Consider the following 270696-nt stretch of genomic DNA (forward strand, 5'->3'; position numbering starts at 1 on the left):
ATAAGTAAATTCATATAATAAACATATTTATACACCAATTAGAAGTAAAGTTTACTGAAAATTTTTGATGACATGGAAAATACTTATAATACTGGAATAGCACAAAAGCAACATACAATGTTGCGTATATATTATGATATCAGAGTAAAAATGCACAGAGAAAAGAATGGAAGGAAAATTATTTTCTCCAAGTGATAGATGACTGTGAAAAGTATATATTCTTCTGTATTGTCCTAATTTTCTTCAATGCCTTTCTGTTATTTTTATAATTAGACAAATACCTTATAAGAGATATAAAGCTCTGCTTTCTATCTAACCTGAATCACCTTTGCTCTACTCTAAACTCTTAGGAAGATTCAGATCAACTGGCCAATTACTCACACCTTTAACTAAGATTTATTAAGCACCTACTAGGCCCCAAGCACTCTGTTAGGTGCTAGGACTACAAAGAAGAATTTGACTCTGCCCTTATCTCAAAGGAATATTAGGTCAATATGTAAACACATAATATTGATTACTTCTAATAATTTATTTTACATCTTTACTTTATGCTAGATACTAACCATTTTTCATACATTACCTCACTTCCTCATCTGTAAAATGGAGATAATACTTGGGTGGTTATGAAGAGCCACCCTTAAAGCACGTAGCCAGTTCCCGACATAAGGCAGGCAACAGATATTTGTTCTACTCTAAAAGGTGTTATAACAGAGGCAAGAACTCAATAAACTAAGAACTAAATATACGAGGGGCACAATTCTACAGAGGAAAGAGAGGTCAGAGACACTTGTGCTCTGCTTGACAAGATCAGGATTTTGCAGGTGGTCAAGCAAAGGAAGGGTATTCCAGGCAGAGGGGCCAGTGTACATCCTCATCTCTTTGAAGATGACTTTTCTAGCACTTCTGTAAGGAAAGAGTTCCCTGTGTGATATATTCACAAGAGCCTCTTGAAAGCAATGCTGCATACTTGCATGAGATGGTCTCCAGTGTTATGACACCCCCTGATAAATGTCGAGATTCATTTTCTAACTTGATTCTATAGGAAAGAGAGACAATTCCACCCCATGTATTGGAAATTGCCCTTTTGTTGGCCTTCCTACACAGAGTAGGACCTTCACGGAAACTCACCAGAAAGCACACAAGCTACTAGGTAAATGGAAACATCACACAGACCTTTGGAGGCAGCAAAACAGCAATATTATTTTCGGCAACAAAGAGTTTGCTCACTGTCTTTTCTTCCTTAGTCTTTCCTTGTCCTTTGCACTATCTACTGGGAGCTCTTCAAGTGCACAAACAACATATAAATTCTAGCCATCTCAGTGATCTTCTGGAAGAGGAAAAAAGGGGAAGAAAATTTTCTTTTAGATAAAATTATCCTTGTTTTGCTTCACAGAGATTAGTCACTAGTTGAGTGGTGTGACTGGTTACATCGCCAGCTTGAGTAGCATAAACTGAACACACAAGTTCAATGAAGACAGATGGCGAATATCCATGTTAGTTATCAACCGTACCAAAGAGAGAGCTGAAGAGAAACACCACGTCAAGGGAAGAAGAGGCACAACGCACGTCAACATCACGCAGTTAGAAATTAGGTCCATGTAACTGCTTATGGCAGGAGGTGGAACTTTCAATATACATATTCAATATAGATAACCTTCAAGGTTTCTGAACTTTCCCTCAAGAATCCCAGTTATTTCAGCCATAATTTCCAAACACCACTGCTTCTGCTAATACTTTGGCCCCGATTTTAGGAAACACTCCTGTTTAATTTAGAACCTAACTCCCACTCATCTTCACATTTTTCCATGAGCACAGCTCACAAGAGGTTTATTTATAAATGAGTACAGAAAGTCAAATGGACTGACAAAGCCAACAACATCCCTAGAAGTGGCCAAGTCAGCAGAAGCTTTGACATTCCATCAGCAGTCCTCTGGTCCTCTTAATGAAAGCACAGGAAGTAGGAAATGTAATACATGGTGGAAAACACTAGTCACAAGAGACCTTGTGAATATCTGTTCTTAGAGATGTTATGCATATAAACGAGGTCCATCCACCTTAGATTGCTGTGATGCTTTCCTGTTGGAACTGTGGGGCTGACTCTCAGAGTTTGCTCACTGATATAATTTTGCAAAAGGTAAATTGAGTTACTCTGAAGAAGTTTTCCTAAGTAACTTAATAATATGGCACTTTAATGTGATGGGACTATTCAATCCTAGAGACAATTGTCCATGAAGAGTAAGAAGACTATAAGGTGAAAAAAAAAATAGCTTCCACTCATGAATCTCCTCTCCCTAATACCTAGGACCCACTGGACCTTCTGGATGAATATGTGCCATTTTATTTCAACTCAGCCAACCTACAATGGTCCTGAGCAGAGCCCATAAATCCATCTATAATTTATTAAAGACTTTCATGGCGCTCTGTTCAACCAGTTCACACAGCATATGCTCTGTTAAAAAATGGTTCCGTCACTGGAAAAGAGAAAATACAAGTCTTTGCCCCAAAAGGTTTAGAGTGACTGAATGTAAATGTTTATGGACTGGAATTCCAAGTACGTCTTGTCTTGATGCTGACAGGGCAAATAGCTCTGCATTTAGCCACAACTAATAGAATATGTGTCCATGGACATTTCCCTAAGTATGGCTGAACATCATTTCATCCACAACTTTCCCTGAATTCAAGGAGTCCACAACTTCTAGGGTAAAATTAAAAACAATAAACACTCAGATTTTTGGTGTAATTGCAATCTTTTGTTAGCATCTTCTTTTTGCATTTTGAGTCGCATTAGAAAGAAATGCTTCATGAGCACACCATGTGGAAACAACCCTACTGCTAATGTGTTATTTCTATTCTGGGTGTAATATATTTTTACCCAGGGCCAGCAGAAGAGAGAAATGATGCATAGATTTCTCTAAGGGGAGCAGGAAGGGGGAAAATACTGAGAACACACAACTACACTACCAAAAAGGTCTCAGCCAGGGATCTGTATAAGTCAGAAGAGCTGATAAACAAGACAAGGAAAAATCTGAGCCTTCACTGAACTTAACTTGGTGTCTTCCAGCCTTCTCAGGGCTGCCAGTGACAGAACTAGAGGGACCTCTCAGATTCAGAGTCAATGCAGGACATACTTGCTAGGCACTGTGCAAGATGATATCACTTCCATCATGGGCCACATGCAAAGGGCTCAGGCCTTTGCAGGAAGACTTGGCTCCCCTTTGCTGGCCAGAGAATACAATAGCACCTAAGTAGGAGGCTTCCAGGATTGTGAGGCCAAGTGTCAGAGACCAAGTGGCCAATGGTGGGACTAGCACTGCTATTTTTGGAGCATTCACTGATGTCCAAAAGAATTTCCAGTGGCTACAGAAATTTAAAGAGATGAAACAGAAGCTCAAGGTCAAGGAGTGCCTTCAAGGCAGACTGTGCATGGTCGTTAATGTCTTTTCCCAAGATGCCTCCACAGAATGATATTCACTATCTTGAAAGTAGACCGTGGTTCCCAGTAGGACAAAGTCAAAAACTAAATTTTTTCAGGATCCTGAGAATGAACCCACATCTCATATTAAACAAGCAAAAGAAACTAATGTGTAAAACCAGAACACCAATGTATTTTTTCACAAAGAGAAATTAGTATCAAAGGGAATACATGGATTCCATTTAACCATTGTTTTCTGGTTCTGTTCACAGATCTCTATGGAAAGCCATTAGAATGTACTTAAAAACAAGTAATAAAGCAGCCGCATAGCACAGGGAGATCAGCTCGGTGCTTTGTGACCACCTAGAGGGGTGGGATAGGGAGGGTGGGAGGGAGGGAGATGCAAGAGGGAAGAGATATGGGAACATATGTATATGTATAACTGATTCACTTTGTTATAAAGCAGAAGCTAACACACCATTGTAAAGCAATTATACTTCAATAAAGATGTTTTAAAAAAAAAAAAAAACAAGTAATAGAAAATCCAGCTCAAATTGGGTTAAACAATAATTTATTGATTGATTTATATAACCCAAAAGGTCTGTGCTAGGAAGTACTCCAGGCAAGGCTTGATCCAGCAGCTTAAGGCTGTCACCAAGAATTAAATTTCTTTTGATATATTGGCTCTATTTTCCATCATATTGGCACCCTTTCCATGGTGGCAAAATGGTTATCAGCAGCAATAAGATGATATGCATTTTTCTATTCAACTTCAGTAAAAGAACGATGGCTTCTTTCTGTCCAACCATCAAATAAAGGTCCTAAATTTTACTTTGACTGGAATAAATGAGATAATTACCTATCCATGAACTAATCACTATAGCCAGAGGATTAGTTTAGGCCTAGATCAGTTTTTATCCCTGAATCAATCACTGTGACAAAGAGTATGGGTTTGTGAAAATTGGTTTACAGCCAATCTCTGGAGTTAAGGGATGGCCAAACTACAATACAATCTATACAGTGTAAACAGGATGGGATAAATGCTTGGGAGGCAGCTACATGATTCTACTGTACAAAGATATACTGTAAAGAGGGTTGCTTTATAAACCTGGGATCAGAAGAAATCCAGAAATACACATTTTAATGGCATTAAGATAAATAGCAGGATTCCCCCAACTCCGTAGGAATTCCATTGCCAAAGTTTCTAGAAAGTAACTGGCTAACTTCTATCAATATACCTTAAGAATGAAAGGGGGAAAAAAGGCCAATACTGTGTGATTCCACTTACATGAGGTACCTAGAGCTAATCAAATACATAGAGACAGAAAGTAGAATGGTGATTGCCAGGGGCTGCAAGTGGGGTGGTGGAGGCATGATGTGGAGTTATTGTTTAATGGGTATAGAGCTTCAGTTTTGCAAGACGAAAAGAATTCTGGAGATAGGTGATGGTGATGGTTGCACAATATGAATGTACTCAATACCCCAGAACTGCACTCTCAAAAATAGTAAAGATGATACATTTTATGTTTTGTGTATTTTACCATAATTTTTAAAAAAGGAATAAATGGATTAATTGGATGAGTTATGGGCATATCTTATAGGCCTTGGAGTTGAATTTCAGTATCTCCACTCTAAAGTGTTATGTGTTTGTTTTTAAGTCAAACTATGAAAGAAAAAAAGTATTATTTTTCTGTTGCAAAAGATCTAGGGTCACACACCACAATGACACACTGAAGAAGAAATTGTCTTAGGTTCCTTTGGGCTCAAGGAACAGAATGTAGGCAGTTACCTAGTCTCCCACCATCATGTGGCTTAAGTTGAGTCCGTCCTGCTTAAGCGGGCATAGCTGGAGACAATTTAAATTGTGCTCCAGGAGAGAGATCTTCTGGTACCCGCCACCTCACATATTTATAGCTGGGAAGTGACAGAGATCACCCAACCCTGTTGCTCTGAAAACGAGGAACAACCTTGCCAGTGTGAAAAAACATTCTCTCCTCAATGCCCATCTTCTGGGAAGTTTGTGTATCAGAATTGGCGCCAACCAGTAAAACTTCTGGCTCTCTCTGCCGGGCCAGCTCATTACTGGACGACCTGAGAGAAAGTTGCTGGAGGCATCCAGAGAGAAACTGGCTCGTCTCTCCTCATCCTCTGACATCCAAGTGCTTGGAGGAAGCTTCACTGTGGTCCCTAAGTACTGACTGAAAACATCGATTGTATTTCAAAAAAAAGTCAGTAGGACAGAGGAAAACACTTCATTGGTAGTTAAAGTAGCACGTTCAGGGGCCTGGAAAAAGAGCTGGTGGAGTTAGAACCGGTAAAGGATGAAGGAAGGATGCCGAGTGTGCACACCTGATAAGGTTTATAAGCCACACGGAACTGCAGCTAGGCTTTGGTTATCTTAGCATAAGTAACGGGGCTGTGTAGAGCTCTTTTATTACATTGACTTTGATTTCTTTACGCAGTGGGATCCCTGCATATCTGATAATTGAACTCTAAAAACACCACACAGACACTGAGCTGATGTGGCCCAAGAGCAGCCATAGATATGCCTTCCAAAGACTATGTCTAACATTGACAACTAAAGGATAAATATCTCACTGACTTCTTAATAATCCTTATAGAATTAATGCCATCATCTGGTGGTGGATTAGCATTTCCTAAATAAAGGAGCAAGTCCCTGGAGGGATGTAAGATATTAGGTAGTGATGAGTTAGTGTTTCATTTAGGCTTTATAGTGAGTGAGATGCTTAATACACCTATTCTTAGTGTGGCTGCACATTATTATTTGTGACATGGTAACAGAGTTTTGAGAATTTATTAACTGTAGGACATAATGGTACCCTATATATTATACATCAGCTCCTCTAACCCTTAAAACACTGTAAGGTCAGTATCATTCCAAGTTCACAAATGAAGAAATCAAAGCTCAAAGCATTTGGTAATTTGTCCTGGATCGCGTAGTTAAGAAATAGTAGATCTGTGATTCAAACTCATATCTCTCTGAGCCAAAAAAACTCACATTCTTCATCATCATGGTTCAACAGGCCTATATCTTTGTTGGACTGATGAAGTTTTGGTGGGCATTCTACACTTTGAATTATTCTCTCAAGAGGCATCTAGACAAAGCTGGATGTTGGGAAAACATAAATTTTATCCTTTAGGCAAAATAGACGTCCAGACTTGAAGTTCCATGATATTCACTGTGACTGGTGATAGGCTGTCCCATCAGGAGAGGAAATGGAAACTGTATTCCTTAGTAAGAAGTGAGTTCCCCCGTTTCCAACCGGCTTTTTTTTAAAAAAAAAATTTTTTTTATTTCTTTAATGTTGTATCTATTTTATTTATTTATTTTTGGGTCTTCGTTGCTGTGCGTAGGCTTTCTCTAGTTGCGGTGAGCGGGGGCTACTCTTCGTTACAGTGTGTGGGCTTCTCATTGTGGTGGCTTCTCTTGGCATGGGCACTAGGTGTGCGGGCTTCAGTAGTTGTGGCATGTGGGCTTCAGTAGTTGTGGCACGCAGGCTCAGTAGTTGTGGCTCACGGGCTCTAGAGCGCAGGCTCAGTAGTTGTGGAGCACAGGCTAGTTGCTCCACAGCATGTGGGATCTTCCCAGACCAGGGCTCGAACCTGTGTCCCCTGCATTGACAGGCGGATTCTTAACCACTGCGCTACCAGGGAAGCCCCCAACCTTGGCTTTTGAAGCCTCCTTCAAAGGACTACTGCTCGAATAGCATCGGGTTTAAGCAGGGGTTAGAAGACCTGTGTTCAAATTCAAATTCTACCGTTTAATAGCTGGTCAACATCGGTCAAGTTATGTAATTCCCAGAACGTCACTTTTCTCATCTATAAAATGGATATCATACTAATGTAAAATTTTTGCTCCCTTTTAACCTTTGCCATTTAAAAAAGCATGTCAGTTGTGGTTTTAGTTTTCATTTCCCTAATGACTAATTTCTCTAAGGACTACATCTTCATTGCCAAATTCTCTGTTGAAATCTTTTATACATTTTTTAAAAATTGGGTTGTTGGTCTTCTTAGTATTAAGTTTTGAGAGGTTTTTTAAAAAATAAATTCTGGGGGCTTCCCTGGTGGCGCAGTGGTTGAGAATCTGCCTGCTAATGCAGGGGACACGGGTTCGCGCCCTGGTCTGGGAAGATCCCACATGCCGCGGAGCAACTAGGCCCGTGAGCCACAACTACTGAGCCTGCGCGTCTGGAGCCTGTGCTCCGCAACAAGAGAGGCCACGATAGTGAGAGGCCCGCGCACCGCGATGAAGAGTGGCCCCCGCTTGCCGCAACTAGAGAAAGCCCTAGCACAGAAACGAAGACCCAACATAGCAATCAATCAATCAATCTTTAAAAATAAATAAATAAATAAATAAATAAACAAATTCTGGATACATACCAAGTGTAGGTGAGAATATGGAGCATTTGGAAGTCTCATGCATTGCTGGTGAGAATGTAAAATGGTAGAACCACTTTGGAAAACTGCTTGGCAGTTTCTGAAAAAGTTAAATATACACCTACAGTATGACCCAGCCTTTCTATACCTAGGTTTTCACCCAAGAGAAATGAAAACATGTGTGCATGTTTAGTTAGTTTCCAATATTCCCCTTGTCCTGGGGATTGCCCCTTTTACAAAGGAGGAACCCCCCACAGTCATGCCTGGACCACATGGCCCTGCCTTCCTGGCCAGAGTTGGTCCATCTGACGGCAGGTCACTAAAGCTGAGAATTATAGATGTCAGTATTCTAGAAAAAAGGTCCATAATTTCCTGCTTCTGAGGTCCCTGACATTGCCTGGCTCCAACCCAACCAAAGACTGGTTGCTTTAACTCTTAGATTTCAGAACCTGAGCGTCCTGTCAATAAATTCCTTCTATGTTAGCTAGCTGGAGGTGGTGTATGTTGTCTGCCACCCGGGGGGAAGAAATGAAATTGACATTTAACTCATTGCATTGATATTTCTTATGCTTTCTATCACAAGTGGGCACACCCCTATTTTTTTAAAAAAGGGCATTCAATTGGCTCTGTGAGTCATTCATCCAACCCTTCATTTAACAAATTTTGATCCGATGACACACTCTATGCCAGGCACTGTACCAAACATTTTCAAATCTTGTTCAAATTATACAACTGCCTGTGTAACAATCGCATGCTCACAGCTGAGAGAGCTCAGGTTAGAGGGGTTCAGTTACTTGCTTAAAGTTGGAGTCCCTAATAGGTACTGGATCCTGCCTGCTAGGATTTGAGCCCAGGCCTGACTAGCTTCAGAGCCACACTTTTCATTACCCGTGCTCTGTCCGCTGGTAGTGGTAAGTCCCAACATGAGCAGTGAGCTCTCAGTGACCAGTCAAGCCACTGTGGCTGGCGGCTTTGGCAGTTAGGGGTCCCAAGATGTTTCCTGGATGCTCTCATGACCAACGGGAGTTAGGTCAGGAGTTTGCCCCTATAAGACTTAGTGTCCCAGGAACAGATGAATTATCTATTCTTGAAGGCAGGGACAATCAGAGGACCTTTGTCCCGGATGTTGATGTCTACCTAGTAATGAAACTGACTCCTCGGTGACAAACGAGCAGCAAAATCCTAAAAAAAAAAAACCAGTCAACCACAAGCACAGGAAATGCTCAACCAGTGCCACCCTTTGTCACAAATCAAAAGATAATGGGACTGAAATAGTCTTCCTGAGAACTCGTTGGAACTTCGACCACTTATGAAAAGCTGAGGATTGAAGCTGCATTTTTACACAGTTGCTGGAAACACCCCTAATAATTTCAGTTGCACAGGTTCAGGCTAAAGCCAGAGACCTCATGGTACGTTCTTTTCCTCAGGGAAGTAAGTCTACCAGAGCAGGGGGAGATTTTCATTTTCAATTTAGAGATTTCAGTATAGTTTAAACGTGCTACTGTTGAATTTTAAAATGTAATCAAAGGGGAAATTCCACAGACCTTCACTTTATGTATTTTTCCTTATGATCAGCCTGCAGAAATACGAAAACTGCCCAGAGCTCATGTGCACTGAAAATCATCACAGTGTCATTTGTAAGAGGAAAAATGGAAACAAGCATTCAATAATCTGGTAATGATATGTACAATGTTACAAATTGATTTTATTCAATTTTTTAAAGTTTTTAAATAATCTGGTAATCCATGTGATAAAAACTATGTACACACCAAACATATTTCAAATACTAATTTAATAATATAGGGTAATATTTATGATTTGTTACATGATAAAAAATAGGGTACAAAAATAGATATTCAGTCTGATCCTGAAATGCGTGTGGTGTGTGTGTCAGGAAGAGAATATACCAACAGCAGTGATATCTGAATATGTATAAAATGCTTTCCTCCTTACTTTTATATCTTATCCATTATTAAAATACATATATGCTAAATGTAATGTGGTACCTCAGCAGATTGGATCCTGGAACAGAAAAGGAATTTTAATGGAAAAACATGGAATCTGAATAAAGTCTGTTGCTTAGTTAATAGTAAGGTAGCAATGGTAGTACTTTAGTTTGATAACTGTACCATGGTTATGTAAGATGTTAACACTTGGTGAAGCCGAGGATAAGGCTATATGGAAACTCTCTGTACTATCACCGCAACTCATTTATAAATATAAAATTATTTTTCAAAATAAAAAAAATTTTTAAATACATATATGGCAAGCCACAGTGGAACCATAGTAGCAGAAAAGCCATTCTTCTTTATTTGTAAGGGCTGTATAATTTAGCATGTATAAACTGTCTCATTTTCTAGATGTATCTTGTTCTTCCACTTAGACTGTAACTTCTTATGGGTCAGAGCTATCCTGGGCTTCTCTGGTGTTCCCCAGAGAGCACGTAGACCAGTGCTGGGCTAAGGATGTGCAATCAAGACCAACAGCTTCATTGGTTGGTTGACTTGTCCTGAGAAAGAAGACACCAAAAGGGACACCAAAAAAATCCACTGTTGTGCCACTTTTCTCCTTTTCTTTCAAGCACTTATGGCTCATTTCCAAGTGTATTTTAGACGAATGATAGAAAATATTAACAAATTAATTAGTTTGAGCCATATGAAATTGCATTTTTAGGCCAAAGATGTCTAATATTTACATCCATATGGTGCAACTTAAATAACAAGTATTTTGTGTTAATCATTGAGGGAGGCCTTCAGAGGCAATACCTTATAAGCAACAGTATACACTTTACAGCAATTATTATTTCCATGAGTTCCTCTTCTACAGGGTTTGCTATTTTTCACTCTGAACTCATGCATTTTCTTCTTCTCCAAAAGTTATATGAGCAGTAAAAATCTCCCCAGTGGTTTGGAACTAATTTCTGAAACACCAATTCAAAAGATCACATGTCCTGACACACTGATATGTCTTGATTCGTTGTGAGGTGTGTAGCAAATCGTTCATTATTATTATTTTTTAATGCAAAATTTACAATGGGTTTGTCTTGTGCTTTTTCATATAAATTAGAACAAATTCAAGGTAATCCTTCTAATAGCCTTATACTCACACTCAGTCACTCTCAATGTGGTTTCTCGAGCAGGGAAGAAAGAGGTGCAAGAACAGCCAGGGCTCTGGGAACCATATACAACCAGGTGTGTCCACGTGGCATGTGTCAACAGAGCATCATCAGCCTGTGCACAGCTGCAAACAGAGGGAGGGTGAACACCACTGTTGTAAAGACTTCGCAACTGCTACATGTTCCGAATTCAGAATACAAGAGTCTGTTTAACTATTTAACCACACATGAGAAGTTGATTTGAAAGGTATATGCAACCTGACATCTGTAAGAATATCTCTTGGGCTTATGGCGACAATCATTTAAAGCAGTGCTTTTTAAACTTTTTTAAAATTAGGGATGACTTTTCTTTAAAGAAAAAAAAAAGCAATCTTACAGTTTATTTATTTGTACAAAAATTCTTCCTGAGTGCCTACTACATGCTAGGAAGTGCTGTGCCACAGTAATTAATAAAACAGATGCTGTCCCTCTGCACAAGAAATTAGTTGTAGAGACAAACAAAAAGTCAGGCAAACACTAAATAAAGAATTATAAGGAGTCAAAGTGTCATGAAATAAATGAACAGACCCCAGGTGAGGGGGGGACCCACTTAGGCAGAGAGATCAGGGAAGGATTATTTGACGCAGTTACGTTGAAGGTGAGACCTTAAGAATCGGAAGAGGACAGCCATGCAAAGAACAAGGAGATGTTGCAGGAGAAAAACAGAAGTCCCTGAGGTTGGAAAATAAAAATGTGTACTGGTGCCAGTTTGCAGAACCATGTGATTTCCCTCTACTGATGCTTGCTTAGCAGCCAAGGTAAAGGATACAGAAGACATATTTTGAACTGACACAGAATTGGGAATTGGCAGTGAGCGTCACTAAAGGTCTAAGATGTGATAGAAATGAAGGTGCTTTGAGAAATATACAAATGTTAACATTCGGTAAGAGACCAGAGAGATCCAATATTTACCTATGCAGAACCTTTTTTTAATACTCCTCTGCCAGCCTTTCCAGAGGTCTGAATGTTTCTTATCCATCACAGAGACACGGAGACACTCAGAATTGTCGAGCAGATTTCACTAAACCTGGAGGTGTCTGGAATAAAAGTGAAGTTCACATCATCAGGATTATACCATTTCTTAGAAGACAGCTGTCATCTATATATCAACAAATGGAGCCTAAGGTAGCACTTTCTTCAGTACTTTTCTGTGATTCCATCCCCCGCCTAAAGGAATATTGCCAAGTCCGTGATAACTTGCCATGTCTCGCATATTATCCACCATTAACATAAATCAAGTTTTCGTGTTTGTAATTTATGTTTCAGCACTTAGGGAATACCTTGCTAGTTATTTTAGATAGATAAATCAAATCAAAATTTTGTTAATAAAGTATTAGAAATGTCATAAGACCTCTGATTTATTTAAAGATGTCTAACATTCTTGATCTCCATTTATTTCAAGTTTTAGGAAGAAAAATGGTTAGCTAGATCATCCTGCTCTTATTTTTATTGCTTCATTTAGGAGATTACATCTCAGCTCCAAAACCATTTTTAATAATAAGATATGCAATTTTTAACTGTTGATATTTTTTAAAGAATAAACATGATCAAGATTAATTCATGCCATCCCAGATATACTTAAATAATGGATTAGTCTGTATAGCACATTGGATTCACGTCTGATAGCCAAGCTTTTTTTCATTTTAGCTTCATCCATATACTGTGTACAGAAATTTACTCCTTTGTTTGCATAAAAGCCAGAACTACTTATGCAATAGAAGGAAATGAATGTAGACTGAACACTGCTAGGTAGCATATACCAATTACCCAGCTTACAAATTGTATACATTTACAGGGAATGCCTAGGATATAGCAAATTAACACTATAAAACAAAAAGCAAATGGTGTCCATGGATTACAGAGAGGTCTTTTTCAAACGTAGAGTGTCAGGAGAGAAGACTTAAATGTATGGAAAAAAAAAGTAAAAAGAGCAGCAGAAAACTTTTGGAGGTGATGGGAAGGTGTAAAGTACAGATTGTAGTGATGGTTTCACAAGTGTATACTTATTTCCAAACTCATCAAGTTATACACATTAAATATGCACAGTTTTTTGTATGTCAATACCTCAATAAAGTGGTTTTAAAAACAAACAAAAGAATTAAACAAATGGAAGACACTGAAAGAAAAAGACAAAATCCGGATAAGCACACAGAGGAGGAATGGAATGGAAACTTTCCTTTTCTAGCAAAGAGTTAGATCCATGCCAGATCTCAAGTCAGAAGCTGATTCTCCATTTTAGGTGCTGCCTTATTTACATTTTCCCTCTGGGAGTCCGAGGGACAAAAGGTTTGTCATTGACCTTGGAAATAATTAGCAACATTCTTCATTTACTGCTTGACTCATTTCTGGCCTCCCTGCACTGGTGAACATGTATATTTTAGATGCTGATGAACACTCAGACAAAACAACATGATGGAGTTAGTCACTGCTTTTACAATTTCAGAGTGGACAGCTAAAGGATTCATAGTCTGGGATCATATTGGAAGAACTTAACATTGATTTGTCTAGTATTTGCCAGATAATAATAAGCAACAATATTGAACATCCAAGTAACATTTAGTGTAAAAGTAATAAATAATTCATGACATAAAGGTTAAAAATGCAAAAAGAAGCTTGCAGTTCTTAAGGTCATTCCTACTTGGTGTTGACTAAACAAAGCATAGTGAGTGGGGGGGGGGGCGGAATTTAACTAGGCTCAGCAACTAAGTAGCCAGGTGACCTAGAAAAACTCAGGAGCTTCAGTTTCACTATGGACAAGGAAAGAGTATGAAACAGTATGACTTCTTAATACCTCTTTTAGCTATAAAGTTCTATGATTGATCTAAGAGCCATGATACACTTGCCTTCCATTTAGTATAAAATCGTATACATTAGTTTCTGCCTTCTAAGTATGCTTAACTAATTACTGGATAGTCTAATAAAATACTACACTTTTTAGCTTAGGTCTTGCCTGAGAAATACTGGACCATAATATTGAAAGAGGTCTTTAAAATTAGTTATCTGTATAAACTCCAGCCTGAAGTAACATCCTCCTTTCAATTTCATTTCTATTCCTTACATGACTTGTTCAAAACCAAAAGAAGTCAGACACTGTTCTCTCCTCTCATTTAGAGGAATTCAATACTCTATTGCACACACATTATTCACTGTATTCACACTACACCTTGCACACATATTATAGAATTATCAAAAGAGTAAAAAGAATCGTATGGTCAAAGAACAAATGGTACAAATAGTGCAGTTTGCCACAGTGGCAATTTAAAAACCTCTAAATATTGTAAAGATTAAATAAGGAAGAGAAAGAATTGCTTACTATGCCCGAAGAGGCATACCTGGGTACAATTAGGAAAAAAACAAAAGAGTAACAAGGATTCTCAGTAATACCTAATATACACCAAAGCCATTTCTTAAGAAAAATAAAGAGGAAAAATGGTTAGCACTAAGCTTAAACTGGGAAAAGATCAAGTTGCAGAATATAATTTTAAACAGAGTTTTATAGGATGAGACAACCTAATGGTGAGTCTTTTTTATTTCTTCCATTTTCAAATTCACAATTTCTGTGACTCCTTCCGGTGAGGTTGCCAATACCATACAATGGTAATGAAAAAAACAAATGAACAACCAGCAGCTAAAAGAATGAAGAAAGTCTCTGTATTCCTACACCCTCAAAGTTAAAATCCAGAGTCACCATTCCAGAGCCTGTCCAATAAGATAAAAGAGAAAAATTCAGATACTTGAATTTAGTCCCCCAAATCGCCCTGTTATATAAAGTGCTTCGCAGTCCTTCTCTCTCTGAAGCTATTGTCATGAGCCCTTTCCATCCCTGTTCCCATGAACACAATAGCATAACTGCCTCTGGCACATATGGGAAAAATGTAATAGTGCCTCGATCTAGCCTTTCCAGTTGCAGGGAATCCAGAGAAGGCTGCAGTGGGAACATACGTCTACTTGCCCAGTAATGCTAGGTTTTACCTGTAGAGTATGAGTGTGTAGAGTATGAAGATGTAGTGGGTTGGAATAGTCAAGCAAACCAGGACGTGGAAGATCTGACTTTGCCTAATGACCTAAAGAGAAAGCCACATACGCCCTCCAATTTCTTGGGCGCAGAGAGAAAGGAGACTTGGTCTGCCTCTCCCAATTCCTGGACATCCCTTTGCTCTGTTTGGTGGGACATTAGGTGTCATGTGGCCCTGAAGAGAGGCCTCAAATCCCACATCTAAACTATAAGGAGAGGGACTTCCCTGGTTGCACAGTGGTTAAGAATGCAGGGGACACAGGTTCAATCCCTGGTCCGGGAAGATCCCACATGCCATGGAGCAACTAAGCCCATGCGCCACAACTACTGAGCATGCGCTCTAGAGCCCGTGAGCCACAACTACTGAGCCTACATGCTGCAACTACTGAAGCCCGCGAGCCATAGAGCCCATGCTCCGCAACAAGAGAAGCCACCGCAATGAGAAACCCATGCACCGCAACGAAGAGTAGCCCCCGCTCACTGCAACTAGAGAAAGCCAGCGCGCAGCAACAAAGACTCAGTGTAGCCAAAAAAATAAATAAATAAACTATAAGGAGGAATGTGTTATCGCGAGATAGGGAAGTGCCCTACTCCCCTGCTCTAGCCATGGCTTCCTCATTGCACCCAGGGATTCAGGATGATGGAACCAGACTCATGAGAACTTACTGCTTTATGATGACCTTCAACATTAACACTCTAAAGAAAAGAAAACTTATTTATACCCTAAGCTCAGAGTATAGAAGCAGGAACAGTTGTGTATCTCAACCCTTGCCTAACCTGCAAAGGCATCATTGTGACGGTCCTGCCCAATCTCCTTGAATTTAACCTGTGAACAGAACATTCAATGTCTAAGGTTCAGGCAACCTTCTTCATTTCTCAATTATTCCTCTTTCAAATCCAGGTTTTTCTTGGGTCTCTAACAGCTTTCAAAAGTATTTCAGGCAATTCCTAGTTTTCTACCAAGGTTGAAGGGGCTAGAATGAAATTGGTTAATGTTAACACTAGATCCAGTACCCAGCGCAGAAGAGGCTGGGATTAACAGGGATCCAGTTACCTGCATCTGACACAAATGGCCTTTTATTTTAATAAACTGCCTGTACAAGAGGCTTTCTAACAGAGCAAGAAAGAAAAGAAGCTTATGATCTGGCAAAATGTTCTGAGAAGTGTGCTAAGTTTGAACTCAAATTGAAAAGGACCTTATTAACAAAGTAGTCTTTCTTAAAATTTGAGCCACAATCTTATTAGGCTCTCAACATCTAAATGCCAGTTAAAACCAATATACAGTCGGCGCTCCACATCTGCAGGTTCCCCATCTGTGGATTCTAGCAACCGCTGATGGAAAATATTTGAAAAAACATTTTTTCAGAAAGTTCCAAAGAACAAAACTTGAATTTGCCATGGCTAGCAACTATTTGTGTAACATTTACATTGTATTAGGTAGTACAAGTAATCTAGAGATGATTTAAAGTATACAGGAGGATGTGCGTAGGTTATATGCAAATACTATGCCTTTTTATATAAAGGACTTGAGCATCCATGCATTTTGGTGTCTGGGGGGAGGGCTGGAACCAATACTTTACAGATATCAAGAGACTTCTGTAGTAGATAGAGAAACAAGTTAAATGAACCTTAAGGAAACTTCAACCTCAGAACATAGGACACTCTACAGGACTTCTGACATGGTTTCTCCAATAAATTGATGCAATTAAAAAAAAAAATGTGTGTGTGTGTACTGTTCAGAATGAATAAAATTTTAATGATGTAACAACCAATTGCAACTTGTAGACCATAATTGGATCCTAATTTGAACAAACCAAATATTAAAAGTCACTCATGATAATCAGGGCAATTTAAACCAGACTGAGTATTAGATGATATTAGGGAAAAGCCTTTATCAGTTATAAGTCTATCCTGAAGTATTTACACACGAAATGACAAGCTACTTGAAATTTTCTTTAATGTCCTCAAGAAAAAAGTGGGGGAATAGATTAAACAAGATGGGCAAAATGTTGATTATTGTTGAAGCCTAGTGATAGGTAGATGCAGGTCCCTTCTAGACTCTTATGAATATTTCACAATTTTCATGATAAAAAAAGGTTTTAAAAGACAATGCATTACCATTAATCTAAAAAACTACATAATCATCATTATTATAACAATTTATTGCAGCACAAAATGGAAATAATCTAAATGTTCTACAGGAGAAAAAAAATTTTTAATCTCTGATAAACCAATCTGATGCAAACTAGGCAGCCATTAAAATGACAATACAGAAGAGAGCAACAAAGAAAATGGTTATGGAATTCTTATTTTTAGAATAAGGCCTACATTCACATTACAATCATAACTCTTTAAAATATGTGTGAATATAAACAAAGAATAGACTAGTGTATAAGAAATATAAAATAGCAAGTTGATGTGTCATAAAGTGGTGAAATGTTTTTCTTTTTGGTGATATAATACTGTTTCTGAAACAAATAAAAAACTGATATGAACAAAACAACAAAAATTGATATGGACCTACATATGCGGAAATGTAGCCTAATGCAATGGAAACAGCACTGGCTTTGGAGTTAGACAATCTGGGCGATTTCTTTAAACAATCTGAGAATCAATTTCCTCATCTCTAAAATTAATGTAAAATATCGGCCCTTTAGGGATGCTACAAGGATTAGAGATGTAAGTAAATATCTACCACAATACCTGGCATGTATATAGTAAACATTCTGTAAACAGTATTTACTACTATTATCATATTAAAAATGGGAGGGTTCTGAAAAGAAAAAAAAAAAAACCAGATAAAAGGTAGGTGAGCTAATGGTGAAATGGCCGCAGATTTTCATGGTGGTATGGCTTTTACACAAAAAACGAAGATAGGAAAAAATGCAAGGAGGTTTTAAAATCTTATCTGGGCCAGTAGGAGGTAAGGACGAGCTGGAGAGGGGCCAAGGCTTGGATGAGGGCTGGTGTAATGAGGCAAAGGAGGCCACGGAGCGGAGAATAAGGTCACCCTACAGGAAGAACGGGAGCACCATATAACACCATTCAAACTACCGTGCAGCTTCAAGGCAAAAACTATAGTTCTAGAGGAAGGAGAAGGAAAGGAAGGAAGTAAGAAAAAGTACCTAGAGGACCCCAAATCTGAATAAGGTACAAGAAATTTAAGTACCTTATTTGGGGGCTAGAGAGATGGGGCTTCTTGGCACTAACAGACAATCCCTAACCGGGATGATTATGATAGATGATAGAGTTGCAGAGCTTGAATGACCTGGAGTTCTTATAAAATTATCTCATCCTGTCTCTCCATTCTACAAGATGAGAAAATTAGGTCCAGAAAAGGGAAGGCTCCAGGGACTATGACACGATTCTATGGCAAAGCTCTGCCTAGGATGCTGGCTTATGAACCTGAGACCAGGGTCCTTGTCCTACCTCATCATGCCATCCTTCAGGATGGTTCATCCCATAACCTCACCAAGTCAATAATTTTTTCCCATATTTATTAAACATATGTAGCCTTCCATGTCTTCAACAAACAATACAATACAAGCAGTTAATCTCTTCATTAATATCTTGCACGTCAGAAGCTCCCTATTAACTTCAAATTATTTTGTTGCATGAAACAAAAGAGAATGTACTGAATGTTTGTTTATCAAATGTGCCATCAGCACCTACTATGTACCACGCACATAAAAATGAATGGCACAGACCCTGTCGCCAAGGAGCTGACAATCCAGTGAAAAAGACAAGCATGCCTGCATAGAAGCATAATCCTACAGGTACAGGTTACAATGCTTGTGCTGTGGAAATGAAGAAAAGGGAGCTCATTAGACCTGAGATGGGGGGAAAGGAAGAGAAAACTTCATTGCAGGTGATGCTGGAGGAGACCCTGAGGATGAATAGTTGGTCAAAAGGCAGGGACAAGAAGGTGGCTGGTTCCAATACATGCCTGGCACAATAGCTTAGTGAGAGGTGGTAAGGGAAAATACAGAAAATACAGCAAGCATATACAGGAGTGAGAGTTGCGTGGGACTTGTGGTGAGAAAAATCAGTCAGGCAAACTGGCAGCAGAGTCAAGACCAAAATAAAAACCAACCTCTTTTAAGTTGTAAGAAAATATAAAAGAGAGGGAGAGAGAAGAAATGTATTTCCTATCTCTGAGCTCTAAGTATAATCAGGTGATTAAAAATGAGTCATTGCCAGCTGAGGTATAAGAAGACTCCAAGAACAGAGCTAATTCCGGTCTTGGAGAGATTCCAGCAGCTGCCAGCAAACCTACATCTGGGGGTGCTAGTCCTGGGGTGTATATACAAATTCTGGCTTCCTGGCAAAAATTCCTTTATTCCCTTTTTTTTCTGGAATCTGGCCTCTCTTCTTCTGGCTTGTCCCCCCCTTGCTCTATAGATCCGTTGTGGTATTTAGATTAGATATTCCAACCCAAAAATATTTGGTCTCTCCTCCCTGGACCTGTATGACTTTCAACAAATGATCCTTCAAAACTACCCGATGATAACAGCCCTCAATACACAGATGCTCCCTCTCTAAAGAACAACGTCAATGAACATCAAATTATAGGGACATACTATTACAGGGGGGAACTATCAATATATACTCAAATCCAAAGTCTACTCCAAGGAAAACTTTATGAGAGCTGCAAAATACATGTGGGCCACACAGGAAGGCGAAGCGAAAGTTCCTGAGGAAATGGACCACTTCCTCGAAGCAAAAAAGAGCAGGAAACGAACACTGCTTTATATGTACCCCCTTTGTGCTGGGCACCACCATGGGTACTTTACACATGTTACTGAATGTTTTTCTTCCCTTCTTTCCTCATTTCATTCAGTTTTATTCTTTCAAGTATCTCTCAGTAGTTTATACACATTATGCCATTTCTACTAAGGATGAATTTGGAGATGATGAGAACAAGGAGACAGCCAGTGCTAGAATCAGAGAAAACCTATTTCTTCAAACTCATGTACATATATTCTTTGTAAGAGTTCTTACTAGTTTTCAGATGACAGAGCATTTAAGGATATACACTGACATGAACATTAGTATTCTTAAAACACATTGTGGGCATAAAGAATGCTAAATACTCTATGGGTTTTGCCTTGTACTAGCACATCCTTGTGTTCAAAATGAGTACATTTTCTGAAACTGGTTGCTGAGATGAGAATGAAGCCAGGAAGAAGTTAAGAAAGCTTTATGAGGACTTAGCTCTCCCACCTGGCAGACTCTTTGGAGACCACCCAGCAACCCTGACAAATGATTTACATTCTTCTCTGTTGCATGCTTGCCTGGGCCTATTAGACTATTACAATATTAAAAGGGTCTTGGTACCTGTCATTATTAATTTTAGAGAATAGCAAGGACATGCTGAGCCATAGTATTGATAGATTTGTAGAATATGTTAATCAGAGCACTCATTACTCAGCTAAGTTACCATTTTTTTTTCAGATGGGCTTTCTCCACTAGTCATTTTTGATATTTAACAATTTGTCATTTCCAACTATGCACACTTGTTCCCTAGAAATCTATTTATAGGGACTTTCCTGGTGGTGCAGTGGTTAAGAATCTGCCTGCCAGTGCAAGGGACATGGGTTTGAGTCCTGGTCCGGGAAGATCCCACATGCCGCAGAGCGACTAAGCCCGTACACCACAACTACTGAGCCTGCGCTCTAGAACCCACGAGCCACAATTACTGAGCCCGCGTGCTGCAACTACTGAAGCCCGTGCACTCTAGGGCCCACATGCCGCAACTACTGAGGTCGTGTGCTGCAACTACTGAAGCCCGCACGCCCTAGACCCCATGTTCTGCAACAAAAGAAGCCACCGCAATGAGAAGCCCGCGCACCGCAACGAAGAGTAGCCCCTGCTCGCCACAACTAGAGAAAGCCCGCGTGCAGCAACGAAGACCCAATGCAGCCAATAAATAAATAAATAAATAAAATAAATGTTTAAAAAAGAAATCTATTTATATACATATAAATAAACATTTGTTTATAAATAAACATTTGTGCCTCATCACGGAAGGAAAAAAATCTTCTGACAAGTATCTGGAGAATTCAGCTAAGAAATGAGTGGATTATGAAATGTGGCATAAAAATAATATGTTTCTGCTTTTGAAATGAGAAAGCTGAAGCATAAAGCTAGAAGATGAATTCCTAAGAACTAACATGCATGAAGATCTAATCTTTCCTAATTCCAGAAGCTTGAAATGTACCAAGTTTAGATTTGGGGTGTGCATTTAACAAAGGCAAACTCAGGTATTTTTCTGGGTCAGGGTAAACAACTCAAATATAATTGAAAAAGTAAGAAATATTTTTCTGTTACCTAAAATACAAATTCTCTCTTCAAGTAATGATTGTTTTGGTTTTTTTTGTGGGTGAAGGCCATCACACCCATATATCTCCCCAGTCTTTTTATTCTCCTCAATCTATTTCCACTATCATTTCTAAAAGATCAGTACTTTATCTGCCCAAAACAGAGATGGTGGTAGCAAAACACATAAGCCACAGTCTTAAGTCAGAGAAGCTTTTGCTTCATACCCAATTACGTATAGCACAGTCTATATTGAAACACCCAGGATGGTTCAATGCTCACACTATACTTCAAACAACTGTGTTACTGCTTACTTACTGCAGTAGCCTGGCTCTCCAGGATGGGGGCTCTGATGAAAGGGTGAGGAATGCAGGTGGAACCAGAGAAGAATTTGTCTGGTTGCAATATCACCATCACTATTTACAAAATACCCCTTAATGTGGCTTTAAGCAGAAACAGAAATGTTTTCAATTTGGAGGCTGAAGTAGCCTCAATTGGGCTTTATCTAAGGTTGTCTCTATCACAAATCAGGTAGTGATATATCTCTTTTTTGACATGGCCATGGCTCTTCATGGCCCAGACTCATTAAATGACAAGTCAAAATAACAACAGGGACTTCCCTGGTGGTCCAGTGGATAAGACTCCACACTCCCAATGCAGGGGGCTCGGGTTCGATCCCTGGTCGGGGAACTAGATCCCACATACTGCAACTAAGAGTCCGCATGCCACAACTAAGAAGTCTGCATGCCACAACTAAAGATCCCGTATGCTGCAACGAAGATCCCTCACGCTACAACTAAGACCCGGCACAGCCAAAATAAATAAATATTTTAAAAAATAACAACAGACTGCTTTGTTTGTCCTCTTGAGCCAAAACTAAAGTGCAGAAAAACCTCAACCAACCCAACCAACCAAACAACAAATGAACCGTTGAGGAAGGTGTTTTCCATTTTCAATATTGTACAGTTCATGTTTAAACTGACAATCCAGATCTATTCTCATGACCTTGGAGAAGCTCACATTTTTCAATTGTACAGTGTAAATCTCAGCCCACCTCCCCAAAGCATTGAATAATGAATTCTGTGAAAAAAAACATTATATAAAATGGGATGCTCTGGAAATAGGGTGTTATAATAAACCCATGATTCTCCACAAACTCCTTCTTACTTTCTACTCCTGTCATTAGACATCTGAAAATTAGTTCTTTTTCCATCCTTTATATTCAGAATATAACTGAAAACTCTTGGGTGAGTGAGCCTCCCAAGTGGGTTCATTTATTATTCTGAAATCAGTGATCAGTCCATGTTACAGCAAGGGTGAAAAGTGTGATAGAAAATACAAGAGAATGTTGACACAAGTATCCTGAAACCGTGGCTTTCCCATTTTGTTCCTGACACAAATGCTTTCTCCTGTGATCTTTTTCCTAAGATTTGCAAGTGGGTGTGGCAGGGATAAGTGAGTGTGGGTGTGGGTGTGTGCAAAGAAGGGATGAAGAATATGGCCATCAAGGGCTCTGGTTCATTGACATTTGCTCCATCGTGGACTGAACTACTAATATCCTTCATGTCAGCCTCGTTGGCCACACAGTAGCTCTCTTTGTCTCAGCCTTAGTAACTTTGCCACAATAATACAACTGGATGATGCTATGAACTGTACCACTGCCCCCACAGATTCATGTGGTGAAGCCCTAACCCCCAAAGTGCTGGTATTTGGAGATGGGGTCTTTGGGAAGTAAACAGGCTTAGGTGAGGTCATGAGGGTGGGGCCCTCATGATGGGATTAGTATCATTATAAGAAGAGCCATCAGAAAGCTTGCTCTTTCTCTCCCTGTGGATGTACAAAGAAGAGGTCAAGTAAGCACCACTGGAGATGGTCATGGTCTGCAAGCCAAGAAGGGAGACCTCCCCAGAACCCAGCCATGCTGACACCTTGATCTCAGACTACCAGCCTCTGGAATTGTAAGATAATTCATTTCTGTGTCTATGGTATTTTGTTATCACAGCGCAAGCTGACTAAACCAGGTGAAGAGACAAAGACATTCTGGGAAGAGTGATCTCCATAAAGATATAGTTGTTCTAAATGCAATGGACAGTTATTTCATCTCCTTCGTACTCATATTTAAGAAAGTTTCATTGAAATAGACATCCCTTGGCCATGCCCAGGGCTACCACCCTTAGAACAGGAAACAGAAGGATAAGAACTAAGGAACAAGAGGGTGGATACAGCCCTTCTCAGGAGATGGGGCAGTCGATGCCATTTTCTACAGTTGATGTCTAGTCCAATTGCAGCAGGTACAAGCAAAGACACTTCCTGATCCTCCCACCGGAGAGGCCAGCACTGGGGCAGACTGTGGGCCAAAGAGCCCTTCTGCACCCCATCGCCACCCTCCCTTGCCTCTGTGGTACCGGGAAGTGAATTAATCGGAGAGCTCACCTGCCTCCATAAAAGAGTAACTTAAGGAAAAGAATATAAAATGAAAAAGAAAGTATATATATATATATAGATATATATATAGATATATATATATATCTATATATATATATATACACACACATACATATACATATATATATATGTGTGTATATATATATATATATATATATATATATATAACTGAATCACTTTGCTGTACAGCAGCAATTAACACAACATGGTAAATCAACTATACTTCAATTTAAAAACCTAAAAAAAAAAAGAGTAACTTAAAAGGAGAGGAAAACTACTAAATTCCACTATACATACCAGGTTTGTTCAGTTCTTACTTTTGCAAACCTGAAGCATTCTATTTGACTACTTGTGGTTCTGTTACGTTAGGACTTGTGCAAGGCCAAGATAGCTAGGTTTACTAGCTGCCAAGGGTCAAAAGTGAAGAAGCTCTCAGAGACAAATAAGCTTCTAATAAACTAAGTTTTCCCTGCTTTAAAAAAAATAAGAATAAAATGTCAACGTTGTGCAGGCAAGTTTACAGAGATGGAAATGAAAGCTCTGCCTATCACCACAAGCTTTATTTTTTTTAATAAAATTGATTTGGATCAATTTGAGATAACTGCTGGGAGATGCCAGGTTTTATTTTAGAGACATCATTTGTTTTTGTTTCTGATCTGGGCTCAAAAAGGAACATTGCCAGTGTTTTTCCAGTGGCACAATGCTGTTCTAGAAGAATTAAAATAAGAAACCGTACCTGCATAATCTGCCAGAAAACACATGAGAGGAGCAATCAGCTCTGGGAAGAGTTGCTCTGAATGAGGTTTTCCTGGCTGCTTTAGGCCATGCTGTTTGTCAGTCTTTCAAAATTCAAGTCATTACCAGATGCTGATCTACTATAATATTGTGATATTTTATCTGATTACACTTACCTGATTGTGCCTTATCTGCTATTTGCCTTCCCATTCTTCCATGTATATTAAATGCAGGTGCTTTTATTATTCTGGGAGCTAGAAAGTGTTGACTGCTCTGAATATAAATGGGGATATTATATCATTAACTTGCTCCAAAAGCAGGGCCATTCACTGTATAAATCACATGCAAGGCACCTAGTGGAGACACAATAAACCATAATGTCTTGAGAAAGAAAGCAATGAGGAATGGATAAGGAGATAAAAATTTAAGACATTGTTAAAGAAGGGTAATCTTCAAAACCCTATTTGGTTCTTTCAAACCAGCATTTGTTGATAATACAACCTTTATATTAGAAACTTTTTAAACTTCATAAAAAAAGCTTTGGGGGGAGGCATCATAACATAGAATGTTATCACTATTGGACTGCATAAAAACATGATCACTAACCTTCTATGGCTTGTCTAGGTTAGAAGAACATTTTGGGAGTACCAGTCTAAACTTTCAGAGACGTATACTCTGCTTTGGCAAATACAGTCTTACCCTCCCTGGGTTGTTCAGCTTAAACAAGGTGAGCAAATGGCCAAATGCTTTCAGCACTTCCAGACATTAAAAGGTGAATAGTTTAGAACCTGGTTGCAAATTTCAAAGGAAGTAATATGCAGCGAATTAAGGCAGAACCGTGACCACGTGCGGCTGCCCAAAAGTCTGGGGTTATACGCTCTGCTTAGTTTCCACTATGTTGGCCTCACTAAAAGTTAATCCACAGCTATTTAAGTGGAAAGTTTCAGAAAATCCATTTTCAGAGCAAATGTTTCAATGAGACACTGCCCTCTGTTGGATAGACGACTATCCGATGGCCTGTTCATTTATCAGAGTGTCAGATTCCTCCACCATGTAACAGCTGGGAGCCAGGCCTTGTAAAGGAACACAGGTGACACTGCCTGAAGCAGGGTGGCCAGAGTCATCATCTGACTATCAGATCTGAACATACGAGACAGAAAAGAACAAGTTATGAGGACAACTGGGAACAGGAGGAGTAAGTTTCTCTCTCCTGTGTCATCAAGGAGGATGTGGTTTCTGCTCTCACTTTCCTCCCAAATTCCATGCGAGCAGACGAAGCCCAGCGTGTGGATGCTATTCTTGTCTCCCCGCCCCTCACTGTTACTTATAAATGCACAGAACAGTCCATTTTCTTTTAACTAAACAAACATATGTTTCAAACCTCTTTAAGTCAAGGTTGCTCTTTAATCAGAGAATCCTTTATTATTCTTAAATGATATGCTTGAAAACAAAGCATGAATATGGAAGATAGTCTGATCTTTTCAATAATCTCATGTTTACACATATTTTCTCTGGAAAGACATTGTAATGGGTTTCTTGTAATGTGATATTGGGGCTCAGGGCAGGATACCCCAAAATATGCCACAATGACATATTGATTATTTTGAATTGAAGTTACTTGAGAAGCAGAGGACCCAAGGAGGAAACTCTGATGTTCTTCTGTCTCCTTGAAAGCAGGAAATAAATCTCTCATGTGAAAAGTGCAACCCCTGCATTTGGAAGTAAGACAGCCTTACTGCAAAGATGGGGAGTTTGGGCAGAGAAGCTTCTATAAACAAACCTTGTTACTTCTTTAATTTACTACCACAAGACCAAACTCTGTTTAGATTCTTCACTAATTAAGCACCCAAAGCCTAAGTGTCTTTGTCCTGCCAATTCCTCACAAATTGTTTCTTTGACAGTTTATACAACTCAATATCAAAAAAACAAACAACCAAATCAAAAAATGGGCAGAAGATCTAAATAAGCATTTCTCCAAAGAAGACATACAGATGGCCAACAGGCACATGAAAAGATGCTCAGCATTGCTAATTACTAGAGAAATGCAAATCAAAACCACAATGAGGTATCACCTCACATGGGTCAGAATGGCCATCATTAAAAAGTCTACAAATAATAAATGCTGGAGAGGGTGTGGAGAAAAGGGAACCCTCCTACGTTGTTGGTGGGAATGTAAATTGCTGCAGCCACTATGGAGAACAGTATCGAGTTTCCTTAAAAAAACTAAAAATAGAGTTGCCATATGATCTAGCAATCCCACTCCTGGGCATATATCTAGAAAAGATGAAAACTCTAATTCGAAACGATATGAATACATGCACCCCAATGTTCATAGCAACATTGTTTATAATAGCCAAGACATGGAAGCAACCTAAGTGTCCATGAATAAATGAATGGAGGGACTTCCCTGGTGGTGCAGTGGTTAAGAATCCGCCTGCCAATGCAGGGGACATGGGTTCAATCCCTAGTCCGGGAAGATCCCACATGTCACAGAGCAACTAAGCCTGTGTGCCACAACTACTGAGACTGCACTCTAGAGCCCATGAGCCACAACTACTGAGCCCACATGCCACAACTACTGAAGCCCGCACACCTAGAGCCTGTGCTCTGCAACAAGAGAAGCCACTGCAATGAGAAGCCCATGCACCGCAAATCCACCGGAGGGCAGACAGCAGAAGCAAGGAGAACTACAATCCTGCAGGCTGTGGAACAAAAACCACATTCACAGAAAGATAGACAAGATGAAAAGGCAGAGGGCTATGTACCAGATGAAGGAACAAGATAAAACCCCAGAAAAACAACTAAATGAGGTAGAGATAGGCAACCTTCCAGAAAAAGAATTCAGAAGAATGGTAGTGAAGATGAACCAGGACCTCAGAAAAAGGATGGAGGCAAATATCGAGAAGATGCAAGAAATGTTTAACAAAGACATAGAAGAATTAAAGAACAGACAAACAGAGATGAACAATACAATAACTGAAATGAAAAATACACTAGAAGGAATCAATAGCAGAATAACTGAGGCAGAAGAACGGATAAGTGACCTGGAAGACAGAACTGTGGAATTCATTGCTGCAGAACAGAATAAAGAAAAAAGAATGAAAAGAACCGAAGACAGCCTAAGAGACCTCTGGGACAACATTAAAAGCAACAACATTCACATTATAGGTGTCCCAGAAGGAGAAGAGACAGAGAAAGGACCAGAGAAAATATTTGAAGAGATTATAGTCAAAAACTTCCCTAACATGGGAAAGGAAATACCCACCCAAGTCCAGGAAGAGCAGAGAGTCCCATACAGGATAAATCCAAGGAGAAACATGCCGAGACACACAGCAATGAAATTGGCAAAAATTACAGACAAAGAAAAATTATTGAAAGCAGCAAGGGAAAAATGACAAATAACACACAAGGGAACTCCCATAAGGTTAACAGCTGATTTCTCAGCAGAAACTCTACAAGCCAGAAGGCAATGTCATGACATATTTAAAGTGATGAAAGGGAAGAACCTACAACCAAGATTACTCTACCTGGCAAGGATCGCATTCAGATTCGATGGAGAAATCAAAAGCTTTAAAGACAAGCAAAAGCTAAAAGAATTCAGCACCACCAAACCAGCTCTACAACAAATGCTAAAGGAACTTCTCTAAGTGGGAAACACAAGAGAAGAAAAGGAACTACAAAAAGAAACACAAAACAATTAAGAAAACAGTAATAGGAACATACATATTGATAATTACCTTACACGTGAATGGATTAAATGTTCAAATCAAAAGACACAGGTTCGCTGAATGGATACAAAAACAAGACCCATACATATGCTGTCTACAAGAGACCCATTTCAGACCTAGGGACACATACAAACTGAAAGTGAGGGGATGGAAAAAGATATTCTATGCAAACGGAAATCAAAAGAAAGCTGGAGTAGCAATACTCATATGAGACAAAATAGACTTTAAAATAAAGAATGTTACAAGAGACAAGGAAGGACACTACATAATGATCAAGGGATCAATCCAAGAAGAAGATATAAAAATTATAAATATATATGCACCCAAAATAGGAGCACCTCAATACATAAGACAACTGCTAACATCTATAAAAGAGGAAATCGACAGTAACACAATAATAGTGGAGGACTTTAACACCTTACTTACACCAATGGACAGATCATCCAAACAGAAAATTAATAAGGAAACACAAGGTTTAAATGACACAATAGACCAGATAGATTTAATTGATATTTATAACACATTCCATCCAAAAACAGCAGATTACACTTTCTTCTCAAGTGCGCATGGAACATTCTGCAGGATAGATCACATCTTGGGTCACAGATTAAGCCTCAGTAAACTTAAGAAAACTCGTATCATATCAAGCATCTTTTCTGAACACAATGCTATGAGATTAGAAATCAATTACAGGGAAAAAACCTGTAAAAAACACAAACACATGGAGGCTAAACAATACATTACTAATAACCAAGAGATCACTGAAGAAATCAAAGAGGAAATCAAAAAATACCTAGAGACAAATGACAATGAAAACACGATGATCCAAAACCTATGGGATGCAGCAAAAGCAGTTCTAAGAGGGAAGTTTATAGCTATACAAGCCTACCTCAAGAAACAAGAAAAATCTCAAATAAACAATCTAACCTTACACCTAAAGGAACTAGAGGACGAAGAACAAACAAAACCCAAAGTTAGCAGAAGGAAAGAAATCATAAAGATCAGAGCAGAAATAAATGAAATAGAAACAAAGAAAACAATAGCAAAGATCAATAAAACTAAAAGCTGCTTCTTTGAGAAGTTAAACAAAATTGATAAACCATTACCCAAGCTCATCAAGAAAAAGAGGGAGAGGACTCAAATCAATAAAATTAGAAATGAAAGAGGAGAAGTTACAGCAGACACAGCAGAAATACAAAGCATCCTAAGAGACTACTACAAACAACTCTACGTCAATAAAATGGACAACCTGGAAGAAATGGACAAATTCTTAGAAAGGTATAACGTTCCAAGACTGAACCAGGAAGAAAGAGAGAATATGAACAGACCAATCACAAGTAAAGAAATTGAAACTGTCATTAAAAATCTTCCAACAAACAAAAGTCCAGGACCAGATGGCTCCACAGGTGAATTCTATCAAACACTTAGAGAAGAGCTAACACCTATCCTTCTCAAACTCTTCCAAAAAATTGCAGAGGAAGGAACACTACCAAACTCATTCTATGAGGCCACCATCACCCTGATACCAAAACCAGACAAAGATATCACTGATGAATATAGATGCAAAAAACCTCAACAAAATACTAGCAAACAGAATCCAACAACACTTTAAAAGGATCATACACCATGATCAAGTGGGATTTATCCCAGGGATGCAAGGAATCTTCAATATATGCAAATCAATCAATGTGATACACCATATTAACAAATTGAAGAATAAAAACCATTTGATCATCTCAATAGATGCAGAAAAAGCTCTTGACAAAATTCAACACCCATTTATGATAACAACTCTCCAGAAAGTGGGCATAGAGGGAACCTACCTCAACATAATAAAGGCCATATACGACAAACCCACAGCAAACATCATTCTCAATGGTGAAAAACTGAAAGCATGTCCTCTAAGATTAGGAACAAGACAAGGATGTCCACTCTAGCCACTATTATTCAACATAACTTCGGAAGTCCTAGCCACAGCAATCAGAGAAGAGAAAGAAATAAAAGGAATACAAATCGGAAATGAAGAATTAAAACTGTTTGCAGATGACATGATACTATACATAGAGAATCCTAAAGATGCCAGCAGAAAACTACTAGAGCTAATCAATGAATTTGGTAAAGTTTCAGGATACAAAATTAATATACAGAAATCTCTTGCATTCCTATACATTAATGATGAAAAATCTGAAAGAGAAATTAAGGAAACACTCCCATTTACCATTGCAACAAAAAGAATAAAATACCTAGGAATAAACCTACCTAGGGAGACAAAAGACCTGTATGCAGAAAACTATAAGACACTGATGAAAGAAATTAAAGATGATACCAACAGATGAAGAGATATACCATGTTCTTGGATTGGAAGAATCAATATTGTGAAAATAACTATATTACCCAAAGCGATCTACAGATTCAATGCAATCCCTATCAAATTACCAATGGCATTTTTCACAGAGCTAGAACAAAAAAATCTTAAAATTTGTATGGAGACACAAAAGACCCCGAATAGCCAAAGCAGTCTTGAGGGAAAAAAACGGAGCTGGAGGAATCAGACTCCCTGACTTTAGACTATACTACAAAGCTACAGTCATCAAGACAATATGGTACTGGCACAAACACAGAAATATAGATCAATGGAACAGGATAGAAAGCCCAGAGATAAACCCACGCACCTATGGTCAACCAATCTATGACAAAGGAGGCAAGGGTATACAGTGGAGAAAAGACAGTCTCTTTAATAAATTGTGCTGGGAAAACTGAACAGCTACATGTAAAAGAATGAAATTAGAACACTCCCTAACACCATACACAAAAATAAACTCAAAATGGCTTAGAGACCTAAATGTAAGACTGGACACTATAAAACTCTTAGAGGAAAACATAGGAAGAACACTCTTTGACATAAATCACAGTAAGATCTTTTCTGATCCACCTCCTAGAGTAATGGAAATAAAAACAAAAATAAACAAATGGGATCTAATGAAACTTAAAAGCTTTTGCACAGCAAAGGAAACTACAAACAAGACGAAAAGACAACCCTCAGAATGGGAGAAAATATTTGCAAACGAATCAACGGACAAAGGATTAATCTCCAAAATATATAAACAGCTCATGCAGTTCAATATTAAAAAAACAAACAACCCAAACCAAAAATGGGCAGAAGACGTAAACAGACATTTCTCCAAAGAAGACATGCAGATAGCCAAGAAGCACATGAAAAGCTGCTCAACATCACTAATTATTCAAGAAAGGCAAATCAAAACTACAATGAGGTATCACATCACACAAGTTAGAATGGGCATCATCAGAAAATCTACAAACAACAAATACTGGAGAGGGTGGGGAGAAAAGGGAACCCTCTTGCACTGTTGGTGGGAATGTAAATTGATACAGCCACTATGGAGAACAGTATGGAGGTTCCTCAAAAAACTAAAAATAGAATTACCATATGACCCAGCAATCCCACTACTGGGCATATACCCTGAGAAAACCATAATTCAAGAAGACACACGCACCCCAATGTTCATTGCAGCACTATTTACAATAGCCAGGTCATGGAAGCCACCTAAATGCCCATCAACAGATGAATGGATAAAGAAGATGTGGTACATATATACAATGGAATATTACTCAGCCATAAAAAGCAACGAAATTGGGTCATTTGTAGAGACGTGGATGAATCTAGAGACTGTCATACAGAGTGAAGTAAGTCAGAAAGAGAAAAACAAATATCGTATGTTAATGCATATATGTGGAACCTAGAAAAATGGTACAGATGAACCGGTTTGCAGGGCAGAAATTGAGACACAGATGTAGAGAACAAACGTATGGACACCAAGGGGGCAAGTGGGGGGGGGGGCAGTGGTGGTGGTGTGATGAATTGGGAGATTGGGATTGACATATATACACTGATATGTATAAAATGGATAACTAATAAGAACCTGCTGTATAAAAAAATAAATTAAAAAAATAAGAAGCCCATGCACCGCAACGAAGAGTAGTCCCCACTCGCTGCAACTAGAGAAAGGCCACGCGCAGCAACGAGGACCTAATGCAGCCAAAAATTAATTAATTAATTTTAAAAAAGAGTGGATAAAGAAGATGTGGTATATATATGCAATGGAATATTACTCAGCCTTAAAAAAGAATAAAATATTGCCCTTGGTAGCAACATGGATGGACCTAGAGAATATCATACTAAGTAAAGTAAGTCAGACAGAAAAAGACAAATATTATATGATATCACTTATATGTGGAATGTAAAGAATAATACGAATGAATTTATTTATAAAACAGAAACAGACTCACAGACATAGAAAACAAACTTATGGTTACCAAAAGGGAAAGAGAGTGGGGGAGGGATAAATTAGGCATATGGGATTAACAGATACACACTACTACATATAAAGTAGATGAGCAATAAGTATTTACTGTATAGCATGGGGAACTATACTCAATATCTTGTAATAACCTATAATGGAAAATAACCTGAAAAAAAATATATATGTATATATACCTGAATCACTTCGCTATATAATTGAAACTAACATAATACTGTAAATCAACTATACTTCAGTTTTAAAAATTTATTGTTTCTTTGTTTAAAAAGTATAAAAGCTGCTTGCTTTGGTCACTTCTTAGGTCTCTGTGTGCAAAAATTAACATTTGTTTCTCCTATTAATCTGTCTTGTGCCAATTTTATTACTAGTCCAGCCACAGAACTCAAGAAGGGATAGAGGGGGAAATTTCCCCCTCCCTGACAGTGAATAAAATTCATTTATTTGTTTATATATATAAGAAATTTAACTGGATATTATTTTACATAGCTTAGGAGATCCATCCTTGAAAAATTGTGAAAATTAGTGAAAAAGTGAAATAAATATCTTAAACACAAAAGCTAAAACTATAAGACTTTTACAGCAGGGTATAGGAGAATATGTTCATGACTCATGAGTAGTCAAGATTTCTTAGGGCACAGAAAGCAATAACCACAAAAGAAAACAAAAACAGGCTTCATCAAAATTAAAAACTTTTGCTCATCAAAAGACTCCATTAAGAAAATGAATAGTCAATCCAACAGACTTGGAGGAATCATTGGCAAAACATATATCTCACAAAGGACTGTTATCCAGGATATACAAAGAACTGTGGCACTTCAACAATAGAAAGACAAACAACCTATTAAAAATGGGCAAAAGATTTGAAGAATCAAAAATATATGTAGCTGAATGGCCAATTAGCACATGAAAGAAGTGCTCAACATCACTTGTTATCAAAAAGTGCAAATTAAAACCACAAGGAGACAGGACTACACACCCATCAGAAGGGCTATAGTCAAAGAGACTGACACCAGCCATCCATGGAAGCAGGGACACAGCACCTGGAGCAATGCTGTCCACGGTGGGGTAAATGACACAACCACGCTGGGAAAAGGTCTGGCAGTTTCTTCTAAAATGAAACATACATGTACCCTATGACCAGCAGTTCCACACAGAGGTATTTACCCAATATAAATGAAAATACGTTCACAAAAAATACTTGTGATGTTTATCGTGGCTTTATTCAGATAGCCAATAACTAGAGTCATAGTGCCCATCAACCGAAAAACAGATAAATACATGGTGGTAAGCAATGAAACTAGCAACACAAAAGAACAAATGACTGATACATGAAAGAACATGGATAAATCTAACAAGTATTAGGCAGAGCAAAAGAAGTGTTACACAAAAGAGTATATATTGTATGATTTCATTGACATGATGTCAGAAAATACAGAACGAATCTACAGTGGAAAAATTTCAGAACAGGGGTTGCCGCTGGGGTTTGGAGGAAGGATTCACTAGGAAGGGGAGTGAGAAAACCTTCTGTGTTCTGTGTCTTGATAGCTTATATGTGTATATACGTTTGCCAAAATGCAGCGAATGTTCACTTAAGATGGCGCATTTCATTGTAAATGTTACATCAAAAGAAAAATGTCAACAAATACTAAACTCTAATGCTAATGATATGCCTCTGAAGTATTTAGGGGAAGTATACTGATGTCTTAGATTTACTTTGAAGTACATCACAAATACTAAGATGGGTTTATTTATGGGATTGATAGCTAAGTAACAAGGCAAGTCCAGTAAAGTGTTAATAGTAGAATCTAGGTGCTGGGTATGTGGGTGTTCACTGTAAAATTCTTACAATGTTGCTACTTGTTTGAAAATTTTCATAACAAAATGTTAGAAAACATGAAAAAAATAAATATGAAGTATGATATGCATGGCAGTAAACTTCCAGTTTGGCTATTTATTAAGGCTCAAATTATAATTGTAGCAAAGGCTTATTTCTCAGGTCTTAAAAACACACAAACAAGCTTAACTTTATTAAGTTCCACAAAGCAGGGAGTTTTGCCTATTTAACCAATTATAAGCACCTAGCATGGTGTCTGGTGTATAGGAGGTGGTAAATAAATATTTGTGGAATGAACTTTTTTACATATAATTCTTAATCAGATTATTTCAAGGCTTTCAGAAAGTGAGATGTGATCAAAGCAATTCAAGTGTCTTCTACAGCTCAGCCCATGATCAGAAGTATTCCTAAACTCAGTATAGATGATTCTAACACTGGTTAATATTAGTTGCCTAACTAAATTGATTTTTAAATGATGATGGGAGATAATAAAATACAAAGAATTTCAAGAGTTTTTTGTAGTTTATTGATCTAAAACTGAGTTTGGCATCAGAATTATCTGAGAGTTTTATAAAAATTACAGTTTTCTAGGCTATACTTTGGAGATTCTGATTCAGTAGTTCAGTAGTTTTTTTAAAAGTCCTCATGTAATTTCATAGCATATCTAGGTGTGCCAATCAATGACCCTGTTCATTTCTTTTCAACTACTTCAAATATATCTTCCAAATAAATGGCAAGAGAAGTAACTTTTATTTAGCTGCTTCCACATACTAGGTACTGTTCATGTTATCCCATTTAGATCACACAATGACCCCTACAGGTGAGTATGATTAACTCCACTTTACAGTTTGGAAAATTGAGACTAGGCAATGTTAAGTAATTTTGACTCAATTCATTATAGCTAACCGTAGAGGACCCAAGATTTGAAGCCAGATGTGTCTACAAAGCTACAACCCTAGAACTAACCTTTTCAAAAAAGATAAGGGGAAAAGTTCCTAGAAAAGTTAGTTTCTCATCTGGCATTAGCAACTGTGATATGATGCAGCAAGTTCTTAATTTATTACTTAAATGCCCGTTGGTATAATCTCAGCCTCTGTCTTGTTCCAGTATCAATGGAAAAGAGCAGCTAATGTGACCCTTTATATACAGCTTCCAGAAGAGCTTTGGAGGGAGGGGGAAGAAAGAGAGTTCTAGATCTTTATTCTTCAATTCTTTCTATACCTAGATTGCTCTACTTCAAATCCTCAGAGTTCTGCAAATAAATGTCCCAAATTAAATATTGCATTTTCCTCTCTCTCACACACACAAAAATAGTATTTAGCTCTTCACTGTTTAAACATATCTTAGGCAAACTGTCATCTGCCTCACTGCTAGGATAAAGAATTTGTGGTCAAGGTCAACAGTAAATTGCTACCTCCTTCCTGGATTGCTGAAGTGACTGTTTGGGCTTTAGTTCTTTTAAGCTGTTTCCAGGTTTGAAGACAATCTAATTACAGACAATACCTCTTCACACACACACACATACACACACACACACACACACACACACACACATGTTTTTATTAAGATTTTCATATTCCATACTGTGTTGCACATTATAAGTCAGGGTCTTTTCTCAGGGACATTTAGGATCAGGAATCAGGTGTTGAAAATTTAAAACCTCCATCCTTCATTATATGGTTTCACAGCAGAGGTGTTCTAAGTCTTGGCGCTGTTCTCCCCGCAGGGGGCTCAAGACATCCTGCTGTTCATCCCTTTCAGAAGAGCACTGTCTCAGCCAGACACGCTCTACTGCCGAAAAGATCAAGCCTTCCTGGGTCCAATTCCTTTTTAGTGCCCAACTTTCCTCTTTTATCCTAAATATCTCCTTCTAAGGAGGCATCACTGTGCACATAACGACTTCATGTGATACGTGAAAGAAACATAAACCCTAATCTGCTATAACAGCCTATGATTCTTTCATTAACAAATAAGATAAATGCCTAAGTCACAAAAATAGATGTTTTTTCAATCTTCCTGAGCTTCAGATTCTTCAGCTATATAAAATAAGGAAGTACATTCCATGATCTCTATGATACCTTCCAGTTATAAAATTTTGGTATTAGACCAAAACAGGATTTGTGGGTTTGGAGAGGGTTCTCATCCACTTGGTCCTTAGAAAGGGTGATACCAAGTGAAAATCAAGACGCACTTTCAATAAATACTAGCCTAAATTGGGCAGGATGTTAGGTTAGAGGTGTTGCACAAAATTCAGAATGTGCCTATACATAATAGGTACTCAAACTATTTTTGTATTAATCATAATTAACATTTATTGAACACTTTGAATGTGCCAGGCACTGTTCTAAGAAATTTACATATATTAACTTATTTAAACTAACAACTCTTTGAGCTAAATACTATTATTACGCCCCATCTCATAGATGCGGAAAACTGAGGCACAGAGGAATTGGAGGCCAAAGGTCACAAAGGTGCCAGGATTAGAACCAAGAGGTCTGACACCAGAGCAGAATTAGTATTTGGTTATACCCTGAGAAAACTACCCGGTACTTGAGGGTCTTTCTGGAATATATTTTACTGATCTAACAAGTGGTGGCAAACTCATGACTCACTAGCTCTTCCTGCACCTGTGGCAGACATCATTAATAGAGCATGGCCTCCAGGTGGGTTCTCAGAATCCTTTGTAACATAGAGCTCAGAGCAGGCCTTCCTGTCATTTGGAGCTGACATGTGAGAAACCTACGATCCCTCACATAAAATAGACCACTGACTGAAAAAGAGACGTATATACAGCTACCAATTGTCTGCCCTTACTTTACTTTCCCATTAAATGAAAATACCTACTTGGCACTTGCTCATGCACCATCTATGATTAGTGACTTCTATGCTATTGGAGCACAGCTAGAAAATGTAAAATGCCTCTATCAATGATTAATGATGCTCTTACCCACTGCGTGCAGCTACTCAAGTGGGGAGATGCTGCTTCCCCTGACATTCACAGAAGGTCACCAATGGCATTCAGGAACAAACAGGGGCAAAGTGGTTGATGGTCTGTGGGCGCCACGCTTCCCCAGGGTGGTATTCCAGTGATCAGACAAAACCTCCTGTCACCATCAAGGCACTTTGTTTATTTTCTTGGCTCATAGCTCCAGCATACATTTTAATCTATTCAGATCCTCGGAGCCAGGAAACCATTTGTATGGGGTGTGAAAAAGTATCTGGTTCCAGAATTAACTTTGTCTCTCCATAATCTGAGAAAGTTAAGAAGGTCCCTATCCTAAAATTATGTCCCCTTGTGATACCAAAATTCCAGTTACCAGCCATTCATAGTAGAAAATCGTAACACAAAGGAAAGAGCCTGGCTTGGCGTCAGACAAACGAACCTTGGCTCTGCTATTTTCCTGTGTTATTGTGGGCATGGCATCTAAGAAATGGGGAGAACAATCACTCCCCACTGGTTTCATGGTGGAGGACAATGTATATAAAGTACTTGGCACAGTGCCTGATACAGGTAACTCATTATCATTATTAGTATTACCATTACCTTTATTGCTAGCATTGCCATTTCCCTGGGTTCTCTCTTAAAATGTCATTGCTCTTGGTATGTGTAATATATTAAGTCCCCACTGTCTTTGTTTGATGGGATTTCTTCCCTCTTTGGGGCCCAGGCAGCACTGATGGCACAAATCCCTTCAGCAGGAAGGACACTTCAAAAGAGGCAATGGGTTGCCAGAAAGGCACTTGGCCTATTTCACAGCTCTGTCTGAGGACATCCATTCCAAATTAGTTAACATTCCCCACACAGTAGCTTTGCCCCTGCCAAGGGCCATACTGAAACAAAAATCTTTTTAAAAAAATACCTCAGCTTGTCCAAATGTAAAGAGGCAGTAAAAAGCAGAGCAATGAGGCAAACCCTGTATGAAGGCTATTAAAAATGTGACACAATTTTTTAAACTCTGTTTTCAAACTTCTAACCACCCTGCCTGCCTACACCTGCCAAAAGCCTGAGATAATAGCTGATGGCACCTTAGGGACCATTTCAGGCATCTCCTGGTTCCTCGTTCCTCATATGCAGAGATGCATAAAGGACTGTTTGGGTCCATATCTCACTTGAAAATTCAAATCATATTCACTTGCTTTTAGATCATCTCTTTGTTCATTCATAGAGCCAGGGAACGTTGCTAGGTTCCAAAGAGGGAAACAGGGGCTATTAGGCAACATACCTATCAAACAACTACAGGTTTATAGTCCCTGCAGCATATTTATGGAGAAACATGGCAAGGGCAGGAAATGTCTTTGGCTACCAAGGTTATACTTTTATACAAGGCAATTGACATATAGATAGATAGATGATCTCAAAGACACCACATAACCCAGCCTCATAAATATGCCAAAAATGAAACTACACAAATATTTTATTGGCAGGTTTTCACAGATCTGATGAGGTTTTCACTGATGAAATCTATACTTTCTCATCTCACGACATCAGGGTCAAATTCAACTCACGAAACAGTCATGGCAAATTTCCATGATAGCAAGTGGAGTCGAGTGTCTAGAAGCAGCACAGGGGCATCTCTCACTGAAATTACAATGTACCTCCACACACCAACGCTCAGTGGGTGACCGGTTAGTCTCTGTTAGTCTGTAAAAATTTCTTGATCTCCAGAGACTCACTGAAATCCAAGGGTCTGGATTAGAAAACCCACAGAGCATTCTTAAAAGTCAAGAGAAGTTGAGTAGCTCTTTGCTTGCAGACTAACTCATCCATCTAGAGATAGATCTCTGCCAAATCCTCCGTGATTCTGTTACGCTGTTATTTATGAGGACGGTGGCATCATGTTTCAGAAATTACCATCCAGTCAGCACTGATGGGTATGTATTTTTCTTGCTCACTCAGTGGCAAAACACATATATAATAAATTCTTAGGAACTTCATCTCTTTCAGGGAAAGTTGAAATAACTGCTGGCTCAGTGGTCTGCCACAAAATCTATTCCTGGATAAAAGGGAGGTCCACCCCCTTTTTATTGAAGTATTTCAATACTTCAGCATTTCCAACAAGAACAGAGAAGTACCAATGAGAAGCAAAATAAGAAACTATGTTCCATGACTAGAAATTGTTTCTGAATATTTTTATACCATTTTAAATTTGTTCTCAATGGAAAGATGGCAACAGATTAATTGCCCACATTCCATTTGACAAAAAAAATTTTTTAAAAACAAACTTATTTTACTTTTATGGCTGCAGATAGGAGTTATTAACCATCTGTCTTTGTATTATTTAAACATTATACGAATAAACATTATTTTACAACCAGAAAACAGTTATTCATAGAATTGTACATTTATTCCCCAATAATTCTTCTTTGCCACTTTAATAAGGGCCTAAAGTTACCATCATTTCAACTCTCTTTAAAATTCATTACCTATATTACTAAGAAAAACAGATGGCAATACAGTTATTTCATTGCAAATGAAGAAGGCTTAAAAGAGATTTTTAAAAAATTTATTAGCAGTATCAATTATCTCTAAAATTAAGAGGGAAAACTGACAATCTAAATTATAACTCACACTGTTAAAGGAAATGAGGGTAACACAAATAACTACCAGTTGACGGCTGCACTGACTAATACTCTTACATACGCAAGTATCCTATTGCATAATAACAAAACATGGATAAACAATTAACATTTTAGTTCTCTACTTCTATGAAACACAGAAATGAGTATGTCTCCAGAATCAGACAACACATCATATAAGATAAATAGAAAGACAGTTCTTTGCTATGTAGGGTGAGGGAATAGAGGAAAATAGGGGTAAAGAGAGGCAGAGAGATAAGGCTTCAGATCACCTGAAGGGAGTATGATAAATCTAGATTTATTAAGACTAGAGAAACACCCTAAGGAACAGATGTCAGAATAAACTAGCCAAAGACAAATCTGCACTGAAGACAAACTCTGACTTGCACTCTAAACCAGAGACAAGAGAGCGACGCAGAAAGAACTCTGCAGAAGTGCAGAGGCCTTCTCAAGTACTCAGCTGAGATTGAACAGGGAATGCAGGTGAGGAAACTGCCAAGGCCAGGAGAAGAACCACCATAAGGACAGGAGGTAATAATGCCCAGCATTCACATGAAGCTAGGAGCAGTGCCTGTTCACAACAGCCAGACTGGAACCTCATGACTCACAGAGCACTAGGCTAAATACACAGAGGGCTTTTCTTCAGTAATGAGGACAAATTACACCTAGCGTAAGTGTGTTCCAGTTGGGCCTAACAAATCTTAAAAGCAAGAATGGAAAGGATCAAATTGTTTACAAGTAACTTAACTATGCCCCAGTAAAAAGGCTCAAGACCATTTATATGAATAAAAATATCCAGCACCCAGCAAAGTAAAAGTCATATTGTCTGGCATTCAATCAAAAATTGCCAGGCCTATGTAGAAACTGGAAAATGTGACCCATCATTAGGAGAAAAATTCATCAATTGAGACTAACTGAGAACTGACACAGAATAAGCAGACAAGGACTTTTTAAAAAGTTACTATAACTATTTTTTATATTTTCAAAACGTTAAGCAATGATATGAAAAATATAAAAAAGATGCCAATCAAACTTCTTAAATTGAAAATTACAATGTAAAATATGAGAAAGTATTAGATGGGATTAACAGCAGGTTAGATATTACAGAATAAAAGATTGTGAATTTGAGAGATGAAGAGAAAAGAGACTTTTAAAAAATGACCAGAGCAGCAGTGAGCTATGATAAAAACTTAAAATACTCTATATATGTGTAATGGGAGTCCCCAAAAGAAAAAGAGGACAATTAAAATTATTTGAAGTAATAATGGCTGAAAATTTTCCAGATGTGATAAAAATAATAAACTCACAAATCCCAGAATACCAATGAACCCCAAGCACAAGAAATATGAAGAAAACTACATAAAGCCACATTGTAATCAAATTGCTCAAAACTAGTAATAAAGAAAACTGAAAAAGCAGTCAGAGAAAGACATGTTATATACAGAGGAATAATAATGACAGGAGATATCTCACTGGAAACAAGCAAATGAGACCACAGTGAAGCAACATCTTTAAAATACTAAAAAAGACAGACAATTACATGTATTGCCAAGGAAACTGGAACCTTAGTACATTGTTGGTAGGAAAGTCAAATGGTACAGTCATTTGGAAAAAAGTTTGCGAATTCCTCAAAAAGTTAAACATAGAGTTACTATATGACCTAGTAACTCCACTCCTAGGTATGTATCCAAAAGAAATGAAAACATTTGTCCACATAAAAACTTGTACATGAATGTTCATAGCAGCATTATTCACAGTAGCCAAAAAGTAGAAATAACCCAATAATTAACAAACTAATGAATGGATAAATGAAATGTGATATATTAATACAATGGAAAATTATTTAGCCATAAAAAAGGAATGGAGTACTGACATATGCTACAACATGGATGGATCTTGAAAACAACAAAGCCAGATATAAAAAGCCATGTATTGTAAGATTCCATTTATGTGAAATATCCAGAATAGGCAAATCCATACACAGAAAAGTATATTAATGTTTGCCAGGGGCTGGGAGAAGGTGTGCATGGGAAGTGACTGCTAATAGGTATAAAGTTTCTGAACTGTACACTTTAAAAGGGTAATCTTTAGAATTCCCTGGTGGTCCAGAACTCAGCGCTCTCACTGTGAGGGGCCTGGATTCGATCTCTGGTCAGGGAACTAAGATCCCACAAGCCGAGTGGCAAAGCCAAACAAAAAAAGAAAAAAAGGGTAAACTTTATGCTATGTGAATTATATATCAACAAGACTGTCAAAATAAAAAAATGATAGAAATATAGTGTGGAAGATATCTAAAAGGTGAGAGATAGTGTTACATATCATACACTATGTGCAAATATGTATAAAAAATAAACTGCAAAGAAATTAAAAAAAATAAAGTCAGAGATTGTAATACTGGATAAAAAAGTAAGACCCAACCATATGTTACCTACAAGAATCACAATTTAAAGACACAAATAGATTAAAAGGTAGGATAAGATATACCATACCAACGCTAATCAAAAGAAAGCAGAAGTAGTTATAATACTAAGAAAAAAATAGATTTCAGAGCAAAGAACATTACCAGGGATAATAATGTTATTCCATATGATAAAGAAATCAATTTTTAAAGAGGATATAATAATCCTAAACATCTATGCACCTAATAACAGAGCTTCAAAATACTTAAAATAAAAATGACAGCATTACAAGGAGAAATAGGCAAATCCACAGTTATTGTTAGAGATTGTACAACTCCTCTGTAGTGGGCAGAATTCTAAGAACACCCCCAAAATTCTCACCCCCTTGCTATAAATGCCCTGTATAATTCCTTACCAAGACCTGTAAGTCTGATGGAATTTCACTCCCATGAACCTGTAAATCTGATGAAATTTCACTCCCATGACTAAGTTATGCTATATGGCAAAAGTAAAGGGATTTTGCAGATATAATCAAGGTCACTTATTAGTTGACTCTGAATTAATTAAAAGAGAATTATCCTGGGTGGGTCTGACCTACATAGGTGGGCCCTTTAAAGTAGGGTGTAGAGATTAGAGATGGAATAAGTCAGGGACTCTGTCCTATTGGCTTTAAGAAAAAAAGCAGGCCATTGTGAGTTCTACAACTGCAAGGAAGTTGCCAAACACATGAGCTTAAAGAGGCCACCAAACCTCAGATGAGATCGCAGCCCTAGCTGACAACCTCATTGCAGACTTCTGAGACCCTGAGCAGAGGACCCAGCTAAGCCATCCACAAATTTCTGACTCATGGAAACTGTGAGATAATAAATGTGTGCTGTCTTAAGCCCAATTTGCAGTAATTTGTTATGTGGCAGTATAAAACTAATAGGGCTCTCTCTCAATAAGTAAAAAAGTATACACAGAAAATCAGTAAGAACATAGAAGATTTGAACAACACTATTAACCAACCTGATCTAATTGACATTTATACAACAACCCACCAGACAACAGCAGAATATGCATTCTTTTTAAGTGCTCAAGGAATACTTACCAACATAGCCTACCAATATGGTCTATTTTAGGCCATACTACAAATCTCAATAAATTTAAAAGGATCCAAGTCATAAAAAATATGTTCTATGACCACAATAGAATTAAGTTTAAAATCAGTAACAGAAAGATTTTAGAAAATCTCCCAATATTGGGAAACTAAGTAACACATTCTTATTGATAAGTAACCCCTGAGTCAAAGAAAAAATTAAGACGGAATGATGCCGTCAGAATATTGCAAATCACTGCAAAGAACGAGCAGTTATAGGATCACAAAGTTTTAGGTAAAGGAATAACCAAATGTACACTTAATTATTGTATTTAAATATTTTAACATGCAACTATTATAGAAGACAATGAGCTTCTATCGCAGGTCTAGAAACAGGATTGTTATACTATCAAATATTTTTCCTACAAGCTGACAAAAAGAAACCGTCTCTTAGCCTGATGGCAATAAAAGACAGAAGATGAACCACTGCTTGTGCAAACCAATTTATTTAGTCACTTTGGACTGCCGTTATTTATTACTTGTCAGCACATGCTGTTAGTTCAATTAAATACAAAAATTGTAAGTTCTCTTTTTTTCCCCACCTTCATCTTTTTTAAAAAAAAAAAGACACAAATTTAAAACATTAAAAGAACATTTTAAATTTATTGTGTTTCAGGGGGGCACCTTCAAGATGGCAGAGGAATAAGACAAGGAGATCACCTTCTTCCCCAAAAATACATCAAAACTACATCTACATGTGGAACAACTCCTAAAGAAAACCTACTGAACGCTGGCAGAAGACCTCAGACTTCCCAAAAGCTGATAGGGTCTTCGTGCTCTGGCCGGTTGTCAGGCCTGAGCCTCTGAGATGGGAGAGCTGAGTTCAGGACGTTGCCACCAGAGACCTCCCAGCCCCACGTAATATCAAATGGCGAAAGCGCTCCCAGAGATCTCCATCTCAACACTAAGACCCGCCTCCACTCAACGACCAGCAAGCTACAGTGCTGGACACCCTATGCCAAACAACTAGCAAGACAGGAACACAACCCCACCCATTAGCAGAGAGGGTGCATAAAATCATAATAAGTTCACAGACACCCCAAAACACACCATCGGACGTGGTCCTGCCTACCAGAAAGACAAGATCCAGCCTCATCCACCAGAACACAGGCACTGGTCCCCTCCACCAGGAAGCCTACACAACACACTGAAACAACCTTAGCCACTGGGGACAGACACCAAAAACAATGGGAACTACGAACGTGCAGCCTACGAAAAGGAGACCCCAAACACAGTAAGTTAAGCAAAATGAGAAGACAGAGAAACACACAGCAGATGAAGGAGCAAGGCAAAAACCCACCAGACCTAACAAATGAAGAGGAAATAGGCAGTCTACCTGAAAAAGAATTCAGAATAATGATAGTAAAGATGATCCAAAATCTTGGAAATAGAATGGAGAAAATACAAGAAATGTTTAACAAGGACCTAGAAGAACTAAAGACCAAACAAACAATGATGAACAACACAATAAATGAAATTGGAATCAATAGCAGAGTAATTGAGGCAGAAGAACGGATAAGTGACCTGGAAGATAAAATAGTGGAAATAACTACTGCAGAGCAGAATAAAGAAAAAAGAATGAAAAGAATTGAGGACAGTCTCAGAGACCTCTGGAACAACATTAAACACACCAACATTCGAATCATAGGGGTCCCAGAAGAAGAAGAGAAAAAGAAAGGGACTGAGAAAATATTGGAAGAGATTATAGTTGAAAACTTCCCTAATATGGGAAAGGAAATACTTACTCAAGTCCAGGAAGCACAGAGAGTCCCATACAGGATAAATCCAAGGAGAAACACACCAAGACACATATTAATCAAACTATCAAAAATTAAATACAAAGAAGAAATACTGAAAGCAGCAAGGGAAAAACAACAAATAACACACAAGGGAATCCCCATAAGGTTAACAGCTGACCTTTCAGCAGAAACTCTGCAAGCCAGAAGGGAGTGGCATGACATATTTAAAGTGATGAAAGGGGAAAACCTAAAACCAACATTACTCTACCCAGCAAGGATCACATTCAGATTTGATGGAGAAATTAAAACCTTTAGAGAAAGGCAAAGGCTAAGAGAATTCAGCACCACCAAACCAGCTTTAAAACAAATGCTAGAGGAACTTCTCTAGGCAGGAAACACAAGAGAAGAAAAAGACTTACAACAACAAACCCAAAACAATTAAGAAAATGGTAATAGGAACATACATATCGATAACTACCTTAAATGTAAATGGATTAAATGCTCCAACCAAAAGACATAGACTGGCTGAATGGATAAAACAAGACCCGTACATATGCTGTCTACAAGAGACCCACTTCAGACCTAGGGACACATACAGACTGAAAGTGAGGGGTTGGAAAAAGGTGTTCCACACAAATGCAAATCAAAAGGAAGCTGGAGTAGCAATTCTCATATCAGACAAAATAGACTTTAAAATAAAGACCATTACAAGAGACAAAGAAGGACACTACATAATGATCAAGGGATCAATCCAAGAAGAAGATATAACAATTGTAAATATTTATGCAACTGACATAGATGCACCTCAATACATAAGGCAAATGCTAAGAGCCATAAAAGGGGAAATCAACAGTAACACAATAATAGTAGGGGACTTTAACATCCCACTTTCACCAATGAACAGATCATCCAAAATGAAAATAAATAAGGAAACATAAGCTTTAAATGATACATTAAACAAGATGGATTTAATTGATATTTATAGGACATTCCATCCAAAAAACGGCAGATTACACTTTCTTCACAAGTGCTCATTGAACATTCTCCAGGATAGATCATATCTTGGGTCACAAATCAAGCCTTGGTAAATTTAAGAACATTAAAATCGTATCAAGTATCTTTTCCAACCACAACGCTATGAGACTAGATATCAATTACAGGAAAAAATCTGTAAAAAATACAAATACATGGAGGCTACACAATACACAACTAAATAACCAAGAGATCACTGAAGAAATTAAAGAGGAAATCAAAACATACCTAAAAACAAATGAGAATGAAACCACGATGACCCAAAGCCTATGGGATGCAGCAAAAGCAGTTCTAAGAGGGAAGTTTATAGCAATAAGTCCTACCTCAAGGAACAAGAAACATCTCAAATAAACAACCTAACCCTATACCTAAAGCAACTAGAGAAAGAAGGACAAAAAATCCCCAAAGTTAGCAGAAGGAAAGAGATCGTAAAGATCAGATCAGAAATAAATGAAAAAGAAACGAGGAAACAATAGCAAAGATCAATAAAACTAAAAGCTGGTTCTTTGAGAAGATAAACAAAATTGATAAACCATTAGACAGACTCATCATGAAAAAAAGGGACAGAACTCGAATCAATAGAATTAGAAATGAAAAAGGAGAAGTAACAACTGACACTGCAGAAATACAAAGGATCATGATAGATAACTACACACAAGTATATGCCAATAAAATGGACAACCTGGAAGAAATGGAAAAATTCTTAGAAAAGCACAACCTTCCGAGACTGAACCAGGAAGAAATAGAAAACATGAACAGACCAATCACAAGCACTGAAATTGAAACTGTGATTAAAAATCTTCCAACAAACAAAAGCCCAGGACCAGATGGCTTCAAAGGTGAATTCTACCAAACATTTAGAGAAGAGCTAACACCCATTCTTCCCAAACTCTTCCAAAATATAGCAGAGGGAGGAACACTACCAAACTCATTCTATGAGGCACCATCACCCTGATACCAAAACCAGACAAAGAAACCACAAAAAAAGAAAACTACAGGCTAATATCACTGATGAACATAGATGCAAAAATCCTCTATAAAATACTAGCAAACAGAATCCAACAGCACATTAAAAGGATCATACACCATGATCAAGTGGGGTTTATCCCAGGAATGCAAGGATACTTCAATATATGCAAATCAATCAATGTGATACACCATATTGACAAATTGAAGGAGAAAAGCCATATGATCAGCTCAATAGATGCAGAAAAAGCTTTCGACAAAATTCAACATCAATTTATGATAAAAACCCTCCAGAAAGTAGGCATAGAGGGAACTTACCTCAACATAATAAAGGCCATATACAACAAGCCCACAGCCAACATAGTTCTCAATGGTGAAAAACTGAAACCATTTCCACTAAGATCAGGAACAAGACAACGTTGCCCACTGTCACCACTATTACTCAACATAGTTTTGGAAGTTTTAGTCACAGCAATCAGAGAAGAAAAAGAAATAAAAGGAATCCAAATCGGAAAAGAAGAAGTAAAGCTGTCACTGTTTGCAGATGACATGATACTATACATAGAGAATCCTAAAGATGCCAGCAGAAAACTACTAGAGCTAATCAATGAATTTGGTAAAGTTGCAGGATACAAAATTAATGCACAGAAATCTCTTGCATTCCTATACACTAATGATGAGAAATCTGAAAGAGAAATTAAGGAAACACTCCCATTTACCACTGCAATAAAAAGAATAAAATATCTAGGAATAAACCTACCTAAGGAGACAAAAGACCTGTATCCAGAAAACTATAAGACGCTGATGAAAGAAATTAAAGATGATACAAACAGATGGAGAGATATATCATGTTCTTGGATTGGAAGAATCAACACTGTGAAAATGACTATACTGCCCAAAGCAATCTACTGATTCAATGCAATCCCCATCAAACTGCCACTAGCATTTTTCACAGAACTAGAACAAAAAGTTGCACAATTTGTATGGAAACACAATTGACCCCGAATAGCCAAAGCAATCTTGAGAAAGAAAAACGGAGCTGGAGGAATCAGGCTCCCAGACTTCAGACTATACTACAAAGCTACAGTAATCAAGACAGAATAGTACTGGCAAAGAACCAGAAATATAGGTCAAAGGAACAGGATAGAAAGCCCAGAGATAAACCCATCCACATATGGTCACCTTATCTTTGATAAAGGAGGCAAGAATATACAGTGGAGAAAAGACAGCCTCTGCAATAAGTGGTGCTGGGAAAACTGGACAGCTACGTGTAACAGAATGAAATTAGAACACTTCCTAGCACCATACACAAAAATAAACTCCAAATGGATTAAAGACCTAAATGTAAGGTCACACACTGTAAAACTCTTAGAGGAAAACATAGGCAGAACACTCTATGACATAAATCACAGCAAGATCCTTTTTGACCCACCTCCTAGAGAAATGGAAATACAAAAATAAACAAATGGGACCTAATGAAACTTAAAAGCTTTTGCACAGCAAAGGAAACCATAAACAAGACGAAAAGACAACCCTCAGAATGGGAGAAAATATTTGCAAATGAAGCAACTGACAAAGGATTGATCTCCAAAATTTACAAGCAGCTCATGCAGCTCAATATCAAAAAAACAAACAACCCAATCCAAAAATGGGCAGAAGACCTAAATAGACATTTCTCCAAAGAAGATATACAGATTGCCAACAAACACATGAAAGGATGCTCAACATCACTAATCATTACAATAATGCAAATCAAAACTACAATATGGCAGCACCTCACACCGTTCAGAATGGCCATCATTAAAAAATCTAGAAACAATAAGTGCTGGAGAGGGTATGGAGAAAAGGGAACCCTCTTGCACTGTTGGTGGGAATGTAAATTCATACAGCCACTATGGAGAACAGTATGGAGGTTCCTCAAAAAACTAAAAATAGAATTACCATATGACCCAGCAATCCCACTACTGGGCATATACCCAGAGAAAACCATAATTCAAAAAGAGTCATGTACCACAATGTTCATTGCAGCTCTATTTACAATAGCCAAGACATGGAAGCAACCGAAGTGTCCATCGACAGATGGATGGATAAAGAAGATGTGGCACATATATACAATGGAATATTACTCAGCCATAAAAAGAAACGAAATTGAGTTATTTGTAGTGAGGTGGATGGACCTTGAGACTGTCTTACAGAGTGAAGTAAGTGAGAAAGAGAAAAACAAATACCGTATGCTAACACATATATACGGAATCTAAAAAAAAAAAAATCATTCTGAAGAACCTAGAGGCAGGACAGGAATAAAGACGCAGACGTATAGAATGGACTTGAGGACACGGGGAGGGGGAAGTGTAAGCTGGGACGAAGTGAGAGAGTGGCATGGACATGTATACACTACCAAATGTAAAATAGATAGCTAGTGAGAAGCAGCTGCATAGCACAGGGAGATTAGCTCAGTGCTTCGTGTCCACCTAGAGGGGTGGGATACGGAGGGTGGGAGGGAGCCGCAAGAGGGAGGAGATATGGGGATGTATGTATATGTATAGCTGATTCACTTTGTTATACAGCAGAAACTAACACACCACTGTAAATCAGTTATACTCCAATAAAGATGTTAAAAATATAAAAATAAAAAATAATTAAAAAATAAAAAATAAAAATACATTTATTGTGTTTCTATTATTTTACTTAGGCATTGTTTATTAAACATTCTGCAACAAAGCAAAGACTTTTTCATTGCTTTGACTCATTAAATTAAATGTTTACAGGGACTGGATATGGAAATATAATTTGGAAATTTGGAAGCTCTCCTTTCAGCATAATACAAACACAAAAATTTAAAACAAGGCACTCAGAGTGTTCATTGCAACACTACACTGAACTGCGAGAAAGCCAGAGACAGCAAACTCATAGCTATTAAAAAGTTGGATTTCTTGACTTGATTTCTTAACTTTCAGTTAAGTTATAATATTCATACTTGTTACATACATAGTATACGATACTTCACTTTGACCATACCACAGGGTTCTCATCATTTAGCTGCAATCAAACATTTGTTAAAAATCTTGTTCATATCAAGTATCAGACACATGGGGGAACATGTTGCTATGGAAAAAAATGATATTTGGAGAATCTGTCAAGAGAGTAATATTAAGCACTGTATGTTAAGTAAATGCGCCACCTACTCCTGCCAAGCACTAACGCCTGTTATCCCTAATTATGTTCCTCACTGAGTTTATACCTTTAAAGTGTCAAACACACCCACTAGTTCTGGGGCTAATTTCAGTTTTCAGTGATGAACATGTTTTATGCTTCAAATGACATTATGTGGCCAACTACCAAGGAATACTCAAGTCCATTTTCTCTATTCTATTGTTTCAGTGAACAGAAATTACATATATTCTAACTGCAGCTAGGACTCAAAGCGGATATAAGAGAATATAACAGGATGTTTTCAAATAGTTACCTAAAGATGATGTCTCATTTATCCAGTAAATCAAGAAAAGAAGCTGCCCATATATAGTCTTCTTATACCCAAACATCTGCTTTTTACACTTTACAACAAAACTTAAATTTGCAAACAATTCCACACGAACTCCATTTCTTACAGACTCAGATTCATCATTAGACACGTCAGTTATCACACTGTAGTGTGATACTTAGAGCAAACAAAACCTCCTGAGTGTGAAACTATTTGCCCGTGCACTAAATGGTCTCCAAGGACCACAGAACCAGAGCTCTTTCACTTCTTTCATTGTGAGCTGTCATTTCTCCTACTGGATGTGCTTACTCCGCACATCTCCCAGCGCTGTCTCCTATCCCTCCAATATTCTCTGAGCTTGAAGAATCAGCAACCACAGTTAACACACAATTCTACGATATTAACACTTTGTAATTTCTCGATTATATGTATTAAATCTTAATATCTTAAGAATATCAACCCTACGGCTTTCATTTGTACACATGCTCTTTTTCTTCCAGATTGTTTGCCTTTTATGTTTTTACTCCTTACACAGATGGTCCCCAACTTATGATGGTTCGACTTAGGATTTTTCCACTTTATGATGGTGTGAAAGCAATATACATGTTCAGTAGAGACCGTACTTTGAATTTTGATCTTTTCCCAGGCTAGCGACATGCAGTATGATACTCATGATGCCGGGCAGTGGTGGGGAGCTGCAGCTCCCATCAGTTCACGAGGGTAAACAACCGATACCTTTACAACCATTCTGTACCCAGACAGCCATTCTGTTTTTTACTTTCAGTACAGTATTCAGTAAATTACGTAAGATATTCAACACTTGGTTATAAAATAGGCTTTGTGTGAGATGATTTTGTCCAACTGTAGGCTAATGTAAGTGTTCTGAGCATGTTTAAGGTGGGCTAGGCTAACCTCTGATGTTCAGTAGGTTAGGTGTATTAAATGCACTTTCAGCTTACAGTATTTTCAGCTTATAATGGGTTTATCAGGCCATAACCCCATCGTAAGTCAAGGAAGCTCTGTATTCTTGACAACACTGAGTATCTTAACAACACACTGTGTGTGTGTGTGTGTGTGTGTGTGTGTGTGTTGTACTGCAACAATGATTTTAAACATTGGAGAACAAGGCAAAATACCCAATAGATTACATCTAGACATTGAGGTTCCTCTCTATACTTTTCTCTTTTGTCCAGGTTATCTGCAATAAAGCTCTAATGCTGCAAATGAGAAATTAGGAAACAGAGCTTTAAAAAAAAAAAAAAGAAAGAAAACTTTGAACGCAAAATCACCTAATGTTCATGTACTTTTGATAACTTAAACTGAAGCTGTGGGAAAAACAGGAGGAAGAGAATTAATATTTGGGTGACATATGCACTGAAATGATTGTGGGGAATGGGGGAAGGAAGCGGCATGACCAAAAGCTTTAATCTTTTCTTGTAACGGTAAAACACTAATTCAAAAATGAAGTTTTTTGAAGATCATCTACAAAAATAGACATTCAATTTGTTGGTATTTTGAACTAGATCTTTAATATCTCATCCAATCAAAAATTATGTTTCTTTGATTCTCTATGATTATAAAATTCTCAATTATATACTTTAAAGAAAAACAGGTTTCTAAACATAAAGTTTTTGACATTTTTTTAAATATATAGGTTGAGAACACAACAAAGAATTTAAAAATTTTTCTCAAATAATGATCAGTTAAGGAAGAAAATGCAGAGCAAGAAAATGAAAAAAGAGCGAAGGAAAGAGTTAATATTTATAGTGAGGTGGAAGAATAAAGGGAAGAAAAGCAAACAAAGAAGATTTACTAAAAATTTTGGTCAGTAAGGCTGTTTCAAAACAGACACACCAACCAAGCTAATGTGGGTAGATGCACCCCATGGTCTCCTATCCATTTGTTAGATCCATAAGCTCTAAATATAAAGTTCCTTCTCTTACCAATCAAAACTCTATTTTCTGATAATATCTAGCTAATAAAGACAAATAATTTCAAACTAATTCACAGTAAAGTATGCTTAAGATTGACAACTCACAATGTTTAAATACTTTGAGCTACAAGTTAAAAGTTTCTGAATTCCGGGGCTTCCCTGGTGGCGCAGCGGTTAAGAATCCCCCTGCCAATGCAGGGGACACAGGTTCGAGCCCTGGTCTGGGAAGTTCCCACATGCCGCGGAGCAACTAAGCCCATGCGCCACAACTACTGAGCCTGTGCTCTAGAGTCCGCGACGCACAACTACTGAGCCCACATGCCACAACTACTGAATCCCGCACACCATAGAGCCCATGCTCCGCAACAAGGGAAGCCACCACAATGAGAAGCCCGTGCACCGCAATGAAGAGTAGCCCCCACTCGTCGCAACTAGAGAAAGCCCACGTGCAACAACGAAGACCCAATGCAACCAAAAATAAATAAATAAAAAATAAAAATAAATAAATAAATAAAAGTTTCTGAATTCCAAATCAATGCACTAATAAAGGTTCATTTTGGAGATTCAGGAAAAAAAAAACTGCCAATGAAATGCCTCTCCTCCACTAAAGACTAGCAGGCTTTTCTAAAAAAAAAAAAAAATCAATTAACATTTAATTAATATGTAAGTGGAAATATGAAAACTAAGTTCTTATAGTTGTCACATGTCAATATAAACATGTTCCATAACTGGGAGGGATCGATTTCATTTACTCAACACAGAAAACAGTAAGTATTTATATAAGACTGATTTTTACCATAGGTTAAATTCACATTAAGTTCTGACAAAAGAGTCTAAAGATTAAGTGGAAAAAGATGATATCTGAAGGTATATTGAAAAGAGAATAGTCAATTGTATGAACATATATTTTTTAAAAAAAGAGAGATGATTACTTGTCCTCCACAGTTTCATAAACATACAGTATTTACAGTTATCATCTTTGGTTCTTTCTCATGTGACTACAGCAGCAGTTTGATCAACTAGTGTGCAGCAAAAATCTTTTTGCAGACTTCAAAATGCGTAAGAATTCCATTTATGCATTTAAATGTTAATACCAAGAACTATAAAACATGAAACCTGATTGAAAAATGCAGTATTTTAACCTTCAAATCTGGCTGTAAATAAAATATACATAATAAACATTTTTTCTCTTTTTACATATCGCATATTTGACATAGATGTAAATAAGAAAATTTATATAATCGTGAATAAGCCAAAGGCATAATCAGATTTTAATTTGATATCTTAAGTGTTCCTGATATAGTCTCCATGTTTACTAATAGAAAAATTCCACAAATAAGCTATTACACAGATATTTAACACCAAAACAATTGTGTTACAGTAATCAACCACATCAAGCTATCTTTTAAACTAAAAGACAGAGAAAAACTTTATGTAATAATGGTACTGACACCTTCTGAATCTCTTTTCAGGCAGAGTTTTTTTGTTTTTTGTGACCATGTTATAATAGATTGATAAACATGGCATACGATAATACCAATTTTTCATTAATATGGTGATTTTAAATATCACACTAAAGATAGAATCTTATTTAAAATCCTACACCAAATGTATTTAGAGGGAAAAAAAATCAGTTACTAAAACTCGTAGCTCTCTTTTGGCCTCAGGAAATACGTTCCAGGCAGAGAAGATATACTAAAACAGAAGACTAATGAATAAATATAAGTTATTCAAAGAATAAGAAACAATTTATCTTTTAAAAGTGACAGTGAAATTCAATTCTCTTCTCCCCAAATTTTAAAACATTAAAATATTGGTTCTCTGAATCTATAATGTCATATCTTTTTATTTTTGTACAAATGACTTTTAATCTTGAGAATAAAAAAGATCTTACAACTGACAGTAACTATTATAAGAATATACCTAATAAAGCTAATTCCCTTGCTATTAAGGAGCAGTACTAACGTGTTTTACATTCAGGGTAACAACTGCTTCTACCAGATAACAATCAAGCTTTGGTTTTAAAATTAAAAAATAACTTTGTTAAAATTAACAGAATAATTTTAAGAATTCTTTGAAGTAATTCAGTAAGATATCTCATATATATGTCAGCTCTCCTTTATATAAAGTACATTTTTATTTGTATACAATGAAGACTGGCTAGGTATCTTAAAACGAAAACACAGGGGTACCCTGGGAAGATAGTGGTAGCAAAAGCAAGAGTTTTTGAATCTCTACATAAACCCAGGGAGAGCAATGGAAAGAAAAACCAAAAACCATGGACAACATTTAAAACAAGGCTAAGTACAGGTATGCTACAACCTCAAAATATAAGTAGGTAGAACAAACCACTAACAAGTCCTATGACCTTCATAGTATCAGCACTTCTGTAGGAGAAAACAAAGGGAAGCCAACTGGGCATCTAACAGACCTGATAATAGGAGACGCTCAAAATAAGTAGAAATCAGGTGAGGCAATTTGAGACAGCAACTGAAGGTGGGATGGGTTTTGCCTCTAATAATAGCAGGTGAATGTGAGGATAATAATGTCTCAAAGGAGGAGAAGCACTCTAGACCCTAAGCACTTCTGAAACGGACCAGCCAGGGCTCCCTTCTAGGAGAGAGTCCCACTAAGAAGAATCACTTGGTGGTAGAATCAAAACGGATCAGGATAGAGGAAATCAACAGATGGAAAGAGAAGTTCAAGTAAAGGTGGGAAAGGGGAACAAAGCTAGGAAATCACTGAAAGCAAGGCAGCATAATTTTGAACACTAGAGAACAAAAAACAAAGGAGGGGCTTTCCTGGTGGTGCAGTGGTTAAGAATCCACCTGCCAATGCAGGGGACACGGGTTCGCGCCCTGGTCCAGGAAGATCCTACATGCCGTGGAGCAGCTAAGCCTGTGCGCCACAACTACTGAGCCTGCGCTCTACAGCCCTCAAGCCACAACTACTGAGCCCACATGCCACAACTACTGCATGCCATAACTACTGAAGCCCGTGTGCCTAGAGCCCATGCTCCACAACAAGAGAAGCCACCACGATGAGAAGCCCATGCGCTGCAACGAACAGTAGCCCCGGCTCACTGCAACTAGAGAAAGCCCACATACAGCAATGAAGACCCAATGCAGCCAAAAATAAATAAATATTTTAAAAAACAAACAAAGAAAACCAAAAGGAATATGAAGATAGAAAAGCTAATCTGAATCAGGTTCCTTTTAAAAGTTCAGAAAAATGAGCTTCACTAAAAATAGGAAACAAAAATATCAAGATCAAATCCTATGCTATATTGTTATAAATAAAACAGAGAATAAGGAACAGAATAACATCCCTCCAGACAATAAAAGTACACCAGAAAGACCCACAGAACATATCAAAACTATTACCTTGGATTTTAAAATGAGATTAAAGTCATTAAGAAAATGATACAAGCCATAAAAAAATGAAATATGAATCAGAATTAGAAATGAGGGGACAGAATTTAGGGAGAAATTGGAAATGAAAGAAAAATATCACTCCAGAAATGAAAACGAAACTAGAAGAAACATAGGAGTGAATAAACATAACAGATAGTGCCTTAAGAGAAATAGGTGAAAAGGGAAAAAAATTTAACTCAAAATGAGGATAAACAATGTTCACAAGAAAGTGACATATATTGAAGATAAGCAAAGACACATGGCAAATAACAGGAAATCCAGAAGAAAACCAAAGCAAGGGCAAAAGAACAAATACTACAATAAGAATTCAAGTAAATATTTGTAAAAAGAACGTGAAATTACATGATGAAAGAGCACACAGCATATTCGAAAATATCAGCACAATAACTAACGCCAACACATATTCTCTTAAAAATTACTAGAGCGAAAGAAGAAAAACACATGGTGACCTAGATAAGCCAGCCTCAGGTATCACAGATTCTAGTCTACCATCATCCTTGTCTACTCTCTTTCACACCTTTCCACTTGAAACCAATTAATCTAAGCTTGGATTTAAGAAAAACAAAAACTCAGAATTGACCAAAGCAAAAACAAGTTAAAAATTCAAGTAACATCTGCTTAAACGTATACTAAACACCACATTTGCCACTGCTCTCTCATGAAAGTCCACCAAAATGATAAGAAAATTTTGGAAGCTGAAGCACAAATGAGTGGAATTGACTTAGCAGGTGAAGAAGTTTGCAACCTGAAGGGTTGTAGGAAACTAAGAAGCAACTTGCTTCTAAACACAAACCCAAGTAATGAAGATCCTAGGTTCCTCCAAAGACAGTGCAGAGGGGAAAACGCGAAAGTTGGTTTCACAACAGGCAACCCTTCATTCACCAACTCCACAGAAAACTCTGGCAAAGTTGAAGCATGAGATTCTAAACTCAGGCATACCAAGCAGAGCTAAGGGCATTCAGGAAAAAGCCTTCAGAGCAAACCGTGGATATCCTCAGGCAGCCCCAAAGAAAAGCGAATTGTACCAATTAACCAGCCTCATCCATAAACAGGGCTTCCAATCAGCTTTTTGGGGTCTTACTAATGAAAGCAGCTAAACATCACCACAGATTTAAGGAAATTTGCGAAAACCTTAGATAGAGAGGAAAACAAACAAGAAAAAAATTAAATTGAAGGAACTAGAAGGCAAAAAAGCAGAAGAAAACTTGAAAACAACCACTAAAATTAACATCCTCAGACAGGTACAAATGTTTCATCCACGAAACTATAAAGCACAAGGCCAAGGCAAGGGTCAAGCAAGGCCCAACAGACTTAGCCATTAACGAAAAACAACAAGCTCTTTTTAGATGCAGGCAGCTTATTACTTACACAGTGATGTAACAGTAGTCAAAGGTGCCAAGTCCCCATGGCCTTTGGGTAGGGTGACACCAAAGTAAAAGGAACAGGATTAACGGGACACTGCTGCTGAGGCGCTAACGCAAGGTTGCAGCTAAGAAATTTTATAGCCTACAGCTGTGCCCTAAGTGGGGCAAGATAGAAAGTCTCAAGTCTCCAAGGAACCAGGGAGGCAGATGGGAAAATTGCCTCAAGACATCCTTCTGCAAAATAGGGAGCTTCCCTCAAGAAGAAAAGGCCGATGAGAAAATGTTCTTGTGACAGCTCCTCACAAGATTTGACTGTCTGACCACGTTCCTAGGAAGATAACAGGGCATTGCACCAAGACTTAGGCCAGGAGGTTCAAGCTCTGACTGCATGGCCTACGGGGATATGTGCAAGGTCACCAGAACACCATGGAGTGGAGCCATGGCCCTACAGACACAACATACTTCTACTTTTAAAAGGGAATATTCAGAGAATTAAAAAATCTTTTGGATATTAAAAATATGATAGGAGAAAAAAATCATTGGAAGAACTGGAAGACAATATTAAGAAAATATATAAGAAAGCAGAAGAAAAAGATGGAAAAGAGACAGTGAGAAATAAGAAATTTTAAAATTAGGCCTAGATATCCACATCTTAATAAAAGGAGTTCTAGAAATAGAGATTAGAAAAAATTAGAGGGAAGGAACTTATCCAAGAAGTAATATTAAAAATCTTCCCAGAACTCAATGACGTGTATTTCCCTTTTAAAGAGTCCATCAATGATTAACTCAAGGATGAAAAAAGATCCATCCTTTAACACATCATCAAGAAATTTCAGAATATTAGGAATAAAGATAAGACACTAACAGCTTCCAAAGAGAAACAAACAGGTCACACATAAGTATCAAGAATCAAAATGACAAATGACTTCTCAATAGTTTCAGTGGAAGTTAAAAGGCACTGGTGCAATGCTGTAAAATTGAAAAGGACAATGATTTCCAGCCTAATGTCAACACTCACATAATGTTTCACTTGAACATATGGATAGAATTGAGCCACGCTGAGTCACACCAATGAATCAAAACTATTTATTCTTTACGCAGTTTTTCACAGGAAGCTGTTGGAAGAGGTACATCACCGAAATGAGGGAATAAATGAAAAGAGGAAGACAGGATTCAGGAAATGGGATATTCAGCATGAAAGAGGTGAAGAGCAACCAATCCAGATTAGCATAGGACAGAGAGCCCCAGGAGAAATGTCTTTAAAGAAAGAAAAAAAAAAAGCTAGATTACATGATGTGTTTGAACCTACTAAGAGACTGAAACTCCTGGAAGGAAGTTAGGGTACAATTTAACTGCTACTACAGAGAACACTGAGCAAATGAAAGAATAAGGTCATTATAAATTAATTCCGAACAGCTTAAAACAAAAATTGGAACAAAAAAGGAAATCTAATTACAGATACCACACAACCCAGTTGTGAAAAACATTTACACAGTCAAAATAGTATAAATATTGAATGCTAACTGAACCAAAACTGTGATGTAACTGCACTAAATTGGGAGGATGAGAGAGGAAGCTACATTTTTAGGGAACAGGGAGAAGGAATAGAGCTTAATTTTCATATTCCAAAATAGATCAATAAATAAAATCTAAGACTGAAATATCAAGGAAGAGCAAAAAATCATGTTACTTAGTAATACAAAGGTAAAGTTTTAAGAAGGCTAAAAGATTTGAAAGTGGTTACCTCTCAGTAGCAAGAGCTGGTGTAAAAAGAATAGGGAAGGGATTACTGTTTTTCATTATAAGCCTTGGAAAAAAATTTTTTGACTTAAAACTATCTAAATATTTTGAAATAAATAAAGCAATAAGTTAAAGATAGCAACCTAAGTTTACAGGCCAAAGTGAATAATTCTAGACAATACTTACCAAGTGACCCTGACAATAAAGACTAATATGTAGGACTTCCCTGGTGGCACAGTGGTTAAGAATCCACCTGCCAGTGCAGGGGACAGGGGTTCGATCCCTGGTCCAGGAAGATCCCACATGCCACGAAGCAACTAAGCCTGTGTGCCACAACTACTGAGCCCATGCACCACAACTACTGAAGCCCGCACACCTAGAGCCCATGCTCCACAACGAGAAGCCACCGCAATGAGAAGCCCACGCACCACAATGAAGAGTAGCCCCCGCTCGCCAAAACTAGAGAAAGCCCGCGTGCAGCAATGATAAATTAAATAAATATTGAAAAAAAATAGGTAAAAGAAAAAAAAACTGGATTATTGTTCATATCTAGCAATCCTATGGGACAAAGAAAGATTAGACTGTTTCATTTTGAATAGGGGGAAGAGGAGGGGAAGCCCTAAGAAATACTTGAACTCAAAAGAGTTCCCTAAGTTTTGCAAATTTTATGGTATTTTCTACTGGACTCACAGGATGTTACAGCAGAAAGAAACCTTATATATTGGCTAATGATTCATCTCTCCCATTTTATAGTTACTTGTCCAAAGTTACACAGCTGGTTTGGGCAGAATCAGAACCCTCTGTTCTTAACTCTCACACTCTTGTCATTTTATCACAATGCATTTTAAAATAATAATTAAATTTAAAAATAATTAAAAAAATAATTAAATTGAGTTCCTACTGACATATTCATTAGCACTTTTCTTTTTATTTAAAAAGGGAGACTACTTGAATATAAAAAATGTAAAAATATCTATTAGTTTCAAGTTAAATCATATTGGTCTTTTACTTTTAAATAATTAGATATTATACAATAAAGGAAAAGTATCTATAACCAAACTCTCTTTTCCTATTTTTTATGATGAAATGGAACTAAGAATTTTTAAAACTTTCAGGCTGCCATCTATATTTTTCTTAAATTGTGGGTTCACTCCTGCTTTATCTACCTTGAAAATGGCATTGAAAACACATATTTTATTGCAAATTGTATTACTATTCAAATGACTCAGAACACCTTTATTCAGAGAGCTAATCATGCCCTAGGATCTAATGATTTGCTGAAAGTAGGTTTTGACAACAAGATTTACAAGGAAAAGATATACTGCCCTATAGTTTTAAGGAACTGATGGTGTTCAACAACAGGATTTGAGAGTGTTAGGTGATTTTCATAATTATTATGCTACACACTGGTAACCTAGTGATAGGTTTTTAGGATATACCTTGAGTGTGTGGATTAATAGGAACATCAAAAAGTGGGCCAAGGCCTAATGCAGAGGACCCATTATTACCAGTTGCCACCTATCATTCAAGTCTTGGGTCAAGTTCCTAGTCAAATACCAGAATTACCTGACTTTGGATGGAAAGTTAGGCTGCCAATTTTTTTTCCTCTTAATCACTAATTAAACATTGCCTAAAATTTTTCTTTACCTTGGCAAAAGGGAAGAATTAGGCATAAAACGAAGCAGCACTCATGTTTATTAATCAGTCTATTCCATGCTAAAATCTACACCACAACATTCCTACACCATAACAGTTTAAGATTCTGAACAAGACTAAACACCTTTGAGGTAGTCAATAAATACCTGTGAGCTGATGATTTAAATGATAGCATCAGATCAATATATGATATTTTCCCATATATTGATCCAGGCATTTCTAAAATAACCTTATTCCTGTTCTCTAAAGCCATTCATTTGCAAAAACCTCTCGTCTTTCAACATTACCAAAAAAAAAAAGTGAGAAAGTTGATTTTCCAAGGTAAGAATCCACGCAGCCTCTGATTTCTTCAGTTCCGTCTACCTCACACACACCCACTCTAGTCAAATGTCCTCTAAACAATTCTGCAGTGAATACAGCAGACACACAATGCTTCATGAAGGTGGTGATTTTAATCAGCTACAAAGCACTGCAGACCTTTTTCTACTCCTATGTTTGATCACACAAAAGTCATCTACTGCATTTTATAATTAATAAGCAGCAATAAAGTTTATTCTACACTACTTTGTTATTATTTTAACTTTTATTTAAGTTGAAATAGAAACTGATTTTTTCATTTTGAAGCAGTAACTATGAGAACTATTTAAATCATATCCATGTTTATCAACCTAAGAGAAGCATTTCAAATGATATAGGCCTCTGTCCTTCATTAGAAAGATTCCACAAGAAAAAAAAATGACAGGATTATTTAAAGGCAAGTTCAGGAACAACAAAAATGAATTTGTAACTGCAACTCCAGTGTTTCATAAATACTATTTTCATAAGAAACCCTCTAAAATTTACATATAATTAAGCCAGCTAATAAGACACAATTCCTGTAAGTTTTGTGTATAAGGAAAATCCTCATACAACATTAACAGAACATGGCTTATAAATAAAATATACTGTTTCTGTTAGCAAATATAAAAACAACAGTTCCAGATTTATCTTTTAGAAAAAAAATTAATTTATTTTAAGAGTCTCTGCCTAAATTTATTTTGGTATCAAACAACTACAATTAGTGATGGGGCAAGCATCCATAATTGTGGCAGGATGTTAATTTATTTACAAAAACTATACAAAATTAGATTAATTATTACATCAACTTATCAAAGCTTCCTGAAATTAATTTCATTTTTGGAAATGTATCAAAAGTCCTCAGATCCAGAATGATAGTCTTTATAATTTTTAATTCATGGAATTATAGCACATCAGATCTTCAAGCAAAAACATCGGATGAAAGCCTGCACGATAAAATAGTCTCCTTTTCCTAATAGCTTGGAATGTAAATTAAAATGTGTTCCCTTTTTATTGAAGGAAAAAAACTGAACTAAGCATCCAGTAATATCAAATACCTGTTAGAATAACTTGTCTGCTGGAATTGAAGTTGGGCAATTACTTCTACATTGTTAAAAAACGCTTTAAATTAAGTCCTTTTTTTCTTTTATAAAGAAAGCTTTTCTCAGCCATTTTGGATCTCTAAGTCTTGTAACAAAAATGTCACTCAGTTTCTACTAGCAAGTCCACACCCATAGAAGGCATCTTCAACGCAGTACATATTTTAAAAGTGCATATAAGCATAACTAAATTTCTTAAATTGTTAACAAACCTAGGAGCAATAATTTAATATTCTATTGCAAAATATAGGTAGCCTAAAGGCAACATGCTTGGTCAATCTTTCATAAACTTTTTGGTTTGATGCCAAAACATTTCAAAATAAAGAAAAGAATACCATGACTCTTTGCTAATGGCTTTTCAGATATTAATTTGCAGATATAGCTAAATACTCATCTAACAAAGTATCCAGGTTACCCAATGATATTTGCCATGAATTCAGAAAACAATAACATATATAATACAAAAGTAACAACAACAACAAAAACATGTATTTTAGGCCTAAAATGAGTTTATCTAATAAGAGTTACATGAGAAATATCATGTAAGACCCCAAATAAACTTTAGATACAAAATTATATGATGTGGCTTTGTTCAAACACATCTAATATTCAGATACAATTTAAATAAACTAGGCTGGCTTTTTTATATCACCAGCTTTCATTAGGGCTTTAATAGCTCTTGCCCTCATCTCAAGTTCTAGCAGCTCCAGCTGCTGTGCAGAAGGCTGAACATCTTCTGGTGGAGGAACAGTCAGGGTGGCGGCTTTCGGTTCCTTTGGGCTAGACTCTGCCAGTCCCAGAATCTCATTCACACTTTTCTCAATGTCTTTCTCCAGGTCATCTATCTGACCAGCTTCACTTTGGACTGTATTTTCTGAGACCTCAGGAGCAGCTGCTTCTTCATTGCATGGGCCTTCTATGTCGCTGTCATAAGCATCTGCATTTATACTGAGTACATCACTATCTTCCCCTTTGCCTGTAACAAACAAAAAAAGGCAAAGAACCATGTAACCTAAATGCCCTGATCAAAATTTCCTTTCTGTTTATGATGAAAGGGCTGCTGTGACCCCCACCTCCCACCATGGAGTCCCAAATACATTCCATAAACCCCATCCCAACCCCCTTTTCCCCTGACTCAACTTCCTTCCTCCCTTCTTCCCTTCCTCCCTCTCTCCCTCCCTCCCGCCCTCCTTTCCTTCCTTCCTTCCTTCTTTCCTTCCTTCCTTCCTCCCTCCCTTCCTCCCTTTCTTTTTTTTCCCGCCCCCGCATAGATTGTGGGACCTTAGTTCCCTGACCGGGGATTGAACACGGGCCCCAGCAGTGAAGGTGCCAAGTCCTAACCACTGGACGGCCAGGGTTCCCCCCTTCAACTTTGAAAACAGATCTAATTTAATGTAAATTTTAATGTATTTTTCATTCCAATTTAGAAGAATATGGAAGCACTGGGAAATGTATACCATCATATGGATGTCCCTGATCAAGTTTCCTAATTAAAATATTGTAACACTTTAGACCACAGTGAAGCCTCTACATTACAAAATGTTGACACCCTTTGGATAGAGTATTGCTTATTACTGAAGAAGCAAAATTCCATTTGAGAAGGAGTTTAAAATACTTTGCCTTATAAACTACAAAAAAGGAAAAATATCACTGGCAAGCTGGACACCATGTGCATTGCAATTATTCCAAAGCTTTTCATATACTTTTTCAAACACTTTGTTCTAAATCAATAAATTAAAGGAGAATGCCTAAGGCCACTTTCTAAGGTAAAATAACTTTTCACCAAGAGGATTTTAATTAATAAAGTTAGTATGCCATAAATTTTTAAAATATATTTGTTATAAAACTTCTATAACTGATGCTAAGAACTTGCACATAAACACAGATTGTAGCCCTCAACCACCTTGGTCTTGGACCATTACTAAAGTCCATGAGTTATTTACAACTTTGAGTGCTCCCTTATACCTCCAATTTATTTATCTTTTAAATTCCTAATATGTCTTTTAAAAAGAAAGTAATGATCCCCCAATTGTTAGCTTTGTTAGTTTTCTTGTAGTAGGAAGAACTTATTTACAAAACATAGATTGACAGATGGAAAATTCTGATAATAGAATGTATAAACAATTCTACTCCATGGATTTTAAAATAAATGATTTAGTGACCTTGATTCTCCTACACACCCTCTCAATGTTTCAAAGGAGAAAACTCTTTATGAAAAAACTTTTTTCAATTATATTTTCTATGGGTTTGTATCAAACATTTTTAGAGGGCAGAGGTGGGGTTTGCTTTATTTTTTTAATCAGAAACAGCTATACATGTTATTCACTGAAGAAATGGGGCTCTATAAATTTGGTGTTCTGTTTACATTAAAAATTATCCAAATCCAAGTGATTGAGTTCTCTGTACCACAGTATTGGCAAAAGCATTCACAAGTTCCATCTGCCCATTATACCTGCACCATGGATGCCAAAGCTTTGTAGAATCTGTACCTGAAATAATTTAGCATAAGCACTTCACTTCACAAATGTGAAAATAAGGTAAGTGATTTGTACAATGTAATCTGACAAACTATGTAAAGATCTAGGATCATACTTCAAGTCTTTTCACTATTTCTTAATTTTCTTCATTCTACTGACTCACTTTTAAAATACAGCTTGCAAATATATGAATACATTTTCAAAGATAATTTACTCTCATCCTAAGTATTAGAAATTGCAGGGTTTTTTGTTGTCAATTATGATCCTCAAATCAGAAGGGGTATAACTTGTACACTCTTTCTAAAAAAGTAACTTTAACCTAAAATGCCTCATTCTAAGCCCTCAAAATATCAGTGTGGTCACGTTCTGTCCTTCCACACCCCCATTCTGCATATGTGAAAATGTGTGTGTGTGTGTGTGTGTGTGCGCGTGCACGTGCGTGTGTGTTCAGGGGGAAGTGAGCACACATTTAAATTATAAGACAATTCTACAAAAGAGCATCTTCAAGTTTTTACATGGGCTTAGGAGTCTGAGAGTAACAAATCAATCTCAGGGAAATTATTTGTACTCCTCTAAAATAAATAAAAACAGTTTCACTGTATGCATGATGTTAAAGTAAGGCTATTGAAATCCACCAAGAAAAATAAAAGACAGGTGGGTCTGAGGTAAAATAATACAAATGTAATTGAAAATATTAAGAATAAGAATTCAGACTGTTAACTGTTAAAGACATTACAATAAAAAATGGCTCAGGGAAGAGAGCAAGCATAAAATTAGACCCAAACTACTGATGTCATAAAGCAGCAAAATAACTAAAGTAACTTAGATGTGGTACATATATACAATGGAATATTGCTCAGCCATAAAAAAGAATGAAGTAATGTCATTTGCACCAACATGGATGAACCTAGAGATTATCATACTAAGTGAAGTAAGTCAGAGAGAGAAAGACAAATATCATATAATACCACTCATATGTGGAATCTGATTTTTAAAAAAAGATACAAATGAACAGATTTACAAGACAGAAATAGACTTACAGATATCAAAAACAAACTTACGGTTACCAAAGAAGAAAGGTGGGGGGAGTAATAAATCAGGAGCTTGGGATGAACATACACATACTACTATATATAAGATAAATAACCAACAAGGACCTACTGTATAGCACAGGAAACTAGTCAATATTCTGTGATAACCTATACGAGAAAAGAATCTAAAAAATAATGAATATATGTATATGTTTACGTATAACTGAATCACTCTGCTGTACACCTGAAACTAACACAACATTGTAAATCAACTATACTCCAATAAAATTAAAATTAAAATAAACAAATTAAATTTTAAATTTTAAAAATAAAATAAAGTAACTTTAAAATATACACAAAGAAACAAGAGGGTATGATATATTCCTTACTAGATTACATAAAAGAGCAGAATTAATGTAACATGGGTGGCCGCTAAAATACTACATACCATTTAGAGAACTTCAGAGAAAAGCAGTGTTAACTAAAGAAATGAATCAAATAACTTAAGGGAAAGGACTAAAGGAGTTTAAGAATTTGGCTAAGCAATAGCTATAGGAACACAGAGTAAGAGTTAAAATATTTTTCAGGGAAAAAGCAATAAAGAGTTCAAGGATTTATTGAGCATTCATCTCTTATGGTTGATCCCCTAGCCAACTACTCACAAATATACATTCTATTCCATTTTCCTCTTATCTGTATACATTCATAATTTCTCTTTTCTTTTGTTTTCCTGCTATCTTCTGTGCTACCAACTTGATTCATACCCTAGTCAAACTCTACCCAAGTACCAAAGCTTTTTAAATAACAAATCAATCCATCTAGACTCAGTATCTAGACAGCAAAATGAATCAATCACTATCTAAGTTCATCACTAACACAGATGAATAAATGGAACAATTTATCAGAGAAAATATTTGTTTATATTATTTAATGAGGCATAGTTATAAACATGGGATAAAACCATAAAGGGAAAATATTTCACAACTAAATAGAACATCCAACACTCTTTAAATATTTTACTGACAAGGAGAAAATTTACAACTACAAAAGACTCAATCACTTTAAAATTAATATAGTTTCGGTATTTAAAAAAGGGAGTGTACTACATAATAGAAAAGCTAAAATTCAATACCTGTATTTTTATTATCATCTATAACAAACCTCAATGCTTGAAAGCTACAGAGATTCCCCTAAGCTAGATAAAGGAAAACATTTTATGTTTTATGTTTGCTTTTTGTTAAAATAAAAGTTTTAATTATCCAAAGTAAACAAACATAGAAGAATTATTAAATATTTTGAGTAATAAAAATTAAAAGGACTTTTAAGTTATGCAACATTTAAACCTTGATAGGGCCTATATTATTCCACTTGCAAATAATTCAACATATCAGAATACTTTTAAGGCATAAAATGAAAGCATATCTAATGTTATGAGTGACTACATGCTTGTGAAACTTCTTGATAGTGAGTTATTAAATTAAGCCAAGAGACAAACCCTAGTACATGGAATAATTAAGTATCTGTCTGAATTCCTGATAAAGATGGCAAATTGAGCACACATATCTAATTCCTTTCCCTATCAAGAATCCACTGAAGTGACAGAAGAGAGATACTTAAAAATAATAGCATAAAAACTGTAAATTAGGACTTCCCTTGTGCCACAGTGGTTAAGAATCCACCTGTCAATGCAGGGGACAAGGGTTTGAGCCCTGGTCCGGCGAGATCCCACATGCCGCGGAGCAACTAAGCCCGTGCACCACAATGACTGAGCCTGAGCTCTAGAGTTCGTGAGCCACAACTACTGAGCCCAAGTGCCACAACTACTGAAGCCCACGTGCCTAGAGCCCATGCTCTGCAACAAGAGAAGCCACCCAATGAGAAGCCCGCGCACCGCAACGAAGAGTAGCCCATGCTCGCCGCAAACTAGAGAAAGCCTGCACACAGCAACGAAGACCAAACGCAGCCATAAACAAATAAACAATCAAATAAATAAATATATTTATAAGAAAGAAAAAAACCCCTGTAAATTAAGTGAGGATGCAAATAACAAACATCAGTCCTTCTTAAGTAAAATACAAAATGGAGAATCCACAAAGGAAAAATATCAACAAATAAAGCTAAAAAAATGTAAGACTTCTGAGAAGAAAATAGACTACAAATAAAATTATAAGACGGGGCAAACCTATAAGAAAATATTAGCAAAATACATTTTTTAACAGGACAAATGTAAGAATATATACAACGTCTGGGAATTGTTAGAAATAACTAAAAACATGGGCAAAGGATAGAAACGGGTTAAGCATTTCACAAAATATGAAATACAAAGGATCAATAAATATATAAAAAATGATCAACATAATTTTTAATCAGGGAAATACACATTAAAACATTAAGATATTACTTTTTACTCATTAGTAAAAAAATAAGAATTTCAGCCATCTGGAGAAAAAAATAATAAATTGGCAAGATGCAAAAATGATCAAGACACATTGTTAAGTCAAAAAAGTAAGCTAAAGAGTAATAATCATACTATGTTAAAAGTAACATAAGTTATTAATAGTGGTTTACTTCTGGGGAGGGGAGTAAAAGTAGAAGGGGAAGAGAAGAAATTGAGTTTTCCAATTTTGCTCTATGAACATATGTATTTCTTCAACCATTTCTAAGAATATAACCTTGTAGAAAGTTAAAAAAAAAAAAGAAGTTATAATATTAGATAAGAAGAAAGGGTATCATCTAAAAAGAAATTTTGCTGGATTTTTACAAAATGTAAGTAGGCAGGATAAAATTGACAGAAAAATAAAAGCAAAGCAAAATCACTGCCAAAGACACCACAGATAATTCTTTCTTAGAGAGTCTTGGAAGCAAGGAAGAGTTGGCTTTGGAACATACAGCAAGATAATTAAACTCATTCAGAATAGTTAAGTCAACTGAACCCTTCCTTCCTTCCCTCCCCTTCCCTGCCACAGGCCCAAGCACTCTATTGGGAGGTCTACCCCATTCACTTAAACTAAAGAGATCTGGTAGAGAAATATAACTAAACAGCTATTGAAGAAACCCAAACCAGCTACCAGAAAAACTACAATAAATGAAGGATCAAGATGAACAAAGGAGGACATAAAGAAAATTTAGGGATCAGAAGATATTCTACTGGAGGAGAATGAGGGGTTGGGGTGTCTACTTAGTATCCTTATGGAGTTTGAAGTAGACACTGTAGCCATAAAACAAGTACAGGGTGCAATGAAAAAGGACCAGAGAACAAGAAATATTATAGTTTACAATTACAGTTATCAAGAGCAAACATTCAATGGTTGTTGAAAGACAATGTTTAAAAAAAAAAAACCTTTCAAAATGTAGAAAAGAAATAAAAATATATTTAAAATATGCAATAAAATTTAAGAGATGAGGATGAATGACTCACAAGTCCAACAATCTAATATAATTAATTCAACAAATATTGTTGAGCACCTACTATGTACAAGACATTTTTTTAAACACTGAGGAAACAGCAGTGAATTTTAAAAAGTCCTCGCCTTACCATTAAGTCATAGGACAGACACTATAAATAAATCAACATCAGGTGCTATGAAAAAAATAAAGCAGGATAGAAGATAGTAGCAGAATGCTTTCATAGAGAGTGATCACTGTGATCTGATACAGTAACAGTTGAGCAGAGACTTAAAGCAACAGAACAAGTCAGAAAGCAAGAAGAGAGGGAGTGGAGAGGGAAAATACTATGTATAAAATAGATAACTAATAAAAACCTACTGTATAGCACAGGGAACTCTACTCAGTGCTCTGTGGTGACCTAAATGGGAAGGAAATCCAAAAAAGAGGGGATATATGTATACATATAGCTGATTCACTTCACTGTACAGCAGAAACTAACACGACATTGTAAAGCAACTATACCCCCAAAAAATAAAAAAATAAAAATAAAGAAATAAGAGAAGAAAACTGATATGAAACAAAGAAGACTTTCACACTGAAAGGGTCTGCCAAGAGCATCACACCTAAGACACATCCTGTGAAATATCAGAACTCAACGATAAAAAAAAAAGTTCTTAAAATTTCCGAGAGGAGGGAAAAAATAGATGTCCAAGAAAAGATAGCCTCAAGAAATCAAGAGCATTCTTATCAGCCACTGTGGACAATACATTCCAATGGCTACTGACATGCTCACAAAAAAGAGGAGTAATGACATACTCTGTGTCTCGAGGACACAACACTGCTTCTAAATATTCTTGTTAAAAGATTGAACATGAATCTGATCAAGCCTCTATAACTAATTATCAATTTACAGAAAAATAATGTTAAATAAAACATTGAGATGCAATCAGTAAATTCAAACTGAGAAACTCTGACAACCCAGCTTCTTCAAGAAATAAACTGCAAAGAGAGGAAGAAAGGGAGAGAAAGGGGAGTAGATTAAAAAGAGACTCAGTATCATCCAATTGCAATGTAGGGACCTTATTTGGATCCCGATTCTTACAAATATAGTTTAAAAAATACTATAAGACAATCAGAGAAGTTTGAACACTGACTATTTCAGTATTAAAATTACATTATCACTGTTCTGTAACCCCTAATGAAATAATGGAACTAGACAATACTAAATAGCTATAAAACCATTAGGCTGACAACACCTGACCCAATAAATCAATCTTAATATCACAATACCCACCAATGAACAACTAGGTTAAATTTGAACACTTTCTGAATACTATCTGATGATTTAAGAAATGCTGCTTTTTAAGGTATTATGATTATGTTTAAAAACCCACCTCTTTAAGAGATACACTGATACTAAAATATTTACAAATGAACTGAAAAGATGTAGGATTTGCTTTAAAATAACATAACGGGTAGGAAGCAGGTAGGAATATAGATGAAAAAAGATTAGACATAGGTGGATAATTGTTGAAGATGTAGCTGAGTACATGGGAATTAATATTCCTATTTTTGCTTGAAAATTTCCAAAATAAAAAGGTTTTTTAAAGTTAATTTTTATTTAGAAACCTGTAACAACAGGTTTTAATACACACACACACACACACACACACACACACAATGGAGAAGAAAATGAGAAAATCGAAATCCAATTTTCCTATCAAACAAACATAGAGTTGGTTATTAGAAGGGTTAAACTATTTTACTTTTTCTATTTTAATTAGTTTTTCTCATCTGATTTGAAGTTATTCACGTTCAGTGGTTATGCCATTTAGAACAACACATTTCACCATCCTTCCCTCTAGAATCTTAACTCTCCAAGGCCTCCGGCGTTATCAATCTGCTGGAATCTCATTAGTAACAAAGCATATGATATATTGGACAGCAATGCTATGCCTCCATGGATTTCTTTTCTTAGACTACAGATAATTTTGGTTTTAAAAATTAAGTTATGAAGAACACACTTTTAATGTATTCTAACTGTAGAAAGTCAGCTTGATAACTTTTAACATTTTTAGTGAGCTCCAGCCTTTTCAAGAAGCCAAAACTTTATTTTCTGAAAGAGAAACAAAACTGTTCTTTTAATATATAAGAATAATTTTTTCTGGATAAGCCTTCAATCTTCCTCTCAGCAAAACTAACAGATCTTGGCTATTTTTTTTTCATGCAGTGTTTTAAACTATTGATTTAACTTTAAGTGCATCATGTTAACCATCATATTCAAAACTTAATCATGACATTAACCAACTATTACTCATACAAAAGAAAATGCAAACAATTTAATACAGAAAAACTGTCTAGTATTCTACCAAACCCCTTGAACTATCCATTAAACTTCTGGATAAGTGATTGTCTGCTAGCCTGTAAACCTAACTTTTAAGAACCACTAATCCAGAGATTAGTCCAAGAATCAATAAATATTCACTCAGTATCTATTTACATAGGTGCTGTAAAGGCCACAGAAGTAGGCCTTACAAAATGCCACAGGTAGTGTAGACTAAATATGTGTGGCAGGATTTAAGACACAGGTTTTGCCTTCATGGTGCTTGAGGATGCTTAAAATATGAACATCACACTTTAAAGTGCTAAATTGTACAATATAAAGTATAATAGACTATCACAGTATATAAAGCAATAGTGAAAAGTCAAGGAGATCTTTACAGACATGTATTATTAAGTAGGTCTTAGAATCTAACAGGTGATATTGACAGGGGAGGAAACTCCCAAGTGTGAGGGACAGAATGGACAAAGGCAAAGTGTTAGATCTAAACTCAGTACAATATGTGAGCCTAACAGAATGAAACGCAGACGTGAGAATATAGAAGAGGGTAGTACCCAAAACGACTGCCTCTGAAGACATCACCATTCCAGGACAAAAAGCACAGTAGGAACCTCCTGCCAGCCTTTTACAATGGATCAGGTAAGTAAATATTTTGGGGTCACACTGGGGTACAATAACAGGCTAACACATGAGAGATTCCTGACTACCCTTCCTCTAGTAATCTGAAAGTAAACAGGAAGAACATATGTTTAAATGTCATTCATCACTTCTCCTACCATTTGATTAAACAGGATTCTAATATGAAAACATACAAAGGGGTTAAAAATGAAGACAGAGTAGCGTATTTACAAGCACTGCTGTTTAAAATCAGGCAACTGTTCTCCCCAAAGATTTGTTGGAACTTATGAATTTAAAAGGGCATCACACTCAAATATTCTCTGCTTGTAACATCTCAGTGCTCCGCAACCTGCCCATCCAAGGAAGGTGTTCTTAAACTCACCATCTACTTCACAATATGCCACGTTTCCTGCGACACTGCTTTAGTTTGTTTAAATATAAATATAAGCTTACAAAGAGATACTAAAGACTTGATGCTAATTTTAGATAATGTAAAAGTATCTTTTATATACTCATGCAGAAAGCAGCCAGTCATTATCAGTATGCCAAAAAAGTGGTAGTACATTTCATAAAACATAGAAATCCTACCCTAAAACTAAAAACACTTTCATTAAAGAAGTAGGAAAAATAATGAAAACTGTCAGTTTCACCCTAATTCTTTCCATAAAAGAAAATATGTGGAAGTAGTGAGTCTTTGGAAAAAATTACTATGTCACCTTAGAGTATATGGTACTGAAGGCGGAAAATGCAGTAAAAAGTGTCCTGTATGTTTTCAGAATGGTTGGAAAAAAGGTATAATCTCATGGGGAAGGATAGTTCAAGAGTGTAGAAAGATGCTCAAAAATAAAACTCCATCCAAACATTAATTATCCAAATGAGGAAATATCCAAAGAAATATAAGCTACAGAAAAATCTCTGTGATGACCACATATTTTATAAAGGGCACACGATCAATGCTTAATACAAAAGACTGGGGCTTCCCTGGTGGCGCAGTGGTTAAGAATCTGCCTGCCAATGCAGGGGACACGGGTTCGAGCCCTGGTCTGGGAAGATCCCACATGCCGCGGAGCAACTAAGCCCGTGAGCCACAACTACTGAGCCTGCGCGTCTGGAGCCCGTGCTCCGCAACGGGAGAGGCCGCAACAGTGAGAGGCCCGCGCACCGCGATGAAGAGTGGCCCCCGCTCGCCGCAACTGGAGAAAGCCCTCGCACAGAAACGAAGACCCAACACAGCCATAAATAAATAAATAAATAAATAAATTTATAAAAAAAAAAAAAAAAAAATACAAAAGACTGGTATGAATCTATACAAGCAATATAAACAAAGCTAAAGGCTAAGTGAAACAAACCAAAACATGACTCAGTTTTGTTAAGACCAGAAAGAAAAACAAGCTTATAAGCAACTCACTCTTTGGGGTAGGTGGTAGAATATTAATGGGTAAATATAACTAATATTCTATTTCACTTCTATCTTCTTTTTAAGAACCTTGTACATACTGGACAGGACAGAAGAGAAAGAAGGAATTCTTTTAGTCATCTATCCATCCACTTACTCATTCAAAAGAATATGAGTACCCACTATAGACAAGCAGTGAAGACTTAAAGAATCCTAAGACATAATCCTTTACCTTACAGTACCTAAATTTAGGTTCTCATAAATGCTTCTTGAATTGAAAACAATTATTAATTATTGGGCAGTGTTATAACAGAAGTAAATAAACAGGCAACTATGGACTTTAGTTAGTAATAATGTATTAATAGTGCCTCATCAATTTTAACAAATTTACCACACTAATGCAAGATGATATTATGGGAAACTAGGAGAAGTGGTGGTAAGTGGGTACACAGGAGCTCTGTACTTTCCACTCAATTTTTTGTAAACCTAATTTAAAGCTGTTCAAAAAAATTTTAAGTATTAGTTTTTAAAAATAAAAATAAAGCTTGTTAACTACAAGCTCAATATGTATCAACTATATGATGTGGCAACCAAAACGGCTGATTAAATCATAGGCTAGGTGTGAGGTGTATAAAAAGTTCAGGAACTATTAACAAAATTGATTTCAAGCCTAGTATTTACATCTTTCTTTTGGTAGCAGCACTTCTATATAAGGAGGTGCTTTTCCCAATGAACTGGATGAGAACATAGTGGCTGAAAAACGCAGAGGATCCAAACATCTGAGGAAGGTTTGGAGTATGCAACCTCCAAAGTAGCTCCCCTAAGAGTGTGTCTAGGATCCTATGAAATGCATCACAAGATAGAATGTTTAAAATGAGTACAATTTAAAGAAACATGGAAATAAACATTTCTCTCAGAATACTGAAGCAAATTCATAATTTCATTCTTGATAAAAAACACAGAGCATATGCATCCAAAAACCTTATCAGTTTACTTTTTTTTTTTAATCCAGAAAAGTCTCACATTCAAATGCAACAGAGGGGCCTTCCAAAGGTACAGGAACAGTATGGGCTAATTTGCCATATAAAATGTAATTTTCACCCTTTCATTCAACTACTACTCATAGAAAGAGACAAATTAAAAAGCAGGGAGGATCATGTTGGTGTCATTGCTGGTAATAACTTGTGAAAAAGCTCAAAGAAATGAGAAAAATGTAAATTCTTATGCCACACCGATGGTTACACCACAATCTCTTTATACTTCACCAGTTGCTGAACTGGATAACATTTCCCCAGAACAAGTTTTTTAAAATCTTTTAAAGAAGTTAACTCGTGTTGAAAAGCTGCATTCTGTGAATACTTATTTGTTAGAGCCAGTCAAGGAGATAATCAAGGGCAAGGAGGAAAGGAATTAGACTCAAACTTTGAAAACAAATCAGTAGTACACATGCTTCTCTGCTTCCAACTCCAGAACAGCCTTCTAACACTTTCTTTTCAGTCTCCCCTCAGCTCTCTAACACTCCTACCTGCAATTTTGGTTTTCAAAGGAAGAGGCAGCACAGAGCTCATCTGCCAATCCAGAGACTTCTTCATGTAAAACTTTTGGCCTACAAATGCTACTTAATTAACTGATGATCTTCATTCTCTCTCCCTTTACAGTGCAATAAAAGTCTCTGATGACATTTTTCTCATTATCTTTTCAATTTTTTATAACTTGTACTTATTCCTTCATGGTTGTAAAGTTCTTTTCAGCAAAACTCAACCCCTTTGTAACTGCAAACTGATTTCTTCATTCTTTTTTATTCCAGTGCCTCTCCGTACCTACCTTCCCTTCTCCTAGTGCAGTACTACCTCAGAACAACAACAGAAGCAATAAGAACAAAAATTGAGTTTTTCCATTTCTCTCTCACCTTAAGGACTCAAATAGTCTCACACAATTTTATGTTTAATATCTTTGCTAAATGATGGAAAATATCCCATATAAAATTTAATTTTTTTGAAGTAATAAATGAATACATTATGGCCACCATCAATCCTTTATAATAGTCTAAAAGAGTGGTCTCTCAACTTCATTATTTACATAAACCTATCAGTGAAAACATTTTTAAGTACCTGTCCAACTACATATTTTTTATTTACTTATAAATTAATACATAATTAATATGAACCATTACAATTACATATATGTAACTGAAAATTTTAAAAGGGAGAGGTTTAAATATTTAAGTTTATATGTATTTATTTACTTTAGAAGCTCTAGTATTTTCATCTTGCATTCCCAGGGAGTGTGTATAATTACACTGTGGTGACCAGTGGTCTGAAAGGCTGAAAGAAGCCCAAAGAAAATACCTATTCTAAACTTTCATCACATGGTTTAACCACTGAAAACAATTTTCCCCTATTAAAGTCTACTTTTCAAATTCTTGAAGCTCTCAACAAGATAATTCTTAAAGCTGTCTATCATTCATTAACTGTTTTTTTTTAATTAATTAATTTATTTATTTATTTTTGGCTGTGTTGGGTCTTCGTTGCGGTGCGCAGGCTTTCTCTAGTTGCTGTGAGCAGGGGCTACTCTTGTTGCGGAGTGCAGGCTTCTCATTGCAGTGGCTTCTCCTGTTGCAAAGCACGGGCTCTAGGCACGCAGGCTCCAGTAGTTGTGGCTCACGGGCTCTAGAGCACAGGCTCAGTAGTTGTGGCACATGGGCTTAGTTGCTCTGCGGCATGTGGGATCTTCCCGGACCAGGGATCGAACCCGTGTGCCCTGCACTGGCAGGCGGATTCTTAACCACTGCGCCATCAGGGAAGTCCTATCATTCATTAACTCTTGAATTAGAAGGCTAAAATATAATTGCATGAGGCAACTACATTACTTTAAAAAAAAAAAGTGACAAGATTTGAGTCTAACCACAGCAAAAGTCTGTGCATTTTGTGTGTGTGTTTGCACATCTTTCTCTAATAGAAAAGAGGAATAATTTGCACATGAGAAAGTTAATGTAAAAGATTCAGAGTAAAATGTAGTCAATGTCTTATTAATTTTAATCATTTTATACACCATGTGGTTACATTACTTATTTTTATAACTGTATTCAAATGAATGCATCTTAAGGAACCATCATACAGCTTAAAGACTAAAAAATCAAGCATCTTTTTCTCTAATAGAAAAATGTAGGGATAGAAAAAATTGTATATCTCATTCTTCTTCCATTAAACAATTTAATAAAAGTTAGTAAGAAGCACTCTTCACAAGTGCAGACACTGCTCTAGGCCCTGTTCTTTAGAAAATCTGATAGAAAGGAACTTCAAGATCAAGGCCAAACATCCAAATATTTAAACATTGTGAGAATCTGCTCTACAACAGCACCACCAAGTGGCCATTTGTGTAACCTGTGTTCAAACACCTTCAGCAATAGGGATGTATCTCAGAAGGCAGCCCAATGCATTTTCTGATACATCTGATTATTTGAAATACATATATCGATCCAAACATGTTTAATGATAACCTTATCTACTGGCCCTGCTTTTATTCTCAAATTCTCAATACAGAACAAGCCTAATCAGTCTTCTACTTAACAGCCCTTCAAATATTTTAAAGGGACTACTTCAAATATTTTAAAGGGACTACTATAAACCTCAACTCTTCTAGTCAACCTAAATACACAATTTTAACTTAGCTATTTAATCATATATAGTAAAAAAAAAAATTTCTCATAACAATTTCCAAGAAGGAATGCAAACATAAGAGCTTAATTCTTGAAGTTACAAAGGAGAATAATTTGCAAAATTACACATACCCCAGCTGTAAACTTTAAAGCAAAAATTTAAATTGTTTTAATATTACTAAATGTCTTAAATTTATTTATTTATAGATAAATATATAGAAGAGAATTCATTAAGATTAGCAAAGATTTGTTTGATATTTTAAAAGTATTTTCTATGCATTAAATACCTTTGACAAACAGCAGTTTCATTTTTTCTTAACTGTAGCACAAATTACTAATTTAGAAAATTTATATAAACCATTCTTATACAACTACCCTCCTGCTAAAAATGAGTGTCTTAGGACACTAATCCTAATCCTAGTTTACTACAGGACCAATCAATCAATGTAGATTACATTTACATTTAAATGTTTGCACAGTGAAGGTGAAAGTTAGTGTACAATCTGATACTCACCTTCAGCACAGCCAGTTTCATAAATAATTTCCTATCGATAAGATAAATAATACCAGTACTAGACAAAGAAATGCCAATTTCAATTTACCTAATTCATAGTCACTGTTTCTCAATATTGAGTATTTTAGAAGCTGAAAAAACTGAAAATATAATTTAAATAACTTGTCAATATCATATACCATTAATAGGGCATATAAGATTTATTTTATCCTGAAAGAACAAAGAGAAAATTCAATGCTGCTTTATATTTTGGTCTACTGAACAAAGGGTTACTTTAGTACTAAATAAGCTTCAATGAATTTTCTTAAATGGTCAAGCCATTAAATAAAATGACAACGCATTCACAAGGAGAATTATGCTCTGTTTTTATTGAGCTAATAACCGTGAGCAAAAATAGAAAGTTACAGATAATATTAAATCAATTTTGAAAGTTCTGCATATTAAAAACAGACAATGTTAGTTCATTTAAAATAAAGGCAATAATCTTTACTGAGCCTGTCAGGATTTGTTTCCTGGGGTACCTCACCTTCTTGGTTAACTCCAAGCAAGTTAGTTACTATCTGGTTCAGATTTCAGCTATACTAATATTTGTCTGTAAAAAGTTCCATATAATTGAATCTTCTAAATAGCTTACGTTTATCCCATTACGCAACAAAATGTTAAATTTTAACCATTTCACAGGCATTTTTCTAAAAGACTTCACTTATTTCCCTGCTTTCTAAAAAGAGCTGAAATTTAATTTAACCATTTTCTACAAATTTAGTTACAGTATGAACATGAACTGTACTGCACAAAGGTAACTGCTGTGCTTGGATCTCCTGTTTCCTCTCCTCTGCTTGCTGTCACTTACTGATGACACTGTGTTCTTGATGTTTCTGATGCTGAGGTGAGAACCCAAGAGTGTCTATAAAGGCTCCTGAGCATAAAAAACTAGGCTTTGTGATATCTGGTTACTGAGTAATTTTTCTCTCCTTCTTCACCTCCATCGCTAATTTTCCAATGACTGAAGTTACCATAAAAAAAAAAAAAAAAAAAAATCACAGCAAAATAGGCTGTTAGCACCAGGAAGGGAATTCTGAAGAGAGCTCCAGGTGCCTGAACACAGGAGCAGAAAAACCCCTTCCCTTAGAGGGCAGCACTGGCCAATTTGCACAATGAGGTCTCCATTCCTTTTTCCCTGGAAACTGGAATCAACCTGCCCATTCTAGACTTTTCTATCCTTTATATGGCATTCTTTTTTTAAATTTATTTTTCAGGATTTTATTTTAACATCTTTATTGGAGTATAATTGCTTTACAATGTTGTGTTAGTTTCTGCTGCAAAACAAAGTGAATCAGCTGTACGTATACATATACGGCATTCTTCTCTCCACAGATAATTTAATAGCACAGTCTCCACACCTCCTGCTCATTAAATGCAAAGAACAGAACAAAGGCAGAAACAATAGCAGTGCTGTCAAATTACACATGGGGCATAAGAGTTAAATGACCATGACTACATTATATGGAAACGATGTGTGCTTGGCATGTATTGATACACGACAAACAAATGTAAATAAAACTATGAATCTGAGTTTCTGTCTGTGGGGGTGCTGAGAAGGAGTAAGGGCACAAAGATGTAATTTTGTCTGGCACTGGAATTCTCAAAATCATCAGAAATATTTATAAACACCAGAGTACGTAAGTTAGAATTACAGAAAATCTAGATTTTGTTCTCACTACATATAAACTGAAGGAATCACAAAATCAATTAATCAACTTTTTCCCTTTCTTTCTTTTTTTTTTAAAATACATATTTTGTTTTTTTGTTTTTAATTTATTTATTTTTGGATGCATTGGGTCTTCGTTGCTGCACGCGGGCTTTCTCTCCTTGCGGCGAGCGGGGGCTACTCTTCATTGCGGTGTGCAGGCTTCTCATTATGGTGGCTTCTCTTGTTGCAGAGCACGGGATCTAGGCACGTGGGCTTCAGTAGTTGTGGCACAAGGGCTCAGTAGTTGTGGCCTGCGGGCTCTAGAGAGCAGGCTCAGTAGTTGTGGCGCACGGGCTTAGTTGCTCGGCAGCATGTGGGATCTTCCGGGACCAGGGATCGAACCCGTGTCCCCTGCATTGGCAGGCGGATTCTTAACTACTATGCCACCAGGGAAGTCCCTCCCTTTCTTAATTAAGCATTAGTAGTACAGGCCACGGCTTAAAAAAAGAAATTCTGCCCATGTAAACTGATGACCTGTTTCTCTCTACCAAATAAGTTCTTATGATTCAAGTTTTAGAGAAACTAATCTAAGCCATCAACGACTAGTTGCCTACAAAATAAACAACATAACCCTCTTGGCTGCAACAGATTCCCACTGCTCTGAAGTAATTTTTATCAGGAAAATGGAAAAATGTGAGGTAATCTTTGACTAACTAATAAAAATTTATTTTTACATTCAGTTTTCCCTACTAGGCATGAGAAAACAACAACAACAACAAAAGACATCTAAAAGATTAGCCCTATTCATCTACCTGGCTTGAATAAATAACAACTACCATTTTACTTCTGTTAGCTGGTAATGTCAAAAATTACTGATTTATAGAAAATAATATATGAGGAAGAAAGTAAACAAGGACAAAATATCTAGCAAAAAAAAGACAGAAAAAAGTTACTCTATAAAACTTTTTTCCCCATATACAACCCAAAGCTATCCAGTTAACATAGCTACAGTATCTTGGAGGTGAGAATATATAATAGATTACTGAATTAAAACTATTCAAAAATGACACCTTTCTGTTGGCATCTGTAACCATACAGCACTAAGACAGAACCACTCCAATGGCTAAAGGAGTCATGAAATAAAGGATGTATATCTTACTCTTGATCTTAGACTAAATAAACTATTTTGTTTCCCTATCTATAAAATGGGGGCAAACTGGAAGACTGTGAAAATTTATTATTGGTAAAATGCTTATAATTTTCAGGTAAAATGTTACAGAAAAAGTTAAGTACGTGATCCATACCTTGTTTTAATTCCAAACCTTCAGGTTGCTTGTTCTCTCTCAGGGATGAAGTAGAATCTATACAGATGTCTTGTCTGAGGAATGAAAATAAATAAAACAATTTTTTAAACATTATTCAATGAAGTAATATTTACTGCTGAGGTTCCTAGAATTAAGTTATACACTTGAGAAGACACACTGAATTCTTCTTAGCCCCCAGGGTACCATTCAGTACATTCTGGAAACTCAGAAACATGTATACAAGTGTCAGAAGCAGCGGCTATAAACTACTACCAATTTAAGTAGTATACTTTGTAAAATCAAGGGACAAACCTGGAATGAATACCGAGGTTAATTTTCTCTCCCTTCCAATACTCTGCAGGGTAGCTGATGGGAGAAATCATAACTCACAGAAGAATCTAGTAATTTTTCAAGTTCAACTGTTAAATTTAATGGGCACTGTGGTATTCAAATTATTTTATATTCATCTAATTTCATACCTCAAATGCTTTGGTGTCTATAGGATGTGGAAAATACATATCTTATTTGTAATATACATATGTAACCAAAGTAAATGGATTATGTATAAGATCATGCCATAAAAAAAGTTCTTGATTCACTATTTCTGCAAAAGAGCTGTAAACTAAACTAATACTCTTTCTTAGAGAGCATTATACCATCATAATATTGATGTTACAAATACTTTACAGCAAAAGTCAAGACATTAATTATTGTAAATATTCAAAATAACTGTTTTCTTTAAAATACACATCTATTACCTTCTGAGAATTTTTACACACACCCTATGACTAACATACTAGAAATATCTAGGAAATTTTCGTATTCACAAAACTTTTTATATCCACTTAATAACAAATCCCTCAAATAACTAAAGGATAAAGACTTGTGATCATTTCTTTGAGAAGTTTACAATTTTCTTTCCAGTCAACACATTTGGCACTTATAAGCTTGTTCTGTATTAAAACTTTACTAATACAAGTACAAACTCAAATAGAAACTTTGAAAATATTTAACTTGGTATTATGACATCTTAGAGATTTATAATTGAGATAGCTCCATTTTTTATCCTTCTTTCTGTCTAATGTCGCCTACTCAGATTTTATTCTTTCACCAAGATGACTAGCAGATCCCAAGGAGGATATCAACAACACCCCCTGGCAATCTAGGGGCAGATTAAATGCCAATATACCACATTAAAAGCTTTGCAAAGGGGACTTCCCTGGTGGCACAGTGGTTAAGAATCTGCCTACCAATGCAGGGGACAAGGGTTCGATCCCTGGTCCAGGAAGATCTCACATGCCACGGAGCAACTAAGCCAGCGTGCCACAACTACTGAGCCTGCGCTCTAGAGTCCACGAGCCACAACTACTGAAGCCTGTGCACCTAGAGCCCATGGCAAGAGAAGCCACCACAACGAAGAGTAGCCCCCGCTCGCCGCCACTAAAGAAAGCCCGCGCACAGCAACGAAGACCCAACGCAGCCAAAAAAAAAGAAAAAAAAAAAGCTTTGCAAAGAATAAAGTTAAAATATGCCACCTCAAGCCTTACGTCAAATTAGATTTTACCTACTGGGAACATAAATCTATTTCTAAGTATATTCCTTTAGAGAAAATGTTTGTTTGCTCTTATACCTGAATGGCACTTATTTCTCTTCTAAACACATACACCTAACATTTTAAAAAAATGACTTAAACAAAAACATAATGTAACATCAACATTAAAAGGACCATGGGCATTTGCAATACCTAATAAAGACACAACATCACTCACGCAATATTATAGCTGAGAATGTATAACTTATATCATGAGGAATCATCAGACAAACTGCAAGTGGAAATGAGTAATGTTCTATTAAAAAGAGGGAGGGGAGTTAAAGTCAATGTTATAAAAGACAAAGAAAGGCTGTGGAAATATTCCAGGTTAAAGGAGGCTGAAGAGTCATGACAATTAAATGTTATAACTGACTTGAGACTGCTCAACTGGAGGGGGAAAACATTATAAAGGATATTACTGAATCAAGTGACAAACTAAAATACTGATGGCAGATTGGATAAAAGTATCAATGTTAAATTTACTAAAGCTGAATTTACTGAAGTTAACAATGTATTGTGGTTATATGAAAAAGAATATCACTATTTTAGGAAAAGTACAATGCAGTATTTAGAGGTAAAGTGTCATGATGTATGTAACTTAGCCTCAAATGTTTCAGAAGAAAATATACAAGTATATAAAGAGAAGGTGTGCAAATGGGACTAAATGTTAATAATAGGTAAATCCAGGTAAAGGATATATGTATGTTTCTTGTACTATTCTTATTCCTGCAACATTTTAATAATTCTGAAATTATTTCCAAATAAAATTTTTTAATTAATAATAATGTAGTGAAATGCATTATTTTATGCATTATTTGATTTTCTCTGTGAAAGCTCCTTGAATGCCCTTCAAATAAAACTGGACCCCTCTATAAAGACTATCTGCCGTCATAAACAAATTTTTTTACTGCCCAAAGTGAATGTTTATAATGTTCTGTTTTCTCTTAAGTTGGATTTGATCAGGCTGTTGAAGAAAGTCACCAAAAACAACTTCAGACAGTAGAGGTAGTACACCGCCTTGTGGCTGAAAAGTGAAAAGCTAGATGCTTTTACATCAGTATCATCGGAAGCTGAAAAAATGCTTCAGAAAATAGTTTGGAATTTTAATTTTTCCAAGACATAGATTTGCAACTAAAATTATCATACGCATTCAGAGTTCTGTAATGCAATTTAAAGATTTTCACTAAAGAGCATAAAAGGCAAGATGGAAACAAAAAAGGAAATGTCTTAAAGTGTAAGAAAATTATGTCTCCCCCAACATAATAAAACATACTAAGTGTCAGAGTCAGGAAAACTAAAGGAATTCCAATTTATATTTAAATGACATTTAAATATTTCTATCAAACGCTTTAAAACCATATAAGAATTTTATAACAACTGGAGAGAGAAGAGGTGAAGAGAAAAAAGGTGGGAGGGAAGGAACACACTAAAAATCTGGCTTGGGTTAAGAATCTTGCAATGCTTTTTGTAGTCTTTTCCATTAAGAAAAAAAAAAAGCCAGTTTTTATTTCCCCAGTTTTCTTCTCCCATCTGCCATGCTCCTTAAAGCACCTTAATTTACAATCTTGGCCTTGAAGTATAAAAGAGCCCTATATCTATCCTTGGGATTTAAGTTCTCAAAAAAACATCAGTCCAACTTTCTTTCTTTTACTCCAAATACGGTTCTACGCTTGATGCTTTCTTATAACTCCAATGAATTTGTTTTTTAAAATCAGAGTAATACACTGAGGAGGTCTGTAGGACTTGATCAAGAACAACCACACATGTGAATTACTAAGGTTTAAAATATATTGCTAAACAGAAAAAAAAAAAACAATTTCTTGTCCAAAAGAAAAATACTGGGAAGAGACCTCAACAGAAGGATAAAGAGAGAACTAAACCAGAAGGATTCCTCCCATTTTGGAAAAAGTCAGCTAACAGAGAATCAGGCAAACTGGCCTAACGATAGATATAACACTTGGTTCCTTCCACTATCCTGGGAGTAAAACTAAAGGCTGAATGATGCCAGCTTATCATCTTGTGAGCTTTCTACTATTAAAAATAAGAGACAGGCAAAGAAACTAGAGTAGCCAAAACAATTTTGAAAAAGAATAACCAAATTTAAGGATGCACACTATCACATTTCAAGAGTAAAAAGCTACAGTAACCAAGATAGTAATGGTATTAGAGAAAGGATAAACATCTGGATTAATAAAACAGAAGAGAGTACAGAAACAGATCTAACACATAGATGGTCAATAGTTTAAAACAACAACATAAATGTGTATCACAGTTCTGTAGGTCAGAAGTCTGGGAGGGGTCTCACTGGACTAAAATCAAAGTGTCCACAGGCTGCACTCTCTTCTGGAAACTCTAGGGGAGAATTCATTTCCTGCTCATTTGGGTTGTTGGCATAAATTTGTTCCCTGAGATGGTAGGGCCAAAATCCTTGTTGCCTTGCTGCTTACCCAGCTTCCAGTCAAGGTCTTCTCATGTCACATCTCTCTGACCTACTCTTCTTCTGTCTTCCTCTTCCACTTTTAATAACTCAGTGTGACGAGACTGGGATAACCTGGATAATCCAGGATAATCTCCCCATCTCAAAGTCCCTAACCTTAACCAAATCTGCAAAATCCCTTTTCTCAATATATAAAGTAACACATTCTTAAGTTCTGGAGATTAGAGAGTCATTTTTCCGCCTACTATATTACCTGAACTGGAGAATGGATAAACGAACTGTGGTTCACCCACGCAATGGAATACCAACTACTCAGCAAGGAAAAGGAAGGAACTACTTATATACACAGCAACATAAGTGAATCTCAAATGCATTACACTAAGTGAAAGAAGCCTACATACTGTATTTATCTATATGACATTCTGGAAGAAGAAAAAGCGTGAGGACATAAATCAAGTTGTCAAGGGCTGGAGACAGGAGAAGGAGTGGACTACAAAGAGCCATGGGGGAAATTCTGGGGATGATGGAATGGGTCTATATTGTGGCTGTGATGGTAGATAAATTTGTCCAAACCCGCATAACTATATAGTAAAAAAAAAAAAAACCAAAACATGAATTTTGTTGTATCTAAATTACACTTTTAATATTTTTTAAGTTGGGGTACCACAAAGTCTTAGAACAAGTTCAGAAAAATGAAATCACCTAGTGCTCAAATGTAACCCTCAAACACTATGGAATGGAGCAAAACAATCTTTCTCAAAGGGCCTTTCCAAACAGCAAATAAATTCACATCTCTAGTGTTTCCCTCGGCAAGCTCATTCCTCAAGATAGCAAAATTGAACCCTTGTTTCCATTTCCTTTCCCCAAATAACAGAATTCCAAAAATCAGTTACCATACTCCAGTTTCTCTGATCCATGATTCTCTAAGAGTTCATTCTATAAATTGCCCCCCACAACTCCAAGTTTTTGTAAATAAGTCAATTCTCTAAATGGGGGCTCTAATCTACATAAAAGTGACTAAAGGGAATCACAGAGGTTCTCCTCTTTGTTCTATCCTTATATTCCTGCTTTCAAGCCTTTCCAGTTTTAAAAATTGTATGAGACCACTTTACAAGTGCTTTATTTAAAGGTGCACAAGTAGGATGTGCAAATATCCTACTACTTTGAATGTGGAGTCCTATCTAAGCATTAAGTCGCAATACTGTCAATGATTAGTAGTACTTTCTGTGAAGGTTTTCTGAAAAACGTATCCTGTTATTTCTGATAAACTTATTATATAGAATAGTCTGCCTAAGTATTACAGCTAATTTAGAAGGACACAAGAACATAAGTGGGGTACAGATAACCAATTTATTACCCTTTACCAGCCAAAAAGCACACAGTCAAGCCCTTTATAATACATATACTATGTCTAAAAGAATTTAGCATACAGAGTAATGGCAATTTAACAAATTGATCTCATTTGTGAAAAAAAATCCTTTTATGCTTTAAAATATGTATACAATAGTTTTCTCTTAAACTATGTTTGTAATAAATGAAAAAGTTAGACACTTGTAAGCAATAAATTGTTTTTAAAAAGCAATAACAGTAAAGAATAATAATTAAAAATCACAATGAATTCTTTTGCTTTCTTTAGGCTTTCATAAAAGGAATTTGGGGAAGGGAATCCCCAATACTCATCAATGTAAAGTGGAATTTTAAGAACAGTGATTGTGTGATTCAAAGTAAAAATTCAGTGATTCAAAGTAAAAATTCTAGAGCAAATACAGCAACATTTTTTCAATGCATTTCAACAAGTACTATTCTAAGCACTTTACAGTCTTTTCTCATTTAATCATCATCACAATCCTATGAGTAGATACTGATATTACTCCTATTCTACAAACAAGGAAATTGAGGCCCAGAGAGGTTAACTAACTTGCCAAAGGTCAGAGAGATAGTAAGTTGTGGAGTTCTGCTGCTAAAAATGCAGGCAGTTTAACTCTAGAACCTTCATTCTTTACATTTATGCAGACTTTCTCCTAAAGAAATAGTTCTCCAAGTGGTAATATTAAAAATTATACATAGCCATCATCTATATCTCAAAGTATCAAGTCAGTTTTCATTCAAAATTTGACCCCAAGACCTCATAGGAAAATACTTCCTTCTACTGGAAAAACTAAGATATGCTATTAAATCATCAAGACAGAATTATTATTTTACAGTGGAAAATTTCAATGAAAAGACAGACATGAGCAAATACAACTGGTAACCAAAATAAATTCCAAATGAATAAAAGATTTAAACATTTAAAAAAACCATAAAGTACTAAGAGAAAGTATGAAAAATACTTTTTATAATTTCAGAATAGAGAAGGACTTTTGTAAATATAAAACACAGAAACCATAAAAGATTGATAAAATCAGACTACATAAACATGAAATATTTATGCATGTGCAAAAAAACAATAAAAGCCATAAACAAAATTAAAAAAAAAAAAAAGCAACAAGCAAAAAGAAAAAAAATTGCAACCCACATCACAAACAACGGATTAAAAAGACCAGAGGGGACTTCCCTGGTGGCGCAGTGGTTAAGAATCCACCTGCCAATGCAGGGGACACGGGTTCAATCCCTGGTCCAGGAAGATCTCACATGCCGTGGAGCAACTAAGCCCATGTGCCACAACTACTGAGCCTGTGCTCTAGAGTCCGTGAGCCACAACTACTGAGCCCGCATGCTGCAACTACTGAGCCTGCATGCTGCAACTACTGAAGCCTGTGCGCCTAGAGCCCATGCTCTGCAACAAGAGAAGCCACAGCAAAGAGAAGCCCGCGCACCGCAATGAAGAGTAGCTCCCGCTCACCGCAACTAGAGAAAGCCCATGCACCCCAACAAAGACCCAGTGTGCCCAAAACAAATAATAATAATAATAAAATAAATTAATTAAAAAAAAAAGACCAAAGCCCTCTACCTACATACACACACAAGGTAAACAAAAACAACAAAGCTCACAGATAAAGGAAATTCAAATAGCTTTGTAATATATGGAAAGACAGTCAATTTCACTCAAAGAATATAAATTAAATTCCGGTGAGATATCCTTTTTTACCTATCAGATGAACAAATATCAAAATGTTAGATAACACTATATTAGCTAAAGTATATGAAAACATGTATTCCACATTTTGGGGGAGGGGTATAAATTGGTTTAAACTCTGAAAGTCAATTAGGCAGTATTTATTAAAATTTCAAATGCCCAAACATCTGATCCAACAATTAACTTATAGGACTTTATATAATCACAGAAGAACAAGATTACTTACATACAAAGATACTCATATCATATACAGTAACAGAAGACAGTAAACACTTAAAAGTCCAGAAGAACAAGATTACTTACATACAGAGATACTCATATCATATGCAGTAACAGAAGAGAGTAAACACTTAAATGTCCATAGATAGACTTTTGCTATATTCAACAACGGAATAGTATACAGGTGTGTGTGTGTGTGTGTATGAAGCCTTATATGCACTAGGTAGAACAAAATCCAAGAAAAGTCATACTATTAAATGGAAAAAATTAAACAAAAAAAGGTATGGAACAGTTTGCACAGTATGCTACCATTTGTGTGACGAGAAAAACTATACATACACTTATCCATTTGTAAATGTATACAATTTCTCTGGGAGGATACAGAAGAAACTGGTTTACTGTGGTTGCCTACAGGAAGGGATTCAGAATGGGGAACAGAAAAAACAGTGAGACTTATTTTCACTATATACTTTTAAAAACTTTATACTATGTGCATGCATTTACCATTCAAATAAATAAGCTGTTAAATAACACACACAAGATACATGGCTATGTGGGAAAATGTCCTTATTTACTGAAAATTCAAACATAAATATTTAGAATCAACTTACAGTGCTTCAAGAAAATAGATAAAACAAATATGGAAAATTGTAATAATTGTTAAGCCTAGGCAACAGTTATTTGGGGGTTTCATTATACTGTTCTCTCTACTTTTCTATACACTTGACACTTTTCGTAATCAAAAAATAAAAACAAGAACAACCTAATACAGTGAAGTCCCTTTTGTCTAACTCAGACAGATGGTATCACTTAACTGAAAAAAAAAATATTTTATTAACAAGGGAAACACTTTTAAAAGTTACATGTAGGAGGAGCTTCAAGATGGCAGAAGAGTAAGACGTGGAGATCACCTTCCTCCCCACAAATACATCAGAAATACATCTACATGTGGAACACCTCCTACAGAACACCTACTGCACGCTGGCAGAAGACCTCAGACCTCCCAAAAGGCAAGAAACTCCCCACGTACCTGGGTAGGGCAAAAGAAAAAAGAAAAAACAGAGACAAAAGAAGAGGGACGGGACCTGCACCAGTGGGAGGGAGCTGTGAAGGAGGAGAAGTTTCCACACACTAGGAAGCCCCTTCGCGGGCGGAGACTGCGGGTGGCAGAGGGGGGAAGCTTCGGAGCGACGGAGGAGAGTGCAGCCACAGGGGTGCGGAGGGCAAAGCGGAGAGATTCCCGCACAGAGGATCGGTGCCGACCAGCACTCACCAGCCCGAGAGGCTTGTCTGCTCACCCGCTGGGGTGGGCGGGGGCTGGGAGCTGAGGCTCGGGCTTCGGAGGTCAGATCCCAGGGAGAGGACTGGGGTTGGCTTCGCGAACACAGCCTGAAGGGGCTAGTGCGCCACAGCTAGCCGGGATGGAGTCCGGGAAAACGTCTGGAGCTGCCAAAGAGGCAAGAGACTTTTTCTGGCCTCTTTGTTTCCTGGTGCGCAAGGAGAGGGGATTAAGAGCGTCCCTTAAAGGAGCTCCAGAGATGGGCGCGAGCCGCGGTTATCAGCGGGGACCCCAGAGACAGGCATGGGACGCTAAGATTGCTGCTGCCGCCACCAAGAAGCCTGTGTGCAAGCACAGGTCACTCTCCACACCTCCCCTCCCGGGAGCCTGTGCAGTCCTCCAGTGCCAGGGTCCTGTGAGCAAGGGACAACTTCCCCCGGAGAACACACGGCACGCCTCAGGCTGGTGCAATGTCACACGGGCCTCTGCCGCCACAGGCTCGCCTGGAATCCGTACCCCTCCCTCCCCTCGGCCTGAGTGAGCCAGAGCCCCCGAAGGAGCTGCTCCTTTAACCCCGTCCTGTGTGAGCAAAGAATAGATGCCCGCAGGCGACCTACACGCACAGGCAGGTCCAAATCCAAAGCTGAACCCCGGGAGCTGTGCAAAACAAAGAAGGGAAAGGGAAATTTCTCCCAGCAGCCTCAGGAGCAGAGGATTAAATCTCCACAATCAACTTGATGTACCCTGCATCTGTGGAACACCTGAATAGACAACGAATCATCCCAAATTGAGGAGGTGGACTTTAGGAGCAAAGATATACATATTTTTTTCCCTTTTTCTCTTTTTGTGACTGTGTATGTGTATGCTTCTGTGCGTGATTTTGTCTGTATAGCTTTGCTTTTACCATTTTTCCTAGGGTTCTGTCTGTTTTTTTTGTGTGTTTGTTTTTTTTAACTTTTTAAAAATTTTTTCTTAATAATTATTTTTTATTTTAATAACTTTATTTTATTTTATTTTATTTTAATTTATTTTATCTTCTTTCTTTCAATTTTTTCTCCCTTTTATTCTGAGCGGTGTGGATGAAAGGCTCTTGGTGCTCCAGCCAGGCGTCAGGGCTGTGCCTCTGAGATGGGAGACCCAAGTTCAGGACACTTGTCCACAAGAGACCTCCCAGCCCCACGTAATATCAAAAGGCGAAAATCTCCCAGAGATCTCCATCTCCACACCAAGACACAGCTTCACTCAATGACCAGCAAGCTACAGTGCTGGACACCCTATGCCAAACAACTAGCAAGACAGGAACACAACCCCATCCATTAGGAGAGAGGTTGCCTAAAATCATAAGGTCACAGACACCCCAAAAGACACTACCAGACGTGGACCTGCCCACCAGAAAGACAAGATCCAGCCTCATCCACCAGGACACAGGCGCTAGTCCCCTCCACCAGGAAGCCTACACAACCCACTGAACCAACCTTAGCCACTGGGGACAGACACCAAAAACAATGGGAACTATGAACCTGCAGCCTGCGAAAAGGAGACCCCAAACACAGTAACTTAAGCAAAATGAAAAGACAGAAAAACACACAGCAGATGAAGGAACAAGGTAAAAACCCACCAGACCAAACAAATGAAGAGGAAATAGGCAGTCTACCTGAAAAAGAATTCAGAATAATGATAGTAAAGATGATCCAAAATCTTGGAAATAGAATAGAGAAAATACAAGAAACGTTTAACAAGGACCTAGAAGAACTAAAGAGCAAACAAACAGTGATGAACAACACAATAAATGAAATTAAAAATTCTCTAGAAGGTATCAATAGCAGAATAACTGAGGCAGAAGAACGGATACGTGACCTGGAAGATAAAATAGTGGAAATAACTACTGCAGAGCAGAATAAAGAAAAAAGAATGAAAAGAATTGAGGACAGTCTCAGAGACCTCTGGGACAATATTAAACGCACCAACATGCGACTTACAGGGGTCCCAGCAGAAGAAGAGAAAAAGAAAGGGACTGAGAAAATATTGGAAGAGATTATAGTTGAAAACTTCCCTAATATGGGAAAGGAAATAGTTAATCAAGTCCAGGAAGCACAGAGAGTCCCACACAGGATAAATCCAAGGAGAAACACGCCAAGACACATATTGATCAAACTATCAAAAATTAAATACAAAGAAAAATATTAAAAGCAGTAAGGGAAAAACAACAAATAACACACAAGGGAATCCCCCCATAAGGTTAACAGCTGATCTTTCAGCAGGAACTCTGCAAGCCAGAAGGGAGTGGCAGGACATATTTAAAGTGATGAAAGGGAAAAACCTACAACCAAGATTACTCTACCCAGCAAGGATCTCATTCAGATTTGATGGAGAAATTAAAACTTTTACAGACAAGCAAAAGCTAAGAGAATTCAGCACCACCAAACCAGCTTTACAACAAATGCTAAAGGAACTTCTCTAGGCAGGCAACACAAGAGAAGGAAAAGACCTACAATAACAAACCCAAAACAATTAAGAAAATGGTAATAGGAACATACATATCGATAATTACCTTAAATGTAAATGGATTAAATGCTCCAACGAAAAGACACAGACTGGCTGAATGGATACAAAAACAAGACCACTATATATGCTGTCTACAAGAGACCCATTTCAGACCTAGGGACACATACAGACTGAAAGTGAGGGGATAGAAAAAGATATTCCATGCAAATGGAAATCAAAAGAAAGCTGGAGTAGCAATTCTCACATCAGACAAAATAGACTTTAAAACAAAGACTACTACAAGAGACAAAGAAGGACACTATATAATGATCAAGGGATCGATCCAAGAAGATATAACAATTGTAAATATTTATGTACCCAACATAGGAGCACCTCAATACATAAGGCAAATACTAACAGCCATAAAAGAGGAAATCGACAGTAACACAATCATAGTAGTGTACTTTAACACCCCACTTTCACCAATGGACAGATCATCCAAAATGAAAATAAATAAGGAAACATAAGCTTTAAATGATACATTAAACAAGATGGACTTAATTGATATTTATAGGACATTCCATTCAAAAACAACAGAATACACATTCTTCTCAAGTGCTCATGGAACATTCTCCAGGATAGATCATATCTTGGGTCACAAATCCAGCCTTGGTAAATTTAAGAAAACTGAAATCGTATCAAGTATCTTTTCCGACCACAACGCTATGAGACTAGATATCAATTACAGGAAAAAATCTGTAAAAAATACAAACACATGGAGGCTAAACAATACACTACTTAATAACCAAGAGATCACTGAAGAAATCAAAGAGGAAATCAAAAAATACCTAGAAACAAATGACAATGAAAACACGACGACACAAAACCTATGGGATGCAGCAAAAGCAGTTTTAAGAGGGAAGTTTACAGCAATACAATCCTACCTTAAGAAACAAGAAACATCTCAAATAAACAACCTAACCTTACACCTAAAGCAATTAGAGAAAGAAGAACAAAAATACCCCAAAGTTAGCAGAAGGAAAGAAATCAAAAAGATCAGTTCAGAAATAAATGAAAAAGAAATGAAGGAAACGATACCAAAGATCAATAAAACTAAAAGCTGGTTTTTTGAGAAGATAAACAAAATTGATAAACCATTAGGCAGACTCATCAAGAAAAAAAGGGAGAAGACTCAAATCAATACACTTAGAAATGAAAAAGGAGAAGTAACAACTTACACTGCAGAAATACAAAGGATCATGAGAGATTACTACAAGCAACTCTATGCCAATAAAATGGACAACCTGGAAGAAATGGACAAATTCTTAGAAATGCACAACCTCCCGAGACAGTACCAGGAAGAAATAGAAAATATGAATAGACCAATCACAAGCACTGAAATTGAAACTGTGATTAAAAATCTTCCAACAAACAAAAGCACAGGACCAGATAGCTTCACAGGTGAATTCTATCAAACATTTAGAGAAGAGCTAACACCCATCCTTCTCAAACTCTTCCAATATATAGTAGGGGGAAGAACACTCCCAAACTTATTCTACGAGGCCACCATCACTCTGATACCAAAAGTAGAGAAAGATGTCACAAAGAAAGAAAACTACAGGCCAATATCATGGATGAACATAGATGCAAAAATCCTCAACAAAATACTAGCAAACAGAATCCAACAGCACATTAAAAGGATCATACACCATGATCAGCTGGGGTTTATCCCAGGAATGCAAGGATTCTTCAATATATGCAAATCAATCAATGTGATACACCATATTAACAAATTGAAGGAGAAAAACCATATGATCATCTCAATAGATGCAGAGAAAGCTTTCGACAAAATTCAACACCAATTTCTGATAAAAACCCTCCAGAAAGTAGGCATAGAGGGAACTTACCTCAACATAATAAAGGCCATATACGACAAACCCACAGCCAACATCGTTCTCAATGGTGAAAAACTGAAACCATTTCCACCAAGATCAGGAACAAGACAAGGTTGCCCACTCTCACCACTATTATTCAACATAGTTTTGGAAGTTTTAGCCACAGCAATCAGAGAAGAAAAAGAAATAAAAGGAACCCAAATCGGAAAAGAAGAAGTAAAACTGTCACTGTTTGCAGATGACATGATACTATATATACAGAATCCTTAAGATGCTACCAGAAAACTACTAGAGCTAATCAATGAATTTGGTAAAGTTGCAGGATACAAAATTAATGCACAGAAATCTCTAGCATTCCTATACACTAATGATGAAAAATCTGAAAGTGAAATTAAGAAAACATTCCCATTTACCACTGCAATAAAAAGAATAAAATATCTAGGAATAAACCTACCTAAGGAGACAAAAGACCTGTATGCAGAAAACTACAAGACACTGATGAAAGAAATTAAAGATGACACAAATAGATGGAGAGATATACCATGTTCTTGGATTGGAAGAATCAACATTGTGAAAATGACTCTACTACCCAAAGCAATCTACAGATTCAATGCAATCCCTATCAAACTACCATTGGCATTTTTCACAGAACTAGAATAAAAAATTTCACAATTTGTATGGAAACACAAAAGACCCCGAATAGCCAAAGCAATCTTGAGAAAGAAAAATGGAGCTGGAGGAATCAGGCTCCCTGACTTCAGACTATACTACAAAGCTACAGTAATCAAGACAGTATGGTACTGGCACAAAAACAGAAATATAGATCAATGGAACAGGATAGAAAGCCCAGAGATAAACCCACACACATATGGTCACCTTATCTTTGATAAAGGAGGCAAGAATATACAGTGGAGAAAAGACAGCCTCTTCAATAAGTGGTGCTGGGAAAACTGGACAACTACATGTAAAAGTATGAAATCAGAACACTCCCTAACACCATACACAAAAATAAACTCAAAATGGATTAAAGACCTAAATGTAAGGCCAGACACTATCAAAGTCCTAGGGGAAAACATAGGCAGAACACTCTATGACATAAATCACAGCAAGATCCTTTTTGACCCATCTCCTAGAGAAATGGAAATAAAAACAAAAATAAACAAATGGGACCTAATGAAACTTAAAAGCTTTTGCACAGCAAAGGAAACCATAAACAAGACAAAAAGACAACCCTCAGAATGGGAGAAAATATTTGCAAATGAAGCAACTGACAAAGGATTAATCTCCAAAATGTACAAGCAGCTCAATATCAAAAAAACAAACAACCCAATCCAAAAATGGGCAGAAGACCTAAATAGACATTTCTCCAAAGAAGATATACAGATTGCCAACAAACACATGAAAGAATGTTCAACATCATTAATCATTAGAGAAATGCAAATCAAAACTACTATGAGATATCATCTCACACCAGTCAGAATGGCCATCATCAAAAAATCTATAAACAATAAATGCTGGAGAGGGTGTGGAGAAAAGGGAACCCTCTTGCACTGTTGGTGGGAATGTAAATTGATACGGCCACTATGGAGAACAGTATGGAGGTTCCTTAAAAAACTAAAAATAGAACTACCATATGACCCAGCAATCCCACTACTGGGCATATACCCTGAGAAAACCATAATTCAAAAAGAGTCACATACCAAAATGTTCATTGCAGCTCTATTTACAATAGCCAGGACATGGAAGCAACCTAAGTGTCCATCGATAGATGAATGGATAAAGAAGATGTGGCACATATATAAAACGGAATATTACTCAGCCATAAAAAGAAACGAAATTGAGTTATTTGTAGTGAGGTGCATGGACCTAGAGTTTGTCATACAGAGGGAAGTCAGAAAGAGAAAAACAAATACCGTATGCTAACACATATATATGGAATCTAAGGGGAAAAAAATGGTCATGAAGAACCTAGGGGCAAGATGGGAATAAAGACACAGACGTACTAGAGAATGGACTTGAGGATATGGGGAGGAGGAAGGGTAAGCTGTGACAAAGTGAGAGAGTGGCATGGACATACATACACTACCAAATGTTAAATAGCTAGCTAGTGGGAAGCAGCCACATAGCACAGGGAGATTAGCTCGGTGCTTTGTGACCACCTAGAAGGGTGGGATAGGGAGGGTGGGAGGGAGGGAGCCGCAAGAGGGAAGAGATATGGGGATATATGTATATGTATAATTGATTCACTTTGTTATAAAGCAGAAACTAACACACCATTGTAAAGCAATTATACTCCAATAAAGATGTTAAAAAAGAAAAGAAAAAGAAAAAATAAGTTACATATATAATTTAAGCTTTTTAGGTTAACATAAAACAGAAATGTATCTTCATTCATCAGTCTTTGGATATGAAGCCTTATCTTTGATATGAATCCATGGAAAAGACTTCAGGCTCATCCTACTCATATAAGTCATTGACTACATCTCTACTTTTGGCTTATTTAAAACACAAAAATCTGAGTGCAGAAAAAAATAACCCTTTTTATTTATACAGTGCTGCCCAAACTTTTACTGTTGTTATCCCACAGCTAAAAACAACTGCACTTTGAGTTTTTCCAAAGCATTCAGCGTGATCAAATAATCTTTTTATAGTGATATTTCACCTGTTTTTGCATATAACTATATTGTAAAACTACAGTAACTGCATTGGAAACAAATACAAGTGACTCTTGGTAAGCAAAAACTTCAAATGGTGGGAGAAGTGCACCAGCGTATTAAAGAATAATCATTAACAAACAGTTTAGTGCACTTAACATCAGTGAACTTATTTTTCAAGTGAAATGGAAAAGACAGTTAATACAAAGAATCAGATAAGTGATTAAGAAAATCTTAAATTTTTTTAAAAAAGTGATAAGGGAAGAGCAGAGAAAAGGAAAACTTCCTGCTTACATCTAATCTAGTGCTTGAGCAGCAAGATGAGGCATTAAAATGACTGATGGGAAAACAACAACAGATACAGTTTAAAAATCAGCTTTCTGTAACACAAAGAAAGATTTTTTGTGTGTGTAGACAGTTACAAAACCAGAAAATCCTTCCCAAGACCCTCAAAATTCCCCAACAGAAAACACAGTTGCAATTCAAATGAAAAGCCTATCTAAGACCTCTGAGAAGCTCAGGCCCTCCCATTCCAAGGAATGTTCTAAAGATTCTAGAGAGGTGCCTATCTGCTAAATATTTAAAAAGAACTGGGTCAAGATCTGCTTCAAAGTTATCAAGTTGAAAGAAGTTGAAAGGAGGGGGTTTAAAATAATATGGGAGGAAACATAGTGGGTGATAGGTATTCAAGCGTTCATCGTACACTGAAATTTTTCATAATAGAGTTAAAACAAACAAGTAACTGTTACAAAACAACCTCATACATTCCAGAGTGGGTTATATGAGTTAGATGAATCACAGGTCAATTTCTGAAGGTACTATTTCTAATAAGCCCGGGTCTAGGGTCTACCTGAGGCTTATTTTTGTATCTATTGATAAAAATGTTTACTTAATTACGTACTGTAGATTTATGCTGCCCATTAATTCAATGCTCCGGAGCACTGTAAATTTTATTCAAATGCTTTATTCCTTTGAAGCTTAATAATAGCAGTTTATGAAGGACTCTTTTATTCCCAACAAGTTTAGTTTTATTGACACTTACTGAGAGTTCAGCATTTCGCTGAGTACTATTGCCCCTTTGAAAGTTACTTATACATACATAATCCAAGGACTGCGTTGCTTGAATTGGAACAAATCAAACTCAGTACTCTAATGCCAGCTGAGCTGAACCCACAAGACAGCTATAACTCATCAAAAAGCACATGAATGCATCTCCCTTACTAAAAACAAAAGAAAAACTAACGCTTTTTATTCAACTAACAAACGGCATCAGAGTTCTACCACATATCACTATTAGGGTTGTTGTTCAAATTATATGTATTACCTAAAAGCTCTAAGGCCTGTTCAGGAGTATCTTACTTTTTCAGGAAGTTAATCATCCAAAACTAGAATCTGATAATAACTAATTTAGAACATGCCCATCCTCTGCTAAGGAGCAGTGACTAGGATCAATAGTTCCAGAACACTCCTACAGAACCTACTTGGCAGTATACCTTAGTTTGAGAATCTCGATTTTTAAATTTCTTTGCCTTCTAGAACTGGGATATTATCTCATCACTGCTTATTATCCACAGAGAAATACAACTTCATTTCCACTAACGTCTCCCTCAATATCATTCACTAAAAGCATATTAATTTAAAATTCATAAAGGTATTTATTAAATCAATTCTAAAACACTGTTAAGATTTCCCTAAAGTGTTTGTATTTTTATTCTTTTTATATAAAACCTCAATCCTGATTATTTTATTGCACTATTCAAGACTTAAATTTCATTACAAACATATTCTTTAGGGTGTAATCATCTCACATTATAGGCCAAGCTAATACCTGTTCTCATTTTTAGTGCTACTTTAGCTCTAATAAAGCTTCTTTTCCAAATGAAGAGAGCGCTCTGATTCCAGGCATATTACCTTATTTACTTAAAATTGTTGTTCTTGTTAAGCAACTTGTAATCCGTAACATGTGCAAATCTTGTCACAATATCTAAGTTTTAAAACACTGCAAAATTATAAATGCTAAAATTTTTAGACTATCTCAGTACAATACAAAGTTGCTCATTTACTTACCTAAGGTGAACTAAAGTGACAGACAATCCCATCCCTCACCTTTTTAAAAATGAAGATATTTAGAAACTACGAATGTTCCATCTTCATAGTTCCTGCATCTCATTCCTATTAAAATTGTTATAAGTTAACACTCACTAATTTCAAGTTTCAAAGTAGTACACTGTCAAAAATTTCTTATAACTACTACTTTCTTTTTCCTTTAGGTAGTAAAAAAGAACTATTGTAAAGTAAGTATGAGTAAGCAATCAAAATTTTAAAAAGCAGTATAGATCAAAAGAGCTTGCGGGAAAAAACATGTATTTGAAAGCTGACCTTAGAAGATAAATATAACTTAAAAATATAAAGCTAACAATGTGAGGAGATCATATAAAACTGAAAATATAAATTTAGATTTTTTTCCCTTGTGCATAAACATTTGTGTGTACTTCTGTATTTTCAAACTTTTAATGGTTTACGAGAAAAGTAATTTACATAGGGCATATTAAATACCATATATATACACATACGCATACATATACCTCATACTGAAGGTTGTCACTTTACAGCTTCTTAGATAATTCTAAGAAGCTATTAATGTTATGTCCTTTCCCATAAACAGCACAATAAAAGCACACAGGTTGCTGTTAAAAGAAAATATCAAAATTTTCACGTGTCTTTAATACCATAGACTGCTTTATCTAGACCTATTTAAAATTCTTTTTGTTCATCAAAATTGGGATAAAAAGGTAAAGGTGTATGTCTCAGTTGATAAGACACTGACAAACTGACAGAACTGGTTCCAAGGCAAACCTTTGGCCTTTATGTATTTTCCCTTGAATCAGAGTTTCATTTTCTAGACATTCTGTAAATTAGGCATATAGGCAAGTGAAGTACTATGTGGCAAAGTGAAACATATATATGCCACTCAAAAAGAGAGTACCTACACTCAGCTCCAAATTTTTTTTGCCCTCTCAGGAAAGGTTGCTTGATCTGATTTTCAAGCAACTCAGAAATCCAAACTTTGGTGTGTTATCACTTGATTTTTAAATGCTGGAACTATTTGAAAATTTTTAAAATATTTAAATTGAGCAAAACATCTCTATGGTTACAGGCAACAATCTAAAACTCTGGCTTATGTCTAGGTTTTAATCAAGTACCTTGCATAGTTTTCTATTGCCACTGTAACAAAAATCACCACAAATTTAGTGGCTTAAAACAATGTGAATTTATTATCTTACAGTTCTGGAGGTCAGAAATCCCAAATTAGTCTTAACGACACTAGAATCAAGGTGTAGGTAGTGTTACATTTCTTCTGGAGAATCCATTTCCTTGTCTTTTCCAGCTTCTGCAAGATCACCTGCATTCCTTAGCTTGTGGCTCCTTTTTCCATCTTCAAAGTACATCACTCCAATCTCTGCTTCCATCATTCCATCTCTTTTAGCTGCCTTTGACCAGTTAATTACTCCCCACCACCAATGTTGCATGCGTGTGTGTGTGTGTGTGTGTGTGTGTGTGTGTGTTTGTTTTTTTCTGGTCTAAATGCATTTGCTAGAACCTCCAAGAAACATTGAAAATGAATGATCCTGTCTGATTCGTCATTTAAATTCACCAAGTGGGTAGTTAAGCTTGGTAAAATGGTCATTATCATATCTGAATAGTTTTCTACTATATCTTTTTTACCTACAGCTTATATTAGAAATGGCTGCTGAATATTAGCAAAGGCCTTTTTAGCATCTACTTATCTGACCATGTAATTTTTCTCCTTTAATTTGTTGAAATGAATTATGCTAATAGACTTTCTAATTAAGTCTCCTGTAAATTCCTGGAGTAAATCCTACTTGGTCAGTAGCAATAATTACCCACTGATACACTGCTGGATTCTATATGCTAATGTTGCACTTATAATTTTTACATCTATATTCACAAGTGAGAAGGCCTATAATCCCCTGCACACTTTTTTGGCACTATTTATGAAATTTGGGATATTAAAGCTATGCAGAAATCATAAAGTAAACTGAAGATCTTTTCATCTTTTTCTAGGGCTTGGACTAATTTAAATAACACAGGTGTAATCTGTTTGAAAATAGTAACAGATGGCATTATTGAATGTTTTATTAGCTGTAAACACATTACATGTATCAACTCATGTAAATAATAATTCAGTTGTGAATTCACCTTGTCTTTTTCAACAGATCTCTATTCACCTTTCTAATTTCTTCTTTGTTAATCTCTTCAAGTTTTCCACTTTTGGGAGAATTTGGTTAATTTGTATTTTGATAGAATACCATACATTTGCTCCCTTCAAGTTTGTTTATACAACGCTGCATGTGGATTCTCATTATTCTTTTAAACTCATACATGCCTATGATTCTGTCTCTTCCTTTCTCACTAATCTCAATTTTAATTGCTCTCTACTTATTTCCTTAATCAGACCGAAGAAGAGTTTATCTTATTTTCTTGTCTTTACAAAAATCAAGTTAATAAATTTAAATTTAATTATCCTTTTGTTTTCTGTTTCTTAGTTTTAATGTTTACCTTTGTTGTTTCATTTTTCCAACTTTCTTTTGGTTTATTTTGTTATTTTTAAAACTCCTTTAAGATGTGAACTAAGTTCCTGGGCTAGTCATTAAGCTTTTCTCTCTCATATCTAAATCTTCTCTTTAAATTTAGCTTTGAAATACTAACAATCAAACAGAGCACAGGAATTCCAACTGGATCCTGGATCAGAATCAGTTAATTAATTAAAATAAATAAGTAAACTATAAATTTTTTTTAGTAATTGGGGAAATTTTATATGGGCAATATATTAGATGATATTTGAATTACTGTTTATTTCTGAAAAGTGATGATGGCATTGTGGCTGTAAGACTCTTATTTTTAGGAAGTACATACTGAATTGTTTAAGCATGAAATGTTATGACATCTGTAACTTATTTTTTAATAGGTTATGAGCTGAACTGTTTCCCCACAAAGAATTCATATGTGAAACCCTAACCCCAGTGCCTAAGAATGTTGACTGTTGTGGAGATAGGGCCTTTATAAAGCTAATTAACTTAAAATAAGGTCATTATGGTAGGTGCTAATCCAATCTGACTAGTGTCCTTATAAGGGGAGATTAAGACACAGGGAGAGACACCAGGGGGACACACACAGAGAAAGACGACCAAGTGAAAAGGCAGCAAGAGGGTGGCCATCTGCAAGCCAAGGAGAGAGGCCTCAGAGAAAACAACCCTGCCAGTACCCTGATCTGGACTTTCAGCCTCCAGAACTGTGAGAAAATAAATTTCTGTTGTTTAAGCCAGGCAGTCTGTGGTATTCTGCTATGGCAGCTCTAGCAACCTAATACAAATGGCTCTTGGGGAAAAAGGATAAATGTAAGGAGAGAGTAAAAGCAAAAATGGCAAGATGTTAATGTTGCTGAATCTATGTAGAGGGTATATGGATGTTCATTACATCATTCTTTCAACTTTTATATAAGTTTGAAGTTTTCCAAAATAAAAAGTTTGGGGAAAAAAATTTCACTGGGAAATTTATACACACACACATACATGTAAGTTTGTATTTGTTTGTTAAAGCTGCCATAACAAAATACCAAAGGCTGGCTGGCTTAAACGACAATAATGTGTTTCTCACAGTTCCGCAAGGTAGAAGTCTAAGATCAAGGTGTCTGCAGGTTTGGTTTCTTCTGAGGCTTGCAGATGGCTGCCTTCTGGCTGTGTCCTCACATGGCTCTTCTCTGTGTGTGCCCAGCCCTGGAGTCTTCCAGTGTACTCAAATATTCTTTTCTTATAAGGATAACAATCAGATAGGATTAACTTAATCACCTCTTTTTTTAAAAAAAGATTTATTTATTATTTATTTGTTTATTTATTTTATTTTTATTTTTGGCTGCGTCAGGTCTTAGTTGCGGCACTCGGGCTCTTCATTGCCGTGCGCGGGCTTCTCTCTAGTTGTGGTGTGCAGGTTTTCTCTTCTCTAGTTGTGGTGCACAGGCTCCAGGGCACATGGGCTCTGTAGTCTGAGGCACGCGGGCTCTAGTTGAGGCATGCGAGCTCAGTAGTTGTGGTGCGTGGGCTTAGCTGCCCCACGGCATGTGGGATCCCAGTTCCCTGACCAGGGATTGAACCCACATCCCCTGCATTGTAAGGTGGATTCTTTACCACTGAACCACCAGGGAAGTCCCATTTACCTCTTTAAAGACCTTATCTCCGATGAGATTACATTCAGAGGTGGTAGGGGTTAGGGATTTCCACATATGAATTTTGAAGGGACATAATTCAGCCCATAACCAGGTGTTTTCTCGTTATCCTTGCCCTTACAGTCTTAAGTCTTTAAATCAAAAATTTTAATTCTATCATTTCTTCAATACTTTTCTAGCTATTTGTTTCTCTTTCTATAATTTCTAGTATGTTCAGGATAGGCCTAAAATTGTCTTCCAGGTAGCCATGAGTTAAACATAAGGATTTATACTTTTTGTGTGTGGTTTTTATTATTCTGTATTTATTTATTCAACTTGATTTCTTAGGACAATGATGTAGCCCCCAGTCATAGCTAACCTCTTTATCAGTTTGTCTCCTAAGTTTAGGAATTCAGAATTTATTTTTAGTTCCTAAAACTACATTTGTGGGGACTTCCTTGGTGGCACAGTGGTTAAGAGTCCACCCAACAATGCAGGGGACACAGGTTCGAGCTCTGGTCTGGGAAGATCCCACATGCCGCAGAACAACTAAGCTTGCGTGCCACAACTACTGAGCCTGTGCTCTAGAGCCCACGAGCCACAACTGCTCAGCCCACGTGACACAACTAATGAGCCTGTGCTCTAGAGCCCGAGCCACAACTACTGAGCCCACGTGCCACAACTAATGAAGCCTGCACACCTGGAGCCCGTGCTCTGCAACAAGAGAAGCCACCAGCCCCCACTCGCTGCAACTAGAGAGAGCCTGTGTGCAGCAACGAAGACCCAACGCAGCCAAAGATAAAAAGATAAATAAATAAATAAATAAATTTATTAAAAAAAAAAAAAACTACACTTGTGCTCTAATTGTACTTCTTTGAGAGTTTTCATTATTTTGTTAAAGTTTTCTTTCCTATAGTCTATTAAATTCTGTGTTCCACAGAAGCTACCTATTCAACTTATTCAGCTTCATTTTCCTCTCTCAAATTATTGAATTCCTTTAATTGGTCTTTGCCTACTCGTAACTGTTCCCTCAGCATCTGGACAGCTCAGACTACTGTTATTTATTAGAGAGTAAAAAACCAGCAGGTAATAAAAAACATGGAAATTTTCAGCACCAAGGACCAAACATGTTAACTAACTTAGCCCTCTGTTGAAGCACTGGAACGAGGTTTTTATAAGTCTGCCCACCAGGTTCAGTTCTCTTCTATAGAGATTAACAGGACTGAATTGTCTGTCCTTTTAAGCACAAAGCACATAGCAAATGTCAGGAACATGCACTAAAGCCAGCATCTTCTCACATTAACTCCCTGTCCCACCTTCATTGTTTCACACTGCAGTATATCTTCCCATTCATAACTAAGATTATTAATAATAAAATAGTAAACAAATAATAACAAACAAGTCACATTAGCTCATTTAATCCCAATAATCCTATTGAAGCAAGGATTACCCACATTTTACAAATGTATAAAGTGATTTTAGGGAAGGTTAAGTGTCTTAAAGCCAGGTCCATTAACATGAATGCTTATATAATCTCTTCAGAACTAACATTCCTCCTACTTCCACATTCATTTGTGTGACCTCAGGTACACAAATCTTTCTGGGCCTTATCTTTCCATTTGTAAAATGATGATGGTAATACCACCTACCTCACAAGGTTGTTGTACAAACCCAATGAGTGAATGAAGGCATATAAAGTGATTAGAACAGTGTCTGGCATACAACACTTACTGGCTCAGTAAGTGTTAGCTTTAATATTATTATTTACCTGGCATCTTTAGCTTATTTGGCATCTTCTAGCTTAGTATTATTATTTATTTGGCATCTTGTAGCTTTTTTTTTTAAAGCCTATATTCTCAAATAACTCAAAAGAATCCCAATGATCTGGCACTTATCAGGTCCACAAGTGGCTACTATGACAGTTTTGGGTAATATTTGTGATTGCTTAACCTGCTCATTGCAGCATTTAAAAGCTAACATGATCTGTCTTACAGTAACATTGTAAAAGTGGGTTCTTCGCAATAGTCACTTTGAATCTTATCACCATTTTTTTCATTAGAAAAGTTCAGCAGTCAAATACTGTATTTTGTTGTAATTTTTTTTTTAAGAGAATTAAGTTTCTAATCTGATTGGCTATCCATCAGATGGCTTCTAGCAGTAGAAAAGGTAGCATTAATGTTCAGGTGTGAACAATAAAGGACTTAAACTTGACAACACCTCAAAAACTGGGAAAAATAAACAGAGGCAAACAAAGAGGCAAAACATTTGCCTTAAATAAAGGCAAACAAATGTAATCAAGCAGAAGTTGATGCTCTGTAAGAAACATCAAGAAGCAAGACGGTTAATTTAGATAATTTAAGAAACTAAGGACTTCCCTGGTGGCGCAGTGGTTAAGAATCTGCCTGCCAATGCAGGGGACACGGGTTCGATCCCTGATTCAGGAAGATCCCACATGTTGCAGAGCAACTAAGCCCATCATGTGCCACAACTACTGAGCCTGCTGCGTTCTAGAGCCCGCGAGCCACAACTACTGAGCCCACGTGCCACACCTACTGAAGCCCGCATGCCTAGAGCCCATGCTCCACAACAACAGAAGCCACTGCAAAGAGAAGCCCACGCACCGCAACGAAGAGTAGCCCCCGCTCACTGCAACTAGAGAAAGCTTGTGCACAGCAACAAAGACCCAACGCAGCCAAAAATAAATGAATAAATAAATAAATAAAAAGAAAAAAAGAAAAGAAACTAAAAAGTACTAAAAAGTGACAAGCCTTGTAAATGGTTAAACTATCTGAACTAGATTAGCATACTACATAGACAATTTAAAGCTAAGTATTTTGAAGGAAAATCAATAGCAAGACTTTTTAGAAATGTATACATTTTCTACTCTGTAGGTAAGTATAAATCATCCTGTGACACTCCTAGGCAAGATGTATGTGATGACCAAAAATCTACTGATTATGAGGCAACCAAGATACAATGATTTCTTCAATACTTCAGTATAAGTAGATTATTTGATGCCCTCTACAGTTATAACATGAAATTAAATTATCTTTTTTCAGTGATACTTACCCAATAGCATTGTATTAGAAATGAAAATATACTCAAGGTTTCAGGTTAAATATGTGCTACTTATTTATGCTACTGCCTCTGGTTATCTGTTTTTATTTGTGCTACTGCCTATAGCCAAACTCTGCAAACAGAGATAAAAGTCAGTCTTTGGCAACTACCAAAAAAAAAATTGTTTTAGTCAAAAATCATCAATAGATGATAAAATCAGTGGGTGAAAGTTTGATGAGCCCATGGCAGAGCAGAATAATCTAGAAAAAGAAATTAGCATGTTGCTTCTTGATTAGTCAGCATCCCAAAACATCAGGTATTTTTCATCATCACAATAATCAAATTATATGTACCTATATAAAGTGAACCACCTTACTATCTCAGCTGTGAAAAGAAGCTATTATCACCAAACATTAATAGGTATGTAGAAGATATTCAGCGAGATAAAGTCTTCTAAACTACTAACATAATGTTTGGTAGAGTAAGTATAATACTTAATAAACAGTGGGTATCGCTAGTGATACGTATATTCAAATTCCAAATGAGAAATGTGATTCTGCTTGAGGTTGGCATTGTTGCAGTTCTATATCTGAGCAGTAGTTTAAGAAAATCATCTTAATCCTGAAAGCAATTAACTTCATTCTCATATATACCAAAAAGACTAATCATTACAAGTAAAAAAATCAATCCAACATTGTTGAATAACTTTATATAAATATAACACAGAAAAACAATCACATTCTTGAGGTAAGAAATCACCAAAGGGATAACAAAGAAATTCTGAAATAAAAATGAAAGTTTTTAACTTACTGACTAACTAAATCAGATCCCATCTTAGAGCCATCATCTGCCTCTTCTTCCATATCAGAGTCCATACCATTGTCACCTTATGAATGACATAAAAAAAATAGAAAGCATGCTCATAGAATGTCAGAGTGATTTAATCATTATACAGAAAGTGTCATGTATAAAGTGACGATTAAAAAACTTGAGAGTTGCTGAAAGATGACATTTTTAATTGCTTATATTTAAAATGCCTTATTAGGTATTTGTCATTGCCTTCCCTTTATCTATTTTATAAATGTACAAAATATATATAAGCAAGAATGTGTGTACATATAATACTTACAAACTATACACACATGTATACATCTATTACCATTTTACATTTAAAAAAGATGTTATCTCTGGAAATTGAAATTCTCCATTTTTTTGTTCCTTCTCCTGTAATGCTAATGCTAATATCCTTGTAGAGTCCAAAAAGAAAAGCTTTAAAATCCAAAATTCTACAGGTAATATATACAAAGAAGAGTCTTACTTCAGGCAGACAGATAAATGTTGGCAATTCTTCTAACTCTGCATTTGGGTCTTATTAGAGCAGAAATGGTATTCAACAGATAATTAAAAGCAGTAAGAATATAAAGCAGAAAATTTTAAAATATTTTAAGAGAAGGCTTTGCCTTCTCAATAAGTAATTTTTTTATAGCATTTTGGGTAAACATTTTTTATTTCATTTTTTTATTGTGCACAAACTTAATGTTCTTACCTACACAACTGATTTGGAGAAACCATACATACATCAAAAAGTCCATTCCTGAGATGCTATTCTGATATGTAAACTATATTTCTGTACAAACAGAGGTAAAAATACTCAGTGATTACCCAATAATAAAATTAAAGTAACAGTCAAGTTAAAAAAAAACAACAAAAAAAAGAATACCTCAGGATTTATGCTAAGTATAGTATTAACCACTAAGTTACCAGAAGGTAGAAATACGCATTCTTACCTTCAAGAATCTTCAAGATTTTTTTTTCAGACAGGAGCTCTAACTGTTCCTGGCACAGTTTTTTAATTTCTTCTATTGAACAGTTCTAAAGAAAATGACATTTTAAAAAACGCATTTATATAACACAGCACCAATGTAAACTAGAAAACAGCAACCGTTTAAAAAAAAAAAAGTCTGCTAAGCAAAATCCTACAGTAAAATAAATTAAAAGCCACATAAATTTTTTTCTGGGATGAAATGTGAAGACCTGCCAGTTAACATGTAAACATTATAATTTATAGAGTTTTGATTTGGATATATAAAGTCATGTTTATTATGAAAGAACTGAAGAATAAGTAGGTGCCCAGATATTCTTAATAGCAGCCTACTTATGTTAAGTAATACCTCTAAAGGCTTAAATATTCAAGTCCTAGTTCCATACATCTTAGATATATATGATGTTGGGCTTAACTTGTCCACGGCTTTTTTTCCACATCTGTAAAATTAGAATACCATGTATTTCCCTGAATAATTTTCAGAGATAAATATATGAAAACATTTACGAATTTAATGAAATATAGGCTATTACCAACTATCATTGCATACTGTTACACAGTAGTACACTACTTCTTACGGCACCAGAAAGAATCAGTATACCTCTAACTTAGTTACTTAAACTGCCTGTATTTAATAGAATAATTTCCAGAAGGTCAAAAAATTCCTTACCTAAATATAGTAAAGTACCCTATTTCTTCCCGGCAAATTTTTAAATATACAAAGCCATTTACGGTTCTACAAAATCCCTTCTTTATATCTTTTTGAAGTAGCTCATATTAGTTGGAAACATCCAATTATAATTTCCATTAAGTAAAATGATTGCTATAAAAAAAGTGTTTGTATATTTCTGTATATGTGGATAGCCTGATAATGTATGTAATGAAGTACCTTTAACACATCAGGAAGCATCTTCTGTAACTTCTTCTCTCCTATGATACAGAAACACTGCTGAAGCATTTCTTTTTTGTCTGATATATAGAAACTAACTGGTTTTAATGCCACAGTCAGGTCTAATCCACCTTCTTCAAGGTCACTGTGCTCTGCCAAGAATAACTCTTTTTCCAGAGTTGGCAAAAGATATTTGGCTTCCTAAAATTAAAAGAGATAAAGAACCATTAAACAATAGAAATATGTCTATAATGTCATACATTTTCATTTAATAAAATCTTCATTAAACATTTCCAAATTCTTTTTTTGCACAAATTATTTATTTAAAACCATAGGAAAGATTATTTAATTGCTCAGTATTCTTTGAAGTTACTCTCCACTCTGTAATTATCGATAAATTGAGAAAAAGTGATGAGATAATATCTTAGGACACACAAATGAAAATATACTCAATACTGAATGATTTCCTACAATTTTAGACTTGTGGAATACGATATTCCTCCAGCAGACAATTCACCCAAGAATTTTATGTATGCGTTGTCATTCTTCTTAATTCATAAAAAGAAATGGGATAACAGCAAAAATGTTATAAACCACAAATATTATATAATAAAGTATCATTGCTTACCAGAAGCTACTGTCATTTTTTAAAATAAAGATTTCTTTTTTAAAAATATTTATTTATTTATTTTTGGTGGCATTGGGTCTTAGTTGCAGCACATGGGCTCTGTAGTTTGCAGCGCGCAGGCTCTCTAGTTGAGGCGCATGGGCTCAGTAGTTGCAGCGCGCAGGCTTAGTTGCCCCGCGGCATGTGGGATCTCGGTTCCCCAACCAGGGATCGAACCCGCGTCCCCTGCATTGGAAGATGGATTCTCAGCCCCTGGGCCACCAGGGAAGTTTCTATCATTTTAAAAACTGTTATATATCTAATGATATTCAAAGCAGGCAAGTAATTTAAGACATTTCAATCAATTTTACCTATCTCCCAAATCTATCCAGTCTCTCCAAATCTACTGCCATAATCCTGATCCAAGGTACCATCCTCTTTTTGCCTAGATTATCTCAGTAGCACTTAACTGGACTCCCTACATCTAATCTGAGGTCTTGTCAATCTGTTTGGTATACTGTCACCAAAATGGATTTTATAAAATGCACATATACTCATCCTTCCTATTTACTGATATAAGCTGTCAATGACTTCCCACTGTTCTTAGGGTAATATAGTCTATTAGGTCCTTCATATTCATTGTGTTCCAAACACAATGACCTTGTCTGAACTACTCAAACATAAGGTGTTCTCCCTTCATTTCATACAGGCAGGGCTTTTGTACACACTGTTCTTCTGTCTAGGAGAGTCTTTCTTCCCCACTTCCCCATCACTTTATACTCCCAAGATCAACAAACTGAGGTATCAATTTAAAAGTCATTTCCTCAGGAAAATCCCTAACTATATTATTCAAGTAGGTTTCCTTTTTATACTTTCTAATGCAATTGTTTAAAATGCAGTTTAAAAACAGGCTAATTTTAAAGAATACTACGATAATTACACTGAAAAAGCAAAGGTTAGCTCTTGTTCTAATTGCTCACAAAGCAATTCAGGTGTTAGCAAGGATGTAAAGGAACTGAACTCCCATACAGTACTAGTAGGAATATAAAATAGTGCAGCTGGTTTGGAAAACGGTTTGTTCCTTATAAAGTTGCCATATGATGCAGAAATTTCATTCCTGGATATATATCCAAAAGAAATGTAACCATAATATCTGCACAGAAACTGGCACACAAATGCTCACAGCAGCATTATGCGTAATAGCCAAAAGTTGGAAACAATCCAAATGTCTATCAATTGATAAATGAAAAAATTAAATGTGGTATTAGCCACACAATGAAATATTATTCAGCTACAAAAAGAAATGAAGTACTGATATGTGTTAAAACATGGGCAGACTCTGAAAAAAAAATATGTTAGGTGAGAGAAGCCAGACACAAAAGATCACATATGATTCTATTCATATAAAATGCCCAGAACAGGGAAATTTATAAGTCTATAGAGGGGACTTCCCTGGTGGCTCAGTGGTTAAGAATCCGCCTGCCAATGCAGGGAACACGGGTTCGAGCCCTGGTCTGGGAAGATCCCACGTGCCGCAGAGCAACTAAGCCCGTGTGCCACAACTACTGAGCCTGCGCTCTAGAACCACGCGCCACAACTACTGAAGCCGGCACGCCCTAGAGCCCGTGCTCCGCAACAAGAGAAGCCACCACAATGAGACGCCCACACATCGCAACTAAGAGTAGCCCCGCTCACCACAACTAGAGAAGGCCCGCGCGCAGCCACGAAGACCCAACGCAGCCAAAAAAAAAATCTATAGAGATAGAAAGTAGATTAGTGATTGCCTAGGGATGGAATGGGTGTATGGGTGTAGGGGTAGTAGGGATGACGGCTAAAAATTACACATAGGGTTTCTTCTGGGGATGATGAAAATATTTTAAAATTGACTACAGTGATGGTTGCACCACTCTGTGAATATACTCAAAAACCAGTGAACTGTATACTTGAAATTAGTGAATTGTACGGTATGTGAATTATATCTCTATAAAGCTGTTAACAACAACGATAGGGAATGCAATACACAACAAATATTATGGCACTATTGGAATTTTGCAATGTTCTCTACATGCCTAACATATAATGACTTCTTTTTTTCTTTTACAAATACAGTTACTTCTCATGAGAAGTACAGTTTAGTTCTGTATGCAAATGCTTATAGAATCCTTATTATTGGTCTCCCCATAATAATAAAGAGTACTAAAGACATGGAAACTATTTAAGATAAGAATGGTGATATCCAAAACTGAATCTAAAAGGGGTGGAAAAAATGCATAGATCTATAACTATTGAAGAATTTGGGGAAAAAAAGATGGCGGTTAAGGGAAAAAAAAACTACCCCTAGAAAAATCCACCAGGCCCTGATAGCTGTATGGTCCAACAGTCAAGTTCCAACATATCTTTGAGAAAAAGATATAAACTACTCTGGAACACACCAAAAAAAATGCAAAGCTTTCCCAACTCAATCCATTAGGCTACCATAACCCTGATACCAAAACAAGACAGGATAACTACAAAAATAAAAACAATAAGCTGATTTAACTTAAGAACATAGGCACAAAAGTAAAACTACGGAATTTCAGCCGAGTACAACCACCAAATCAACAAATCAAATAGTATTTATCCCAAGAGTGCTGAGGACAATTCAATAGAAGTTAACTTATCAATAAAATTACATAATCAGATTAAGAAGCAAAACTACTGATCACCTCAACAGAATGCCCTAAAGGCATCTGATAGAACTCTACAACCCTCAGAAAACCACGAATTAAAGAAAATTTCCTTAACTTGATCAAAGGTATCTTTCAGAACCTATGGCAAATACACTTACTGCTGTAAAATTAGAAATGTTTCCACTACAAAAAAAGAATGGGAAAAGAATGCCTACTATGAACGCTTGTGTTCAACACTATACTAAAAGCCTTAGATTTAAAAGAAAGAAAAGGACTTCCCTGGTGGCGCAGTGGTTAAGAATCCGCCTGCCAATGCAGGGGACATGGGTTCGAGCCCTGGTCCGGGAAGATCCCACATGCCGCAGAGCAACTAAGCCCGTGTGCCACAACTACTGAGCCTGCGCTCTAGAGCCCGTGAGCCACAACTACTGAGCCCGCGTGCCACAACTACTGAAGCCCGCGCGCCTAGAGCCCGTGCTCCACAAGAGAAGCCACTGCAATGAGAGGCCCGCGCACCGCAATGAAGAGCAGCCCCCACTCACTGCAACTAGAGAAAGCCTGTGCGCAGCAACGAAGACCCAACACAGCCAAAAATAAATAAATAAAAATTTAAAAAGAACAAAAAATAAGAAATATCAGGGCTGAAAAAGGATATATGTATATGTATAACTGAAGCACTTTGCTGTACACCTGAAACTAACACAACACTGTAAATCAACTATACTCCAATAAAAAATAAAAATTAAAAAAAAATTTTAAATAAAAAAAAAGAATTATCAGGGCTGACAGGAGTTAATAAAGAGGCTGCATATCAAACGATTAATGGGGAAGCATAGAGACTTCCATGATTTTCCCTTCATTTCTGTGTTGTATGCATTTAAAGTATGTATTCATGCATTTGTTTTATAATGTAAGCAAACTTTTTTTTAAAAACGTTACTATCTTGCTAGGTCGATGGAGCATAAAGAACATGGCTTTTATAATCAGATATTGCATTCGAATGTAGGCGTTATTAACAAACTGTGACTGTGGGTAGACTTCCTTAACCTCTTTGAGCCTCAATTTTCTCATCTTGTAACGTGCAGGAAGAGAAATAAAGCGCGGCTCGCAAGGGCACTGAAAGGTAGTTCCTGACCCATACTTTTCAAGGAGACTGAGGAGACCACAGGAGTGGAAGAAGCCAAAAGCAGTATGAGTCAGACCATCGGTAAATTCGGAAACTTTAAGTTCAAGACGTGGGAGTGTGGGGTTCAAGGGAACTTAGGAACATGAACTTCAAACACGGGACCCCTTGGGATCGCAGCGCTAACATGAGATACCTCCGGCTCCGCATCCCGCTGCCACATTCCGCTCCTCGCCCACCTTCTTCCGGAAACGCAGCCGCTTCGAGAAGCGGCGAGAAGAGCACGCACGCACCTGCTGCAAGGAGCCGGAGACGCTGGCAGATGAGTCAGTGCTCCTCCGCTTACGGCGCTCACTGCGCTCCACGCTGCTCCCACCCCAGCAGCTGCCGCCGCTCCCACCGCCAGTGACACTTCCACTCAAGCTGGTGTTCCCACAGCAGGTGACGCTCCCGCAGCCGCTGGCGCTCCCGCAACCGCTGGTGCTTCCACTGCCGCCGCTGGCGACGGCGGGAACCGGGTCCGGCGCCGCGAGCGCCGCCGCCGCCTCCTGACCGCTTCGTTTGCGCCGCTTCTCCCGGGAAGACTTCTTCCCAGTCATGATCCCGCTGCTGCAACCATCCGGGGAAAGCCCGCCGCTTCTGGATCGACCGAAAGCCTGCCGCAACAGCTAGCGGCGGGCACGGGCGTCGCAGATTTGACGTCACTTCCGGCCACATCGCTAACGTCAGGAGGCGTTTCTGGAGGCGGGGCCGGGGCCAATAGCGCTGCCTCCACCAGCCGAGGAGGTAGGCTTCAGTTTGCGGCAGGTGAGCAGCGTGGGTGGTCTTTTGTTGTTTGTTTTCATACCCCTACAAAGGGCCCAAGGCGGAGCATTACAACAGCTCTTTGCCTTATTGACACTGTTTTTCAATCTTTGTCTATATACAATACACAGTAAGGTAAAGGTATATTGTTTGATTCTCCAATGTCATTTGTCTTTCAATTTTTGTTTGACACTAACAACAATAAAGAAAATTTAAGGGAAATCTCATTATCATCATCACGTGGATAGATTTTTTTTTAATGTATTTTAGGGAGTTGTACAAGAGTAGGGTCTTCTGCTTCTTTGTTTTTCCCCATTAACACTACTCTCTGGGCATGATTCCTTTTCTCTCTAAAGGCCCTTGACGCTTGTATTTATTCTTTCTCAATTTATTTAATATTCAAATACTGGCGCTTAGGTTGTTGACAGCCTGGCACATTGTCAGAAAAATGCCGCTATAAATAACTTAAGAAAAAATTTACATTATTTTGTACTCAAAAAAAAGAAATTGATCAAAGGATATCAGCATCTTATTTTTCTTCTATTTAATCGAGTTCCTTTGAAAAAGAAGGGCTGAACCAACTTAGAATGTCATGCATATAGTGAAATCTTTTTAAGAATTTGTTCTAACACATGATAATAGTAGTTTTAACTTGTATTCTTGACTTACAATGTTGAATACTTTTCCACTGATTGGAACACTGTTTCCTCATCATCAAGTAGTCCGGTATTGTTTAACCATTTATCTACCAGAATAAGTATGGCGACCTGCTAAATGTAAATTAATTCTTTATGTTGGGGAAAGGGGAGCAGGAATAAAATATTATTGGCATATTAGTGTTGCTACCTTTTCTCTCTTCCTTCTTTCCTCATAAACTGCCGTTTCACACTAGTTCTTGGTTTTTTGAAGGAGAGGAAAACAAGAAGAGTTTAGGAGTGGAGGTGACCAATAAGGAGATCCCAGACCATTTTTTAAAGGGATTTGAGGCAAGAAATGCAAAAGAAAAGGAGCAGTGTGTGAGGGCAGCAATGGAAAAGAATAGAAGAGAATTTAGGGACTATTTCCGGAGATTATGTATTTCCTGCATAGAGTGCATGAGGGACAAGAAAAAGACGAGTGAGTTTTTGAAAATAGATTATGGGTCATAGTTTTATGAATGTTAGCTTTTGTGGGCTGCTGTGTGGGATTTTTGGATCTAAACACAAACCAGGTTTTAAAATCAGAGATCAAGAACACATAAAAAAATGTGTCACCGTTTGGCTTGGGTGGTCTCAGCTGAGGCCTTTAGCCACGGAAGGAAAAAGGTAAGGATAGGGCAACACTAGCTGGGTGGTAGTAATTTTCTAACTTTCATTGAGGTGATAGAAAGCAGTTGAAAAAAGAAACCTCCCTTTGACCACATTCCCTACCTGTCTCAGTCACTCAGCAACTATTTAGTAAGTACCTAAAACAAACCAGGTTGCAGGGGCAATCCCAGGTCTGGGAAAAAAGCTGTCTCCACTCCCCATTCCACCCGTATATTTGCCTTCTAAAGTCAATGCTGAGGCCAGGCCCACTGTGCCCTCAGGAGTTCCATATTGGCCTCATTAAGTCTCATGCCTGAAAGGAATGGGAGTATTACAGTATATTCACAGACAGAATAAATACATAAAATCAATAACATGTAATGGTTGTGACCTTGTTACGAACTGAATTATGTTCCTCCAAAATTTATATGTAGAAACCCTAACTAACCCAATATAACTATATTTGGGGTAGGGAGTTTAAGGAGGTAATTAAGCTTAAATGAGGTCATGAGGACAGGGAAAGGGCTTTGACTCATGGTGTGAATATGTCAGAGACATCACAGGTTGGCTGAGAGTCAGTGAGATGCCATTGTCTATTTAGGTTGAACCATATGAAATTGCCTTTTTTGTAGGTCAAAACTGGTTGAATGGTGACAGTTTCATATGGTTCAACCCAATATTATAGAGCTTAAGAGGGCCAGCACTAAATATTGTTATGAACTTAAAAGCTCTGCAAGCAGATGCAGGACTGCTTTTCTGCCCTGGAACAAATATACGGGAGGGTAGACAGAGATTGGGATTTATATGCCATTTTCATAACTACTCTTCAGCAACCCAGTGAGCGTTAATCACAGTGATTGGCTAGGGACAGGATGCATTAATGCTGGGGCCAATCAGTACTTCTCTGGAATCTTATAAAGAGACATTAGATGAGAATTTTGCTCTTTCATCTTAAATGATGAACTATAAGGAAGTTACCTCATAGCTGCTAGTTGTCATGTTCCCTGACCTGGGAAGGATGCTAAGAGAATGAGACCAACAAGAGACACTTGCTGGAACAAGACACAGAAAGTCCTAATGGTGTCATTTTTCATCAGTGAGCCAATAATTCTTTTTTTTTTTTAAGCTGATCTGTTACTTTCTGTCACTTGAAACGTAGAGTCCTAATTAATACAACTTACGACACGTAAGATGTTCCATGAACAGCATTTTTTTCTGCTGCCCCATATCTTTCCTAGAAATATACCCTCCGAGACTATTCAAAAACCCCACCTCCACTCATCTTAACTACATCTAAGGTTTCACTTCTTATTTAAAACCCTTCCAAATCACTTGCATTCTGAACCCTGCTAAGATTAGCCGCTTTTTCGTTTGTAACCTACTGTTCTCCCTACAGAGCAACCAAAACTGTCTACTGCAGGCACTTGCTAATATCTTCTTCAAAATACTGTTAGTTCTCATGAACAGAGGCCGTGTATTACATATCTTTGTAGTCTCAACATATAATACAGTATCTGGCACATGCTAGAAACTCAATGCTTGTTAAACTCTGTACTGAGAAGTTGCAGATCCACACAGAGCTTCTTTCTATGTCGCCACTGTGGTAAATGGCATGAATGGCTCCAGGTCTTCACCTCTCTGTATTCATGCCCTTTGCCATGTAATTTGATAATGTCCTTCTTCCACTGACTAGAGACATAATTCCTGCAAAGTGGAGTCAGCCATATGACTTAATGAAGCCAAGGGGATATTAGCAGATGTGCAGCAAGCAGTCTCAAAAAAAGCTTGTGCAGTTAGGATGGTCCACTCTTGTACTTCCACCATCACCATGAAAATTATATACTCAGACTAGCCCATTAGTCCCAGGAGAAAGAGGAGACAAATAGGGCTCAGCTGCCCCAGCTAAGCTATCCAGTCAAGTCCAGAGTAGAGTCACAAATGAGCCTAGCCAGGATCAGCCAAACCCCAAACTTGTAACTCCTGAGCTAAATAAATGCTATCGTTTTTGTTATTGTTTTCTGTGCAGTATTACTGTGGCTATAGTTAACTTATATGCATACTTTCTAGACTCCCCCTGCCTCCTCTTTCCTTGTATTTCTCTGCTAGTTATGAGAAGGACCTTCAACGCTGTTTGATATCAAATGAGTCACTGTTCAATGCTACAGCTGTAGGATGGGTAGATGTGATTCTTATATTCTAACAGAAATGCCTTTATATTTCATGGTGAGGTTCTGTGGCATTATAAAGAAGTGTAAGGATATTTGTGTTTAGAGTTCCAACCAACTGCTTTTATTAAAAAATCATCAGGACACCACCACCCCCTACCACCTACATGGGCACTTTTTCCCCCCGTAGCAATAAAATCTAGCATTTTTCTTTTCCTTTTAAATATTCTTTGTACACAGCAGTCACTTTCATTGTTAAAGAAGATGTTAGACTTGGTTAACTTTGAAAGTAATGCTTGATAAACACATTATGTGGCAGATATTTTGCTAGGCTTTTTTTTTTTTTTGGCTGCGTTGGATCTTCATTGCTATGCGCGGGCTTTCTCTAGATGCGGCGAGCGGGGGCTGCTCTTCGTTGCGGTGCGCGGGCTTCTCTTTGCTGTGGCTTCTCTTGTTGCAGAGCATGGGCTCTAGGTGCACAGGCTTCAGTAGTTGGGCTCGCAGGCTCTAGAGCGCAGGCTCAGTAGTTGTGGCGCAGGGGCTTAGTTGCTCCGCGGCATGTGGGATCTTCCCGGACCAGGGCTCGAACCTGTGTCCCCTGCATTGACAGGTGGATTCTTAACCACTGCGCCACCAGGGAAGCCTGTATTTTGCTAGGCTTTTACACAAATATCTTATTCTTCTATTTTATGAAATCTCAATGCAGAGATGTGTAAACTGGGACTGAGGTTAAGCAACTTGCCTTAACTCATTAGTAAGTGGTGGAAATATCACTGAACTATATGGCTTTTTAACTCCAAAGCCAGTCCTCTTTTGCTATATTACACTGCATCTCTGGTTGCTCTTACTATTGAAATTTTAAATGATGTATATGTAAGCAAACATTTCTTGAATTTATTAGTTCCTTTGAGGACACAAGAATGAAAGAAATGTGGTTTGAGGACTTGTTTCAGGCCACCTTTTTCTGCTCTATGTATCAACCTTACATGCCACTACCAACCATCATAGTTGCTATTATGATAAAGTGAAGTGGCTACTACAAATCGAGATTTTTCTCCATATGGATATCCAGTTTTGCCAACATCATTTTTTAAATGTAATTTTGTTGTTTTGTTACTACTGACTTGTCAAAAAAATTTACTTGACCTCTTTCAGTTTCTTCACCTGTAAAAGTAAGATTACTAGCAGTACTTGCCCCATGGAAATAATGGTAAACATAGGAAATAGCATAATGTACTTGCTTAATGCATGCTATTTAGTTTACTTAAATTCATCTGTTCTTTGCAATGCTGCTCAACTGGTTGGTTTTAAATACAGTTGCAAACCACTGAGTAAACATTGCTATATCATGTGCCTTAAATGTAGAGTGATGTTATCTCTATCACATCATATCTAATGAAAATATCATTGCCACTTAGACATTATACTTTTCTGATTTATTATAAAGTGTCCAGGAAACCTAGGGTCAAGTTTTAAGTCCCAGGAATTCATCTTAGGCCTAGGATCAATATCAGCCTACCTACTTTACAGAAGTATGTTGGTCAACCTTCTCCTCTAAAACTTCCATTACCCACCTTATTCTGAAGGCTATTTTCCTCCATGACAGGCACGAGTGGTTTACTTTTGCCCTCAAAGTCAAGATCCTGCCTTTCTTAGTATCCCTGGAAAACAAGCATCCTAATTTCAAATATTAAACAAATAAAACCTGATAACCACTTTGGGAAGCAGACAGGTGGAAAAATATTTAAGAACAAGAAAACTTTAAAAAAATGTTCCCCCATCTTTGTTGAGATGGTAACTAGAATGCCAATTATACCATTTTTATTCTCCTAACCTCCTTTAGTTAAGGGAAGGAAAACATCATTAAGGAAGCTCAGATATGATGCAATCAAGTAAAAAAAAAAAAAAATCAAACAAAAAACAAGTACTAATCACCTGTGAATATTCTAGCCACAATAGTCGAATTTCAATCTAACCAAGCCTTTGGATTTAGCTTTCGGTTTATAGGAAATAGGTGTGGCAGGCAAATTCTAAGAGGGCCACCAAAGATCCCTCTCCCTGGTATTCATAACCTTGTGTAATCCACTTTTCTTGAGTAATTTACTTCCAAGCAATAGAGTATCTTGATGTTGAGGGGATGTCATGTTTGTGATTAAATTATAAAGATTCTTGTTGGTCCTGCTAGCAGACTCTGTCTTCCTGGCTTTGATGAAGCAACTAGCCATGTCAGGGAGGCCCACCAGGCAAAACTGATGGCAGCCTCTGGCCAACAGCCAGCTAGGAACTGAGGTCCTTAATTCAGCAATCAAAAACAACTGAACACTAACTATGTAAGTGAGCTTAAAAAAATGCATCCTTCCCCAGTCCAGCCTTCAGATGAGACCCCAGCCTTGGTGGGCACCTTGATTGCAGCCTCATGTGAAACAAAGAAGCAGAGGAACCAGCTAAGTTGTGGCAGGATTCCTCACTCACAGAAAATTTGAGATAATAAATGTGTTATTTTAAGTCACTAAGTATTGAGGTAATTTATTAAGCAACAGTAGGTAATACAGTAGGGTTATAAGAATATTTTTTACAAATACAAAATGGGAGTAGTTAACATTCTGGATTGGCCAACACACTTCAAAGTCAATGATAAAAAAAAAAAAAGGAGATGGAGGAACTGTTGTAGATTAAGAGACCAAACAGCCATATAACCAAATAACTAAATTCAATACATAAACCTTGATTTTTTAGATTAGATCCTTTAGAACAAAAGTTATAAAAAACATTCTTAGGACAATGAGGAAATTTGAATATACACTGGATATTAGATGTTATGAAATTACTAATTCTTTTAGTATGTGGTTATTAATAAGAATATTCTTTAAAATGTTTTTTCTTAAAAGATGCATAATGAAGTATTTAGTTGATAAGTGTGTTATTTGTAACTTATTTTTAAATAATTTCAAATGGAAGTATTAACAATAGAGATAAAGCAAATATGGCAAAATGTTAACTGCAGAACCTAGCTGGCAAGTCCATGAGTGTTCATTGTATGTATGAACATTTTCATTAAAAAATTGAAACGAAACACATGGAAAAATGAAGTTAAATGAAAGTCTTCAAAATTGTATTTATAATGACAACTACACTGTGTGCTACAGACTGAATGTGCCTCCTCAAAATATGTTGAAACCTAATCTCCTACGTGATGGTATTTGGAGGTGGAGCCTTTGGGAGGTGATTAGATCATGAGAGTGGAGCCCTCATGATTGAGGGGTCCCCAGAGAGCTCCCCCCTCCCTTCTGCCATGCAAGGACACAGGAAGACAGCATCTAAGAGCCAGAAAGTGGGCCCTTACCAAACACCAAATATGCCAGCACCTTTATCTTGGACCTTCCAGTCTCTGGAACTGTGAGAAGTAAATGTTCATTGTTTAAGCCACCAAATCTATGGTATTTTTGTTGTAGCAGCCGAAACAGACTGAGATACTGTGTATAATTTTCTACAGAAAAATGCATTAGAAATTAGAGTAATTATAAATTATTTTTTTAAATGATTGAATAACATTTCCTATTCTCAGGTGGGTAATTTATATCTCAAGACCTCTAGGAAGGATGATACGTCACAAATGATCCTCTATACATTTTATTATTTTTTCACAAAATAACCATAATATACAGTTATAACTGCTAAGGAAGCCATAACCCAGTCTTATCCCCAGAATTATCTTTGTGAAGAAGGTTTTTAGCTATGCTTCTTCCATTACTTTAAGAAGATTATGAGGTAGATAAAAAAATTTTGTCACATTGTTAGTTATAAATTCAGCTAGTCATGAAAAAAAAAATCATAACATGCTCATTTTATTTATTTATTTTTTGGCCACATCGTGTGGCATGGGGGATCTTAGTTCTCTAACCAGGGATTGAACCCTGCCCCCCTGCAGTGGAAGCGTGGAATCCTAACCACTGGACAGCCAGGGAATTCCCTAAAATGCTCATTTTTAAAAATGTAATGCCAGAGGGACTATAATAGTTAATGAATTAGAGACAATGATAACTTAGCTCTTTTGCAGGCAACTGTTTCTAATGCAATATGAAGGACATTAACTCCAAGACTTTTACCACTGGAGGTGATTTGGCAACATTTATCAAAGTTTAAAAATGTGCATTAACTTGACCCACCAATTCCAAGTATAAAATGTATCCTAAGGAATTAGTAAGAAACTTGTGAGATTTGCCATAGCATTGCTTGATAGCTGAAAATAGGAAACAATGTCAGATAATAGGAAATGGGCACATCGATATAACATAATATTATATTTATTAAGGTGGAAATATGTGTACTATATGTCAAGTTTAAAAATCAGGTTATTGAACAATGTGTATCATACAATCCTTTTTTAAAAAAATAAAACATGTTTACATATTAATTGATATGGCACAAGATGTCAAGAATGATTCTCTCTGGGTAGTGGAATTATAGGCAATTTTTATTTAATGTGTGTGTGTTTTATTCAATGAATGTGTATTTTTCTATTCAGAAAAAAATAATAAGGGAATCATGGAAAAAAGTAACTTAAAAAAAATCTTTAAAACAATTGGATCACCACTTATCACTTATCTTTCAAGTGGGATTTTTTTTCCTTTTTGCTAAACTGTATTTTGTAATTTTTCTTCAATAAACATGACATAACAGTATAATAAAAGTGGTTATAAAAACACTTGTACACTAATGGGAAGCAAACAGTGTTTACCATTTGCCACCCCTTACATTTTGAAGAGTAAACTCCTATTCTTAACGAAGACTTTACATCCTACCATTATTCAAAGGTACCTAGTATTTCAAAATATTGTAGATAAATTGTACTTACAATTGCATGCTAAACATGACATGTTAAAAAGAAAGCACTGTATTGTAAGCACTGAACCAGGCTGACCCAGTTATACTCTTAATGCAGTCATTTAACTTTGACTTAACCCCCTAAATCCCAATTCAACAAAAAGCAAAGCACGGGTAACTAATGGAACCAGCAAACAATATTTAACATCTGGGTACACACCAGAAAATTGCAATTTAATACTTAGCAAAATACATATCCCCTCAATTTACATTTTACCCATTCTCTTTTGATATTCCAAAAGTTTTTCCTTGGATTAATCTAGACAATCAAACCATTCCTCTCTTATTGGGGAAAAACTGTTCTTCTTAGACTGCAATTTGGCATTAAGCCAGGAAATTCATGGTTCTATATATCATAAATGTTGGGAATGATGCTCACTATTTTAGATTAAGAATAGTTTCACTTCTCTTAAGAAATTAAGGTTCTCTTAGACACAATAATTTATATAATTAATGGGTTGGTTCCTTCTTGGTGTTAGTTGCTAGGATGTTCATAGACAAATTTGTGACCCCCTCCCTCTCTAGGAAGTATGGCATGGTTTGTACTTTTCCTTTTTTCCATCATGATTCATCCCACTATCTTTACTTCTGAAAATAGAGATAACATCACCCTACATTTAACAGGATTTGGGAATTAAATATCAAAGTGTTTAGCACTATACCGGGGCCATGTTAGAGGCTCAAAAATACTAATTTCCCATGACAGTCTCTGGACTTGCAATTAACAGTTTGATGTATTCTTGCTCGCTCAATTGCCTGATAATATTCAACACATTCCAAATTCCCTTTGATATAATGGAAATGACCAAAAATAGACAATCAGATATCGAAATTGGAAAGAATAATGAAGTTACCTCAAATAGTGAAGGGGAAAAGAAACTGGATCATAAGCCTGTAGTCAATTTGGGGCTTCATCCGTCTGAACTGATACACATAACACAGCTTAGTAATTTGCTTTTACTTCAACTAAAAATGAGCCATCAAGCAAACTTTCTATTTACAAAGGACTTAAATGAAGAAATTATATCTTTTCAACATATGGAATAATTTATAACAAACTTAATTTTAAAAATTCTAAAGTAGTTGTCCTAAAACAAGACCTTGAAATCAATCAGTGCTGTTGAAAGAATCCAGCAATGAAAATGAGTAGAGCAGAAATTAAATAAAAGACAACCACCAACAATTAACAGTCTGGGGTATATAAGTAGTAAAGCAGATTACATAAATAAAAGCCCTTGTCTTCTCCTAGTTGGCTAAGGTAAGGGAACTACACCACTGTAGTTGTGTTGCTGTTGGTCATAGCTCATTCTTAATTTATCTCTGAACTATTAAAAAACCTATCCCCATTACCCAGGAAAATTTCACAGTTCATCAGTGCAAAAATTTTATTTCTCCTTTGTTTCCCCTTCCCCGCCCCCACTTTACAAGATCTGAAATTTTACTTAATCCACAGCATTCTTTTCATCATCTGTAATGTCATGTGAAATGTGAGAAAAAAAAAATACTTAACAATTTAAAATCTCAGTCCCCTAGCCCACTGTTACAGTAAATTTAGGATAAGTCTACAGCATTCACTTACTTTAGCTGGTTCTGATACCGAGGCATACTTTTTTATTTGAGAATCAACGCCTAAAGATTTGGCTAATTGTACAGCGTTTGAATCATCACTGATAAGTGTCCCAAGAGCCACAAGAAGTCTAAAAGTGGCTTCCAGGTCTTGTACAACTTCCAAGACTGTGCTAATTACTGACAAGCACTGAGCTTTCCCTTCAATGTTATGGTCTTTATGAAAACAAACAGAATAGTTCAGGGTTAATGTAGCCAGAGCAATGTGAATGTTCTTATTGCTCCCTGATTTCAGTTCTATTGCATGGGATAGTAGTGATTCCCTCTGGGACATCATGAGCTTTTGTCCTGCCTGGCCAACAAAACAATTGCAAAAAGTCCTAAGAGCAAGCAGCTGGTTTGCTGGCTTTCCTTTAGGGTTCAGAAGACTGATGAGATGGCTGCTGAACCGAGCTCCTTCTTTTTCATTGCAGAAGTTCTCATTCACACTGGGATGTTTAATAGACAACCGAAGAATGTCAAGTGCAGGAAAGACAATATCTATTGAAAAGAAAAATTCATTAATGTTAAAAAAGCATTTTAAACATTAAAAATCATATGCCTGCTTTACAAAATGTGTATACTTCTGAAACTTGTGTTAACTGATTTTTCATATTTATAGAGACTGTATTTATTGCTACAAGATCACCTTACTTTAAAAATATGGTAACTCTCCTGGGTTATTAAAATAGCTTGACATACAGTGAGTATTCAATAAATCTTTGTGCAAAGAACAGGATTGGGACCTTGCTTTTAAAAAATCCTAAAACAAGACCAAAGAATTGAGGGAAAGTTCTTTATAGGAGAATTCCAGTTCACAAATGCCAATAGGATGCTTATTATACACACTGGTGGAAGGATTTATATTTAAGGGACTGGGTAGACACCATGTAAATGAATGCGCTAAACAATCTTAACATCATTAAAACTGAGGAAAGCAGAAATTATGGGCCCTGTGATATAAAGGTAGTATGCAACATCATTTATAAAGGATATTCACCTGAAAAAAACTACTGAACCAGAATCTAATTATGTCTAGCAGGAAAAACAGAGATAGAGGAACACATTAAGTGATCAGCCAAATTCAAAATATGGGACATTTTGCAGGAAAAATGATTTTTTTCTCCAATAAATCAATTACATGAAAAAATAATGGGGAAGAGGACACTTTTGGAATAAAAAGAATTAATTAACTAAATAAAAGAAAACATACTTATAGCAAATGTTTGTAGCCTATGTTTAACAGGTCAGATAGAGTTTCGTGGATGGCTTGCAGGGAATCCACAAATGCTCTGAAAGAGTATACAAAATGGTCCATGTATGGGATCATTACATTACCTTCAGATTCTCTTAAGGTATGTGACCAAAGCAAGACTATGAGTTACAGTGGTATAGTGAATCCTTTTTGCGAAGTTTTTCCCAATGCGAATTTCGACTAACATGTCAACTTTTATTTAATCTAGAAACACCAGTAGTATGGATAGAAATTAAAAGATATACTTTCTGCTTTCTAGTTACATTTTAAAGAGTGCTTCTGTACCTTCAGGCCAGTTAACAGCTTTCCATAAAATCTGAAGTTGCTGGGCTGTGGGTTTTTCTGAAGAATTATTACATATTAGAGATAGTATCTTTTCAAGAAGTACCAAGTCATCCTCAGTTAACTTCTTCTCTTCCGATGCAGTTCCATTAAGTTCCTTCAGTTTACCTAGAACCCAAATCCAAACCTTCAATATTCTCTAACTGTAATTAGGCAGATATATCACATAAATGCCAACATTTTCAATAGGAGTACTCTACCACACACCATGAGGAGGTAAGACTTTTCACAGCAATTATCAAAGACCATTAAACAAGAATAAGGCCTGGGAGTAATTTTAAGCTGAGTACAGTATAGAAAAAGAAAGATTACTGTGATGATTTTTATTTTACCTGTTATCTTCTAAGATCTTCTAAAGCTTTTTGCTTTGAATAAGTTTTTAAGTATACCATATTTGTTATCATTTTGAATGCTTTTCAAAGTAATGTTATGTCATATATAAGTCAATCCCCTACTTTCTCAGAGAGAAAATTTATAACAACTTTTAGCCAACTTATGGCAACTTCTATGACTGCCAATGAAATAGTCAAAAAGCTAAATGTGTATTTATATTTAATTTATTGACTTAGTTTCATCTGTACATTTGACATCACATTTTAAAAAAAAATATTTGCTTCCCACCATATTGACATTTCATGAAACTATTTCTTTAAAACTCTTCACATGCATCTTCAATATCAGCATCTTTGTCATCATTGTTACTTTGAGTCATCTAACACTATTTCCTCAAAATTTTTCATCTCCAAGAATAAAAAAGCCCAAATTTCCATCACAAAAGGTTTAAGAATATACAATGTCCAAATTTACAAATTTTTATCAATCATAACTGGAAACTTGGATCTATTTCATTATCTTTGGCATGAAAAATTGCTTAACACTAACAAAATATTAAAAGTTTATTAAGGGAATGCAAAAAGCAAGAGATCTTTTATATTTGTACAAGAGTTTAAAAATGTCAAGTTGTCTAAAAGTGTGTATACACTTCTTTATTGTTCAAAAATAAAGCAATTAAGAAAAGACCTATGAATGATTTTTATAAAGATAGTATGAAGGATGATGAGAAACAAAACAAAACAAACCCCCCCAAAACAATAACACCCCTGTCATATATTCAGGTATGTATGTTATCTTATCTCAATAGACTCTCACCATAATCTTTGAGGAAAACAGAGCTAGTAATACTCTCAGTCAAAAATAAACAAACAAACAAAAAACAAAACAAAACCTAGTCATTTTGTTCTGAAGAAAACATTAACAGAAAAAGCAATGAAAGCCAACTGAGCAGTTTCATTTTTACAGACAAGATCTTTGTTTTTTAAATGCTTCACTCGTTCGTTTTCATTATTTTTTTTCTGAAATCAGTTAAGAGCTTAGTGAATGCGACTGATATTTTTCCCCTTTAATTTTTTTTTCTCATTAAAGTCATCAGAAAGCATTTACTTACATTTGTGTAAGGTTTCTTATAAAGTATTAATGTCCATTATCAGATCGTGTATTTTTAGTTGACTCAGTTGTGTAATACCAAAATACAAGTCTCTATCATGTAAGCACCTGGTTCCCAGCACATGCTTAGGAGAGAAACAGCCTTGAGAGCAACTCAAGGAGTCTGTGGATATGTGAGAAAACTATTTAATTAAAATACACTTACCTAATATTTGTGTAGGGTTTGCTTGGTCAAAAGTGACAGCCTCTTTTTTAGGAAAATAAATATTCACTGTCTTAGATGCAGCTGATTGGTAGGCACTGTTCCCTATTTACAGAACAGAAGAAGGTGAAAATCATTCAGAGTGGTCAAAAGCAAGATTTTTCTAACTGACTTTTGTTTTCAAAATTACTGAGATACATAACTATTCAGTGCATGCAATAAAATAACAACCAACTTCAGAAAAAAAGAAAATAAATCCATAAGATTTTATATGCTGTATATATTTGTTAATATAATAAATTTCAGTTTTTGGAATGGGAGCTTCAATGTAAAACAAAGCCTTTCCATTTCATATTTTCTACTTCTCTCATATTTTTAAGATTCAATGTAAATTGAAAGTTTTTAAAAGATCAAAGAACACAAAACAATTATGAAACTTTCCATTTCCTTCTTCTCCAGGCATACTGATCTCTCTTTTCTCATTCCAAATCATGTAGTAGGCATTGTCATTTTCTCCAATCATTTTCTACATCATTTTTATAAATCCCTCCCAAGTTGTAAGCTCCTGAAGGGCATATGTATTTACTTCTTAAGTCCCCATTATAGCAACACTAACTCAGTATCTGATGATGAATAAAAAACTGCCACAAGATGAAAATTCAACAATACTCAGTGAATAAAGCTACTTCAACTAAAGCGTAATTTAAATCTAATGTATGTCTTACATTCATTTCAAATCTTAATTTATACAACATTTTTGTTCTGACGTAAAATGAAGGTATTTTGCAAAAATATGAATAAAACATTTTAATCTTCTGAGTATATCAGGAATAGAAAGGGGGAAGGTAGATAAATGAAGAATGAGGTAAGTGCACAAAATTAATTCTAATTGCTTACAAAGCATAAAATATTTATTGACATGATCAAAGACACTGCCTGTACTCCTGGTTGTTAGAGTCTAGTTGTGGTAAGGAGATTGCAAATCAAATATCGTCCAAACAATTAAGTACAATGAAAAGTTCTCTGAAGGAAAAGTATAGGATGCATTGAGAGCTTATGATAGACTAGAGGATCTAGCAAGAGGTGTATGTGCATACCCAGGAAGTTTCACTGAATTCATTTAATAAATACTATACTGCAAAATTAAATAAAAAAGAAAAAGGAGGGAAAAAGCCAAACAATAATTAGTGGTCAAAATAGCAAAGTAGAGGGCACAAATATTCCCAAAGAGAACAGCGGTACCAAACTCCTGAGGTAGAAAACTGCATGCCATGCTCAAGACACTGATGCAGGCCAGTATGGAAGAAAAAAGGCAGAGAGGAATGTGATGCAAGGCAAGAGAAAATAGCCAATGGGAAGCTATTACAGGGTTTTAATCAAGGGAGGGGCATAAACAGAGGACGACTGAGAGACCAATTTGGAGGCCATTATTTCATTGGTCTAGGTGAGAGATGACAGTGGCTTAGATAAGGTATACAAAGGTCCATTACATACACCAAACTGTTAAAAACTTTAATTTCTTAAAAATGAGAGGAAGCACTGTTAACTTTAAGACTCTTTTGTAATACAACAGGTATAACATTACTAAGAATTTATTCCGTATAAAATGATTTACATATATTTCGTAATTTTAAACTCTTATTTCTAGGAAGTAGATATAACTTTACAAATGAGAAAAAGAGAGGCACGGAAACAGAATGACTTGCTCAAGGTAAAACACATAAAAAGTAGTGGAACTGAGATTTGAATCTAAGCATTCTCACTCCAGAGTCCTCAATCTTAATTACTTACTACATTAAACTTCAATACTGCCAACCAATGTTACTTTCACAATGAAAAAAATAGCTTAGAAAATCATATACCAACTTAGTTCTCAAGTAGAGTGGTGGGTTTATGAATATTTTATTATGCTCAATAACATATATGTCACACATATTCTCTTGTATAAAATAATAAATAGGGAAATATATATGCCAAGACATCTGTCAAGCTTACAAGAGGTGAACCACAAAGTCAGTTCTGCGTTTTACGGCAGCCTATACAGAGTAAAAAAGTATGCCTGCATATGTTCAACAATGCTAAACAAGTAAGATGTGTCAGGGTCTAGGCTGGATACTAAGAATAAAAAAAGTTAGTTGCTCAGGGGAAAGCCAAATATTCCAGGCCTAAATAGTAAAAGCAAATTCTTTCCTGAGTCCTCTCAATGTGTAATGTAGTAAATAATATTCTAAACGCATTAAGTATATAAGAATGAAGCGGAAGAGATGGGAGTAACTCAGATTTTGTAAGGATAGTGAGGAAACTAGCCTTAACACAGTAGAACAGCAGTTTTCAATCCTGGCTGCACATGGGAAAATTATAAAACTACTCTTGCTAAGACCCCAACCCAGAGCAATGTTAGATCAAGTGAGCATCGCTGGGGATGAGGTTGAAGTAGTTTTTCTAAGCTCCCCAGACGATTCTAATGTGCAGTAATGACACAATTCTGAGAACACTCTAAAAGCCAGGTCAAAAGTTTGGTCTTGATTTACTGTATAAAAAGTTTTCCAGCAAGAAGAAGATGCCAATTTCCTTAAACTTTCATTACATAAAAGTACTAATGAATTAAAAAAAAAAGAGGAAATGAAAAATGTGCACCTGTAAATGGATCAACTCCAGCCACGGTAGTTCCCATACTTGCAGACACTGGTACATACCGACCACCACCTAAAATGCAATGATACTCCTAGTAAGCACAGGTAACGGCAAATGATAAAGTTCAAACTGCTCCTTCTTTACACAGAATGACTTATTTTCATTATTAGTCACACTTCAGAATGACATCTTAATAAAACAGTTGTAAATTTAATACAGCAAAATGCTTAGAACAGTATCTGGCATGCAGTTAGATCTCAATAAAATTAGCCAGAAAAGTAATTCTCAAGTTATAAAATAAATATTACATGCCTTATATACTATAATTATAGAAGTTTAATGAATTACAAAAGCATTAATAGATTGGAGAGAAAGAAAGTCAAAAGTTTCCATAATGAAATGTGAACACTATTTTATTGAAATAGAGATGGGATTAGTTGGCACATAAGACAAATAGAAAAGAAGCTAGGTAAGAGTTAGGGATGCTATGATAATAGCCCAGTCTCACATTTGAGAATACTTGTAGCTGCTTTATTGAAAATGGAAAGAAAGAAACAGGAAAAACAAGTGCAGAGAGAGAATCAGCAGGATGTGGAGATGTTCGGAGTCCTGGATCAGCCTTTGTGGGAAGAAGAAAGATGAGCTATTGTTCTAGCCCCTCTAAGCTTAATATTCATGAGTTGGTATAACCAGTGCAACAGATACAGAAAAAGCAAACAAAACTAAACAACAAAACTGCAGATATGAACAGGATTCATTAAAATAATGAAGAACACAGAATAAGTGGATTTGCTGAGTTTTTACCATATGCTGGCTAGCATGCTAAGCATCTTATATGCATGAATCATTTAAATATTAATTAGAGATCATTATTATATAATATTTTAGAAGAGGAAGGCTGAATAATTTGCCCAAGGCATTATTATGAGGCAGAAGGTAGTCCTACACTGTTCCAAATGTGGTTCTCTGACCACTTGAATGAGAGTCACTGGTTCAATATGCAGACTCCCAGGGCCTGCCCATAATAGCCTAGTAGTTCTCCAAATTAGCTTCACTTTAGAAACCAACAGGGAGCTTTTAAAACTACCTAAACAGCAAACCATATCCAAGACCATATAATCAGAATTCCTGGGGAAGGGATCCGACTCTGAGTATTTTTAACCTCCTCACTAATCTAGTGTATCAGAATCTCTGGGCGGGACCTTGCAATAACTAACTTAAACAAGCATCCCATATGATTCTAACTGACATTAAATGTTTGAGAATCATATAAATGAGGAAAAGAAAAAAGAATTAAGATTAACCTTAAGTTAGAAGCAAGACGGGGAATGTTTTGGCCCCAGTGCTGTTGGTAAAACTGGAGGAACAACATCAACAATAGTAATAGCTAACATATATTGAGGGCTTAAATATATTCCAGGCATTTTGCTAAACATTTTATATGTACTATACCACTTAATTTTTATAACATCTCAATACGGCAAATGCTTTTACCTATCTTTTATAACAGTGTGGTTCAGTTAACCTATTAATTCCATAATTCTCTTGGACTTTTAGTATGCTATCTTGCATATCTCCATAATCAGTGCATCTTCTGAGTTACTGACACTGTGCAACAGTGAGACATGCTCCAGTTACGATGGCCCCAGTTGTTCTCTTGATTTTGTTGGTACTGTTTGAAGCTTGGTATATTCTTTCTGTTCCAAAAAACAGCTGCTAATGAGATTCAGGAACTCTGTTGTTCTAAGTTTCAGAGCATCACTGTGCCTGAATATGCTGATAGAGAAAGTTATCATCTTATCTACTCTTCAGATCTTTACTGCTTTTTCAGTGTCACCAAAGACTTCCTTAATAGCCATCATGCTATCACAACATTTAGCTTGATAGTTGGTTTCTGTAGTACACTGGTACACTGCACAGGGTACAGCTATTTATTTGCATCTGGGCCACCAATGCATTCTCAGGAGAAGGGAAGCTCACTGAGAGCAGTTCACAACTTCATGATACTGACCCAAGGTTGTGTGTTGGTCCCATCTATGGTTTAGAAAGGACTATACGGTCACTTTTAGAGCTCACAGTACTAAGTCTGCAAGGCCAATAGATACCATAAATACTACGAATTTCTTCCCAAATTTCGTATATTGTCCAGGAACTCTGGCTGAAGATCCAACAACAGCATCATAAAATACATCAAATGCTATTCTGAAAACAGAGATTTCTTCAGTTGCATTAAAGTCCAATTTTTTTCCAGTAGTGTTGATGCTGAGGCATGCATACCTTTGGTAAATAAAGTCACTTTGAAGAGACACCAACACTTCCAGGGCTTCATGAAGGCCATTAATAACTTAGATTAGGAAGACTAATCCTGGGTAGCTGGGTGGACTGTCTCCTTCCATGCTAAAGGCAAATTATGCCTGGGCAAACTTCTTGACTGCACTGCTCCATCCAATCTCAGGGACTCACATGGCTCCTTCTCTGCTCGTGATCAGTAGCATCTCGCCAGTGATAGCACTCATGCTGTGTCTTGGTTGGTGGATTCCCCTATTATCTAATTTCACAGATAAAAAAAATAGGCTCAGACAGGTTAAGTAACTTGCCAACTTCTCATAGCAAGTAAGTGGTAGAGCCAGATTTTGAACCAAGGTCTGTCTGACTCTAAAATCTATGCTCTTAATGACTCTGCTCTCCTTTCAGGAAGGACCACTGGAGAAAATGATGAATTTTAATAATATGTTATTAAAAGTCATGAGGAAAGCTATAGAAGTACTCGAGGAAAAAGAAAAAATTAGAAGTTAAAGAAAAGGAGATCCATCAAAATTGGAAACACAGAAAATAAGGGAATTATCAGTTATGGATAATATCTTCAAAATGTAAAGCTATATAATACAAAATGTTATACATTTAGTGAAGAAAGACATATTGATCAAAACTGCTTCCCACCTGTAAAAGGATCTGCTGCAGGCAGTGTGTTAGAAGATCCTGTTGAAGAGCCTGGAACATACCGACCACCACCTGTGCATGCAAACAAAGAAAAATCTGAAGTACGCCAGAATCCTGAATTTCATAAATGGCACAATGCTTACATCAGAAGACTCTAAATGTGGGGAGAAATAAAAGAGCAAGGCTGTCCCATGACAGAATAAGAGGAGTTATAGTCAGAAGTCTTATAGTTGGAAAGGTTAGTAAGAAACTAAAATTTCAGTGATTCTCCAAGTTTTGTTTTTGTTAACTTTAATCCTTTATTGTATCTTAGCTTCTGCACTTAAATATTAAAATAACTAGGAATTCAAATATAAAAAGATAAATTGTAGTTGGTCTCTGACCTAAATAATATACACATACAATCAGTTCCTGTTCCTATACGAATTCACTAGAATTCCTGCTGCTGTTGTTGCTATCAAACCACAGGCACCAAATGTGAATCTTTTAGAGAACCCCTGGGTTCATTAATTCATGTGTCAAACTGCATTCAGTGCTGAGATCCAGCAGGGAACAAGATTGCTTGTATCCACTGAAGCTTACAACCTACTGGAGAAAATTACAAAGGGGATGAGTGGTTCAAAGGAAACAGATTTCCCATTTATACATTTACAAATGTGTGGTGTGTGTGAGTATGTTTTGTTAGTATCTCTAAGGAAATAATCAGAGGCGTCTACAAAAAGATATATCTAAGGATGCTGAGTTTCAGAAGAGCAAAAAAGCCAAATCGTTGGTAGATTTCCAGACAGAGCCAGCTGCGTTAATATCTGTCCTCCATCCCACAAGATAGCTTATACAATACAGTACTCTTTTGTACTGTAGACTGATATTCCAACCAACAGAAATATCCAGGTAATAAACTTTTTTTTTTTTCTTGTTCTGTTAAGTGCATCTGCTGGGAGGGTCCTATCATTTATAGTTCGTAGTGAATCAGTCTGATAATCTGTTTAAGTCAACATGCAGGTGAGATTAATTTTATTATGTGAACGAACAATGGAATTTTGAACTAGAAGAAGAGGAGATAATTTAGGAGCATGAAGCATCTGTGAGGGAAGAAGAAAAAAAAAAAGACCTGAGACAAGAAGAGGATATGGGATCCTTGCAAAACAAGGAAGAGCACTAGCACATGAAAGACAGAGTCAGAAATAATAGGAACCCATTAACAATAAAGTGTCAATTTCAAATTTTTATTTAGAGCTAGCCCTATTATCTAAGAAAAGATAGATATAGGGCCAGCTCTATATCTATCCCATACCATGGCCTCAGTTCCCAGGGCGCAGAGCTCAGGCTAATACTTCTACAATTAAACTCCATTTCCAAGGATCCCAGACTCAGACTAATACTACTGGGATTATACTACTACTGGCATGAGAACCTAATACCATTAATAACATTTTAGACGCTGTATACTATGTTATAAACAACTGACTTAAAATGAACATGTGGAATACAAATAACATGTAAACTAAAACTACCCATAGTTCAGTTCTAGATTTGATGCATAACTAACTAGTTTAGCCTCATGTGAAAACAGAATTTCTATTTACTAAATTTCACCAAAATACATATTTTAAAAAGAAGCAATAACATGAAGGAACGTACAGGTTTCTTTTCATTTCAAATGACTGAATTAGTTTCAGTTTAATTTTATTTAGTTTACAGTGTGGCTGTATTTTTGAAAGAGAACGATTTACAATTGTTTCCATAAATACGAAATTACTATATAATTTGAGCCTCAAAAATATATATCTGCAGCAAAAACCTGCTGTAGATCTTGGTTTTTATTTAAACAGCTAATCATAATAGGTGTTTAAACACAACAAATAAAGAAAAAAAAAATAATCAACATTGGTGGAAGTATATAAGACTTAATACAAACCCTAACTTACCTGTAAACGGATCTGAAAAACTGGGGTTCCCAAGTCCCAACATTTGACCTTTTGTGTTATCAATAATAAATTTAGCCACCTGATCCAAAAACATAGGATTCAAATCATTCTTCTGCAAGAAGTTGTATGCAGTTAACCAGGGATCATCAGTGATGTTATACGGCAGTTTATATGATGGTCCACCTTCGTTGACATCAATTGAGAAAACATAATCAAACTCCTTTAATAGGAATATAAAAAGGAGATAAGTGATTACTATCTGTTCACATAAATTAATGACATACATAACACAGATTTATTTTAATAATTATAGTGCTAAACTTTCTCCAAAGCACAATTTTAAAATCTTCCACTTGGCAAATAATGTTTAATAGCAACCATATGCATGTGGTGCAAGAATAGTAGTTCACTGGCAGGTAGATGTGGGGGATGGATTATTACTACATATTAATTGTAAGACCAAAGGATGGTTTCCAATTAGTTGATCTCAAGGCCAAAAGTATTAGCTGTTACCTTACCCTACTCATGAAAACATGCTGGCATTATAAGCACAGCCCTGCAGGGTCCCTCATGGCCTGTCCAGTTAAATATAGCTAGGCACAAAGCATTAGATGAAAGGTGACACAGAAGCGCCTAATTCAAAATGGTTGGGAACAGCTTATCTATGTAACTACCAAAAGGCAAATAATGGCTGTGTCCATCACAAATGCAGCTCTCTCTACATGCAAAGATATTAAAAAAAAAAAAAAAATCTACTTCAAGACTGAGAATCTCCCCACTGAAATCTATTTTGAAATGTCAAAACACCAAAGAAAATTTTATTAGCATGAGGAAAGGGAAACGAAAACTTTTAATTTGTCTAATGCTTTAAGATAATAGCAATTAGAAAGAAGTCGACATACTTTCCCTTCATATAAAACTTTTCCAGATGTTTGCTGATTAGCACCAGATGAGCCAACAACATCACCAATTTTTATCCACCTCCCTTCACTAACACTCCACTGATAGGCTTCGACTTTCTCCCCATCTCTGATTAGGCGAGTCTGTCCTTCTCTAGTACCTTAAAATAAAAATTTTAAGAATCAAAGAGAGAATGGCAGAGTAAAATTTACAAACATTAGATAGAAAAGTTTTAACATTAAAGTTTATATATAAAAGAGAATATGTATTTTGGTTTAATAGAAAATTTTCTGAAACAAAATATTTTAAAATGTAATTCTACTGGAAACTGGCCAAAAAGAAAATAATGGTTTAAAAGAAACTCTATTGCGACTTCCCTGGTGGCGCAGTGGTTAAGAATCCGCCCGCCTGCCAATGCAGGGGACACGGGTTCGAGCCCTGGTCCGGGAAAATCCCACATGCCGCGGAGCAACTAAACCCGTGTGCCACAACTACTGAGCCTGCACTCTAAAGCCCGTGAGCCACAACTACTGAGCCCACGTGCCACAACTACTGAAGCCCGCACGCCTAGAACCCGTGCTCTGCAACAAGAGAAGCCACCGCAACGAGAAGTGAGAAGCCCACGCACCGCAATGAAGAGTAGCCCCCTCTCGCCGCAACTAGAGAAAGCCCGTGCGCAGCAATGAAGACCCGATGCAGCCAAAAATAAATAAATAAATAAATTTATTAAAAAAAAAAAACTCTATTAAATAAAGGATGGTTAAAAAGATGTGATTCTACTAAAAAGTAGCTGGCTGATCGAAAATAAAACAAGTTTTATTAACGAGTATCTTCTGACAATACTTCATTTCAGTAGATGATTCTCCATTCTTCTAACTGATCAGGCCAAAAAGAGTAGAAGAGTGTGATGCCTTTCTCTCAATTCTAATCCTTCAGCAAATTCCATCAGCTCTATCTTTAAAATATAGCTAAAACACTACCTCTTCTCACCATCTCCATTGCTACCGGTTGGTACAAGCCACCATTATTTCTCAGTTGGACTGATTCAATGGCCTCCTACTATAGGCCCTGGAGCCCCCTAGAGTCTATAACACTGGCTGTTTACTCTGCCTATGACATTCTCCACACAGATGTTAGCAAGATTTGCTCCCTTGTCTCCTTAAGGACTTTACCTGAAAGCCACATTCTCAGCAAGGCCTTCAGTGGCAGAGACTGCTAGCTGTCCTCCAGAGATTCCTGCTCCTATTCCAATGGGTAGAGCTGTAGCTGTCTAGTCGAAGACTACCTTATTCCGCCCCCTTACATTTGTAGTCCCTAGATTACACACTGAGTAATGGTCAGTGGAACTGGGTGGGTGTGATAAATGCCAGTTCTAGGCCTAGTCCATCATCTTCTACCCTCCCCTCCTATGCTGTCTGGTGGCTGAATATCTATAACCAAGGGGACCCTGCAAGCACATGATGAAGATGGTGATTTCAGCATGGGTCCCTGAATGACCCAGAGGAGCAAAATTATTCTACGAACATGTTCCAGCATACCCTGCTGTCAACTGAACTTTAAATGTGCAACAAATAACCTTCTCTTGTGTTAAGCCACTGACATTTTAGGATTTATCTGTTACAGCAACCAGTGCTATCCTAAGTATTATACGTTTCCTGACCACTGAATTTAAAACTCCTGTTTTATTTTTTATTAAAACTCAACGCCTGTTTTACTTTTCCCATAGTACTTATCTGACATACTTGTATATTTACGTATTAACTTTTTAATTATCTGTCTCCTCCTGTAGAACATAAATTTGTGAGAACAGAGATTTCTGTCCCTTTTGTTATCTGTATTCCCCAGAGCTTAGACCAATGCAGGGCAGACAGTAGGTACCTAGTAAATATTTATTGACTGTGTATATATAGAGACAAAAACACTACATTTTTGCAAAGAACTATAAGAATATTAAAAACATGAAATAATACAGTGGTGTTCAAACTTTTGGTTTCAATATTTCTTTACAGTCAGAAATGTTATTCAGAAGCCCAAACAGCTTTTTTTTATGTAGGTTATATCAGTTGATTTACTGAATTTGAAATTAAAAATGAGAAGAGCAAAAAATATATTTACTTCATGGAAAACCGTAATAGAGCCATTACATATTGAATAAATAATAGTTCAATGAAAAATAAGTATAGTTTTAAAAATTTAGTGAGAAGTCTGGCATTGTTGTACATTTTTGTAAATCTCTTTACTGTCTCTCTTAATAGAAGACAGCTGGATTATCATACCTGCCCCTGCATTTAACCTGTTGCAATCTGTTGCTTGGTTGATGTATACAAAGAAAATCCAGCGTCACACGGATAATACAGTTGAGAAACAGAGGACTAGTTTAAAAGCCTTTTCAGAAAAATGTGGATATTCTACAAGTAGTAGATCCTAAAGGTTACAAATTTAGAATCTGAAACTATATCAATGAATTTTTCATGCTCTATTATACTAAAATCCATTGGTCTATCTTATACTTTGAACTGTTCTTTTACCCATGTATGATTTTGTAAGACCATGAACTGGTCATTTGGAAAATACTGATTCACTGAGCTATGCAGATCTTCCATATGATTACACATTTTATTATTCAATATAAAAAAATTGCATTTGTTAATATTACCACTAATGTCACAAGTTTTCCAAAATTTCAATTTTCATTTGGAAGTCTGAATTTTATCTTTGGCAACAAATGCTGTCAGTTGTTTTCCTTAAAGTGACATTCTCGCTTTGTTTATTTTCAAAAAAATATCTGCCAAATACCTAAGCCTGAATAACCGTAGTCGTTCTTTGAAATAAAAATGGCATTCCCTGAAAAAAGGGAGCGTTCAGCCTGCAACTCAAATGACTGCAGAAGTACTTATCCCTGAGGCACATGGTCCTTCGGTAAACTGTATGTGTACTTTACACTCTGTCATCCAGAATGTTAAAAATAACATGTACTAAAGGGCCAAAATTATTTTTTAATGCTTCATCAGGGACACTCTTAAGGGCAGATGGCATTTTTTTTTTTTAATGACGACTGCATAGCAGTGAAGAACACCATGACTACCTGAATAGTTTGGTGCCACTGCCTTGATCTATGTACTAAGGAGCCAGCAGTTTTACCCACCACCGCTTTTATACCATAAATGTAGATGATAACACAGTGTAAAAGGCAAATAGCATATTAGTATTATAAAACTAGCTTTGACCACATGGATATCCTGAAAGGATCTCAGAATCCCCCGGGGTCCACAGACCAAGGGATCATGGATTTATCCAACCTAAGATTTCATTTGAGACAACTACTGTCCTCTGATTTTAAACTCAAATAATCCCTAACTCATTAAGCAGACACTGCTTTATTTACACTCATTTTTATTTTTAGTCTGTACAACCTCTCAGAGAATCCAATCAACCAAAAGGTATTAAATGAGTGACTTCCGAACACCTACTATATATGAGCTAAGTACCAGGTGATTTATTTAAAGAAAAAAAGATTCCTGTTTATGGGGAACTTAGCTCAAAGTCTTTAAAACTGTGAGGCAGAGGCAAAAAGAACATGATTTTTCACTGTGGTTATGCATAATAAAAAGTCTCAAAGATCAGTACCTGGCAATGAGACTAATACTGAATGACTTAACAAAACAATCTTTTTTTCTTGTCACTCATTATTCCAAAAGGCAAACATGGTAGCATTTTTTACTACTAGATACATTGAAATATTTACCAGGTTCATTCAGATGTTCCCTCCCAGGAAGCTGCTCAGCATTAATGTCCCCTAAATCACCAGTTTTGGAATCAATGGTTGCCTGAGAGAGCTCTCTTTCAAAAGCCTTGATTTCCTCAGCACTTGCTGTCCGATCCTCTGATTCTGTAAACACTCTAATAATACCATCACTATAAGGAAACAGAAACTGATTTTAAGTCACTGCCACAGTAGGTTAACATTATCACACTTCAATGATCCAAAGCAAAAATAATCTGCATTTGTGAATATGAAAAATGTTACTATGTATTTATTGCTGAGTATAGAACTATGCTGATTTCAGCACACTACCCTCTATTACTTTCTAAAGCAATGGAAAGGGTGGAAAAAGACTATTTAAGGAAAAAGTTACTGGCAAAGAACAAAGAAATATGTACTTAACACAATTTTCAATTCCAAATTAAATATTTACCATCATAAAAATCTACAGACATAGCATACACTTTTAAAGTGAATATTACACACATAGGTATTATGGTATAAAGAAGGGTAGTAAACTGTTTAACTTACAAAGGGCTCAAATACCCAGCATAGGGCTTAGAAAATACTAGATGCTCAATATCCGTTCATTAGAAACGCATGGAGCCTGTCCTTACTATGCCATTAACTAGCAATGTAACCCGAATCAAGGAAAAAAACAGCTTCACCTCTGGACTAGATGGCAGTCTCAGCCTCTATTCTCAGAAAAATGACTTCACTTCCATAATTTCTCTTTGTGAAATTTTGGGGTAGGGGAGGCAAGTTAGCCACTTTCAACTGTACTAATCCTACTCAACTCTACAGAAAAACTTTCTTACTTAACTTTCTACTAACAGCAGTGTTACCCCTTTATTTTTCTTCAACTTTAAATGACTTTAGGGTGAAAATAACTAAACCAACAAATCAACCTCTGCCCCGGACAAGGAGTAAAATACATCCGCTTTATTAGACACTGTATCCCTTATGGCTGTCGCCCTTTTTCCTCTTGCCTTCAGTGCCACAGTAGTCTATAATCCTTTCCCTCATCCATTTCTTCAAAAAACTCTTTATCTGTCTCCTCTCATTTACCTTTTTCTATCATTTTTTATGAAAATGTGATGTCAAAAAAGTCACTACTAACATCTTTCAAAGCAAATCCAAAAGCTTTCCTAACTTTCCACTCCTTAACCCCTCATGTACTTATTGACACTGATCACAATCTCCCTCCAAAATCTCTTTTCCACCTCTGAATTTCAACATCTGGATTGCTTTTTGTTTAGGCTACTGGCTTCTCTTTTTCTACCCACAGTGTATCACAAGTTCAGTCTTTAGTTCTGTTCCTCCCCTTCTATGTTTCTTCCCTCAGAGAAAGATGCCCTATTGCTTGACTCTGGAAGTTCTGTGCCAATCTTGATTTTCAGTCTCAGTTGCTACACTAGGTGCCCATGACCAATCTGCATGAGTGTGGCTTATCACCACTTGGATCCCAAGAAGTTATCACCTTCTTCACCAAACCAATTCTCACTCTTGTCCATTTTTATTAATGTGGACTTCTAATCATCTGAAGTTTGAAACTCTATCCTTTTCTGACACCCCCCCTTCTGATCATTTTCCCTCCGCATTATCTCATTTTCTGGTCTTTTATCCATTAGCACTGCAGGGTCAATATTTCATAACTTTACACCTACTACTGCAATTGCTACCAACTTGGTTTCCTGCCCATTGTCACCACTAGTTAAATCTAACCTACGTATTTAATAATTCATAAGTTCTGCTTTAATCACAGCACTTCTTGCTCAAGAGCTACAACCCTTTAACCCCAAGCACTGACTCTAACAAATGCCGGGCATTCCAGGTTCTCCATAATTAAGCCCCACCCTACCATCTTCCCCTGTCATCCACTGTTCCCCAGCATTGTTCCTCCACCATTTTTCTTCATTATCTTTCAAAACCCAATTCAAATTTCTTCTCCAGAAAGTTTGCCCACACCAATCTCTAACTTCTCTAATTTCATGTTTCGACTGCACAACTTACCGTGCAATACTATTGTAATATATCGTGTATCATTAGTGCAAAAGCTGTTATACCTACTACTGTTTTGTTTAGAAACACAAATGTGCCTGTGGTCTCCCCAATTCACCTGAAATTCCTATGGCTTATCTCTGTGCACTCTAACACTTACCTAAGGCCTAGACACATATTATTGATTGATTGACTAGAACATGAATACCTCGCACCAACCACAATGTCACCATTGTCTAGCACACAGCAGCACCATATAGACTGAGCTGGAAGTCGGATTGTTTGAGCACATTCCCCGTGTTTCCAGATTCTCAGAGATCTGTCTTCTGCTGTTGTCACAAAATCTAAAATTAATGAATACAGGAAAAATTAGTTTGAATAAATAAAATTAAGTACATTTATATATACCACCTTTCTAAATAGGCATACTGATTTTTAAACCCCTAAGTATTTATAAATTATAGCTTTAAATTTTATGTATTTGTCACTTATACAATATACAACTTCAAAAAATCACATTTTTATATATTTCACATCTTACACACTATACTTTATACCAATAAATTATAAGAAGTCTTTCCTCAGATGCCCAAGAACTTTTTACAACACACCATCAAGTCTGAATTAATATAAAGATGATCATACAGTTTTCTCCTTTAGGAAAAAGATACTTATGAAATAAAGTTACTAAATTATTCAAGTTACAGTTAGTAAATTGATTTAAATCATCAGCCCTCCGCCCCCCACCTCAAGATGGAATAGAACAATGCTCAATACAAAATTTAAAATATGGGTCTTCCCTGGTGGCACAGTGGTTAAGAATCTGCCTGCCAATGCAGGGGACACGGGTTCAAGCCCTGGTCTGGGAAGATCCCACATGCCGCGGAGCGGCTAGGCCTGTGAGCCACAACTACTGAGCCTGCGCGTCTGGAGCCTGTGCTCTGCAACAGGAGAGGACGCGACAGTGTGAGGCCCGCGCACCGCAATGAAGAGTGGCCCCCGCTCGCCACAACTGGAGAAAGCCCTCGCACAGAAACGAAGACCCAACACAGCCAAAAATAAATAAATTAATTAATTAAAAAATATGTAGTATAAGACAGTCTTACCTTTACAATTTGGAAAGACAGATATGCTATAAATATAATTTGTATGACCATAAAATACTTCAAGACACTCGCCAGTGATTTGCCACCTTCTAATACTAGCATCATTTGCACAGGAGAGAAATTCTGTTTCACTCAAAATTGCCAAGCCTCTTACACAGTCTTCATGCCCTGTATTAAAAAAAAAGAACAAGATAAATCAATAAAAATGGATCATTTGGTTGATGGCTCTATGTATTTTATTAACATTGTAAAACACATACCAGTGAATATTAAAAACCGATTTTCAAGTTAGAGAAATACTTTTATTTTTCCCGGTAGAAAAACCTGATAGCCAAAATTTGTATTGTAGGCTTGGCAGTATTTTTTATCACCAGTCTTGGGAAGTTATTCTATATTTATCATATCTTCTTTAAATTATTTCTTAAAACTTTCTTAAACCCCTCCAGAAATAGGATTCTGATCCCCACAATTTTTTTTAAAGAAAATCCTTTATTTATTGATTGATTGATTGGCTTCACAGCATGCGGGATCTTAGTTCCAGACCAGGGATCAAACACGTGCCCCCTGAAGTGGAAGCTTGGAGTCTTAACCACCGGACCACCAGCGAAGTCCCCCAATTTTTACTTGACAATTCATTTCAACTTTTCTTCCCCAATAACAAGAGTAATTCATAACATACACAATATTAAAATATAAACAGATATATAACAAAGAGTAAATATCCCCTAAATTTCTCACCACATAATACTGAGATTAATATTTATAAAGCACCAAGAAAAGAAAAACTAAGATTACAAAAAAGATTTCAATTATTTAAGAGTTTGAAATAAAATCTTTATCACAGAAAAGTAAACTTTATTAAAATGTGAAATAGGTTGAGAGAGATTAATTTATCTAAAATCACACAATCAGTGGCAGAGCTAAAGCAAGAATTCAAGTTTCCTGCCTCTTATTCCTACTTCTTTTAATTCAACCAAAACATAAATATAAAGCCAAACATTGTTGCTTTACCAAGGGAAATATTTCATAATTTATATAAATGCAGGCATTAAAATGATAAAATAAAAATTAGTGACTATTGATTTTTTAAAAGGGCAAGAATTTATGGAATGAAGACTTCTTGTGTTATACTGATTGTATATATACATACGTATGTGTGTATTTATTCCTCTCATCAAAGGATATTAAATGTTTTTAAAAACTTGATAAGATTCCATTTTTTTCAATATTGAGGCACTGCAGATGCCACTACAATTTTTTTTAAAAGACAAAACATTCTCAGAAGTTTGTGATCTAATAAAGGAGACCAGAAGTCAAAACCTTTCCCATGCTCAGTATTTCCTATGCTGATTCAGATTAGCTATAACAGATTAATAAAAACTTAATACATATGTTGTATATATGGAAGCAGAAACAAAGGGATGTTTAGTTATAACTCACTGCCCATTTTCCACCTACAGATAGTTTTATCTGCACAAAGGGACTTCTTGAAGTATTATCCAGGATGCTGATCAACTTTTAAGGAATAAATAAAAGCAAGGAAAAACAAACAAACAAACAAAATCATACCAAAAACGTTAAGTGACCCACAAATAAATCATCAGTTCTAATATTAGACAGCAGATGCCTCGTTTTAAGAGTTATTTAATAGCTGAGGTTTTAAAAGACTACCCATCTGAAACCACAACATAAACAAAGCCTGCAAGTTGTTATTATTAAACAATGTACTTCAATATTAATAAAAGCACGACTGATGTTTTCCTCATATATGAAGATAACACTACTGACCCACCCTCAATAAGACTTATGCTTGGAAGTTTCAGGCTGAACTTGTTCAAATGACAACCAAAACATAACTGAGTACCAAAAATTACATATATAAAATACACAGAAGCACATACCCATATTGTAGCTATTTATTAGTCCATATCTGGTCGTTTTATGAGAGATCTCAGTACATCTTTTAAAAAGATATTACAGGGCTTCCCTGGTGGCGCAGTGGTTAAGAATCTGCCTGCCAATGCAGGGGACACGGGTTCGAGCCCTGGTCTGGGAAGATCCCACATGCCGTGGAGCAACTAAGCCCGTGCGCCACAACTACTGAGCCTGCGCTCTAGAGCCCGCGAGCCACAACTACTGAAGCCCGCGCACCTAGAGCCTGTGCTCCGCGACAAGAGAAGCCACCTCAATGAGAAGCCCGAGCACCGCAACGAAGACCCAACACAGCCAAAAATAAATAAATAATTAAAAAAAAAAAAGATATTACATATTAACTGTCAGAAAATTTACATTCACCCAAGTTAAATGGCTAAAATACACTGATTTTTTCAAATACCACTTTAAAACTTCTAAATTTTTGAAAAAAATCACCTGTGCAAATAGGAAGCAAAGAGATTACAAAATCTGTCTACTCTGATCTTACCAGAAAAAGTCCTCTCGCATCTTCCAGCCTTCCACAGTTTAATGGTCTTGTCTGCTGATCCAGTTAACATTAAGCCCTGCTCAGGTAATATCTTTACTGCCCATACTGCAGCTGTATGACCCTGTGAGAAAAATGGGTATTAAGTTAAATTGCCACAGAATCATCATCTTTAATTATTTTCTCGAATATTCACATAGAACTACTGTACCTGTAAGGTCATCATGCATTTGTCATTCAGCCAGACTTTAGCAGTAGTGTCCCATGAGCCACTAAGTAATGTCCCAAATTTTCCAGATGAAAGACTACAAACTAAAGGGAAAAAAGGCATTAATTAACACATTTTCACAGAGAAAAATGCTCAACCTTGCTAGTTATTAAAATACTACAATTTTAAAAACACTTTATGAAGTGACAGTTTTAGCTAATTAAGGCTCAACTCAATGGAAATGCAGAAGAGTGCAGCGGTCAAGAGCACAGACTCTGGTGCCAGACTGCCTGGGTCCAAGTCCTAGCTATACCACTTAGGAGCTGTCTGACCTCAGGGATATTACTTAACATCAGATTCCTAGACTGTAAAATGAGGGAGCAGGATTAAGTGGGTTGCACAATCCCTTCCAGTTCTAAGAAACTACACAGGAAAATAATGCAAATGATTTTCAAACGCTATTTATATAGTTATTTAGGGTCACTTTAGTTAACATGACAGAAAAAACTAGAGTCAAGCTGACTCATTTCATTACTCAACAGTAATGAAATGGTTAATTAAATGCCTTATGATCTTGATGTAACACTGCACAAGCTAAAAATTATAAATACGAAAAATTATCTAAAAACATGGAAACAAAAAAGACAGAGTTCTGATTTAAAATGGCAGATTATCCACAGTAATGCTATAAATGGTATTAATCTACAAGGACAAAGAAAACAGAAAACAACATAACTAACTTAGCAAAATGGAGGAGGTTACACAGAAAGAGATGAGAAGCAGAGTAACTGTCCCCACAAAACTGAGACTAAGTGTCCAGCCACTAGGTTCCATAGAGGATGGGGCTAAGCAAAGGACCTGAAAAATGAGAACAGTGATTCAAAGGCTGCACACAACAGAGTGAAACACCAGACCTCTCCTCTCAGCCTACAGTGTCAGGGAAGTACTTCCTTATCCACTGCAGGAAGGAGACTGGAGGTTTATTCTCTGGAGGAACTGAAGCAGAGTTTCTAGACTCTGGTCACCAGGCATAATAAAGGGCTGGAATAAGGAACCCTAAGAAACATAAGGGGAATAAGTAGAAAGTCTCCATCCTGAAATGTGGTACCTACAGTCCCCCTGCTCCCAAAGTAAGAGGCAGGAGGACTGAATAATGTTAAAGAACTCCAGATGCAGACATTCGAGAGGGTTTCCATCTAAAAAGTCAGACCATCAGATCACCCTCTAATGAAGCCCACCAATCCTCAAGCTCCACCTACACAAAAGAGAAAAACCAAAACAAAGAAACAGAAAGATAAGGGGGAAGGGGTTTGGGGGACCCATAAGAAACAAATCCAATTTCAGGAAGCAGAAGAAAAATCTCCAATACAATATTATTTGCAAACAGATACTATATAAAAAAAGAACTAATGAGAGAACAAGAAAACTAAATGCTAAAAATAAAAGAACCAAACTGAAAAAATAATAATAAAACTAGGGGGAGAAAAGTCTCCTGAGAATTAGACCCAAAAGGCAAATATATGAAAAATAGGAAAGGATAATTAAGAAAGTTAGAAAGTAATTTCAGAATGTCCAACATCTAACAGGGATTCCAGAAAGAGATAATTGGGGAGGGGGAGGAGAAAGATGAGGCAAAGAACACAGAAATAGTACAAGAAAGATTCCTAAAAATGAAGGTCATGATATCTAGATTGAATGAACCCACAAAAGTGCCCAATGAAAGGCACTTTGAGAAACAGAGATAGACATGCATTGTGAAATTTTATAACATTAGAAATAGAGAAGACTCCAAAAGTTTGGGAGGGGACCAGAAAAGTGTCCCATAGAAAAGATGGGGAATCAAAATAGCATCAAACTTCTAAATAACACTATACACTAAAAGACAATAGAGTAATGCCTTCAAAATTCTGAGGTTAAATGGTTTTAACACAGGATTCTACATCTAGTCAAAAAATCAAATATTCAATAAGACTAGAATAAAGCTATTTTCCAATATGCAAATACAATATATTTAACCCCCATGTCACAGCTTTCTTAGGAAGCTGCAACAGCTGTATTACACTAAAATGAAAGAGTAAGTTAAGAATGACAAAAACATGGGATCTAGGAAACAGGGAAATCCAGGATGACATTAGCCCAGGTAGTACCAATCCAACAGAAGGCTAGAAGGTTACAAGAGGAAGTTTCCAGGAAATACATGGAACATATAAATATTTTAATGTGTATGGTAGCCATTAGTGATATTCATCAAATATTTTCTGCTCTTCACCTTCTAAGCAAATGGGAAGACTGAACTCCTCAGTTCCTTTGGCTTTAGGCATGCTACATGACTTGTTCTGGCATTGAAAAATGAGCAGAAATAATGTTACTTCCAGGTGGAAGCTTTAAGGACAGGTGCACAATGAAGCCATGCTCCCTCCCCACTACTCCAATATCTATGAAAGCACATGTTGCAGTGAAGCTTTTGTCATCCGGATCCCTGAGTGATTACAGGAGCAGAGCCCCCTGCTGCACTGGATCTATAAGAAGCAAAGCAAACTTATTGCATTAAGCCACTGTGATTCTGGAGATGTCTGTTACCACAATGTCACCTAGCCTACCTGACTGATTCAGAATTAGTAGCAAAGGTGAGGCACTGCTGAAGCAAAAAGCTGAAATATATGGCAGTGGCTTAACAGGCAGGTAATGAGGAGATTATTACCACAGAACAGAAGGCTGGTGCTCCTTATCATGTAGTAAGGGACATTTGGTAAAGCTGTTACCAGCAATAACTCAGGACATGACAAACTTGTAGTCTAAAGAAAGAGGTTGGAAACCAGGACTTCAGTGATGGGTGTCGCTTACTATTGGCCACATTTGGCTAGGTACTAAAAGAATGGAATGAGATCAAGAACTGGCTGGTTCCCAGCCAGAAATGAAGAGTCCGAACTTAGGAATTTGCAGAGTTGGAAGAGCCAATTGCTTCTCAAGCCCAAATGAAAAATGTAAACCCGAGAAGTCCTTTCAGCAGCAAAGGACAATTGAAACCCAGCCATGTAACAGGAACAAATCAAAAACATGGCCATCCATCCTGCCAAAACTTCCAAATGGATTTAAAGCATTTTCAAAGCAAAGAAAATTAAGGTTGTTGCCCTGAAAATAAATGCTTTCACCTGGGAAAACAGCTCAGGGAAAAGAACCTAAAGGTTCAGTTTTCCAACTAAAGTCTGAAAGGCACAAGGTTTCAGTAGCTAAATCTGAAGAGGCACACAGGGAAAGAAAGGAGAGATGGGGAGTAATACAGCAAATCTAGACTACAGCTGAGGTATGACTACTGACAAAGAGATCTGACTGGAAATCAAACAGGTAAAAAATATAAGTTTTTCAGAGAGTTATGCTGCCAATAACTAAAAATGTCCGTGACTGTTCAAGACTTAACACGACCCTTGTGCACCTAGCTCCCACAGGCAGAAAGCAAGTTGAAAAAGCTGGTTAGTCCCCAAGGAGGGTTGATGTGACCAAGGAGAATAATAGAAAAGAATCCCAGAGGGTTAAAGGAGAGCCATGAAGAAAAATGGATTGGGAAACCCCTTTTGGAGACCAGAGGGAACTGATCACAAAAACCTATCACTCCCAGAGTAGGGGGTCCTTGAAACAGCCACCCATCTGAATTTAAGATGACTACAGATTAGAAACTGCTGTCTTGCATTGTTCCCTTTTCTGAATAGGAGTGCTTCCTCTGATTACCCTCAATATTCCACAGTTGTATACTGAATGAATGGGTGACAGGTAACTTGTGTTTTTTGGTCCACGGATCTCCAAATTTAAGAGGAACTATGTCTGGACCTGATGTAGAAACACCTGAGCATCATTTCCCTGATGTTTAGAATACTATGTATCATCCAGAAATTCTTAATTTTGAACTTGATGCTGCAACTGGATGGGACTTTTGGCTTCTCTGACATTAAGAGAGAAGTGGGTATATTTTGCCTGCAGAAGAGAGAGCAAGCTGAATAACTAGTGACCAGAGGTAAACTGTGGTAGCTCTCTCTTTTTGGGCCCTGGCACTTGCCCCGAAGTGTGGGATGGCACTTTCCTCCTCCATTACCTAAAACCGCAACTTGTAAAGTAACTGGAAACTGTTATATATATATATTGACTAAAAAACAGTACCACTCTACCATTTAGAAAATAAAATTTGGGCTAGAAAGCTAACAAAAAAATGACATGACATAAGGATGTCAATCATTAATTTCTTCATCTCCTACTCACTAATGTGGTAGGTTTTAAATTTAAAAAAGAAAGAAAAAAAGGAAAGAAGGGAGGAAGGGAGGGAGGGAGGGAAGGAGGAAGGAAGGAAGAAAGGAAGAAATGACATTTGGCCTCAAACCATCAAGTAACTTAACAAAATAACAAAAGATGACCTTATGATAAAGTAGAAACAAACCAGGCAGAAAAAATACCCTAAAATGTGAAGCAGTATTTTTACTGCACAGGTTTCTATGAGAAACACCTTAAAAAAAAAATCAAGATAAATATGATTACATAAAATAAACTTTTGCATTACAAAAAGAAAAACAAGAACATATATAAAGTTAAAAAAAGATAATGAAATGAAAAAATATTTGTAATTTGTAAGAAGGATTAATAACTCTAACTTATAAAAGACTTTTAAAATGGCCAATAACCCCACATTATATGGACAAGAATATAGTTCTCAGGAAAGAAAATGCCAACAGCCCTTCTGTATATGAAAAAATGACCCCTCCATAATGAGAGATGAAAATTGCCCCATACTAAAATATCATTTTTCACTTATTTTGGCAACAATCTAAAAATCTGACAACATACTTTGTTGATAAGGGAAATAGGGACGTATATACTGCTGTTGGAAATGCAAAAAAAGTTTTAACACCTAATGTGGGGATTGGGCAATAACAAAATTAAATATGCATTTACCCCTTGATCCAGAACTAGATATCATACCTAAGTTACACTCACAAAAGAACAAAATGACAGATGCACAAAGACACTTGCACTAGCAAAAATTTGGAAACTTAGATATCCATCAATAGGGGACTGGCTAAATAAGTTAAAATAGCTATAGTACAGCTACACAATGAAATACAATGCCACAGTAAAAATGAATGATGATTTCTATATACTGAAATGAAGTAATCCCTAGGACAATATTATCAAGCAAAAGTAGCCAGGGCAGAAAACTGCAGTAAGATACCTTCTATCTAAGAAAGGGGCAACATAAATATACATACATATTTGCTAATTTTTTTTTCAGAAAGAACAGAGTTAATAAACAATTAGTTACTTATAAGGATGGCGGGAGAAGGCAATATAGACAGAATCCAGATTTCTCTGAATGCACCATGTTGAATAGTTTTTTCTTTGCAATTATGTATGCTTTATATAACTACAAAACAAAATTAAGTTAAAAAAAAATCCTGGTGAGCACCACTACAACTCAAATTGAGGTTTCTAAATACTATCTCCCACTAAAAGAAAAACATAAGGCTTCTTGGCAAAATGGCTGATTTCAGGTCTAGAACATTTTGTACTACCAAAAGCAAGGAAGACTACTGAAGGTCTTATCAAGAGGCCACAGGAGCCAATTTTTTAAAGAGGTTTCCAATGATCAAATATGGGACAATTTGAGAATCAAAAAAGAAAAAAAAAAGATGTTAGGGAATCAACTCATTCTGAAACCCAGTGAAACAGGTGAGAGAAGGGGCAAGAAAAGCGCTTATCCTGTCTTCTCTGTGTAAATGTCTCACACTGTAACCAAAGAGGTGATGTGAAAAGTTCTTTACAGAAAAATGCTAGCTATTAAATCCAGAAATAATGGTAGAATTAGAGTATAATTTGCAAATTTTAATGAAATATTGGATCCATGCAATGATCATCAGTAGATGTTAAAGACTTATTTTCAAAGGCTGATGGGAATTTTATAAAGAATGGATGAATCTTAACATCATGAAAAGAAATATTACATGCCTCCTGTTGTGCCACAACAGAAAGTATACAATTCTTGCTCAAAACTTGAATCTGAATCTGATCAAACTTCTAGATCTAATAGCTTACAAGACTACAGGACTGAGGAACATGAGGCTAGAGAAATGAGGCTTTAACCAGCAGAGTTCAGATTACAGGAAATTCTATAGGTAAAATAAGCTGGTTTCAAATAGAGAGGGGATTTAAAAAAAAGAAAGAAACTAATAGATCGAAAGACATGTGGACCTTGTTTGGATCACAATTCAAACAAACTGTAAAAAGAAACATTTGAGACAACTGGGTAAATTTGAACATTCACTGGATATTTGGTAACGAGAAATTAGGTTTTGTTTTGTTTAGGTGTGATAATGATATTGTTTTTAAAAAAGAGAGAGGGACTTCCCTGGTGGCGCAGTGGTTAAGAATCCGCCTGCCAGTGCAGGGAACAAGGGTTCGAGCCCTGGTTTGGGAAGATCCCACATGCCGTGGAGCAACTAAGCCCATGCGCAACAACTGCTGAGCCTGCGCTCTAGAGCCTGCGCGCCACAACTACTGAAGCCCATGCACCTAGAGCCTGTTGTCTGCAACAAGAGAAGCCACCGCAGTGAGAAGCCCGTGCACCCCAACTAAGAGTAGCCCCCGCTCGCCGCAACTAGAAACAGCCCGCACACAGCAATGAAGACCCAACGCAGCCAAAAATAAATAAATAAATTAATTAATTAATTTTAAAAAAAGAGAATCCTTATCTTTTTGAGGGGTCAGCAAACTGTGGCCTGTGGGCCATCTGTTTTTGTACAGTGCACAAACTAAGAATGGTTTTTATATTTTCAAGTGGTTGAGAGAGAAAAAAAAAAAAGGTACTTGCTGACATGTGAAAATTATATGACATTCAAATTTCAGTGTCCATAAATAAAGGTTTATTGAAACACAGACATGTTCACTCGCTTATTTATTGTCAGTGGCTGCTTTTGCACACAATGGCAGAGCTGAGCAGTTGTGAAAGTGACTGTATGGCCTGCATAGCCTAAAATATTTACTACCTGGCCCTTTACAGAAAGTTTGCCAAACCCTATTGTAGTGCTATATATCGAAGTATTTACAAATGAGATAATATATTGGAAATTTCCTTTAAAATAATATTTTGGAAGAAGCAGAAGATGAAGCAAGATAGGCCTTGTGTTGATAATCCTTGAAGCTATGTAAATACATGAGTAGAAAAGATCATTACACTATTCTCTTTTATGTTTGTTTATATATAACTTATTATAAAATACTGTCTCTACTTTTGTATACATTTGAAGATTTCCTTCAAAAAGTTTAAAAAAATCTGTATCACCCTGTATTGAAGATTTCCCATACCTACACACAAAACATTTTACAAACTCCTTAAAGAAATTAAGTTTAGAGTGCTTATGGGCCATACTATTTGCTTACAGATGTCCCAAACTATTCCAGATACATAAAAAAAAAGTAGTACACATACTGCATTGATTAAGCATATCATTTTATAACAAAGAGCTGTTAAGCAAACACAAATCCAGGAATATAAAAGAATCAGAAATACAAATCACAGAAAATGCCGTTCAAAAGCATTAAATACTCTCAAATAATGATACCAGAACCCTAAATACATTCCTTCTGGGGCTTCAATTTGCTGCATAAATACAGACATAACAGCCCAAAGATAAAGAAGTGCTCTCAGTTTTCCTGAGTAAATGAATTTCTTGCACAAGATAGCTGAAAAACCAAAATTACAAAGTATATAAAACCATAATCTCTTCCTTTTTACATATATAATCATGTCAACCTTTACTGATGACAATAAGTCTGTAACAGAGAATTTGCAGAACAATGACGATCCAAAAGGTTTTCACTATTAAGCCATAGCTGTAGGTAAATAATAATAATAATAAAAACTAGGGAAAGCAGATATAAGAATTTTATCTTCAAAAGGATGAAACTTATTCAAACAGAAAAATACCAAAGCATTATACTCACCAGTATTTTTGTGACCTTTTAGTACATAAAGTGGCGCTGGACTCTCCAGTGAGAAAATGCAAATATTGTGGTCATTTCCTCCAGTGGCGATTAGTCCATGAGGGTACATGTCACTTGAAGGTATGATGCATACACAAGAGACAAAATTGGAGTGGCCACTCATACAGTGCATTTCTGTAAAGCTCCTGTTAGGACTGGAAAGACATGATAATTAATAAGATATACATTTGTCCTCTGGCTTAGCCTAGGACAGATGTTGTCAAAGTACTCATTTTCTTTTAGTATCTAGGTTGAACTTTATATACTACTTCAAGAATCTATTGTTTTAAATTAAATATTAAATACCTAATTTGTCTTAGCTACTACAGAGGCTTAATCAGATTAGGAGAAGTTTAATCAGTGTTTCACTGTTAAGACTATGTTAATTAACAGAAAGAACAAGGAAGGAAAGGAAAGGAGACAAATATCATAAGTGGTTTTTTTTTTCCCTCCATCTGCATTTCTACTTATCTGTGATTGTTACCGTAAGAAATCCCTGGTGAAGTGAAACGTTCATGCAATTAGGATAATGGAATCTACTATCAATAAGCCGTAAACACATTGAGGACATTTGCACACTCTGAAACATTAACTTAGTACTCATTAGTATAGCGTGTGTATCTAAATAGCTAGACTATCAATCACTTTCAATATGCAAACTAAAGGAACTAATACAGGGACATATAAATGACTGCTCTAGGGACATAGCATATTAATAACTGCCTGGGAATTAGAATGATTACCAATTTGTTATACACATCCTTCACTTAGCACCACTCCCTTACATAACAAGTCAAACAACAGATTATGATATACTATATGTGGAAGGCAGTAAGTTAGCTGTAGAGGGGGATAAAAGAATTATATCCCTGATTCAAGCTAAATCAAGGAGTTTGTGATCTAGCTGAAGAAGATAAAACAACTGTACATAAAAGAGAAGACTCCCAGATAAAGACTGCACACATGCTTATCTATATTCACTCCCTTCCCAAACACCACTACAACAATATGTATAATGTATATTTTATATCTATCTAACAATCTATGTATATTTTAAGAAAGGCATAAACCCACAAGGCCAGAGAGAATAAGAAAAAAAAGAACAGAAATATAATCGAATACTGAAAGCTGACAGAAAAGTAGTGAAGGCCTTAGGATACTTGAGAAAAATGAGTTCTAAGCAGGCATCAGGGAAAGTAAGAGGCCCAATCTACAAACGAATCTGCAGAAGGCTCAAGAATTAGCAGCACTATGTACCTCTAGGAAATGGGAACAAAAAACTAGAATTAGGAAGACTAGTTGAAAGTCTTTGGAATCAGACACAGAATCATATCAAAAAATCTTCAAAGGAAGGTATTTGGTAGTAGCTATTTTTAACTTGTTTACTTTATTTTGGTGTGTTTTTTTTTAAGTGTGGTTTTAGAAACCTTTTTTTTTTTTAATTAATTAATTAATTTATTTTTGGTTGAGTTGGGTCTTTGTTGCTGGGCACGGGCTTTCTCTAGTTGCGGCGAGCGGGGGCTACTCTTCATTGCAGTGCACGGGCTTCTCATTGCGATGGCTTCTCTTGTTGCAGAGCACGGGCTCTAGGCGCGCGGGCTTCAGTAGTTGCGGCTCGCGGGCTCTAGAGCGCAGGCTCAGTAGTTGTGGCACATGGGCTTAGCCGCTCTGCGGCATGTGGGATCTTCCCGGACCAGGGCTCGAACCCGTGTCCCTTGCATTGGCAGGCGGATTCTTAACCACTGCGCCACCAGGGAAGCCCTAGAAACCATTTTATCAATAAGCCCAAAGAAATGTAAAAGATAGGACATGTTTAAAAATCTATATTATATAAACCACTAAATCTACCTAAATGTGTCCCTTAGCACTCCCCAGTACAGATGGATGCTTGTGTGTATCTACCGTAGTGATCTGTGAAGCTCTTAATGGCAGAATCCAGACCTGGTTCTTCCCAAGTTTGTAGCACAATGTTGTACATGGTAATCATTAAGTACTTCTCGAATCAGTGAAAAAATGCTTTAAGCATCAAGGAAAAAAAAAAAAAAAAAAAAAGACAGACGCTCCAGCCAGACAACTGCCCCTCCTGTACCCAGCAAAAGTCTGAAGTTTTTTCTTTAGAAAAGGTGAAAGTCTTTGGCTGGGGGTAGACACAAGGCACAGTTGAGCCTTGGGGTATGAGAAACATGTACATTCACCATGGAGGCCAAGACCACCAAAGACAAAACCTAGAAGCCAGGCAATCATCCTCTAGGCAGGAGATCAGCCCTATGAAACAGTCCAGCCAGATAACCCTACAGTGAAGCTCATAGCCATGAAGCTCCACCGATACACAGATCTTTCCAGGAGTTTTTTAGTTCTCCACCCTTAATGGAAAGCACAGAATAAGAATTACCAGACATTTGGGGTAAAATAGTGACCAAAACAAACAGGGAGGGGAAATAACCAATTTGGAGGAAACAGACCACTAAGGAGAAAATAACTTTAAAAAACTCAGCATTGCCATCCTTAGATATAAGATACTGCAACCATGAAACAAAAACATAATTTCACAAAAAGTTAAGGCAACTTCTGAGGAAGTATAGTAGAGAGAGAAAGAAAGAAATTTATAGAGAGAAATTAAAAAGCAATTTAGAAACAAATTCAATATATGAATAAAAAGTTCCAGAAAAGAGGACAGAGAAAATAAGACGAAACCAAAGAATTTAAGAAAACGTCCCAGAACTTATGGACATGACTTATGGACATTAAAAAGGACCACACTTAATGAATGTGAAAAATGAATGAATATAGACCACCTCCCAGAGAGAAAAAAAATAATAGGTCAAGAATAAGAATGGCTTCAGACTTCTCAACTGTAACACAGTGAATACAGTGGAGCAATGGCTTCAAAATTCTGAAGAAAATTAGGAAACTACAATGCTACAAACATTTAAATTATTATTCAAGTAGCTAGGCAGGCTAAAATCATGTTCCAATTGCAAGGTCTTAATACATTTATTATCACTGCACTGTATTTCAGGAAGCTCCTGGAGGATGTGCTCCAATAAGGTGTCAAGGAAGAAAACCAAGAAAGTTAAAGGATATTGATAATAGAAATCTAACACAAGAGGTCCAAAAAGGGATTCTCGAGAAGACAGTGAAGGGAGATCCCAGGATTAGCTGTGCACCAGAGGCAGACAGACCAGGTCAGAAAGTTTTCATCATCAGGAAAATGAAACTGTTATATATCCAATGTGTCTAGAGGTCTTGAGAGGAGAGTTAGACAACTAGCAAACAATATGAAGTTGAATTAGTGATAAATACATAGAAAGTTAAGCAAATGAAAACCAAAAATAAGACAATTATTAGCTATAGGGAGATCATAAAATTGTTGAGGAAAAGTTATCATAGTTTATTCCACAGCTCAGGTGTAGATAGACTCTGTACAGTCACAAAACACTGATTTAGTCTACATTAAATTAAACTATGTTATAAGGATCAGGACATAGAAAGGATGCATATGTGATGGGGGTTGGTAGAGGGTAGAAATGAGAGCTAAATTTTCATATTCCATAATAAGAACTAACAGAAAATGCTAAAACAGAAAACTAAAAGAAATTTTAAATGAAAAGAAATAGCAGTATAGCACTTTATATACAGATACGGAAGCAAAATTCAAAAATAAGCCATTAAAAGAGATGAAAATTTTGCCTCCAAGAAAAGGGAATAGTGGGTTGGAGGGTAGGAAGGGAATGGCTCTAATTTCTTAAACTCTGCAGAACTACTTGACTAAGGACCCAAGGTGCTGAGTGTTTACATGAGGGAGAAGTCACTCCAGCCTTGGCATGGTCAGGGAAAATTAACACGATGTTGAATCTGAAGTTGGCATCTTTCAAATACGGGTAGTTTTCAAAAGGCAAAGCAATCGTTGGTGACAGACTTGGGAAATCCAGTTTACTGTGAGGTGGGCTCCTAGAGGCTTGAAGCAGTCTGCAACAATGGCATGTTGACTGGTTCAGTTCAATGTACAACCAAAAAATGGCATCTCCATTCTGAAGCGCCTTCAGAAGACCCGGAGGCTTCCTCGGTTTTCAGTGGGCTCTTGTGAAAGATGAAATATCTGGTTTAGTCCACCCTAGAATAGAACTATTTTGCCTCCTTGAAACTAAATTAAATCCCCCCATCATTATCAGTCCATCCCTACATTATCCACCCCAATCCAGAGCCCTATCAACAATGTACATGAGAAAATAAAAATGTTTACTACTTGGCTCCAAACATTTTACTGCACTTCATTAATTTTATTAATATACCATGAAATAAATAGAAATTGTCGGGATGTCAGCATTGAGGACACTTTTTATCACACTAAAGGTACAGCTGAGACACTAGTTAGGATGCCTAAGAGTGACTATGAGATGCTCTACCACAGCACTTGGAAATGAGAGGAAAACAACCTTATCTCACCAATCACTCACTATGGAGCCGTGTGCCTGCTACAATGCAGGCTCTCAATCAGTGTTAATTGAATACCACATGAATTCTAAAAAACAAAACCGAAAGACAACATGAACTAAGTGAAAAGAACCAGTTTTCAAAGAGAGGGTCATTGCAGCTCAAAGTTTGTCAAGTTCCTGTGATCCAGTGATTTAAGCTCCTGTCAACCTAACACAGTCCTACAACGTAAAAGTTTGAGGATTTAGCTGTTCAACAGAATTCAACTATTACAACAAGCATCCTTTAGCTACTCTTTACTGCAATGTTCATATCCTACTGGGCATGTGCTTCTACTGAACAAAATTTTAAATGTACAAGCTTAATCAGTAATTTGTACTCAAATACACAGAAGTTACGTATCAGTGTTACCAAGTGGTTTGGAATATCACAGAATCTTAAGCATTAGAGAAGACCTTATCTAATTCAATATAGGAGTTTCCTCTACAATATCCCTAGTTTAGTCTGTCGTATTTTGGCTGCACTACTGCAAAAGCCTCTAAATGGGTCTCCTTCCACATTTATCCCTTTGCGATTCATTCTCCACCTGAAGCTAGCAGAAACTTCTCCACAGGTAAATCAAATCATGTTGTCCTCTGCTTGAAACTCCGAAGGCTTCCACCTACTAACTTCTTTCCTCAGCCCTCTTCACAGGGCATGATCTGGCTCCCGCCAGCCTCTAAGACCTGCCCTCACCTCACCGTTCATTCCCTCCTGCACACTGGGAATTTCCTCCTTCTCAATCCAGGGCCACTGTGTTTGCACCTCCTACTGTCTACAGTGCTCTTCCAATTCAACCCTTCTGGTTCCTCACTCCCTTGACCAGCTCAAGCTCAGTATCATTTAAGAAAAAAAACAAATACCAGAAACACCTTCCTCAGAGAGGCTTCTTTCTTTAACATCGCTCTCCACTCAATTCTGTATCTTACATCTGTATTTGTTTTCTTCATAGTACACATGCCAATGTGTAATTATTTATTTGGTTGTTTTTTCATCCATCTTCCCTCCCAGACTGTAGGCAAGATCTATAAACACAGGAAACTTGTCTGTCCTTTTATTCTTCTTCAGGATCACAAACAAATAGGAGCCACTCAATAAACAGTTATCATCTGAATTTATGGATGAAAATGTATGGTTTCAATGAGTGAAACCTCTGATGGGAGAGTTACTACCTGAAGTAACTTACCTCAATTTTTCCCTATCTGAACTGAAATCTGTCTTCCAGGTCTTAAATTTCCTGTTACAACAACTAAATCAGGGCTAAACCATTGAACTTGATTTGGACTGGAGCTTAACCTTCTGTTTCCTAATATTTTTTTGATTAATCTCTCTGAAAATCTTCTGAGGGCAATGGGCTTTCTCTCCTCAAGAAAACCACTCCCCCACATCCAGAAAACATTTGAGGGGTTTCATCCCCTCTGCCCAAGTCCATCACATACCCCAGACTAAGACAGTCTGAGTTGGACAACGTGGAGAGGAGCCAAGGCAACTTTTTGCAATGCAATTTTTGAGAACCTTAATTCTCAAATTTGAGAGAAGACTACAGAACAAATTCCAGGAAAAGAAGAGGACTTACTTAATTACACATGCCAGATGCTTCCACATGGCCTCATTAAGGAGGGTGCATCTGGCGTCAAAAGTTTTTCAAATCGAAAACAAACACAGGAAATCATCGTCCACAAACTGAAGCCACAAAAAATAAGAAGTTCGTCCAAGGTCACTCAGTCGTTTAGTGGTCAAGTTAGGACAAGAAAGTAGGTCTCTGTTCCCCCAACCCGGTGTTCTTTCCACGTAAACCTCACTAGTTTCTTACACTGCGTGCCCAGACTGCCAGTGAGTGCTCTAAGAACTGGGAGGGAGCGTGGACCGTCGGAAAGGCCGGGAAGAGAAGAAGAGAGCAGGATAGAGCAGGGAAGGGTCACTCTCTTCCCAGACGCCGAAGGAAGCTTGCAGCACAGCCGGTAACAGCGGGACTCGTAGCGCTTACCTATCTGGGACCCAGAGGCGGGTGGTGCGGTCTCGGGACACGGACACAAAAGCCCCCGGTGGATAGAGGCAGCATACCAGGCCCCGCACGTCCAACTCGTGGCCCGGAAGCGAGCAGCTCAGCCGGTACCTGGCGGCGCCGCTCGCCATGGCCCTGGTAGGTCCGGCACCCGGTGCCCCGGCACCGCGCGAGATCAGTCCGCCGGGGAGGCCGGGCGTGCAGCGAGAGAGGGCCTGAAGGTTAGAGGCGTCGGGACCGGAAGAGCCCGAAGGCCGGTGCGGAAGGGCGGCCGGGAAGGGGCGCGCCCAGCGGGCCGAGTGACACAGCAACCCTGACATGCACACCGGAATTCATCATCGGCCTTAGCCCGCCATGACGCAGAGTGTGTGCGTCCCGACTGCTGAGGCCGTTGAGGAGCCGAGGCTCGATTCCCTCATGCGCGCTGGACCACCAGCGGAGAAAGAGATACCACCGTCCGGCCCCTCGGAGTGGGCGCCCGAATCCCACTCCTTGCCGAGCCCGCGTCCTCGCCGAGCCCCGGCTGAGCTTTTTATTGTCATACCGGATGTGGGCTGGACTACAAATCCCACAACGCCACGCGCCAGCGGGGCGTGAGTCGTAGGCGCGCCAATTCGGGTATTTTAAATCTTGGTCCGCTGTGCTGAGAGCTGTTTTCTGGCTGAGTGCGTTTGCGTCGCGTGTAGTGTTGGGGGCAGGCTTACGCCGCAGATTTCCCCAAACCTTCTCTGCGTAGTTTCCCGAGATTTTTTTTTTTTTTCAATCTAAACTTTTTTAAATTAAAACGAGAGAGCTTGGGGCCAAGTTAGAAACAAATCACTTTCCTTGAATTCTGTGAATACTAAACCGGGTTTTTGGTGCTTAAAAAAAAGTTTTATTTTACGTGTTAACTCAAAGATTTAAAATTTTCTTTCAGACTGTCACATCTCTATACAAATGGCAAATGCTGGTTCTAACTTAACGTCTGAAAACACTAAGGGAGAAATGTCAGTAGCTTCTTTGTGAGACAACATACGGAATAGTTGGACAGAGGTTGTAGGAGAGGATATATCTTTTTTTCTTTCTACTCTTCTAGCAGAAAAGTTTTCTGCTGGGGCTCTGTAGCAAAAGACAGAGTAACAAGAGAAAAACAGGTGTTTTAACGTGTATCTCATATATACAAGGGAGAAATTCAGAGATGAATAACTCAGAGGTGACGAGAGCTTGGGCTTATATAGCATCTTAACAAAGGAACAATAAGTTTTTACACAAGCGATAGAAGAAAAGAACTTTTAAATCTTTAGAGGCAGCAAATTATGGGAAGCCGACTATATGGGAAACTAACAGTAGTTAAAGGTTAATTACTAAAGTTTTTATGTAGATTCTTCTGGTGCAGTCTCCAGGATGGTAAAGGTCTAAAGTTGTCTCCAATGATTAACTTTTTCCTTCCTGGTTAAGAAGCAAGGAGGGGCACTTTGAAAATTTATATTCTGCTTTTAAGCAAATAGCAGAATAGTAGAGAACTTTTCCTGTACCTGCTTTTCAATTGCCTTCCCCTCCAAATAATCCTTATAATACCAAAGTGGCATATTTTGGGATGGCAAATTCTACCACCCTTCACTACAGCGACCATAAGGATAACAAATGAACACTACAAATATGTTGGTCTCAAATGGAATAATTACATGAAAATGTTTTACAAACTTTGAGAACTCAGTCACATGACATTATTTCATTTTGTATTGCACTGATTTTAACCTACTTGAAGGCAGGCATACAAGAGAATAAATCTGGGCATAAAAAATGTATGCAAGATGGGAATAATGTGAAAATGTTAAAAGTCCAATATGTATGTATGTTTAGAGCTCCCATCACATTTTTTTTTTTTTTGAACTCCCATCATATTTAAGCTGTCTATAGGAAGACTGGAAAAAAAAAAAAACAAACTGCAAGTTACTTTTATTAGAGAAGTAGGATTTGAGACGACATAATTCTCATTTTTTTAAAAACCATGTTTAAAAAACATTTGATTTTAAAATAATTATTTTAAGACCACTTTGCTTTTAATTCAGCCCTCCTCACTAAATAACTCTGAAAGGAAGCCTAAAGGTATAAAGCTTTCAATGAAATGAAACATATGGTACCAGAATCGCATCAATACTTAATGCTGTATCGTGTATGTTGTGTTCCTTCCTTCTAACAGGAAGGAAACTACTACTTATGAGAAACAAAGACTGTACAATGAATGCTGCCTACCACGGAATAACTTCAAATAATTCTTATTAAAAAGTCTGATGTATTACAAATGATGTTACACAGCGATATGATAAAACTCGCTGGAGTGAGTTCAGGTCATGCACACAATCAAGAGAGGTTACTCTGATTACAAAGAAAACCAAGGTTTTTAAATAAAATATTCTTCCCTAGCCAACTCGCCGTTTCCCCTGTCTTCCAGAGGTATCAAGGTAACAAAAGTTAGTCCTTAAACCTCGCGAGATAATTTCACTCTCGCTTCACTGAGCGAAGGCCGAGGATTGGCCAATCAGGAGGAGGGGGCCTCACCAAGACCAGCCCCCGTTGCCGGGAGACGCGAAGGCACGCGGCCACTAGGGGTTAGGCCTTCAGGGCCCAGGAAAGCTGCGCGCAGGTGAGCGGGGCATCTCGGGTGAGCTAACGGGTTCGCGGGCCCGACTGGAGGGCTACGCGGTGGTGGAGGGCTCGGAAAGAAGTGCGAGTGCCCTTGAGTCGTGCGACTTCGCTCCTTCCGCGCCCCGCCGCGGAGCGACCTCCTTCCTTCCACGCCTTCAGCGCCGGCGGAGGTGAGAAATCCCGGGTCCAAACTCTCCCTCTTTGCCTCCCTTGCCGATTATCTTCGCCTTGGAGATGCTGATGCGTTTCAAACAAAATAAATCCAGCTCTTAGGTGTTCTCCTCCGCCAAGGAAGTCCCATTTCTAGTCCGGCAGAGCGTGAGGAGAGACCTCAAACAGTCCCCTGAGGAGACCTGCCAAGGCGAGACCAGAGGGAACGATCCAAGCGCCTCAAAGAGAGAGTTCACTGTGGGGTGAGCGATTTTACTCGAAGTAATAATAGATTTCTGTCTGTTGGTCAGAGCGGAAGGGACTTAGCAACTTTCCACTTCTTCATATATGTTAAAATGGTTGATTCGGGGAGGATAATGATTGTAATAATTAAGAGCCAGATGTTTCATGTAAAGTATCTGGAATCGTCACAACGGCTGTGCAAGCTGGAGCTCGCTGCCACACTGCAGATGAGGAAACACGTCCAGAGGGGAGATAATATGGCTGGTAACTGACGGAGCTCTGTTAGCATCCCTAAACTTTCTGGAACTTCTCTGGTTGTGTGAATAACCCCAGCGATTGTGTGAACATTTGAAGGACTAACCCCGGAGGTAGTGGCATATTTATTATTAGTGCCCCTGCCTTTTATTTTACCCGGTGGAACTGATCTAATGCTAACTAAACTTTTTCCACGATAGTAAAGCAGTGGCAAAGAAAATGAGGTGGAAAGTCTATATATCGTACATTTTCTTAAAGTTCCTCAGGAAAGCTGGATTAACACTGACTAATTCTGCTGGAAACAGGTTTATTGTATTAGCTTTCTCTGGGAGAAACCGTTTTGACCACAGACCTTGTCTGCCTTTCAAAAAGTTGTTTCATGAAACTCACTTTTCTATTTGAAATAATAATAGTAGTAATTCTACTACTTTGTCCGAAGAGTTCAAAACGGCAAGAAAATAGAATCACGGAGCTAGTTGGAATGGGAAGGTTGTAAGTTTGGCGTGAACATATTAAATATAAAGTGATAATGGGATATCTGACTAGAAATTCCCAATAAACAGTTGAACACTTAGAATTGGTGCCCAGTTTAAAGGACAGAACAGGAGATACTGATTTATGAGTAATCATCCTAGTTCAAGTTATAAGAAAAGGATGAAATATTATGTAGAGACGAGAAGTAATCCAAGGACTGATCATGAATGATGGTAAGGAAAGCCAGGGAAGAAATACTGGGCATGGGCTATAGAAACTGAGAACCCATTTTAGTTCGAGAAATGATTTGTTTCCTTTTTAATAATTTAGTAAATTTTTGTAACTGGCAATGCCTTCATGTGGGAGGAAATTCAGACGGTACAAAAGAACAGAAAGTTTTTGCCTGGCACTGAGATATATGCTGGGGGTATAAAGATAAATAAGACCCAGCTCTTGCCTTCAAGGTAGAGAAATACTTAAGAAGATTATTTCAATTGGTGTGATAGGTCCTGGGATAGAGATGTGTATGGATCCATCGTAGCATTTAGGTCAGCCCTGTAAATTCAAATTGAAGAAGGTGAGGGTGGTTATGGTCTGGTCGTTGAATGATTCCTAGGGAGGATAACAGGCAAGATGTGTGTTATGCAAGGGGACCACTCAGGAGGCCAATATAATAATCCACTTGAGTCCATGAGACCACGAACAGTACTATAGGAATGGAGAGGAAGTTAGATTTTAAACATTTAGGCATAAAATCAGTAGTATTATTTCATTAGCTATGGGAAATGAGGAAGAGGGAGAAATCAAGGACTACGTTTCTGGCTTGTGTGGCTAGGAGTTGGTACCAAGAGGAAGAGCAAATCTGGGGGAGATGACAATGAGTTTACATTTAGATATATTTATTTTGAAATCCTGATGATATATTGAAGTGGAAATGTCAAGTAATTATTTGGATATAAACACCTTGGAGTGTGAGAAGTCAGGACTGGAGATATGGTGTTATGAGTCATTAGCTTATTAATTGTTAAAACCCTGAGTGTAGAAGAGGTGGCACAATGAGAGCTTAAAGAGGAAAAAGAAAAATAGACTGTGGATGATATCTTGAGAAATGCTACTAATAAAGGCAGGTAGAATAAGATGGAGACTGAAAAAGGAGAAACAGAAGAGGGGAGTGTCACGGAGATGGTTTCATGTAGGAGTGGACACCAGTAACAAAGAGATGACATTTACATTCCTATCTGCATTGGCAGGAACCATTTGAATGGAATAGTAGGAATCCAGGAGATAGAGGAAGTGGAAAAAGTAGAGAATAATGGATATAAGCTATTTTTTAGAGTTTGCCTGTGTAGAAAAAGGACATATAAGACTGTATTAAAGGTGGTTTCAGGATCAAGAAATTAGTTTTTAAGGTTAGGAAAGAATGGAACATGATAACAGACTGAAAGAAACAAGAAAGTTTAAAGACATAATAAGAGCTGGATAATGCCCCAAAGGAGATTGGGGCAGGGGTGAGGGAGAAGGAGGTTGGCAAGGAGAGGGAAGCTAATGTCCCAGAGGTATGGGATCAAGAGGATAAATCAGAATAGAGACTGATCTTGAATGAGAGAAAGGATGGCTATTGAGATTGTAGGTCAGGGTGGATATAGGTACGTTTATGTGCTCCAAATGTGATAGATTTCATGTCTTAATTTTCTCAATTATGAAATTGAGTCATCTGCTGAGAGTGGCAGGAACAGACTTAATTGGAAAAGTGGTTAAGAATTGGAATCATCAAGGACAGAGTAACTTATAAAGGATAAATAAAATAATTTCTGAGATGAGGGTCCATCTAAATTTGGTTACTATGGCTTTGCAGTTCTCCAGTCTGTACAGTCTTGGATTTCCATCAACCGTGTTCAGCAGTCCAGGTTGAATGTAGAGAATGGTTTCTGATTTTGCCAGAAGGGTTGAAGAAGAGTTTGAGGATGCAAATTTGTTGATGGTGCTCATGAGACAGTAATTTAATATTGAGAAGGAAAGGAGTCCTTGAAACTGACCTCCTCAAGGTCACTAATGGTTTCTTGGATGGGGATTCCAATGGACATTTCAGTATTCATCTTACTTGAATTCCCAGCAGAAAATGGCATTGACCATTCCTGCCTTTTCTTGGCATCTCTGACACACACTCCTGGTTTTTTGTTTGCTTTCTGAGTCTTCGTTTTCAGTCTCTTATACTAGTTTCTCCTCTTCTGTGCAATCTCTAGGTATTGACATTCCTCAGGCCAGAGTCTTGGGCACTCTTTTTCTCCATATTCTCTCTCTAGTTCAGTATCTTTAAAACTCTTTTGAACATGACCTATAATAGGACATATATTTTACATTATAGACCAGTATACACATATGTGTAAATTTATATAAATATAACTGAAAAAAAATTTAATGAAACAGTACTCTTCCTATGTGCAGTGAACTCTCTTGTATTTTCTATTTTATTTCATATTTAAAGCATATTGGTCATAACCTGCTAAATTGTTTTCATAAGCTACTAATAGGTTGTGACCCATAATTTTAAAGTGCTATTTTAAATTATTAGCCAAAACCTTAAATAATAATATATTCTGATGAGTAAAGGAGGGGGCTGGTAAACTGGGAGAGAATGAGTGAATAAAGGAAATAGTTTAAGGGGAGGTGTAGTGAGAATAAAGGTGAGAAAAAGGTAGAAGGAGAGGAAATTAAGGCCAGAGAATAAAGTATTTCAATTAAGATATTTGAGATGAAGCAATTCCAGATGATGACAAGCTCCAGCTCTGGCCATGGCTATGAATGACTAAAATAGAGTTGAAATGATTACTGAATTTAGGTCAGGGAACTGTGAAGCTAGAATGTTACATATTGAATCCAGTATCCATGTGGAAGTCATCCAGGATGTTGGTGGTACTGGAATAGAGGACTGTGAACAAAAGACTTTAGTAAACATGGGGGAGAGATTAGGAGGTCCCTAGATAGAAGCAACCAAGAAAGATCCAAGGCAATATAGTTGCATTATTTGGTCCTCAAGGGAAGAGAATCCTGTTTATTTTTTTAAAAACTTGGAAGAATAATGTTTTGACAGTGACATTGTAGAGCAAGGAGAGTGCGGTGTACTCCTTTGCTTTGGAATTGTGGGACAGGAAGCTAAAACAGCCTTCACTACCAAAAGCATTTTCAGGAGAAGACGGGAACCTGTTAAGGCAAAGTGTAAAAGGAACTATTTATAATAGGATTGAGAATATAAAGGAGTTTATTATAGACCAGAAATCACAGAGAAAATATCAGCAGAGAAGAAAGATACTGGTTTTGCCGGGAGAGAGAAAGCTTACTAGAGTATGGGATGAGAGTCCAAGAGAGAAAGATATCTAGAGGGGCTTGCATTTTGATAAGATAACAGGGAAATGAGGAGGGCATGTTGTAATAAATGATTTCATGGTTCTAAATCGAACATTAATGTCAAATCTGAACAGAATTAAAGCAAGCTCAACCTTGTACATAGTGATACCTGGAATGGCAATTTGCAAGAAAAGTCATCATGGATTAAATATTTGAAGGAAGGGTATGCAGGTCATTACTATCTTGCTACAGAAGATACCAAGGGAGATCTATTCCTTGTTTCCAAACAGTGGTTAAAGTGAGCAAGCAATGGCCAGTAATCACAAACCTTCAGCAGCTCGCCCTGTTTCTCGAGGTGGGATTGGATTGACAGGAAGACCTCCTTCTGGAATACGACCCCCTTCAGGAAATATTCGAATGGCAACTGGAGTAAGTTTAAAACAAATTATTGAATTATTATGCGTATATCCTGGTAGAATTTGGAAAGCTTGTCTATAATAAGAGATTCTTTTTTGTTTTTCTTTATTCTATAAAGAAAACATACTATTATATAAGTATGTTTTTTGGAAAACATCTAGAAGTATAAATGTGGGAGAATGTTTGAAAGACACCGTTAAGAGAAAGAGGCCTGCTCATGCTGATGTTCAAATTTATTTTAAAGCTACAATAATTTAAGTGGTATAGTGTATTGGTGCCAAAACCAAGTGAAATGGAAAAGACCAGAAATGGAATCAGGCATGTAAGAATTTAATTAATGATTAAGGTGGCATTTCAGATTAGTTGGAAAAACATGGAGTATTCAGTAGTGCACTCAAATAACTGGTAAACCATTTGTTTTAAAAAACCAAATCCCTCCCTCACACAATTCTAGATATTTTAGAAATTTTATATTTAAAAAATGAAACCATAAATGTATTAGAGGAAAATATAGGTAAGTATTTTGTATAAACTTGACGTAGGCTAGGCCTTTGTAAAAAAAACAGGAAACATCAAGTACTGAAAAGGAAAGTATTTTTATATTTATATATTTGAATTTACAAAAATTGAAAACATCATAAAAAGGTTAAAAGAAAAATGACAAACTGGTTTTAAAAAAAACGTATTTGCAACATATATGTCATACATAGAGTTCAGACTCTTAAAATGAGAAAGGAAAGTTTACTCATTTGTAAAAGCTCTTTCTGTATTAAAGCTATAAATCCTATGTCCAATCAAAATTCCTTGAGATTTCTCTTGGGGTAGGGGAAGGCATATCATTGTAAAACTATTCTAACATTCACCTAGAATGGTACAAAGGCAAAAATAAGAAAAAGTACAATACTCTAATATAAAAATATAAGTAATAAGTAAAACAGTGTTCTGGTTGCTACAGCAGCCTGGAAACAAACTCTAGTAAATGTTAAGAGCTTAATGTAAGATAGAGAATGTCATAAATCAGTGAATCAGTAAGAGAAACACACCACATTAGAAAGAATTGGTAAACTTTATAAGCTGATAATTCTAAGCAGAATAATATCCTGTAAGGATATTTATTACATTTTCATTATAATTATAATAGTGAAAATTTGAAAACAGCCTAAATGGCCTTACAACAGGTTAATCTTAAATAAATTATGATATGTCTATCCCTATAATCGGCTATTAAGTAGCCTTTAAAAATTATTTTCAAAAAATATTTCAGGAAATAATATATCTTTATAGTACAGTATTAAGTGAAAAAAGCAGTGTGGTGTCAGTTTAACATAAAGATATATATATATATTTATATTTACATAGAAAGAAATGAATACACCAAAATATTCATAGTTATTTCTCTGATGCTCACAAGAGATGGTTTTGCCTATCTCATAAAGTGCGTGTGAGGTACTCAAGCTCGGACGGTAGACTAATTGCAAACTAGAGATAATGTTGGGTCCTGTGTTTAATTCATAAGAAGAGTAGCAATTTTTGGAGGGAATAATTTTGTTAAAGTTAGGTTTTCTTAAAGTTTTAAGATTTTTCTAGAGTTTTAGGTAATATTATCAACATCATCATCAACTTACACTGAAATGATTTTTCTAAAGTCTTCATATATATGGTACTGAGCTAGGGTATCTTTTTCTATTATTCTAATAGTAAGAATTTATGCTTGTTAAATATTTATAAAAGGAATCTGAAATATATTGGCCACCTACTGTTTGCCAGGTGCTTTAACTAATTTTTGCAATTACTAAAATAGTAATGCTTGTTGTAAAACATGCAAAGGAAAAGTGTCAGAGTTCCCTCCTTCTACCCCAGGTATAACCATTGTCTAAGGTGTGATGTGTATCCTTCTAGACCTTTTACTATCCATTTACACTAACACACATCCATATATAATTGTATGGTTTTAGTATTTTCCAAAATGAGGACAGTGCTATATGTATACATTCTTATTTATCTTGTCCTTTTCTTTCAATAATGTATTGTAAATATATTTCTTTGTGAATACATGAATATCTACTCCATTCTTTTTAATGTGTGCAGTTTTAATTTATGCTTTCTTCTCTATACTTTCATCTGGTAAATTCTTTTAAAAAGTGATATAGTTATTTGAGTAGCTGTCATAATTATGCTTGCATAGAGCCAAAGAGGAAATTATTCAGAAGGTTTATCCACGGAGAGATTTAGCATTCTTTCCCAAAGATCACTCAGGATAATCCTGAACTCATTTCATTTGAATTTGTAGTTGACAGTATTCCTGTATACAATGTATTCTTTGGAATGTGTTACTGTTCCTGGCCCCCATACTCAAATTAATTACCAAGTACTTCTCAGAGTCACTTGAGAACTATGTTAGCTGATAGAATTTGAGGCTACCAGCTAAAAGAATTAAAAACAATCAAAACAACCAGAATGGTTGTATCTAACCTCTATCTAAAATTTCTGCTACATATTTAAATCTACTACTTTATTCTTTGGCAGAGAGTGAGAAAAAAGAAAAGAGGGAAAGGAAGATAAACAAAAGAAGGATATCTTGGAACAGTTTCAGGCTGTCCTTTATACCTTTCCATGCCTGTACATACTATATGAACTGACAAGAAGGGAGTCTTTTGACCTTTCCTCAGGGTGTATAATATTACATTAGATTCTGCAGACCTGAAGTAGAGAATCATGTAGAGTAATAATATGAATGCTTGCTGAACGTTGGAAACTCTTTAATACTTATATGGCTATCTTGTGATGTAATTATATCTTTTTTTCTCAAGATGAAAATTTCTTTATTTTTTTCTGATTTTAGTGGTAATATATACTTACTGTAATAATGTTGAAAATATGAAATTATATAAAACATAAAATAAAAATGAACTATTATATCATTATATAAGGATAAACTTTGTTACTATTTTTTAATGTAATCCTCCAGACTTTATTTTACAAAAATGGAATTATAACCATTTCCTATGGTTAAATAAGAACAAATAGGTGGACATTTTGCTCCTTTCCAGTTTGGGAGTACTATAAATACATCTACACATAGAATTTTAAATTTTAAAGAAATGTATTATTTAATTATCATAGAATTTTAGATGTTAATTTTATTTAATATTTCAGGCATTTAAAAATGTAAGGAAAATTTTACAAATTATATAGAATCTTAGTTTTTTTTAATATTCTCTTTGCAGTCTTAACAATATTAGAGGCACAGTCTTTTTCTTGTTTATTAAAACTGAATCTTGTTTGTCATTTAGATGCCACCTGGAACAGCAAGACTGGGCTCTCGTGGTGGTCCCATAGGGACAGTAGGAGTTCTGTCCTCTCAAATCAAAGTTGCTGATCGTCCTGTGACACAACAAGGTTTGAGTGGAATGAAAACTGGGATGAAAGGTATCTATTTTAAGAAGATGAGTATATTTTGTACAAGTATTACAGTATCATATTACTAAATCAGAATTATAGATTGAAAGAGGCTATTTTACTCAATTCTTATTCCTTGATTCACAAAATTGTAAGGGTTAAATAAAAGAATGAATGTGAAAATTCATTGTGAACTAGGGAGTTATGTACATATATTAGCTATTTTAATCTTCATTTTTATGAACATAGAAGTTTGCTATAACTTTTCCTAAATTGAAGTATAGTTGATTTACAATATCATGTTAATTTCAGGTGTACAGCACAGTGATTCAGTTATATATACATATATATGTATATATATACTCCTTTTCAGATTCTTTTCCCTTATAGGTTATTACAAAATATTGAGTATAGTTTCTTGTGCTATACAGTAGGTTCTTGTTGGTAAACTTTGCTATAACTTGAAGAAATTTGAAATAATTTGAAGAAAAGAAAAGCTCAGGAATAAAAATTAGATTTCTAGTACTATATAGAAATATTCTGAAATACTTTTTTTTTTTTGGTTTCTATACCAAAATGACACTGGTAAGGTATTTGTGTATTTATGAGAAGTGAGTCAAGAAGTGTTACTTTTGGTAATAATTAATATTCCATTATAATGCTTAAGTAAGGAAGTGAGGCTAACACATAGATTTATACTACATCTCTCATTATGCCTCTCTATGTTTAGAAAGGCATAATAATAATACTATATGTTATGATTCAGAAAGTTGGTCTATAATATATATATAATTCAAAGCATGGTGAACTGTTTTATAATGAGTTTTTTATTTTCTGTATTTGTGCAAATGACTTATCAGGGATGAAGATACTCTACTGGTACAAAGTTAATTATAAGATATCATACTACCTTCTGTAATACAGTGTATCATGTCTTTCAGGAGACTTAAATTTTCTTACTTGTATTATAATACCCTTAGCTCACTAAATATTAAAAACCAGTTGATTACTGGACTTCCCTGGTGGTCCAGTGGTTAAGACTCCATGCTTCCAATGCATGGGGCGTGGCCTCAATCCCTGGTTGGGGAATAAGATCCTACAAGCTGTGTGGCGCGGCCAAAAGATGAAAAAAAAATAATTGATTATTTAGAAATGCTTGCTTAATAATTATCAATACTGTGAAGGAAAATGAGTCAAAATTTTGTGGTTGTTTAGTCTTTAAAAATGTCTTCATAGAAGTGTTTATGTTTAATATTACTTATTTAAAAACAAGGGTAGAAACATACTGCAATTCTATAAAGAATTCATCAAATTTTATTACTGTATTAATTTCTCCTTTAAAACAGAACCAGTATCATTTAAGATAGTCATTTTCTGCTTCAAAGCCTTGTGCGAAAGAGTTCTGATTGTTACCATCATGCACCACTATCTGCTGTGACTTTTGCTCTTACCTGTTCCAATTTCTCATTTCCCATTCTAGTGAGACATTCTCTCCCTCTTCTCAGCATAGACCTCAGTCAGTACTCCCTAGCCATTTCTCTCATGCCTTGCAGGGCACTTCACCTCTCTCAAAGTTTGGGACATTTAACCTAGGAATACTTTTTTAGTCCTACTGAAATGTGAGATTATGTTTCTTTCTAAAAAGTCTCTGAAAAAATTATGTAAAATCATAATATCTTGCCTACATTGAGAAATTTGTAGTCTAAATCTGCACTGTCCATTATGATAGCCAATAGCTATATGTGGCTATTTAAATTTAAATTAATTAAAATTAGGTAAAATAAAAATTCACTTCCCAGTAGCACCAGCCATATTTCAAGTGGTCAGTATTCCCATGCAGCTACTTTATTGGACAGTGCTGCTATAGAATATTTCCATTGTTGCAGAAAGTTCTTTTGGTTAGCCCTGTTCTAGACCCCCTTAGACCCAGTTTCCATTCAGCGAACCTGACCTGTAGAGTCCACTGTTTTTGTTTTTTTGTGTCCGCTGTCCTAACACTCTTTGTGGTCTTAATTCAAGCTTCCATTATGTCATGATGCTAAGATATTAGTTCTCTTTTCTATTTCAGTGCTTCTTCCTTATTTTCAGATTTACTGGGGCATTTGTGAGCACTATTAGAGAACTGTTGAGTGTAATTCTGGTTGTGCTTTTGATTTGCTATTTTGGTGGCATTTTCAAACTGAACACTAATACTTAAAAAAATGTTTTTTAGGTCCCCAGAGGCAAATTTTAGACAAATCTTATTATCTTGGGCTTCTTCGGTACGTTAAATACTTTTTTTCTATGCATGATCATGAAGTTTTAACTATGGTACTTATTAAGATAATTAGGTTGTAAAGCAATTATACTCCAATAAAGATTAAAAAAAAAGATAATTCGGTGTCTGTTAATTCCTAAGAATTTTGTATTCTAACATCATTTTTGGTTAATTTGGCTGTAAATAGATGTCATCACAAAATGTGGTGATACAGTTAGGCTGAGGTTTTAAATTTTATGTATTTGAATGTATGTGAACTATATATTTCAAGTTCACTGTTTTTCATTTAATAATAATAATCTTTTATGCTTCTTTCACTAGTTATTCTGAAATATATTATTCATACATATATGTATTAATGATAAAATATATATGCTTATTTATAATATATTTAGTACAGAGTTTTAAGTAAGTATGTATTTGGTCAGTTGCTATAAATGTGGCCTAATTTTAATTAATTCATAAGCTTTGTTACATATCTCTAAGTATGCAGCTCTAAATTAAGAACTCTTTTCTCTTTCTATACCTACCTTTTTCTCTGCTCAGGTGTCCTACTTTCTTATCTCCATTTTTCCATTACACTTTGTTTTCTTGTTGGCTCATCCTCTATATCTTCTTTCTCTCTGACTTGCATTCCATTTAATGCATCCTTCTATAGTGTCCTGAAAGCTCTGTTTTCTTTCTTAGTCCTTCTTAATTCTTTTGTTGTTCAATTACCTGAATCCTTTTGATTCTCAAACTCCAGAAGGCAATAGGAGAAGGGTAGGTTTTTTCCATCTGTCCTCAAAGCTGACATCAGTAAGAAAGATAGTGAGGCCATCAGTTGAATAGCATCTTTTGATATCCAGCCACTTTTTAATCAAAAGAAGAGAAGGTGATAGAGCTATTTCTCATCATTGCATTGCCTCTCTTCTCCAGGATTTGTGCTTCTGTATTAAAAAATAGTTTTACCTATTTGTGTAGTTGACTGTAGAGCAGTGGTTCTCAATTGGCAGTGATTTTGCCCCCCAAGGAACATTTGGCAATTTTTAGACACATTTTTAGTTGTCATAATTAGGTTTGGGGGGTGCGCCACTGGCATCCAGACCAGAGATGCTATTAAACATCCTACAGTGCACAGAATACCACCCCCCTACCAAAGTATTATTCAAAGACCTAAAATGTCAATAGTGCTGCTCTTGAGAAACCCTGTCCTAGAGGGTAGCAAGAGCTGTAAGGGTGACAATTAGGTATCTACTTCTGTCTTAGATTGTACCAGTTTGCCCAGGTTTCCATTCCAGTACTGTTTCATCTTTTTTAATGAATAGAGAACCTATATCAGTTTATCAGTTGGGATATACCTCCTTAATCAAATAAGCCACTTAAATTGTTTTTCTTTTTTTAGTGAAATTTCACAAAATCATTTATATTATTGTTACACATTTATGAAAAGTTTGTTTCGTTTAACTAGAGAGACTGTTTTCTGGATTGGAAGTATTACTGACTTTTTTATTTCTTTTCACTTAGAAGTAAAATAAGTGAACTTACAACAGAAATCAATAAACTTCAGAAAGAAATAGAAATGTACAATCAAGAGAATTCAGTATATTTGTCATATGAAAAGAGGTGAGTAATTTTACAGTTAAAGTATGCAAGATATGTTTTTATTATGAGTAACATTTAATATAGTATGTATCAGGAGTTTAATACTGAATTTGTAGTTATACATAATATTCATAATGTTCATCTGCCTATTTATGTATTTATGAATGTTTTTATTTTATGTTTCCAGAGCTGAGACTTTAGCTGTTGAAATCAAAGAGTTTCAAGGACAACTAGCAGACTACAACATGGTATTTGTTCTTTTCTGAATTTCTTTTGAATATTTTCATTGTTTTTTACCAATTTAAAAAATGTTATTTTAAATACCAAATAATACATGAATACATGCGTAGTGAGAAAGATTGAAACCATAGAAAGTGTAGATATTAAAGTTTCCCTTTGCTTTCTCCCTCCTTTCCCTCCCCAGAAATAATTTGGCTTAACAGATTGATAAGTATTCTTCAAGCCTTTAAAAAAAAAAAAAAAAGAATTTATCAATACTTAAAAATACAGAAACATGCACACGTTTTTTCCCTAACAATGTTAAAATAATAATTTTTAAAGTAGATAAAATTTATTGGGTACTAGCAATGTCATTACTTTAAAAATGTTTTTGTCTTTCTATGGAGTGTTGTCATCATGAAATTTTAAAAATTTAATTACTTAGTCTACAAATTACCTTCATCAGTGTGTTTCATTCAAAATAGTGTTTGCCTTCTGTCAAAATAGAGTATCTAACATAAACATAGTTTTGCTTCCTAATGTGGACTTCCAGAAGATGCTTCCTAATGTGGATTTCCAAAAGAAATGATCCCGTTGGCAGTGTTGATTACTGCCTCAATCTTTGGGGTAATCTTGGCCCCATGAAAATTTCTAGTGGCAAAATTTTCTTCCTTCCTACTCTGTAGGTACTTTAGGCAGCAGTGGTCTCTGGACTTATTGAAAACTTTTATCTCACTTCTCCAACTAAAAAATAGTGTTACACAAAATAAGAAACATGCCACCATAATGGTTAGGTAAATTATGATATACCTACTTGATATTGTTACATTGTACTCATAAACAAAATTTCTCTGAGTATAGTATATTGTAATTCTCACATTTGTTGGACTTTATAATCCATAATATTCTGTAAATGATGTTCTGTTCTAAATATGAGAAAAATAGTTTTTTATAAAATATAAAAAGACATTAGATGAAAGGGATTTTTAGTTGTACTGGAATGCATTAGGTAAGTTACTTAATATAAAAATATTAATAACATGTAAAATATGCTGTTTGTAGGTTTTTCTCTGATACAGAGAAAGCAGTTAGTTAGCCAGGTATCCAACATACAGTAAGGTCTCAATAAATATTAGAGCTCATTAGCACTTATTATTCATACCACAAGTGAAAACATGATATATAGTAATATATATTACATTAGGAAAGCTTAGTCTTTTAAAATCAATTACATCCAGATAGTTTGCTTTTAGTAGCCTCCTGTTCAGATTCTGGCTCTACAACTTGCTAAATTTCTGTATCTGCAAAATGTGGACAAAATATCTACTTCATAGAGTAATTGTGAAAATTAAGTGAAATAATACATCTAATAAGTTCAGAACAGGGTTTGGTACAAGGTAAATAGGTAAATATGTTTGCTATTCCTGTCATTGCCTAACTCTTTGAAGTAGGCTAACTAGTGTTCTGTTTGTGCCTTGCCCTGTTTTTTTTTTTTAATTTTTTTTTAATTTTTAGAAGACCAAGAAAATCATTTTACATTTACACTGGTGTAAATTTGTAAATCCGTTAACACTCCTCCCCACTGAAAAGAAAAAAAAAAGAGAGAAAGTGAGAGATCTTCCCCCAGATTTTGTCTTCTCAACATCCTTCTTTATAAGCTCAGACATCTTTTCAGAGCAGGCAAAGCTCTTTGAGGTACGATCGGCAGGAAGAGTAGTTCATTACTGCCTACTTTTCCACCCTAAAGATGTAGTTTATTGATTGCCGTAATTCATAGTATATGCTTACTTAGCTCAATATTTGTTTTTGTCTTAGAATGTAAAGTACTTGGAAGTATTAATACTTAAATGACTACTCATTAGTTGTAAGATTGAATACCTATATTATGGATTACAGAGAAAATTTATGAAGACTAATATAATATGTTTTTTTTTGTACTTTTGTTTTTAGTTGGTAGATAAACTTAATACCAATACTGAAATGGAAGAAGTAATGAATGATTACAACATGGTAAGAAAATTTATAAGTATAAGCAATAGATCTACATAGACTCCAAAACAAAGCATTTTTCTCTAGAAATAATTTGATAAACCTTATGTACCTTGGAGATAGGTATTACTCTGACCCTAAATACTACTGTTATAGTTGAGTTCCTTTAGTTGCTCTTTTAAAATTTCTTCCTGTTGGTTGGCTCTCCCAAGTGGATGCTTCAGTGTCTTTCTACAAGGCTGTGTTTGAACTGGTCTCTCACTAAGCATTAGTTAGGGAGTCCCGTCTACATATCCTTGTATATAAATTAGTTTGCAATACTTCTGGTTTAATATTTGTGCAAATGGAGCTGAGTACTCAATGAAGAGTTTTATTAGAAAGGGAGAAAATGAATAGTTACCATATGATGCCAGACATAATACTACTTCTGATTAGTAAATGAGAATTTGTGTTCAGTGGTCTTGGATTATTTGGTAGAAAACAGTAAAATGATAATTGCTAGCTTAATTGATTATAAACATTTGGAAGAAAATAACATACAACTTATAGCATAGTTTATAATTTATACAATCAAAGACTATTTTATAAAAGCATAGGATTTATAAAATGATTTTTCTAAATTGGGATTCTATTAATAAAAGCAATGATAATGTAGTGAAATTATTCTTAGCTTTAGAACACAGGAGAATTCCCAATTTAAAAACTGTATTTTTAATGCCAAATGTAAAAAGGTAAAATCTTTGTGCTTTCTTAGTTTTTTGAGATGGGTCCAACTTCTAGGCTGAATATGCACAGGTAGAGTCAACTAGGAGTACTCAGGTAAAATCCTAAATGATTTAAGAATACAACTTGCATTGGGTGTAAATTTAACATATTACTAATCAACTATTGAACACTTAATAAAATCTTGAAATTCTGTTTACATTAATGAAGTTTACATTAGATTACTTGACAGATCAGTAAACGATGAATATTTTTGGTGTGAGATTACAATGCCTGTGAAAAAGACTGTTTCTTTGTATTTGGTGTTTGTAGTGGTTTGTTAAATGAAGCATACTGTATTTTTTAAAACTTTGCCTGTGCCATTATGATTATTATAATAATCTCTAATTGGTTCATAATCAGAACAACCTTTAAAGAGATAGTTTGGCCTAATGGTAATTTTTTATCAATAACTTTTGTGTTAACTCTTTATTCAGCTTAAAGCTCAAAATGATCGAGAAACACAAAGTATGGATATTATATTTACTGAAAGACAAGCGTGAGTACAGTCCATTTAGAAATCAAACAGATTTATAAGTGACTTGTATAAGGTAGTTTAACTTCTGAGCCATTTATTTCTTTACAATTTTGTTAATTGGTTTTCCCTGATGTATTTTTTTATTTAAAAAAGTTGAATATTTGCAATACAAATTGTATTGTTTATGTATTTTTTTTTTTTTTAATTTTCATCTAGTATTTTATTTTTTTGGCTATGTTGGGTCTTCGTTTCTGTGCGAGGGCTTTCTCTAGTTGTGGCAAGCGGGGGCCACTCTTCATCGCGGTGCGCGGGCCTCTCACTATCGTGGCCTCTCTTGTTGCGGAGCACAGGCTCCAGATGCGCAGGCTCAGTAGTTGTGGCTCACGGGCCTAGTTGCTCCGCGGCATGTGGGATCTTCCCAGACCAGGGCTCGAACCCGTGTCCCCTGCATTGGCAGGCAGATTCTCAACCACTGTGCCACCAGGGAAGCCCCCTTGTTTATGTATCTTATCTTCATTCAGAGAAATAAAATTTCTATATCTTGGAGTTTAAAATCTAAGATGGATAAGAACATCTTCATCTCTACCATTTGCAATTTTAACTTGAGCTCTTTTTTTTTAAAGATTTGTTTATTATTATTATTATTTTTTTAATTTTTGGCTGCGTCGGGTCTTTTTTTTTTAACATCTTTATTGGAGTATAATTGCTTTATGATGGTGTGTTAGTTTCTGCTTTATAACAAAGTGAATCAGCTATACATATACATATATCCTGATATCTCCTCCCTCTTGCGTCTCCCTCCCACACTCCCTATCCCACCCCTCTAGGTGTTCACAAAGCACCGAGCTGATCTCCCTGTGCTATGCGGCTGCTTCCCACTAGCTATCTATTTTACATTTGTTAGCGTATATAAGTCCATGCCGCTCTCTCACTTCGTGCCAGCTTAATGCGTCGGGTCTTAGTTGCGGCACACGGGATCTTTGTTGAGGCATGCAGGATCTTTCATTGCGGCATGCAGGCTCTTCATTGTGGTGCACAGGCTTCTCTCTAGTTGTGGCACACGGGTTCCAGAGCGCGTGGGCTCCCTAGTTTGCGGCACGTGGGCTTTAGTTGAGGCACGTGAGCTCAGTAGTTGTGGCACGCAGGCTTAGTTGCCCCGTGGCATGTGGGATCTTAGTTCCCCGACCAGGGATCTAACCCTCCCCCCCTGCATTATAAGGTGGATTCTTTACCACTGGACCACCAGGGAAGTCCCTAACCTGAGCTTTTTAACTAATTCAAATTATGAGATTTAAACCCCAGTCTAATGAAACGCACATTATTATTCAGTGGGCTATTTATATTATTTCATTATTCAATTATTAATTGATAATTAGTTGTTATATTAGTAATCTAATCATAGACGTAGATTATTTGTGCATCTTTTTTTTTTTAAAGATTTAGCTGCTTCAATTTAAGCAAAATGTTGAATATCTTTTTTTTTTTTTAATTTAATTTAATTTATTTATTTATTATTTTTGGCTGTGTTGGGTCTTCGTTTCTGCGCGAGGGCTTTCTCTAGTTGTGGCAAGTGGGAGCCACTCTTCATCGCGGTGCGCGGGCCTCTCACTATCGTGGCCTCTCTTGTTGCGGAGCACAGGCTCCAGACGCGCAGGCTCAGTAGTTGTGGCTCACGGGCTTAGTTGCTCCGCGGCATGTGCGATCTTCCCAGACCAGGGCTCGAACCCATGTCCCCTGCACTGGCAGGCAGATTCTCAACCACTGCGCCACCAGGGAAGCCCCCTGTGCATCTTTATATATAACCTGGTTAAAGACCAAATACCAAGTAACTCTGAGTTTGGTTATAAGGTAAATGTGGCAGTGACAGTATTGCCTACAAAGATAGTAAATGGATGTAGTGTAGTTATCTTAGCCCATTTGGGCCGCTATAACAAAATACCGTAGACTTGGTTACTTATAAACAACAGGAATTTATTGCTCACGGTTCTGGAGGCTGGGAAGGCCAAGATCAAGGCACCAGTATAGTCCTATTCTGGTGAAGGCCCTCTTACTGGTTCATACCTAGCGCCTTCTCAAGGTATCATCACATGGTAGAAGGAGCTAGGGAGCTCTGTGGGATCTCTTTTATAAGGGCACTGATCCCATTCATGAGGATTCCACCCTCATGACCTAATCACCTCCCAAAGGCCCCAACCTGCTAATACCATTACCTTTGGTGGTTAGGATTTCAACATATGAATTTTGGAGGGACACAAATATTCAGACAACAGCATTAGTTAACATAATTATTCTTTATTGACTTTTTGACCTTAATTATTGTCTAAAGCAGTGCAAACAGAAGATGAGCTATTTTGTACATACTAATACTGCACACATTTTGTTCCATAACTTATCAATATTAATTTCCTTGAGAGCAAGGATAATAATTAACCAAAATTATGTAACATCAAACATACTGTCATATTACGTCTGCATGTACAGTACATATCTGATGAAGAATAGGATGTTAAATATAAGGATGAACTATTTGAAAGATAAATGTAATTTTCTATTGATGAAAAACAAAAGAATCTCATTTTCCCCATCTATCATTTGATGCTACTATAAAGTGCTATCTTTTTTTTTTTTTGGCTACACTGGGTATTAGTTGCAGCATGCGGGATCTAGTTCCCTGACCAGGGATTGAACTCAGGCCCCCTACATTGGTAGCACAGAGTCTTAACCACTGGACCACCAGGGAAGTCCCTAAAGTGCTATCTTAAAAATTACAAATATACTGAAAGTCTCTTCCCTTTTACAAAGAAAATTCCGTATTCATGGTGACCAAGCACTTACTTGAAAACTTCCTTTTTGTTGTTGTTGTTCTGGTTTTAGACCATTTAGCAAATATTTATCATTTACTACATATAAAATACTTTCCTAGGTACCTAAAGAATAAGAAATAATAAGCTATAACCTGTTGAGGACCTTATATAGTTTAGAACATTTAGGTCCTCATTTATTTCATCATTTATCTGCAAAGTTATATGATACCCAGGTCAGATTTATAAATATTATATGTACATGTTTTATAGATATTTTATCCAAAAAGATAACTCCCAGATTATAAATTTAAGAATTTCATAGGTTTTTATGTCTATTTGGTTCATTTGATTAAGGAAAATGTTCTTAAAATAAGGTACTTTGTCCTGAAAATGTCAGCAGTTTCAAAACTTAATATCTGTAGTTTGTAACTAAGGCTGAGTGAAATATGTTCTCCTGACCCTTTAAGAGGAAATTTAAATTAAAAACAAAGTTATTTTTATAAAGTTTATTTTTATATATCACAGGAGGATAGATTTATTTCATGTGTTAATCAGATAGCCAACATCTTAATGACACGAGACTTTACCTTGACTCTGTACATTCAAAGGGAGCAGGAAATGTCATACCTTGAGAAAGCAGGTATAAAAATCTTGTTTTTATTCTCTTCTCTTTTAGTACCACCATTTACTGTGGTATGAGACCATCTAGTTTATTATGGAACACCTATTTTTAATAAATTGGTTATAGTATATAGCCTCAATATGTTACTATGACGCCTGTGGCTTTAATTCAGTTTCATGTGCCTGCTTGAACTAATGATTCTCTTCCAATTCTAATGTCTACACTTTTCTAGTTTGGTGTTAGCTAAAATCATTTATCCTTTAAAAATATATGTAATTATAATTTTAAACCCATTTATTTTTCTTTGTTTAGTCAGATATCTATTGAATACCCAATATTTAATTATAAGAGGCTTTTGAATGTAAGAGATGAAAGGTAGTTTTTGCTCATTCATATTATATTCCATTTTACTACATTTCTCAAATATGAATATTTGCCTCAAATTAAGAAATGATATTTTGGTAAAATGATAGGTTATTTAGAAAAAGATGCCTTACATTTTTAAAGTTATCTCACTCTTATAATTGAGATTTAAAACCATAACGTATAATTTACATTATCTGTTAGGAAATATTACACGTAAGACATTTATATCTTTTATTGAAAACATGTTCCTATAAATACAAATACGCATTACAAATGAGTCAGTTCTTTTATTTCACAGGGTGTATCATCCAAAACAGTTTTTATTTTCCTCAGTAGACATTTGAACTGAATTTAGTATTGATATAACCTTAAAAATGACTGTTTTTAGGATATAATGTACATCTACATTATTTTTAGTCTCTTTTTTCTAAGAAATTATCAGGTGTGTACATGTGTTAAAAACTTTATGTTATAGAGAATTTTGAATATACACAAAAATTAAATAGTGTATTTTACTCCTATGCACCCATCTCCATCAGCTTTTATCCAACCCTGCTCCATCCACACCACTAGACACTGTTCCCTTCCCTGTATAATGATGAAGAAAATTTAAAACCCCATATTATTTAATCCATAAATATATTTCAGTGTTTTAGAGATATTCCTTTCTCTAAAAGGTATAAATACTGTATACTAAATTTCCCCACATATGGAAGGTAAAAATGATAGATTTTGTTACAGTTTTTAATGCCACTATTTGCATTAAGTTGTTAAAATTATGATTGTAGCCAATTGTTTATAAGGAATTGGCAAATAATTCACTTTAGACTCTTCCTATAATAGTCTCAAGGCCAGTGTTCTTTGGACCATTATTGTCCTATGAGCTATTAGTAGCCATACATCAAAGAAAAGTTTTTGTTGTCAAGGAAGTTTGGCAAATTCTTAATATTTTGCTCTTGAAGAGCAGAGAGCAGTTTAGTTTAGTAAAGCCTTGGGTAAGTCCTATAGTAAAGAAACTTGTTTGACTTTGTTTAAACCCAGTATTTCCTAGTAATTCTATAGCAGTTTGACCATGTACCTTTTAATCCCCCACCCTGTAAATACTTCTGAATGTCTCTCTGGAAGTTAATGTTCTAGAAGACAATTTGGGAAACATTGCTCTATCTACGGCATCCCAAAGAACTGACCACGGACCAACTGAAGATTCCTCAGCCACAGCACAGAATCATTTGAATAAAAATCTCCTAAAGAGAGGCAGAAATAGGTATTTTTAAAAACAAGATTCATAGATGATTCCCACTTTGGAAGCACCATATTATTCAATTGTGACAGTCATGCATTTTGATGACAGTCTTTCTTTGTAACGAAAATCAAGAGATTGTGCCTGGACATTGTACCTGTGCTTTAAATCGCTACTAAATTTTCAGAAATTTGTTGTGCCAATTCAGGAAGCATTTAAAAAAATTTAAAAAGCATTTTCCAATTCCATGAATTCATTCTATGGGCATAAAATCAACCTTAGTGTGTTGTCAGTTTAAACTATCTCTGTTCTTCACTTTGACTTGTGATAAAATTCCAAAATCTTTATTTCTTTACTGATTCCAATCAGTAAAACTTTAATATGTATTACATCACATATCTGACTAATATGAAAATCTGTTCATTTTAATTAATGAATAATTTACCTTAGGCCTTTTCCTACTGTTATGTATGGTCCCCTGAATACTGCTGAGAATAGTAATGCTAGTATTTTAACTGTTAGCTAACAAGGAGTGGCAGTTACTGTATTTGGACCTACTTGCACAATGCCAATGAGAAGAGCATAATTTTATGATATTTATGTGTGTTGCAATTAATATGATGGTCTACTAGCTATAGTTCAGTATGTCATGTATCAAAATCTCCATGTCTGAACTGTGAGTGAGCTGTTAACATTTTTTAAAGAATCAAACATTGAAAGAAATTAATTTTCTTCACATAATTCATGAGTATCTATGTATTTGTCTTCAATAAACCCATCATCATCTACCACAAATTGATGTAGTTGTTCAAATATTACTGTAGTTTCTTTGGAGCTTGTGTCTGGTATCTGTGGAGGAGGACTTGGATTTCCGGTAAAACTATCTTCATAGGTTTCTGCTTCATGCTCTCCCAGGCGATGATGATTGTAACTAAGCAGAAAATTATACCATACTGGACATTTGATAGCAATTGAAATGAGGAGTGAAGTCATCAGTACAGTGACTACAACACTGACAAGAAAAGCCCAGCTTTTTCCTTGAGATTCACGTTCTTAAATGGAATACCGAGAAAGAGAGGGTGGGGGTAGTTTTGTTAAATTGACAAAAATAAAATAATCATAATTACATGTCCTAATAACTCCCCAATATTGGTATTAGAAATAAATGTACATAATCTTCTTTAAGCAAAAGTTACTAAAACTGCCAAAAATAAAGATATTTCATAGTGTGGTGAAAGAATACCTTTTTTCAAAATATCTACCTGTCTTTGCAGGTATTGTTTATCCATTCACCTAGGGACATTATTGATTTATACCTGTTAAGAATTGTGACTTAACTAGTTAATACCAAGGCTCAGAGAAGTTAAATATCAATAATTTGCATAACGGCATTTGACTGATAACTAGCAGAGCCTACTTTAGAAACCCAGTGTTTTGTCAGTCTTTTCTTGGGTGGAGGAATTGTTCTTTTACATTGTTTCTAGAAATTTAAAATACAAAAAAATAATGAGAACTATCTCAGTTTATTTGGTATGCTATCCTCAGCAATATTATCATTCAAAACCAGTACATTACCTGAATTTCTTGTTAAGTTGTTCAAAAAACTATTAAATGTTGAATTGCTAATGGACTGAAAATGAATGTAAAGATCTTCAGTTATAGATGAAGGAAATTTTGAGTAGCATTCAGCCTTGTAGGGTACTGTTTTGATATTGTAGCACTTCAGTATATCCGGATAGCTGCACATGGTGATGTTCTCATTTTCTAGTAAATTAGAAAGAATAAGATTTATTATGGAAAATAATATTATTATGGTTAATAAATTATTATGGTTAACAACATTTTATAATTTTTTATCTAGAATTTTTTGACATATTTATCTGTCGTCATTAAAGATATTATAAAAAGAAACTGTTGTATTTGCCTAGAAACACAACGAGGGAAATGCCCATTTCTGTTTATTATGTTATAAATGTAGCTTAAGTGCAGTATCTGTTTATTGTTTAGTTTGTCTGTGTTAGTAAAGTAAAAATGTTATGATTTAGATTATGGTGAACATCTGGAACATGGCATGTAGTTTAGAAAGCAGGGCACCTGTTTTCACCTACTCTCTGACAAGATATCCTAAGAAAAGGAAGTGCTTTTAAAAATTAGTCTTATATATTGAAACTGCAAACTTAGTATACAAAGTGACAGTTTCATCTCATGTATATATAGAACATTTAAGTTTCTTTTCTTCTTTTTCTTTTTTTCTGGAGAGGCAGAGGGAGAGCTTATATTCAGCAATTGCTTTTCAGTGTTTCTTCTTGTTTCCCTTAAACAGGAATAGTTTCCTTTTCTTTTAGACATGAAACAAGAGACTTTTCTGGGGTAGAACAATCCAAAATCAATCACATTTTGGTTTTGACTAATTTAAATTATGATTGCTTACCTAGTGTCACATTCGATGTGTTCAACCAGTTTTGCAAATTCAGTAGACTACAAGAGCAGTTCCACGGATTTCCGTATAAAATTATGAATTCCAGATGAAACAGTTGTGGTACATCAAGATAGGTTATCAAATTGCCTTGCAGATTCAATAGTATCAGGTTTTTTAGAGGCACAAATATATCAGGATTCAGTTGAACTATTTTGTTTTGGCAGAGATATAACTGTTTTAGTTTATCTAAGCCTGTAAAGGCACCCTGTTGAATTATGTGGATGGAGTTTCTACAGATATTTAAAATTTCTAGATGGGAGAGGTTACCAAAACTATTATTATGTAGGATAATGACATTGTTCTTAATCAAATAGAGCTCGGTGAGTAAAAAATATGTCTGTAGAACTCTTGTATCTGTAACATTCAGAGTAATTTGGTTATAACTGAGGTCAAGTATAGTAACATTTTTATTGATATTTGCTGGAATCAAAGCATAATTCTTTGCAGTGAAATTACATTTGACTTCCTAAAAAGAAAATTAGAAATGCATTAATAAGGAAAAATGCTAGCAGAATTTCCCAAATTTTCATATGCAGGCAATTAGACATTAGAAGGAAATACTTTTAGAAAAAAATCTACTATCTAATCTTTTGATGTTAAAGTATGGAAGAGGTAAAGCAAATACTTTTTTTTTATTAGGATGGAATGTTGAAGATTAAGGAATTCTGATATATATAATTGAGGAAGGAGATCCTAGTTTGTCATACAAGTATCTTCCAACTGTTATTAAATAATCATTACAGAAAGAAAATATTGGTATATTGCCATTTATATATGTGGAAATAAATGGTAAATAATAATTCTGTTAACTTATTTAGTATTTCAGTGTGCAAGATTGACATTTATAATGAGAAAATAATGTAAAAATGTAATTTTTAAAAATCGGAGTTACCAGCACTACATCTAGGACTATTAAATAATTAAGAAACAATATTCAATATATACCTCTATAGGGTTAACAGCTCAAAATCTGGTGTTTTAAAAGAAAATATCTTGTAACAGAAATTGAGCCATGTGTTGAATTTAAAGAGTCAGGCAACAGGAAGAAGTGCTTTCCTTATGTGGATATAAATCCAAAGAAATAGTTCTTGTTTTGACTGGTTTTGCAGTTGAAATGTCCCCCAATAATAATAATAATAATGTAACAACAGCAATTTCCCTCATAAATATGTGGTTTTTTAAAAAGTTTCCTACATTTTAAAGTGTGTTTTTTATGTCTTAACTAATCTCCGGTTTTGTAGTGAAATTTTACGTATTTTGCCTTTAGTCAGCTTTTAAAGAACTCAGTTTTTTAAAAAATGAAGACTGCTTTTGTCAAATTAGAATCTGGCTCAGAGATCACATGTTTTGAATATACACAGCTAACTAAAGAGTTTGTTTTGATAGCTTGATTTTTTTCTTCTTTCTTTTATTGCCTTCAACATTTTACTAAATCTACACAAAGTGTACCTTTGAAAATATTTTCACTAACTTGATTGTAAAAACTTACGGTTTTAGACGTCTGGCTTTCGTCTGATAACAATAGCATGGAGAGCGGCCAAAACAAGATTGTGATGCTTGTGATTTTCATATTGCAAGCCTGACAGAAAAGAGAGTATTTATATCTCATTAGGAGACTAGAACATTAGAGATTTTTTAGGACATTTTGATTTCCTTTTTTCTCCTTTTAAATCTATTTTTTCTTAAAATATATAAAATATGAAACAAGTAAATATCCCTTCACCCTCCCTGCACTCTAATCTTAAAAAACTGGAAAGCTCTTGGGGAGAATGAAAGACAGTAATTTTCAGGGTGTCTCTTTAGTTCCTAGATCTATTGAAAGGAACTTTAAAACAATTGAAGTGGTTGTACATTTTAAAATTTTAATATATGTGCACAAAAGAAAGTCCAGAAGGATATATATTTATGTATATATACACGTTTAAGTATATGCTTATATTGCTACTTCTTGATTTTTCTATTTTAGGCATTATCTATTGATATTATCCATTGACTTAACAGTTTGGGAGATGGGAGTCCTCAGCTTTCTTTCAAACACTCCCTACCTTCATCTTCAATGCATCAAATATATACTTACTGTCTCTTTACTCTCCGAGCATAGTCATTTGTAATTTTGGTTAGATGAGTACTCAGTGTTTATACTATCAGGAATGTATAAAGCTGTCAATGACTGAGCCCTGTTAACAGGATTATTATTCTGTTCCTGCACACTTATTTTCTCTAATTAATTGTCCTGGTTTTCTTTTCATGTGCTTAGGGTTTTTTTTTTTTCTCATTAATTTATACCCAAACTGTCGCTAGCAAATCACTCAATAGTTTATGTATATTAGATAGTTTAATCTGTTTCATTTGCTTGAAGAAGTCTCTCCCAGAGCCTGCTGCCATGCTCTGATCTAGATGAGCTGATCACTAGGCCCTCTACACAGCCGTTGACTTCCACTCTCCTTCCACCCTCATTGTAGAGACTCCCTTTTGCCCTTGTTACTGGATTCCTGTTTTCTAGAATGCCCTGTCTTGGATTACTGCCTTTTTTCCATGGAGCTTCCTGCAGGAGCTTCCTGAGAAGGTCCATAGAAGAGAATTTTTTTTAGACCGTGAAAAATATTTTGTCTAGAAATAGAACTCTAAGTAGGAAATAATTTTCCCTCAAAAGGTTGATAGCATTGCCCCATTGTCTTTGGGTTTCTAGTATAGTCATCCCTCAGTATCAGCAGGGGATTGGTTTCAGGAGTCCCTACAGATACCAAATCTGTAGATGTTCAAGTCCCTTACGTAAAATGGTACAATATAATGAATACAGTGGACCCTTCGTATCCACGGGTTTTACATCTGTGGATTCAACCAACCATGACTGTATTACTGTTAAGAACTGTGATGCTATGCCGTTCTAATTCTTTATCCTTTTATGTAACTTGCCGTTTCTTAACCCCAAAGCTTTTTCTTTGCTCTACAATAATATATAGTTAGAGGTGTACAGTATAGTGATTCACAATTTTTAAAGGTTATACTCCATTTATAGTTATTATAAAATATTGGCTATATTCTCTGAGTTGTACAATATAGCCTTAATATGGATATTCTGAAATTTCATGATCCTTTGTGAGAGTCTGTTTTCATTCATGAAACTGGGCAGTTGGTGGGCACTTTCAATCTGGAAACAATGGGAAATTTTCTAAATTATTTGATTGATGGTATTGATAATTTTCTTCCTCATTAAAAAAAAAAAAATCTCACTTCTCTTTCTAGAACCCCTTTAATTAGGTGTTGGATCTCCTGGTATGATTTTCTAATTTTTTATGTTTACTCTTCCACATTTCATCTCTGTGTGTTTTTGCTCTGCTTTCTGGAACTTTATCGTCAAACTCTTCTATTAAAGTTTTCTTTTTCCTGTCATCTTCTTAATTCTAAGCTCTTTTTGTTCTCTGAAAATTTCTTTTGTAGTATACTGTGGTATGAATATATTTTTTTCCTTGTTTTTTCTTGTCGTATCTCTTGTTTTCTTTTTCCTTGAATAGCCTTTGTACCCTCAAGTTGTGCTTTTCCAGTTTATTTTTATAAGTATCCTTTATGTTAGAGGTTTTCTTTTGAACTTTGTGTATCTGTTAATATTTGGTTTAGGACTTACATATAAGAGTGGGAAACGAGAAACCTGATGGGAAACTGTGCATTTGTGTGGTTCTTATTAACTTTGTTATTATTTTTTGGCCACGCCGCATGGCCTTTGGGATCTTAGTTCCCTGACCAGGGATCGAACCTGTGCCCCATGCAGTGGAAGCGTGGAGTCCTAACCACTGGACCACCAGGGAACTCCCGGTTCTTACTAACTTTAGATCTTACTGTAGAGTGACCTTAATGGACTGTTTTTTGGGGGAATCCCTAAATGTCATTATCTTTAGATTGTTTCTCTTGGGCTGCTTGGATTCCCCAGAATGACATTTTTAATCTACTGCCTGAAAAGGTGAGGCCAAGTAGCCAGCATTCTGAGAGCTTAATGGTGGAAAAGGTGGGTTTATCTCAGTAATTAGTAAGTAAACTTTAACTTACTCTCCCTGCTTTTGGCATAACGTCCCTGCAGTCACTTGTGCCTAGTGCCCAGATTCCATTTGTTTTATTTTCCCCAGAGCAAAAAAACAAAAGCTGTATTTTTCTGCTTAGGTAGGAGAAGACCTTTACCTGGCTGGGCAGTGTCAGGGAGAAAGACTTTTCAACTATGTTTCAGCCCCTCCTTTTCTACTTCCAGAATATCTGGTACTGCCAATCTGTGGGCCATCTAGGGATTCTGCAGTGTAAATTAAGTGGCTTCTCAGCTTTCCCCACTGCTGGCTTGGGAGAATTTTGCTTTCCCAGTCAGTTTGCACTTAACTTTTCGCTTTCTAGTTTCTAGATTTTATTGCTGTTTTTTCCTCTTCCATTCTTTTTGTCGTTATGAGTTTATATACTTCAAATTACCTTTTATTTTCATTTTAGTAGGGTTTTGGACAGGAGTCAAAGTTAGTGGGTACATTCAACATGCCATGTTTAACTGGAAATTGCCATTTATTTCAGTAATTCTTCTTACTAAATACTTTCCATTTAGTCATTTTATTCATGACCTTGATATTTCTTATTTTTATTTCTGTTTTCTTAAAGTCAACATTAGAAACTGCTGCATAAAGCAACTATACTCCAATAAAAATTAATTTTAAAAAGATCTATTAAAAAATAAATAAATAGGGACTTCCCTGGCGGTCCAGTGGTTAAGACTTCGCCTTCCAATGCAGGGGGGTGTAGGTTCAATCCCTGGTCGGGGAGCTAAGATTCCACATGCCTTGCGGCCAAAAAACCAAAACAGAAAACAGAAGCAATATTGTAACAAATTCAATAAAGACTTTAAAAAATGGTCCACATCAAAAAAAATAAATAAATAATAAATAAATAAATAAATAAATAAGAAACTGCTGCAAACAAATGATCTGTTTGAAATGATATGAATATGTCCTGTTACTATCATCCTTAGTGGTTAAAATTTAGTCTTTTGAGCCTTCTTATAGCACTTGTTACAATTAGTGGTTAAAATCCTTCGTGGTTAAAATTTAGTCTTTTGAGCCTTCTTATAGCACTTGTTACAATTAGTTGCTTATGATTTTTTAGGAAAATTTATTCCACGAGAGCAGGAGGTAAGAAACTACTCGGTGAGCAAGATTCATTTCATGTTACTAAAGTCTGTTGCTGCATTAGCAATGAGGAATTTATTGTTATGCCAGTACTGGTCTATTCTAGTTAACTTCCTCATTGCCTTCCATCTGATGATCTGTTTATGTTTATTCCTTTTCCACTTTCTTTCTTTCCATGGCTAAATCAAAGTTTGAAGAAAAAGCCACTGTTCTCCTAGATTTTACAGTTTGAATGTAGATCATAATAGAATCCCTTTTAGAGTCAGAAATGAATTCAAGCTATCACTTATTCCAGACCACTGCCCACAAAAGGGGATCCCTAAATCATATATAAAAGGTAGTTTACCCGTATTTAGTGATTTCTAGGAATAAGTATGCAACCTCCCCAGTGGCTTGTTTCAGTATTTCTCAATGGTGTAGTGAAATTCTTCCTGATGTTTTTGTAGGATGCCCATGTGCGTAGGGCAGTGGTAAGGGAAAAGTGCTTCTTTTTTTTTCCCCGGGAATAAATAGGATAAGGATGAAAAAAGGAAGCAGATAGGCTACAAAGAAAATTAACTAAACTAAAGAGTTTATGTGGAATAGAAGCAGCCGGAGAAGGTAATGGAGGTCGGGTGGGACTGTGAGACTTTGTGAAAATGGAGACAGAGGATTGTCTTGTATTTATTATCTTTATCATCTGTGTTATACTAATAATTGTCTTCTCCAGTATGCTAAAGTGAATAAAATCGTAAGGGTTAGAAAAGGAATCTTTTTTTTCCTTCTATTTGATAAATTTTAGAGTTAGAAACTATATATACTTAGAGCTTAAGGTAGATTGTGTACAAGAAAGCAGTCAACAGATCTAAACCATTATTAGGTCTAAAGCTATGAAATGCATTGATTGAGCTGCAAGGTCCATGGGGCTTTTCATATATTTGTACATGTTTTGAGAGGGGAAAGATTGAAAGACGGGGTAGATGGATGTTGACCATCACAACACTAAATAGACAAATCCTTAGACAGCAACATTTGCTAGCTTTATTGGCTATCTTGAAGACATCAGATTGGCAGAATAACTAGCCGGTAGATTATGCAGAAATTGTTCTTGAGTCAGTTTACCCTATTTAAAAAGTTGATTTAAAAGGAAACAGTTATTATTGCCTTTTTCTCCCTTTGGATTTTTTTCTCAATTTGATATTTATTTTGAAATGATATGTGGGCTTGAGTTTAGTGATTAAAAAATAGAGAAAAAATGGAATATCAGGTTTTTTTAAAGACTGTCTTACAAAATTAAGTGCCCTTTTTTATAGTCTATAACCTATATCACAGAAAAAAAGATTTTCACAAAAGGAAATGGTAGATATTGAAAAAGAAACAATGTTCTTCTTAGTGCAGTTTCAAGTACAAGTTTCTGAGAAGTTTTTGGTCGTGTACTTTATATGACTATTATATACCATGAAATAAAAAGATACTGCAATTATTTTGGTTTTGTTAAATAAAATGTATATACTGTAATACAGTTTTGTCATTAAATATTTTAGATATTTATACCAGAATTCAATGTATTTGGAGTAAGGTATTAATAATTCACAATTAACTTCTCTCTTGCAATTTTATAGAACTTTTTTTTTCAAATTTAAAAACGTTTATAATGGAAACTATCAAGAAAAAACCTCTAAGTAGGATAGTCATTGCCCAGTTTCAACAATTATCACCTGGTAGTCAGTCTTTTTTCATCTTACAAATTTGTTTTTAAGTTAATATCACTTCGAAATGCTCTGTGAGTAACATATTTCAAAATAAAAAGATCTTATAAATTTGATTGGCTAGATGAAACCTTTTTTTTCCCAAAAGAAAAATACTTTTTATTACATTATCAATTTATTTGGGAAAGATTTTTTGGCCATGTCCCAGGTTTATATTTCTAAGGTAGATCTTGTGAAAAATACAATCATATTTTCTGCTCTTTCATCACTTATTAGAGACAAAGATTTTTGTATAGACTTAACAAGTTTAAATATGATTTTAAAAAATTCAACAATAATCACCAAACCTATAAATATATAGGATCTTACCTTTCCTTTTTTCTTTTGTCTCTGAGACTGGTGTGTAAGGAGTCTACTCTCTTTCTTCCACAGCATTAAAAAAAAAAAAAAGTATGTCATGTGATTTTATTTAACTTTGTTTTAACCTTTGTACCCAGTGAACAGGTGGGAAAAAAAAGAAAGAAAGAAACTAGACTTCCTTAGCAAAAGATTGACTAGAAGAATAATTTCTTAAAGTCATCTTTGACTTTTTTAGTGTAACAACTAAGGTGGCTTGCTTAACCTTTGTGATTCTTAATTACTCTTAAAAAATTTAAATATTAACAAATTTACTTTGTGAGTTAAAGTATATAATCTTGAGAATGCATAATTTGAAAGATACATTGCTAAAGTGATTTAAGTGTTGATCCTAAAGGTATTTTGTATTTTGAAAGACTCAAGTTGAAAAGATTCCACCAAGTTTTGTATTCCACTGAGTTTCAACTTTGTTGTTTACTCATTTTTATGACACCATCACTGGTAGTTTTACTGCCAAGTTATAACAGGAGCAGACTGCTCAAAGCATCAAAAGACCCGACCCTTGGCCATTACGTGGGCTTCAAAAAATCAGTTACCTTCCTTGTGCTTCCTTGTGTAACTTCCCCTCTGTAAAATGGAATACTTTACAACATTAGTTCCCATCTAACTGTAGTAGATACATCAGGCAAAAACATGGTTAAGATTCATTGTTGGTAGTAAATAATCATGGAGTTCAGAGTGAGTTAGATCCAACAAACTTCTCTGGGCTTCAGTATCCTTAATCTGTGAAACAAAGAGATTGAAATAGATGATCTTTTCTGTTTGAAATTTCTATGAGCGCATATACCCGTATAAATTGTAGCAGCAGCAGACACATTTTTTTATGCTATGGTAATTGAGGCTCAAAGTGAAGACATCACTTCCTGTTCAATAATGAGACAAAAATAAATAGAAATTCCAGGTTGTCTGTTTCATTATGTTCATCTTTTATTTGGTTATTATGAGATGCTGTCTGTAGGAAAATTTCTGAGTTTAGATTATCTTATTCTGGTACTAGGGTATGAATGTGTAAAGTGTGTGGAGGATAGATATGTGGATCTATGAGGCTTAGTTAGTGATTGTGAAAACTGTTAACGATATCTACATTTGAAAGAGATTGAATAGAATAATTATATTTTGAAACTCAAAGTAGAAATTTATGATAATTGAGACTGAGAATTTATCATCAAGCAAGCTTTTTATATGTAAATCTTGAAGTATTTACATGACAACTAGCATCTTACCTCTATTTTTTTCAGAATTTTTCTCTACCCTATTTATAATTGATCTTGCATAGGTAATAAGTGGCACATCACTGGTATTTCTTGTAATTATATGATAAAGATGTTATTGTTTGTAATTAATTTCATTACTACTACTTACATGATTAGACTTGTAATGTTCCTGTTATATTTTCAAGGAAATTAGCTTATTATTTTGCAGGGCTAAAGTACAGTTGATAATTTGTGAAATATCAATACCAATTTTAATTAAAGCAGTAGATAAAAGGGAATTTAAGCAAAATATATTAATCTAAAGCTATGAATTTTTTAATCAAATTGCACTGTTGGTCTTCCTACTCCCCAGTGCAGTCAGAGCTGTGTTGCTTGAGATGATTTATGTGGTAAACTTCCATACAAGATTTCATTTGGTCAAAGAATTCTATAGCTAAAAGATACTTGAAAACCACTATTCTAAAATTTAACTCTCTTGTTTGTCTTGAGGGTATGAAAAACAAAAAGTGCAAATACTTTCTCATATGTATAAGACTTTAAGGATTTTCTGTGATAATCTTTGTGTTTTTTTGTAAGAAAGTAAAGTGGAGAATAAGGAAATACATGGATTTGGGGATTGAGAAGAGAAAGATGTAAAATAAGTCTGTGTTTTGTTTTATTATAAATTTATTTGTTTTTGGCTGCATTGGGTCTTCGTTGCTGCGCGCGGGCTTTCTCTAGTTGCGGCGAGCGGGGGCTACTCTTTGTTGCAGTGAGCGGGCTTCTCATTGCGGTGGCTTCTCTTGTTGCGGAGCATGGGCTCTAGGCATGCGGGCTTCAGTAGTTGTGGCACACGGGCTCAGTAGTTGTGGCTCGCAGGCTCTAGAGCGCAGGCTCAGTAGTTGTGGCGCACGGGCTTAGTTGCTCCGCAGCATGTGGGATCTTCCTGGACCAGGGATTGAACCCATGTACCCTGCATTGGCAGGCGGATTCTTAACCACTGCACCACCAGGGAAGTCCCAATAAGTCTGTGTTGATGGGGCCAAATTTTGTACAAGTCAAATAAAATTTTTGTGTACATTTATAAGGACTTTTAGATCACAAACTATGGTTAAATAACTTTTAAGTATCCTATTTAATTGAGACTGAGTAAAAGTTAATTGATTTTTCCCCTCAATATTGTAAGAGGAATATTGTATACTTTTGATTTCAGGAAGGAAAAACAAATTAGAAGTGTAGAAGAAGAAACTGAACAGGAAAAACAGGCAGCAGAGGGCATTATCAAAAATATGCCTCCTGAAAAACAAGTCAAGTATATAGAAATGAAAACCATGAATGAGAAATTGTTGCAGGTAATACTAATACTACTCTGTGCTGGGCATATAGCAGTCTTACTACTAAAAATGTGATCTGAAGGTGGGCAGCATTGGCATCCCCTGAGAGCTTGACTAAACCTACTGATCAGAGTCTTCATTTTAACAAAATGATTCATATGGACATTTGAATTTAGGAAGCACTGATCTAGAAAATTTCGTTTTCTTATGTTGCATTATGACCTAGCTTTTACTCTATTATTCAGTTCTATGCATCATTCATTTTTGCAGGTCATAAAGATACATGAAACACTTGTTGTTTAATGAACTTTTAATGAAAACATTAGAAGTCCTCATACACCAGAGCCATATGGATATTTACTTTCCTCTTCTTCCTGCCTAATAAACAGCAAGTCGTTTACTTGCTATGTCCTTAATTTGAACGGCTATTGTCCCCTAATTATGGTGTTTAAATAAGCAATTTGGATGCCTGCTGAGGGATTATTGAGAATCCTCTCAACATTCAGTCATGGTGGTGACTCAGATTTGCAAGGTAGTGCCCTTTGATGCCCAGATATCCCTTAACCAGTTAACAGAGAATTAGTCCCCACAAATGCCAATAATGAATGTAGTTCTAGTTTCTCAGATAATCCTTTATTGACAATTTAATACAACTTTTTATTTTAGACAGAATTTATAACATATAATGAAACATTGTTGAAAGAATATTATAAAAATGCCAAAATATAGCTAATATCACACAGGTGTGTTTGAATGGGTCGGTTGGCCCTTGAACAACTTGGGTGTTAGGCACACTGACCCCTGTGCAGTTTAAATCTGTGTATAATTTATAGTTGGCCCTCAGTATCGAAGGTTCCACATCCACGGATTCAACCATCCATGGATTGAGTAGTACTGTAGTACGTATTTCTTGAAAAAAATCCACATGTCAGTGGACGCATGCAGCTCAAACTTGTCTTATTCAGGGGTCAGCTATAAACAGTTCAAGGGTCTTATCCCTAAGAGTGAGCCATATAGATGGCTACAGTTCTTGGCCTTAAAAGAAAATAGGCAAAAGATATGGAAACATGGTTAAAAAGACAAATAAAAATTATAACTTTAAACAGTACCATCATTAATTTGAAGTCTTCTGAAATTTGATATTCTCAGAACACAGTGATGATTCACTGTGAAAACTTCTGGCTCCCTTTAAAAAGCTCGTAAGTATTTTAAAAGGTAGATCATGGCAAGGTTTTTAGTAATAATGAAATAAATGGGCAAAAATAGAAATAATGAATGTTAGTAAATTCTAGTCAGATTTTAAGATATGGGTTGAAAACATTTACAAAATTTACTTTGTCACATCTGTATTTGAAATGTTGAGAAAGAAATTATTCTTAATGTAATTTGCATATATATTTGCTTTTTTTTCCTTCTTCTTAGGAATTAGATACACTTCAGCAACAGCTAGATTCACTGAACATGAAAAAAGAGAGCTTGGAATCTGTAAGTAAAAATCAAGTAAAAGTTTTCATATTACTCAGCTACAAAAGAAAATTCAGTTAAATATATTAATGGAACTCATTCAGGTACATATTTATTTAGTAGTTTACTAATAGGAATGTAATAATTTTTTTTCCTATTCAGGACCGCAAATATCTTAGTTTAGTAAGAAAACAGATTCAGTTATTGAGTACCTACCCTGTACAAAAATCATTCTGCCTTGCTGAGGCACACAGAATCTAATGGTAATTTAAAACTACCAATGGCATTTTTCACAGAACTAGAACAAAAAATTTCACAATGTATGGAAACACAAAAGACCCCAAATAGCCAAAGCAATCTTGAGAAAGAAAAACGGAGCTGGAGGAATCAGGCTCCCTGACTTCAGACTATACTACAAAGCTACAGTAATCAAGACAGTATGGTACTGGCACAAAAACAGAAATATAGATCAATGGAACAGGATAGAAAGCCCAGAGATAAATCCACGCACATATGGTCACCTTATCTTTGATAAAGGAGGCAAGAATATACAATGGAGAAAAGACATCCTCTTCAATAAGTGGTGCTGGGAAAACTGGACAGCTACATGTAAAAGAATGAAATTAGAACACTTCCTAACACCGTACACAAAGATAAACTCAAAATGGATTAAAGACCTAAATGTAAGGCCAGACACCATCAAACTCTTAGAGGAAAACATAGGCAGACACTCTATGACATAAATCACAGCAAGATCCTTTTTGACCCACCTCCTAGAGAAATGGAAATAAAAACAAAAATAAACAAATGGGACCTAATGAAACTTAAAAGCTTTTGCACAGCAAAGGAAACCATAAACAAGACAAAAAGACAACCCTCAGAATGGGAGAAAATATTTGCAAATGAAGCAACTGACAAAGGATTAATCTCCAAACTATACAAACAGCTCATGCAGCTCAATATCAGAAAAACAAACAACCCAATCCAAAAATGGGCAGAGGACCTAAATAGACATTTCTCCAAAGAAGATATACAGATTGCCGGCAAACACATGAAAGGATGCTCAACATCACTAATCATTAGAGAAATGCAAATCAAAACTGCAATGAGGTATCACCTCACACCGGTCAGAATGACCATCATCAAAAAACCTACAAACAGTAAATGCTGGAGAGGGTGTGGAGAAAAGGGAACCCTCTTGCACTGTTGGTGGGAATGTAAATTGATACAGCCACTATGGAGAACAGTATGGAGGTTCCTTAAAAAACTAAAAATAAAACTGCCATAGGACCCAGCAATCCCACTACTGGGCATACACCCTGAGAAAACCATAATTCAAAAAGAGACATGTACCACAATGTTCATTGTAGCACTATTTACAATAGCCAGGTCATGGAAGCAACCTAAGTGTCCATGGACAGATGAATGGATAAAGAAGATGGGGCACATATATACAATGGAATATTACTCAGCCATAAAAAGAAACGAAATTGAGTTATTTGTAGTGAGGTAGAAGGACCTAGAGTCTGTCATACAGAGTGAAGTCAGAAAGAGAAAAACAAATACCGTATGCTAACACATATATATGGAATCTAAAAAAAAAAATGGTTCTGATGCACCTAGGGGCAGGACAGGAATAAAGACGCAGACTAGAGAATGGACTTGAGGACACAAGGAGGGGGAAGGGTAAGTTGGGATGAAGTGAGAGAGTAGCACTGGCATATATACACTAGCCAATGTAAAACAGGTAGCTAGTGGAAAGCAGCCACATAGCACAGGGAGATCAGCTCGGTGCTTTGTGACCACCTAGACGGGTGGGATAGGGAGAGTGGGAAGGAGACGCAAGAGGGAGGGGATATGGGGATATATATATACATATAACTGATTCACTTTGCTATATAGCAGAAACTAACACAACATTGTAAAGCAATTATACTCCAATAAAGATGTTAAAAAAAAAAAACATACGAACAAGAGACTAAAAACAAATGAAGAGGGAGAAGTCAGTTCATTACTTTAAAGATGTAAAAGCTTGCGTTTGTTTTATTATTTGTTTATTTAAAGCGTTTTTAAATTCACAAAACATGTTTTTTATTAAAAAATTGAATATGATGAAAGTAAAAATGCCTATTTCTTTTCCCTCTTTACAGACAGAACTGCTCTCACATTTACTGAGTGATTACTATGTGCTTTTTTTGAGCTCTTTACATATGTCACCAGCATTGTCATTTTATCTTCACAGCAATCCTATAATCCTACCTTCATTTTACTGTTGAGAAAAACCTTAAGTGGGTTGTACACTGGATATGCTGTCTGCAGCTTTTTTTTTTTAACCTAACATTCTCTCTTGAATGTCTATTCATGTCAGCTCTTAAGATATCTTTCTCATTATTTGAAATTACTGCATTATATTACATTGTATGACTATATATAGCACAGCCTTATAGATGACTAGGTTGTTTATATTGATAGTTTTTTGAGATTATAAAACAATGCTGTAGTGAAAACACACATTTTATGCAAAGTTACTACGAGTGTATCTTAAGATAAATTTCTTGCATTGGGTCAGAAGGTACAAACTTCTAAAACGTTGTAACATTGACAAATTGCCTTCCAAAAAAGTTCCATTTTCTACTCCTAATCTCAATGTATGAGAGTGCGTATTTCCCCCTGTACTCATTAACAGCTGCATTATCCATGCACCTTTTCCATTTTTACTTGTTTAATAGTTTAAAATTAGTATCTTGTTTTAATTTTCATTTATTTATACAAGAAGTTGAGTATCTCTTTATATATTTGTTGGCCAATGTATTCTTTTTCTGCAAACTACCTTCCCACTGTCTGTACATCAAATCTTGCCTGCCTTTCTTGATTTCTTATGTATTCAGGTAGCTATAACGATGAGAGGATTAGTAACAATTGTAAATTGACATGATTGCTTTCACCTAGCTTGCAAAAGAAATAAACCATGAGTATTTTGTAATCATTCTTTTGGAAATTTGCTATTGAAAAAACTAGTTTGCTTAAAAATATTAAGACGATTTTCTATATCCAGTTGTCTACATGTGGGTACACAGATTTTTTATTTTCTTTGATCTCTGTGGTAATAAAAATATGCTTCAAGGAATAAGGACTGCATTTATATAGTATTAATACAGCCAGCTTTCAGAATTCCTCACTATCTTTTTAGGGTGTGTAGGAGAGAGTTAGGTCTTATTTCATTGGCAGATTTAGTTTCCACAGGAAGAGGTGTAGGGTATAACCTTGGAGTTAGTGTTTCTATTGATGCCACTCTACTTTGGCATTAGTACATGTATGCCTAAAATTACATGAATTTAAAGAAATTTACAGTATTCTCAAATGAAGAAAATGTAGATCCTAATTCTGTTTAACTTTAGCTGGATTCCTTTGTGGGTCTTTTTGGTGCGGGGGGAGATTTGTTCTTCAAGATAACATCATGTCAAGTATCAATCAAGTAGTGTTTATTGCATATCTGCTGTATGCTCCCTACTGTGCTAAGTATTGCTGATTCAGTTCATAGGAGTGTGAAAAAAATCAGGTGAAAGGTCAACATGAGCTTGAGTCTTCAGGGGTGGTTTTATCAAGATGCAATAATGAACATGTCTATAGGTGGTTAAGCAAAAGGGAAGGGGAAGGTACTATGAAAAGGGATACATCAAAATGTCTGCATTTTTTCTATCGGTATTTTATTATCATGCCTTTTCACCTGAAGCTAATACATTACTTAAGCTGTGTATATAACCCTTTGCCTGTGGACTTTCAAACATTTCCTCTTGTTCACTTTTTCCTTTTTTTAAGATTCCTTCTCTTTTGCTTTCAAAAAGGAGGAGGTCTCCCCTCTTAAAAATCTTGTTCATACTGTAGGCCTGGTTTCAGATATCATTAACTTTTTTTTTTTCATAATTAACTTTTATTTTTGTTAACTTAGAAAAATTATTTAGATATCAGATCATCAGTTTTCTCATCTGTAAAACAGAGATGATAGTACTATCTTACAGAGTTGCTTTGAGTGTTAGAGATAGTATATAAAAAATATGAAGTACAGTGCCTGGCACAGCATACGTGCTCAATAAATAACAGCTTCAAATGTCATTTTCATCATCATAATCACCACTACCACCAACATCCCTCGCTCTTTTGGTTATCATTTAAAATGATCACATCCCTTATTTTCTCTTTGTGAACAGTAGAACAGTGGTGAATACATGATAATTTTACTACTCATGTCTATTAGTTTCCTAGTGCTGCTGTAATAAAGTATCACAAACTGGGTGACATAAAACAACAGAAGTTTTCTTGTAGTTCTGGAGGCTAAAAGTCTAAAATCAAAGCGTCAGCAGAGACTTGCTTCTTCTGGGACACTAGATAGAATCCTTCCTTGCCTCTTCCTAGCTTCTGGTGCTGGCTGTCAATCCTTGGCATTTGTTCCTTGACTTGTAGCTACAACACTCCATTCTTTGCCTATATCATCAAATGGCATTCTCCTCGGGTGTCTCTGTTTTTATCTCTTCTCTTCTAATAAAGAGCAGTTAATACTGGATTAAGGTCCACTTTAATGACCTCAAGATAATCTTAACTTGATTAAATCTGCACAGACTCCATTTCAAATTAGGTCATGTTCACAGGTGCTGGAGATTAGGACTTCAGCATACATTTTGGGGGGATATAATTCAACCCATAACATTGTAGGAAAGCATATATATGATCTATTCAGGGGAAAATATCTTCCCTCTAGAGATCAGTTCCTTGGACTTTGGATTGGGTTTTGTGGTTAAAGTTATACATACATCATTACATTTTCTTTATTATCTTCCCATTGGTAGAGATGTCTTTATCTTTGTTTAGGTCTTATATTTAGAAAATAAAATAAACTAAAGCTACCACCTTCTTGTGAATCTTAGACTGAAAATTGCTTATGAAAGTATATAGGGATTTATTTTTATTCTTCCATGTTTAGAAACGTGCTTTGTAGCATTATTGAGTACTCTAGGTTCTTGATATCTCTATTTAAAGATGCTGGTAGTTTAAATTTGTCCTTAGTCTTATAAACTGAAAACTATTTGAATAGTTTTTGATAAAATACTAAAATTTTAATTCTCTTCAGGAAATAGCACACTCCCAGGTAAAACAGGAGGCTGTATTGTTGCATGAAAAACTTTATGAGTTGGAGTCCCATCGAGATCAAATGATCGCAGAAGACAAAAGCATGGGATCCCCAATGGAAGAGAGAGAGAGATTACTTAAGCAGGTAGGAAAAACAAACATACTTATTTTAATATGTCAGGATTTGGTAAATGTATCAGTCTGTTTTATTTAAGGCATATGAATTGAACAGAAAGCTAGTAAGCTTATTTTCTTGAAAAACAGTGAAAAGTGAACTCCATCTAAATTAATATGAACTGCTTGACCAAGAAGATCTAGGTAAAAGTCATTTCTCAAGTAAACTGTTTTTTTTTTTTTTTTTACTTAAATCCTAGTTTTATATGGTCTTCGTGCATATTTTGGTCATTTTTTCATGTTTTGGATCCTTATAAGAAAAACTTGAAACTCTTCTTATTGGTCAGTAAATAATTAATCTTATTGAAGATGTATTCCATTATTTGTTTTGGGCCTCATATTTAGAAAATGAAGTGCCCCAAGGCTGACGACTTTGTGTGGTTATTTCTATCAGTGCCACCATGAAGTGAATGGAATTAAAATGTCCTGTGAAATCACAGTATGTCACCATGTTATGTCACATGTGTTCAGTAGCTTTCTTACTATCCCAAGGCTGGCTTTAATTTAGCCTATTGTTTATCCTGAGACACCCTAAATATACAGCCCTTAGGAGCCTATATATTTGGGAGCACCTCTAGTCAGGAACCTACAAATGGGACTCCTTTGTGGTCTTAGATTGAATCCGGTGGGTTTGCAGGAACCTTAGGGATCAACTCAGGAGCTATTTAAGTGTTGGAATCATTCTAGAAAGGTATCAAAATCTAGAATCTCTGAAGTTCCTTGGAAAGAGATCATTGAAGGCAGGGGATGAAGAGTGATCTTGGGATAGAATTTCTAGATAGAATACAGAATGACTAGTTAAATTTGAATTTCAGATAAGCAGTGAATAATCTTTTAGAATAAATATATACGTAAGGATAATAAGTGTATTCCAAATACATACCACAAAAGTTATTCATTGTTTTTCTGAAATTCAAATGTAACGGGGATTACTAAATCTGGCAGCCCTACCGCATGCGTGGGTTGGGGGTGGGGAGCAGGGGGAGCGGGGGTGGGGAGACAGGCTCAAAAATCCTAGATATTTATGTAAATTGATCCAGGCCTGAAGTTGTGTTAATTTCTTCGCGCCATGTGGATAGGTATGGATATTTATCAGTCACCACTCTTCCTTTGAGGAGGAAAGAAAAATCTGTGAATAGTTCCCTAATGATGTTTCTTTTAACTTCAAAGGTTGAATTTCAAGAAATAAGTTCAAAGCGACTAGATTTGATATTTTAGTACACACCCTAGAAGGAAAATCTCTTTAAGATAGCCTAACAATGAGTAATTCTTTAAATTCTGTTTTCTCTTTATGCCTTTATAGGTTAAAGAAGATAATCAGGAAATAGCCAGCATGGAGCGACAGTAAGTACTTCTTCTACACTAGGACATTTTACATTCATTTCTCATCTTTTAAATTGCATTCTAAATGTGTAAGAGGTGCATATTGTTACAGTCATTTTTTCTGTGATTCACATTGACAATATTGATGCAGCTTTCAGTTTGATTTATAGCTTTAAATAATTCTTTGAATGTTTAGTTAAGAGCCATTACATAGTATAATTGCTTTATTGTGATATAATACATATAATACATACCATACAATTCACATATTTAAAGTGTACAATTCAGAGTTTTTTACTATATTCACAGAGTTGTGCAACCACCACCTCAATTTCAGAACAGTTTAGTCACCCCAGTAGAAACCCATATCCCTTAACCATCACACCTCTCATCCCCCATTCGCAGCCCTAAGCAACCACTGTACCTTATGTCTCTGTAGATTGGCCTGTTCTGGACATTTTATATAAATGAAAGAATACAATATATGGTCCTATGTGGCTGGATTCTTACACTTAGCATAATGTTTTCAGGGTTCATCTGTGTTGTAGCATGTATCAGTATTTCATTTCTTTTTATTGCCAAATAATATCCCATTGTGTGGCTATACCATATTAATTTATCCGTTCATTAATTGATGGACATTTGGATTGTTTTTATTTTTTGGCTGTGATGGATCATGCTGGTATGAACAATCGTGTACATGTTTTTGTGTGGACATATATTTTCGCTTCTCTTGGGTATTTACCTAGGAGTGGAATTTACCTAGGAGTGCTGGTTCATACGGTAACTCTATATTTAACTTTTTGAGGAGGTGCCAGACTATTTTCCAATGCAGCTGCACCATTTTACATTTTCACCAGCAGTGTATAAGTGTTCCAGTTTCTCCATGACCTCATCAACACTTGTTATTATCTGTCATTTTTGATTACTGTGTAGCCGTCATAGTAGGTGTGAAGTGGTATCATTGATTTGCATTTTCCTGATGATTAATGAATGATGTTGAACTTTTTTTCCTGTACTTATTGGTCATATATATATATTCTTTGGAGAAATGTCTATTCACATTCTTTGCCCATTTTTTTTTGTTTTATTTAGTTAGTTATTTATTTTTTATAGATCATTATTGGAGTATAATTGCTTCACAATACTGTGTTAGTTTCTGTTGTACAAAAAAGTGAATCAGCCATATGCATACATGTATCCCCACATCCCCTCCCTCTTGAGCCTCCCTCCCACCCTCCTTATCCCACCCCTCTAGGTCATCACAAAGCACCAAGCTCATCTCCCTGTGCTTTTGCCCATTTTTAAATTGGGTTATTTATTGTTTTATTATTGAGTTGTAAGAGCTCTTTATATATTCTAAATAAAGTCTCTTATCAGATAAATGATTTGCAAAATTTTTCTTCCATTACTTGGGTTTTCTTTTCACTTTCTTTATGGTGTCCTTTGAAGCACAGAAGTTTTAACTTTTTTTTTTAAGACTTTATTTTTTTAATAAATTTATTTATTTTATTTATTTATTTTTGGCTGCATTGAGTCTTCATTGCTGCGCACGGGCTTTCTCTAGTTGCAGCGAGCGGGGGCTACTCTTTGTTGTGGTGCACGGGCTCCTCATTGCAGTGGCTTCTCTTGTTGCGGAGCACGGGCTCTAGGTGTGCAGGCTTCAGTAGTTGTGGTGCACAGGCTTATTTGTTCTGCGGCATGTGGGATCTTCCCAGACCAGGGGTCGAACCTGTATCCTCTGCATTGGCAGGCGGATTCTTAACCACTGTGCCACCAGGGAAGTCCCAGTAGTTTTAAATTTTGATTATATCTGGTTTATTTATTTTTTTCTTTTGTCGTTTGTGTTTTTGGTGTCATATGTAAGAAACCAATGCCTAGTTCAATTTCATGAAGATTTATGCTTATGTTTTTTTATTTAAGTGTTTTATAGTTTAGTTCTTATGTTTAGATCTATGACCCACTTTTAGTTAACTTTTGTGTATGGTATGAGGTAGGAGTCCAGTTTTATTCTTTTGCTTGTGCATATCCAGTTGTCCCAGCACCATTTGTTGAAATATTCTTTCAACAAATATTATTTAATGTTCTTTCTCTGTTTAATTGTTTTGGCACCTTTGTCAAAAATCAATTGTAGGGGCTTCCCTGGCGGCGCAGTGGTTGAGAATCTGCCTGCCAATGCAGGGGACACGTGTTCGAGCCCTGGTCTGGGAAGATCCCACATACTGCGTAGCGGCTGGGCCCGTGAGCCACAATTACTGAGCCTGCGCGTCTGGAGCCTGTGCTCCGCAACAAGAGAGGCCGCGATAGTGAGAGGCCCGCGCACTGCGATGAAGAGTGGCCCCCACTTGCCACAACTAGAGAAAGCCCTCGCACAGAAACGAAGACCCAACGCAGCCATAAATAAATAAATAAAAATTTAAAAAAAAAATCAATTGTATATAGATACAGGGTCTTATTCCTAGGCTCACAATTCTATTCCATTGTCTGTCCTTAAAAGGATATGTCTGTCCTTATTCCAGTATCATACTGTCTTGATTACTATAGCTTTGTAGTAAGTACAACTGCTTTTGTTAAAATTTTAACCCATATAATCTTCTCTCAATGGTAAATTTTCTCTTATTTTCTAACTTTTCAGACAAACTTGCTAACTTAGTTTAGTTTATATAAACCTACAAAAAGAAGGTTGCTAAAGATTTTTTATTTTCTTAATATCACAAGTAAAGCTCAAAAGAAGGCTGGAGAAGGGTCTACTGTTGAAGTCAGGCAAGCCAACATTATCAGAACACACTTGTACTCTAAATACGAATCATGAAAAAAGATTTTTCTCTCAAAATTTATAGTATTGTCCTCAGAATAAAGCATACTATTTATTGATATTGTTTCTGCAGATTCAAAAAGATTTAAGATTTCGTAACATCATCACTAAATGTTTTTACTGAATATCTAAATTGTCTGCCATAAATTCATTAAATAATATTTTCAACAGGTTAACAGATATAAAAGAAAAAATAAATCAGCTTAATGAAGAAATTAGACAACTTGACATGGATTTAGAAGAACACCAAGGTAATTTTTAAAATATTTTTATGATGTATAATATAGATACATAGCAGTATTTATACAGTATTAACTTGGGCCTCAGGGACTGTTTACCTGGGGTTTATTATTTAATTCTTTGTGATATCACTAAGTTTAACTATTAAAATACTAAACTATTAAAATATTTAGTAGTAGTAACTAAATATTATAGTTAGTATTGAATCATTTAAGTAATATTTTAAATATTATAGTTAGTATTGAATTTTAATAGTAACTAAATATTTTAATAGTAACTAAATATTATAGTTAGTATTGAATTGTTTAAGCCAACTAAAAACTTATATAACTTAAAATGGTTATATAATGGCAAGAGTTTATTTTGTTTTGCAAAGAAATTTCTTTGTTAATTGGGATATAGTTGTTTTACAATGTTGTGTTAGTTTCTACTGTACAGCGAAGTGAAGTAGAGTTCCCTGGGCTATACAGCAAGAAATTTTTTTTTTAATCAAGTAAAATGGTTTAAAGTTGCTCACAGATTTCTAAGTTATACTTCTTCAGTATTGTCAGCTATTAACTGGGGTAAGTGGTAGAGTTACAGGGGAGTGAGGATCAAGTCACAAATATCACAAAAAATGCAGGAAGAATTATTCGCTAGGGGACCCACTAATGTGGTGGCAAGTACTGATTATTCCAATCCTCTCTCAGCTTTCCCCAGCAGTGGGATTTGAAGAGCCAAGGCAGGGACCAGAGCACTTGGGGTGGAAATGCTGAGGTGGGGATTTGGGAGCTACAGTGTATGTGTGGTTGAGGGAAGAGTTTGGGCATCACAGGTTCCTAACCAACTTGTCTCTAACAAGGGAGGAAAAGCTGGATTACTATGGCACTTTAATCACAGATTAACTGCAAACCAGTTAATATGCTATTGGATTATCAAGAAATGACTATATATTCTTATGAGTTAGATATTCTATTGTAAATAATATGCCTATTATGGCTAAAGAAACATTCATAGCAGGGGAAAAGGGTGTTCTTTTCCTAAATTAATTTTTTATTTCAATTTTAATGCAGTGTATTAGTTTTATTTATACATTTTATTGATTTATGAATAATAGCATTAGCTACTATTAATTGATTACTTACCTGGACTGGTTACTTTGTGATCTTTGCAGGAACACTTTGAAGGCTTCTGACCCCTTTTATGCTTGTTGAAACTCAGAGAAGTTAACTCAAATTCTCACAGCTAGTAAGGGGTAAAGTCTAGATATAAACCAAGTTCTCTTTGACCCCAAAGTGTTAGTTCTATTGCCCAAACCTAATCTTGGCTTTCTGATATGAAGTGCAGTATTTGTGAAATAAAAATATTCTTGTGAAATGCTTACAGTCTTATTTACATGTGGCTACATGTAAACAAGACATCTAAAATCAGACAAACTTTAAGTCCTGGTTATTAAGTAAGTAAACTTATCTGAGCTTTCATTTTCTCATCTGCAAAATGAATATAGTGGTCCTACCTCACTAAGATGTACGAATAGTAAATGGTACACATGGCAAGGTTCACAATAAATTGTTACTAAGGTCATGTTGTTTTCTTTATTAAATTATTTTATTGCTTTTAATTTATGTAGATCTAGTATATAGATTTTCTTTGTTAATAAATTATTCTGAGAAATCTGATAATGTTCTTGATTTCAGATGCTTTATGGGATACAGTTTAAATAATATTCCTCCTAAATTTAAATTTCTAGCAGAATTCTATTTATTTTTCCTGTAAAATAACTCATTTGGGGGTAACAATTTATTATTAATTGCTAGTTCTACGATAAATAGAATGCTTTGAATTGTAGCTTCCCTTTTCCTTTTTGTTTTCGTAAATTCTTTGTCCTTTTTTTTTTTTTTTCTTTTTTTCTGGCCGCACCACAGCTTGCGGGCTCTCCGTTCCCCAACCAGGGATCGAATCAGTTCCTCCTGCAGTGGAAGTGAGGAGCCCTAACCACTGGACCACCAGGGAATTCCCTGTCCTTTTTGATTAATGTAGAAAGACACAATCTATAATGTAATGTAATAGTAGCAAAAAAGCATATATATATGTACATATAAAAATATATGTGATATATAAATATTATGTACTGTATGTTCACATATATATCAATGCATTAGTTTTTTGTTCTTCTACTACACTTTGATCATCCTGGATTATTGGTTCAACAGCACAGGGGTTTTTATTAGAAGGTCACTTGTTAGTTCAGGACCTCATTATTTCTTTCCTGAACTATTTCAGTAGTCTACTAACTGGTCCCCCGACCTCCAATCTTGCTCCCTCTCAGATTCATCCACCACAGTGTTGCCAGAGTGACTTATGTGAAATGTGATTCTGTATCATTCTCAACTTAACAGTGGTTCCCCATGACTTACAAGATGAAGTTTAAGAACCTCTGTATGGCATTCTAGTCCCTCCATAATCTGGCCTGTACATTGTCAGCCTCCTCTCCTACCCCTCAGCATCTCTATCCTTACATTCTAAGAATAATAATAATAATAATCTACCAGTGGTACCTCACACCTCACCCTCTTTATCATACATCAAAGGATTGTTTCATGCTCAATCCTTTGCTCCTATTATTTGTTCCCTTTTCTTGAATGTTCTTTTCCCTGTTACTTACTTTACTAACTTCTCATTTTTTAAGATCTAGCTCAGGTATCCTTTCATATCCAACATAGTAACCCTAACTTCTCTCCCTGACCTATTTCTGGGCTGGGCTACGTGAGTGATCCCCTCCGTTATCAGAACACATGGCGTAAATGTATTGACCACATTACTTTACCACTTTCTACTTAGGTGTTTGTCTTTTCCCTTAGGCTATACATCCTCCAAGGCAGGGACTGTGTCTTGTTCACTTTGGTAACCTCTTTCATCAACACTGCCTGGGAAAATAAACATTCAATAAGTCTTTGTGGAATGAATTAAACAGTCCTGTATTTTATTTATATATTTTTTTAATAATTATTATTTTTTTTGGCTGCACCGTGCAGCTTGTGGGATTTTAGTTCCCCAGCCAGGGACTGAAACCAGGCCCTCAGCAGTGAGAGCATGGAGTCCTAACAGCTGGACAGCCAGGGAATTCCCAGTCCTGTATTTTAGAAGGGAAAGATTTGTAGAATGAATTAAAGGTGAGAGTTGGGCTCTAGTCACTTCTTTGGGCCCTCTAGTTCTTAAGATATACAAATGCACTCTTATCTACAGAGAGAGCTTGATTAGTTAGCAACAGTTTTATTACTTTTTAGAGGATTCCTACCTTCGATTTATGATTTCCAGTAAAGAGGTGGATTCTTATCTACATCTGCATTCTCAGCAGTCCCTTGACTCAAGATTGTGGAAGATCTGCTCCTTAAGATGTGGAGGATTATCAAGTTATTTTGACTTTCTGGTCCATACTTATCTCTGCCCCCAGCTTTATTCCTTCTGGCCCATTTTATTAATGTCTTAGATGTTACCTGGTTTCTTCCATTTATGGCACCTGTGTGTAATCCAGCTAGGCCACCTTTTGCCTTGTAGGGGTTCTGGTTAACATAACATTTAAACCATAAATGTGTTTGTACATGTCTGACTTTGTTAGTACTTGCTCCAACCCTTCAGTTTTCAAATAAACTTTTAAAAGGTTTGCATAATTCATTCTAAATTTAAAGGCATCCTTTGATACTGGTTTAGGTACAGTTATGTTCTCTGCTAGATATTAATGGTGGTCCTGTAGTCCAACAGCTTCTTCAAGTTCATCATATTTTTGCACTTTTTAAGTCCTTAAAGTTATAATTTGCTAAAAGTTACATTGTCTCAAAGTTAACTAAATAAAATCAATTAACAGTTATTTGGCTATTCTACAAAAATCTTCATTATTCCTAGATTATCAGTTTCTGTGACAGTCTGGATAATGCAGAAAAAATCCTCATAATACACTTACACTTTTGACCGATTCTAGATGGGCTTCTTTGCTCTCAAATCTTTATTTAGTCTTTGTAAGTAATTTTTAAAGGTGAAATAATCTCATAACAGAGAATTTTCATTATAATAAGATGTCTTTACTTTTTTAAACTGCTGGGGGATTTAATCCTATTATGTTAAGTATTTGTTAGACTTCACCCCTACAGTAGTTTTACTTTATTGCTGGATCAGGTAATTTTGTTATATGGGTTCTAAAAATATTTAGGTTTAAATATGTGTACTATCCTATATTTTAGCAGGAAAGGAATTGTTACTATTTTTGCTAACTAGAAGCAGTGAGAAATAGCTCTATTGAAAGTTGTTATATGGTCAGAATTCGGCTACAATCTGCATCATTATTAAAGCAGAGCACTATTGGCAGATGCCATGCTACTTTTCAGAAAAGCCTGATTTCTCCTGGAATCCATCCTGATTTCTCCTTTCTCAGCTGAAGTGCCAACCATTAAATATTTACTTAATTGTTGCTTTTTAAAATGCTCCTTCTGTATGAGAAAGGGAAAGTAATGGAAAAGGCGTTGTAGCTCTAGGTGAAGGCAACAAGATAATAGTAGCCTATATTCTCATTCAACATAAGATATTATTTTTATTATTTTTTTACCTAAAGATTTACTTCTAACATATAGTTGAGTAATTAGTTTTTGATAAGGTAATTGTTGACTAAGAAAATTTATTCTCACCACAAATTAATTTTTGTATATTTCATATTGGAGGTCCCTCAAAGTAAATGGTGTTTATTGGTCCACTTAACTCAGGCCTCTACTGTACTCTTCACTATATTCCGTTAAATTCTAAAAAGAGCAGTGTTACTATTTTAAGACATGACAAAACCTTTCATGGTGTAGGAACACAAAATAAGTGATTGTCTATGCAGAACTCCTGAGCCTTTTGAAATTTGGTTAATTCTCAGCTTTACCCAGTGCAGCTTAGGTTTAGACTTTCTCAGGTCTGCTAAATTAGTTACCATTTGTCCATCTGCTTTCAGCTTCCAAAATTTTGTTACTATTGTTTCCTCTCCTATTTTCCTCATTGCTGGGAGTTTGACCTTTAAAAATTCTTTTTACTATAATTTTAGTGGAGTTTGGGGGGTAGGGCAGGTTAGGGTTAGATGTGCATGTTCAACCTACCATCTTTGTCAAAAAATTACCAGTTATAAACTTACCCAGAATTTCTTTTTTTTTTTAACATCTTTATTAGAGTATAATTGCTTTACAATGGTGTGTCAGTTTCTGCTTTATAACAAAGTGAATCAGTTATACATATACATATATCCCCATATCTCTTCCCTCTTGCGTCTCCCTCCCTCCCACCCTCCCTATCCCACCCCTCTAGGTGGTCACAAAACACCGAGCTGATCTCCCTGTGCTATGCGGCTGCTTCTCACTAGCTATCTATTTTACATTTGGTAGTGTATATATGTCCATGCCACTCTCTCACTTCGTCCCAGCTTACCCTTCCCCCTCCCCATATCCTCAAGTCCATTCTCTAGTAGGTCTGCATCTTTATTCCCGTCTTGCCCCTAGGTTATTCTGACCATTTTCTTTTTTTTTTTTAGATTCCACATATATGTGTTATTAGCATACGGTATTTGTTTTTCTCTTTCTGACTTACTTCACTCTGTATGACAGTCTCTAGGTCCATCCACCTCACTACAAATCAGTTTTGTTTCTTTTTATGGCTGAGTAATATTCCATTGTATATATGTGCCACATCTTCTTTATCCATTCATCTGTCGACGGACACTTAGGTTGCTTCCATGTCCTGGCTATTGTAAATAGAGCTGCAATGAACATTTTGGTACATGACTCTTTTTGAATTATGGTTTTCTCAGGGTATATGCCCAGTAGTGGGATTGCTGGGTCATATGGTAGTTCTATTTTTAGTTTTTTAAGGAACCTCCATACTGTTCTCCATAGTGGCTGTATCAATTTACATTCCCACCAACAGTGCAAGAGTGTTCCCTTTTCTCCACACCCTCTCCAGCATTTATTGTTTCTAGATTTTTTGATGATGGCCATTCTGAACGGTGTGAGGTGCTGCCATATTGTAGTTTTGATTTGCATTATTGTAATGATTAGTGATGTTGAGCAATCTTTCATGTGTTTGTTGGCAATCTGTATATCTTCTTTGGAGAAATGTCTATTTAGGTTTTCTGCCCATTTTTGGATTGGGTTGTTTGTTGTTTTGATATTGAGCTACATGAGTTGCTTGTAAATTTTGGAGATTAATCCTTTGTCAGTTGCTTCATTTGCAAATATTTTCTCCCATTCTGAGGGTTGTCTTTTTGTCTTGTTTATGGTTTCCTTTGCTGTGCAAAAGCTTTTAAGTTTCATTAGGTCCCATTTGTTTATTTTTGTTTTTATTTCCATTTCTCTAGGAGGTGGGTCAAAAAGGATCTTGCTGTGATTTATGTCATATAGTGTTCTTACTATGTTTTCCTCTAAGAGTTTTATAGCATCTGGCCTTACATTTAGGTCTTTAATCCATTTTGAGTTTATTTTTGTGTATGGTGTTAGGGAGTGTTCTAATTTCATTCTTTTACATGTAGCTGTCCAGTTTTCCCAGCACCACTTATTTAAGAGGCTGTCTTTTGTCCACTGTATATTCTTCAGGCTCTGTTATCTTCATTGTTCTATCTTTTCTCTGATCTCACAAACTGACTTTTGTACTTTGATGGTAAATTTCAATGGAAAACTAGTATAATTGCTTGGAAGCTTTGGACAGTCAAAAATGCAACATAACCCCTTTCAGTCAGACTGACCCAAAACCCAACACACTATTAAATTTTCTGTACACAGACCAGGTGCCCGGCCGGTATTGCCAGAGCTGCCACCGGTTAGGAAGCTATAAATTGAGAATTTTTCCACTTGACAATATTAAATACCATATTGTTTTTCACCCCAAGTTAGGTTGTAAGCCCTGGAAAAATTCAAACTTGTAAATTTTTGTTATCTTTCAAGGAAGAGGCAGGGATGCTCTGTTAGAAAAGTGACTGTATTTAAGCCATGGATAAAACATTCTTAAGGGAATTTTGGTTTATATTGTTAAGATACCCAGAATTTCTGAAGAGTTTTAATCACCTTGAATGTACTTCATTTTATGGGTGTGTGTGTGTGTGTGTGTGTGTGTGTGTGTTGCCTCAAATGACCATTCTCGTGTATTGTCATTAACTGTGCAAATTATCAGTCAGCATCTAGGAGGTTACCCCTTCCTACTTTTTAAAAATTTTCCTTAAAGTAGTTAAAGTTATTTTAAAGACTCCAATTAACTTATTTTTTTTAATTGTGTACTTTTTATGTACAAATCTGGTGTGTACTTAATGTGGAAAATTCAAGCAATACAGAAGTGTATAAAGTAAAAATCATCTCCTTTCTCCTCATACTCATCCCATTCTTCAGAGGTAATCATTGTTTACAGTTTGATATGTATAGCCTTTTAGACTTTTTTCTATACATGGCATATATATATATATATTTAATGTATATATATTTAATTGAGTGATACAGTTCTTCTGAGCTGAGTCTTTTCTTTTAACTGCATATAATGAACATTCTTCCATATGAGGATGTATATACTTCATTCTAAGAAGTATAGCATAGTAGCCAATGTCAGGGCTTTAAAGCCAGACTAAGAATGGTCCCTGGCATATATTTAAGTACTTATGAAAACTATTAGCTATAGTCATGTTGATATTCTTGTTAAATGGTATTAGCTGTATCCACATTGACATTAGGTTGTTTCTAATTTTTCACTACCAAGAACAATGCTGCAGTAAATAACCTTGATACATACATGTTTGTTAATTTGTATATTTCTATAGGCTAAATTTCTAGAAGTAAAATTTTGAATAGAAAGTTACTTATGTATACAATTCTGATTATTTTTGAAAATTTCTTTCCAGAAATGGTTGTACCAGTTTATACATCCAGCAGCAGTATGTGAAAGTGCTTCCTCACCAGTGCTAGTTACTTCTCTGACAGTTCACTGTTCTCAAAGGCCTGAATTTGTAGTACTACCATGATCCACGAGGTGGAGCTCATTTTCTGGACCTCTGCATGCTCAGTCAAGGCTTAAGGAACACAGTTAACAAAGTACAGTCACATTTCTCACCAAGAAGGATTTTTGGGCATTATTGCTCACTACAAATTATTCCTTCAATTTTAGAGTACAGTATCTTCCCAAAGATTGATAAAACAGAGTATCATGTGGTTATTAATACAGCATAGCACAGACATCTAAATATCTAACAGCTACAGTGTGATAAATATGTATCATAATAGAAGTATGCATAAAATGCTACAGGATCATTGGATTACTGTCCTAAACTTCAAATGCATTCATTGCAATTTACTCTATAATTTATATGCTGCTTTCAAGAGTAGTAAAAACATAAAATACAACCCTTTTCTTTGGCTTGTCTGTAGGATACTTCTTCCTACTCATAGTTCCAAGGCCCAGGTTAGAAACTTTTATTCTCTGATTATGTCAGGTAAAATAGAATTTATAAAGACAGAATAGTTTTGTTTTAGAGCACGGGTTCTGCAACCCGAATGCCAGGATTCAAATCTGGGCTGTGCTGTTTTACTGGCTGATCTCAGACGTGCTACTTGACCTTTCTGTACCTTAGTTTCCTCATCTTTAAAGTGGGGATAATAACAGTACCTACCTTCCTTTTAGGGTTACTGTGAGGATTAGATGAATGGAGCATGTGTGTGTATGACTCAGAATAGCATGCAATTTAAAAATTGCACATAAATGTTAGTTATTGGCTGTTATTATTAATGCTATTTATTTATTTATTTATTTTTAGTTTTTTTTAAACAGCTTTACAAAGGTTTAATTGACATACAATAAAGTGCACATATTTAAAGTACATAATTTGATAAGTTTTGACATATGCATCCACCTGTGAAACCATCACCACAATCAAGAGAGTAAACATACCCAACGGTCCCCAAAATCTCCTAATATGCTTTTGCAGCCTCTCCCTCCCACTCCTACCTGCCTCACTCTCCCATCCCCAAGTAACCGATGATCTGGTTTCTGTCACTGTTGATTAATTTACATTTTCTAGAATTTTATATAAACAGAATCATAACTATGTACACATTTTTCTCTGGTCCTTCACGCAGCATAATTATTTTAAGATTTATCCATATAATTGCATGTGTCACCAGTTTGCTCCTGTTCATTGCTATGTAGTATTCCACTGTGAAGATAAACCACAATTTATTTATTCATTCTTCTTTGCCTGACTTGGATTAATTATTTTTAATGATTCTATTTTATCTTCTTTATTGGTCTTTCAGTTATAATTCTTTGTTTTGTTATTTTAGTGGTTGCTTTACGATATTGTGTATATCTTTAACGTATCACAGTCTACCTTCATGTTATATTATACCTCATTATGTATAGTATAAGAACCTTGAAAATGGCATGCTTCTACTTCTCCCTTCCTGGTCTTTGTGGTATTGTCATCACACATTTTCCTTTTACATATTTTATAAGGTAATAACTACATAGCTATTATTTTTGACAGTCAATTATATTTTTAAAAGATTACTAATAAGGAGCAAAATCTTACTATTTACCCATGTAGTTACCATTTCTGCTGTTCTTCAGTCCTTAGTGTAGATCCAGATTTCCATCTGGGATCTTTCTCTTTCTGCTTGAAGGACTTTAAACATTTCTTGTAGTTATGGTCTGCTGGTGATGAATGCTTTCAGCTTTTGTGGGTCTGAAAATGCCTATTTGCCTTCATTTTCAAAAGATATTTTTGCTGGGTATAGTCAAGGTTGACAGATTTTATCTTTCAGTACTTTAAAGATGTTGTTCTACTGTCTTCTCACTTACATTGTTTCTGATTAGAAATCTCCTTTTTTTTTTTAACATTTTTATTGGAGTATAATTGCTTTACAATGGTGTGTTAGTTTCTGCTTTATAACAAAGTGAATCAGTTATACATATACATTTATCCCCATATCGCTTCCCTCTTGCATCTCCCTCCCTCCCACCCTCCGTATCCCACCCTTCTAGCTGGTCACAAAGCACCGAGCTGATCTCCCTGTGCTATGCAACTGCTTCCCACTAGCTATCTATTTTACATTGGGTAGTGTATATATGTCCATAAATACACTACCACTCTCTCACTTTGTCCCAGCTTACCCTTACCCCACCCTGTGTCCTCAAGTCCATTCTCTAGTAGGTCTGCGTCTTTATTCCTGTCTTGCCCCTAGGTTCTTCATGACCTTTTTTTTTTTTTTATATTCCATATCTATGTGTTAGCATATGGTATTTGTTTTTCTCTTTCTGACTTACTCCACTCTGTATGACAGTCTCTAGGTCCATCCACCTCACTACAAATAACTCAGTTTCGTTCCTTTTTATGGCTGAGTAATATTCCATTGTATATATGTGCCACATCTTCTTTATCGATTCATCTGTTGATGGACACTTAGGTTGCTTCCATGTCCTGGCTATTGTAAATAGAGCTGCAGTGAACATTTTGGTACATGTCTCTTTTTGAATTATGGTTTTCTCAGGGTATATGCCCAGTAGTGGGATTGCTGGGTCGTATGGTAGTTCTATTTTTAGTTTTTTAAGGAACCTCCATACTGTTCTCCATAGTGGCTGTATCAATTTACATTCCCACCAACAGTGCAAGAGGGTTCCCTTTACTCCACACCCTCTCCAGCATTTATTGTTTGTAGATTTTTTGATGATGGCCATTCTGACCGGCGTGAGATAATATCTCATTGTAGTTTTGATTTGCATTTCTCTAATGATTAATGATGTTGAACAATCTTTCATGTGTTTGTTGGCAATCTGTATATCTTCTTTGGAGAAATGTCTATTCAGGTCTTCTGCCCATGTTTGGATTGGGTTGTTTGTTGTTTTGATATTGAGCTGCATGAGCTGCTTGTAAATTTTGGAGATTAATCCTTTGTCCCTTGCTTCATTTGCAAATATTTTCTCCCATTCTGAGGGTTGTCTTTTCATCTTTATGGTTTCCTTTGCTGTGCAAAAGCTTTTAAGTTTCATTAGGTCCCATTTGTTTATTTTTGTTTTGATTTCCATTTCTCTAGGAGATGGGTCAAAAAGGATCTTGCTGTGATTTATATCATAGAGTGTTCTGCCTATGTTTTCCTCTAAGAGTTTGATGGTGTCCGGCCTTACATTTAGGTCTTTAATCCATTTGGAGTTTATTTTTGTGTATGGTGTTAGGTAGTGTTCTAATTTCATTCTTTTACATGTAGCTGTCCAGTTTTCCCAGCACCACTTATTGAAGAGGCTTTCTTTTCTCCATTGTATATTCTTGCCTCCTTTATCAAAGATAAGGTGACCATATGTAATGCTATTAATTTATAAACTGAAACTTCAATAACTTTCCTGGAGATTTTCCCAAAACATATTTGGAAAGTATTTTCCCCAGGATGTACAAGATAATATATTCAGTTTATCATCTGGTATCTGAGTTTCAAATGGCATCTTTACATTGCTGTTTTGTAGTTTCTCAATATACATACAATGAAGAAGAATGAATCATTGCTTATTGTTCAATTTGGGGATTGGTTAAACTATTCATTAGTATGGTGGTATTATCTTCAGACCAGGCACTTCAGCACCATCTGAAACTTGTTAGAAATAAAACTTCTTGGACTCTACCCCAGACCTACTAAACATGAAACCTTGGGAATAGGGCTTAGCAGATTGTGTTTCAACAAACCCTCCTGATGATTCCGACGCATGCTAAAGTTTGATAACCACTGCTTTAGGAAATAATTAAGAACTTACATTGTGTTTAGTATACATGCCAAGGATTACTCATTATACCATCTGATTTTGTGGACATTACTCTGTTGAAAGAAACTTCTTCATAGTCCTTTTTATTTTCTTTAGAAATGGTGAGGCTTTAGGCAATAATTTAACTTTTACATATTTAGAGAATTTTTATTGTATATATTTTAAATGTCTCTAGTAGATAGAATAATCAGACCTTGTCTGCATAGCTGTAAAGAAACTTTCCTGCCAAAATTTAAAACATTTTGTTGAATGTATAATTGATAAATTGGGTGAAGCTTGAAGCTAAAAGTTAGTTTAAAACATTAAACTTAGATGTACTCATTTTAGCGTACCAGTTTAGCAGTATTTGATATATTAGTTTATCACTTACTGCTATAGCGATGTGTGAAAAGTAGGTGAGAGAGAGACTGAATGTAAAAAGATGAAGTTTAATAGGACTCCAAAACTAATTAAAACTGAAGCAGGAGTGGGGGAGGAGAAAGTGCTGTAGCTTACTAAAATATGTGAAAATGTTAGAGGGGGTTTAGATAACTGCTCAGTGTGAATTCATGTGATAGAGCCTCCAGAACAGCTGGAATCCTAGATTGCATTAACAAAAGATGAATATACGGACTATGAGAAGTGTTAGTCTGCTTGGAATCCTGTTTCTTGGCATCATACTTTAAAAGGAATGAAGAAGAACTGGACTAAGAGTAGAATGAACAGAATGATAACAAGACTGAAACTATGCCACATAAGGAACACTTGAAGGTACTGAACACTCAAAGGTACTGGGATATTTAGCTTGCCTCAGAAGGACCCCAAGTGCTAGAAAGGAAAGAATCCTACCTTCCAGCAAAAGTACCTCGGTGTTTATTTTTGCCCCTCCTCTCTAATTTTATTTACTATCTGCTACGTTTTCACCTCTAAAATCAGTAGGTCTGCTGACTTGGGGGCCTTGCAGCCAGGGGAGTCACTAGCATGTGCCTTTTTGTACACTGATCATGAGAGAAGATTGGGGTAGCTACCTGTTCTGGAAAATGGTGATCAGACCCTTCTCCAGGGTCAGAACTGCTTCTCAGAGTATAAAAGCCAAGATTGCTCTGTAAGCCTTGATTCAAGAGAACATTTTATGATAGAGAGGTAAAAGAGTCAGATGACCTTACTGACAAGTGAGGAGAAAGGTGGTTATGGTGGTACTCAGCCCTTTAGTGCTGGAAGAAGAGCCTAGTTCCCTTACTCCACTGGCTGGCTATAACGGAGAGTACCAAAAAGCAATAGTGTCCTTTCTGCAGTATCGCAAGTCTTTTGTAACAGTCCATGCTTATTTCTTCTTTCCCCCTTTTAAGGGGAAAGAGGCCTGAATTTATAGTGGAAATTTTTGGGTACTTGTCTTACTAGAGCATAAATTTCTTGAAGGAAAATATCTTATTCATCTCTGTAATTCCTCCGTTACCTGTTAAAGTGCCTTGCTGATATGATACTTTCTATGTAAAAGCCTCCTGAACTCTTTTCACCCATCTAGTTATCATAGTACTTCATATATAGCTTAGTTACAGTACTTATGTTGCATTGTAACTTTTTGCTTTTGTTCACCTAACAGATTGTACACCCTTCTAGGATAGAGTGGCAACTGTCTTGTTCATTTTGATATCCCCAACACCATTATAGTATCTGGCACATAATAGGTACTCACTAAATTTGGAAGAAATAAATTATATAGAACTATGATCACATCAAATACTCAGAGTTTGAGGATAGCTCTAAAATAACCCTCATTTTGTGAACATGTCCTTTTCCTTCTCCTTTGGTCTCTTCATTGTTGATCTTTCTACAATGATTAGACCCTTTTTCTGGCCTGCTTTGCACCTCCAGTGTGATAGCTGATTAGCTTCCCCTGTCTATGATCTTGTCCTCTCTTATCATATTAAATCTAAGGATAGATTTGGTAACAAGCCCTATTTTTTACCCTACTTTAGGACTGCCCACATCTGTACATTGCCTCTCTTGAGAAGCTCAGATATTAATCCACTAACTGAGAAATCACAAAATAGAGGAGTTCACTAGGGCCCTGATCTCTTCTCTTTTTAGCAACAGTGATATGGGAGGAGGTTTTATGAAGCTTGGGAATTTGCTAAGATATATGGGAGCTCTGTCCTAACTAATCCAGCTGGCCAGCTGTATAGCTGGGAGACATTGACCAGATATGTCTTCCAGCTCAATCTGATGGCAACTTGGAGCATGGATTTGAGGGGAGAAGGAGGGAGGAATCTCCCAGGTTTCTGACTTGGATGATAAGTGTATGGTGAAGGGCTTTCAAACATAATAGGCAATACAGAGGGGTACAGACTTTGAGGGGGAAGACTGATGCATTTAATTATGGATATGCTGTGTATTAGGATGTCATGAAACGTGCCCACATGAATATATGTAGTAAACAAATGGATAAAACAATCTGAAAATTAGGAAAAAGGTCAAATTTAAGAGTTTTTAAACCACAAGAATGAGTGGAATTTCCTTGGATATAATGTAGCATTAGAAGTCAACGAAGAGCAGAATCCAGAATTTAAATGAAGAAAGGGAAAGTTATGAAGAGAAGACAAAGAAGGAATGATCTGAGAGTAAGAAAAACCAGAAAAGCCCAACCCCCAAGCAACAAAAAACATAAGCGGAAAAAAAATTGGAAGAAGAAAGGATGTATCAATAGTGTCAAATGTTACAGAGTAAGATAACTTGGAACTGCCCCTTGGATTTAATAATTAAGGAGTCATATAATCTTACTGTGAACAATTTCATTGGAATGTCAGGAGGAGAAGCCTCATTGCAGTGTCGTAAGGTCTAATAGCAAGATGAGGAGCTGGAAACAGCATGTGTAGGAAATTCTCTTAAGTTTAGAAGAGGAAAGATAAGATGGTAGTTAAATGCCTATAAAGCCTAAGATGCAGGCCTTCTTCTTAATCCCTTAATGCCTGACCAGTCTCCCAAGAGGACAACTTCTCAGACAGCCACACAAGGAACTAGGACTTTTTTAGAAACCTAGGCCATGGCAGATTCAGCAGATACTAGCTTTTCTGCTACTTCACATATGTTATATAATATTTACGAGCATATCAGCCTCCTATGAGGATATTCCAGATCATGTATGCTGCAAGCTCATATTCTTTCTCTTTGTTTCCCACCCAAAAAACTATTGCCATAAATTACTGAATGGTAACATCATTATAGGGCTAATCTTAATCTGTCTATAATGTACTTTTCAAAAAAACTTAATCATATACAAACTTTGTTATTAGTAAAACAAAAACATCTCTCCCCTTCCCCTTATAACTAATCATGCTGTGTCAGTATGCTCTGAGACCATTGTTGATCATCTAAACTGATCAGTAAAGTTGTTAATGCATCCAAAGTCTTAGAGTGAACCAAATGTTTCCCATTCGTTCTGAGTGTTCACTGGCTGGGAATTCATGACCTCTGGGTATTTACTATCCTTATACAGTAGCTTTCAGCTTTTTACTACGAGTACTGGTGGTGGGGGCCTTGACAAGGTTTTCTCTGTATAAGGGTTGTCCTCAGTGAATTTGGGAAAAATGTTTTCAGACCAGAAAGCAGAAAAGCTGTCTGCTGACCTGGGTCTCTGACTTTGCCATCACCTTTGTGTACTCGTAACTCACTTCCCACCCAAGCAAGTATACGAGTGGAAGTCCATAGCCTCCATGTAATTAGGGGCTCTATTCTGACTATCTACCTCCACTCCCTAATGCTATTGCTGCTCTAGCCGGTACTTGGCAAAACCGTAGCGCTTATAGGAGGATATATAGAGCACAGGCTGACCAATGGGTTTTAGCCTCTGGACTCTAACTATTGGCTCCCGCATTTTCTTAGAACTCTTCTTCCTAAAGTCCTTCTGAATGCCAGCTTCTTACCAGGAACACCCTTAGGAATCTCTTATTCTCTCCATCTTTGCTGGGCATTGTCTTAGTAAGCTTCCTTTGTTTCTCCAGAATGCTAAGGTCTAACTGACTTTAATGGAGAAACTGTACAGATTGGAGCAAGCACAAATTTATTCTGCTTTCTCTACCTGGGGCCCTGGGAGCACAGGACTGCAGCCATCTCACTAGTTCAGGAAAATAGCCCTGGGCCTCCAAATCTCAATTTCTGTTACACTGAAAATCCTGTTTTTCTAAAATAATCATGATCCACCTCTACTAATGGTCCCTTTATGCAGCTAAAGTGTCCGATTTCATCCATCTGTACGGGCCATGGATTTTTGCCCTTTTAATCATGTCTTTTACATATATTAAATGCAACATGTCTAAAACTGCTGCAAGCAGTTTCTTCCTCAATTTGCTTTTTATTTATTTATTTTTCAGTACCACAATGTCCTCGATTGCCCAAGCCAGAAACCTGGGAGTCATACTTGACTTCTCCCTCTCTGACCCACACCAAAATCCTCACCTCACTCTGGCTCTTAAACGTCTCAAATGAAAATCCTCTCCCTTACATCCTAATTGCCACCAGGCAGTCTTCATCTTTCATTTGGATTACTTTGACAACCTCCTAACTGGTCTTATTGCCTCCACTCTTACTTCTCTTTTATTCTCCAGATCAGAAATGCAAGTTGATAATTTTATTCCTCTGCTTAAAATTCTTCAGTAATCTTTGCCCTTAGGAGAGAATCCAAACTTTTATAACATGTGTCTTATAAGGTCTCTCATAACCTGCCTCATCTTTGTGCCACTTTTTCACTTCACATTCTCTGCTTCAGAACTCTTTCGGTTTTTTGTGCTACCATATTCATCCTCACTTTCATATTTCTGTACTTATAATGCTTTGACTTTCAACTCCTTCCATATTTTGACCAAGTGACTCCTATTCATCCATTCTTTATAATGCAGCTTAAATATTACTTCTTTAGAGGAAAATTTCCTGAATCCCTGAACTAGATTAATTGTCCTTGCTGTGTGCTGCTATAACACCCTTTACTTTCATATGATAGCACTTAGTACATTTTAACTGTTAAATCTCTAGACTTTAAGCTCTGTAAGGGAAGTAACCCTGCTATCTTGTTTGCTGTTATAAGCTATTCAGAGATGAAATGAAATTTCGTGGGAGCTTATGTTTCCCGTCACCAGTGTGTTCATGCATAGGTTGAATAGCTCCAAGTTGGAAGTGAAATAGAGAACCATTGGAGAGTCTTTAAGTCCTTTCCAGTCAGGGGTTTGTTCTTTCCAAATAGTCAAACATACATATATATATATAGCTGTTTTGAAAGACCCTGTAAGTCAATGTAAATTAATTTCACCTAATTGAAAATACTCAATATTTAATGACTAATGGCATACGGAGAACCTAAGAGATATTTCTAATTTAGAGTACTATATCTTGAGTTCTTGAAACTAATGTTAAATTTTTTATCTCTTATAGGTGAAATGAATCAGAAGTACAAGGAGCTAAAAAAAAGGGAGGAAAATATGGACAGTAAGTGATAATCTTAAAGATGTGAAAATATATTCTCAGACAGTTGTTCATTTATCCTGAATCAGAGATCTCATTTTGAGAAGATACAGTGACTAATAATAGAAGTGCAGAAGTGTGGACATTCAAAGCATTTGCCTTGAAGTATTACTAAATATCTAGCATAGTTTAGATGGGTAGAGAATTCTAGAAAGATTTTGTACATGTGTATGTATGTGTATGACTGTATGTTAGGGATAGATTCTAAAGCTAATACGTACATTTATAGTCTGTATAGAGAGTCTATAGACCACTCATTGATTGTTGAATGTTCTCTTTTACATGCTTCACCTTTAATATCTTTCACCTTTTTTTAAGCTTTTCATAGTACTTATCTCATTATTTATTAGCCCTCACCTCTGATTTTGTTTCTTGGTTCTATCACTAACTGAAGCTTTAGTAGCCTTCTATTGTAGCCTCTCATTCACTTTTTTAAAAAATCTGAAAAAAAAATCTGAATTTGGCTTTGTAAATAGATCTTCACTTAAACTTATGTTGTACATTCATAAGTTTATCAAAATTGACTATATTAACGATTACTGGTTTCCTTTTTAAATTATCATTTTTCTAAAATCTGATATTTTTATAGGTCTGAGGTCAATTGTTACCTTCATAGAAACATGTTATAAAGCAGTAATTACCAACTCTGGCTTAACGATATCCCAAGATTTCTTTAAAATCTCAGCAAGTACCAAAAATTATCTCAAAATCAATTTGTTGTTTCATGCTAATAGTAAAATTATTTTAAGTTAATTTTTGGAAGATCCATAGAAATATTTTAAGAATGTAAATAAGAGCAAATTATGTACTAATTCTATATTAGAGAAGAAAAAGGAGGATTTCTTAGAATATTTATTTGTAACAATAAATTACTAAACTTACTTAGTTGAGACTAATTTGGCATTATAAAATACTCAATTTTCAGGTAAAAAAGGTAGTTAGTAATATTTTCCGAAGTAAAGTTAGTGGCTAATTATAGATGTTAATTGTAGATGTATCAATGAGATCCTAGTGTAAAAACATAGGATTTATTCTCATCTCCATTTTATCAACTGTTACTTCTGAGCCTGAATTTATAAATTTTTAGTTTATTTGTATTAAGGTCATAACAAACTTTAAAAGTCTGAAAGTATGCAGAAATGTTCTTATTGAGTAATTTAGTTACCCTTGGCTTAATAAAAAATTAAACAGTGATAGTTTAAAATTTGCCTTGAATTTCTAAAAAGTACTTTTCACACCTACAAATCAGAGCTTATGTAGTGTTTAGCTATATCAGCAGTAGCCTCTCATCATATTTTTCAATTGGCAGCCTTTATTGAGACTTTTGAGGAAACTAAGAACCAGGAACTGGAAAGGAAGGCACAGATAGAAGCCAACATTGTTGCACTCTTGGAGCACTGTAGTCGAGTAAGTACCATGTGCTTGTCTTAGTGTCTTCATTATTTTTACTGTGATTACCTTTCTAAATACAACTCAAAAACTGCAGTGGTTCACTATTATGTAAGAGTACAGGATACCTAATGAGTATCTTGATTCCTCAAAAAACGTTTATTGAGCAGCTACTATTGTGTGGTACCATAGGAGGAAAAATGCGTGGTCTCTTTTCAATATTCTAAGTGTTTTAAAAATCCAGTCAGTTCCTAAAATGGAATAGTTGAATTTTTTCTACAGTAAAATAAAGCAAATGTAAAAGAAACAATTCTGAATTTTAATTTAACCTCTCCTTATTGAGAAAACCTGACTTTGAATCTCACTGTATTCTTTTATAAAATATATATATAATGAGTGATGTATTTCAAAAAAGAATACCCTTTCAAAACATCCAGTCCTTTAGCAGCATTTTCAAGAGTTTTATTGGAAAGTTAAATCAGTGGAATTTTTTCCACTTTTATGTCTCTGCAAATACAGAATATAAATCGTATGAAACAGATATCCTCTATCACCAATCAAGAGCTGAAGATGATGCAGGATGATCTCAATTTTAAATCTACTGAAATGCAGAAATCACAAAGTACGGCTAGGAATCTGACTTCAGGTGAGGAAACAACCTAGATTTTAATATCCTTTTTTTCTGTAACAAACTGGAACTTCTAAAATCTAATGTTATTCTCTTTGATTTTTTTGGAAGACTGAGGATATAATTTATGACTGCCTATTGCTGCAGTCATTCATAGGCTCAGAATTTTGTGTGACTTTTCATATCAACTTAATAGTAATTCATTGGGATATTCTCACTCATTTAACATTTATTGAGTATTTGCTTTATGCCTTTGCTGTAATTTGGGTATACAGGGATTAAAAAAAAAAAATCCAGTCTGTTTCCTCAAGAAACTTGCAATCTGGTGGAATGACAAACAAACAACTGAAGTGTAATGAAACAGTGTTATGATAGAAGGATAAGGAGCAATGGATGTGCACAGGGCTCGTATCCACTGTGGTCTTGGGTAGTTAGGAGAGGTATCCTAGAGGTGGTAATGTTTTAATTATAGTTTCAGCCATTATGACTAACGTGAGACTAGAGCAGCATTGTCCAAAAGAAATGTAATGCCAGCCACATATATATTCTGAATTTCCTGGTAGCCACATTAAAAATGTAAAAAGAGACAGGTGAATTTTAATAATATATTTTATTTAACCCAGTGTATTCAAAATATTATCATTTCAACATGTAGTCAATATAAAATGATCAATGAGATTTTACAGTTACAGCCCATCTCAATTTGGACTGGACACATTCCAGTGGCAAAAGTCATATGTGGCTAGTGGCTGCCATTTGGATAGTGCAGGTAGGGATTAGAAACAAATATACGTAATTGAGCTTAAAGAGCCTAGGATAAAGTCAAGTCAAAATGTGTATAGTATCTTTGGTTTTTTGAAGTGGTGGATTCTAACTATGATGGTGTATGGTGACTTTGAATTAGCTATGTTTTATTTATCTACTTGAAATTACTCTGGCAGTTTGTGAGATCATGGAGAAGGAAGACGCTATTTGCTAACTTAAAAATGTTGAAAGATTCCCAAAATGGAATAGTTTCCATAATATCCCTTTATCTGGAATCCCCAAATCTAAAAAAGCTCTTTACAGCAAAACCTAACCTGACCTGAACTGACATGAGGCTATTTAATTATCCTACCTAGTGTGACTGTTCATACTTTTTGCTGCAGAAGTATATTCATCTACTTGATGTCGGGTTGCTGCCTCAGACCCTGTCATGGGAGTTATATAATAATCAGTATATACACTATATTACTTTTCTAAAATTCAAAGAATTCTGCATTCTAAAACACAACTGCCTAGGAGTTTTATATAAAGGATTGTGAATCCATAAATGCATATTGAACGCAATTAATATGCAGTTGAATTTAAATTGATGATATAGGTGGAAAATTGTCATTCTGTACATTTATTTTATCTGCCCAGATTTGCTTAAAGTTTGTTTGCCATAGTTTTATTTGTATATCTGAATTATATTCCACATAAGTAGAGGAGGTGCATTCTAAATTTGATTTATACCTACTGTTGATTTAACTATGAGTATTTTTTTAATTGTGATAAAAAACACACACAATTTACCATCCTAACTATCTGTAAGTGTACAGTATGGTAGTGTTAACTATCTACACATTGTTATGCAGCAGATCTCTAGAACATATTCATCTTGCAAAACTGAAACTTATACCATTGAACAACAGCTCCCCATGTCCTCCTCTTGAGCTCCTGCTAACCACACTCTACTTTATGTTTCTAAAAGTTTGACTATTTTAGATACCTCAGATAAGTGGGATCATTGCAATATTTGCCTTTTTGTGACCAGTTTAGTTCACATCATAATGTCCTCAAGGTTCATCTGTGTTGTGACACGTGACAGGATTTCTTTTTAAGGCTGAATAATATTCTGTAGTATGTACAGACCACATTTTCAGTATTCATTCATTTGTTGGTGGACATTTAGGTTATTTCCACCTCTAGGCTATTGTGAAATCCTGCTGCAGTGAATGTAAGTGTGCAAATATCTCTTCAAGATCCCATTTTCAATTATTTTGGATGTATACAACTATGAGTGTTTTTACATCTTTATTTTCTTTTTTCTATAAGCTGAAGAATTTTATGTTTAATTATTTCATCTAAGAAACTTCTGTTTTGTGTTTTAGACCGTAGTTTTAAATTTTTCATTTTCTAAGGTCAATATTAATTCAACAAGTTTTTGCCTCCTTTAAGCTATCTTTGTATAATGGCTGTCGAGAAACATACATTTTTTAAAAGGGTAAATATCAATACCAGGAAATGAATTCAATAATCAGGACTTTGTATTCCTTTCATACTTTTATACTTTGTGTTTACATTTCTTTTAAAAACCTAGTCATTATATTTTCTCCAGAGATGTAGAATTAAAAAAGAATGAGAACTGGCTTCAATGGAGATAAAAATCCGGTTTGTTACTTCGATAAGGATTTTACTGAAAATTTCCCTTTTAAAGTTTGCATTATCTGACCCCTACAATTAATTTCATTTAGTCAGTTATTTTTAAGTGTTAATTTAAGCCAGGCATATAAATTGTTTTTCCTCTCTTTCCTTAACACCATCCCCCACAAGAAACTTTTTCTATCTGGAAATCACCATAAGAGGTTTATAATATTCTGGTTCATCTTTCAGAGATAATGAATTTTACATTCCCCTTTTGTGAACTGCCTCCCTTTGACCCTTGAAGTTATAATTGGAACTCACCTGATTTTCTTAGTGTACTCTATGCTTCTTAATGGAGCAATATCACTCCCAAGGGGGCAAAATTACTTCTTGGGGGGAGGGTAAAAAAAATTTTAGATACTAACTATAAAGGTGTGTGGCCCTCCAAAGGGTCACTGTACATAAACAGATATACATCTGTAATATAAACAATTCATGGGAGGTGACAGGGAAAACAATAGTCTACAAAAGGCTCCTTAAGGGGACAGTAATGAAAAAAAAAAGGTTAAGAAACACTGATAAACTGCATGAGTAAAGAGACAAGGAACCTGTCAGCAATAGTTTTTATATTTTTGGAAAGGAAACTCCAGGGAATAAACAAATGCGCTGATGGCAGAATATTTCAGGAACATTTCCCCAGGTCAAAGTGGTTCCTTCTGAGATTTTGCTACTATGTACACACTACTTGGTAAACTTTGCAACTTCATAGCATATCAGAAGGAACTAGTCTGCATCCTCTTCCTGTCTCTTCTCTTGGAGAAGCTTTTAGCTTTTCATGGGGTCCTGCGGTTAAAGGAAGATAAACTTTACCCTGTACCAACCAACCATTTTCTCCCTTTCTCTAGGAAAAGCAGTATATATAGTTTAAAAATGTATTTCCCTAATATATCTTTAAATTAAACTTGTAGTTAGATTTATATAACTTTTCACAGAACAGCCAAAATATACAAACTAAGTACATTTCCCATTTCGAGCATTGAAACACCATAAGCTTCAGTGACTTTGATTCAGCACTTTGATTCTCAACTTAACTATTTCCAACCCTAGTAGAAATATTAATCCAACAAAACAAAACCCTCTCAACAACATTTCAGTCCATATATTGATATATCTTTTAAAATAACATATAGTCATTGTGGTTGAAGGAAATGTTCACATTTAATTATACCAACTTAGGACAAATTTGGTTGGTAACAACCTCCTTTCTTAAATCAATGTCTTTTGAAGCTTTTTTTTTTTTTTTTTTACTATTTGGTATTTTATACTCTATGTGATTTTTGTTATATTCATAAGTAGAGAGTTGCTTGATTCTTGAACATGATATTTTTATTATAATGTCACCTTCCAGGTATATTTTAATCTTTCTGATTTCATAGGTAGAAGAGGAAGGTTTAATAGCAGCTTTGTATTGATTTTTCCATTAGAGAATCTGTATAGGTAATAAAACTTAAATTTATTAAGTCCAAGTAAATTTTGCTAAATCTTACGTGAAGAAACCAACTTACTTACTCATTGCCTGCCCTGTATAAGAGAGACATCCTGGTAAGAAGGAGTGCCAAAAATCTATGTATAAACTCTAACCAAATCCTAATCTGACTACTGAAATGTGTATGCATTGAGTAGGCTTTATGGGACCTAGGAAAAAGCAGCAGCTAGAAGTTGAAAGAACTGAGTACAGAGATTTAAGATGCTACCCACTCCAAAGGAGAAAAGTTTAGAGATTAATTTAGTTCAGCAAAGTTAATTGCTTATTTATAATATATATCAGCACTTTTCAAAGGAGCAAAATACAAAGTCTCTACAACATGTCATTTAAAATGTCCATTATACCATAAAAATTTACATTTAGTAAATTTACTAAATTTACATTTAGTAAAAATGAAGAAAGAAGAAAATGTGAGTCAAGGGGAAAAGCAGTCACTACACACTGAACCTGAGATAATCCAGACGTTGAAATGAAAAGAAAAGGACTTTAAATGTTTATAAACATATTTAAGGGCTTGAGGGAAAATAAAATCATATAAAATGAACAGATTGGAGAATCCCACAGAGAAATGGAAATTACAAAAAAGAACCAGGTGAAAATTCTAGAGTTGAAAATATAACTAAAATGAAAAATTCACTGACCTTAATAGAAGATTGAGGACAGCAGAAAAAAAGAATCAGTGAACTTAAAGATAAATAAATAGAAATTATCTAATCTGAAGAAGAAAAAAGAATGAACAGAGCCTAAATGACCTGTGGGACAGTTTCAAGCAGTCTAATTTACATGTAATTGTAGTCCCAGAAGGAGAGGAGGGACAGAGAATGGGGGAGAAAAGATAGTTGAAATAATGGCTGAAAATTTGCTGAAAATTTGATGAAAAACTTAATTGTACAGATCTAAGAAGCTCTTTGAACCCCAAACAGGGTTAATGTAACAATTCCTTACCTAAGCACATCATCATCAGACTGCTGAAATGCAACAATAAAGAGAAAACAATAAAAGGAGCCAGAGAAAAATAATATGTATACACAGGGTACAATATATCCCACTATGAGATTAAATTTTATCATAAAAATCATTTTGAATTTTGTATTTTACTCTGATATATGTTACTTTAATATAAAAATCTTCTACCCCTAAATCTAAGTAATTTAAGGAAGATGTTCATATTTGGCTTTTGACACTCTGAAATACCACTGTTTTTTTGAGGGTATTCATATTCCTACTTTAAACTAGAGGAAAAGTGAAGGTAAAATGTTCTAAGATGACAATGCATCACTGTATGCCTCTACAAATAAGTAACTACAGGATGTATTGGATTATTCCCATGCCTATCCCTGGGAACACGGAAGAGAAGAAACTGGCCAAGGCAGGTTTGAATCCAGATTTCTTCATCTAAATATACAGGATATATATTTCAATTCCATTTTAGTATCTGTTTTTGAGTTAGCTGAAATCAGATTTTATTTTGGTAGCTATAAGGAAAGCAGAACAAAGGATGATGTTACTGTTCCTCTTCCCACAACTCACTGTTGCTCATTGAGGCATCTTTGGATCATAAAGTAACATTCGCTATTGTAAAAAATGAACCTTTCATAAAGGTGATAACAATATCACTCAGCACCAAAGCTTGACTGGCTGTTGACCTTGGGCAATAATTACCTTTCTAAGCTTTAGTTTCCTCATATAATAAAATTTACCCTCGCCCAGGGCTATTACTAAAAGTAAATCAGATAATATATAAAGCCAGGCACATTCCAGGTTCTCAGTAATATTGGTTTCCTCTTAAACCTTTCTTTCCCTTTAAAACAGAGATTTTTAAAGCCAGCATCACAAAGTTAAGAAGTCTCTGAAATAGAGAAGGTAGGTATTATATAATCCTACCAGAATGGAATATTTTTTAAAATACTGTTTTCTGATTATAAATGCAATTCATATTCATTATAGAGGATTTAGGAGATATAAGCAAGCATAAATAAAAACTAGAAATACAATCCCACTATCAAAAGTTTATTACTGTTAAAATTTTGGTATCTTTTTAGTCTTTTTTCCGTATTTTATCACATCTTGGAAAAAAATAAAAAGCCTTTTCCGCGTATTCTCTGCCCAGCTATTATCCCTCTCTTTCAAAGGTTGCACAGTCAAATTTCTTAAAACCTTCGTCTCACTCTTGATTCCATTTCTTTCTGTGAAATCTGTTCTCAGCAGATACATCCAGGTTCTCCTGGTCAGTAAATTCAACACATATTTTGCCATCTTTTTTTTTGAATCTCTAAGTAATATTCTGTACTACAAACCACTTCTTTATTCTTGAAATATCTTTTCCCCATGACTTCTGATTTTTCTCTTATTTCTTTGGTCATTTCTTATTCTATATGGATCCTTCATGTTAATTTATTTTAAAAATTTGGTATTCTTATAGGTGCAGTCATGAATCCTTTTCTGTTGATCATTTGAACCACTCCCATGGCTTCAGGTGCCATCTCTATGCTGGTGGTTTCAGAATCTGTATCTTCAGAGCTCACATTTTTCCCTCTGGGTTTTAGACCCATATTTCTATATATGGACATCTTTACTTATCTCTGTTTGGATGTTTCTGAAGTATCTCAAACTCAATAAATCCTAAATCGACTTCAGTGTATCATAAATCCCTCCAACAGATAAAATTTGTATGTCCCTCTGCCTACCCTCCCATACACTCATTTATTCAAGTTGGAAACAGGATTCCACATTTTCTCTCACTCAACTACTGTATCCGGTCGATTGCCTGTTTTGTTAATCCCAAATCCCTAATATTTCTTGAGTCCCTCCAGATCTCTCCTGCACTGTTTCTTCATTTATTTTTATCTGACATAACTGTATATTTTATATATATAGTCTTCTTCCACTGGAGTATAAGTTCTTTGTTCATTGCTATATTCCCCATGTCTTTCTATTTGCCTGGCACATAGAAAGCATTTATTTAATAAATATTGGGTTTTTTTAAAGATTTTTTTTGATGTGGACCATTTTTAAAGTCTTTATTGAATTTGTTACAATATTGCTTCTGTTTTATATTTTGGTTTTTTGGCCATGATGCATGTGGGATCTTAGCTCCATTACCAGGTATCGAACCTGCACCCCCTGCACTGGAAGGTGAAGTCTTAACCACTGGACCGCCCGGGAAGTCCCTTAATATTGTTTAATGAAAAAAAATCCCCACCAGTCTAAGATTTCTTGCCTAGATCACTGAATCAACACTTAACTGGTCTTCCTGCACATAGTTATGCTATTTCAATTAATTGTCCACATGGCAACTAGAGAGAACTTTCTAGAATTTAATTATGTTATTCTCTGATTTGAAACTCATTGATGACTTGCCATAGCCCTTAGCATAAAGTCCCAACTCCCTATCTTGACTTAAGCCCTTCATGAACTGAAATCCTTCAATTTTTCAGTTTTCTCTCCTACCACCATCCACTTTGAACTTCGGGTTCTAGTCATACTGAACTTCTCTTATTTGTGCAAAGGTACCATGCTTTCTTACCTGTAGACTTTTTTGCACATGTTGATTATTTTCTCTGGAACACTCACTTTTTCCTTTGTATGGTTGATTCCTAATCCTTAATGCCTTAGTTAAAAGGCATGTCTTCAGAGAGTTCTTTTGACCAATACCACATGTTCTATGGTACCCTGTATTACTCTTTTTTTTTTTTTTTTTTTTTTTTTTTTTTTTTTTAAGAAAGAGATAAGGTCATATTTGTATTTTAAATTTTATTTATTTATTTATTTATTTATGGCTGTGTTGGGTCTTCGTTTCTGTGCGAGGGCTTTCTCTAGTTACGGCAAGTGGGGGCCACTCTTCATCGCGGTGCGCGGGCCTCTCATTATCGCGGCCTCTCTTGTTGCGGAGCACAGGCTCCAGACGCGCAGGCTCAGCAATTGTGGCTCACGGGCCTAGTTGCTCCGCAGCATGTGGGATCTTCCCAGGCCAGGGCTCGAACCCGTGTCCCCTGCATTGGCAGGCAGATTCTCAACCACTGCGCCACCAGGGAAGCCCCTACTCCTTTCATAGTAGTTATCCAGTTTACTGTAAATGCTTATTTAATTTCCTAATTTAACCTCTAGAATATAGCTCCTCGAGTGAAAACAATGATGTCTCTGTTGATTTCCATTATATCCTCAGCACCTGGCACATAGTAGATGCTCAATACTTTTGAAAGAAAGAAACACACACACATACACACACACACAGGCAATCTTCATTATTTATGGATTGTGTATTTGTAAACTTGCTCTCTCACTGAAATTAATTTGTAACCCCAAATTCATATTTGCAGCACTTTCACGGTCATTTGTGAACACACGCAGAGGTGAAAAATTGGAATTCAAATTTGAAAAATTTGAATGCTCGAGTTTCCAGTGGAGGTTGATTAAGGCAGCACTATGCCTTCCTGCATTAGTTCTCATACTATAAACAAGTATCCTTTTCATGGTATATTATTTAATGTCACTTTTTTTTTTTTTAACCACACTTTTGTGTGTTTTTGCTAGTGCTTTTGCTATTTAAAATGGCTCCCAAGTATAGTGCTGAAGTGTTGGCTAGTGTTCCTCAGCGCAAGGCTGTGATGTGCCTTACAGAGAAAATATGTCAGTTAGGTAAGCTTCATTGAGGCATAAGTTGGCCTTGAGTTCAATGTTAACAAATCAATAATATATATTAAATAAGATATTTAAAGAGAAACATACATAAAACAAGGTTATGTATTAGTTTGATGATAAAAGTATCATCAAAGTTGATAAAAGTATCGTGACCAGAGACTCACAGAAACCTAATCCTGTATTTCCCATAGGAGTTCAGTATTTGCTAACTCAGTGTTTACAATGACATTACAGAATATAACTACCACAAATAATGAGAACTGACTGTATATGTACTTATAAAATTTTGCTTATAACGTTTCATAACTTGCTTTTTTCCCCATATAACTGTGTGTATATGTCATGCACATATTAAAAATGATGAATCTTTATCTCATATATTATTAAGTAAGAAAAAGAACTATGTGTGTTCTTACATGTTTGTATGAGAATGGAGACAAATGTGATTAATATACATCAAGTTATGTTGGTTACCTGGGGGGTGAGTAATTTTTTAAAAATTTATCTTTGTATTGTCTCACTAGTTGCAGTGAACGCATATTTCTTGTGCAGATACTCTTGTAAAACATGATTTTTAATGATTGCATTTCCTTTTGTGTAAGGAATAAAATTTCGACTAATTATGGCCTTGAATCTTCCTGCGTTTCAGATAGTCAGCGTCTACAGTTGGATCTACAAAAAATGGAGCTACTGGAAAGTAAAATGACTGAGGAACAACAGTCTCTAAAAAGCAAAATTAAGCAAATGATAACTGATCTGGAAACATATAATGATTTGCCAGCTTTAAAATCATCAGGTGAAGAAAAGAAAAAGGTAAATGGTAACAGTTCTATGAAATTGTAATTCAAGTTGGTTTCTTCTTGATTAAATTTAATAATATATGTATTTTTTTAAATTTATGAAATTTATTTTCAGTTGACTATTTGATATATAATCTAAGAAAAAATAAAGAAGTTTACATATATAGTAGGAATTTAGAGTGATTTAAGTTTCAAAACAAAAGACAAACATTGAAAAGCAAGCGATAGGGTACTTCAAATATAAACTTTGTTAAATGCAAATTTGATTACGATATTTCTCTACTTAAGAATTCTCAGTGGCTTTTCATTGCCATTTACATTAATTTAAAGTAAATCTGGGGCTTCCCTGGTGGTGCAGTGGTTAAGAATCCACCTGCCAATACAGGGGACACAGGTTTGAGCCCTGATCGGGGAAGATCCCACATGCCGCGGAGCAGCTAAGCCCGTGCGCCACAACTACTGAGCCTGCGCTCTAGAGCCCGCGAGCCACCACTACTGAAGCCCGCGCGCCTAGAGCCCGTGCTCTGCAACAAGAGAAGCCACCGCAATGAGAAGCCCGTGCACCGCAACGAAGAGTAGCCCCCGCTCTCTGCAACTAGAGAAAGCCCGCACGCAGCAATGAAGACCCAATGCAGCCAAAAATAAATAAATTTACAAAAAAATTAAAAAATAAAGTAAATCTGGTGGAGTACAAACACATATGACAGCCCTAATGAGTTATTATTAATATAGTTAATATTAATTTAGCTTATAATTAAAAGGATATTTTTACAAACAGGTTTTAGAGTAATTATAGCCTTGGTAGAATTTTATCAGAATATTATTGAAATTGTTTAAGTCAAATGCTGTTTATATTGGTTTACTAGGTATCTGCTAAAGCCTGTTATTTACTTCTGTTTGGATCTATCTAGAAATTGCATCAGGAGAGAACAGTATTATCAACCCGCAGAAATGCCTTTAAAAAAATAATTCAGAAACTAAACACAGAATATGAGACACTAAAAACACAATTGCAAGAAAACGAGACACATTCTCAGGTAAAAAGAAAAAAAAAGACTGAAATTCATTTCTATTTTTAGGCTATCTGGCCTGTTCTCTTGATCTATATTTTCACTCCCAAAGCAATCCATTCCTTTTTTTTTCACCTGCTTTATTTACCTTCCAGATTTTCTGGCTTTGAAGATAACTAGATTCTGTATAGTCTCCACTCAGAATGAATTTACTCCTGCTTTCCTGACTTCTATAAACCTATATCGAAGGCCAACTCTATGCTAGGCCCTGTTCTGGGCACAGCCATTATGGTAATGGCTTTTAAAAATTTCAAAAGTAAAGTGTTTTTAATGCAGAAACTTTGCTAATACATAAATGCTGCAGATAACAAAAATGAGCCGTAATGACTAATATCCCACCACCCAGGAGATGATTCTGTGTATATGAAGACAGATATTTCTAGTCTATATTTCTATGTTATGTGTACACTTAGTTTATACATATACATATGTACACATTTATTTCTGTATATTTATAGAAATGGTACCATATTGTACCTATTCTTTGGAAACTTGTTTTTCATTATTAACTATACATCATAAATAATTTCCCTTGTCAGTAGATTTTTTAAAAATATGATTCTATATAATATTTGACTATATGGATATAGCATAATTTACTGAGTCAATTCCAAATTGTTGGACATTTAGGTTATTTCTCGTTTTCAAACTATTCAAATAATGCTATAAAGAGCAGTACTGTTCTTGAATTTCTTTATTTACATCTCTGATTATTACACAGGGTACATAGACAAGCCCCCTTTTCATATCACTCATCCTGTTGATAATTACCTGAACAAGGTCCAAGGTCTTCTACATTGAGAGCTCTCTCTAAGGGCAGAAATGATGTCTCTTTCCCTCACTTTCTCCCCAGCACTGTGCTAGTGGTTGGCAAGTAATAGGTGTTCAATAAGTATTTGTTGGAGGATTAAATGAAGCATGCGTGTCATATACAAAATCAGTAATTATGGTCTGATAAAGGTTGGTCATTCTCACATCTAATTATCTACGTTAGCAATTTGCAACTATGATTTATTAATGCTAAATGCATTAAACTTTTTCTTCCTTCGTGTAGTAATATGATGATGATAGACAACCATCATTAACATTTTGGTATAATATCCTTGTAAATTTTTTTTCCTTTGCAGTTATACACCCTTAATTATATTGTTTTTACAGATAATGAAATCATTCTATGCATATGCTCTTTAAGCATTTGTTTTCTTAAGTGTTTTCAAGCGCTTTTTTTGATGATATTTTTATGGCATCAGCTATTTCATTGTGTGGATGTACCATTTAAAAAAAAGATAAACCTTATATCCTTCTTGAAAGGGGTGGACTCTCATCAAAGTTTGCAACAACTACTAAAAGCTTAGAAGTCACTAATTTACATATTTCAAATTTATTCGTCAGTTACTCTGTCTCTACTTTGTAATATACAGGCCTGGATATAAACTTGCGAATAGCAAAATTATCCTAGTCTGTTTAGAGTGGGAATGGATACTGGAGAAGAAACATAAGAAAAAGTTTATGAGGCCATTGTCTTATGGTTCATAGGAAAAAATACTGATATTTCATATGGATTTTTGGCCCTCCTCTTCCACTGAATGGATGATTTAAAGAGGAAAACATTTGACAAACACAATTTCTTAGAGCCAGTCAGTGGCTACCTCATTTATTGCCACATTAAGTGCTAATCTTATTCGTAACCCCATGTACAGGAATTTGTAACATAAACCACAATTTACAATGCTTCTCTGTATTATTTGTTGCCTTTTGTGAATCCCAACTGTTTGAATCACATCCTGGTCTCCCTACCGTTTGCAGTTATTTACTCAAAAACTGGCTTTTGAGATCTGTAATTTATACAATAGACCTTTGTTTTTTGAGTGGTTATTGATTTGAAATCATTTAAACACATTTATATTGGAACAAACTATAAAACTCCTAGAAAACATAGGGGAAAAGCTCCTTGACATTAGTCTTGGCAACAAGTTTTTTATTGTAACACGAAAAGCACAAGCAACAGAGGCAAAAATAAATAAGTGGGTCCACGTCAAACTAAAAAGTTTCTACACAGCAAATGAAACAACAAAATGAAAAAGCAGGATGGGAGTAAATATTTGCAAGTCATACGTCTCATAAGGGGTTAATATCCAAAACATATAAAGAACTCATAACAGACTTTTAAAATAAGTTGCAGGAAATAAAAGACAGATGTGTGCTTCATGACATCCTTGGAGCTTTAAAGGCCAGTAACTGAAATAGATGTATAATATAGAAGGAATTTGACCATCTGACACAGTGTTGCTTTTATATCATTATTCATGTAGCACTTAAGGGGTCTGCTGCATTATAAGGCCACCCCTTTGTATGAAACAAAGAGGAAAAATTTGGTACTTGACTTTGCAAAAGGTTATTAGAGATTTATTGTCAAAAAGTGCTGACTGCTTCCTTAAGTCCATCTTAACTTCAAGGTTCTATCAGGGGAAGCTAGATCTGATTTAGTAGCATTAAGTCACAGCACATACAGTTCATATAATTAATTAGTTATGATTCATCCTAATATCTAGATTTATCTCTTTGGAGGAAACAATGGGATGGATGCTACATTAAGACTGAACTTACGCCCTGAAAATAATTTTAACATGAGATTAGAAAGAAATATTAATAATGCTGTTTCAATTATCAGATTTTTTAAAATGATTATTACTTCTTGGAAATGTCCAGGCACAACATTATTTTAATGTTTCATTTTTCAGACTGTCCTTTGTTTAGGAAAAAAACTATGTGCATCTTAAAAAAGAAAGACCATAACCCAGAGTTACAAGGTTAATTAAATCAGAAAAACAATTTAATTCTATAACAGTAAAATTGTCTTCGGAGGAAGCAACCATCAATATAATATCCACATTAGCTTCCTGTTGATGCAGAAATTATTGTAACAGTGCCAGCTTTTTACCAGCCCTCTTATAATCTTCACACTGCAGCTCTGCTCTTATCACAGCCTGTGGAATTAGACAGGAAATTTAGCCCTGGAAATAAGGAAGTTTCTCCTATATAGCTGAACCTTTGCAGTATTAGAATATATAGTACTTTTGTGGCATTAGACCTTCAGGTTTCAAGGAGAGATTCCTATCATGTCCCATTCTTCTTTTTTAAGTTCTTTTAGGAAAGGGAAAAATCATAAATTGTCTTTCAGTTGGTATGTTCATTGGTATAATAAATAATTTACAATTAAAGTAAACAGAGTAAACCTGTTGTCAAATTCAGCATTGTATTATTGTATTTACTGTTATTTAATTTTTTTTTAATTTCTTTTTTGTCTATCATGGCTTTATCTCAATAAATGCAGGGAGTTGAAAAGATTTAAAATTGGGGGTGTTTTTTTTCTTATTGTCTCAAAGGGGTGTATAATTGTTTTGAATATGGGCACTGGTTAACATTTTTCTTTTGTGTTTTTAGCTTACAAATTTGGAGAGGAAGTGGCAACACCATGAGCAAAATAATTTTGTGATGAAAGAATGTATCCTTTAAAAAACTGCAAATGAGCTTGACTGAGTGATTTTTTTTTTTTAGGAATTTCTTTAAAGACCGAAATGAAATTCAGTTCAACATCAAATACCTAATATGTACAAAACACTGGCTAAACTATGTGGGAAATAAATGAATAAGACTTAGTTTCCATTCTATGATAGTGTGTGTGTGTGTGTGTGTGTGTGTGTACACCAAACTAATAGAAAGGAGGCTGTACAGAGCCATAGTGCGGCATAGTAACTAAGTGCACAGGTTTTAGAGTCAGGAGATCTAATTTTAAATATTGACTCTACTACTTATAGGTTATGGACTTTGGACAGTTTACTTAATTGTTTAAACCTCAATTTTATCATCTCAAATACAGTTAATACTTCCTTCTCATGGAGTTGTTGGGAGAATTACATATAACCATATATATGTATATACGTATGTATGTATGTATAGTCATTTGTTGTTATTTATAATGCTGTACCTTGGATATCTGGGCAGCAAAGGGAGAGATAAACCAAGTAGTGTCATGAGAAATTTGACCTTCAAGCTCATCTGTGTTTCAGCCAATTCAGCTTTATCTACCAAGATAGTATTTATGTCCCATCTTATTTCTATCAAGATAGTTCTTATATTCAATCTTCTTGCTTGTCTTTTTGTATGGACATAGAAGGAAGCAGCTGCTGAGGACAAGTATTGTGGAGTTGTAAGAAACATTTCCCCAAAGGTTGTTTCCTAGTCCCTTTTTGACCTATTTACGGACATCTCTGCTTAGAGAACTAGATCCTGACTCACTGGTTGCATAGGTTCTCCTCTAGGACACTACTGAACATCAGCTCAGGGCAGCATGGACCCCAGCTTACCTCCAGATGAGATGCTTTAAGGGCTTTATTCCCAGTGGTTGTGCAACTTATTTTAAACGCAGAAGATTCCCATTCACAGTATGATAAAGTCCAGAATTCTGGTTTTGTGCAACATAAAGTAGGTGATTTTGAAACAGAGTGAAGTCTAGAGACTTGCCTGAAATTCTGTGTGGTACTCTAAAGGACATAGTTCTTCTGAACGTTGAATTGTTCTACGACCAGATTAAGATTGAGATGAATAACATGTTAACTCTAAAAAAGATTTTATACCATAGGTGAACTTTTTTGAAACAAGTTTTGCCTGGCCTTTTAGGTTTCAATTGATGCTTAATCTGTTTTTTTTAATAACTATTCTAATTGTGCTTTGTTGTGCCATCTTCAGTTTTCAATAAGAAAAATACTAGTATGGTTTGGGTCCTTTCTGAGTCACAAAATTAGATTAATATTTGTTTTGATAATGTTTCCCCTTAACTCATGTAATTAGTCATAGCAACCAAGAGTCAAGAGAGTGACTACCGGCCAATTATGAAGAATGTGACCAAGCAGATTGCAGAGTATAATAAAACCATCATGGACGCTCTACATAACATGAGCAGAAACTGAGTCTGAACCAACTACAGGTCTCTATAGAAATATCCTCTTGCTGCTAAACTTCATACATGCCGGCTGAAAAATAATAGCTTACCCTTGAAGAGTTTTACCTAAAATTTTTGAATGTTACAATTTTTGTGGCCTCTTTGAAGTGTGAAATTTTAAATAGTATAATAGTTTAATAAATAGTTTACTTATAAAAAAGTATCGTCTCCTCTTATATTTGTATTTGTTTTGCATGGGTGATAAAATGTCTCAACGAACCAGGAGATAAACAAACTACAAGTGGCCATTGTTACTCATTTAGTTGGTATAATACATCTGTGGCAGCACATGAGATCGTCTTTTCATATGTCAAGCCTCGGAGGGGTGTATGGAGTATGATTCTGATTTAGCACTTACCAACCTTGCCAATTTTTGTGTCTAGAAAAAGTAAGAGTAGAAGGAAGATATTTAGTTTTGAGCTTTACTTCTCAAATAGGGTATATTTGATGTGTTTTAAGACATATAAAGTCACATGTAAATATATAACATTTTTTATATATCAGTTATTCCTAAAGATTTCGAATTAAGACTTTTAATCTTTGCATTTTTAAAATACTTTCTCACATGTAAATATTTGCTAGGAAAAACATGAAATATAAAAGAAATGTTGTACTTATGGTCAGCTCTTTTGGACTACGGCTACTGCTGTTCATTTCCACCCTGGAGTATGCATTCACTCTTTAGTACTATAGGAGGACTTAAGTAGATTAATTTATAAGGATTGCCAGAACATTTGAAAGGAAAAGGTGGAAGAAGTAGAATTGTGTTATAGGAATCTGGGAAACATTATGGTAACTAAAGATGTATCCTCTCTTTTGGGCAGGAATGAGTCACCTTGGCCGGCATAAAATATTCCTTAAAACTATCCTTCCTTTGCTCTGATCTCATGTTCATCAAGTTATTCTTCTTCTCAGTATTCATGAAACACAAACATATTAGTTTCTTTTTTAAAAGGCTTTATTGAGATACAATTTATATACGATAAAAATACCCACACATGTTGCTTTCTTGAAGTAAATATTTATCATTAAATTATTCAACTTTAGTTCTGTGTGAGTTTAGGTAGAGGGGTGAACATTTTTGAGTTTGATTAATTCTGAGTTACTAGTATGGCTGAAGATCTTGCACAGTGATAAATTCATTTAGGTGGCATTTATAAAGTGTGTTCTTCAGATCCTGAGTTCCTCAGATTTTTAATAGGTGTTATACCACCAAAGGATTCATAGTGAAAGGAATTTGGGAAACATTTGAAACAAAGGTAAATTGTTTTCTTTCTTCTTGACTGCTCAGAACCCTTAATGTGCTAATGTGCAATAAGTTCAAGAAGAGTATATACTATAAATATTAGGGCCTTTTTTTCTGAGTAGTGGGATTGTGGATCTTTTAATCTTCGTTGGACTTTCTGATATGTTATCAAAATTATCTGTGATGTACATATAATACTTAGACATGCAATAAAAATGCAAATAAAGGCATATATACAGTTAGTACTTTAACTTGTAGAAAGGACATATGATAGTTAAGACAACTCTGTAGTCATTGAACTAGAACTGAACCAGTCTTTACCCAGAAAGGAAGTAGGAGGAAAATTGCCTATTCATTAAATATATGCATTTGCATTATAACAATGAGAAGTTCGGCAGAAAAAAAATTTGAAAATTTCTTGAAAAAAGCAAGCTTCTCAACTTCCATTCTAAATTACTCATATATGATATTTGGGGAACATAATTGAGCAGGATTTCTTTAAACTAAAACGTGTTATCTGAGGGAAATTCTTGACTAATGTCCCTTCCTTCCTCTCAGAGCTTTTCAACAAATCCGACAAGAATATTCTCTCTGCTAGGATAGACCTGGAGGCTACTATCTGCATGAACCGGCTCTTCCTCAGTCAGTCACATTGCTCAGTGAGTTTCATTCCTGTTAAAATAACACCTTGTAAGTCATGTGGAAAGAAGCTGCAGACTGAACAAACATGCAGAATAGTCTTACTAATGAAGATCAACATGGGAAAGTTAGCAAGTCTTTGTTTTTCCCGTCCTTATCTTTATCAGTAAATAAACATGAGTTCTTTATACTCTTTTTCACTAATGGGAGTCCCTGATTTGGAGCATATTCTGGTTTCGTGTTAATGTGTAGAATTCAGGCAGGGTGAGAGGATTAGAGCATGGAGTAATGCTGTTCACACTAGAGATGAAAGAAGATAGAAGATAATAGAAGCTCCAGGGGTTCTTGCTGTCCCCCTGCCCAATTTCTCTGTTGTTCTTTCCTTTAGCTATATGATTCCAGCATAAACAACCTTAATAAATTAGAATGTTTAGGCTTGAAGTAAGAAGAAATCAAGATGGACTACTAGAGAGTACCTTTTTAAATAAAAGCAGGTTGTGTCTTTAAATTGCAGATTCATAGTTTGAGAACTGAGATTAAACATCTTTAAAAAGACCGGTTTTAATACAAAGATAGAAAAGTTAGGAAAGACAGATAAACAAAATGAAAATAAATTACTTCTGATCACACTAGTCTCTAGATGTGCATCTATATGTCTTGTCACACATATCTATTTTTCATTATATACTTATGTATTTTTAATAAAATTAATATCATACTGTTCTTAAACTTACTTTTGCTATTTATAGTTTTGCAAGCATTTGTTCGTGTCATTATATATTGATGTACAACAACATGTTAAATTGCTGCATACTATTTTATTATAGGAATACTTTCTGAAAACAAGCGCCATGTTATTGAATGAAGTTTGAGGGGTGGGGTTACGTGTAAGCTTTGACTAAGGTAACTGAGTTTGAATCACAGCTCCACTACTAACTTGTCATGTGACCTTGGGAAGTTACCTAGTCTCTGAATTTCAGTTTCTTCATCTATAAAATGAAGTAGTAGTGCTTAACTCATAGGATTGAGTCAAAGAGTATGCAGAGTCCAAGGCTTTTGACACAAAAGGCTCTCAGAAAGGTGGCGTGATTAGCAGTGTGCAAGAGTGCTTGTTTTCCTGCACTCTCACCGCCACCTGCGTTATCCAGGTTGACGTTGCACTACCTCATTTGTTTTAGTTTTTTTAAGTAAACCAAACTGCCTCCATTACTACAACTAGAAACCTTGTGTTTTAATCAAGAAAGCACAATGCAGAATGTGTTTTCATACTAAGAAAAAGAAAACAAAATATGATTTTAAAAACTCCATTAAAAATATTTATTCATTATGACTTTGTAATAACAAAAGCTTAATGCTTACTGCTTATATTTAGAAGATAATAGATTATACTTTGCTGCCTCAATATCTTCTCTCATAACATATTGTAATGAATTGCTGCTCTGGAACCTGACTGTATAACCTTAAGGGGCATAGGAATAACCTGTGTATAAATAACCTAGTCAGTAAACAAGGCTGTTCTGCCTGGTCACTTTATCCTCCTCTAGGTCAGAGTGATTACACATAAGGAGAAGCTGTGTCATGGGAGGGAAAATAACACCCATTGGAGAGTCCAGTATAGAAGAGAGTTTGGAGGAAGCATGAGTCAGAAGGATTTGAGTTGTCTCCTACCTAAAAGAGGCTTAGACACACTAGATGAGCATTTCACAAGAAAAATATAAAAACTAAAATGAGATTTTCAAAATTAACTTGTTTTATTTCAAAATCTTTTTGTAAAACGGTATTCTTACCATGATAACAACATAGTAATACCATGGAAGAAAGCAAACTTAATTGATTAGAATTGTATTTGGCATAGGGTCAAGAAAGAACTCCTACTAGCCAAACTGAAATATTATTTCTGTGTTGTCACTTTCAACAGATAAACTCACCCTATTAGAGGAAGTCTCGACTGACATGACGGTGAAAATATTTGGAAGGCAGCTATGCTCATCACTATACCACCAACGCTGAAGGTGGTGGTATTTTTAAAAGCCTCTCTCAATTTTTAAACAGCTTCTTGTTAAAATGAACTTTCCCTCAGTTTACTGGAGTGAGGGAGGGCCACCTTAGAGGCCAACCATTACCACTCCATCCCCGCCCCAGCCAAGGACAAAGCAGGGACCTTGTGTCTCAGGATTAGGGGAAATGGTTAAGAAGGAGAGGAAGAGAAAATTGCTTTTCCAGCCTCTCTAACTTCCCATGTAGCCTACAGAGAAAAGCAAGCATCCCTTGGGAGGAAATAACAAAAGTGCCACACAGTAGATGGATGGATGAAACCTAAATCCCTGCAGTGTACTAGAGCTCTTGCCTTTATAAGCCACATAAGCTCTGTCCCTTGCTCTTGGTGGTTATCAGAAGGCCACATGGACATTTACTACCAATTGGCCCTACCTTCCTGGGGGCCTCTAGCCTTGAAGGTGTTCCTTGGCTCAGTTCCTTTTTCTGCCAGAAATATCAAAGTCAGAGAAGGGGGGGCTGGTGAAGCTGTAAAAGTCCAGTTGCCTTGTTTCCTTTTCCTGTGGCACACTTGAAGTAGCCAGTTAGACCATAAGAGGTATCCGTAAGAGACCCTAAGAAACAGCTAATTGAAAGAAGTGTCAGGTAATAGATAAGCAAGCTTCTTACAAAACCACTCACCACTGTATTATCTCTAAGGTGCCCCCACGTCAGCCAAAAAAAATGATAAAAGGCCTCCATAAAATAAACATTCAAAGTTTCTGTGATCCAATATCTTTTTATTGAGCACAGATTAGATTTCCAGGACAGGTTTTCCTTATCACATACTCTGATTTGTCAGACTTTTGATTCCTAAGAAATTTCATGACCTCACTGTGCACTGCCATCCCCCTGCCTAAACAATAACCTCAACAAGCCATATCTCTTAATTATCTTCTCAGTAAGTATTAAGGTATGACCTGATGAAAAGAATTTTTTAAAGAGTGTATTGGATTGATTGTCTGAAATTCCATACCAAGCTAATGTTTTGACATTATGTGGTCACAGCCTCAGAAATGTAAACAGAAAGGACATTTCCAAATAAAGACTGGAGAGGAGATTTAGCGCTAACACATCACACCTCAGTAAGGAAAAATCGCTGGAATTTTGACTGCCACACGGGTCAGACAGACCCTTTGTCCTGTCATCTGACTTTATCCCTGTTTCATTCATGGTGCTAAAAGCATCCACCATATAAGTATAATTAGTCATTTCTTTAACTTTCCTCATTGAAGCAGCTGTCTGCAAAGATTTTCGTCACTTACTAGAAGAAATAATACCCCTTCATATAACCCAAGCTAGTCATACACTTCCTGTGGATCTTTCCTTCACCACCTTTCTCTTCTGCTTGTACATAATTATTGAGGAAGGCAGCATAATGGAAAAGGCATGGGACTTTGAGTTTGCAGAAGCACCCGTGCAGCTCACTAGCTGAAGGACTTTGGACAACTCATTCAGTCTCCCTGAGCCTATTTCCAGGGTTATTATGAGACTCACATGCATCTAATATGTGTGAAATTACGTTAGTGTATAAAATACTATATAAATAAAGTAGTAGTTACTATATTCCTTTCACTTGTACCACTACCTGCATGCAAACATCTGCATCAGTACCCATCCTTCCCTCTCAGAAGCATAATTGCCCCTTCTCAGAAGCATGTCTTAGAAGCATAGTTTCTGAGTCTTTCTAGAAGGCCCCTCTCTGTTCAAGACTAGTTCCTACACTGGTGCTCATCATATCCAGTCCAGATCCCTTAGGAATCTTCCTTTATTTTCTATCTTTCATCCCCTTCCTCCTGTGGCTTTAGCCTTTCCTCCATTGATTTCATCCTCTCAATGCAGAAAAACATTCATCTTCCTCCCATTATTTTCACATTTGAAGTTCTTAAAAGACTAGTTTACTTCATACCCCAAGCTTTTTTCCAAACACTACTCCCTCGACTCCACTGAAATTGCTTTTGTTAATGTAACCAATGCTATCTTTTTTTTTTTTTAACATCTTTATTGGAGTTTAATCGCTTTACAATGTTGTGTTAGTTTTTGCTGTATAACAAAGTGAATCAGCTATATGTATACATACATCCCCATATCTCTTCCCTCTGGTGTCTCCCTCCCACCCTCCCTATCCCACCCCTCTAGGTGGACACAAAGCACCGAGCTGATCTCCCTGTGCTATGCAGCTGCTTCCCACTAGCTATCTATTTTACATTTGGTAGTGTATATATGTCCTTGCCACTCTCTCACTTCATCCCAGCTTACCCTTCCCCCTCCCCGTGTCCTCAAGTCCATTCTCTACATCTGCGTATTTATTCCTGTCCTGCCCCCAGGTTCTTCAGAACCTTTTTTTTTTTTTTTAGATTCCATGTATATGTGTTAGCATACGGTATTCGTTTTTCTCTTTCCGACTTCACTCTGTATGACAGACTCTAGGTCCATCCACCTCACTACAAATAACTCAATTTCGTTTCTCTTTATGGCTGAGTAATATTCCATTGTATATATGTGCCCCATCTTCTTTATCCATTCATCTGTCGATGGACACTTAGGTTGCTTCCATGTCCTGGCTATTGTAAGTAGTGCTGCAATGAACATTGTGGTACATGACTCTTTTTGAATTATGGTTTTCTCAGTTTATATACCCAATAGTGGGATTGCTATCTTAATTACTAAAGTTAGTGGACTCTTAGGTTTTATTCCAGTAAAACTTCTGTGTAGGGTTTAAAATTAATAACCACTACCTTTTTGAAACTTTGTCTTCCTTTGCATTTTGTGACATCATTTTCACTTAATTCTTCTACCTTTTTGTCTACTCTTCATTCTTTTCCCCAGGCATCTATTCTGCTTCTACAAGAGGCTTAGAGAATTTTAGCTTGACAAATTGAATTCTTTCTTCTTGGCTATTGGAATTATCTCAAAGAGTCCTATGTGTCAGGCTGATTTCATACTTTGATAATGATTTTGTGATTAAGATAACTATATAATGAAAATTGGATCATGACTACTTATTTCCCATAGACTTCTAAAGTGTCACTAGATGTAGATAAATTTTAGTACAACTAATGAGTTCAGTTGTGGCCTCATCTAAAGGTAAAAAAAGCCACAGTAGCAGCAATGAAAACAACAAAAATCCCATTATTAAACATTCCCTGAATGCTATTGTTATTGTAAAGTATTGCAGTCATTTGAGCGTCTTGTCCTCATCTGGTACTGTTGCGCCACAAGTATTTTCTTCTGTCTTTAAGGTAGGCTCCAGGTGGTAGGAAGAACTTCTCACTCATTTCTACTAAACTATGAGGTCTTTCACCAGGCTGTGAGCTCCCTGCAGACAGGGATGATGTCTTAGTCATCTGCATCCTCTCTGCCAAGTGGACCACTTGGCACACAAGCTCACAGTGAATGCTTATTGAATTGAACTAGTTTGGGTGGGTTACACTAAGTCAAACTGAGAAGGCATGAGAGTCGCTTTGGAAAGCAGTTTGAAAGTGTCTTAAAATGGTAAACATAGAGTTACCGTGTGACCGAACAGTTCCACTCCTAGGTATATGTACCCAGGAGAGTTGAAAACATACATTCACACAAAAACTTGTATACAAATGTTCTTAGCAGCATTATTCATAATAGTCTAAAAGTGGGTACAAGCCAAATATCCATCAACTGATGAATGGATAAATAAAATGTGGTGTATAAATACACACAGTGGAACTTATTCAGCCATAGAAAGAAGTGTAGGGGCTTCCCTGGTGGCACAGTGGTTAAGAAGCCGCCTGCCAATGCAGGGGACACGGGTTCGAGCCCTGGTCAGGGAAGATCCCACATGCCGCGGAGCAACTAAGCCCGTGCGCCACAACTACTGAGCCTGAGCTCTAGAGCCCGTGAGCCACAACTACTGAGCCCACGTGCCACAACTACTGAAGCCCATGCACCTAGAGCCCGTGCTCCGCAACAAGAGAAGCCACCACAATGAGAAACCCGCACACTGCAACGAAGAGTGGCTACTTACGGCAACTAGAGAAAGCCCGCACACAGCAATGAAGACCCAATGCAGCCATAAATAAAATAAATTAAAATAAATAAATAAATAAAATGGCCTGGCACTTAGTAAGCTTTAAAAAAAAAAAAAAGTGTAGTACTAATATATGCAACAATATGGATAAATCTTGAAAACATGCTGAGTGAAAGAAACCATTCAAAAACCATTCATATTTATATGAAATATTCAGAATAGACAAATCCATAGAGACAGAAAGTAGATTATTGGTTGCCTAGGGATGGGATGGGAGAGAGTTGAGTGGGTGATAACTAAAGGTACAGTGTTTATTTGTGGCTGATGAAAATGTTGTAAAATTGATTGAAGGGATGTTTGCACAACTCTAATATTTTTAAAAATCATATAATTGTACACTTTAAATGGATTTTATGATATGTTAATTATATCTCACTTTAAAAAAAAGAACACTAATAAAAGGGAACCATATATAAATCTAGACTAAAAGTCTTTGGTTAATGTGGAAGTGACTCAATAAAATTACTCATTATTATTTTGTTTTAAATGAGGGGGCATAGTAGTTGTGGGACAACTCTCATTACTCAAGAGCCCTTTGAACATTCTCTTGGATTTTTGTTGAGAAGCAGAAATGTCAAAAATTATGTTCTTCCTCCCTAGCACCACTATTGTAATCCAAGGACAGCTTTTTGAAGCTTATTCAAAGACAGGCCAGGTTTCTGTTCCTCTTGGGATATTTTGATGATGGATGGATAGATAGATAGATAGATAGATAGATAGATAGGTAGATAGATAGATAGATAGATGGTTACACCACTTGGGAAAAAACAAGTACAAAACTTGCCCTTCTGCAAATGTAATTCAAAAAGAGTTCTTTTTTGTGGATCTTTGGAATTCGTAAGAATTTTGATAGCTTTTCTGTTATCATACTTTTGACATCTCAGCAATTGATTCTGTCTTCTCTTTTACTGTGGTTGAGGGAACATCTGTTGAGACTCATCATCTAGGCTCCCATTTGCTAGCCTTTTTTCTAGGGTCAATGATTTGTTTATTTCTAGGCAGAATTTTTTAAAATAAAATGACCATTGCTTCTCTAAGAATGTATACCAAAAAAAGTAAAAGTGAAGGGATAACTGAGTCTGGTACAGACTTAGAGCACCTGTACAGCTGGTACAATTGTCAGTCATTTTAAGCTCTGTGGAGATGCACTTGGAAAATGGAGGACATATCTATCTACTCTTCCAGAGAGAGCTAGTGATTAAATAGATAGTGCTTTAAAAATGTTTTGAATTAAAGATATTTTAATGCATAAATATACTGTAACTCATTCAAACATGTCTATTTAGGAATGAAGCTCTTTGATCTTGGACCCTGTAAGAGGAAATACTGCCCTGATGATTTAGAACAGTGCTGTCCGATAGAAATATAACATGAGCTACAAATGTGAGCCAAATATGTAAATTTTTAATTTTCTAATACCTACATTAAAAATGTAAAAAGAAACAGGTGAAATTTGTTTTAATATATTTCATTAACTTAATATATCCAAAATATTATTTCAACATCTAATAAATTTAAAATTATTGAGATACTTTATATATTGTTTTTGATTCTAAGTCTTTAAGATTCGATGTGTATTTTACACTTACAGCCAATCTCAATTCAGACTGGCCACATTTCAAGTGCTCAATAGCAGCATGTGGATAGTGGCTACAAACTGGACAGCATAGATTTAGAATTTAGAACTTTTTATTCTGATTATAGCAAGGGGATGAACCATAGGAGGAAGCCAAATGGCAGTCTTGTTAAATAGAGGAAGGCTGTCCCATAGGGGAAAAAAAAAACTTTCCTATGTCAGATTATAATCTAAAGTCGGACTTTTTGCATTTCCTTTGATTACTCTTACAGACATATTTCATTGAAAAGTAACCTTAATTGGTCAAATGAAGAAAAAAATATATGTAGTAGTTAGAAATATTTAATTATTTTCTTCTGAATGGAACCTCTGAAAGAATCTGACAGGCCAGATCTTCTGTAACTTCAGTAATTGAAAAGAGCAGAGGGTTTGTGAACTGTACTTACATTTAATAACTCCAGTATTCAAAAACACTTTGCTACCTATATTCTATGGTATAAATATTTTATATGATGCCAATATCAATAATATTTTCTTCATTTATCCATGTACCTAAATAGGAAACTTTAATTGCCAGAGTTGAAAAGCTTTGAATTACAGAGCTATTCTAAGAAAGCCTCTAAACTGAGACCTTCTTTGGAAAAAAAATCAGTACAGGGGAAACTTCTTCTAGTTTCTCCTCCAATGCCCCAACTTCCCCCATCAAAAAATAGTATATCTAAAAGTCTGTTTGCTAAGTATACCTTTTATTTAAAATATATTTACATTGGGAACAAAAAGAAAGTTTAGATGAAGTTATAGACAGTTCTCAATAAGGATTTATTTTAACAACATGATTTTTTTGACACTTAGCAAATTATCAAATATTGTTATTTAATAGTGTGTGAAATCGGCTGGGTTACACAAATAAACTTACATTGCAGTCTGCTACCTCTTGAGCTCTGCATGAAGCTCTCCCTGCCCCCTTCCCAGCTACACTCTGGCTCCCCAGGCCTTCCTCTCAACCTCACAGATTTCTGGCACTAGTATCAGCAGAGGAAAGACTGAGGATGAAGGCAAGTGGATTAAAACAATGGGGAAGGGAAGAAGACAGAGTAGGCGAAGTACCTTGTGACCTTAAAATAACGAGCCACATTTTCCTGTGTGTCTGGTGAACTGTCTTTAAAGACAATTCCAAAAAAAAAAAAAGCTATAAAAATGTTTAAAGGCAACATCCTTCAGCTAGGAGCCTGCCCTACCAAGTTTGCTGCTTTGAAGCTCAACACACATCTGAATTTAACGGAAAAGCAGATTTCAGTACGTTTGGAAGGTGAGGAATGGGGGTGAGGTGAGGATTAGTCTTACTGTTTGAAAATCATTGTTTATAACTCATATTACAATCTATTGAAATAATTGATAAAAGAAGTAGTGTTTCCCCTGCTCCCATCTATCATAAAAAATAATCAGGTCTTCTTGGTTGAGATGGAAATAAATTTCCAATTTTGTTTATTCAGGGTAAAACTCTGCTGTGTGCCTCTAAACTTTTCAAAATTTTTCAGTTTTTTACACGGAAGCAACAACACAGTGAATGAGCAAAGAGTGAAAACTTCAATGCATGTAAGATTTCTAAGTAGCTGTGATACACAGAATTAAGATTTTGATATCCTAATCCCCAGAACCTGTGAATATGTTACCTTACATGGCAAAAGAGACATTGCAAGTGTGATTAAGGATTGAGATGGGAAGATTATTCTGGATTATCTGGGTGGACCCAGTGAAATCACAAACCTCCCTTTAAAAGGGAGGCAAGAAGGTCAAAGCCAGAGAAATAAAACATGAGGGTTAGAAGCAAATGTTGGAATGATGTACTTTGAAGGTGGAGGAAGGATCTATGAGCCAAGAAATGCAGGCAGCCTCTGGAAGCTGGGAAAAGAAAGGAAACAGAATCTCCCCAGGGCCTCTAGAAGGATTTAAACCTAAGACTTCTCAGACTTCTGACTTCCAGAACTGTAAGATAATAAGTTTGTGTTGCTGTAGGCCATTAAGCTTGTGGTAATTCACTACAGCTGTGATTTATGCAACATATGCCACAACCCTCTGCAATTACTTTTTCACCAATTATAGTTTCCATCCTCATACTTATTTGTCATAATTTCATTGCCAATAGCAGGAACTTCTAATGGTGTGAAGTCCATCATAAGAGGAAAGCAAAACATATCTGTATATATAAAGCCAACCATACCAGCAAGTAAGGCTGCCTGTTTTCATTTATCAAATTCATTCAACTAATGCTTATTGAATAAAGAAGTGAACAAGACCAACAAAATTTCTGCCCAGATGGAACTTACATCCTAATGGAGGAATAAACAAACAATGCAAGTTCATGTGATGATAACTTTTCCTGGTAAATGTCAATACTGGCTGATACTGGAAAATTAAAGTAAGTGTCTCTTTGTAAACCCAACTGCCAAGATCATGAACCCTTTACTACCATAAAATATGTTTTTCCTGAGGCATTCAAGTAAAACCTCCAGGGGTTCTTCAAGACATCTCATCTATTTCATATCAACTTTCTCAAACTTTATGGGATAATCAATTTCTAAAGTGATTAAAGGCATAAGTGAATATCACAGCTTCTGTCCCTAGGATCCACCTCTAGCCTAAATGCTGTGTTCTGACCAACATCCCAGAATAACCCAGGACTGTTGAGTCTCACATTGGCTCCAGAATGTCTGTATGAGAGGGTCTTAAGGATTGTAATTTCATTGAAAGTGTGGCTAGGAGACTTGTCTTAAAGCTGTATTTGACTAGCAAGCACACTGTTTATTGGGGAAATAGTGATATAGACTGGGGGTGGAATTCAAAAGCTTCCCCTAAGCTACTCTTTGGTACTGCCACTACAACACAGGTAACTAGAGAGCTGAAGAAGATCTAGTTACTGCCATGGGCAACTTGGGAGAAGTTCTGGTCCAAATGAAGGGAAGGTTGAGCTCAAGGGAATCAAAAACCACAGTTAGCTAGACATATGGCACGTACCAACCAAGTTCTGTTAATGTGCTGCCTTTGCATTACTTGGGAGTAGAGCACCTCCCAACAAAATGTGGAAGTATACTTTTCTTACCTTTATGCCTGAAATAATTAACCAGTAACTATCTCAAGTGACTACAAATGATATTTAATGGAACTGCACAGGTAGTTTCATACTATGTTTTTGCCCAACAAAATTAAACTCCAAGTAGGAAGTAAGTCTACATGCAAAAACAGATTTAAAATTAAGAGACATCCTTCAGGGACTTCCATGGTGGTCCAGCGGTTAAGACACCACGCTCCCAATGCAGGGGGCCCGGGTTCGAGCCCTGGTCAGGAAACTAGATCCCACATGCCTCACCTAAGACCCAGCGCAGCCAAATAAATAAATAAATTTTTTTTTTTTTAAAAAGAGACATCCTTCATTCCTTTCTTTCCCTTAACCTTTATATTCAATTTAACAGCAGCTTCTAAAACTTTATCTCCAAAATATCACCTGTTTATTCTATTTATTTTCATTTCTTTTATTATAATCCCAGTTCAAGCCACCATCATGTTTTAGTTAGAACTTAACTTTGTTCAGTTAAGGTCTAAGCAAAAGTTAAGGTCCCTTGCCTCTCTACAATCCATTCTTTAAGAGCAGCCATGATAATACTTTTGATTTTATTGAAAAAAATTTAAAACTCAGTAAATACAAAGAATTTTACAACAAATGCTAGTGTACTCACCACCTGGAATTAGTAAGTTATTAATATTTTGTCTTTACATATGAATGACATTACAAATATGATAAAAATAGGTATTACATGTATTGTGATGTCGTCTTTGTTTCTTTCTTCAGCCCCATAGCCCAGAACTAATCACCACCTTAAATTTGGTGTTTGTCCTTCAAGGCTGTTTTTATACCTTTACTCGATATATGTGTTTATAAACAAAATATAGAATTGTTTGTATGCTTAAAACATCTATATAAAAGCTATCATTCTGCACCTTCTTTTTTTCGACTGAACATTACTTTGTTGAAAGCTATCCATGTTGACTCTTACAAATCTTGTTTATTCATTTTAATTGCTGTGTATTGTATTCCACTGTATGAATAAAATACAACCTACTCTTCAGTTTTGCTACTGATTGATGTTTAGGTTGCTTTATATTTTTCTATTTTTGGCCGTGTTGGGTCTTCGTTGCTGCCCGTGGGCTTTCTCTAGTTGCGGCGAGCGGGGGCTCCTCTTCTTTGTGGTGCACGGGCTTCTCACTGCGGTGGCTTCTCTTGTTGCGGAGCACAGGCTGTAGGCGCATGGGCTTCAGTAGTTGTGGCACACGGGCTCAGTAGTTGTGGCGCACGGGCTTAGTTACTCCGCGGCACGTGGGATCTTCCCAGACCAGGGCTCGAACCTGTGTCCCCTGCATTGGCAGGCGGACTCTTAACCACTGCGCCACCAGGGAAGCCCCTAAAGTAATATTTTTAAAACACAAGTTAGATCACAGTCTTCCCCTGCTTAAAACCTCCAGTGACCTCCCACTGCTAAACATTTTGCCTTGACCCACAAATCTGTTCTTCATGATCTTGGGGAAGCCTTTTCTGATCACCCAGTCGAACACACCCCCCCCCTCCTCCCGCCCGGCAACACTCTATTTACATCATCCTGTTTAATTCTCTTCCCGCCACGTATGTTTTTATCTCTTCATGGTATGTTCTTCAGTGTTTGATTAATTCCCCCCACCCCCCGCTACCCTACTCCAACCCAACTAGAATTTGAGCTTCATAACAGACAGGACTTTGTCTTTTTTACTGTGGTACCCACCAGTGCCTTGAACAATGCTAGTGCACACTTAGGTTTTTATTAACAAAATGAAACAATGACCTTACCATAATTCTGTACAGTTTGTAGTATATATTATTATATAATAGAATGTGGACCCATTCTCAATAATGCTTAGAATAATGCTTTGTATATGGTAGGTTCTCAACAGATATTTTTTGATAAATTGTTGGTTGTTTTTGTCATTATCATAAAATTCTGAATTAAGAAACTTATGCTCAGTGTTAGATAGTAAAAAAAAAAGTGTTGCATAGTGAACAAAACTAGGTAAGCAGCATTCATCATAGCATTTTTCTTGATGGGGTTTCCTTCTTTTCAGATATACTGCATATCATAGAAGCCCTACAACCAGACTTATATCAGCTAAGAAGATTGGGATATCACTACAACAGCCTTTCCAGGAGAATAAAGGGTTACAATACAGAGGAAATCTGGTTTCAGAACAATGGGGAACACATATAGAATAGTGGTTAAGAGCATGGGTTCTGGAGGTAGTCAAATCCGGGTTTTAATCCTGGGTCTGCCACTTGTTAGGGTAACCCAGGACCACCTACCTTCTCTAATTTTCTCAGTTTTAGCAACTGCAAAATAAGGAAAACAATGTCGTCTTTATAGCATATAGATGAAATGAACTGATACAGTAAAGCATCTGCACAGTGCCTGCCACCAAAGTGCGCAATAAATAGTAACAGTTAATATTATTAAATGGAAGTTATTATATATTCCCAGATGTTATATAATGGAAATACAGAGATTTTAACTTTTAATGGCATTTTAAGACTACAGTCTGGTTATAATGTACTAAGGAATACTTTTTCACTGTAAGAACAAATTGCCTTAGATGATTTACTTCTTGTCTTGACTTCTAGTTTTCATTGATGAATTATTATAGATTTGTGCAAATTTCAAGCAATATTGACTAAGCTTTTTATTTTTAAAAGTTCATTACTTTACTGATACATTTATATAAATATACATAACATTTTAGATAATGCATAAATGTGATCATATACATGTTTTCATAGTGAAGTTTTTTTAAAAATATTTCTCTCCCCCCTCTTGAGCCGCTTTACACCCCATTCCCATAGTAGCCCATGTTAATAGCCTAATATATATCCATCCATTTTTTTCTCTTGATTTATCTAATTCTGTGCAAACCTATTCATAATATACTTATATACCTATGCAAATACAGGGTTTTTTGATTATTAATTTAAAAAATGAGACCATATTCTCAAGCATGTTGCTTTTCTCACCCAGCAATACCCAGAGGAACAATTCACTTGGGTATAATGTGAATTCATATTTTAATGGCAACACAATATTCTATGATTTAGATATAACATTATGTATTCAGCAATCCCCCAACTTCTGAGCATTCATTTTGTTTCCATTTCTGGCACTACAAATTATGCTACAATAAACATATTTATATGTCTTTATCTACTGATGTGTTTATTTCTTTGGGACAGATTCCCAGGAGAAGGATTGCTAGGTTGGAGGACATGTTTATTTTTAATTTTAATAGATATTGACAAATCTTTTCTACCAACAGTAAGAAATGTAAAAACATTTTGTGTCACTTTTACAGAAAATGGCACTTGTACATAGTAGTTTTGTAGCAATAAATGTGACATCTTTTTTTTAAAAAAGAACAAACTTCTGGTAAGGAAGTTACAAACAAAAGAAGCATTCCACTGGGATATGTCCTCCTTTTTTAATTACTGTAATTGGGAAGTAGAGTTGGGTAGGGGATGGGGGCAGGGAGCAGGAGACTTGAAGAAGAAAGGATACTGAAATAGAAATCCTTCCAAGTTTACTTTCATCAATAGGTGACTTTCCCCTCCATAAGTGTGCTGTCTTAAAACAGGATGTCTGAGCATCCTGGTAATACACGGTCGTATGGCTGTTACACACTTTTTCTTGCAAGTTCAGTGGCTTCGTATTCTTTTGGCTAAATGTTTTGTGGTGTACAGAATGCTGAAATATAACACTTAAACATTTTTCACTAATTTCCTCTGGTAAGAAGATAGTCTATCTTGTGAAAGTTTAGATGATGCTATCAAGTCCCTCAGGAAGTTCAAAGTTAATTGTTCAGTTCACTAAATTTATAGTGCATCTTTGTAGGGAGTAGAATAAAATACCATCATTTACTTATTGGAATGAAAAACATCTTGATAAATTTATCAAACTGTTCCTGTTAATGGGAAGAACACTAATAGACGCTAGTTAGCATTTTGAAAATTTCTCCTTTAGTAATTTCCATGAGGAAATGTGAGTTCTGTGCATAGTAGATATATAATAAGTAAGAAATATTTATATACTTAATTTGTACATTTAATTTAAAAATATGATAGAAAGATGAAAATTGGCTAAAAAGGAAACTGGTCAAAATGGTAAAAACTTAAAACTGTAAAACCTCTTTCCTACATATCAACAGGAAAAGAGCCTGATTAATTCATGGTCAAGTGAGCTAATGACAAAAGATAGCATGAAGATGAAATTTGAAACAAAGGAGATATAAAATTTAAATTATTTCAAGAATAAATCAAACACTCCTACAAATACATTTCATTAAACATGAAAATATAGTTTTCAATATAATTTTGTCGAAGTATTCTTAGCTTGCTTTCTCAACACATTGAGAAACTTAGGTAACGAGAATACTACCTTAATTTCTTATCACTTTTGTTTTCTTGCTTCTTGCATTATTGTTGTACTTAAGATGAGAGCATTCTGGAAAATATTTATATATATTTTACTGAGAAATTTGTCAACTTTTTAAAGGACTAAACAGACTCAATTTTACAGTTTTTTAAAAATATAACAACTCAAATTAAGTGGGTAATATGTTCATGAAAAAGACGAGAGATTCTTACTCTGTTCCTGCAAAAAGTCGGGGGCAGGATATATAATATTCTTTTGCAGTACCGTTGGGATTGTCTTTCTTCGTCAGCTCTAGGTTTGGATAAGCTCTAGGCCTGGTCTTCATCAGTTTTCCACTGAACTGAAGAGAAAGGAGTGAAGGTACAACCAGGCATATCTCACAGAGTGGGAGTGGCTAAGAAGTACCATATCTCTTCTTTTAAGTCTAAATCTTCAAAGAGGGTAATGATTAGAGGGTAGTTTAAACTATCAAGCCAAGGAAATGCACACACCTAATACCTAACTGTCAAAGGGGCGATTCACAGCTTGGTTGCATAACTGGAGGAGAAAAAGAATCTTTGGGATTAGAATAAAAAACATATACACAAACAGTTGTACAAGATCTGACAAAACTCCAAGTGGTTCTTCCCATAATTTGGAGGATTTTTTAAGAAGGGTGCCTAGACATCCAAAGCTTATCTAGTAACAACTCAAATTCAACACAAATCAAACAAATTATCTTCCTAACCTGCTCCTCTGCTTTTGACTCCTTTTCTGTATGACAGAGCCTATTAACTGGGTTCTATTTATATTTTGTATTCTGTTATTCTATCTGTATTTTTAGAGAAATCAGAACAGGAAAACCTCACTGAATTAACTCTAATAAATTTTATGTAATATAACCTCTCCAGACTTCAGTTCCTCATTTGTACATGAGGAATCAAGCCATGCAGGTCAAAAGAATATAGAACTCAGAAACCAGAAACGTCTGTTCATACCCCAACTCTGCCACTTACCATGTGTGTTGTCTTGGAAAATTTTAGCAACTTATCTGCATCAGTCTCCTTGTTTTTATATTTTTTGACTTAATGATTTATCTGATAATGTTTCCATGTTTGTTGACATATTGAAGAAAGTTAAATATTAGCTTTAAGAGAGCCATAAAATTAGTAGACATAGATTGCATAGCTTGTATATATTGTAGTTTTTTAAAAAAAATTAGAGTTGAAAGACTCCTAGGAAAGTGCTTCAATCCACTTGACTCTCTCTACAACCATGTTCCTGACTGCCTCTAGCTGCCTCCACCTGAAATGTCCTCCTCCCCATGTCCGTTATCTATTTTCTAGCCACACTTCAAAGCCCAACTCAAGTCTCATCCTCTCACTGAAGCCGTATCTGAATATTTCAGTGAAAATTAAACAATAATTGAAATTTCTGTAATAACAATACTTAAATGCGTTATGTATTTCCACCCTTAGCAATGTATAATAAACTATTTGTTTTCCATGCATGACTTGTGCTTAAATTATTCATTCTCTTATTTACTTCCTGTAAACTCATTGAAAGTCTACTATATACTCTGAGATCTAGGACTTTATGTAATGTTTCTTTGTAAAATGGGAATGGAAATTCCTATTTCTTAAGGTTGTGGAAAATTGAATAAGATAACATATATGTAAGTGCCTGGCCTGTGTTATGGTTTAAATGTCTTTTTTCTTTCTTTTTTGTCAACAGCTATTTTCTGAAAATTTTTAAAAAATGGACTTCTTAAAAAAAAAAAAAAAATGGACTTCTTAACTTGTTCTCAGAAATTAAGGATACCCTATGAAGAAAGCAGGTTTCTTTCTTTGTCAAAGGAAACATATTGTAACTACCCCTGTCATTTTTATTAGAGTATTTCGGTATCTACTTGGAGATGTCACTTGAAACAGTGTTCTAACTTTATACATTAATAGAATTCCATGATCAAATGTCTGGAATACTGGGACAAAAATAGTACGGAGACTTCTTTTTCCCCACTTCCTTATGTGAGGTTGTTTCATACAATTGTAATGCAGTTCGATTCTTTTGTTACATTCTTTATACATTCTGAGATCCCCTGGCCTTCTAAACAATTTTTTAAAATTTGCATACAGTAAGGTTCACTCTTGGTTCAGTAAAGTTCTATGGGTTTGACAAATGCACAATGTCATATATCTACCATTACTATATCATATGGGATAGTTTCACTGCCCTAAAAATCCGCTGTGCTACACATATCCATCACTCTCTCCAAACCCCTGGAAACCACTGATCTTTTAACTATCTCTACAGTTTTGCCCTTTCCAGAATGTCATATGATTGTAATCATATAGTATATAGCCTTTTAAGACTGGCTTTTTCAGGCTAAAGACCCATGAAAAGAACTAGGGGTATAGAAATTGGTACTGAGCAAAGGTCAACAGTCTAGAAAACTATGAAATATTTGAGGGAATTGCTTTGATAAAGAAAGAAACAAAAGGAAGGAAGAAAGGTAGGAAGGAAGAAAAGGAGGGAGGGATGGAGGGAGGGAGGAAGGAGCAAGCCTATTTGGCAAGAAACACATAATTTTCTGATCACTAAACTAGTCCCCATAGAAGGTATACTTTCCAATAACCTTTCATGATGACTGACTCAGACATAGACTGTGTAAGAAAAATAAATGTAATTGTACCTTAAAAAAAAAAAAAAAGACTGGCTTTTTAAATTAGTAATTATGCATTTAAGATTCGTCCATATCTTTATGTGGCTTGAGAGCTCCTCCTTTTTATCACTTAATAGTATTCCACTGTATGGATGTATCTGAATGTTTAAAAAATAGCATCCTGCTCTTGCTTCATGCATGCAATATCTTTTCATATATTTCTTTTTTATTGAAATATAGTTGATGTACAATATAATGTTACAGGTGTAAAATATAGTGATTCACAATTTTTAAAGGTTATACTCCATTTATAGTTATTATAAAATATTGGTTATATTCTCCATGTTGTACAATATATCCATATAGCTTATTTTATACATAGTAGCTTGTGTCTCTTAATGCCCTACTCCAATATTGCTCCCCCGCCCCTTCTCCTCACTGGTAACCACTAGTTTGTTCTATATATCTGTGAATCTGCTTCTTTTTTGTTATATTCACTAGTTTGTTGTATTTTTTAGATTCCACATATAAGTGATATTGTACAGTATTTGCCTTTGTCTGTCTGACTTATTTCACTTAGCATAATACCCGCCAAGTCCACCCATGTTGTTGCAAGTGGCAAAATTTCTTTCTTTTTTATGGCTGAGTAGTATTCATATATATATATATATATATATATATATATATATATATATATATATATATATATAACACATCTTCTTTATCCATATATATTTCTGATATTAATATAATCCTTTAAAAATTTTTTGCCATTTCCTTCTTCCTTAGTAGTCTCTGTTTCTGCCAAGTTGCTTTTCTTCTGGCCTTTCTGTATACCTGTACTTTTACATTAAAGGCTTTCTGCAAATATCTGTTTGTCCTGGCTGTCTGTTTAAGAGTGGGACATCAAAAAACTGACTGGAAGCTCTGAGCATGAGTTCAGTGTGTTGCACCTCTGTACAACAAAACTAGCGGAATGGTTTTGTTGGAGGTGCCCTACTGATATATCTGTTGGAGAAATATCAACATCTTCAGACTTATTCACTAGGGCTGGTCAGATTTCCCAGAGATCTGCTGAACTCCTGTGTGGAGAATAAACTTTTGCCAGCCTTCTGTGAGACAATGGGCGAAGAAAGCCCAAGGTTTAAATTCAGTTCAGAACTTTAGCTTAATCCTACCTGCTGTCTACAACTGTATGGTCCAGAGAACCTCTCTTTTATACCTCCTCCAGAGAAAAAGACCTCTTTGACACCCCTGCCCCAGTCTTCTATGTGGTGGAAAAGGTATGTTTACTCCACTGTGTGGAGAGCAAGAAGAAATGCGTCAAGGATCTAACTGTTGTGTGGGTTTTGGGGGGGTTTCTTGGAACAGCTTTATTGAGATATCTATGTACTGTACAATTCACCTATTTAAAGTGTATGATTCAATGGTCTTTATTATATTCGCAGAGTTGTGCAACCATCACCACATCAATTTCATTTATTTATTTATTTATTTGAAGTATAGTTGATTTACAATGTTGTGTTAGTTTCTGGTGTACAGCAAAGTGATTCAGTTACATATATATATTTTTTCATATTCTTTTCCATTATGGTTTATTACAGGATATTGAATATAGTTCCCTATACTATACAGTAGGACCTTGTTATTTATCTATTTTATATATAATAGTTTGTATCTGCTAATCCCAAACTCCTACTTTATCCCTCCCCCACCCCTTTTCCCCTTTGGTAACAATAAGTTTGTTTTCTATGTCTGTGAGTCTTTCATAAATAAATTCATTTGTGTCATATTTTAGATTCCACATATAAGTGATATCATATGGTATTTGTCTTTATCTTTCTGACTTACTTCACTTAGTATGATAATCTCTAGGTTCATCCATGTTGCTGCAAATGGCATCATTTCATTTTCATGGCTGAGTAATATTCCATTGCACCACATCAATTTTAGAATGTTTTCATCACCTCATAAACAAGCCTGAGTCCTTAGCAGTCACCTGCCCCACCATTCCTCTCATCCTCCACTGCCCCCACTACCCCAGACCTAGACAACCACTAATCTACTTTATTTTTCTATGGATCTGCCTAGTCTGGACATTTCATATAAACGAATTCATACAATATGTGGTATTTTGTGACTCGATTCTTTCATGCAGCATAATGTTTTCAAGGTCTATGCATGTTGTAGCATGTATCAGTACTTCATTTTTTTTTTTTTGCCAAAAAATTCCATTGTATGGATATATCATATTTTATCTATTCATTTGTCAGTTCATGGTTTGGGGTTGTTTCTACTTTTTGGCTATTATAGATAATGCTGCTATGAATAATCATGTACAAGTTTTTATATGGACATGTTTTTATTTCTCTTGGGTATATACCTAGGAGTAGAATTGCTGGGTCACATGGTAATGCTGCAGTTAACGCTTTAAAGAACTGTCTGCCTGTTTTCCAAAGTGGCTGCACCATTTACATAATCACCAGCAATGTACAAGTGTTCCGATTCTCCACATTCTAGACAATACTTGTTATTATCTGACTTTTCCATTATAGCCACTCTAGTGTGTGTGAAGTGGGATCTCATTTTGTCTAACTGGCTTTTAAATATACATTCAACTAGTCCTTAATTCCACCTTATCCCCACTTCCAGAGGTATAGGTAGTCACTAACTTACCATCTTTTAGAGGTTCTGCAGTGTATATTGCTTTCCCCTCCACCAATCGCTAAGCAGTAGCATTTCTGTGCTTGTTATATCAGGTAACTCTGGCTCAACAGTTTTCCAGCTTCTGAAATTTTGTGGTTTCTGCCTTCTCTCCCATTTTCTTTGGCTGGTTGGCTTTATATCCTTGAAGAATTCATTTACTCTATTTTAATGATTTTGAGAGGGAGGAGTAGTTCTGCATATGATTAGTTCACCATCTCTAATCTGGAAATTCATTTTCAATTCTATTTGCCTATTGAAGTTTTTTGTTTGATGTTTTGAGGAGAATGAGGTTTAACAAACATTTCTTGTTTCTAAAAGAGGCAATCAAGGCATAAGCCACACTTGAGTAAAACATTACGTTTGGGAATAAATGAAAACAGAAGTATACTTGAATTATTTATGATGGTTCTTTTCTCTTGTGATCACTTAAAAATTACATGCACAATTACTTATATTAATTGTTTCATCTTTAAAATCAATCACTGAGATACATTATTTCAAGCTTCATATAAATGATGGCTATTAACTTCCTTTTTAAAGCTTTAAGAATATTAATAGTAATATTTATTTTGTATATACTCTATCCCAGGCACTGTGCTAAGCATTGTATATACATTATCTCATACAATCTTTATAACAACCTCATAAGGGGAGTACTTTCAAACTGCTGTTACAGATAAGGAAGCAGAGGCTTAAATATCTAGTGTAACATACTAGGAAATGGTAGGCTTAGTCCTTTATGCTTGTTTTTCTGATCTTGAGCCTTGCCCTCTTAACAATATGCTGTGCTGTACTGGGGAGAACCTCGCCTGTTCAACTTACAGACAGTCTAGGTTGGTTAAATCTGCCATAGCATGAATTGTGCGTGGGTCTGTAGGTATTATTAATATGTTTCTACATTTTAAATTAAACATATATACATGATTAAATAAGTTTTTGATTAAACCGGAGTTTTTCCTGCTTTGGATTTTCTGTCCTTTAAGCCAGGTTAAAGTATAGACAGTTATCATCAATTAATATTATTAACTTAAAGTGATGTTGGAATGCCAGTTTCAGAAGTCATTTCAAATATGGGCTTTCCGGTGTCAAGAAATTTATAGCACAGACAGACTCTTATGTCCCTGACTTAAAGCGTATTTTGCCAAATGCAGGGAAAAAAAGACCCCCTTACTTAAAAAAAGAAAAAAAATTAGTTTCTATTATGAGTTGTTTTGTTAAATTCCTCATTACAATTTTTTTTTGTTTGTTTCTGTATCTGACAAGGACTATGATGGCTATCTCAGTGGGTGGGTGTGACCAAAGAGATGATACACAATCTAAGGCTAATTTTGTTCTCTTTCTCCATCTCTTTCCCATTTCACTGAAGTGATTAAGAGAAAGAGCTTTCAAGACAAAGGGAAAACTTATTATAAAGGCCCCAAGGGGGGAATGGCTTGTGGGGCTATGAGTTTAGAATGTTCCAGGAACAGTGAGGAGGCCATTGTGCCCAAGTGCAGAGGGCAAGGGGAGGGCGGCTCCTATAAAACCGAAGAGGTTGGCAGGATGGCTCCTGCAGGGTACGGCAGGCCACGCCAAGAGTTCACAATACAGAGCTGATGAGTAGTCATGAGTCACAAAGGGCAGGGGCCTTCCATGGGGCAATGCCAGGCATCAGAGAGTACCTCATGACCCCACTACTTTATCCCCAAAGAAGCAGAGGGAGAGATTTGGGCCTGAGTGTCTAGCAGTTTTGTAGGCAGTTTTAGAAGTCAAAGAATTACCATTTAGTTATTTTACAGTGAGATGCCTGTATTCCTGACTGGCCTGGTGTGGGTAACTTCGGTTTCATCTATGGACACATATATGTGGACATTATCAATCTTATATGCAAAAAACAGACTTTTCAGAGACCTTTTCCTGGACATTTAACCCATCAGTGCTAATGGCACTGAACTGAACAAACTTCTGCTTATGTAGGAACTAGTTAAACTACCTTTAGTTGGTTTTCAAATAAAGGTATCAAAATAAATTTCTCCAAACTGGAATGTCTCCTGAATAGAGTTTAAAGGCTCTGTATTTCATGTTTCAACTCTATAAACCTTTGTAAAAATAGCTGCTGGAGATACATATGACATGATTCCTGTTCTCAGGGAGCCCAAAGTCTAGTATAAGAGAACGATGGGCAGACAGTTTTCTACAATGAAGCATGGTAGATTTATTTCCCAGTAGAGGCCAATTCAGATTTTTCTACAGTTGTCACGTGTGGTCGTTAATGTTTTTAAACCTGTAAAAAGTGTGGGTTATATCTGATGATGATGATGATGATGATGATGATACCTATCATCATTTTCAGGCATTCTGCTAGATGCTTTACACAAATTAAATGTTATTTCCAAAGAGAGGCCCCTCCCCTACCTTCCCCCATTTAGCAGATGAGGAAACTAAACTTCAGAGAACTGAGTTAGCCCAAGGTGAAACAGCTAGTGTGTGGGGTCTGTGTTGAGTCCTAGGTTGGCGATTCTAAAGCCCCCCATACTTCCCGCTTTTCTACCAACTCCTTAAAAATTGGTTTCTATGATGTGTATCTGGATTGAATCAGAGACAATTTGGTAACTACTTTACCAGCAACCCTCTAAGGACATTTGCACTGGTTTTGTTTTGAATGGTCAAACTGTTTTCTGACACATGGGCCCTTCTGTATTCATTTACCAAAACTTCATTAAGTATCTGTGAGTGAAGCACTGTGCTAAATACTGGAGACACAAAGATGACTAAGACATGGTCCTTGCCTCTGAAGAACTCTTAGCCTAGAAGGGAAACAAGGAATTGTAAGGCAGATCGACAAGACTTTGCTAGAGTCATTGCAAAAACTCTCTTGCTGCCTCTCAGGGTCCTGCCTTTCACACTCCTCCGCTCACTCTCCTTTCTCCATCTACTCCTTGTGGTCCAGGCTGCTCTGCATGCCATCTGGGTGAGCTCATTAATCCCCATGGCAATGCTCAGATTTCTCTCATGAGTTTCATACCAATGTATCCACTGCAAACTAAGCATCTATCTGGACTTGGCTATCCCATACCCAATCCAAGCCCATGTATCTATAATAGAATTCTATATGGAATTTTTTGTATTTCCCCACAAAAGAGCTTCATGTCCTGTGGTCCTTTCACAGTGAGTACTACCGGGTTCATATTGTTATACAAAACAGCAACCTTGGACTTATCCTAGTCTCCTCCCTCTGGGTCAACCCCAAACAGTCATTAAAATTAATATTTCTATCACTTTAACACTTGTCCTTCTTTCTACTTCTGATGCGATTATAGCCTTAATTCAGACTTATGATCTTTAAATACCACACTGCAATAGTCATCTATCATGAGTTTTCCTGGTTTTAATCTCTGCAAATGTAACATATCTATTGCTCTCAGAGTGATCGTCCTAAAATGAAAATTTAGTCATAGCACTCCTTGATTTAAAACCTTCTATTTCCCTTTGTTGTAGACCTTAGTAGGGTATATCAAACCTGGACCCAGTTTGTTTAATGCACCTTGTCTCAGGCTAAGCCCTTTCTCAGCCTTATTTCAGCCTTGCTCAACATTACATTTCCCCTAACATGGTATAGTATTTTTATACCTTCATGTTTTGGCTCAGACTACTGGTCCATTTGTCAGAAATGCCTGTCCTGCCCTCCTCCATGCCATTGTCATGATTCACCTGGTAAACACCTTAGCTTTCAGTACCTAGCTCAAGATTTCCTTCTTCTGTATGGCCCTTTTAGGGCAGAGCTATGAATAATGAAGTAACTGTGAAGAACAGAGAATAAGTCTACTCTGATAAATTTCAAAAATTACCACAATATCAAAGTAGACTTCAGAACAATATTATCAGAGATAGAGATAGATATTAATTAAATAAAGATAAGTGAGTCAATTTACAAAGACACATACAATCTTAAATATGAATGAACCTAACAAATAACCTTTAAAATACATGATGAAAAATTGATGGAATTTAAAGCATAAATACAAATCCATAATTATAGTTGGAAACTTTAACATTCTGCTTTCAGAAATTGACATAACAGGTAGAAAAGAAATCAGTAGGGATATAGAGGACCTAAACAACTCTATGAACCAACTGGACCTAACTGTAATTTCTGGAATAATCCAACCACCAAGAGTAGAATACATATTCTTTTCAAGTGCACATGGAACACTCACCAAATACACCATATTCTGGGCCATAAAACAAACCTAAACAAATTTAAAAGACCTGAGCCCCTGCCTAAGGGGCTTATAATCTATCTGGAAAGATGCTATATGTGCCAAGGAAATATCAAGAGAAGAAAAAAAAGAAAAAAAAGCCGTGAGAATTGGTGCCTCATGGCCTAAAGGATCCCAAAGCAAAGACTACTACAACTTTTACTGCCAGTACCACCCTTTGGTATCTAACCACACAGTGTCTGATTTTGTTATTTAACTTTTCCTGTTTTGATGCATTGTCACTATGGCTGGGATTGTATAATTGTGAGCTTCAAGAGCAGAGACCACATCTTCTCTATGTGTCTCTTCCTACAACAATTAGTACGGTGCTTGCCACTTCGATGCTTAAAAAAATGGTTTAGAGTAAATGGGGTTCAGAGAGGGTCAGGTATTTTCCATGGCCATCAACTCTGCTCCAGACCAGAGTGGGTGTTGCCACTTTAACTGTGGTGTTCTGGCTGAAGACCAGGACTTAATTGTTGATGACCCTTCCTTTTCTGCTAGCCACTGTTAGGTGCAGTGGTTTCACGAAAAAAGTTCACGAAAGTCCTTAAGAAGACAGATGTGATGACTCTGGAGCTTCAGTGCCCACAGCCTGCAAAAGGCAGAACGCCAGTGCTGCACTGCCAGAAGTCAACACCCCACCCTGTTTGCTCACCTCCTGGAGGCTGTGGTTCACCTGCATTCTGTTTTGTATTTGCCAATGGGTGTTTTAAGGTACATCCTACTCCCCTGGGTCCACTGTCTCAAGGATTTCCCCCTAATCATCTTCATTTGTACATATATATTCATTTCTATAATGTTGAAATTATAGAAATTATAAAGAAAATAAAAATGATCAGTTTTTCAATAACCCAGAAATAGTAACTTTTAACATTTTGTTGTATATTTTATACATATATAAGTATATAATATATAAATATACATATATATATATATATATAGAGAGAGAGAGAGAATGTATGCATGTGTATAAATTTCATGCTGTCCAAACTGTTGTTTTTCCCAATCAATAATACAGCATAAACATCCTTACATCTTTCCATGTCAGTATGCTTCCATCACAACATTTTGACATTTGTCTGGGATTTCACTGTGCACCATGATTTATATTAATAATCCATTTTTGTTGGCTATTTAGATTGTTTCCAGGTTTTGATTATTATCAACAATACTTCTGTAATGCCCTCATACATAAATGTTGGACACATCTTTTATTTGGGCTTGGGTTATATCATAAAAGTGGATTTTCTGGGCCAAAGGATATGCATCTAAGACTTGCGACATATTTGTGATAGGGACCTCTAGACATGTGATACCAGCTTATAGGGACATTGTATAAGTTATTTTCCACACCTGTTCACATTTTTAATTTATCCATTGCTATTTTGATTAATCCATCTCAAAGACTTTCAATGTTTTCTATAGATTTTTTTTTTCACATATTAAGTACAAAAGGCAGAGACTAGAAAATGAAATATCAGCCAAGTGCCCTGTTTCTTTGCATATTTTGTTTGCTTGTGTATTGGTTTGGTTTTCTTTTTTGTGCTGCTATAAGTGTGTCTGGAAAAATCAAATTAAAGTAAGCTGAGTAAGCTTGACTAACGAGGAAGCCCCTTTCACTTCCCTGGAGCATGGCAGTGGGGTGCCCACAGATCCTGATATTATTACCACTATTTTGGAAGCACAATGATAAATGTCTGCATTTATCAGTGTCATCAAACTTTTCCATTATCTGTCAAAGTTTCATTTCAAATACTTTCCTAAGGTCTGGGCATACCCTGTTGGTGTTTGTGATGTTTGCTACATTTCTCTTTATCTACTTTTTTGCACATTGTGGTCTAAAGGTGAACTATGAAAAAAAGAGCCAATTTGCAAAAATTGGAGGCCAAGAGGCCAGGATTCTGATACTCCCTCTGCTATCCACAGCTGAGCAAGTTACTTAGCCTGTGTGGGACCTTGTTTCCTCATTGCAAATAGCTCTATATAACAATCCAGGGGTAGTGTGGTGGTTGTAGATGGGGAAGAAACCCATAGAAAGCCTTTATTAAATATGTACTTGTGCCAGATACTATGTATATATTATCTCATGAATTAGGCATTATTGTCTTCCATTTTAAAGATGGGGAATCTGAGGTTCAGAGATGTGAATTAAATTGCCCCGGTCATACAGAGAGTAAATTACAGCTATAACATGTAATCTAGGTTTGCCTGACTCCAAAGCCTTTTCAAGGTATGAGTATATAAGTAACGATGGGAGTCTGTTCATTCATTTCTTAATTCATTAAGTATCTATTCAAGACATACTATGACCTTCCAGGCACTGTGGTCAGATCTGGGAATTCAGTGGTGAATAAATTAGATATGTTTCCTGCCTCATGAAGATATCAGTCAGCTGGGGGAAAAGAGACATTAAAAAGATGAAGACACAAATATATGATTACCAATTGTGGTTAGTACTGTGAAAAAAAAGGACAAGGTGTTGGGATGGAATAACAGGGAAGACCTGATTTGGATTGAATAGGTCAAGGAAGACCTTTCTGAAACTGAGACCCAGAAGAGAACTAGGTGTTAATCAGGCAAGAATGGGAAGAGCCTTTCAATATTTCTGGGTGGATGGAGCTGCTGAGGATAGAGAGGTGATCCAGATGGTCCCCAACAAGGCTCTTCAGGGGATGAAGATGCCCTGATGATGGCCACAACCAGCTTTGTAGAGAAGGGTTGTGGCCATGTCCAAGTGTGTGGTATTTCCTTAATACATTATGTATTGGGGAAAGTCCTGTCCAGACATGGAAATGGCCTCTCCCTTCCCTTCGAAATCCTGGCATGCCATCCAGTTGTGCAACTTCCCAACCTGTTGCCAATCAGCTCTGCTGACCTATTGGCCCTGCACTTGGTAGTGAAGTTCGTATTGTTGTTCCTCAATAGGTTCTCCATGTTCTAAGATCCATAGGGCAGAAAGCTGGAGCAGAGCATGTCTGGACACTTTTGTCCACAAGTTATCTTCACTTTACACCTGGAACTTACATGCCAAAGATTCAGACCTCCCACAGGAAAGTTGCTTAGCCTTTTGACTAGCTGTATAATCATAGGCTCAGGAAATCCAGCAGTACTTATTATATGGCGTCAATATTCTGGATAACAGTGAAAAGGATTACATGGAATAATATTTCTGGATCCTGGAAGATGAAGTTAAGCTACATAGATCTTTGGGATAATGAAGAAATAAACTGAGCAATATTTCTGGATTACAGAAAGAAGAGTGAAATTGAGTCACTCAACCTGGATAATGGAGGGAGGAAGAACCTGACTCACAGTTCTGGGTAAGAGGAGATCATTCTGGATGATGCGGAAGGATGAAGCTGGACTGCTTTTGTGGATAACAGAGGCAGGCAGCGCAGGAAAGAACGCAAGGTAGCAACACATTCAGCCCACAAGAACCAGCAAACAGGAGGGAGCGAGAGCAATGACGGCTTCCTTGCGTGCCCATCAAGCACAAACAGGGGAAGCTGTGCCTGGGAAGGCAGGTGCCCTGGGCTTGGTTTGTTTCCAAGGTCTTCCACTGCTGCTCCGCGTGGCCTGG

At 36.0% G+C, this 270696-nt stretch overlaps 4 protein-coding genes across 8 annotated transcripts; 1 reads left to right on the forward strand and 3 right to left on the reverse strand.

Annotated features, from left to right (window-relative positions):
• Positions 1-62689: 62689 nt before the first annotated feature.
• CAAP1 (caspase activity and apoptosis inhibitor 1) lies at positions 62690-113396 on the reverse strand. Of its 2 annotated transcripts, none has more exons than XM_061199134.1 (6): positions 113009-113396; positions 108317-108517; positions 107393-107477; positions 106416-106491; positions 80691-80764; positions 62690-63250 (listed from the first exon to the last, which is right to left on the reverse strand). In XM_061199134.1, the coding sequence occupies exons 1-6, from the start codon at positions 113312-113314 to the stop codon at positions 62904-62906; spliced, it is 1089 nt and encodes a 362-aa protein (XP_061055117.1). In that variant the 5' UTR covers positions 113315-113396; the 3' UTR covers positions 62690-62903. The 2 variants fall into 2 exon arrangements, with proteins under 2 accessions (XP_061055117.1, XP_061055119.1); XM_061199136.1 differs by lacking the exon at positions 113009-113396 and adding an exon at positions 112912-112957.
• A 9829-nt stretch (positions 113397-123225) lies between these two features.
• Positions 123226-159630, reverse strand: PLAA (phospholipase A2 activating protein). Its single transcript, XM_061200471.1, has 14 exons — positions 159083-159630; positions 152584-152777; positions 144604-144704; positions 144396-144516; positions 141974-142141; positions 141076-141211; positions 138849-139018; positions 135106-135263; positions 134204-134423; positions 132276-132347; positions 129339-129407; positions 126705-126806; positions 125000-125164; positions 123226-123960 (listed from the first exon to the last, which is right to left on the reverse strand). The coding sequence occupies exons 1-14, from the start codon at positions 159418-159420 to the stop codon at positions 123395-123397; spliced, it is 2580 nt and encodes an 859-aa protein (XP_061056454.1). The 5' UTR covers positions 159421-159630; the 3' UTR covers positions 123226-123394.
• On the forward strand, positions 159617-240581 carry IFT74 (intraflagellar transport 74). Of its 4 annotated transcripts, XM_061200472.1 has the most exons (22): positions 159617-159718; positions 161535-161898; positions 161995-162141; positions 166486-166624; positions 169906-170041; positions 172224-172272; positions 173775-173873; positions 174040-174100; positions 176022-176081; positions 177260-177321; positions 194476-194614; positions 196019-196081; positions 201186-201329; positions 202662-202702; positions 205668-205747; positions 222921-222974; positions 224320-224417; positions 224919-225045; positions 234252-234415; positions 235314-235439; positions 238917-238977; positions 240324-240581. In XM_061200472.1, the coding sequence occupies exons 4-22, from the start codon at positions 166505-166507 to the stop codon at positions 240440-240442; spliced, it is 1803 nt and encodes a 600-aa protein (XP_061056455.1). In that variant the 5' UTR covers positions 159617-159718; positions 161535-161898; positions 161995-162141; positions 166486-166504; the 3' UTR covers positions 240443-240581. The 4 variants fall into 4 exon arrangements, with proteins under 4 accessions (XP_061056455.1, XP_061056458.1, XP_061056459.1 ...); XM_061200475.1 differs by lacking the exon at positions 161995-162141; XM_061200473.1 differs by lacking the exon at positions 159617-159718 and having other exon boundaries at positions 161688-161726.
• Positions 182435-192096, reverse strand: LRRC19 (leucine rich repeat containing 19). The gene is made up of 5 exons (XM_061199137.1): positions 192022-192096; positions 186301-186390; positions 184764-185277; positions 183908-184096; positions 182435-183384 (listed from the first exon to the last, which is right to left on the reverse strand). Exons 1-5 carry the CDS (start codon positions 192085-192087, stop codon positions 183056-183058), a joined length of 1188 nt encoding a protein of 395 aa, XP_061055120.1. The 5' UTR covers positions 192088-192096; the 3' UTR covers positions 182435-183055.
• Positions 240582-270696: the final 30115 nt, after the last annotated feature.

Source organism: Eubalaena glacialis, chromosome 9 (assembly GCF_028564815.1).
Source record: "Eubalaena glacialis isolate mEubGla1 chromosome 9, mEubGla1.1.hap2.+ XY, whole genome shotgun sequence".
Lineage (NCBI taxonomy): Eukaryota > Metazoa > Chordata > Mammalia > Artiodactyla > Balaenidae > Eubalaena > Eubalaena glacialis.

Bases quoted from the DNA above. Each gene is read 5' to 3' on its own strand.
- CAAP1 (XM_061199134.1), bottom strand. From the start codon at position 113,314: ATGACTGGGAAGAAGTCTTCCCGGGAGAAGCGGCGCAAACGAAGCGGT. The intron at 106,492-107,392 runs GTAAGAATGCGT...GTCATTCATAAG, and splicing joins AATCTTGAAGATTCTTGAAG to GTGACAATGGTATGGACTCT. The intron at 80,765-106,415 runs GTAAGTTAAAAA...TTCATTCCTCAG, and splicing joins GGATCTGATTTAGTTAGTCA to ACAAGACATCTGTATAGATT.
- PLAA (XM_061200471.1), bottom strand. From the start codon at position 159,420: ATGTCAGGGTTGCTGTGTCACTCGGCCCGCTGGGCGCGCCCCTTCCCG. The intron at 129,408-132,275 runs GTGGGAAGCAGT...ATTGCATTTTAG, and splicing joins TGCAGCAGATCCTTTTACAG to GTGGTGGTCGGTATGTACCA. The intron at 123,961-124,999 runs GTACAGAAGCAC...TCTTTTCAATAG, and splicing joins AGCTGTTAACTGGCCTGAAG to ATATTGTCTTTCCTGCACTT.
- IFT74 (XM_061200472.1), top strand. From the start codon at position 166,505: ATGGCCAGTAATCACAAACCTTCAGCAGCTCGCCCTGTTTCTCGAGGT. The intron at 202,703-205,667 runs GTAAGTACTTCT...TATTTTCAACAG, and splicing joins ATAGCCAGCATGGAGCGACA to GTTAACAGATATAAAAGAAA. The intron at 224,418-224,918 runs GTAAGTACCATG...CTGCAAATACAG, and splicing joins TCTTGGAGCACTGTAGTCGA to AATATAAATCGTATGAAACA.
- LRRC19 (XM_061199137.1), bottom strand. From the start codon at position 192,087: ATGCTGTGGAAGAAAGAGAGTAGACTCCTTACACACCAGTCTCAGAGA. The intron at 184,097-184,763 runs GTAAGCAATCAT...CTAATTTACTAG, and splicing joins CACATCGAATGTGACACTAG to AAAATGAGAACATCACCATG. The intron at 183,385-183,907 runs GTAATGTACTGG...ATTCCATTTAAG, and splicing joins CAACTTAACAAGAAATTCAG to AACGTGAATCTCAAGGAAAA.